Below are 219,009 nucleotides of genomic sequence, written 5' to 3' on the forward strand. Positions count from 1 at the left end.
ACTCTAAATCAATGGCCTCTTTTTTGGTCCCTAATGAGGCCCTAAGAATTCCATCTTGAATTACCAGACTCCCTGTTCCCCAGGCTTAATCCCAAGGAAGCACATTATAGCAAGCAGAGAGGACTTCCTGGAATAAATGACTACTGAGATGGTAGTTTTGGCGAATGCATCAGCCATCATCCAGAAGAACCATGGTCATTCAAGATGCTGACCAGTAAGTGCCCAAAAACATCCAAGGCTCAATCTAAACTAAACAGCACTGTTGCAGAGTAGCCAAAGTAATCTATCAGGTCATCATCTAATCACTGCTTTCCAAGGCAACAGTTTGAAGTATCTCCAAACACATAACCACATAATGAAGACATTTTACAGGAGTGGAGTGCTAGGAGTCAGAGAGCTAAGGTCATTCTCAAATGTGAACTCCCATCAGGAGCACCTGAAGGTTTTGTTAAAATACAGTGTTTTGGAGCCCATCCCCAGAATTTCTGGGGTGATGTCCAATAATTCACATTTTAACAAGTCCCCAGGTGATGTTGGAACTATATTTTGAGAACTGTCAGCCTATGGAATTGACACAGATTTATGGAAGCCATTTCCTTCATGGCCAGGTTGAGAAAGAGTTTAGGGATGCTAAGCTGGTTCAGATGGAGGAGACCAGGAACTAGGACAGTGTGATGTCATAGAAACCAAGAGAATTTAAAGGAGGAATAAAGTGCGAAGTCATGTAAGAGAAGGAAGGATAATGGGCTGAAGAATTAGGAATCCAGGAAGTCCTTGGTGATCTCAGGGAAAAGAGTTTCACTGAACTGGTTGGGACAGAAGCATGGCTGTAGTGCATTTTAAGTAAAGCTACTGAAAACAGTACATAGACAACTCTTTCAAATATCCTGGCTATTAAATAATGAAGACTTATAGGATAGTAATGATAGGGGATTTGACCTGAGAAATTGCTGAAGGAAAAGCACCATGAATGAAAAACAATTGAAGATCAGAGAAGAGCAAGCAGTGAACAAGTTCCTGGGAAGGCGAGAGATTCCAAGACCACAAGATGAAGAAAAACCCCTTTCAGTGAAGCAAGAGGAAAGGAGAAAGGTTGAGCCAAGAGAGAGTATTTAGTTTGCAAGTGACTGAGAAAGAAGTTGAGAGAATTTGTACCTGAAGCATCCATTTTCTCAGTGGAACAGGCAAGTTGTTAGCTGAGTGAGAGATGGGGGAGGGGGCATCTGAGGAAAGAGTCAAGAAGTTATGTTAATTTCTGAAGACATGGGAAACAGCCCAATTACTGATGTATAGAACCCATGAGTAGGTATGGAGGCCAAGGTGAATTTGGAGTTTAGGCTTGGAAATCACTTATGTGAAGTTCTTCAGGAGCAGTAAGCCGAGCGATGGGATGCTTTCATTAACTGAGGATTGGGGTTCTGTAGGTCAAGTTCATTGGAACAAGGGGCAAGAGGATTTAGCAAAATGGAAAGAATAAAGAGGATGTGAGCTCCAACTCAACAGGAAGTAAATGATGGCATAAAAATACTGATTTTATTGAGAGAAATGGAGTGGACAAGGCACTGATCCAGATGTGGCCTTGATGGGACTCTAGTGGAGATGCGTCACAGGGTGATTAGGATTCTAAAGCCAGCAGCACTTGTGAGTGTAACTTTTTTTAAAATTTTTTTGACAGGCAGAGTGGACAGTGAGAGAGAGACAGAGAGAAAGGTCTTCCTTTGCCGTTGGTTCACCCTCCAGTGGCCGCAGCGGCCGGCGCGCTGTGGCCGGCGCACCATGCTGATCCGATGGCAGGAGCCAGGTACTTATCCTGGTCTCCCATGGGGTGCAGGGCCCAAGGACTTGGGCCATCCTCCACTGCACTCCCTGGCCACAGCAGAGAGCTGGCCTGGAAGAGGGGCAAACAGGACAGAATCCGGCGCCCTGACCGGGACTAGAACATGGTGTGCCGGCACCACAAGGTGGAGGATTAGCCTAGTGAGCCGCTGCGCTGGCCGGGAGTGTAACTTTAATGAGGTCAGATTTACCTTTTGAAATGCCTTAAATCATCCTTAAAATGTCATTTGCCAGGGCAGACATCACAACATACGGTTTTTCAGTAAGAACTACACAGCCAGCATTAGCTTGGAGCTCTGTCTTTGGCTGAGCAGCACATGAAGTAGCTGGCATGTGCTTAGAAGCCATATTGATGAAAAGAGGGAGTGCTCTTTACCCAGGAGGATCAGAGTGAGGGCCAGGAGATGCTCCTGCATAAAAGGTAGAAAGGAACTGAGGTCAACCTAGGAAGTGGCAGGTTCATGGCTCCCACCTCATCCTTACCCCTCAGCACATACTCTTGAAAAGCAGTGAGGCAACTGTGCTATTTAAACTGTTCTTTCTTTCCAGATTTCATTTCTTTCCCAGACTGTAGAACCAAATTTAAATTAGTTAAAAACATGAATGATGTGATTCTACTATTTTAGGAATAAGAGAATGAGCGAGCTTCAATAATTGGAGGCTGTGGTCTGGGTGAATCATGAGAGCTTAAGATTTCAAAGGTTCAGGTGGATGTAAGTCCAAAGGCCAAGTATCCAAATAGCTGTTATTGTCAATCCAGGTGCTGCCTCCAAAAAGTTCAATGTCAAGCATCTATCGCTCTGACCACAAATTTTCTAATTCTAGTTCCCCACAACTAGGCAATTTTTTGGACCTATTAAGATGTCTAATCTAGTGACACTGCCACTCTCACTTTCCCTTCCCTCTTACCTAGACTCCTTACAATTGGCCTTTTCTACAGACTTGTTTAAGGACAACTTTAATTCTTTAATTCCTCACCCTCTCTTCTTCCACTACACTTGCCTGGTCATGTTCAGTTATCCACTTATTTGTGTACCTAACAAGTTGAAAATCATTGCTTAGCCTGTTTCTCCCCAGTGTTTCCTTTCTTACTGTTTGGAATAGTTTCACTTTAATTTAATGCATGCAGATCTATGGCAGGATTGCCAATCCCTACTCTCCAACCATATTCTCTCTCTCTCTCTCTCTCTCTCTCTCTCTCTCTCTCCCTCTCCCTCTCTCCCCCACCCTGCTTCCACCCGCCTCCCCATTGAGAAGTCTATTTTAAACTTCTCCCATCTCCTGAATCCTCCACCCAATCTTGTTGGCTGAAGACCTCATGTCATGTTATAATCAATCTGACGGTCACACATGAACATTCTCATATTTGCACCAGCAGATCTGCCATGTCATATCCGTATCCACACATTGACTTCCTTCCTCTCACTAAATTCAACTCTTCCTTTGAGGTTTGAATCCCTTTTGCCTCAATATCTTATTCCTAAGGGTAGGCATTTGGATCATTGTTTAAGACACTACTTGGGACCTTTGTATGTCATATCATAGTGCCTAAGTTTGAGTCCAGCTTCTTGGTAATGCATTACCTGGGAGGAAGTGAGTGATGGCTCAATTATTTGGGTCTCTCCCAACCACCTGGGTGACCAGAATTCAGTTCTGGGCTCCTAACTTTGGCTTGGCCCAGCATCAGCTATTGTAGGCATTTGGGTAGTGAACAGATAGAACACTTCCTCCCCCTCCTGTCTCAAATACAATGACAATAAATATCTAAAATTATTTTAGAAAATAAAATTATCATTTAAGTAAAATTAAGCACAAAAACAATAAAATATCTTATTCCCACAACTATTTCCTTGTTTTCTTCCATCATTATGTTCTCCCTCTCTACTTAACAATTTTTATCTGCTTATAAGCATGTCCTAGGATCTACCATTTTCAAAAAACTCTTTCTAGTCCCTACATCTGCCTCCAAATGTTATCCCATCTCTCTTTGCAGCAAAACTCAAATTGCCTACACTCATTCTTCCCAGCCCTTCATCTTCCACCCCCTCCTCATGTCTTCCACACCTGGTACTTACTTCATTCCTCCAATGCACTAAAACTGATTTTATCAAGGTCAACAGTGACCTCCAGGTGACCACATCCAGGGGCCACTTCTCTATCCTCATCTTACTCAACCTCTTAGCAGCATTCAACACAGATAACCATTCCTCCCTTCTTGTCCATCAGGGTGCTAGAGTTTCCTGGTTTCCTTTTTTTTTTTTTTTTTTTTTATTTGACAGGTAGAGTTATAGACAGTAAGAGAGAATGTGGTTACATTGGTTCACCCCCAAAATGGCTGCTACGGCCAGCGCACTGCACCGATCTGAAGCCAGGAGCTTCTTCTGGGTCTCCCACGTGGGTGCAGGGGCCCACGCACTTGGGCCATCCTCCACTGCCCTCCTGGGCCACAGCAGAGAGCTGGACTGGTAGAGGAGCAGCCAGGACTAGAACCTGGCGCCCATAAGGGATGCCAGCGCCGCAGGCGGAGGATTAACCAACTGAGCCAAGGCGCCAGCCCCCCTGTTTTCTTTTCGAGCTCTCCAGCTACTTTTTCTCTGCTTTGATTATTTCTCCTCTGATTGCTTCTCCTCAGCTGCTAAATGTTGGTGGAGCCTCAGGCTCAATCTGAGTCCTTTCCCCGTCTCTTTTCACTTTGTGGAAAGCTCACCCAGTTTCATTGCCACTTGAAATGCTATCTTCTGATTACTCCCAAAATTATATCTCAGTTCTGTCTCTCCCTTGAATTTCAGGGTTACATATCTAATTGCCTGCTTGATGTCTTACTCAGATACCTAATAGGAGGCTAAAGTTTAATATGGCTAAAACAATATTTTATTTCATACCATGTCTCCAATCTGTTTCTCCTGTGTTTTCTATTGTAATGTAACAAATATGAATTCAGTGGCTTAAAACAACACCCATTCCTAACCAGTTTCTGTAGTTCACAAGTCTGGGCGTGGCTTAGCTGGGTGCTCAGCTGCAGGCTCTCCCCAGGCTCCAATCCAGGTGTCGGGGGTGGGGAGGAGGCTGCAGTCCCATTAGAGGTTTGGATGGGGAAGGATGAATGAAGAGGCTCCCTTAGGTTGTTGAAAAGAACTCATTGCCTGGGGCTAGTGCTGGCATCCCATATAGGCATCAGGCATCAATTTGAGTATGAATCCGGCTTCCTGCTGATGCACCTGGGAAAGCAGCAGCAGATGGTCCAAATACCTGGGCCCCTGCACCCATGTGGGAGACCTGGAAGAAGCTCCTGGCTCCTGGCTCCTGTCTGGTCCAGCTCCTGCAATTGCAGCCATATGAGAAGTGAACCAGTGGATGGAAGATCTCTCTTCCTTCTCTTACTGTGCCTTTCAAATAAATGAAAATTTTTTTTTATTTTAAAGAATTCATTTCCTTGAAGCTGCAGGATGGAGGACTTCAGTTTCTTGCTGGAGGTTTCCCTCAGCTCCAAGAGGCTGCCAAGAGCTCCCTGCTACACAGGCCTCTCCCACACAGCTGCCTATTTCCTGGCAACTTCTCCAAAGCCAGTGGGGTGTTGGAGGGTCGGGGGTGGTATTCTCTCCTGTGTGAACTGGCTAACAAGATGGAAATCAGTATAAAAGAATGTAACCACAAGTATGCTACCCCATGACCTTTGCCATATTTTATTGGTTAGAACCAAGTCACAGGCCCCACTATACTGAAGGGAGGAACATGGCCATGCAGAAATTATAGGAGCCACCCTAGTATCTGCTCAGTACATGGGGTGTAACTTCCTCTTTTATAACTTGTAACTTTATTTTTTGTCTTTTGATGTCCAAGAAGTAACTGCTGATATCTCTCTCTCTCTCTCTCTCTCTCTCTCTCACACACACACACACACACATACAATCACACACTCATATTTCTAAAGGACAAGTACTAATTTCTTGGAGACAGCAGAGTCTAAATTTTTATTGCCTGCAAAGAAAAAAAACTTTTCCTTTAGCACCACTAGATGCAAGGTGATATAATGTAAGTGATGTAATGATAGCCACTAACCTAAAAGGAAAGAGCTCCTGACAGTGTGAGTTCCTCTTACTCATCTCAACTCCCTCAATCTCTCTCCTCTCCCTTACAAACCACTAGTGTTCTGGGTCCAAGATCAGGGCCCATTACTGAACCACCTACCTCTTAATAATCACTCCTTAGCTACACAGAGAACGTTGTTTGAAACTGCCCTTTCTCTAGATTCCCCAATGAATTGAATTATTAACAGGGGCCTATCTTCCCTCCACTCCTTGACAGTGACAGAGAGAGTGAAAAAGGGTGTTTCCCCTCATGATTACATAACCAGCTCCCTCTAGATTGACATTTTAAATACTTCTGATTTCCTTTTCTAAATCTGTGCTCTGTTCCGTCATGAATGTTTTGCTATTTCAATCCACATCAAGCTGGTTTTGAAAGTAGATGAACTGGAAGGACTCCACTAAAAATAAATAAACATCTCCATCCCTATCTTCCTTGAGTCTTAGATGCTAAGGCTGGGTAACAACTGAAGTGAGATCACGAAGCAGTTGGTCAACAGTGAAAATCTATGGATTGAGGATGGTTAAAGAATTGCTATACTCAGTTACTAGAACAAGTGTACTAGAATAGGAGTGTCAGTCAAAGAGAGAGGGATGCTTGAAATCAAGATATTGGATGCAGGCAGAAATCAGTGGTGACAGAGGTGTAGACACTTGTTCTTTGACCTGCCATTGGTTACTAACCCATCATTATTCCAGAGAGGGTATTTTCCTGAAGCCTGCCCATTCACTTTTGGTTTCATCTTCATCTTGATCGTATCCTGAAACTATGATAAGAAAGACAAATTTCCCTGGGATGAGTACTTCAAAGAAGGATGTTTGCAAAGAATGTGTTTGAAGAGGTTCTGCAGGCTTTCCTAGCTAGTCTCTCTGAGAGGGAGGAATCTGGATGCACACAAGCCCCAGGGTCATGAGTCGCTTTTCTCCTATTGCACCAGGCAACTTTCCACCTCCCACACATGAGCTCTGTAGTGTGCTGGCACTGAAAAGGTTTAGAACCATTATCATGGTGTAATAGGCACCTCTCATTGGGCCACTTGGACAATTCAGGAGAAAGTGCCTGGAGGAAAATTAGAGCTCTAATTATGGATTGGCATGCTGAGATAATGTTTGCAGGCATGCTTTTCCACGATTAAATCAGAGGCATACCACGGAAAGGAGATATTTCTGTTCTTGCCTCTCTGAGAGTGGTATGGCTGTCAGTAAATCATCTGTCCCAACAGATCCTCTTTGATCAATAATACCACATCATGAGGAGTTTTTTTAATTTGAAAAATTATTCAGCTTAGGAGAACATAAAAACTAAGTTATGTTACTAATTGTAAGCATGCTAATGAAGTTTGCATTTCTTAGCAAGCTTAGACACATTAGACAACAGCCACTGGAAACACAAGATTTTTCTTTCCAAAATCTATACCTCTTGTCACAAAACAGCCATTCCCCTTCTTTTAAGACCTATACACTCTGACTGATACACTCAATACTCACTTGCTCCATTATTTATTTGAAAGGAATGACTTCATTATGAAAAAATGGATTCATGTTTCTGTATTTTAAAACCCAAGTGATATATAAAAGTGATAAATCACCCCAAATTGCATACATCTGGTATCACTCTAGATACAATTGTAGGCATATGCAGACTTTTCTAACAGCAGGTTTATTGGGATATAATTTACAGGCGATACAATTCATCTTTTCAAAGCATACAATTCAGTCATCTTTAGCACAGTGCATCCATCACATAACCTTAGAACATTTTCATTATCCTTAAAAGAAACTCCGTACCATCAGCAGTTACTCTCCATTGCCCTCTGTCCCCAGGCCCTGCTAACCACAAATCTACTTTCTGTTTCCTTGGATTTGCCTGTTTTAGACATTTCACATAAATGGAACCCATACAATATGTGATCTTTTGTAACTTCTTTCTTTTACTTAACATAATGTTTTCAAGGTTCATCTATATTGTAGAATTTATCAATATTAATTTCTTTTTTATAATTATGTTATTTTAAGAAGCAGAGAGAGAGCTGCCATCTACTGGTTCATTCCCTCAAATGCCTGCAACAGCTGGGGCTGGGATTAGCCAAAGCCGAGAGCTGGGAACTTGATCCAGGTCTCCTGCACTGGGGACAGGAACCCAGTTACTTGAGCAATTACCACTGCTTCCCAGGGTCTGCATTAGCAGGAAGCTGGAATGAGAAATCAGATTCGGAGATTAAACCCAGGTACTCTGATGTGAGACATGGGGGCTTAACTGACATCTTATGCCTACCCCTTAATTCCTTTTTCTTGCCAAGCAATATTCCACTATACCAACATACCACATTTGGCTTATCTATTCATCACTTAGTGAACATTTTCACTGTTTTCACTTTATGTTATCATGAATAGTGCTCCTATGAAGACTCTTTATGTGGAAGTATCTTTTCATTTTCCTTCGGCAGATACCTGTAAGTGGAATTGCTGAGTTCTGTGGTAATTCTGTTTTGCTTGTTAAAATTTGTAGTAAAATATACCTACCACACCATTAACCATTTTAACCAGTTTTTAAGTATTCAGTTCAGTGCCATTAAGGACGTTTACACTGTTGTGTAAGCATCATCACCATCTTTCTCAACTCTGTACTGATTAAACAGTAACTTTCCATTCCACTTACCCCCCATTCTACTTCCTATCTCTATGAATTTTGCTATCTTTAACTTCTTAAAAAAGTTTTATTTTGCGGTCAGAGCTGTAGTGTAGTAGATAAGGTCACCACCTGCAGTGCCAGCATCCCATATGGGCACCAGTTTGAATTCTGACTGCTTCACTTCCAATCCAGCTCTCTGCTATGGCCTGGGAAAGCAGTGGAAGATGCCCCAAATCCTTGGGCCCCTGCACCCACGTGGGAAACCTGGAAGAAGCTCCTGGCTCCTGGCTTCAGATGGGCCCATCTCCGGCCATTGAGGCCATTTGAGGAGTGAACCAGAAGATAGAGGACCTCTCTTTCTGTCTGCCTCTTTGCCTCTCTATAGCTCTATTCAATAAATAAATACATCTTTTTGAAAGTTTTATTTTATTTATTTAAAAGACAGAATTACAAAGAGGAAGGCATAGAAAAAGATCTTCCATCTGGTGGTTCACTCCCCAAATGGCTGCAACAACTGAGTCTAGACCAGGCTGAAGCCAGGAGCCTGGAACTCCTTCTGGGTCTCCCACATGGACAGCAGCACAGGTTCAAGCACTTGGGCTATCTTCTGCTGCTTTCCCAGGCAGATTAGCAAGGAACTGGATGGGAAACAGAGCAGCTGGGGACAGGAACCAGTACTCATATGTAATGTCATTAACATTTTAAGAAACTTCTAGTGGGTGGCACTGTGGTGCAGCAGGTTAAGCCAAAACACTGGCATCCCAACTAAGATAAACTAAAATCTAAGTTTTTGTCTCAGTTCTTATGTTAGTTTTTATCTTGGGTCTCCTAATGGGTATAAAAGTAGTGTCTACTTGTGTTTTTCATTTGCATTTCTCTGATAGCTAATATCATTGAACATTTTTTCCTGTGCTGGTTAGCCATTTGTACATTTCCTTTAGTGAAATGTCTGTTCAGCTCCTTTGCCTATTTTTAAATTGTTTTTCTTTTTGTTATTAAATTGTAACAGTTGTTTTATTTTTATTTTATGGACAGGGCAGGGTTTTGGCATAATAGGTTAAGCCAATGCCTGACACGTTCCCATACAGGCAATAGTTGGAGTCCTGACTGCTCCACTTCTGATCCAGCTTCCTGCTAATGTGCCTGGGAAAGCAGCAGAGGATGGCCCAAGTGCTTGGGCCCCTGCACCTACATTGGAGACACGGATGAAACTCCAGGCTCCTGGCTTTGGCCTGGTCCAGCCCTGGCCTTTATGGCCTTTATGACCATTTGGGGAGTAAACCAGTGTATGGACAATCTCTCTCTCTCTCTCTCCCCGCCCCCGCCTCTACTGTTCCTTCCCTGTAACTCTCTTAAATAAATAAATAATTCTTTTAAAAAATTCATGGAAAATGAAATTAAAAGATAAGTTTATTTTGGAAAATTGGAATACATACATACTTTTTCTCATGATATGCATTTCCATGAACTTTTTTATATTCTTTTGCATATGATACCAAAAACACAAGCAGCCAAAAAAGAAAAAAAGATATGGTATGTGTATTTGGTATAGCAGGTGAAGCCGCTGCTTGGGAGCTCACATTCTATGTCACAGTAACTGGGAAATCAAGTCTTGCTCCACTTGTTTATTAATTAATTAGTTAATTAAAATTTACTTATTTTGAAAGTCAGATATATAGAAAGAGAGATATCTTCCATCCGTTGGTTCACTCCCCAAATGACTACAATGTCTGGGCTATGCCAGGCTGAAGCCAGGAGCCCACTGTTTCTTCTGGCTCTCTCACGTTGGTGCAGGGGCCCAAGGAGTTGGGCCATCGTCCACTGCTTTCCCAGGCACATTAGCAAGGAGCTAGATCCAAAGTGGAGCAGCTGAATCTCGAACCAGCGCCCGTGTGGGATGCCAGCATTGCTTGCAGTGGCTCAACTGGCTAGGCCACAGCACCAGCCAGCCTTTGCCCCTGCTTCGGATCCAGCTTCACACCAATGCACCTGGGAGGCTGCAGATGATAGCCCAAGTGCTTGGGTTCCTGACATCAGCATGAGGGACCCAGACAGATCTTCCCTAATGTGTGGTAACTGAGGTACAGTGCACAAAAAAGTATATGAGTGAAATTGACATTTTGAGATTTATTGTATATAGTCCTTCACTTTGCTCTTGAGGAACAGTGGTTTTTCTCCTTATTGTCTTCAGATAGAGTTCCTGGCTCCCGGAATCAGCCTACCCCAGCCTTGGCTCTGGTGGGTATTTGGGGAGTAAACCAGTGTATGGACAGTCTCTCTCTTCCTCCCTCTCTCTCTCTCTGCCTTTCAAATAAGTAAATTAATGCATATTTTAAAACTTAAAAAAAATTGAACTTCATGCAAGTTTGTGTTTCAAAGGGTATCATCCGGAAAGTGAAAAAAATAACCTGCGGTGCCAGCGACCAGCTCCAGCCAATCCAGGGTCCCCAAGGTGTGAGAGGTGTCGGCGCTCCAAGAAATGAGAAACACACTCACAGCAAGGCTGATGGCATGGCTCTGGCTCCCGAGCACCACACTTTATTTTTATATCCTAAGTCACATAATGATTCTTTTTTCTCACAATAGCAAGTCTGTTGTCCATTTTTTTCTAATTACAATTTCTTTGATTTTCAAGGGCATATTCAGAGCATGGCTTACAATCAGAACAGGTGTGAGATAACGGGCTGCCCACACAAGCCAAGGCCTGGAGTGCTGTCGAGCTATGCAGAGATTGGCTACACAAGCTAGAATAGTACCTTCCTAATCTAATCTTTACTAGAAGCCCCAAGTTCGAAGCAGACCCTCTTTGCAGTTCTTTATATAACTCTAATTTCTTTATTGTACTTATTTAAAGGTTCACTGAGATTTATTCTACAGTTTTGATAACCTAACCATTGTTGTGTTTGTAGCATATATTGAATCAAAGCTTTAATAGCATTTGTCTTTATTCTAGTGGGAGGTATATCCCAGGGAGCCTGTTGCCTTTTAATTCTTTTCCACAAACAGCTCAACCCTGCATAAAGCATTAACCCTTTCTCCTACACTAACATTCTGCTTGATTAAAATTCTACAAAGCAATGGACATTTTGAGGATAATGAGACTAAGCGTTCTTCCCTAAAATTAGGAATACAGCAATCATTAGCAGGACCACCAGGAAGCTCCGGCTTTCTTATGCAGAGTGCAGTTCCCAACAAACCTAAAACCACCAAGAGGACGGTAGCTGCCCTTCTCACGCCTTGCTGAGACAGACCTTCTACTGTAACCTTGTCAGCCAGCCAAAGTTGCCTTGGCCTCGCCATCTCCCCCTTTTTTATTTTTTGATTTTAAAGCCGATAGTTCCAGGTGAGCCTCTTTGATGCCTCTGCCTAATAGTCTGAAGACAACTGGCAAAATGAAAAGGAGAGATAAAATTATTAGTAACCTTATTCCAGCATTTACTAGCAAAGGGAATAGTGTCTGTGAATGTACATATGAAGAAATGCTAGGCCAGCACCGCGGCTCACTAGGCTAATCCTCCACCTGGCGGCACCAGCACACCGGGTTCTAGTCCCGGTTGGGGCGCCGGATTCTTTCCCGGTTGCCCCTCTTCCAGGCCAGCTCTCTGCTGTGGCCCAGGAAGGCAGTGGAGGATGGCCCAAGTGCTTGGGCCTGCACCCCATGGGAGACAAGGAGAAGCACCTGGCTCCTGGCTTCGGATCAGTGCGGTGCGCCGGCCACAGCGCACCAGCCATGGCGGCCATTGGAGGGTGAACCAACAAAAAGGAAGACCTTTCTCTCTGTCTCTCTCTCTCTCACTATCCACTCTGCCTGTCCAAAAAAAAAAAAAAAAAAAAAAAAATGCTAGAGGTGAACTGCCTCACAATATCAGTTACAGTCCCCTGAGAGACCTTCATTAATCTTTTTGTTTTAAGATCTTGAATGTCAAGACCAATATCAGTATTATTCCATATTCCTAACAAATGTTTTTGAACCTTCTCCCGTGGATGAGTATCATTATTATACTTATCAGGTGTTCCACAAATCTACTTATAAGTAGCATGGCAACTGGCTATAAGTCTGGTTTTAAGATTCTGGATTTGATTACCTCTAAAAAGAACTCCTTCTAAAACATTAATGTGGTCTTTTAATTTCTCATCTATTTGTTCTTTTAAAATCAAAGCAATTGATAAATTTTGTGAAAGGCCATTTACATGTTGGGCGGTATTAACCTGTTGAACTAAAGCTACAGCAGAAGTAGTTACAGAAGTTAGAATTTCTATTAAAGCCACTATGTTTAGGATAAAGGCAGTAATAAAACACTTAGGTCTCCAGAGAGAGGTAAAAATGGCTTGAAGGGCATTTAGACCTGGATCATCACACCAAGTTTCATTTAAATGAACAGGAAGCATGGCATAGGTAGGCTAATGAACAGTAAGAATGGTGGCAATCCCAAGAGTAGAATCTGTACAATTAGTTATTGTACAATTCTTGCAAGAACTAAGGAAACTATTTCCTTTGTCATTAGTAATATCTAACCCATATCCCGATCATGGATTAGTAAAGCATGAGGAGGGTCAACACATATGGACAAAGATGCAATTTTGGGCCCCCCGCCGGGGGGCACACCAGTGTAACTGTACTCATGGCTGCTATAAGCCTGAACATATCAGACATGGGTTTGTATATTCTGTGATCTGTTTTAGTATAAAGAATAGGAGCAGTCCATCCTGTGGAGTACCAGCAAGACACAGGTTCTGGGGGAAGCACATAATGATCAGACCAATTAAATTTAGAGCTGTGTTTTAGATACATCTGATAATCATATACAGGACTAGAAATAGAAAAGTCAAAAATAGGCACAGTAGAGTTTTTTGGATAGTAAACATAACCTTGGTGATAAAAAACACATTGTTGCCAAGGAGGGTAGCCTATCAGTCTATCAATCAAATCTCAACATGATATTCTCCTGATAAGAGCTTTAGACATTTACTAGTTAAATTGGAATGTAACACATGGGAACTTAATGTCTACATAATCAGATCTTCCAACAGCAGAAAAGGAAAGAGACCAAAAATCACGTTTTTGGGGGTTAAAATGTGGCGAATCAGCTAACAGAGTGTGGTGGCTAATTGCAAGGCAGCCTGAAGCAGTATCATCTTCAGTACTAAAACACAATGGAGTGCCGTCAGCATGGCCAGTATAAAAATATGAGGGCTTTGTCTTTTTAAAGGAAACCATTATCTTCTTCCCCTAGCAACTGTGTATTATTAGTGAAGATTTTAACATCAGTGGAGCCCCACACTGTAGGATGAAACAACGGAGGATCAGGTACATAAGTCCAATATATTCCCTCCCCATTAACAGATGTTACCTGCAGAGAGATGATAACAAGCATTGCAACAAAGAGGTGCTCAGGGGTAAATAGTAATCCTTGTTCCCCCACGAGAGCATGAGCAGAATGAGATAAAGTCTTTACTTGTCCTCAAGTAGGGGGACCTGATTCTCTAGTAGATCATGCCTGTCGTCCTGGTAGTGGAGCAAGCTGTAGTCTATGAAGCGGATGAACGAGCTGATCGATAGAAGGTTCAGGCGTGCATGCAGGAGGTGGTGTCAGAGGCTGAATAGTCATCCTCAACTCTCCGCTGCTGCTGCGTCAGGAGTTGCAGAGGAAGGGGCTTGTGTCTGTGTACTGTGTCCATGGCAAAGTAAATCTAGCTGTGGAATTATAATTTAAGTACTTATTTTGGCTATGGTATTACAGAAAAATGTTAGCCATCCCTTTTACAAGGTCTAAAGATCAAATTGTACATTTTAGAGAGTTATTTAGAATAGAATTAGTTTCCTATCTTGAAGAGAATAGAGAAATGAGAGAATAAGTCAGGCTTCCCAGAGCACATACTGACAATAACGATATCAAATGAAAACTTAGCAATTTTAACTGTTAAATAAGAACTTATGAAAACATTTACCAAAATGTCCAATGCTTTCTATAAATTTTAAGAATACACCATAGGCTTGGTGACTCATGACAAGAGCCTAGGGTGATTACTGATGCCATAAAAAAGAGTGTCAATTTGTTAAGTCAACAACAGGAGTCACTGTGCACTTACTCCTCATGTAGGATCTCTGTGCTTAATGTGCTGTACATTGTGATTTAATGCTATAACTAGTACTCAAACAGTATTTTTCACTTTGTGTTTCTATGTGGGTGCAAACTGTTGAAATCTTTACTTAATATATGCTAAACTGATCTTCTGTATATAAAGAGAATTGAAAATGAATCTTGATGTGAATGGAAGTGGGGAGGGAGAGGGAAAGGGGAGGGTTGCGGGTGGGAGGGAAGTTATGAGGGGAAGCCATTGTAATCCATAAGCTGTACTTTTGAAATTTATATTCATTAAATAAAAGTTAAAAAAAAAAAAGAAAGAAAAAAAAGAATACATGTATTTGGGCTGGCGCCGCGGCTCAATAGGCTAATCCTCCGCCTGCGGCGCCGGCACACCAGGTTCTAGCCCCGGTCAGGGCGCCGGATTCTGTCCTTGTTGCCCCTCTTCCAGGCCAGCTTTCTGCTGTGGCCAGGGAGTGCAGTGGAGGATGGCCCAAGTGCTTGGGCCCTGCACCCGCATGGGAGACCAGGAGAAGCACCTGGCTCCTAGCTTCAGATCAGCGCGATGCGCTGGCCGCAGAGCACCGGCCGCAGCGCACCGGCCGCAGTGGCCATTGGAGGGTGAACCAACTGCAAAAAGGAAGACCTTTCTCTCTGTCTCTCTCTCTCTCACTGTCCACTCTGCCTGTCAAAAAATAAAAAAATAAAAAATAAAAAAAAATTTATAAAAAAAAAACTGGGGATGACAAGAGACTTTAAATAAACACGTTTAAAATTATAAACTCATTAACAAGAGGCACTTGCTTATTCCACATGGTATTTTTGAGAGCACCTGTAGTATTTTACAAAACATTTAATACTTTAGGCCTCTGGACTTTCCTAATAACATACCCATCTAGTAACATAAGATTAGTAGATTTTTACTTTTAGACATTTTTATCAGTAGCATTTTATATTATTAAAACTTAAATTTTAGCACCACTTTACATCTTGACAGTACTTTTAATATAATCCAAACAGCCTGATTATTTGGTGTCTCTATAAGATAAGAGACATATCCTTTGACATTTCCAGGGGCCCAACTGGAAATATCAAAGTCCGAATTTTTTGGAACTTTGAGTTTTGTTTTGTTTTGTTTTAAAGGGATGCCAAGAAGGCTTAAAATATCTGGTTGAAATAAGATCCCTTAACATGATGACATAATATAGACCAGATTTAATTATTATTACCAGGTGACAGGTTACTTAAATGTTTTAGAATATTATATATTTAAACAAATCATAATTCCTTTAAAACTCAGTTGTTTTAAAACAATTACTTTAAGCAGTGTTGAACTATTTTCCATATAGACAGTTTATGAAAACATATTTGTTAACAAACCCAAATAGTTTTTCTATAGAATATAAGGTGCTGAGAATACCAAAATTTATATTTAGGCGCATTTATCTCATTTGCCTTTATCCAATTTACATTGAATGCTGATATCATATTATATATCTATCTGAATTAATTAAAATTAAATTTGTATTCCTCTATAACGAGTATTGATTACCCATTTCTGTTTCATTGAGTACTGATTACCTGTTGCTATAGCATTGGAAACTTGTTAAAACAAATTGCAAAATCAGTTTGGCAAGTTACAAGGCAATATTTTTAAAGGTAGTGATGTTCTTAGATTCGAAGAGAGAAATTTCTTTAAACTCAGTGTTTACTTATAGTTGCTTTTTTACCCTAAGAACACCCTAGGCCAATGATGCCCTAGTCAACAATCAGGCACCTGGGGCTGCCTCTGAAACAAGAGTTCAGGCAGTTGCCAGACAGTTTCCAAGAAGCCTCCTCTCCATTGCCATTCCAAGATTGTTTAAAAACCACAGGATAACATGCAAAGGAGAGTTCGCCCTCATTCTGGGTTTCTCTCATATCTCCTTCAAATCTAGAGGTTAAAGACATTGGCTTATTTCTAAATCCTAAATTTAAGACTGACTTTCTTTTTAGTTTTGTCTTTTCTTTTGTCTTTGTGGTCATAATTATCAGCCAATCATCATTTTCTGGATGATATCTAGAAGTTGTCTTCTTTAAATCCTCCTCTTCTTTTCTACAAGTTATATATCTGATAAGGGACTCGTATCTAGATTATATGAAGAACTAGGAATCTACCTATCTGTCTCTCTCTCTGCCTCTCAAATAGGTATGTTTTTAAACGTATAAAATAATTTAAATAAAAATCATTTATCTATAATTTTTAAGATTTATTTTATTATTTGAAGGGCAGTGTTACAGGGAGAAAGAGAGAGCTTTTCCCGCTACACCACAGTGCCAGCCCCTCCATGAATTTTTAAAAATACTCAGTCTAATAAATCATTTCCTTAAAAGAGAGTATATATTATGAACAAGAGAGATCTATACCAAGAAAGCAAGTTTAATTTAACACCCAAAAGTCAATGTAATAATATATATATACTATATCATTAAAGAATAAAACTACATAATCATCTCCATGGATGCACAAACAGCATTTGACAAAATTTGATATACTATCATGAGAAAAACACTCAACAAACTATGAATGTAAATAAACCTTTCTAACATTATAAATAGCATCTGTAAAAAATCCACAGCTAGTGGGTTTCTCCCAAAGATTGGGAATAAGACAAAGATGTTGACTTTCATTACTTTTGTTCAACATTGTACTGAAGATTCTGCCAGGGTCATTATACCAATGACATAAAAGACATACATCCAAATTGAAAAGGAAGAAGCAAAACTATTTATTCACATATGACATAATTTTATATGTAGAAAATCCTAAGAAATCTACTAAAAAAACACTAAAACTAATAAACAAGTACAGCAAGGTTGCATAATATAAAATCAATATACAAAAATCTGTTGCATTTATGTACATTTGCAATGAATAGTTAAAATGAAATTTAGAAAATGATTCTGTTTATAATCACATTAAAAGAATAAAATACCTAGGAATAACATTTGTACTCTTAAAACATTGTTTAAAGAAATTAAACATCTAAATATATAGAAAGATATACATGTTCATGGGTAGAAAAATTTAATATAGCTAAGTTGGAAATACTCCCCCAATACATCTGTAAATTCAACTTAATTTCTATAAAAATCTCAACTACTTCTTTATAACGATTGAGAAAGTATTAAAATTTTATGGAAATTTAATGTAGTTCCTCCATTTAGGTGTAGGATACATTTTGTCTGTGATGTGAGGCAGGAATCCAACTTCATTCTTGTGGATTTCGAGTTGTCTCAACACTATTTGTTGAAAAAAAATTCTTTCCTCCATTAAATTATCTTGGTGATTTTCTTGAAAAGCAATTGATCACACACGTAAGAGTTTATTTATGGACTATTAATTCTACCTCATCTATAAATGTTACTTGTTTAGCATTTAAGGTAATTATTAATATGTTTAAATTTAGGTCTACAATTTTATGATTTATTCTATGCTGGACCTTTTGGTTTTTTGTTCCTGTTTCCCTCCCTCTGCTTCTTTTGGATTATTTTAATATTTTATAATATATCATTTTTAAACATTTATTTAATAAATATAAATTTCCAAAGTACAGCTTTTGGATTACAGTGGCTTCCCCCCCCCCATAACTTCCCGCCCACCCGCAACCCTCCCATCTCCCGCTCCCTCTCCCATTCCATTCATATCAAGATTCATTTTCAATTATCTTTATATACAGAAGATCAATTTAGTATATATTAAGTAAAGATTTCAACAGTTTGCACCCACACAGAAACACAAAGTATAAAGTACTGTTTGAGTACTAGTTATAGCATTAATTCACATTGTACAACACATTAAGGACAGAGATCCTACATGGGGAGTAAGTGCACAGTGACTCCTGTTGTTGACTTAACAATTGACACTCTTGTTTATGGCGTCAGTAATCACCCTAGGCTCTTGTCATGAGTTGCCAAGGCTATGGAAGCCTTTTGAGTTCGCCAACTCCGATCTTATTTAGACAAGGCCATAGTCAAAGTGGAAGTTCTCTCCTCCCTTCAGAGAAAGGTACCTCCTTCTTTGATGGCCCATTCTTTCCACTGGGAACTCACTCGCAGAAATCTTTCATTTAGGTTTTTTTTTTTTTTTTGCCAGAGTGTCTTGGCTTTCCATGCCTAAAATACTCTCATGAGCTCTTCAGCCAGATCCAAATGCCTTAAGGGCTGATTCTGAGGCCAGAGTGCTGTTTAGGACATCTGCCATTCTATGAGTCTGCTGTGTATCCCGCTTCCCATGTTGAATCGTTCTCTCCTTTTTAATTGAACTCATTAATTAACACACAATTATTCTTAGGTGTTTAAATTTAACTGAAAAGTGATCCCTGTTAAATATAAGAGTGGGAATAAGAGAGGGAGATGTACAGTTTGGGACATGCTCGATCGGACTTGCCCCAAACAGGAGAGTTAGAAATGTGCCAGGGGAAAAAGATCTCTGTGAGTGAGATCCCAGTGGAAAGAACAGGTCTTCAAAGAGGGAGGTGCCTTTCTCTGAAGGGAGGAGAGAACCTCCACTTTGACTATGACCTTGTCTAAACAAGATAAGAGTCGGAGAACTCAAGGGGCTTCCATAGCCTTGGAAACTCATGACTGGTGCATAGGGAGATTACTGATGCCATAAACAGGAGTGTCAATTTGTAAAGTCAACAACAGGAGTCACTGTGCACTTACTCCTCATGTAGGATCTCTGTCCTTAATGTGCTGTACACTGAGGCTTAATGCTATAACGAGTACTCAAACAGTATATTTCACTTTGTGTTTCTATGGGGGTGCAAACGATTGAAATCTTTACTTAATGTACACTAAACTGATCTTCTGTAAAAAAAAAAAAAAAGAAATTATCAATTCCCAACTTGACTCTCACTGGGATTAAACATGACAATAGGTCTGATCTGATTTCATCATCATTTAAAAAAAATCATCTATTATTTTTCACTTTATGTTTCTGTGTGGGAACAAACTGTTGAAATCCTTACTTAAGGTATACTAAGCTGATCTTCTGTATATTAAGATAATCGAAAATGAATCTTGATGTGAATGGAAGGGGAGAGGGAGTGGGAAAGGGGAGGGTTGTGGGTGGGAGGGACGGTATGGGGGGGAAAGCCATTGTAACCCATGAGTCGTACTTTGGAAATTTATATTCATTAAATAAAAGATAAAAAAAAAAAAAAGAAATGTGCCAGGGGATTCCAATTCAATCCCATCAAAGTGGTATGTACCAATGCCATCTCACTAGTCAAAGTGATCAGTTTCAGTTCACAACTGATCATAATGATAGGATTAAATGTCAAAGGGATCACACAAACAAGATTAGTGTCTGCTAATACTAACTGATGTGTTGTTGTAATTTTGTTTTTGTTTCAGTGGTTACCCTATAGATTGTAATACATCCACCCTTTCCAATATACTTAGAATTAACTTGTACTATTTCACATGAGGTATAGAAAGTTTCCAGCTATACTGGTCTATCAAATACCTCTGCCACTAATATTTAGGATATGCTAATCCTATTACAATGTCTGTATCCATTGAAAACCACATCAGACCATATTATATTTTTTTACTTGAACATGCATATGTGTTTTATGAAATTTAAGAGAGAAGACAATATTCCGTTATTTTTACAAAGCTCCCTGTTTCTGAAGAGCCAAATTTAACTCTGGTAATTCATTTCAACCTACAGATCTTCCTTTAATATTTACTGTAGAGCAGCAAAGAATCCTCTTTGTTTCCTTTCACCTGAAAAATATATTTATTTCATTTTCATCCCCAAAGAACTTTTTTACTAATTATAAGGTCCATGCCTACATAATTTTTGATGAAACATTAGTGAACATTCCGATCATCATTCCCCTCTGTATTAAGTGTTATTTTCTCTAGGTAGTTTCAGTTTCCTTAATGTTGAGTTTTTTTTTTTTTTTTTTTTGAGTGCTTTCATTATGAAGCCTCTAAATGCAGCTTTCTCTGAGTTTATCTTGTTTAGGGTTTGCTAAGCTTCTTAAATTTATGAATTTGTGTCTTTCATCAAATTTGGGACAATTTTGACCATTATTTCTTCAATATCTTTTACTGTACCAATATCTTTTTCTTCTTTTTGAGACTCCAATTAAACATACATTAGACCTTTTGATTTTTTTCTCATCTCCTTAAGGCTCTATCCATTTGTTTTTCAATCTATTTCTCAGAGTTCTTCTGATGGAATAATTTCTATTAATATATCTTCAATTTCACTTATTCTTCTGTCTTTTCTAATCTACTATGGAGCTTAGCCACTTAGTTTTTATTTTTGAGATTGTGTTTTTGAGCTCTGAAAATTTTTAAAAGATTTATTTATTTGAAATGCAGAGAGAGAGAGAGAGAGAGATCTTCCATCCACTGGTTCACTCTCCAAATGGCCGCAAAGACCAGGGCTGGGCCAGGCCAAAGCCAGGAGCCTGGAGCCCACAGGGGCTCAAGGGCCCAAGGACTTGGGCTATTTTCTGCTGCTTTCACCAGCACATTAGCAGGGAGCTGGATCAGAAGTGAAGCAGCCAGGACATGAACCAGCACCCATATGGGGCGGCAGCAACTTAACCCATTGCAATGCAAGCTGAGCTCTGAGCTCTGAAATTTTATTTGGTTCTTTTTTATAGTTTCTCTTTCTTTGCTGAGGATATCTCTCTTTTAATTCTTTTCAAGTGTGCTTTTATTTTTCTCATGAGGCATAGTTATAAAATCTGTTTTATAATTTCTGTCTGTGGGTGTGCACATAGCCTAGTGATGAAGATGCCTGCATCCCGTATCAGAGCACCTGGGGTTGATATCTGGCCAAGCTCCTGAATCCAGCCTCTCCTTTCCTAATGTGAACCCGGAGAAGCAGCAGTGATAACTCAAGGACTTGGGTTCCTGACACTTATTTGGGAGACCTGGACTGAGTTCTCAGCTTTTGGCTTCTGCCCAGCCCAATTCCAGTTGCTGTGGGTGTTTAGGAAGTGAGCCAGAAAATGGAATCTCTCCCTCTCCTTCATAAACAAATATTTTGTAAAACAAAATTCCTGTCTGACAGTTCTGCTATCTGGGTTATCTTGGGTTTGACATGTGTTGATTGTGTTTTCCCTCAATAATTTCTATCTTTTTTTTTTTTTTTTTTTTTTTTTTTTTGGACAGGCAGAGTGGACAGTGAGAGAGAGAGAGACAGAGAGAAAGGTCTTCCTTTGCCGTTGGTTGGTTCACCCTCAAATGGCCGCTGCAGCCGGCGCACCGTGCTGATCGATGGCAGGAGCCAGGTACTTATCCTGGTCTCCCATGGGGTGCAGGGCCCAAGTACTTGGGCCATCCTCTACTGTACTCCCTGGCCACAGCAGAGAGCTGGCCTGGAAGAGGGGCAACCGGGACAGAATCCGGTGCCCCGACCAGGACTAGAACCCGGTGCGCCAGCGCCACAAGGTGGAGGATTAGCCTAGTGAGCCACAGCACCGGCTCTAGTTCCTTCTTACATTGAATAATTGTATTGTATCTTGGACACTGTGAATACTGTGCTGAATACACATGTTGGATCCCACCTCGTATAATCCTCTGGAGAATGTTCATGTTTTTGTGTTACAGAGTAATCAACCTTATTTGGCTCAGAACATAATTTCTGTTGTCTTCTGTGGTGCATCAAATCACAGTTCAGTTCCCTAAGCCTTTGTTGTGCTACTTTGGGTCTATCTCGTTCATGCACACTTAGCGGTTGTTCTGAAAGTTGACAGCAAGTGGTTCAAATCCTGTTCAGTTCTTTAAGTCTTCACCTCATTTACTTGTGTGTATCCTGCACATGTGCTCTTCAGTCATTAGATACGTGGTTCAAATATTTGCACTGGATGTGTATTCATAGAGCAGAGTTTATGCTGAGACTGTATGGGTTCATTTCCTGAATTAGTGGCTCCTCTGCTCTGGCTTTTTGTTCAAAACAATTATACTATCTACACTCAGGCCTGCAGGTCCCCTCTTCCTAGTTCCTTTAGCCATAGATGCTTTTACACCACTCCCCAACCAAAGCCATAAGAGAAAATAGGAGGAAAGCAAGGACTCTCACCTCCATGTTGGTTCCTGGTTCAGTGTGTAACGCCTCTCCACGATCTCCCATGTGGTTTCTTGTTGTCTGGTACTTAGCAGAATCCTCAGGTAGGACTCTGAATTGTCCAAAGTTGCTTTAGTCACAATCATCAGGAGAGAAGGCTCACACTGCTGTTCTGAAACTCAAACTCTGTCAGAAGGCTTAAACACGGAATACTGATCCAACAGTTGTGCTTTTGCAGTTTGTGTTCCAACACCACCAGTTAACAGCTATGAACAAATTCCTTGATTCCTGGGCAAACTCCTTGATTCATCTGAACCTTAGTTTCTCCCTCTATGCAAATAGTATTATACTGCCTGCTGCAGACACTTGCTCTGAGAATTAATTGGAATAACACACGTGGAGTAGTTGGCTTATGGAAGTTGTTCTGTACGTGTAAGACCTGCTCCCCTACTCTACAGTAGTGAGAGGTTTCACCTCTCAAGTCAAACTTGGCTGCAGAAGAATTTTCAGGAACAATTTTACTTGTTATGGATGAATAATGTTTGTTTCAAGGTCTTTAATAAGAGCTTCTTTTAGTCAATGAGTACAAGAAAAGCAAATAAGTATAATAAATTCAAAGGTACAACTTAAAATTGAAATAAGCCCTTTTTAAAAAGATTTATGTATTTGAAAGACTGAGTTACAGAGAAAGAGGAGAGACAGAGAGAGAGAGAGAAATCTTCCATCTGCTGGTTCACTCCCCAAATGGTGACAACAGCTGGAGCTGGGTCAATCCGAAGCCAGGAGCCCAAGCACTGGCACCATCTTTTGCTTTCCCAGATGCATTAGCAGCGGAACAGATGAGACTCAAGCCGGCACTAACATGGGATACCAGTGTTGCAGGTGGCAGTTTAACCCACTGTGTCACAATGCCGGCCGTTTTTTATTTCAGAAGTAGCATAGCATTCTCTTATCCCCAACAACTTGCTTCCCCTATTATTATCATCTCATATATTTGTCCTAATTAATGAACCATACACAAAGTCAATTTTTTTTATCTAAACTCCTTCTATCCCTCTGGATGATAAGCCTTTATCAATTTATAAAATTTGAACTATTTGTTTCTTATTGTTCACAGGGTTGTATGTATTTGGTAGATTTAATTGATGGAAATATAACATGAGAAGCCAAACCAATCAGATCGATTGATTACATGGTTCTAACCACACAGAAATCATAGACAGGAACCTATAACAAAATTATCAAAACATGAATTATAATGTCATAATACTTCTTATACTGTAATTATCAGACTGTAATTGCTAAATGGAAAGACAATGAATTATCAGTGCACACAGAGAGAAATGAGATACAAGCAGTGAAATTACTCTACAGCTGTCACTCCCTGGACCTCAGACACTGAGTTAATTATTCCCATCAGTCCATGACCATCACTGTGCTGACTCTAGGCAAGGCACTCCAGGACTTTATCATTTTTATGTCCCCATTGTCCAAAGCCTGTGTCTCCACCAACCCTGCCCAGCTGCCCACACACATGCAAAGCTAAAGTATAGCCTTTCAGGGTGGGTGTTTGACACAGAAATTAAGATGCTGCTTGGGACACCCACATCCCATATTAGAGTGCCTGGGTTCAAGTCCCAACTCTGCTCTCTAGTTTCTTGCATTCTGGAAGGCAGCACGTAATGACTCAAATACTTGGGTCCCTACCACTCAAGCAGGAGACCTGGGCTGGGTTCCTGGCTCCTGGTGTTGGCCAATCTCAGCTCTGTTGCAGGTATTTGGGAAATGAACCAGTGGATGGAAAATCTCATTCACTCTCCCTTTCAAATCAATACAATTTTTAAGAGAAATAAACCATAGAATATAGCCTTTAATTTATACATGCTACATAAAGTGTGTATTTTTGTGTATGTTTTTAAAATTATTGTCATTGTGCATTCTATTTCATTTCATTCTATTTCTCATGTTTTGGACTCAGTACTTCAATATTAATATATATTCTTGTTTCCTGGGTACATGTATTCTGTTGCATTGTCTTCCCTGAGGTTTATCCAGATCCAGAGCATACTGCTTATCCAATACCTGAGTGATCAACACTTAGATTGCCCCCCAAATACCTGTAAAAAGCATTAACATTTCCAAATATGCCTCTTTAAGGAGCTGCTTGAGATTATCTTTGTTATATATATATATATATATATATATATATAGAGAGAGAGAGAGAGAGAGAGAGAGAGCATATACATATGTCTGTGTGTATGTATGCAGAGTGAAATTACTAATCTACAAATTATACTGTGTGCATTCTGCTTAAGTTCTACCAAATTGCTATCTGGAATGTCTACATTAGTCTACATCACGGTTTCAGAAGATTACAGTCCATGATTCAAGTCTGTCCAGCCACCTGTTTTTTGAAAATAAAATACTGGAACACAATTACACCTGTTCATCTATGTGTTGTCTATGGCTGCTTTTATGCTACAACTGCAGGATTTAGTGGCTAAAACCGACACCAGCTGGCCCATACTACCAAAGATATTAAATCTCTGATCCTTTACAGAAAGTAGTCTATAGAGTATTGAGTTTGTGGAATTAAGGCTTCCTTTGTTGTCTAGTAAAATAAAAGGTAAATTTTTAAAAAATATTACTTGTGGGGCCGGCGCTATAGCACAGCAGGTTAAAGCCCTGGCCTGAAGCACAGGCTTCCCATATGGGCACCGGTTCAAGACCCAGCTGCTCCACTTCTGATCCAGCTCTCTGCTATGGTCTGGGAAAGCAGTAGAAGATGGCCCAAGTCTTCGGGCCCCTGTACCCACGGTGGGAGACCCAGAGGAAGCTCCTGGCTTCGGATTGGCACAGTTCCGGCCATTGTGGCCAGTTGGGGAGTGAACCAGCAGATGGAAGACCTCTCTCTGCCTCTCCTCTCTCTGTGTAACTCTGACTTTCAAATAAATAATTTAAAAAAATTACTTGTGAACTAAAAAAAAAAATGTATTCTCTGTTTAGTATTCAATAGATATTTAGTAGCTATATAAGTGATATTATCCAGATTTTCTATGTCTCCATTTTTTTTTTAATGCTGACTGATTTATCTTTATTTCTTTAAAAGGCAGTGAAAGAGATAGGGAGAGAGATCTTCCATCTGCTGGTTCACTCCTCAGTTGCCTACTATAGCCAGGGCTGAGCCAGACCAAAGCCAGAAGCCAGGAACTCCGTCCAGGTTCCACATGGGTAGCAGGAACTTGGGCACTTGGGCCATCATCTGCTGCCTACCAGGCACATTAGTAGGAAACCAGATCAGCAACAAAAGCAGGATTTGATCCCAAACAATCCATGTGGGTGTCCCAAGCAATGGCTTAACCCACTGTGCCTCAATGCCTATCCCATCTCTGCTTATTTTTTGCTTGCTGATCTGTCAACTTGTAGTTGAAATCTCTGACCATGTCAGAGTTCTGACAATTGATATTTTATATATTTTGAGGCTACATTTTGCCCCGAGTATGTTCGTGATGACTTTATAGGTCCTTGTTCTGTGGTCCCATTTCCTAGCCTGTAACAATCCTCTTTGTCTCTTACTATTTTTGTCTAGGAATCTAGTTCATCAGATAGAAATATTTCTCCCTTTCTTTTTTTCTTCATATCTTTTTCTATCCTTTAATTTTCAAACTATCATTTTACCATGTGTTCATCTTATCTCATGTAGATAGCATATCGTTGGGTCTTGTGTGGTTTCCCCACCTCCTCTGTCCTATTTGAGTTTCTATATTGCAATTGATGACATTTACTCATTAATATTTACTGATATTTCTGGGGCTATGTAGTACTATATTTTTGTTTCTTCTCTTTTTTTTTTTTACTTTCTTGTTTTCCACTGGATAAATGGCATTTACAAATTTTTTAAAATATTTGAGAGGCAGAGAGACAGACACACAGATGTATATGCTGGTTCACTACCTAAATGCCCACAATAGCTTGAGCTGGGACAGACCTAAGCCAGGAGTCAGGAATTCAATCCAAGGCTGCTAGGTCAAATGCTCCCCACACTGGGTAAAATTTAATGCTTTTTCTTTTTCTTATATGATTTCCCTAAGTCCATATACTTACTACTATTAATTTAGTTAATTTATCAATATATTACGCTCTGAATAAAGTTTAATGTCCATCATGATCATTTTGATATTGTCTAAAAAGTTCCATTCCAGATTGTCATAGATATATTTTTCTCTTTTTTGCCTTTGTTCATTAAGGTTTTTTTTTTTTTCCTTTTTAAGATTGATTTATTTATTTGAAAGGCAGAGTGACAGGGAAAGACAGAGAAAGATTTCCATCCACTGGTCATCTTCCAAACTGGGCCAGGCCGAAGCTAGGAGCCTGGAACTCCTTCCAGTTCTCCCATGTGGGTTGCAGAAACCCAAACACTTGGGCCCTTCTGCTGCTTTCCCAGGTTCTTTAGCAGGGAGCTGGATCAGCGGCAGAGCAGCTGAGACGCAAATCAGCACTCTGATATGGAATGCTGGTGTCACAAGCAGCGAATAAACCCACTGATTAAGTTTTTTAATGTTTGTTTATTTCAAAGGCTGATAAAGAGTGAGCTTCCATCTGCTGGTTCATTTCCCGTGTCCACTACAGCCAAGACAGGCAGACTGAAGCCAGGGGCATGCAGCTCCAGTCAGGTCTCCCATGTGAGTAGAAGGGACCCAAGCACTTGGGTCATCACATGCTGCCTTCCAGGATTCACTTAGCAGGAAGTTGGATCAGAAATGATGGGGAGACTTAAATCCAGGCACTTCAGTTTGGGATATGGCATCCAAAAGAGTGGTATAAACTTCTGTGCCCATCCAATATTACTAATTTTTTAAATAACTATAACATTTTCTAAATTATTTAACTGTCCTTACATTTTACATTTAGCATTCTCTTAGTTTCTTCTTTTTTCTAGATTTATTGTATTTATTTAAAAGGCAGAGCTTTACAAAGAGAGAGGGGGAGAGAGAGAGAGAGAGATCTTATATCTATTGGTTTACCCCCAAAATTACTGCAATGGTCCAGCTGGGCCAGGCCAAAGCCAGGAGCCAGGAGCTTCATCTGGGTCTCCCATGTGGGTGCAGGGACCCAAGCACTTGGGCCCTCTTCCACTGCTTTCCCAGGCACATTGGCAAGGAGCTGCATCAGCAATGGAGCAGCCAAGACTTGAACCAGAGCCCATATGGGATGCCAGCATTGCAGGCAGTGGCTTTATTCATTACGCCACAGCACTGGCCCCAGTTCCTCCTCTTACTTGAACACTTCCTCCACAGCATTTCCAAAATGATTTTCATGTGATAAATTTCTAAGCCCTTTGGTGCCTAAGAATATCTTTATTATAGTCCCACATTAAGATTGTAATTTAGATATGGAAAATCTTGAACTTGAAGTGATCTTTCTTTAAAACTCGAAAATTATCAGTTCACTAACTTCCTAGGTCCAATGTCTTGTTCCTCTGTAGATGATCCACTCTGGATACTATTTGTTTCTGATGTTTTGGGGAAGATTTAGAATTTTCTCTTTATTGTTCCTAAATTTCACTATAGGCTGGCGCCGCAGCTCACTAGACTAATCCTTCACGTGCAGCACCGGTACCCTGGGGTTCTAGTCCTGGTTGGGGCACCAGATTCTGTCTGGTTGCCCCTCTTCCAGTCCAGCTCTCTGCTGTGGCCCAGGAAGGCAGTGGGGGATGGCCCAAGTGCTTGGGCCCTGCACCCACATGGGAGACCAGGAGAAGGCACCTGGCTCCTGGCTTAAGATCGGTGCAGCGCACTGGCTGTAGCAGCCATTTGGGGGGTGAACCAACAGAAGGAAGACCTTTCTGTCTCTCTCTCTCTCTAACTCTGCCTGTCAAAAAAAATTTTTTTTTCACTATAAATTTTTTTTTTTTTTTTTTTTTTTTTTTTTTTTTTTTTTTTTTTGTCCATAATTGAGATTTTATTGGTGTTGAGAATCAGCACACACATTTTAATTTGTACACAATTCTTAACATACGTACCAAAAATCTAAAAAGCCATGAATTGTCATTCTTTTTTTTAAAAGTTATTCCAGTGACTTTCCAGCTTCAAATTTGGAGGCAACTCTTCCTTAAGAGGCTATCAAGTACAAGTATCTTCAGATGCTGTTACATAAATCCCACCCATTCACAATATAATAGCATATACACGACACTCAAATTTTCAATCTTTCACGGCACATTAACAAAATCATTAGGAAAACTGGACTACCACAACCGAAGATGTTACAGAGTGCACATGGTTCTGACAGAACAAGGAGTGGTTTTCTGTAGAAAACAATTCTACAAAACACGGGAGAAGTAACTGAAAATATTCAAGACAGATTAAATGCACAATTGAGACTCCAAATTGCCATTTAGTATGCGCTGTACTGTAGGATATAAAAACCACCCCCACCTATGGAATGTTAAGCTGACACCCAAGACAGTCAAAGCCTCCCAGAATTCAATATGCCACTATTTTCTGGTTGTACCAAAAAATAAACAACCAGCAAATGATTTCACCTCTTAAAAAAAATCATTTACACTTAAAAAATGGGATGAGGTGGGCTTCCCTCCTTCTTAAAAATGTTTCTAGAGCTACTAAAAAACTTGCATTTACAAAATAGTTGATAAAAATATTCCTCTGGATTGTACAAGAAGGGAGACAGGGAGCACTGCTAACACATGGTGTATGGTATTAATCGGACTTGGCTTCTTTCTCTTCTGCTTCATCAGAGGCTGGACTCTCCTCGTTTTTCGTTTCTCCGTTTTCTGCAGGCAGGTCTTCTTTAGCTTCTTGGTTAGCCACCTCGGCCTGTTTTCCCTTTGCTCCTCTCTTGCCCTTTGCTTGCACTTTCTTGTCTGATGACTTATCCTTCCCGGCGGCCTTCTTGGGCTTCGCTTCCACCTTCGCGGGGGCCGGCTTCGCCGACAAGCGCGCCGACCGCCTCTTGGGCTCCTCCTTGGCCGCCCCCTCGGCAGAGCTGACCTTCCTCTTGGGCATCCTGGCGGCGCGGAGGGCGCGTGCCGGGTGCCTGCGGGCCGCGGCGCGCCGAGAGCCTTCGCGGAGCTGGGCTGCCTGGCCGCTGCCGCCGCTCCCGCCGCCCGAGCTGCTGGGACCCGCGGCGGGGGCCTTTTTTCACTATAAATTATCTAAACATGATTTTCCCTTACTTACCAGCCTGACATGTAATGAGACTTTTCAGTTCTGGTAACATTATCATCTTTTTTTCCTAAAATATTACTTTCCTGTAATTTTATTCTTCCCTTAATCTGAGACTCTTGCTATCTGATGTTACCATCTTAACGTCTCTCTTCACATCTCTTAGCTTTTATTTTATGGTACATTTTATATTATCATTTGGAAGAATTTGTTTAAGATTAATTTCTTTATTTGAAAGACAGAGTTAGAAAGAAAGATCTTCTATCCACTGTTCATCCCCAAAATGGCCGTAATGGTTGGAGCTGGGCCAGGCCGAAGCCGGGGACCCAAAACTTCATCTGGGTCTCCCACGTGGGTGGATGCTAGGGCCCACATACTTAGGCCATTATCCACTGCTTTCCCAGGTGCATCAGTAGGGAGCTGGATTGGAAATGGAGCAGTCAGGAATTAAACCAGAGCCCATATGGGATGCCGGTGCTGCAGACAGTGGTTTTTACCCACTACACCACAATGCCAGCTCTGGAAGAAGTTCTTAATTTGAGTTTCAAATTCCCTAATCTGTTCTTTGGGTAAATCATGTTGTCCATCTCATCTACAGTTTTAGCAATTATATTTTCATAACAAATATGTCTTTTATTCTATTTAGGTCTCCTTTTTCTTTATTCATATTATCAAATGACTTCACTTATTTTCTCAGTCTTTCTTTTGTCATCTCTTCTCCCTCTTTCCTCAGGAATAGTAACTTTATTGTTATTAAAAATAATCACTGATGGGCCAGCATTGTGGCATAGCAGGTAAAGCTGCCTGCAATGCCAGATCCCATATAGGTACAGGTTCGTGTCCTGGCTGCTCCACTTCCCATTCAACTCCCTGCTAATAGCTTGGGAAAAGCAACAGAAGATGGCCAGGTCCTTGGGCCCCTGGCACCCACGTGGGAGACGTGGATGAAGCTGTGGCTTCGGCCTGGCCCAGCCCTGGCCGTTGTGGCCATCTGGGGAGTGAACCAGCGGGTGGAAACTCTTTCTCTGCCTCTGTAACTTTCACTTTCAAAATAAATAAATACAATATATTTTTTAAAAAATATTTAACAAATTGCTTTTTAAAAAAAGTCACTGAGGGGCCAGAGTTGTGGCATAAGAGGTGGCCGGAAAAACCCTCTACAAAAGAACTAGCAGGGAGCACTGGATTTATACTAGTGGAGAACAAGATAAGACACTTTCAGTGACTAGAAGAACAGATGATAGGTTATCTAAACATGTTACAACCAACAAAAATTCAGATGATGGGGAGAGCAAAGGTAGGATAAAGTGTAAGCGTGTTGTGCTATACATGTGTTTCTTCATCTTTAATTGCCTGGGCTTCAAAGCTACCAGATCAAAGGAAGTATATTTAACAATTCAAAGTGTGAGCCTGGGAGGGGGGGTGCATTTGGTACAGGATCAAGACAATCCTTGAGACACATGCATCCCATATCAGAGTGCCCAGGTTCAAGCCCTGGTTCTGCTTCCTACTGATGCGCACCCTGGGAGGCAGCACGTGATGCTCGAGGGGCTGGGTCCCTGCCGCACAGGTGGGAAACCTGGACTGAGTTTAAGGTTGCCAGGCGTCTGGAGAGTGAGCCAGTGGATGGGGTAACTGTGTCTTTCTCTGTCTCTCTGCCTCTCCAATAAAGTAAATAACTAAAAATTAAAAGAAAACACATTTAATCCTAAGAAAATATGACTATCAGTTAAAATTGGATGGTAGAACAAGGAAAGTAGAGGAAAGGGGCAGTAAATATAAATACTCTAACTTCACCGTTGCTCATAGTGGTAAATTAACAGAGTCCATCAAAAGAAATGGAGCATTAACATAGTTACTTAAAATTAAAAAGCTAAAAACTAGAATGGTCTCAGATTGAAGTGCCTGAATTCTATATTCACCTCCAAGTCCTGATTTGTCACCCACTGTCCTAACTCCTGCCCAGCTAAGACATTGTGGGCATTTGGGGGAGTGGACCAGCAGATGTCTCTCTCCTCTTTCTCACATAAGTAAATAATAAATATTTTTTAAAACTAGAATAAAAATGGAAATATTTTAAGTTATTAGGAGGCACACACTCAGAACAAAGGACACAACTGAGGAAATCTGAATCAGTTTGGTGGTTGCATTAATGACAACATCCTGGCTGTGACAGTGCAAAACATTATCATTCAAAGAACCTGGGAAAACAGTACCTGGGAGCTCTGCATTATTTCTTACAAGTGCACACCAATTTACAATGACCGCAGTAGAGATTTCAATGAGAAACAAAGGAAAGAAAACACACAGCAAAAGATTTTTAAAGCCAAAAAAAGACAGTATAGAACAATAAATTACAGTAACACTTCCAAACATCACTTTGAGTTCTTATTTTCATGCTCTTCTTGATTCTATTTCTATCACTAGCATTCTTCCAAGAAAGGCTTACATAACAACAGCAAGAACAGCAATAATGAAAACAGTGCAAAACATTTTAACACCGATTCAGGTCTTGTCCTGTGCACAGACTTTAAATTATCTCATTTAGCCCTCAAAACAATCCTATGTCTTGAAACTATTATTATCCCTATTTTACAGTTCTTTATTCCTTAAACACAGTAATTTTGCTTTTTTCTGGCTTCTGCATCTAAAATTGCATATTCCCCTCCCACCACAGCATCAAATTGTAAACTCAAGAATCTACAAGTCTTTATTTAAACATAGCAAACAAAAGACCCCATCTTCTTTAGAGGGCAGTGGGGGAGTTAAAATAATAGTAACATTTTATTTTATCACAATTGGGAGTCCTCAGAATGATCCTGGATTGAGCCGCTCCATTTCCTGAAGAGTGAAGGGAGAGGTTAAGGAGGATGCTTAGGGCTGGCAGAAAGATGTTTTCTTCAATGGATAGGATTTAAGTTGGCCAAAAAGAATCATACCAAGACTGAAGTACTCAGGGCTGTGTGAGAAGTGAACAAGAAAGATTACATGATCTGAAATTCTAATCCTGAAAGAAAATGCTGAAAATACATTGTTTTAAAAATTATTGGTAGTTGAAATCATCCACAAATCCTGGAGATTACATACTTCCCCAAATGTGATAATGAAGGGAAAAGGACAAAATCCATGTGTGGATTATCATATTCATAATCATGTGCATATTTCTGTACTGTTTCTAGAGTGTTCAAAGATCGAATAATTACCTTCCCCTTTTCTATCCTTTAAAATACTGGTTAAGGTAAATTTCTTCCTCTTACCCGTTCCCACCTCTCACTACTCTAAGTGGGTATGTAGGTGGCAGTTAAATTTATCATGCATTCCATAGGTTGGAGAATACTGGAACTGTGGTAGACTAGATGAGGAATGGGTATCACTGGAAACTGCAGTCTTCAAGATTAACTGAAGGCTCTGAAAGTGCAACCAGTACAGCATGGTAGTTAGGAACAAGGGATTCAGGAGACATGGCTGGGGTCCCAATCCTGGCTCTGCTACATTACCTGTGTGCCCAAATAAGGATTAAATGAGGTAATACATATAAAGTACTTTTATAAATTCCTGGCACACAATATGTACTCAAGAAAAAAATTTAATGGCACCATGTTTTCATCTTAATGTGCTGAACATAACTTTCCACTGGCTCCTGGGGAGCTGTTCGTGTTATCTAATGAATAGAGCAAGTGTTTGGATTAAATGTGCTATTGTCCTGGTGCCAATATCCAAGGGTGTCCTTGAAACAGTCTTCTTGAGGATGAAGCACTTGCCTTTCATTTTGGATGCAACAGCCAACACACCTGCTATGGTTTGGATGTGACTTGAGTGTCTCCCCAAGGGTTTCTGCATTACAACCTTGGTCCCCAGTGTGGCAGTGTGAGAGGTAGCGGGATCTCCTGGATGTGGAACCTGTTGGGAAGGTGATGAGGTCACAAAGGATGCTGTCTTCAGAAGGGATTACTGTAGCTCCATGGCACCCCAGTTAGTTCTTGTGAGAGGATGTCATAAGAAAGCAAGCCTAGTCCCAGAAACACTCTGACTTCCTGTCTTACTGTGTGATCTCTCCCTTTTGCATGTGCTTCTGCCATGATGCCATCTGCTATGGGGCCCTCACCAGAGGCTGAACAGATGGGGCTGCTACAGCTTGGACTTTCAGCCTCCAAAATTCTGAGCCAAAAAAACCTCTTTTCTTTTTAAGGATTTATTTATTTATTTGAAAGGCAGAGTTACAGAGAGGCAGAGGCAGAGAGAGAGGTCTTCCATCCGCTGGTTTACTCCCCAATTGGCCGCAACAGCCAGAGCTGTGCTGATTCAAAGCCAAGAGTATCTTCCGGGTCTCCCACGTGAGTGCAGGGACCCAAGGACTTGGGCCATCTTCTACTGCTTTCCCAGGCCATAGCAAAGAGCTGGATTGGAAGTGAAGCAGCTGGGACACAAACCAGTGCCTATATGGGATGCTAGCACTGCAGGCAGCAGCTTTACCCGCTATGCCACAGCACCGGCCCCAAAACCAGGTATTTTTGTTATAGCTACAGGAAAAAGACAAATACAATACTGCAGATCTCTGCCTCGTCCTCTATCCAAGAACTTCTCTCGAGTGGAACTCCCGAATTTTCACAGGACTCATGCCTTTGCTTTGCTCTCCTTTTGGATTTTAACAAAACATGGTGTACTTCTGGCTTCTCTTTCTTGCAAAGTGTCCCAGCCTTTGGGATCGAGATGGCATCAGGGATGCTGCAGGGCTCACAAGTCCCCTTTGGTTATGGGACTTCCCCTGGCTCTGCTCCTGACTCGTAAGTCTCTGCTTTGGTATTTCTGCTTGTGAAATTCAGCAAGGTTAGTGTATAAAGGGGAACAAGAAAAAGGAAAGGGAAAGGCCCCTGGTATGCAGGGAGAGCCATAACCAAGTGGGGTTGATCCAGTGGCAGCAGGAATGACAAAATGCTTTGGATGACCGCCACAGCACACACGGGGTCCCACACTGTCCTTAGAAACTGGCGTCTTCAGCAGATTGCGTCTGTTTTCACTCCACTGTAAAAAGTGGCAGTGGGGGTGGGGGTAGTAAGGAAAAAACCAAACAGACTAAAAAGGAAACCATTTTATTACTTCTCATATGCAGCTTCTGGAACCCACTCAAGAGACAAGAAATCCGATTTCAAGGAAGAGAAATGCATTTCATTACTCGGCAGTAAGTTGGATTGGCTATTTATTAGCATCTATTTCAACATCCCAGCCATCTCTTGTAATGACAGGAGAGGCTGATCCACATTTGTGGCAAAACATTTAAGAACTTCCAGAAATGTATGCTTCCTGTTCAGGGCACCGACAATCCGGAGATGTAATGACGGTCGTGAAATCTGGGTTTCGGAATTCCTTTGAAACCGGTCCAGGCTTGTCAGTGGCTTTGAAGAGCATATGGCGAAAGGCAGCAATAATAAAAAACCCAAGGAGGCACAGCTCAATCACTCCTTTGCTTTTTCTCCCCCTTGCCGCCTTTGCTATCTGTCCATTATATGCCCTCTGGGCCATTGGCAGGAAGTCTATAAATACCAATGTGAGGAGTTTCTGCTGCATTATTATAGCAGGCAAACATTGTTGTGTGCTTTTTTTCCCTCCTTTAAAAAAATTTGGCCAGATACCTGAGTCTTGGGAATGGGCCGCCAAATCTCAGCAGGATTCCAGATGGCTGAGATTCCGGCTCCTGATGCCCTCATGTCTCCCCTCCCTCCTCTCCAAGATATTTTCATTTGTGTTCTCCTCCTCGGAGATAAATATTTTCTGTTAAGCATCCTTGCTAGCGGTCATTACTGATTGCTTCTGGGTTAACCTTGAGGTGAAGATGCTCACTCACATGTACCGGTGAGCTTCGGCCTTCACATCCACCCTTTGTGCACTCCCCTTGCCCCTGTCAGCATCCTACTCTCCTCCCTCTCCTGCTGAGATGTCCTGTGCAGACCTGACCTACTAATGCTCCCACTTTCTTCCCCCATTTCACTGGATGCTGCTCCCTAATAGGCACTCGAGCGCTCCCAGGGTTCTGTGTGATCTCCGCGAGCTGGATGCCTGCCCCGCTCGGGGCTCCTGTAGCACCCGCCCCACGTTGTCCTCTGCCCGAGGGACACAATGTCATGAATACACACAGAGGCTGTAGTGAGGACTCGGTGCGACTCCCAGCTCTGCCTCCTGCTACCTGTGTGACCCTGGACAAGCTACTTAACCTGACGAAGCCTCAGTTCCCTTATCTGAAAACTGGGAATGTCCTACAGTAGCCATAGTAGGACTGATCTGAGGACGAAAGGAGGTAGTGTGTGTGATGTGGTCAGCATAAGGTCTGTCTGTGGTAAGTGTTCCATGAATGTCTGCTGCCATCACTGTTACTACGCCAGCACTTTATCTCGAATGTTTGGTGAGCGTCTCCCATTTGGATGGCAGGCTGTCATGGCAGAGACTGTGTCTTTGTTGCCCCTGATTCCCAGTTTGTAACACAACAGGTAGCAACAGAGTCTTTCTCAGAGACTATCTGTGCATCTAAATAGGGCTGTTCAGAGGACTGTGCCCTGAATAAAAGGGGGTCACTCTAATAGTAGAAAGCTCGGTTAAGCGTAAAGTACATTTCTACTCCCATGCTCCTATGTCCCCCTTTGCCTCCACCCTATCACCAGTCCTCTCTGAGGAAGCAGGGGCGGCTCAAAGCCAAGGACGCTCCTGAGCCATGTTTCACTGGTAGGCACAGGCATCATATTTCCTAACAGGTGAGAGTTTGGTCTCCCCTGTTTTTTACCCCTTGCCTGCAGGCAGTGAGCAGAGCAGGCTTGGCCATCCTTCTGATCAGCCTCCCCTGTTCTAGCTTCTCTGCCTGGACCTGTGCGAGGAAAAAAATCAGGTAAGCTTTGCAGACTCTATTAGTCTCAACTCAGAATAGAGGACATAGGAAGCACCTCCTGTGCTTTCAGAACTAAGCCTCATGCTCCAACTCAGAGAAGCCTGGCTTCTGACAGCTGAGCTCTCCTTATGCACTGCTAGCAAAGTGATGCTGTGCTGTGTTTCCCCTATCCAGATAGCTGAAAGAACCCTGAGGTAGAGAAAGAACAAATACTGTGATCCAGACACTAATATCCCACCCTGCATCGAAATACAGGATGTGTGGGACAGATCTCCCCATCCTCACAAGCACTTCCAGAGTGCCTGACTCCTGCCAGGAACCACAGGTTGACAACACTTATGCAGAAAATCTTGAGACACTTTGAGAAGACGCTTGAGATGGGCCCAAGCAGAGGAGTTTTTCCTGTTACTCTCTCCCTCTATTCTAATTGAATCATTTATGATGAGCACAAATGGCTTATACAGTGGGGAGGAGTTGATTGGGAGAAAACAGAAGCATTGAACCTGGCTTGGCAGGAGTGCAGAGGAGCCAGGGCAGAGCAACCACCTCTTCCTTCTTTCTCCTTGAGTCTTTTTTTTTAAAGATTTATTTATTTATTTATTTATTTTAAAGTCAGAGTTACATAGAGAAAGAGAAAGAGAGGTCTTCCATCCACTGGTTCACTTCCCAAATGGCTGCAACAGCCGGAGCTGCACCAATCCAAAGCCAGGAGCTTCCTCCGGGTCTCCCACTCAGGTGCAGGGGCCCAAGGACTTGGGCCATCTTCTACTGCTTTCCCAGGCCATAGCAGAGAGCTGGATCAGAAGTGGAGCAGCTGGGACTCGAACCAGCACCCATATGGGATGCCAGCACTACAGGCAGCAGCTCTACCAGCTATGCCACAGCGCCAGCCCCTCTTTGAGTCGTGAGCAAGTCTCCTTTGTTCCACATTCTGTTTCCCTCCACCGAGCCACGCTATCTTCTCCCCAGCATCACTCCCACCTGTGTTATAAGTAGATTACCTTTGGCTGGAATTCAGGTGACCTGGATTCTTTCTCAGCTCTTCCCCTAACTCAGCAGCCTTGGAAACTTGGGTCCTTAATTTCTCCAAGAGTCAATTTCCCATCTGGAGAATGGATATAAATATGTGGCTCTTAAGAGACTATCAGATTCTTGCCAGGTAATGTATGTAAATACTAGAAATCAAGGTACACAGTGCTATAAACAATGTCCCCACAAGTGTGACAAGTCTTGAAACACTCAGGAACACATACCTCACCCTTAAAGAGTCCAGAGGAGAACAGAGTTAAAAAGTCAACGAGAACAAGCACATTCAAGTCTCATGCAATAAGACTCAAACCCCAGACCAAGGACTAGAAAAGTATATTTAGCAACCAAATGCTTTATACTAAGACTCTAAGTAAGTCTTTTTTTTTTTTTTTTTTTTTTTTTTTTGACAGGCAGAGTGGACAGTGAGAGAGAGACAGACAGAGAGAAAGATCTTCCTTTTCTATTGGTTCACCCCCTCAATGGCCACCGCGGCCGGTGTACCGCGCTGATCCGAAGCCAGGAGCCAAGTGCTTCTCCTGGTCTCCCATGCGGGTGCAGGGCCCAAGCACTTGGGCCGTCCTCCACTGCCTTCCCGGGCCACAGGAGAGAGCTGGCCTGGAAGAGGAGCAACTGGGACAGAATCCGGCACCCCGACTGGGACTAGAACCTGGAGTGCCGGCACCGCAGGCGGAGGATTAGCCAAGTGAGCCGCGGCACAGGCTCTAAGTAAGTCTTAAAACTTCTAAGTCTATGATTTGGAATGAGAAGAAGACACGAAGTTTATTTATTCCTGCCCCTTTGAAACAAGGAAATCTATGGAATTGCCCTCTGGCATCTATAGGACAAAGAGACAGAAGTTAAGGCTCAGAAGTTCCACAAAGGCTCCTGGTTCTCAGTCCAGAGCTTTTCATGCTCCACACACATCTGTGTAAAATGATCCTTCAATTCTCAGCTTCTGTGCTTTGACAGTTGCAGTAAGTAAATTTCTCAGATCCAAAGATGCTGGTGGTTGAAGACTCAGAGGAGAACCCTGAACTCCTGAAACCTGGTCCAGAGGTGGTGCTCCTAGTTTTCAAAGGGACTCAAATAGGAACATCCAAAACCCAGTCCCCACATCCCAAGCCAAACCCCTGCCTGCAAGGTATTAAGGCTTGAAAAGGACTCTTTTGCCAAAACAATGAACTCTGAGTCAGAGACTAGGCTCAGGAAAGTGCCAAGGCCATAGGATCCACTTGGAGGCATTAACAGCAAGTCTAGGGCTATGTGAATAGAGTGTGGTGGCCTTCTGTATATCTATGCCTAGACTCTGAAATTCCACCATCTGGATGAACTAGAAGACAACAGGTAGAAGAGAGCTGCAAAGAGCATGGTACAGGCTTAGAAGTCATGGGTGATTTTCTAGTCTTTGGGATATGGCAGATCCAACTCAACAGCTTCTGCTGAGGACAGATAATATATAAAAAGCACAGGAAAAAAGAAATCTTTAGAACAGCTCATACAGAGTGGTTGGAGAAGTGAGGCTCGGACGATGAAAAGATCAACTAACAATTCAAGACATTGTCAGGCCATAGGTCAAAGTGGTAAATAAAGCCAGACCACGTGTTCCTTGCAAGTTAGGAGAGGAAGAGGAAGCACAAAGGTGGGAGCAGTCCAGGAAAGCTACAGAGCACGGACAAGAGGCAGGAGGTTATGTCTCCAAAGTAGACAATCAACAAAACAACACAGCTTCTTGGGCCATCTCACTTTTTGGGACAGATGCTCCCAGACAGATCACCACTACCCCTCAAACAGAACTAAGTTGTAGGACCTGGCAGGTGGGGGTGGTCATGCCCATTTTACGGTAAGGCATGTAGGGAAGTGGATCACAACCACTAAAAAGGCAGATCCAAAGCTGAAATTCATGTAATGAGACTCCCATTTCACAACTCTTTTCCTCTCTCTGCCTAAGGAGTGACTCTCTACCAAGGAACATCAGAGCCAGGACACCCACCATAGAGCTGGGATGCCTCGGGCCAGGGTGTGGCTTGAAGAGTAGTTGGCTCTGGCACAGTGACAACATTGAGTCTGTCTGCACGGGCCAATCAAGTAGGTAAAATTAAATCCAAAACCACATACATATGAAACAGAACGCATAGACACTAATTCACTGACCGCTCTGGGAAACACTATGATAATGTTCATTCAAAGCAGCGTGAATCATATGAATCATATCCAGCTCATTCAGTAGAGCCAGTTGGCGGGATAGCCCAGCAACCAATCTCAGTCTTTCTGCTTTGCTTTCATCCCAGTAGAGGTGGGAAGCCTACTGCTTGCCTGACAAAGAGATTATCTATGAAAGATGGCTATCCTGGTACCAAGCTGTTCACCCTCTTCCTCTCTTGACTGAGGATGGAATGTCTGGAAATACGGAAGCCATTTTTCTATACAAGCATGGGAGGGGCAGAGGCAACAGAATAATCTGGGGATTCTCGGGGGCACCAGTAAACAGCATTTTATTCCTTGTACAGATTCTGAACCAACTGAGAAACAACACCACAGTCAACAGAATCGAAATATTGCCCTCTTTACTGGCAAAACTAGTGTAGAGTGTGGTGCTTAACACAGAATCCTGCTGACTGTTCCCTGAAAGGATAGGCAGCCACCTGTTCATGCGCCACTCCCCCCAACACAACTCACAGCTCTTTTGAGAATCCCACAGCACCGTGATGGAGGCAATGCAGATCCTGCCACCAGAAATCCCTGAGATGAATGAATATGTTAACTAAGTGCACTCCCAGCCCCCTGCCTCCACGGCTCAGAGTTCATGCTCTTTTCCAAGTCCCATCCCAAACAACCCCAAGCTGTGTGGAACATGGGCTATCCGAGTTTCTGCAAATGAGACAGCATAAGAGGACTGGATTCTTCAGTGACTGATAGTTGCCTCTAAAATAAAACATAAACTGGTTTACCATCAAATTACCAAGAAAATCACATTCCTCCCTTGTAGGTTAAAGTTCAAAGAAATTTAAGGCCGGCGCCGTGGCTCACTAGGCTAATCCTCCGCCTTGCGGCGCCGGCACACCGGGTTCTAGTCCCGGTCGGGGCGCCGGATTCTGTCCCGGTTGCCCCTCTTCCAGGCCAGCTCTCTGCTATGGCCAGGGAGTGCAGTGGAGGATGGCCCAGGTGCTTGGGCCCTGCACCCCATGGGAGACCAGGAAAAGCACCTGGCTCCTGGCTCCTGCCATCGGATCAGCGCGGTGCGCCGGCTGCAGCGGCGGCCATTGGAGGGTGAACCAACGGCAAAAGGAAGACCTTTCTCTCTCTGTCTCTCTCTCACTGTCCACTCTGCCTGTCAAAAGTAAAAAAAAAAAAAAAAAAAAAAAATACAAAAAAAAAAAAAAAAAAAGTTCAAAGAAATTTAAAGTATAAAATGAAATTCTCTGGGCCAGCACTGTGGCGTGGTAGGCACCGGCATCCCATATAGGTGCCTGTTCGAGTCCCAGCTGCTCTACTTCCCATCCAGCTCCCTGCTAATGCACCTGAGAAAGCAGAGGAAGATGGCCCAAGTACTTGGGCCCAGCACCTATACTGGAGACCCTGAAGAAGCTCCTCACTCCTGCTTTTGATCTGGCCCAGCTCTGAATTGCAGCCATATGGAGAGTGAACCAGCAGATGAAAGATCTCTGTCTCCCCAACCCCTCTCTGTGTTTCAAATAAATAAGTGAATAAACCTTTAAAAAAATTCTCTGCTCCTTGTGTGTTAAAATTCAAAGACATTGGCCGGTGCTGCGGCTCACTAGACTAATCCTCCACCTGCATCAATGGCACCCCGGGGTTCCAGTCCTGGTTGGGGCACCAGATTCTGTCCCGGTTACTCCTCTTCCAGTTCAGCTCTCTGCTGTGGCCTGGGAAGGCAGTGGAGGATGGCCCAGGTCCTTGGGCCCTGCACCCGCATGGGAGACCAGGAGAAGCACCTGGCTCCTGGCTTTGGATCAGCTCAGCACACCGGCCACAACACACTGGCCGAAGCAGCCACTTGGGGAGTGAATCAATGGAAAAAGGAAGACCTTTCTCTCTGTCTCTCTCTCTCTCTCTCTCTCTCTCTCACTGTCTAACTCTGCCTGAAAAAAAAAAAATTCAAAGACATTGAAATCCACACTGCATAGCACCAGCTTCTCATCCAGCCCAGCTCAGCCCAGCCCCACAGCCCGAGGTTTGGTCAGTGGTCTGCAGTGGGTGCAGTTTGGGCTGACTCCGCTGGAGTGGTACCCCTCCCCCAGGACCTCAGCAGGTAAATTAGTTTGACATTAAGTCTCTAGTGAATCAAACATTTTAAAATATTATTCTGTTTATTTTTAATTGGTAAAAAAAATTGTATATATTTAATGTGTACAAAATGATGTTTTGAAATGCATAACATTATGTAATGGCTAATCAACACGTGTTATCTCACATGTCATTTTTTGTAGCAAAAACACTTGAAGACTACTCTAATAGCAGTTTTAAATACAGGATGTTGTTATTAACTGTTTCTACCATGTTGTATAATAGATCTCTTGGACTTACTCTTGAGTTCCTTATTCTTGCATCAGTAGCTCCCCAACCCTATCCTACCCACAGTCCCTGGTAACCTCTGTACTTTTCTTTGCTTCTGTGATTGGACTTTTTGAAGATATTCATAGAGGAGCCGGCGCTGTGGCGAAGCAGGTAAAGCTGCTGCCTGCAGAGCCAGCATCCCATATGGGCACCGGTTTGAATGGCCTGGGAAAGTAGCAGAAGATGGCCTAAGTCCTTGGGCCCTTGCACCCACGTAGGAGACCTGGAAGAAGCTCCTGGCTCCTGGCTTCAGATTGGCCCAGCTCTGGCCATTGTGGTCATCTGGGGAGTGAACCAGTGGATGGAAGACCGCTCTCTCTGCCTCTCCTTCTCTCTCTGTATAACTCTGACTTTCAAATAAATAAATAATTTTTTAAAAAAAGATATTACATAGCATGAAGTAATATATATCTTTCTGTGCCCAGCTTATTTCACTTAACACAGGGTCCTCCATGTTCATCCATGTTGTTAGAAATGAGAGGAATTCCTTCTATTTTTAAATTTATTTTGTTTATTTAAAAGACAGAGTTACAGAGAGAGAAGTACAGGAGAGATCTTCCATCCGCTGGTTCACTCCCCAGATGGCTACAACAGAGCTGAGCCAATCGGAAGCCAGGAGCCAGGAGCTTCTTCTGGGTCTCCCACGCAGGTGCAGGGGCCCAAGCACTCAGGCCATCCTCTACTGCCATCCCAGGCCATAGCAGAGAGCTGGATCGGAAGAGGAACAGCCGGGACTAGGACCGGCATCCATATGGGATGCCGGTGCTTCAGGCCAGGGCTTTAACCCACTGCACCACAATGCTGGCCTCAGGAATTCCTTCTTTTTAAAGGGTAAATACTATTCCATCGTGTGTGTGTGTGTGTGTCTGTGTGTGTATTTTTTCTTTACCCATTCATCTGTTGATGTTCACTTAAGTTGGCTCCATGTCTTGGCTATTGTGAATAATGCTACAATAAACTTGGGAGTACGGATGTCTCTTTGAGATCCTGATTTCATTTCCTTTGGATATATGCCCAGTAGTGGGATTGCTAGATCATATGGTAGATCTATTTTTAATTTTTTGAGGATCCTCCATATTGCTTTCCATACTGGCTGTACTAATTTACATTCCCACCAACAGTGCACCATACTTTTTTTTAAAGAGTTCAAAGATTTAAAAGTACATACAAGATTAGCACAGCACTGGCCCCATGACTACCAAATTTTAAGAAAACAGATCTACCTCCATTTCTCTAGAGAACAATTGTCTAAACCCGGTACTGACGGTTCCCAAGACCCCAACAAGTAGGTGTTTGGTGCCACTGCTTAGGATGCCCATATCACATATGTGAGTGACTGGGTTCAGTACTGGCTACATTCTTAATTACAGCTTCTCGCCAATGCACACCCTGGGAAGCAGGGGTGATAGCTCGGGTAGCTGTTTCCCTGTCACCCACGTGGGAGACCCGGAAATACTAAGTTCCTGGCTCCTGGTTTCAGCCTGGTCCAGCACTGGTTGTTGTGGCCATTGGGAGAGTGAAACAGCAGATGGGAGATCTCTGTCTCTGCCTCTTTCTGTGTCTACCTTTCAAAACAATAAAACACACTTAAGGACAACATCTAAGACTCCAATAATCAGAAGTAACTGAAAGAGAGAGAGGGATAAAATGTACTTGGTTTTAGCCTTACCAGGATGCCAGATTATGCCAGTTTGTCCATAAACCACTGAAGTCCACAATCCTTTGGATTTAGGTTCAACCAGGAGAAATTCCTAGCAAAAGGTGAATTTGGGTACCAAGAACCCACTGTTTCTGTGGGAAAAACCTGACTGCTCCATAATTCCATAATTTCCATTTGCCTTTTCAGCCCTATCTGCATGCAGGCTCCCCAGCAGAAAGAACAGGAGGCAAAATTTATATGCCCTTGCTTTGAGGGAGACAAAGTCCAAAGAAGAGTGAGGGGGAAAAGAAAAGTGACCAGCGAAGGAGAAGAAACAAATCCAAGCTGGCCACAGCATCACCAGCAATCATTGCTGGTGGTACAGGGTACCTTCCAGGCAGACACGCGTAACCACTTGCCCCAGGATATTCCCTTGAGGGAAAAAGAAGAAAGAGGTGAGGACCTGGAAATCTGTATTTTAAAGGCAGAACAGAGTGAGACAGACACAGAGTGCTTCCACCTAATGGTTCACTCCCAAAATGACTGCAAGAGCCAGGTCTGGGCCAAGCTGCAGCCAGGAGCCTGGAATTCCAACCAGGTCTCCCACGAGGATGGCAGGGGCCCAAGCATTTAAGTCATTGTCTGCTGCCTTCCCAGAACACTAGCAGGGAGCTGGATCAGAAGCAGAGCAGCCAGGACTTGAAGTGGTGCTCTGAAATGAGATGCTGGCATAGCAAGTGGTGGTTTAACCACTGTGCCACACAACAGCCCCAAAATTTGTGTTTTAAAAAGCCCTGCCCTGGGGCTGGCAACATGACATAGTGGGTAAAGCTGCTGCCTGCAGCTCTGGCATTCCGTATGTGTGCTAAAGTCCTGGCTACTTCACTTCTGATCCAGCTCAGTACTAATAGCCTAGGAAAGCAGCAAAGGATGGCCCAAGCTTGGGCCCCTACACCCATGTGGGAAACCCGGAAGAAGCTCATGACTCCTGGCTTTGGATCAGCCTAGCTCCAGCCATTGTGGCCATTTGGAGAGTGAACCAGCAGATGAAGATCTCTCTCTTTCTCTCTCTCTCTCTCTCTCTCTCTCTCATTATTTCTCTCTGTAACTCTGCCTTTCAAATAAATACATAAATCTTAAAAAAAAAAAAAAATCCCTGGGGCTAGTACTGTGGTACAGCGGGTAAAGCCGCCACCTGAAGCGCCAGCATCCCATATGGGCACCAGTTTGAGTCCCAGCTGCTCTACTTCCAATCCAGCTTTCTTCTATGGCCTGGAAAAGCAGTAGAAGATGGACCAAGTCCTTGGACCCCTGCACCCACGTGGGAGACCTGGAAGAAGCTCCTGGCTTCAGATGGGTGCAGCTCTGGCCATTGCAGCCAATTGCAGAGTGAACCAGCAGATGAAAGGCCTCTCCTTCTCTCTCTGTTGTAACTCTGACTTTCATATAAATAAATAAATAAATCTTTAAAAAAATCCCTGCCATATAGGAACTGTCATTCACCTATGGACAAAACCTCCATAAGCAGCATCCCAAGGGTGGGTGTGGAGCAAAGCAGGTTAAACTGCTATCTGTGATGTTGGCATCCCATATGAGCCAGGGTTCCAGTCCTGGCTGTTCTCCTGATCCAGCTGCCTGCTTACGCAACTGGGAAAGCAGCAGCAGATGGTTCAAGTACCTGGTCTCCCGCTACCCACATTAAGAATCACAGATGGAGTTCTTGGCTCCTGGCTTCAGCCTGGCCCAGCCCCAGCCATTGAGGCCATTTGGGGAGTGAACCAATGGATAGAAGATCTGTCTCTCTGTCTCTCCCTCTCTCTCTCTCTCTCTCTCTCTCTCTCTCTCTCTAATTCTGCTTTCCAAAGAAATGAAATAAATACTTTGAAAAATAAATAAGTAACAGTGCTGGCACTGTGGTGCAGTGGGTTAGCGCCTTGGCTGAAGTACCGGCATCTCTTATGAGCGCCGGTTCTAGTCCCGGCTGCTCCTCTTCTGATCCAGCTCTCTACTATGGCCTGGGAAAGCAGTGGAAGAGGGCCCAAGTCCTTGGGCCCCTGCACCTGCGTGGGAGACCCGGAAGAAGCTCCTGGCTCCTGATCAGTAGAGCTCCGGCCGTTGCAGCCATCTGGGGAGTGAACCAGTGGATGGAAAACCTCTCTCTGTAACTCTTTCAAATAAATAAAATAAATCTTAAAATAAATCAACAAACAAACTTATGTCAGGGCAAAAGCATTAAGCAGCACCTGATCTTTCTGTTGGTAGCTGACTCCCACACAGGAAAACAGCTAGAGCTAGGACAAGCACATCCAGCCTATCCTACCTAATCTTACTGACTGCAGAAGTGACTTCATTTTCCTTGGAGAAAGGATAGAAATGACACTATTGGGTGTCCCTGTTCATGGAAGGGCAAATCAAGAATGAAGAAGCCTCTTAAAAAACAAAAAAGACAAAAACCTAAGACTGGCAGAGAGGAAGACGAGAGGGAGGCCACGACTCAGACGGCATCACACAACTGCCGCACCAGCCGTGAGGCTGTCAGCTGCCTGCCTCCGTGTCCACGTTCCTATCTGGAAGCGGTTGGTACAGCTTGAATTGCATCCCCAGAGAAAGGTGCGTGTAATTCCTAAGCCCCTCCTCTCGACTCAGAATGTGGCTCTGGGTCTTCACAGAGGCAATCAAATCAAATAAGGTCATTAGGGTAGACCCTAATCCAACATGACATTGATCCTTATAAAAAGGGACAGGTTGGACACAGGGACAGACACATGCCCCCAGAGGGAGGGTGATTTAAAGAGATGCAGAAAGCAGGGAACCTTCCACAAGGCCAGGAACGCCTGTGGCTGCCAGAGCTGGGAGTGGCCTGAGCAGGTCCTCACCTCCAAACTTCAGAGGGAGCAGGGCCCTGCCAACACTGTGACTGCAACCCTGCGGCCTTCAGAACTGCGTGGCAATACATTTCTGCTGTCCTCAGCCACGAGTTGGTGGCACTCTGTTATGGTAACCGTAGGAAACAGAATTAAATGCTCTCTAAATTTAAGCCATGCCCAGGCATTCTGTCACTTGCTGCCAAACACATTCCTGATTATTATACCCTGGATTTATATATATTTTTATGTTATGTATTGCTTTATAGAAAATTACCCCATAACAATGTCTTTTTGTGTGTGTGTCTTTTTTTTCATTTTACCTTTTCATTCGAAAGTCACACACACACACACACACACACACTGATCTTCTATCTACTAGTTCATTCCACAATAGCTTGCAGTAGCCAGGCTGAAGCCAGGAGCCAGGAACTCCATCCGAGTCTCCCACATGGGTGGCAGGGACCCAAGTACTTGAGCCATCACCCGATGCTTCCCAGAGTGTGCATTAGCAGGAAGCTGGAACAGAAGCAGAGCTAGCTGTGGAAAGATTTTACCATTGCAAAGCTTCTTTGTTGTTGTTACTAAAATTGCACTCTCCTAATTTAGTATTTGTCCAAAATGCATAGGTTTAGAGTTACAGCTGAAAATCTCACAGTATTTGAACTTTCAAGTTCACTCTAAGCCAAATGAGTTTTCTCATTGTGTGCTTTCTTTCTTCATTTAAAAAAAAAAAGTTGGTAAGGATATTGCATGCTTCTCAAAAAGGAACCGTCTGAATTATTTAAAAATAAATAAGGCCAAGTCATCACAACTTTATGTATATATAAAATGTTCTTTAGCTGTGGCATGGAACTTATTTAGGAATATCACACGTGAGCAGCACAAAGTTATGTTTTTGGTTTGCAAGATTTTAAGCATTTCCAGTTAACCCAAATTTCCTGTTAAAACTCTATTCTTTCTCTGGTTTTACTTCTTTTTAGGAGAAAAAAATAAACTAGAACGCCCACATTCCATATTGGAGCCCCTGGGTTCAATCCCCAGCTCTGCTCCTGATTCCAGTTTCCTGGTAATGCAAACTTCTGGGAGGCAGTGGTGATGGCTCGAGTGGTTGAGTTCCTGCCGCCCACCCTGGAGACCTACATGGAATTCCCATCTCCCATCTAGGGAAGGCCTACTTCCAGCTGTTGAGGGCATCTGGAGAGTGAACAAGCAGATAGGAGCTCTCTCGCTTGCTCTGCCTCTCAAAAAAGAAATTTTTTTTTTTTTTTTAATGAGCTACATAACCAACTTTTCTCCACCTCCACTGAGGGGAGACCAAAAGGAAATGGACTGAAATTGTGGAAGGGATTCTGATAACAGCAGCAATCTTATATAAAAATAAACAAACCTGTCCCTACTTTTTCATCAGACAGCCTCCCAGTGAGGACTCACTCAGCCCAAGGGGAATCCCTTCTTCCTTCGGCTCGCTCCCTCTTCTCTCTCTTTTTTTTTTCAATTTATTTATTTGAAAGGCAGAGTTACAGAGAAGCAGAGAGAGAGAAAGAGGTCTTCCACCCACTGGTTTACTCCCCAGATGGCTGCAATGGCCAGAGCTGCACCGATCCAAAGCCAGGATCCAGGAGCTTCTTCCAGGTCTCCCACATGGGTGAAGGGGCCCAAGGACTCGGGCCATCTTCCACTGCTTTCCCAGGTCATAGCAGAGAGCTGGATCGGAAGTGGAACAAGGCAGGACTCGAACTGGCACCCATATGGGACACTGGCACTGCAGGCAGTGGCTTTACCTGCTATGCCACAGCACCGACCCCTCCCTCTTTTCTTTTATACCCTTTATTCCTGGCCACCTACCCCTAGGCTCCAGATTCTGGGTTCTATTCTGACAGAGCCCCTAGAGGTCAATGTCCTGGAGTCTGGGTTCTCTCAGTGGCAGAGGAACCTCAGCTCTTGGAGATTTTTCAGAGTAAAAGTCAAACTGGCCTTAGTGCTGCTAATTCAAGCCACCTCCCAGAATTCCATTTGATTCTTACAAATTCTCTCCCCAACAAGGGTGAAATTGAGCTAATGGGGTTCCCTAACACATACCGGTCTTTTTAGGCCCTCTTTGAATCTGGTTGTGTGTCTTACCTCCTGATCACCATCTATAACTCCCAGGAACACAGACACAAACTCAGTGTTGGGAGGAGCAACTAAAGGCAGCACGTGTCACTCCACGAAGCAGCTTCTAAATTGTGAACTAGAAGGAAAAATGTCAGTCGGGAGCCAATGTGCCCCAGGGCAAACGCTGAGGGAGAATACTCATCAGGCTTGGAGAGGAGGTGGGCAGGGAGTGGGGTGGGAACTTCTTAGTCAGCTGCTCTGCTCCTATCCTGGAAGAATTTCTGGAATCGATAAAAGGAAGTTACATCCAAATCGGTAGATGATGGCTTCAAGATGAATAATGCCTCAGCTATATTTGAGTTCCTCTTAAACATAGAAAATTATGCTACAAAAAGCAGCAGCATTTAATCTGAGCTTTATTTTCTGCCAAGTGAGGCCATTTAAGGATTCTTTAAACGTTAAGCCTGCCAAAGCAAATTTGCCCTATTGGTGACAAGTGGGACAAATAAGAGAGATGTAACAGGACGGGCTTCAACTCCAAACCTGATTTGAATAAAGCACAGGAAGTCACTCTGGGTAAGGGAAGGCATGGGACAGGAGTGAAGACTACATTGTTAGACACTGGTTACTGCCAAGAGACTAGTTTTGGTCTGAATGGTGAATTTGTGGGTAGCTATTACATTACATTAGTGACATTAACTAAAACTGTTACAAATGTGGATGAGAGACGGACAAGAGAATCAGTAAGCCCTTAGCAGCTCCATGCTTTTTTAAAAAGAATGCATTATGTATGTATATACATCTATATTTGAGAGACAGACAACAAAATTCCCCCATCCATTGATTCATTCCCCAGTGCCCACAAAGGGTAGGGCTGGGCCGAGTGAAGCTGGGAGCCAGGAACTCAATCCAGGTCTTCTACATGGGTGAAACCCAAACTACTTGAGCTGTCACCTGCTGCTTCCCCAAGTGCATATTAACAGGAAGCTGAAACTGGGAACAGAACTGAGACTCAAACTCTGGCCCTTTGATAGGGGATGCGGGCATCCCAGCCAGTGTCCTAAACACTAGGCCAGATGCCGGCCCCCATGTTCCTATCATTTAAGAGATTTTTAAAAAATATTTAGAAAATACTACAGGGGCCAATGCTGTGGCATAGTAGGCTAAGCCTCTGCTTGAGGCACTGGCATCCCATATGGGCAGCAGTTGTATCCTGGCTGCTCCTCCCAATCCAGCTCTCTAATTATGGCCTGGGAAAGCAGCAGAAGATGGCCCAGGTGCTTGGGCTCCTGAATCCATGTGGGAGACCTGGAATACGTGCCTGGCTTCTGGCTTCAGATTGGCCCAGCTCTGGCCACTGCAGCCATTTGAGGAGTGAACCAACAGATGGAAGACCTTTCTCTGTCTCTCCCTCTCTGTCTGTAACTCTGTCTCTCAAATAAAATCTTTTTTGAAAAAAATACATTCACAAGAAAAGTCACACCTCTATAATACTAACATGTTTTAGATATGGCAAGTCTAAGTCTCACTACCCCACCAGATCCCAGAAGTGACCTCCGTGAGTTTAGGGTGGGTACTTCCTAAGATGGCAGTGTAATGAGGAGATCTTCAGCTTTCTCAGTTCCCCACCTTGATCTGTTTGGCAAATTACTCCTCTAAATATCCTCAAGTGTGTTGACACGCAAATGATTGCCACAGTGTGAAGCTAAGTGGTAATCAAGGTGAGGTGAAAGGAACCAGATCCTGGAGCTCCCATGAGCGTACAATTTAGGAATGATGTGGAAAGACTAGGAGCATGATCCTAAAATACACACACAAATGTACAGAAGGTCATTTTTACACCAAATAACCAAAGCAATTCTGAGCAAGAACAACAAAGCTGGAGGCGTCATGACAAAATCTATTACAAAGCACCAGTAATCAACAACAGTGTGCTACTGAAAAATAGAGACCAATGAAAGAGAACAGAGAGCCCAGAAATAAACACATGCATCTATGATCAACTGATAGTCAAGAAAGCTTCCAAAAAAAACACAAAAGGGAAAGGGTAGACTCTTCAGAAAACGGTGTTGGGAAAACTGGATATCCACACAGTGAAGAATGAAACTGGATCCTTAGTACACACCATATAAAAAATCCACTCTAAACAAAGACGTGTTAGACCTGAAATTATGAAACTACCAGAAGAAAACAGGGAAAGCTTCTTGACATTAGTCTTGTCAGTGGTAATTTTTGATACAACACAAAAAGCATAGGCAACAAAAAGCAAAAATAGGCAAATAGGATTGCATCAAATGAAAAGGCTTCTGCACAGGAGCCGGCGCTGTGGCGTAGCAGGTAAAGCCACTGCCTGCATGCCGGCATCCCATATGGGCACCGGTTCAAGTCCCGGCTGCTCCACTTCTGATCCAGCTCTCTGCTATGGCCTGGGGAAGCAGGAGACACCCCAAGTCCTTTGGCCCCTGCACCTACATGGGAGACCCGGAGGAAACTCCATGCTCCTGGCTTTGGATCGGCCCAGCTCCGGCTGTTGCAGCCATTTGGGGAGTGAACCAGCAGATGGAAAACCTCTCTCTGTCTCTGCCTCTGTAACTCCACCTTTCAAATAAATACATCTTAAAAGAGAGAGAGAGAGAGAGCGAGCAACCGGGACACCCATATGGGATGCCAACACCCATGCTATGTAGCACCATGCTATGCCACAATGCCAGCCTGAAACCTTAAAAAAAAAAAAAAAGTGGACCACTATGGCCAGAGGGTAGGGCTCAGTCTCTGATCCATGAATGCTTCTTGTTCTACATCACAGGTAGGGCGTGCCTCCCACAGGGCCCCAGCCAAAGGCTTAGCCGATGAACAGGCACCCTTAGTCATGGTAGAGAGCCTGTAAGAAGGCAGGGGTGGGCCAGGGACTCCAGCATCCCACTGAACAGTCCATTTGGACCCCACCATTACCAACATTCTTTGATTTTCTATAATTAGAAGAGAGTCCAGGCCCACCCAGAGATGACAATCAATCAAATAAAAAAGTAACCATAAAATAAAATTAGAAGAGAGAATATACATTTTCAATCTCTCTTCTTCTCACCCCACATCCCATCTTCTGTAGCCCCGGCCACAGAGCTAGCACTCCAAGTCAGAGTCCTGCCAAGCCTGCTACTCTGGAGAGTAGGCGTCTGACGAGCAAGGGACAGGAGCAGGCTCTTGAAGGTAGCAGAGCTGCCAGGCAGCCTGGAGCTCGGAGGCAAAGGTGCTGGCAGCAGGCGGCCCACAGCCTATATATGGAGCTGCCAGGAGAATGACTGTTTCCAGGGTGAGCCAGCCCAGCCGTTCAGGAAACGAGCAGCTCAGAACTTAGCAACGTAATTGAAGCCTGCCACGCTCCCCTCGCACCCCTCCACCCCCAGCCTGGCTCTGGCTCTGCTGGGCTGCTCTGGAAGATCTGCTGCCGGCCCCAGCAGCTGGGTGAATTCCACTCACCTGTGGCTTCCAAACAGCCCCGGAGATCTGGGGCTTCTGTGGTGTGGGGGCTTTGACCTCAGCAAGGCTCCTGTGATGGAAAGAGAGCAGCCGGCGCCGCGGCTCACTAGGCTAATCCTCTGTCTGCAGCGCTGGCACCCCAGGTTCTAGTCCTGGTCGGGGTGCCAGATTCTGTCCATGTTGCTCCTATTCCTGTCCAGCTCTCTGCTGTGGCCCGGGAGGGCAGTGGAGGATGGCCCGGGTGCTTGGGCCCTGCACCCGCATGGGAGACCAGGAGAAGCACCTGGCTCCTGGCTTTGGATTGGCACAGTGCACCGGCCGCAGCCGCCATTAGGGGGTGAACCAACAGAAAAGGAAGACCTTTCTCTCTGTCTCTCTCTCTCACTGTCCACTCTGCCTGTCAAAAAAGAAAGCACCCAGAGAAGATGGGAGACAAAGGGTCCAGGGAGACAGCACACAAGCACCGTCCAGGAAAGTTAATCAGCCCGCAGTCGCCCGTTTGGAAACAGCATGTACTCGGGATGATGACTGAGCCTCCTCTTAATCACTGTCATGAAAACAAAACAGTGGCAGATGAGACGAGAGAAATTAAGGATCCATGAACTGATGGGATGCGTTTGTGAGAGTCCACCCTGGATCTGGCGTCGCGGCACAGTGGGTACAGCCGCTGCCTGCAACACGGCATTCCATCCATTTGTTGCGGGTTGGAATCCCTGGCTGCTCCTCTTTCAATCCAGCTCCCTGAGAGTGTGTCTGGGAAAAGCAGCAGAAGATGGTGCAAGTGCTTGGGCCCTTGCCACTCACCTGGGAGATCCAGATGAAGTTCCTGGCTCCTGGCTTCAACTTGGCCAAGCCCTGGCCATTGCAGCCACCTAGGGGGTGAACCATGGATGAAAGCCCTCTTTCACTATCTTTGATTTGGTTTGGTTTGGTTTTTGACAGAGTGGACAGTGAGAGAGAGAGAGAAAAAGGTCTTCCTTTTCAGTTGGTTCACCCCCCAATGGCCACTGCAGCCGGCGAGCTGCAGCTGGCGCACCGCGCTGATCCAAAGCCAGGAGCCAGATGCTTCTCCTTGGTCTCCCATGAGGGTGCAGGGCCCAAGGACTTGGGCCACAGCAGAGAGCTGGACTGGAAGAGGAGCAACCGGGACAGAATCTGGCACCCCCACCAGGACTAGAACCCAGGGTGCCAGCACTGCAGGCAGAAGATTAGCCTAGTGAGCTGCGGCGCTGGCCTCTTTCACTATCTTTGTCTCTCCCTCCCTCTCTCTCTAACTCTTTAGAGTAAATAAATAATTTTTTTTAAAGTGGCCTCTCTCAGAAGCAGTTTACCAGGGCTTTCAAAGCAAGGGTTTAGGAAGTATCCAGGATGTAGAAATGGGAGGAGAGCAGAGGGCCCTTCCTGGCTGCAATATACATGCAGGATGTAGAGAGGAGAGATATGCCTGCTTATCTTCTTGTATGTTTGAAACTTGCATTCAGATTGGCCTCTTGCTGAGGCTTGGGGTGTCTGCCCCCTCTAGGTACAATGTTGCAAGATATGGCTTCCAGGAACATCCTCTGAAAAACACTCAAGGGAGTTAAGTATTTCAGATTCTTGCCCTTTTTTCTTATGACCTCTCTTGCCTGATCCTCTACCAGTGTTTGCAACTTGCTTAGAAAGCAGGAGGCTGAAACCAGAATGGAAGTGAAATAGTCAAAGGGGTGGGAAAAGGGTGGGAGAAGATCAGTCACCTTCATATTATTACAGTTAGTCTTATAATTGCTTATGATTCAGTATTATTGTTAATCTTTTACTGTATCTGATTTGTAAATTAAACTTTATCATAGGTATGTATGTACAGGAAAAAGTATTTATAGGGTTCTGAAATATTTGTGGATAAGGGGAGGACTACTGTATAAAACTTTTTTTTAAAGATTTATTTATTTATTTGAAAGGCAGAGGTACAGAGAGGCAGAAGCAGAGAGAGAAAGGTCTTCCATCCACTGGTTCACTCCCCAAATGGCCGCAATGGCCCATGCTGGGCTAATCTGAAGCCAGGAGCAGGAGCTTTTTCTAGGTCTTCCATGTGGGTGCAGGGGCCCAAGGACCTGGACCATCTTCTACTGCTTTCCCAGGCCATAGCAGAGAGCTGGATCAGAAGTACAGCAGCTAGAACTCTAACTGGTACCCATATGGGATGACAGCACTGCAGGCAGCGACTTTACCCGCTATGCCAGTGCCGGCCCCAAAACTGTATTCTCTTTAAGACTACTTGCTTTTATATTTTAGTCTTTTTATTTAAAAAAAAAAAAGCAAGCCTTGGGACTGGCACTCTGGCACAGAGAGTTAAAGCCCCGGCCTGCAGCTCCTAGGAATTTACATGTGATTATCATATAAAACATATATTTTACTTTTCTCCTTACAGAGCCACTCAGTTCAAATGTTTACCATTACTATGGAAAGCTACTTTTACCATATTCCAAGTTCCAAATGTATGGTGGGTGGTTTCCTGTCTCTTCGAGTGGTCCCTTTGATTCTCTACCATTACACTATTTTAATATGTTTTGATATTTCATACAGCATGAGTCATCATTTTCTAAATTCTCTTGGTTACTCTTTCATACTCTTCCAAACATACTTTAATTTGTCAAACTGCACCCCAATTCCTAAAATAACCCACATGCTATTGGCATTTTTATTGAAACCGCGTGAAACTTAACAGGTTGATTTAGGGAGAACCAACTGGTGGAGGCGTGGCCGCCCCAGTCTCCCTCCAGGAAAGAACTCGCTGTTTAGCCGCAAGCAATGTAGCTGTAGCCGAGCCTCCAGCTGTTAGCACAGTTCAGGTTCCCCTTAGCTTTCAAGCCATGGCCATGCTGCTTCCAGGGAGGCCCTGGCCACGACAGAGAAGGAACCAGGGATAGGCCACTTCCTCCCAATGCAGGATCCTTCTACAGCAGTTTTTGGCTCGAGAACTCACCTCTGGGTAGACTGAGACTTTCTTCCCTTTCAGCGTTCACAATGGCTACCCTAAAATAAAGCTCGCTGCACCCCTCATTCCCTCTCAATATCTGCTCCACAGACCTCACCAACCCCCACCTGCTGGTGCACCTACAGCACCAAGTCTTTCCATCAAAGAAAACCCGTCTCTCCATGGATTCTACTTGTCAATGCCCTGTGGGAAAATTTTATAGCTTTCTTCATTTTCTCTTGCACATTCTTATTACTGCATTTTTAAAATGTTTTTCTTTTTTGCTAAAGTAAATGAGATGGGTCAAGGATTTATAATTATTATATCTTATCCTTATCCATTTCTAAATCAGTGTCCCTTTGACCCCTAAAAACAAACAGGGGCTGGCATTGTTGTGGCTCAGTGGTGAAGCTGCCGCCTGTTACCCCGGCACCTCATATTATGCTGGTTCAAGTCCCAGAAGCTTGGTTTTCGATACAGCTCCCTGCTAATGTGCCTGGAAAAGCAGCAAAAGATGGTCCTGACCATTGAGACCCTCTGAGGAGTGAACCAGCAGATGAACAAGCTCCCACTCACTCTCTCTCCCCTTCCTGCCCGTCACTCTGCCTTTCAAATAAATAAAATCAATCTTTAAAACAAACATAAAAACAAGCAACAACAATCCTTATTTCCATCAGTAAGAGAACAAACTGTAATATATTCATACAATGGGATCTTAGTGATTTTTAAAAATAAACTAATGATACATGCAAAACATGAAGTGGATAAACCTCACAGGCATTATGCTGAGCAAAAGCAGCCAGGCACGAAACAGTGCATACTGGGAGCAGGTGCAGCAAGTGGAGCTGCCACTTGCTACACCTGCATCCCATATCTGAGCACCAGTTTGAGTCTGGGCTGCTCTGCTTCTAATCCAGCTCACTGCTAATGTGCCTGGGGAAGCAACAGAAGATGGCCCAAGTGCTTTGAGCCCCTGCCACTCACATGGGAGACCCAGATGGAGGTCCTGGCTTCTGACTTTTGGCCGGCCCAGCCCTTGCTACTGCAGCCACTTGGGGAGTGAACTAGAGTGAACTAGAGAATGTGTCTCTGTCTCTTTCTCTCTCTGGTTTTCAAATAAATAAATACATATTTTTTAAAAAGGAAAAATAAATTTTTAAAAAGACAGTATGTTCTGAATTTTACCATTTATAGGAGGTTCAGAATAGGCAAAATAATCTACAATGACAGAACTGAGACAAGCAGCTACCCCTAGGAAGGGGCAAGTGCTGGCTGGAGAGGGGAATGGGACAAGAGAAGTTTCTGGAAAGTGCCGATTTTCTGGATCTTGATTTGGGCAAAAAGTCACCCAACTGTACACTTACCACTTTGCTCCTTTTACTGTGCACAAATTATAACTCCATAAACAAATCACAGTCCGTATGCATGGGGGGATTCTGCCCCTGCAGCTGCTGCTTCCTCTAAATAAAGACCTGTCCCACAGACAGAACCAGAGCCCAAACATCAACCCTGATTCCCTCCTGGCCCTTCAGCCCCACGTGGGGCTCATCACCCCATCACCCCTCCCAGCCCCTACACGGCTGAAAGGGTGGTGTCTCATGCTGCCATTAGGTCAGGCCTCAGGGCCCACTCTCACCAGAACTGCTGGGGAAGCTTCTCATGGATTGTTGATAGACCAGTCTTTCTAAGCTAAAATCACATCTCCTTGGGCCACTACTGTGGCACAGCAGATTAAACCGCTGCTTGCAATGCCAGCATCTTAGGTTGAAGCACTGGTTCCAGTCCTGGCTATTTCATTTCTGATCCAGCTCCCTGCAAATGTGCCAGGGAAGGCAGCAGAAGGTGGCCCAAGGACTTGGGTCCCCAGTACTTGTAATTCCTGGCTCCTGGCTTCACCCTGGCCCAACCCTGGTTGTTGTGGCCATCTGGGGAGTAAACTAGCAGATGGAAAATCTCTCTCTCTCTCTCTCAAATAAATAAACAAATCTTTAAAAAATATAAAACTATGCATGGATTTTCAAACTTCTTTTTTGACAAAACAAGTATCTTTTAATTGCATTTTTTTCCATGAACTTTTTCAGGAAGTCTTTTTTAGTAAGTCATCAATAACTAGTTAGATGAATTAATAAATGAGTGAATGAGAGCAAGGAATAGAAGTAAACATTTGGAGCCAGCGCTGTGGTTACAGCGGGTTAAAACCCCAGCCTGTACCACTGGCATCCCATATGGGTGACAGTTCAAGTCCCAGCTGCTCCACTTCCAATCCAGCTCTCTGCTAATGTGTCTGGGAAATCAGCAGAGGATAGTCCAAGTGTTTGGGCCCCTGCACCCAAGTGGGAGACCCAAAGAAGCTCCTGGCTTCTGCCTGGCCCAGCCCTAGTCGTTGTGACCATTTGAGGAGTGAACCAGTGGATGGAAGACCTCTCTCTCTCTGTAACTCTGACTTTCAAATAAATAAGATAAATTTTAAAAAAGTAAACAGTCATGAAATTCAGGAATGATGAGCAGTCTCACTCCCATATGAGGAGGTACTGAGAAAACAGTGGAGTGGGAGGGGTCAGCCACTGTGTCTTAACTGGACATAGTCTTTCTCACGTCACCTGCTCTTACTGTAGCCAAGGACTTGTGCTCGAACTGCTAAATTTATTAATTCTAACTCTTAATCTTAAAACTGTAGGTAGAGCAGAAAACACATCCTGACTCCACAAGTGAAAAATGCAAGCACACAAAGGACTGGCAATTTGTTCAAGGTCACAGAACAAAGTAGAAGGTTAGAGTCAGTCCCCCTGACTCCCAGGTTTGAGGTCTTTATCATCAGATTCTCTATGTCCCATGATGCAGGCCATATGTCCTCATCACATTAGGGGTCGCTCGTTTGGCCTTTGTGGCAACGGGCATTCAAAAGCCCTGTGGAAATTCCTTCTATTCTCCACCTACCTTGTACCAGAAACCTGCTGCCTAGTATTGAGACAGCCAGTTCCATTCTGGGCCTCTGCTTGCTGCTGCCTAGGGAGTGACCTCCCAGGCCTCCCCACCCCCTGCCCCATGCCCTGACCAAATAAAGGTCCCTGCTGGAGTCTTCTCATGACACACAGCATGAACGTGTGGGACCCACTGGTTGCCAAGCCCAATGTGACTGCAGATTATTCTTGGAAACAAATAGGTTGTTTTGCTCTGGATTGCAGGAATTGCTAATTAGGAATTCTTATTTTGGGCAGTGTTCCTTGGAGCTGGCAGACAGATGGAGTAGGCGACTTGCTCCAGGGGCATCGTTCAGCAGAGAGAGAGCCATCGATCGTTTGTGCCACTGTTTATGAGAACAAGGGAGAGCCCACTGCTGCCTGGGCCCTGCCCTCAGAGGCAGCGACTCAGACCTCTTGGGAGGCTTCCTGGCTGGCAGCAATCTCCTCTTTCCTTCCCGGGAACAGTCAAGCCCCTAGTGGTGTCAGCTGTGTGGTACCCGGCCTGCCAGCCAGATCTCCTCTAGGGAGAAGAGCAGAGGTCTTGGCCGGGGTGCCTTACCTGCAAGTGAGATTGAGAATCCATTTCTCACAGCAACTGACGCATAGAACACAGAATCTGCTAAGGACCAGGTTTCCAGTCCTCAGTGAGAGGAGAGGGGAAGAGCTGAGAGCATTCTGAAAACTTAGCTCTGCTGTTTCCAGGCCCGGACTCCCTTGCGGCTCTATTGATTGACACTGCCTTGGATTCTGTGGGCTGGTAGTCTTTTGTTGTTGTTGTTGCTTGTTCGTTTGTTTGTGGTTTAAGCTCATTCAAGTTGCATTTCTGTCACCTGGCAACCAGAAGTCCAGCCTGATGGTGGTGGACAGGATTCAGGGCCACACACAACCCAGGCTTATTTGGTATTCTGGAGTCCAATCTCAGTACAATGGTCGTGTTACTTAAAGAGATTAAAGAAAACTAGCCTAAAGCGAGGGAGGGAGAGGGTAAAAACACAGAGATGAGCTCTGGTTAGAGGAAACAGGAGGAGCCGGGCAGAGAGGAGCACACCAGGTAGGCGCTGCAGGCTGGTTCTGATTCCAGCTCTGCTCTCGAGCATCAGGCCCCTCAGCCTGTGCTCTCAGCCTCTTGTTCACCTTCTCAATACACAAATTGGAAAAGCAACACTCTGAACACGGTATCTAACCAATTAAGAACATTTATCTAGATTCTAGGCCACACGGCAGTTAAGCCCCCACTTGAAACACCTGGACCCCATATCTGAGTGCCTGGGTTTGAGACCCTTCTCTGCTTCTGATCCAGCTTCCTGCCAATGCACACTACGGGATGTAGCAGGTGATGGCTCAAGTACTTGGGTCCCTGTCATCCATGTGAGAGACCCAAACTGAACTCCTGGATTTGGCCTGGTTCAGTCCTGGCTGTTGTGGGAAATTGGCGAGTGACCTAGCAGATGGTTCAGGTATCTCTGTCTCTCTTTAAAATAAATACAGATAGAAATGCAACTTTAAAATAATAAACAGCAAAAGAACAAACAGGTGGTAGGAGGCTGATTCCAAATCAAAGGGCTGCGTGGAGAACTCTCTGAGCCCACCCCAGCCCCTGCACCTGCCCTGCCCTCCCAGGACCCATCCCAGCCCCACTTCCGCTCTGGTCATTTACCTCTGAGTTTTGTCCAGGGTGAACTTTGTCCAAGGAAAGATTAGAATGGAAGACAAGAGAAAGAATAAGCGCCCTCTTTCCTGTGGGAGAATCGCTTAGGAGACACCTTGGAGAATCTAAGAAGCTTTTCCTAAACGGCTTGGAGCCACCTTGTTCTCCTCCTCTCCACCACCCGCATGATCCAAAATAGAAAGAACAAAAAGTAAGAAGGGCGCAGAAGCCCTCACACCTCATGTGCCTCTGCCTAGTCTTCCTCCCAGTGCACCCCAGAGCAGCCTCATCATCTGTGCCCACTGCAGGACATTGTAAGGAGAATGAAGGATGCCTTTGGCTAAGGCATTAGGCCCCTAGGTCATGGAAAAGGAAATATCAAGATCCTGCGAAAAGATTCTCTTTACTGATAATTCCTACAATGCAAATTAAAATATCACTGGGATACCTCTTTCTGCTTAACAGTTGGCTCTCATATGTTGTTAGTTGGCCCAGAAATGGAAACAATCTTTTTAGAGGGAGGTTTGAATATATATAGAATTTTTATTTTTATTTTTTAATTTTTTTATTTATTTGAAAGGCAGAGAGACAAAGACAGATAGAGATGTTCCATCTGTTGGTTCACTCTAAATGCCCACAACAGCTGGGGCTGGGCCAGGTTGAAGCCAGGAGTCCAGTATTCAATCTGCATCTCTCACAGGGGTGGCAGGGATCCAAGTACCTGAACCATCACCTGCTGCCTCCCAGGATCTGCATTAGAGAAAGCTGGAACAGCAGCAGAGCCAGAATTTGAACCCAGGGACTCTGAGGTGGGATGCCGGCATTGCAAGTGGCATCTTAGCCACTGTGCCAAATGCCCAACCGCCCCCCATATAATCTTAAATGTTTGTACTTCTGACCTACAAACTCCACTTTTTGGAACGTAGCTAATGGCTAGACTGTAGGTTCAGGTTCTGGTACCATCACTTACTTGGAGAAATTTCTTAACCACCCAATCCACAAAACAGGGGTAATGGTAGCACTCATTACGGTCTGAACATGGTTTCCCCCTACCAAGGCTCATGTAGAGGCTTAGATCCCCAGTGCACCAGTACAGAGGTGGTGGGAACTTCCAATGGGATAAATAGGTCACCTTCAGATGGGATTAATGGCTGTCTCAGAGGAATGATGTGGCTCTCAGGCCTGGGCTAGGGTGCGTGAGGCTGGATTAGTTCTTTGGAGAGCACACTGGTATCACGTGGGGTCGCCCCACATGGTTGGCCCCTTCTGCTTCTCCATCATGTTGTGGTGTGGCTAGAAGGCCTTCACTAGAGGCCAATCTGATCTGGGACTTGGAGCCACCTCTTCTTGGGCTTTCAGCCTCTAAAATGGTGGATTAAATATTTTTTTCTCTATAAACTGCCCAGCCTCAGATATTTTATTATAGCAACACCAAATGGACAGTACTCATCAGGTTGTTATGAGGATCGAATGATTAATATGCATAAAGCTCTCATTACTTGGCTAATAGTGTCCATAACAGGTGGCATACATGTGTTAGCAAGGATACTATAATATTATTACCCATTTCAGGCACTAAGTACATATAAAAGGCTGTCTATCTATACAGCCAGATTCTTTATAATAGTGAAAAATAAGAAACTACTGAGTTACAAATTATGTAACTCATAGGGTCAGCATTGTGGCACAGTGGGTAAAGCCATCATGTGTAGCACCAGCATCCCACATAGGCACCAGTTCAGTCCCAGCTGCTCTACTTCTGCTCCAGCTTCCTGCTAATACACCTGGGAAAACGGCAAAAGATGGCCCAAGCGCTTAGATCCCTGTCATCATGTGGAAGACCTGGATGAAGCTCCTGTCTCCTGATTTCTGTCTGGCCCAGCCCCAGCTACTGTGGCCATTTGTGAAGTGAACCAACGGATGGAAGACCTCACTCTGTCTCTTCCGCTCTCTGAAACTTTGCTTTCAAGGAAATAAAATCTTAAGCAAAGAAAGAAATCTCCATGCTGTTTTTTGTTTTGGTTTGGTTTGTTTGTTTGTTTGTTGTAAAATCAATGACTGGCCATGGGGAGTGAATTGGGAGGGGACACAGAAGGACCCTGAACCTTGGGAACCTTGCCTTAGGGGCAGAGATTGGACTCTTTCCGCTCTCATGGTCACTGAAGCTTGGGGGCCATGCAGGGGTCCTGGGAAGAGAGTTGGGCACTGCAGTGGCTGCAATGGGAGGCTAATTTCATCTCTGCTGCAGCTCATTGGCCCGCTCCTTGTCAGTCACGGCCCCACCCTGCCTCTACCCTTGCTTTTAAATTAATCTGCTAGGAAGAGAAAAAGAGAGGGAGTGAACCAGAAATACGGGACAGGCAGGAGAAAAGAAGAAAGGAGAGGGAGAGGGAAGGTAAGAGGCAAGAGGAATGAGAGACGCCGGGTCCCTGCGTCTCCATGGCCCCAGGAAGTGGGAAGTGGAATTGCTCTTCAGTTTGCTGTCAGGAGTCGCCATGGAGACAGAGCGCTGGTCTCTTCATGATTAATACTCCCAGGCAGCTGTCTTCTTAAGAGTCTTTTTAAAATATATACACCATTATTTGAACACAATGATATTTAGAGCAGAGAGATCAAGGTGGGAAGTGAGGTGGGGAGCAGGAGCCCTACCAGAACTATGGCAGGGGCTGGGCCCTTCCCAGAAGGCAGAGGAAGCTGTCTCCCTCCCTCCACCTCCCCTCCCCACCTCGCTCCCCACACCCGGGGCTCCATGCACTGCAGCATCAGCATCGAACGGGCTGGCGCAGCACCTGGCACAGGGCTGTGCTCAATGAACATTTGATGAATGAATTCGTTCATTCATTAATTCTTTCAGCAAGGGTTTGTTCACTGCTTGTCTAGAAAGTAAACTCGCCTTTTCCCCTGGAAATAGGAAATTCCCTCTTGCTCCTCCCAAGGCCATACACACACACACACACACACACACACACCAACAACTTCCACAATAGCTCCTAAGGGCCTCGCGTGCACTCCTCCTCAGCACACGTCTTGTGTGACCTTCCCAAGGCACTCACTCCAGGGATATCTTGCAGGGCTGGACAGCAGCCAGGATTTGCACTCAGCATCCTGTTTGGAGAGCTGGAGGAAAAGGCATCTTGGAATGAATCCTTTGGTAAATGAATGATCTTTTCCTAAACTATCTCATGGAGTAGGCTAGCTTGAGCTCCACCCTCGGCCCCACCTCAGAACAGACATGTGGCCTTGGGCAAGTCCTTTAGCTTTTCTGATATCCTTAATTCCTTACTCCCTAGAACTTCTGGGAAGATTCAATCACGTGATGTTTCGAAAGTGTATGAGATTTCCCTTTTATCCCTTCTGCACGTTTGTGGTTTTACATTTGAAGTCTGATTGGAATGAGACACATACATCTAAGCTTCTCTCTCTTCCATCCCCCTCCAGAGATCTTTATTCTATCTGGGTCCATAATCTCTCTTTAAACTGTTGAATTTTGAGGGGATCAGAAGAGCTGATCCAGGAAGTCTACAAAATGATAGCTCAGTTACCATTCATATATTCTTCCCCCTTCCTCAAGGAACCAAATGGAAATGCAAATTTCCCTCCAGATGTCATGATCCTGCGTGTGTGCGTCCACCGGAGGGGAACAGCACAGAGATGGAGGTACGGATCAGCATCTGCCCATAGCACAAGCCTCCTCTCCTAATTCCTCTCAGTATCACTCCTCACTCCCACCCTAGCCTTACCCCAGGCACGCCTCTAACAACAGGAAGCTAGGGTGAATTGGGCCCTTGTCCTAACACAGACCTAGCCCAAATGGACCTTGGCAGAGAGTAGCTATGGGCTGGCAACACACCAAAGGACTAGGGGAATTATCTGTGACTAAGAAGGAGGAGGAATGCTGTGGCAGAGGGAAGAACAGCAGAAGGGATGGGCAACCTGGGGCTGGCCAATCTGGCCCGACGGAGTGACCTGGGGAGTCCTGGACGCCGGCCCAGCCAAACTCCTCTCCCTCCCTTCCAGGCAGCAAGATGTCAGCGTGGACCTGAAGCATGTGTGCCTTGTGTGTCTAGTGTGGGTTCACCTGGCCTTGATGCATTTGGATTAGAATCAAACCCTGAATCGCTCCTCGGCCTTTTGGCTAAGATCAAGTGTAGAATCAAACCCTGAGTCTGAAATACAAGGGAAACAGTGCTCTGTGTGTCCACTCCTTACAGACAAGAGCTGGACTTCTACAGTGCCTCCAAGCACACATACATGCTACAAACAAAGAACCACATCCGCAGTCAATCGTTAGGACGCACTGCAAGTGTACTGGCTTTGTGAAAACCTTGGTCTCATCCGAGGACTCAAGGAGAGGATGCCTACAGGTGTGTCAGCAGACGTTTTGCAGGCGACGTGTGACAGGACATATTCTGTGAACTCACTTGAGGGTCACTGTGGAGTGGGGGCAGTCAGGAATGGGAATGGGCCTCAGGGTCCAGAAGAAGAAAACCCATCTACCTTCATCTACCTTGCATCCCACAACAGGAACTTAAGGAATGAATAGTGCATAATGAATGAACATACAAACTGAATGAATGGATGTTTGGACAATGGATACGGGGAGGGTGGGGGGAGGACTCCAACCGCGATGGGCTAGGAGCATTCTTGGGAACTCTACTTTGGAAAGGAAAGGATGAGGGGAAGGGAGGCTTGGAGATAAACTGCCAGTCACACTGTAACCCCACCCCTAGGAGTTTTGTTTCTATTTGAAATAAAGAAGGGGAGGGCAGCGGTGTGGTATAGTAGGCTAAGCCTCTGCCTGTGGCGTTGGCATCCTATATGGGTACCAGTTTGAGTCCTGGCTGCTCTACTTCCAATCTAGCTCTCTGCTAATGGTCTGGGAAAGCAGTGGAAGATGGCTCAAGTGCTCAGGCCCCTGTACCTGCATGAGAGACCCGGAAGACACTACTGGCTCCTGATCAGCCCAGCTCCAGCCATTGTAGCTATTTGGAGAGTGAACCAGTTGGTGGAAGACCTTTCTGTCTGTCTCTGTCTCTCTCACTCTCTCTGTAACTCTATCCCAAATAAATAAATAAAATATTTAAAAAATAAATAAATAAAGCAGGGGGAAAGGAGAGCTGCCCTCCTCACCTTCCAGCATCCAGAGTCCTGGGAATGGATACTTAAAAAGAAAAACATACTACGGCCAGCGCCGCGGCTCAATAGGCTAATCCTCCACCTAGCGGCGCCGGCACACTGGGTTCCAGTCCCGGTCGGGGCACCGGATTCTGTCCCGGTTGCCCCTCTTCCAGGACAGCTCTCTGCTGTGGCCCTGGAGTGCAGTGGAGGATGGCGCAAGTCCTTGGGCCCTGCACCCTATGGGAGACCAGGAGAAGCACCTGGCTCCTGCCATCGGATCAGCGCAGTGCGCTGGCTGCAGAGCACTGGCCGTGGCGGCCATTGGAGGGTGAACCAATGGCAAAGGAAGACCTTTCTCTCTGTCTCTCTCTCTCACTATCCACTCTGCCTGTCAAAAAAAATTAATTAATTAAAAAAAAGTTTTCTCTATCCTGGGCTGGCATTGTGGCACAGCAGGTTAAGCTGCCCCTGCAACACCGCCATCCCATGGGGCGCTGTGTCAAGTTTCAGCTGCTCCACTTACAGTACAATCCCTGTTAATGCACGTGGTAAAACAGGGGAGAATGGTCAAGTGCTTGGGCCCCTACTGCCTACGCGGGAGACCCAGATGGAGTCCTAATAAATTCCAGGCTCCTGGCTTCAGCCTGCCCCAGTCATTTGGGGAGTGAACCAGCAGATGGAAGTTTCCTCTCCTTCCTCTTCTAACTCTTTCAAATAAATAAAGAAATACAATTTTTTAAAAAGTCCATATCCCATGCCTCAAAATTAACTCTGGAAGCTATTCTGCAAATATATGCACATTTACACAGTCAAAAACGTTGGGTCTGACAATGTTAGTAAAAGCAAACGGTTCAAAATTACCTATATTCTCATGCACAGGGACAAATTAGCTAACTTGCGGTCCTCCCTTAAAATGGAGTATTACACACTGTTAAAAAAGAACGACCAGCTTTCTTTGTTCAGATGCCGCTGTTCTAAAAAAAAAATACACATTGAAGAACATGCTTGCACACACACACACAAATTTTCTGAAAGAATACACAGAAAATTGTAGTTACCTCTGAAGGTAGGAGTGAGGAGGGGAGGGGAGAGTAGTTTTTACTTTTTTCATTTAGAGTATACCTTTTGGTCCTACTGACTCCTCGCCCCCACTATTAACAAGTACTGTGTTGCCACCATTCATTTAAATAACTTATTTTTCATGGCACAAACTCAGAGAAAACCTATTCAGAAAATGGAAAAACACATAAGTCAATCGAGAAGAGTGAAGACGATAACCTCTGTGGTTTACTCAATGTGCCTGGAACTTCATGTGCCTCAATTCAGTCTTTTGCCACAACAAATTCACAGGTGAGCAAGGTCAGCGGGGATTAAATGATAAACTATTACGTGGCAAAGGATGGCTTCGCACCCAAACTGCATAATTCTAAAGGCCGCGAGATCCAACCTCGCCACCCTTCTAGGCGGGAAGCTCACGGACAGGACGCCAGGCCCCAAACGCACCAAGCCCCAGCTGGGCGCACCCCCGGGTAGGCGCGCACGGGCCGCCACGCTTGGGGAGCGCGCGCGCACGCAACGGCGCGGGCCCGCCGGCGGCGGCGACGGCGACGTCACAGCCCGAGCTTTCCTTTTCGGGAGTCCCCGGCACACATCCTGTGTCCATGTTTGGGCATTTACGTCACGGCGGCAGGGCCGGGGCCTCCCGAAATGGCAGTGGCCCGGGGAGTCGGAAGCCCGGAGCCAGCGCCGCCGCAGCTATATAAGTGGGGGGGCTGTGAGTTGGGGGAGCCCGGCTGCGCTTTGGAGAGGCGAGGAGCCACCGCCCGAGGCAGGTGCCGGCGAGCGAGGGCGCCGCCGCTCCCTGACCCCTTTCCCGGAGGTGAGCGCCCAGAGCCAGAAGCCCGGGCGCCTGGGTGTGCGCGCCGCGGGGCGCCCCGACCGCCGGCCTCCTCGCCACCCGCGCGCCCCCAAGCCCAGCGGGCGAGGCCTCGGGCGCCCCGCAGCCGCCGCCGCGCCATGCTCCACCTTACCGAGTTTTCCGGCCCCGACGCGCTCCTCAAGTCCACCGAAGGCTGTTGTGCCGAACCCAGCGCTGAACTCTCCCGGCTGCCAGCCAGGGACGCTCCCGCGGCCCCGGGCTACCCTGGAGGTAAGGAGCGCGGTGAGAGGTGCTCAGACGGCGGCGCGGCGCGGGGGCGCACGATGCCTGGGAACGGCCGGGACTGGGACGCTGGAGCTGTGGGGATTCGAGCAAGGGGAGGCGCGGGGTCCTGGGGGTTGCGCACTCCCAATCCCACCCCCACCGGAACCCGTGCGTGCAGCAGGGCTTCCTTTTGCCTGTGCACGTGTGTTTTGCGTGTGCATGTTTGTGTGTGCGTCTTGGGAAGTATGCCGGCCCCTGCTGGATTAGAATGTTCAAAAGGCACTTTGCATGTGTCCGTGCACACTAAGGGCTTCGTGGGTAGGGGTTGCGGATCCGGGGGCTCGCTGTTTGGGACAGCCAGAGCTGATTCCTGCTCCCTCCCCAGCAGGAGACTTCCTGAGCTGGGCCTTGAGCAGCTGCGGCGCCGGGGGGGACTTAGCCGACTCCTGCTTCCTGGAGGGCCCTGCGCCCACGCCCCCTCCTGGCCTCAGCCTCAGTGGTAGCTTCTTCATTCAGGCGGTACCCGAACACCCGCACGATCCAGAGGCACTCTTCAACCTCATGTCGGGCATCTTAGGCCTGGCACCTTTCCCAAGCCCCGAGGCTGCAGCATCCCGGGCCCCCGTGGATGCCCCCTTCCCCGCGGGGCCGGACGCCTTGCTGTCGGGTCCTCCGGACCTTTACTCCCCGGATCTGGGCGCGGCCGCCTTCTCAGAGGCGTTCTGGGAGACTTCGCCTTCCGCGGGCGCCCCCTCGCAGTGCCTGTATGAGCCTCAGCTCTCCCCGCCCGACGTCAAGCCGGGCCTCAGGGCGCCTCCAGCCTCTCCAGCGCTGGACGCAGTCTCGGCCTTCAAGGGTCCCTACGCTCCCTGGGAGCTGCTTTCTGGTGGGGCCCCGGGGAACTGTGGGTCACAGGGAGGCTACCAGGCCGTCCCCGAAGCTCGTTTCCCCTCAATAGGGACCAAAATTGAGGACCTGCTGTCCATCAGCTGTCCCGCGGAGCTGCCAGCCGGCCCAGCCAATAGACTCTACCCCACCGGGGCCTACGACACTTTCCCCTTGGCCCCGGGTGACATAGGGGAGGGAGCCGAGGGCCTCCCGGGGCTCCTCACCCCTCCTAGTGGGGAGGGAGGGAGTAGCGGCGACGGTGGAGAGTTCTTGACCGGTACGCCGCCTCAGCTTTCCCCGCTGGGCCTTCGCAGCGCCGCCACGGCAGACTTCCCAAAACCTCTGGTGGCCGACATCCCTTCGAGCAATGGTGTGGCCGCGCCACCCGTGCCGCCGCCACCCGCCCCTTTCCCCCCGACCAAGGCGCGGCGCAAAGGGCGCCGGGGCGGCAAGTGCAGCGCGCGTTGCTTCTGCCCGCGGCCGCATGCCAAGGCCTTCGCTTGCCCGGTGGAGAGCTGTGTGCGCAGCTTTGCGCGCTCCGACGAGCTCAACCGCCACCTGCGCATCCACACCGGCCACAAGCCCTTCCAGTGCCGCATCTGCCTCCGCAACTTCAGCCGCAGCGACCACCTCACCACGCACGTGCGCACCCACACGGGCGAGAAGCCCTTTGCCTGCGACGTGTGCGGCCGCCGCTTCGCGCGCAGCGACGAAAAGAAGCGGCACAGCAAGGTGCACCTCAAGCAGAAGGCGCGCGCTGAGGAGCGGCTCAAGGGCCTGGGCTTTTACCCGCTGGGCCTCTCCTTCGCCGGCCTGTGAGCAGGCGATCGGTTTGTAGGGCGAGGCGCCGCCGCCGCTTGGCGCGCACTACGAGATCCGGTCAGGCTCCCCTCTCCGCTCTTCATCCACGTCGTCTTCGCAAGCCCCAGGGCCGGCCTCCAATCCCGCTTCCAGTTCCCACGAAGCGTCCGCAGCACACGCCCAGTTCAGCACCAGCTCTGTGGATAGCTCCCGATGTCCGGGCGCTGTGTCCCTAGTCAGCCGCGCTCTGGGGAAAGTCCCTTGAGGCCACCCACTGAATAGGCACTTCCTTGGGACTCGAGGCAGTCTTTTGTAACTGGCGCACGCCCTACGCCCTCCTCTACACCCCCCTCTCCCCAGGGTCAGGCTGGGGCAGCGCCGAGCTGGTCTCGCGCGGGACTTTGTACAGCAATGTCATTTCCAGCAGCCTTTGGTTGTAACGTTTTGCTTTGGGGTTGTCTTCCTTTCTGTTGTTAATTTTTTGTAAAGCAGACGCTACTCAAGCAGTTGACAAAACTGTTTATTTTTGCAATTAAAATTATTGTGCTAAAAGCTTACTGCATCTGTGATATAAGCTCCTGGCACTTCCCCCAGGACAGTGTATGCCAGAAGATAAAAGAAGCCGTGCTCGCAGGGTACGGGCCCTGAACATATTAGATACCCACTGCGAGGCACACCTACCAAACACTGCGGCACACAGGATGCATTCTATAAGTATGGATTGAATTAATGAATAAATATAATCACAGCCAACCTAAGGGCTAGCGGTGTTTCTGGAACTTAAAAGTGGAAATCGTGTAGGTGTTAGGCATTGTGCATCTATTATCCTCAACCCTCACAGAAGCAGACAAAAACCCCACTTCAGAAATGAAATAGTGAAGGTAACTTGCTAGGTAACCCAGCCGGGAACAGATAAGGTCAAACAGACCTGTCTGGACTCCAAAGCCTGTGTTTATTTCCCACTCACAGAATGGAGGCACTCGAGTTTAGTCCTGCTCTGCTGTTTGGAAAGGCTTCGGCAACTAGGGGGAGCCCCAGGCAGTAGCAACAGCAGCAAAAGGCTGCAGTGTTTCCAGTGCTAAAATTTGTGAATACCCATAGTGTGTAGTGTGTCATAGAGGCTCCAGCCTGTGCCTGTGCATCTGTTCCAAGAGTCTTGCTGTCAATGCCAAAAGGGTCTCAGTCTTCAGCCAAACCCTGCCTGGGTCTAGTGAGGAGCAGGCCTTGCCAGAGGCTCACCGTCCCCTTAGCTGCTCTTCCCACCAAAGTTCTCCAGGAGGTGGCAGCCCCCTTACCATCCAGTCATGCACCTGCCACAGCCCCCTTTCCCACATTTTCCTTCAGGCAAACACTTCATAGTTTGGGGGAGGAGGAACTCTGGGGTGCTAAGAAAAGCATGGCCCTGTGTTGGGGAAGGTGGGTTCCCCTTTTGCCCTCTGAACTTCCTGCCCAAAGCTTCTACACTTTGGACAGACCTTGAAGCAAAAAAAAATTGTATTGTGTATGGCTGCCCTCCTCCTCCATGACTCCTCTATGCTAAGGAAGGGAGAAGGCCGGTGTCTGGGAGCTTTATCCTCCTCACTTCTAAGCCAAGCTGTTCTTGAATTAAGAGGAACCTAGGAATCACCCCAACTTGTGAGCCTCTTGGCTTCTTCATTCCTTCCCTCTAGGATATGTTCACCCCATGCACCCCGACCCCAAGTCCAACTATTGGAGGCAGAATTATCAAGTCAGAGAATTCCATTGTTTTCTCTCTGCAGGAGGTTAAGTGCTTTCTGGTGGCTGTGTATCAATTTGTGGTAAAGGATTTGTTGTTATGTCTTCAGGGGAATTAACATTTTAGAAGAGAAGCCTGCAGAGGACAGTGTTTAACTCTGCAGAGAAGCTCAAATGGTTGAGTACCAGTGAGACAACGGGGACCCTCATGATATACCTTGCACTTCTGGGCATGGACCACCTGACTTCACTTTCCATGCAGATTAGGGTAAGGAAGGACATCAAGCCACTGCTCCCAAACCACACCACCTGAACGAGGGAGAGTGCAGCCAGGCTGGGCTCTGACCACCCCACTGCAGCCCCTCCAGCAGCATTCCATCAAGTGCTGGCAGCTCAGCTGCGCCTCCTACTTGTCCTCAGACACGTCTAGGCCCGGTATCACTGCTGAGGAAAGGGGGTCCAGGAAGTGACTTCATCGTTATCCTGCCACCAGGAGCCCAGCCAGGTTCTAGAACTCCTGACTTGAGACGTGCCTCCTGCTTCCCAAGGAACACTGCTCCAATTTTACGGATTTTAAAGGAAGAGAATACCAGGCCAGGGAGGGAGTTAAAGTTAATCAGAAAATCAACCCAAATCTGGATGGAAACAGAATTGGGGATTGTCAGAGCTTCATTTTCCCTACTTGGTATTTTGTTGTTGTTGAAGATGTATTTTATTTATTTGAAAAGCAGAATTAGAAAGGGAGAGAGAGAGAGCTTCCATCCATTGGTTTACTCTCCAAATGGCCACAATGGCTGGGGCTGGGACAGGCTGGATCCAGAAGCCAGGAGCTTCATCCAGGTGCTTCACGCACTTGGGCCATTTTTGGATGTTTTCCCAGGCACATTATCAGGGGGCTGGATTGGAAGTAGAGCAGCCAGGACTCAAACTGGCACCATTTTAACCGGTTATGCCACAACACTAACACCACACCAGATCATTTTTATCTGGAACTCAAAATATGGATGCTTTCCCAGACTCTGATCTTAGCCCTCTTTCCTACTTCAACACTCCCCCCAGAGAGTGCATTCACTGTTAGTTCCTTCAGCCATCACCCCTACATAGAGGGGAAAATGCTCTGGGACCCATATTGATCAGTTTTCTTTTTTAAGATTTATTTCTTTATTTGAAAGAGTTACAGAGAGAGACAGAGATGTAGAGAAAGGTCTTCCATCAGCTGGTTCACTCCCCAAATGGCTGCAACAGCTGGAGCTGAGCTGATCTGAAGCCAGGAGCTTCTTTTGGGTCTCCCCATGAGTGCAGGGGCCCATATACTTGGGCCATCTCCCTAGCAGGAAGCTGAATCAGAAGTGGAGCAGCCAGGACCTGAACCGGTGGCTATATGGGATGCTGGCATGGCGGGCCAGGGCTGTAACCCACTGTACCATAGTTCTGGACCCACATCCTGATCAGTTTTGTTTGCTTCAGGCAAGCCTGGGAAGAGTATCAGCTGATGGATACAAGTCTTAATTTCTTGACTTAGGGTTCCTGTTCCATGCAGGTGTTGATCTCAGATTCCTACTCAGGTAGTTACAATTCCTTGAAGGCAGTTCTCCTTCCTCAAACTGAAGTGAGGGAGATGAGGTTTAATTATTCCAGGTCTTTGCCTTCTACTTAGAGTAGCATTCTAAGCATAGGCACATATAAGGTGCATGAAGTGTTAGAGTGTATTTAAAAGGTGAGAGAGCAGACACACACATGCCTGGGCATAGTTGAGGAATGGAGTGGGCCAGAAGGAGAAAAGGGATGGGGGAGGGGAAGTAGAGAGAGAGAGCATCTCAGTGCCTTCTCCACTGGTGGTGAAGGGCCCCTCCTGGTGGCTGGTCTCTTTTATAAAGTTGGAACTGGGAGCGGCTAATTCACATAGTGCCGCCTCCTCTTCTCAGGTCCCAGGTAAAGCAGACATTACCTGGAAGGGGGCCATTCTGATTAACAAGTAGGTTGGTACTATTACACATGGGGTCCGCATTACAATTTGTGATCCTTATCTAGCTACCTGTTTATCCCATATCACAACCAGGGCCAAGGTCAGGAGTGACAAGCACTGTGCCTCCCTCCTCAGCCCTTCTGGGGTTAATCACAGCACATCTCATGCTTGCTGCATTTTTTAGTCTCGGTTCCTTTGTTTTGACCCATGTAGATTTTCTTTCCTTTCTTGCAAGCTCAACTAAGCGTTGCAAGGGTTGCCTTTTACCTTTTGTGGAGCCTTCCACGTATTCTGTAGCAGGAGTATTTGAGTTATCTGGTCAGCAACACAAGAGAACTTCAAAAATTTGTGGAAAAATGGAATGCAAATTGTGAGTTTCTTTTGGTGCAAAAATATTCTTTGAAATCCATGCATAGTTTTCTCTTAATACACATCTTCTATGTATCACAAAATAATTTTTGTATCAAAGATACTCTGCCCTAAAATGAATTCATTTTTTTATCCTATTAGAGTGAGAGAGACCAACTTTCCAGCCAGGGCTGATCCAGGCTGAAGCCAGGAGCCCAGAACTCCGTCCAGGTGTCCCACATGGTAACAGGGGCTCAAGTACTTGGGTCATCTTCTACTGCTTTCCCAGGCACATTGGCAAGGAACTGGAGCATTCAGAACTTGAACCAGTATTCTGACAAGGGATGCTGGTGTCATGGGCAGCAGCTTAGCCAGCTGAGCGACAATGCTGGCCCTGCACACACTTTTTGAAGAACCGTCATTTTATTGGAAACTGCATCCAGAAGATGTTGGTTCTTCTATTAAACTCTTTTCCATATTTATCCTCTTTCTGCCTATTGCCATCACCTCTGTCCATGTGAACTCTTTCACATGCACACACCTTGTCTACTACAATCACACGGAATCACATAAATTGCAGTTGGAAGGAGCTTATAAGAACATCCTGTCCAAACTCACTATATAGAAGAGAAAACTGAGGCCCAAGAGGTTTGGAGATTTTCTTTTAAGTGCACCCAAGTGGTGATGGACTGAAGGGGTCCCTGAACCTGTGCCTTCCAGTTCTAAGACCAGTGCATATCCACATATCCCTTCGTGGCACAAATCACTGGGCCAGTGATTGCCAACCTTTTCATTTGCCGTGCACCTGAGGAATTTGACATACTTGCCAGTAACAGGCTCACTAGAGTCCTGATTCTCACCTTACTAAGAATCTGGAGGAGGTGAGACATGGGGAAGTGTTTGCAAAGCAACCCAACATGCCTGCTGTTTCCTCTTCCTTCCCTCCAGCCTCTGAGCCCTGCTTGACTCAGGCCTGCACTATACCATACTGCCTTTTGCAGTCCCTCTGCCCCGTGCTCCCTCCTGTCATTCTGCATTACATATAATCATACTAATGGTGAAAAGTCCCTGAAACACGATTCATGGCATTTTTATGCTTTGTCTCAAACTGGCCAAGGCATCTACCCACCTACCAAAAATACACACACATCTGCAGTTAAAGCCTTCCGTATGCGCACCAAATGCATTGTCCAACCTCCCCCATTAGCTCAGTGTCCACTGGTACCCAAATGATCCCACTCGAGCTCCTTTGTGGGCAGATACCTTGTTTTATCCACATTTGTGACGCCTGTATCACCGAGCTTACTGTGCAGCACACTTCGGTGCTTAATTACTCTGTTGTTTAGTTGACAAAAAAGAAGGGGATGAAGGAAGGAAGGAAAGTGGCTGGAGAACCACGAAGCTGGGAAAGAGGAGGAGGAGGGAGGAAGAGGAGACAGCGTGAAAAGCAGCAGACAGAGGCCCTGATCTGACCACGGGATCCCACGAGTGATCCCACACACCTGGCCAGTCTGGGCCTGTCCAATTCTCTGTCCATGATCCTCTGCCTCAGCTCTGGGATGAAGATGTGTCTGTCACCGAGCCCTTCCTTGTGGTTTATCTGGCCCACATGGAGTGGGATTCAGTTTAACATTTTTAGAACACGGTTCCCATAACAACCAGGCAGGAACTGTTGTCTGTGAAATGTAGCATGGGCACGCATGCGCACATACACATACTTACATACACATACATGTGTGTATGTACATGCACACATGCGAATATGCTTGAATGCACTCACACATACACCCACACACCCACATGCATAAATAGGTGCACACTTGCATGTACTCACAAATACACAATGCACCTTTGTACATATATATACACACAGGTTTACACCTGCATACACAGGCACATGCATGCATGCACACATGTGCAGAAGCACACGCATGCATAAACATGCTCCAAGTTGTTTTCATAAATTCACAGGAAACGCAGAATAAGGACAAATATCACAACAAAGGAGGAATCAAGACAATTTAAGGATATTTTTGGCTACCCGCGAAAGTAGTTAGATTTAGGAAGTCCGCATTTTAACAGGAGAAGGCTAAGTGGATTTAACTGTAGAAGAGGGAAGGCAGGAAGGCATTGTGGTTGACTAGACTTTGGGGTTCAGCAACTTGAGTTCAGACCCTGGCTTTGCCATTTGCTGGACTCTGACATTCAGCTCCTCTGTCAGCAGAATGGCAACAATGTCTGCTTGATGGGCTCACTAGGAAGATGAAATGATATGTATAAAATTATTAGCATGATGTTTGGCTCATGGTAGTAGGAGTGGTTGGGGCCAGTATTGTGGTGCAGTGGGTTAGGCTGCCACTTGCAATGCCAGCATCCAATCAGAGCACTGGTTAGAATCCCAGCTACTCTGCTTCTAATCCAGCTCACTGCTAATGCACTTGGGAAAGCAGCAGCTCCCTGCCACCCAAGTGAGACCCAGATGGAACTCCTGGCTTGTGGCTGTAGCCTAGTCCAGCCCCAGCTGTTGTGGGAGGGAATCAAGTGGTCAGAAGATCTCTCTCCCTCCCTCTTTCTCTGTCACTCTGCCTTTCAAATAGATAAATAAATATCTTTTTAAAAAATAAGAACTGTTATTTAGGTGTTAGGAGAAGTGATTTCTCATTCACCCCATCTGAGAAGACTTGATAGAGGAGGAAAGAAATTCAGAGGCCACAGGAAGGAAGAGAAGGGAGGGGGAGAAGGGAATTTAACTTGACTTTGGCACCTGTACAACCTCAAGCCTTATTAAATTTCCCTTTCCCCAAAGCCATCTGACAAGTCTACAAATGACCTTCCTGATACTGAGTGCCCAGTGCCTCTGCCTTCATCAGAGTGGGATGAGGGTTAAAGCCCTGACCTGTAGTGCTGGCATCCCATATGGGCATCGGTTCAAGTCCTGGCTGCTCCACTTCCGATCCAGCTCTCTGCTATGGCCTGGGAAAGCAGTAGAAGATGGCCCAAGTCCTTGGCTCCCACACTCATGTGGGAGACCCTGAAGAAGCTCCTGGCTCCAGATTTCGGATTGGCTAGGCTCTGGCCGTTGTGGCCATTTGGAGAGTAAACCAGTGGTTGGAAGATCTCTGTCTCTTTCTCTGTCTCTACCTTTCTCTGTAAAAGAGTGGTATGAGGTTAAGGATAGTCCCCAGCAGCCTCACGTTTACAGAGCCCTGGGTTAGATTTAGGCTCGCTGCAGCTGGGCTGCCCCTCAAGGCCTCCTGCACAACCCTGCCCCCACACCATACTCACTGGAAATGCTGTCCTCTCTTCCTCCTCCATCGCTCAGCTCAGCCCTGGTCTTTTTTCTTTCTTTCTTTCTTTTTTCTTCTTTAAGATCTATTTATTTATTTGAAAGGCAGAGTTAGAGAGAGAGCTCTTCCATCCACTGGTTCACTCCCCGATGGCCACAGTGGCAGGGACTGGGCCAGGTAGAAGCCAGGAGTCAGGATCTTCTTGGGATCTCCCATGTGGGTGCAGGGGCCCAAGCACTTGGGCCATCTTCCAGTGCTTTTCCCAGGCATTAGCAGGGAACAGTCAGCAGTGGAGCAGCCGTGGGCATGAATCAGTGCCCATATAGAATGCCAGCATTACAGGAGATAGCTCAACACCATATGCTACAAGGCGGGCCCCAGCATGGTCTTAATTTCCCCAAACGCTGTGATTTCTCAGGCCCCACTGCAGCCCTGAGGACTTCTCCAAGCCTGGGGCAGTCAGATCGTTCCTGCCTCAGCAGCTGGGCAGGCTTTAGATCAAGTGTGTTTATTGGTGTCTGAGTGGGGTGGGGTGGGGTCAGGGCTAGGTGCTCCAGTTCCATGAAGTTCCAAGGCTGCTGCCCTAGCCAAGTGGTGGGGTTGGGTAGGAGGGAACGTGGCCAGGGAGGCCACTGCCCTTTCTTCCTTCTCTAGGTCTGGGATGAGATTTGTGACGGGGACCTGTACTCCTAGGCGTAATCCTGAGGGTGGGATTAGGTCTCAGGACACTACAGGGCCTGGCCACAGCCACCAATTCCGCTGGTTCCCTAGGAACACCCAGAGATCGTCCCAGGAGGCCTCCGCGGAGACCACGCCTCTGACCCAAGGTCGCCAAGCGCACGACCCAGGAGCGCGTCCCACGAGGCCGCTTACAGACCGTGGCGCACACCCCAGAACCATGCCCGCGCCCACCGCGGGATTTGCCCCCCCTTCACCCCCCCCCCCCCGATTGGGAGCAGGCCCAAGCCAGAGTGGTAGGAATTAGGTGAGGAGAGCTGACTAAAGGTGGGCGGCCGAGGCCACAGCTGGAGGCGATCGGGGCGGGGAGTGCACTGGGTGGTGCCCAGAGCTGGAAAGACTGGGATAGGCAGGAGCGCGGCGCGATCCGTCCCTGCGCCCCCGGGGCGGCGCCGCGAACCCCTCCCCCATCTGAGCCACCTCCCGCGGAAAACGTGGGGTCCCGGCGCAGCCGCTTCTGCCTGCATCTGCCGCTCCCCGTCTCTCGTAGAGCCCGCCCCGGAGGAGGGGCCGGCTCCGCCCCACCTCCTCGCTGCCTCCCTCCCCCTTCCCTTGCTTTCCTCCGACCGCGCGCCCCCTCCTCCCTCCCCACCTCCCTCCCTCCCTCCTCCATCCTTCCCCCACCCGGTTTGTGCGCCCCTCCCGCTGCGACTGGCTGGGACGCTCGGCCGCCCCCGCCCCAAGAGGGAGGCGGGGGCGCTAGCCGCGGCGGCCACCCGAGGCTGCGGAGGGGAACGAGATCTGAGGCCCCGAGGCGGCCCTGCGTCTGGGCCGGGCACGCGGGGGCTGCCTGTGCACCCCCAGCCCCGGGCCGCGGGCCTGGCCTCGCCGCGGGCTGGAGGAGGTAAGGGCGAGTCGCGGGCGCGCTGCGGGACTGCTACTGGAGAGGGAACGCAGGGAGGACCCCAGCCCTGCCTCCTGCTTCCCCTTGCTTCTCCCCCGCAACCCCCCGGAGGCCCGCGAGGCCGCCCGACCAGGATGGATTCTGGGCAGGCCAGGCCAGAGACAAGCAAGGGGTTAATTTAAGGAATTAAAATCAGAACGGTTTGAAACCAGCCTTCCCCTCCCCCCTCCCCGCTTTGCCTATCGCTCACTCAGAGCCAGGTCGGAGGTGGGGGGGTGGGCGGGTCGGGGCCCCAGCACCCTATTGGGATTCCGGACCTTGGAGAGCGGAGGCTAGAGGGAGGGAGGGGGGAGCCCCCAAACCCCATCCTTCCGCCACCTGCCTCTTACGGGTGGGGGAGGGGCTTGGTGCCAGGCCTGGTTGGGCACCTGTGCGGGTGTCTGCGTGCCGGTGTGCACGTGTGACATTCTGGAGGTGTGCATGTGTGTGCACCCATGTTTCTATCTGCTCACATTCCGGTGCCTGCGCGGTCACTGTGCCCGCAGTGGCTCTATATGTGTCTGCATTGCTTTGCGTGTGAGTGTGTGACACCCACGGTGCCTGTGTGGGCTGCCCACAGTTGCCTGTGAGTACAGAATGGGACCCCCCTTCCTCCGTGGGCTGAGGCTGCAGCAAGGGGCTCAGGTGGTTTTCTAGGTGTGGGATCCAGGTGCTGGAGCCCGTGTGTGTGTGACCTTGGAGCTGTGTGCTTGTTTGCAAGAGCAACAGTGAGCGGGATCTTAGAACAGAAAAAGCAGGGTTGCCAGGAAGCAGAGGACTGCCCTCACTGACCCCTGTGGATCTTCACTTCCCTGGGAGGTCCGCGTTTCGCAGCCACAGTGCAGGTGTGGAGAGCCAGAGACCTGGCCTTGGCCTTCTGGAGGACTTCAGGGGGACTGAGAGAGGCAGGGGCAGTCCTTTCTTCCCCACCTGCAGGGGTGTAAATGGGAGGGACGTAGACTTAGACCCATGCTTAGAATCCCTCCACCTGCTGGCAGATGCCTCCTGGAAGCATGGCACTTAGAGGTTCTTATGTGGCTTGTAACTCCATCTATCCACATCCAAACCTTCTTCTGTCATTTCTCCCTCTCTGCTCCTTTCTTTCCTGCATGTGGATTTGATATGGAAAGAGGAAGAAAGAACTGTTGGGCCCTGAAGGCCGAGTGGGAGGGAGAGGAGATGGCTTGGGCAGGCAGGTGGGAAAACCTTCAAAAACAAACTCTGCTAACTTCTCAGTTTTCCCTGATGTGAATTTATCACACACACACACAAACACACACACAGAGTATTTGGTGATGTCCACACCATTGTTCCTAGATTTCAGGAGGCCTCACTTGTTTCTTTTGGGGTATATTTGTAGCAGGAAGGAGGTGATGGTTGTTGAAAGGTAGTTGCCAGTCTTGCCTTCCTACCTCTCTGGTGGCCCGTCAGGTTATTCATTCAACAAACAGTTACTGACTGCTACTGTGGAGTTATCTGTGAGCCTTCAGGTGTGGGAGTGCTATTTCCCTCACCACCAGAAGGGACAGAGTGTTGAGACAGAGACCAAAAATTCTGAAATCAGTGGTGCCGAGTTCAAATCTTGGTTTATCACAGCTTCGGTTAGGCATTGGTGTGTAACAAACTACCCTACAATTTAGGGACTTAGAACAGCAGTGAGTGAGTATTTCTCTTGGTGTGCAGGTTGGCTGTGACTGTAGCTGTGGGCTCTGGGGTCTCGCTTGGACACTCACACAGCTGCCTTCAGCTGAGGGGCTGGCACGAGAGGATCATCAAGGTGGCCTCTTATTCTTGTGGTCTGTCTCCCTCTGGCATCATTTGGTTGTCAAGCCCCAGTTTCGTACCTGGCAGCTGGGCCCCAAGAAGGAGTATTCCAGGAGGAAGTCCTAAGGTGCACCTGCTTATCAAGCCTCTGCCTACCTCAGGCTGGCTAATGTCCCATGGGCCAAAGCAAGTCACATGGCCAAGTGTGTGTGGAAGGGTATCACATGGTGGGGACCATGGCTCACTGGGGGCTACCAAAGCTACAGACTGTCAAAGTCCTTACTGGCTTTGGGCAAGTGACTTGGCCACGTTGAGCCTGCATTTCTTCATCATAATACAGAGATGATAACAAGCGTATTCAGAAAGTTTGTGGGAAAGTGGAATTAAAATATTTATTCTGTTGCAAAATATTTTTTAAATCCGTGCATAGCTTTTGCAGAATATGCATTTTCTATTAACTTTTTGAAGAGCTTTTATACCACTTTCTCATCAGTGTTGTTCCATGGACTAAAGGACTAGCGTGGTGTCTCATTGGAATAATTAGACGATAAATATTCACTGCTTGGATTGTTGAACCATAAGCTTCCTAGCAGCATGACTGTCAGCGTTCATGTGCCTGGCATGGGCCTTCAGCTTGACTTCTTTCGCTGGGTAGATAGAAGCCTTGATGCTCAGCGAGAGTGAGTGACAGCGTAGGGGAGATACAGCAAGTTCTTACCTCCCAGTAGGTGACTGATACAGCCAGGAAAGCACCTGTAATTCAAGGTGATTCTTGGAGGGTGGACTTTGCCTCTCAGAAGATGGCCAGCCTTCAGAGACTGGATAAAAGTGACATGACTGGATTAATATTTGCAAAGAAGCCATAAGAATCAAAGCTTGAGGAGTTACCCCGTATTAGACAGTCTTGTGTCCAGAAGAAGCAGATACAGGTCTGAACCTGGCTGTGGGGGAAGTAAGAAGCCCAGTCAGTGACTGGTGAGATCTGAGGGCACTGGGCTGGGGGTTGCTATCCAGGGTGCTGAGTAGACCATAAAGCTATTGGCCAAGAGAGGAAACCTGAAAAAGAAGCAGGTGTGAAGCTGGGGTTTGTGGTATTGTGAGTTCAGTATTAGCCGTAGTAAAAATTGTGCCACCAACACTGAAATGGTGCATTTTTCTTTTTTTTTTCTTTTTTTCTTTTTATTTTTTTGACAGGCAGAGTGGACAGTGAGAGAGAGAGACAGAGAGAAAGGTCTTCCTTTGCCGTTGGTTCACCCTCCAATGGCCGCCGCGGCCGGCGCGCTGCGGCCGGCGCACCACGCTGATCCGATGGCAGGAGCCAGGAGCCAGGTGCTTTTCCTGGTCTCCCATGGGGTGCAGGGCCCAAGCACCTGGGCCATCCTCCACTGCACTCCCTGGCCACAGCAGAGGGCTGGCCTGGAAGAGGGGCAACCGGGACAGAATCCGGCGCCCCGACCGGGTGTGCCGGCGCCACTAGGCGGAGGATTAGCCTAGTGAGCCGCGGCGCCGGCGTGAAATGGTGCCTTTTTCATTCTCTACCTCTCTGCTGGCTAGTTCTAAGAGGCACTTTTTAAAAAAGATTTATTTATTTGAAAAGCAGAGCTACAGAGAGGCAGAGGCGGGGAGGGGGGCAGTCTTCCATCTGCTGGTTCACTCCGCAGATAGCTGCAATGGCCAGAGCTGCACCAATCCAAAGCCAGGAGCCTGGACCTTCTGGGTCTCCTACGTGGGTGCAACAGCCCAATAATTTGGGCCATCTTCTGCTGCTTTCCGAGGCCATAGCGGAGAGATGGATCGGATGTAGAGCAGCCGGGCCATGAACTGGTGCCCACATGGGATGCCGGCACTGCAGGCAGCGGCTTTACCCACTATGCTACAATGCCAATCCTGAGGCACTTTTAAAAAACAAATTGCCTTCCATTCTAGGTCTAAGGCATCGAATTGTCCATGCCTCAGGCCAGCAGAAGTGATGGTATAGAGTAGAATTACTTTACCTCTAAGAATCCTTTAAATATGTTCAGGTCTCGCTCATCCTAGAAACTGCTCTGGATCCACCCTTGCTGTCTCCTGCCCTTCAAAGCAGAGCTCCTGTGTCCACTCATGGCCTCCCCTCCGTACACATGAGCCAGGCTCATCACAGCAGCAAGCAGCCCTCTTGAAGTCACTTCTGCTCATGCCCATGCTGTCGACTCTGCTTCTACTGTGGCCCACTCCTTCTCTCCTTGACATCCTTGGCCCATTTCTGCTGCTGGTCCTTAGGAACATCTTGGTTCCTCTGCCCCTCTGCCTCTCTGAGCATCCCACATTTCCCCCTGCTCTCTTCTCTCTGCACTCTCTCCAGGGGCCTGCTTGTCCAGTTTCATTGTTATGCTTGAGCTGTCAAAACTATTTTTGGTTGCATATTGCAAACTATTTACTCCATATCTCTACTTCCAAAGCCCACTGGAATCTCAGGTTCATGGAATCCACAACCAAACTCATGGTCTGGCTCCTAAAACCTGCCCCGCTCCATCCTTCCTCCTTACTAAGCTACATCTTCATCCACTCAATTGCTAAAAACCTGAACATGAGCCTTACCCTGACTCCTCCCTTTATTACCTGCCACAGTTGTTCTTTCTCCAGGATTGCCTGACTCCTTCCTTAAAATGATTTCCATTGCCCAGATCCCAACAGCCTTGGCTCCCTGTATCCCATTCTCTGTAAATCTAATCAAGTCCTTGCCATTTGTTCATTCATTCCACAGCCAATTACTGAGCACCTACTGCAGGCCAGGCACTGTTATATGGTGAATGTTGGGCACCAGCACTGATTGAGACCTACCATGTCTTTCATTTCCTTGCCTTTGTACGTGTTCTTTCGTCTGCTTAGAATGCCTTTCTTCTGCTCCTCATACCTGAGTCCTCGCCTGCTGGCAATTCTACTTTTGGTCTTGAGTAAATTGAGATACTGCCACCTCCAGGGGTTCTCCATTGCCTCAATGCCTCAAGTTAGGTGAAGTACAGAACCCTGTACCAGTCTCTCACCTAACTTAAGTTTTTAAGTTATTTTTACATTTTTATTTATTTGAAAGGCAGAAAGAGATCTTCCATCCGTTGATTCATGACTCAAATGCCTACACAGTTGGGGCTGGGCCAGCCCAAAGCCAGGTGCCTGGAACTCAGTTTAAGTCTCTCATGTGGATAGCAGGACTCGAGTACTTGGGTCATCGCTTGCTGCCACCCATAGCGCACATTAGCTGGAAGCTGGATTCAGAAACATCGCCAAGACTCGAACCCAGGTACTTTTGATACGGGATATAGATGTCCCAAGTGGTGTCATAAGCACTGAACCAAGTACACGCTCCTTCCCTAACAGCTGTCTCGTGACCACATCATCTGACACCTCAGTCTGTCCCAGTAAATCACAAGCTCCTTGAAGGCTAGAACTGGATCCTGTTTGTGTGTCTTTTATATGGATCTAGCACTTACCTAGCATCCCTAGTATAGTTCATGGCACAGAGTAGGTTCTCAGCAAAAGTACGTAAATGAATTCATGTTTGAGGACAGTTTGGGAGAGAAGTCTAGGCTAGAATATAGATGTGAAAGGGTGTTGATTGCAAGGGAGAGAAATCCAACCCGAATTACGTTCAGCAAAAGATCTTTGCCAGTTTCTGCAACTGGAAAGAAGGGAGATGAGTGAGTCTCAGGGATAACTGCACCCAGGTTCTCGACAGCATGCTGAGCACTCTCTCTCTAGCCCTTGGCTCAGCTTCCTGTTGATGCTGCTGTGTTTTCTTCCTCACCATGGGTAGGCTTTCTCTGTGTGATGGACAGAGGCTGCACAAAGCCGTAGACCACATGATCATCCTAGCCTGTGATCCGAGAAGGACAAAAGGACTCCTGGATCTTTCAACATCAACTCCCAGTGAAGAACGTTATTGACTCAGCATGAGGAATGGGCTCAACTCTGAGTCAGTCACCATGGCCGAGGAGATGGGGATACTGGGTGGGCCAGGCCTGGGTTATGTGTCCACCCTGCTAGTATCAGCAGTGCTGCTAGAACCACATGGAGTTGAGGAAGGCTCACCCAAGGATGTGGTGCTGCTGTTACAAGAAGGAGATGACTTGCTGAGCAGATGAAAATGGTGATGTCCACTGCAGGAATTATCAGTAACCACAAGGTCGGGGAAGCTGCAGAAACGCAAGAAGAGCCATGTTTCTGGCAGAGTGAACGTGTGAGAACATGACCGTAGTCAGGAGCTAGAGCAGACACGTTTCTGAGGATGGTTGCCCTAGTCTGAATAGGTAACACTCATAAGCCTGAAAAAAAAAAAGGCTCTGCCTAGTTCAGCTGGTAGAGTCCTATGTAAATTAAATCTTGAGCTGAACTTAAAAGAAAGCAGAAGACTTGGGGCTGGTGCTGTGGCGCAGTGGGTTAAAGCTGCTGCCTGCAGTGCCAGCATCCCATATGGACACCAGTTCAAGTCCCAGCTGCTCCTCTTCCCATTCAGCTCTCTGCTATAGCCTGGGAAAGCAGTAAAGGATGGCCCAAGTCCTTGGGCCCCTGCACCCTCATGGGAGACCCAGAAAAAGCTCCTGGCCTCGGGATCAGCTTAGCTCTGGCTGTTTTGGTCATTTTGGGGGGTGAACCAGTAGAATGGAAGACATCTCTCTCTCTCTCTCTGGCTCTATCTCTCTCTGTAACTCATTTTTCAAATAAATGAAATAAATTTTAAAAGGGAGGGAGGGAGGGAGACTTGAGGTAAATGTTCCAGGTGGGAGAAGTCTAAGTGCCTGAGGATGGCAAGGAGGAGGGCCAGACTGGAAAGGCAGGTCTCAGAGCTGCACAGGTTGCTGGTTCTGGGACTCCAGAAGACTAAGGAAAATCTCCGAGTGTCCTCTCTTGGTGCTCATAGCACAGGACTGGGATGAAATTCAAACAGACAACACTTTTTTCCTTTTCCTTCTCTCCCTCCATCCCCAACTCCATGCCTCCATCACCTTCTTGCTCACATTCAGGCAAGCTTTGTGCTTATGCAAAGGAGGTATGTTGATCATTCCTCAGCTCCACCTCCAGGTGGAGAAAAACTGGGGCTGGCCGGCCTGGAGTGAAGAGCCTCCCGGTTCTCTCTCCCTTGCCCCGCCTTGTACATCCATCCACAGTCCTGTACTTCCAGACTTGCCCTTTCTCCTGTGCTCTGTGTGCAGGAAAAAAGGGTGCTTCAAAAATGCATAGTGGGGGCTGGCGCTGTGGCACAGTGGGTTAAAGCCCCAGCCTGCAGCACCAGCATCCCATATGGGAGCCAGTTCGAGTCCTGGCTGCTCCTCTTCCAATCCAGCTCTCTGCTATGGCCTGGAAAAGCAGTGGAGGATGGCCCAAGTCTTTGGGCCCCCACACCTGTGTGGGAGACCCAGAAGAAGCTGCTGGCTCCTGGCTTCAGATCGGCTCAACTCTGGCCATTGTGGTCATTTGAGGAGTGAACCAGTGGATGATAGACACCTCTCTCTCTCTCTGTAACTGTCTTTCAAATAAAAATAAATCTTTTTTTTTAAAATATGAGTGCATGGTAGTAGGGGCTGGCATTGTGGCATAATAGGTTAAGTCACTACCTGTGATGCTGGCATCCCATATGGGCACCAGTAGAAGATGGCCCAAGTGCTTGGGCCCCTGCACCCATGTGGGAGACCCAGATGAAACTCCTGGCTCCTGGTTTCAGCCTGGCCCAGGCCCAGCTATTGTGGCCATTTGGGGAGTGAACCAGTGGATAGAAGATCCTCTCTCTCTCTCTGACTGTCAAGTAAATAAATAGATCTTTTTTAAAAAGATTTATTTTATTTTATCTATTTGAAATGGTCTGGCACATGGGTGCAAGGGCCCAAGCACCTGGGCCATCCTCTACTGCTCTCCCAGGTCCATTACCAGGGAGCTGGATTGGAAGTGGAGCAGCTGGGACTCGAAGAGGCAGAGGCTTAACCTTCTATGCCACATAGCTGGTCCCAATATAAGTCTAAAAAAAAAAAAAAGTACATGATGGGAGGGGCAGGAAAGAGGAGGCTGGCTCTTCCCAAGCCCGGAAGTGTCCTCCACCAGAAGGACCAGCCCACACGGAGGCCCAGCCACAGAGCCGACCATGCACTACAGAACAGCCCCATTCTCCAGCAGCCATGGGTGGGTGTGACTGCGTTCTCTAACATCCCTGGTCACTTTGCCAACTTCTTCAGCTATGTCTATTGTTATTAGTTCAGGTTTTCTATTTCTTTTTGAGTCAATTTTGGTCATTTATATTTTTCCTAGAAGACCATTCAGTTCATCCTGATTTTCAAAAATTTGAGTCAAGAGTTGTACCTGATAGCATTTTCATAAATTTTTTAAAAATCTCTGTGTGTGATTTGTAGTGTTGGGTATTTGTGTTCTTTCCTTTTCTCTCTCTTGCTCTTTGAATAGATTTGCTGGAAGGCTGTTTGTTTTAAAATATTTTTAAAAATTTATTATTTATTTGAGAAGCAGAGTTACAAATAGACAGAAGGAGAGACAGAAAGAAAGGTCTTCTATCCGCTGGTTCATCCCCCAAATGACCACAAGAGCTGGAGCTGGGCTGATCTGAAGTCCGGAGCCAGGAGTTTCTTCCGTGTCTCCCACATGGGTGCAGGGGCCCAGGACTTGGGCCATCTTCCACTGCTTTCCCAGGCCATAAGCAGAGAGCTGGATTGGAAGTGGAGCAGCCAGGACACGAACTGGTACCCATATGGGATGCTGGCACTGCAGGTGGTGACTTTACCCGCTACACCACAGCGTTGGCCCTGGCTTTTTGTTTTATTGGTTTTTTTAGACAACCGTCTTTTGGATTTACCAGTCAAGGCTACTTTTTGGATTTTAATGTACCTAAATATGGTGATGTTGGAACAATGACTAAATATGTACTTTTCTAAAAAAGAAAGCAAAGTCCTGTTAGAAGCCTACTATGGTATTCGTGGATGAAACAATGCTACATCTAGGATTTGCTCAAAGTCATGCAGGTGTGAAGCAGGGAGCTGTGTATATGAAACAGACTCAGCCATGAGTTGGTCATTGCCGAAGCTTGGATAAGGGGTGCACAGGAGTCCATCTTAATATTTTTCTCTGCAACGAAAATGTGTTTTTAAAAATTCCCTGTCTCACCATACCCGCCAAAACTTTCTAGATGGATTAAAAATCCATGTGTGCAAAAGGGGATCATGAATCATTTGCATGCTGTCAAGTCATTGTCAACTTATGGTATCATGATTATTTGTTTACAGCCCTTAATTTAAAATAATATTCTGGGGCCGGTGCCGCAGCTCACTAGGCTAATCCTCCGCCTTGCAGCTCCGGCACACCGGGTTCTAGTCCCGGTCGGGGCGCTGGATTCTGTCCCGGTTGCCCCTCTTCCAGGCCAGCTCTCTGCTGTGGCCAGGGAGTGCAGTGGAGGATGGCCCAAGTCCTTGGGCCCTGCACCCCATGGGAGACCAGGAGAAGTACCTGGCTCCTGCCATCGGATCAGCGCGGTGCGCTGGCCGCGGTGGCCATTGGAGGGTGAACCAACGGCAAAGGAAGACCTTTCTCTCTGTCTCTCTCTCTCTCTAACTGTCCACTCTGCCTGTCAAAAAAAATATATATATATATTCTGGAATTTTAAAAATGAAGTCATATCACTCACTGGGAAAACGATGTGTTTCTGTAATCTGTAGGTAGGGATGGACCCCCTAAGCATGACAAGATCAGAAATCGTACAGCTGGGGCTGGCATTTGGCACAGGCGTTAGCTGGCTGCTTGGAAGGTGGCATCCTAGACCAGAGCGCCTGGGTTCCAGGCCTGCCTCCAGTCTCCATGCCAGCTCCCTGCCAGCACACTCCCCGAGAGGCAGCAGGTGATGGCTCCGGCACTTCGGCCTCTGCCACCTACGTGGGAGACCCTGACTGAAAGATCTGGCTCTCGTCTCTGGTCTGGGTCAGCCCTGGCTGTTTCAGGCATTTAAGGAGTAAGCATGTAGATGGGAGATCTCTCTCCCTTTCTATCTGCCTTTCAAATAAATAAAAATTATTTTAGGTGCTAGGGTGGTGGTGTAGCGGGTAAAGCTGCTACCTGCAGCAACGGCATCCAATATGGATGCCGGTACTGACCCAGCTCTCTGCTGTGGCCTGGGAAAGCAGTAGAAGACCGCCTAAGTCCTTCGACTCCTGCACCCCCGTGGGATACCTGGAGAAAGCTCCAGCCTCATGGCTTAGGATCGGCCCAGCTTCAGCAGTTATTACTTGGGGAGTGAACCAGCGGATGGAGGACCTCTCTCTCTCTACCTATGTCTCTTTGTAACTCTGCCTTTCAAATAAATAAAAAATCTTTAAAAATTATTTTAAAAATCATATTTTACTGATGCATACTTAATATATCAATAAAGACCATAAACAAAAGTAAAAGCCAATCAACATACTTGAGAAAGATATTTGCAGGATATAACTGACAAAAGATCAATATTAGAAAATGCTTTTGCAAATCAATAAGGGACTGGGAATGTTCAGGAGAAAAATGAACAAAATAGTCCATAGGCAAGTCACCAAAGAGGCCCAAGGACTGGTAAACGTGTGGGAAAATGGCCAAGCGCCGTAATCAAAGAAATGCAAGTGGAACAGCCGGCCCATTTTCCCCTTCCAAGTTGGCAAGAGCACAGCGAGGCCAGACCGTGGAGCTGAGGGTTTGGCTGGAGTTGACAGACGATGGGGAGCCTTTGATGGAGTCTGAGCAGGAGTCATCTGCAGAAAGAGGAATCTGGTGCTTTGGATGCCTCAGAACTGGGGGACAGGAGTGGGCCGGCAGACAGGCCGGAGGGGGCTGTGGCCAGAAGAGAGAAGGATGCCTGTGTTGAAAGCATCCCGAGGGAGGCCCCGCAGGTCTTGATGCTTGGCAAAGAGAAACATCACGATGGCCAGTGGCCTTGCTGGGTGGCAGTGGCGCTGTTGAGGCAGACAGGGACGCTGGGGACCGGGTGAGGGGACGTCCGGGATTTTGACACTGGGACACGTTGTGCGTCTGCAGTCTCCTTGCTAGAAACTGGCGGCCAACTCAGATGATTCGAGCCCCCAGAACGGTCATTGCCTCTGCACAGAGGACAAGTCCTGGGCGGAAGCTTCAGGCATCAGGGGTGTGGCATCAGCAGAGTTTCCTTCTTCTTATCCCCCAAAGAGAGGACAGAAATGGCCAGAAGCAGCTCCGGGCTCACGTCCTGCCAGCCGAGCCCAGGTCCTGGGGTGCCTGCATGGGCCTGGTTAAGAACCAGGGCCGTCACCGACTCAATCCCTGGGACGCTGATGGAGCAGACCGAGGTCACGTGTGCTCCCCTGGAGCCCGGGCGTGGGGTCAGCTCTACCTAAACCCATTCAGAGTAGGGGGAATGGTCCTCTAAGGCAACACTGTGGGGTCGATCCCCAAAGAAGGACTGGTGCGGAGGTGCAAGAGCAATAAATGTACACATTGTTCCACTTCTCGGCTGTCCAAGATCTACACAGAGCCCTCTCCCCATATAATGTCTAACGCAATGTGCTCTGTTTCTCACCGTGCAGCTGTCACCTCCCTGGAAGCTATTCCCAGCTCTCAGCCTGTTACCACATTCAGCCAAGATCTGTCTTTCTGATGAGGTCCTGAGCTGGCCCTTCGTGGCCTTTCCATCTGTGGCCAGACTGCAGTGGTGGAGGAAAACATGGGGAGCTGCAAGAACCAAAACCCCCCTCCTTGAAGAAACAACTGGGGGAAAACACCTGCAGCCCCACGCAGCTGACAAGTCCTGGGTCGACTGACTGGTCCACCCGCCAATCAGAGGTTCTGACTCTCCTGGTTCTGCCTGCCTGCTCTGTGGCCACAGATGAGAGGCACTGGGGGTACAGGTTTGGGCGGGTAAGGAGTGACCTTAGGAGCTAAGTAAAACTTGCCTTTGTCTTTACAGGTTTGTGGGTTTCTTCTGGTAATACAATTCCCTTCCTCATTAGGAGGCTTTTAAGTCAATTTACATGTGGTCAGCCCCAGAGCCCCAGAGCCTGAGCCCTTAACCAAAGCTAGAGACCTCATTGAAAGTTACAGTTCTTGAATGGAGTCCTGGTGGTGATGTTGAGGGAGGGGTGGGGTTGTCTCTTAGCAACAGACTCTGGAAGACTCTGTCCTTCCTGGGAGCCAGTTCTGTGGCTGAGCCTCTGCCCCAGCAAAGCTCTAGTTGGGGGGTGTGTGGGGGGAGTAGGCAGAGCTCATTTGCCCCCTGCCACTGAAGCTTTATCCTAACAGAAGGCTGTGGGAGTGGAAAACTCTGGAGCAGGGAGGGGCACAGCAGGGGTGCAGCAGGGCCTGAGGAGTCCGGAGCCTTTCAGGCCCCAGGCAGGGCTCCCTCTGAGTTTCCAGCCTCCCTGCCTTAGCTGGAGCTGACTTTAGCTTGCTGCAGAGAATGCCTCTTAATTATCTCTCAACCATACTGCATTTCTGGCCTCAGGCAGAAAAGAGCAGGCCTGAGTACCTCCTCTGTTTCCAGCAGGGAGTGTCTCCATGCTGGCCCTGATGGGGGCCAAGGGAAAGAACAACCCCAGTGCTCTACATCTTTCCACAGATCCGCTAAGGCTCCAGTCTTGGCAGGTCCTTGGCCTCGGCTCCAGGGCGACAGGAGGCATTTTGATGAGCCTCTTTGGTGCTGGGTGGGCAGCCGGAGAATTGGCACCATCTTATGCCTCCTCCTCACCCCCAGCTTGGCTAATGCCACCTTTTTTTTTTTTTAAGATTTATTTATTTGAAAGAGTTAAACAGAGAGAGAAGGAGAGACAGAGAGGAGAGATCTTCATCCACTGGTTCACTCCCCAACTGGCCACAACAGCTGGAACTGTGCCAATTGGAAGCCAGGAGCTTCTTCCGGGTCTCCCACATGGGTGCAGGGGCCCAAGGACTCGGGCCATCTTCTGCTGCTTTCCCAGGCCATAGCAGAGAGCTGGATCAGAAGTGGAGCAGCCAGGACTTGAAATGGTGCCATATGGGGAGGCCGGCGCCGCAGGCCAGGGCTTTAACTCGCTGCGCCACAGCGCTGGCCCCGGCTAATACCTTCTTAAGGTCCATTATACTTGAAAAAAATGTTTCTATCTCTGATTCTGCTTTCTTAGTTGAAACTTTCTCCAGTGAAGGTAACACATACCCAATGAACTATTTTAAGCAAAAAGGGGATTGACTGGCTCACATAACCGAACAGGCCAGGATCTCACAGCATGTGTGTGGAAAATCTTCATCTCAGTTCTGCTTTCCTGGGTTGGCTCCAGTTCCAGAAGATTCCTCCCTAGCAGCTGTGGCCCTCTGCGTCACCTTAGGCACCTGAGACCACACAGGATGCCTCCTGCAGTAGTCCCAGGGCTTTTTTGGCTCGGTGTGGGTGCCCTGTGCCCATTCTAGGATTCCCATTGGCCAGGTCTATGTCACACCCCAGGACTACAGGCCTAAAAAAGTGGGGAAGGGAGGGTGGACCCCTAGAATCAGAGCAGGGTGCTGTTACCAGGAGGAAAACTGGGTGCTGGGCTGGCGAAGGCAACAGAGGTCCACCCATCTGTCAGTGTGGACATGACAGAGGCAGACAGATCTCAGGAGCTGGCCAGGATGAAGAGGTGGCGCTGAGAGCAGTGGTGGGTGTGGAGGCATCTGTGGGATTGAGCCAGACTGCCTGGGGGGAGGATGGAGGCAGAGGGGGCCAGAAGGTAGACCCCAGAGACCACCCCATCAAGAGCCAGCAATCTTGGAAAGATGGCAAGAACAGGAGATGGCAGAACCCAGAGGAAAAGTCAAATGAGAGCCTCACAGCGTTCTATGGATTTGCAGGGATTGAGTCAGCTGAGGGACCCAGCCTGAGGACAACTGGGCTGTCTGATTAGCAGGTGGCCCATGACCTTGAAAAGCACAGCGACAGCGTCAGTCTGCCTGGAGCCTGATGGAAGGCTGTGGAGACGCCACAGGCAGGGCAGGGGCACAGGAATCCAGAAGTGGGGACAGCTGGCAGCAGGAGTTGAGAGTGTGGAGGGGTGAGATGTCAAAATGGGTGTGGGGAGCACAGATGATACAGCCCTGGGGTGGTGGGCCAGGCAGGGACGCTCACCAGAGCCATGCCTCATGCTTTTTAGGCCTGAGGGATCCAAGGCCTGGAGTAGGAGAAGTAGGAGGGTGTTGGGCCAGGAACAAAGAGCCCCCACCCCAAGTAGCATCAAGTGGAGGGACATCTTGGTCACTGCAGCACTGTACGAATAGTCCAGCTTGTGTTACAGCAGTGGCTTGTATGGCGTGCAAATGAGCATCTTGGGGATTTAAGAGGTAACCTACATACAGGGGAGTGCATGCAGTGCACAGCCTGACACGTGTGTGCACCTGACACGTGTGTGCACCTGAACCACCACCACTCGGATCGAGACGCAGACCCATTTCAGCATCACCTAAACCCGCTCCTGCTCTTTCCCAGTGTTCACAGCCTCCAGGGGCAACCTCTGTTCTAACTTGTGTCATTATCATCTGTCCTGGAACTCTGTTTCTGTGGAATCCTACAGCCTACACTCGGGTCTGGCTTTCCTTCCCACAACATAACAGAACAGATTCATCCGTGTTGCGTGTACCAGCAGTCACTTGAGAGGACTCCATTGTAACCGTATCACAGTGTATTCCTTCTGCTGTTGATGGGCACTTGGGTTGTGTCCAGATTGGAACGACTGTAAATAAAACAGATTCTTTTTTTTTTCTTTTAAATAAATCACAGTCTCTCTCACTCTTGCACAGGTGCCACAGCAAGCCAGCCCCCTCTGGGAGGTCAGGTTCTTGCTTTCCCTTCGCCCCATCACTGGGGGACAGACAGGTGCAGGGGGAGCAGGCAGGAGCGGGAGGGAGCGGGGATCCCCTCCTTCTAAGACACCGTCCCTCTCTTCCAGCCTCCTCGCCCCGGGCCGCCGGCGCCCTGAGCCTTCCCGACCCCGCAGGGGAGCTCGCCCACGGCCCCCCATGAGCGCGCCCGGCTGAGGGGCGCGGCGGCCGCGGTGGAGCCGGCTCTGAGCAGCGCGGGCGGCGGGGCCATGGCCTCGCTGGACCTGCCCTACCGCTGCCCGCGCTGCGGGGAGCACAAGCGCTTCCGGAGCCTGTCGTCGCTGCGCGCGCACCTGGAGTACAGCCACACCTACGAGACGCTCTACATCCTCTCCAAGACCAACAGTATTTGCGACGGCGCCGCCGCAGCGGCCGCCGCCGCTGCCGCCGCCGCCGCAGCAGCCTCGGGCTTCCCGCTGGCGCCCGAGCCCGCCGCCCTGCTGGCGGTGCCCGGCGCGCGGCGCGAGGTCTTCGAGAGCACGTCCTTCCAGGGCAAGGAGCAGGCGGCCGGGCCGGCGCCCGCAACGCCACACCTGCTGCACCACCACCACCACCACCACGCGCCCCTTGCCCACTTCCCGGGCGACCTGGTGCCCGCCAGCCTGCCCTGCGACGAGCTAGCTGAGCCGGGCCTCGTGCCCGCCGCGCGCTACGCGCTGCGCGAGATCGAGATCCCGCTGGGAGAGCTGATCGCGCGCAAGTCAGTGGCGTCCTCTGCGTGCTCGACGCCGCCGCCCGGGCCCGGCCCCGGCCCCTGCCCCGGGCCGGCCTCAGCCTCTCCCGCGTCGCCCTCGCCGGCCGACGTGGCGTACGAGGAGGGCCTGGCGCGCCTCAAGATCCGCGCGCTGGAGAAGCTGGAGGTGGACCGGCGGCTGGAACGGCTGAGCGAGGAGGTGGAGCAGAAGATCGCGGGCCAGGTGGGCCGGCTGCAGGCTGAGCTGGAGCGCAAGGCGGCGGAGCTGGAGACGGCGCGCCAGGAGAGCGCGCGGCTGGGGCGCGAGAAGGAGGAACTGGAGGAGCGTGCCTCCGAGCTCTCGCGCCAGGTGGACGTGAGCGTGGAGCTGCTGGCCTCGCTCAAGCAGGACCTGGTGCACAAGGAGCAGGAGCTGAACCGAAAGCAGCAGTGAGTAGGCCTGCAGGGCGCCGAGGGTGGGTGTGTCCGCGTGGGGTTGTCGTCATCGCCACCGCCACCGGAAAGTGCCTGGGTGTATGCGGTGAAGGCCGTGGCTTTTTGGTTCAGGAGCGGGGCCGTGAGCGTGGGTAGTGGAGCGGGTGTTGTGACTGTGTGGGCCTGTGAGTGCATGGCATCTGACCTCCACGACTGGATGTTTCTCCTCCATGTATCCCAGCCAGCGCCACGCCCTGCATTTTGGCACCGCATCCTCTTCTCATTTGCCTACTCCAGGCCGTGGCTCAATTCTCCCCTCGCCCTTGTCTGTCTTCAGAGCTTCCCTACCTGGGTATCATTCCTAAAAGCACGTGGGGCGAGCTGGATGGTGCTTCTCCCATCTGCCCCTTTTCTCTCCTTACAGAAAAGCCGCGTCTGTTACACTGCTTGTGGCCTGTGTTTCCTCGCGTTCCCTCTTGAACCCACTCTGAGCCACCTTCCACCCCCGCCACTGTCCTGGTGTCACCAGGGACTTCGTGTTGCTGAGGCCCGGCAGCAGCGGCTGCCACAGCCGGTCTTCGGTCTTCGAGGCCCTTTCACTTGGCTCCCAGGATGCACTCTAGGGAGCCCCTTTGATCTTTTTGTCTGTTCCTTCTCAGCCTTCTATCCTCCTGGCTTCTCCTCTTTTCTGTGGCCTTTAAAAAAAAAGTTTACTTTCACTTTATTGGAAAGGCAGAGAGAGCATGAGAAATTTCCCATCTGCTGGTTCACTCCCCAGGTGCCTGCAATAGGCCAGGCAGAAGCCAGGAGCCTGGATCTCCCTCTGGGTCTCTCATGTGGGTGGCAGGGACCCAAGTACTCGAGCCTTCACCTGGTGCCTCCCAGGGTGCTCAGAATCAGGCATGGAGGCGAGACTTGCACCCAGACATCCTAATATGGGATGTGGTGTCCCAAGCAGCATATCAACTGCTATCCCAAAAGCCTGCACTTTCTCTGGCCTTTCAGTGTAGAATTTTATTGATGTTATTTATCTGTCTTCATCGTGATAGAAGGAAGCTCCAGGGCAGTGGATGAGAGAGCCAATGGATGAAAGATCTCCTGTTTCTCTCTACCTTTCAAATAAAATAAAAATACATAACATGTTTTAAAAATGATACGTGCTCCATGAAGACAGGATTTTTCTGTTTTGTCCATTGCTGTATCCCCAATACTGAGCACCCTGGCTGACGCTGGAAGATGCTTGGTGAATGTTAAATGGGTACAGGGACACCCTTGGTGCGTTTGGGAGTGGTTGCTCAGGTAATTGCTGTGTTCATGTGACTCCGGGAGGCTGGTGCAGGCTGGGTCGCCATACCCGCTTCTCGCCGTGCTGCCATGTTTATGCGTGCTTCCCAAAGTGCGGGTGTATCGGAGCTACCTGTGGGCCTCCGTGGGTCTTCCTTCGTATGTGTTGGGCTGTGCCTTTGCTGAGAGTGCACGTGCTGGGTGGGGCTGCGTGTTGGGATACGTGCTGTGGCTCTGTGGCGCTGAATGTGTCCCCAGGAGTGTTTCCGTGTTGGGAGACTGGATCCTGAGGCCATGAGGACCTGAGTGTGTCTGTGTGTGGTGTGAGGTGCAGGTGTGCCCTTATGGTAGGTGCAGACATGGGGTTCCGGGTGCGTGCCCGGTGCAGGAGTGCCTAGGGCTGGGGTGCAGTTCTGTGTGCGGTTTTTATGGACGCTGTAAGCAGACGTGCCGCGTTGGGCCCCCTACGCCACTAGCGGGGCTCTCCTGCAGAGGGTGGGGGCAGCCCCGCAAGGCCCTGGGTGAGAGACTGCTCCGGGCCCAGGGAGGTGGTGCAGATCGACCAGTTCCTGAAGGAGACGGCGGCACGGGAGGCCAGCGCCAAGCTGCGGCTGCAGCAGTTCATCGAGGAGCTGCTGGAGCGGGCGGACCGCGCCGAGCGGCAGCTGCAGGTCATCAGCAGCAGCTGCGGCAGCACGCCCAGCGCCAGCCTTGGCCGCGGAGCTATGGGCGCCGGGCCCCGGGGCCCGGGCCGAATGGTGAGTGCCCCGTGTCCCCTCAGACCCTCTGCACAGGTGGCCTGATGACCCCTAGGATGCCCCAGGCTCCACCTCCTCCAGCTTGAGGAGGGGTGCAAGGCAGGGTAGCCCCCATTGCCCAGGTGGTTGCGGCCCTGGCCCTCAGGGACCCATCTCTGTCCACCCTTGCCAATGAGAGCCCAGGGTGCGGGCTGGGTGGAGGGAGGGGCTGAGGAGCAGGCCTGTCTGGGCTGTCCGTCTGTCCATTCGTCCATCTTTCCCAACTTTTTCCCCTCTTCTCTCTTTTCCTCCTCCCTCCCTTCCATCTCGGGCCCTGTTTCTCCTGCTCCTTCTTGTTCCCTCGCCTCCTCTGCCCGCCCCTTTTCCCTCCCTCTCTGGGGGCCCACAGCGAGAGCACCACGCAGGCCCAGCCGTGGCAAGCACGTACGCGGTGTCACGGCACGGCTCTTCTCCCAGCACAGGGTAAGCCTCGGGCCTGGCCCACCCCTCGTGTTCACCCTCCCCCGGGACACGGCCTCCTCCTGGGCCCGCCCTCCCTGGCTTCCCTGTGTCTGCCTCTCCACACTCCAGAGCTTTTGGAGGGCAGGGGTGGGGGTGGAGGTGCGGTCTGCTGTTGCCTGGCGGTTGGGGAGGGGCGGGGAGTTGGGGCGGACCTGGTGACTCCTGTCCCTTGGTCCCCTCCACCCCACCCCAGAGCCTCCAGTCGCATGCCAGCTGCATCCCAGAGCTCAGGTTGTTATGACAGTGACAGTCTGGAGCTGCCCCGGCCAGAGGAGGGGCCCCCTGAGGACAGCGGCCCTGGGGGCCTGGGCACAAGGGCCCAGGCTACCAATGGGGGCTCCGAGCGCTCCCAGCCCCCTCGAAGCTCCGGCCTGCGGCGCCAGGCCATTCAGAACTGGCAACGCAGGCCCCGCCGACATAGCACAGAGGGCGAGGAGGGGGACGTCTCGGATGTGGGCTCACGAACCACCGAGTCAGAGGCCGAGGGCCCCTCAGATGCCCCCCGCCCTGGGCCTGCTGTGGCTGGGCCGCTGAGCAGCTGCCGGCTCTCAGGTAAGTCTTGGGAGGGCGGGCAGAGAGGCCCTAGGAGGTGCACATGGCTCTTGTCCCTCCCTTCCCCTTGGCCCAGTCTCGCCCACCTCTCCTGTACAGCACCCTTTAAGCCTGGGGCAGGGCCACAGCAGGGCTCAGTGCTCAGGTTGTGTCACATGAGGATGCCACCTCTAAGGGGCCAGCCCCACGGTGGGCTTGTTGACATGCACAGGAGAGTAGCAGCCGTCGACGCCCCCCACCACAACCAGGTGTAGCCCTGGTGTGGCGGGGAGAGTCCCTTCACTTGCACACAGGCCGGGCTCGGATGTGTGTGGGTAGGGGGTTAGGGTCAGGAGCCACCCTTGGAAAGAACGTTTAGAGGCAAGTCGTGGCATAGCGGGTTAAGCTGCTGCCTGGAATGCCCTTATCCTATACTGGAGTGCCTGGTTCAAGGTCTGGCCGCTCTCTGCCAAGCCAGCTTCTTGCTAATATATACCCTGGGAGGCAGCAAAGGATGGCTCAAGTCCTGAGTCCCTGCCACCCTATGTGGGAGACCTGAATGGCCCGGCCCAGCCCCAGCCCCAGCTCTTGTGGACATTTGGGGAGGGAAACGGTGGATAGAAGATTCTCTCTCTCTCTCTCTGCTTTTAAAATCAAAATATACATTAACAAAAGAACAGACTACATGCAGAAAGGGCACCCTTTTCTAATTTGTAAGGTCAGGGATGGGGCTACCCGATAGGAGTGGGCAAGCAGAGGCCACTTACCCATCCTCCCGATGCCTGCAGTCCTGCTCTCCCCTTGCATCCCACCCACCGCCCCCAGCTGGCCTTTGACCCCCCCCCTTGGTGTTCTGCAGCCCACCCCGAGGGAGGCAGTGGGCGAGGTCGGCGAGCCGAGAGGGGCAGCCCCTCGCGCTCCAACGAGGTCATCAGCCCGGAGATCCTCAAGATGCGCGCGGCGCTGTTCTGCATCTTCACCTACCTGGACACGCGCACGCTGCTGCACGCCGCCGAGGTCTGCCGGGACTGGCGCTTCGTGGCCCGCCACCCCGCCGTGTGGACCCGGGTGCTGCTGGAGAATGCTCGAGTCTGTTCCAAGGTGCCTGCCCCTGACCTGCCCGCCGCCCCGCCCTGCTGCTGCACACCCACCTCGCCCCTGGCAGAGCCGGCCCCGCAAGCTCTGGTCCTTGCAACCCGTAAAGCGCCCCAGCTCGCTGGGGCCGGCCCACCTCCAGCCAGCAGAGTGCAGACCCCGTCCTCTGCAGACGACCCCTCTACCCGCAGTTCCTGGCGATGCTGGCCCAGTGGTGCACCCAGGCCCACTCGCTGACACTGCAGAACCTGAAGCCCCGGCAGCGAGGGAAGAAGGAGAGCAAGGAGGAGTACGCCCGGAGCACCCGGTGAGACCCGCGGTGGCGGTGGGGGTGGGGTGGGGACAGGCGGTGCTGCCGGGCCGCCGCCGACCCGGAACTAAGCAGGGATGCTTCCAGAGGAGGAGGTGGCCACAAGCTCCTCTCGGTCGTCCCCAGGGGCTGCCTTGAAGCAGGGCTGGAGTCCCTGCTGAAGGCGGCCGGCGGGAACCTGCTGATCCTGCGCATCTCCCACTGTCCCAACATCCTCACCGACCGTTCGCTCTGGCTGGCTAGCTGCTACTGCCGCGCCCTGCAGGCTGTCACCTACAGGTGGGTCCTCCACACCAGAGGCAGGGTCCAGGCCTGGGCTCCCTGGGCACTGCACAGCCAACCCCCAAGGTTCCCAAGCAGCTGCATCCAAGAACTCTGTGGCTCACGGGCAGGAGGGAAGGGCAGTAGCAGGGGCCACCAGGTGGGCAGCCGCAGCTTTCTTTTCCACAGGAGCGCCACAGACCCTGTGGGCCATGAGGTCATTTGGGCACTGGGCGCAGGCTGCAGAGAGATCGTCTCCCTCCAGGTGGCGCCACTTCACCCCTGGTGAGACCTGGCAGGGGTGCATGGTAGGGAGGGAGCTGGGTTGGGCCTGCCCTGAGGCCAAGGCCATTCCTTAGGCTTTGTGGGAGAGACACAAGGGGTTCAGGGGCACATTGAGGTGGCAGGAGGAGGGCTTTAGAGATCAGATGCGGGGTCACATCCTGCTCCTCAACAGCATCCCTCTGAGGAATCCAGTCATGTCTCAGGTTCTCACTGCAAAGTGAAGGTGAGACTGGGGATCTGTCAGCTGTCTTAAGGCTGTACTGTTGCTGGCTCCTGTGAGATCACAGATCCAAAGCCTGCAGAGCCCACAGTCCGTGTCTGGTGAACAGTTGTTAAAAATAGCCAGGTGTGTTTGGCACGTGATTGGCGGTTCTGGGAGGGCAGTGTGCAGTCTACACTGTTGGAGAACCCAGGGTGTGCAGGCAGGCAGCCTACAGACTGCCCTGCACCTTGAAGCCGTCTGTGCTGGCTGTGGACAGCCCCTTCCAGGCCCTGCAGCGTGCCTTCACTAGCATCCACAGTGATGGGTGAACACCCGTGTTTCCATTTCCCTGGCATCAAGCCAGAGACTTGTCCGTGGCCTGAATCAATGCTGAGGGCCAAGTGTTGAGGCCAATGGCAGGTCTGGTGTGAGTGGAGGAACAGGACTGGGCAATGGGTGTGGAAAGGAGTGTTGGGCCGAGGTCAGGAAGGACCTGCTGAGAGGTTTGGGTATTTGCATTCTATCTAAAAGGTATAGGAAGCTATTGGAGGATTTTACGGAAGGGTTACGACCAGACTGGTCATTTTCTGTGCCCCTGCCTCCAAGAGCAGGTCCGTATCTGTGTTGTCCCCACTGCACCCTCAGCAGAGTTGGCTCAGTTCTGGTGGCCCAGAGGTGTCGCTGGTGGGCTGGACCGAGGGCCCAGCAGTCTCTGGGGATGCAGAATCTGCAGGGTGGTGGCAGGTCCGCGGGGTGGAGTCAGGGATGCTCCCGGGTTTCTGACCAGCTGGGGGGGCACTTGGAGGAGGCAGAGAGGGGTCCCAAAGGAGGCACACACGGTGTGGGGCACCCGGAAGCTTCCCTGATGCCTGATCCTCCTCGTTCTCCAGCCAGCAGCCCACGCGCTTCAGTAACCGCTGCCTGCAGATGATCGGCCGCTGTTGGCCCCACCTCCGGGCCCTGGGGGTTGGGGGTGCCGGCTGTGGGGTACAGGGCCTGGCATCACTCGGTGAGTCTTTTGCCTTGGGACTGTGCTGGGCAGTGGTGAGAAGTGGGCGCGGGTACAATAGTGCCCTGTGAAATCCCATACAGGCCTGGGGCTGCAGCTGGATGGTGGTGGGGAGCCCTCGGCACTGGGCAGGGGTGACCAGGGAAGTTGGTCAGCAGGGCCTCCCTTCTTCCTTTCCTAGCAAGAAACTGCATGCGGCTGCAGGTCCTGGAGCTGGACCACGTGTCAGAGATCACCCAGGAGGTGGCGGCCGAGGTCTGCCGGGAAGGCCTGAAGGGGCTGGAGATGCTGGTGCTCACGGCCACCCCAGTAACCCCCAAGGCCCTGCTGCATTTCAACAGTGAGCACTGGGGGGATGCAGGCCGGCGCCCAGCACCATGAGCAGGGAGCACAGCCAAGCACCGGCGCTGCGGTCGCACTGACTCGGGTTCTGCTTTGCCACCACCGCCCTCTGAGGCTGGTGTGGCACTCGGGCCCTCCAGCGTCTGATCCAAATAGTTCAGCTCAGCAGAAAGTTGTCCTGTGCTCTCCCCTTGTTGGAGAAATGACCTGTCCAACACCATCAGCCCACACAAGAGCTCCAGCCAGCAGCAGAGGCAGGACAGGTTAAGAGCACCGGTTCCGGAGCTGGACTGCCCAGGTCGCCACTCTGGCTCCACTGCCCATTAGCTGCATGACTTTGGGCGAGCTACTACCCCTCTGTGAGAGCTATATTCCTGTCTTCTAAGCTTTCTAGACTAGGTGGGAAGACTCACAAGGTGTGTATGCTCCAGGACAGTTCTTGGGGTAACGACCTGTCTCTCCCTGGACTCCCTGGACTCTAGATCGTGCTTGCTCCAACCCCACCTCCCTCGAGCCCCCATTGCACTCCCACTCACTGCTCTGCCTCCATTAAGGGCCCAGATGGTCCAAAACCATTGTCTGGGACATTTGGCTCTGGGAGGTCCCTAGGCCCTGGCCACTTGAAACCTCACCATCTTCAGAGCCCTCTTGGCCACGCCTCACCCCCAGAACCAACTCCTCAGCCTCCGCAGTCAGGAGTTCCAGACCCTGCCCTGCTCCACCTTCATAGCAACATCCAGTCCCTCAAGCCTTCTGCTCCCACTGCACCCCCGCCCCCTTGTGCCCCAGTCCAGCCCCCTCAGCCTCCCTCCGTGTCTTTGTTCCTTGTAATTCATTTTCCAGTGCCCGGGGCTGCAATACAAGTGTCCCCTCTGCTGGGACATTGCTAGAGCCCACTGCAGCCTCTCCTCTGCCTCAGCCACACGGTCTGCCTTGTCCCCTCCTCCACTGTGAGCCCCTGTAAGCCTCAAAGCTGGCACATGGGACCTCTCAGTGGTGTCTGACTTCATTCATCAGTGACGAGAGAGGAGGCACTCATTGTCCAGGCCAGTCAGCCTCACTTTACCCATCTTTCCCCAGGCATCTGCCGAAACCTCAAGTCCATCGTGGTCCAGATTGGGATTGCTGATTATTTCAAAGAGCCCAGCAGCCCTGAGGCCCAGAAGCTGTTCGAGGACATGGTGACAAAACTCCAGGTGAGGGGTCAGCTCTGAGGCTACCCAAGACCACACCCCTGCCTCCACATCCCCAGGCTGGGCTGGGGACCTGGGTGAGTGTGGCAGGAGGACCCCGCCTGGCCACCCCGAGGGATGACTGACCCAGGGTTTGGTCCATAGGCTCTGCGGCGGAGACCCGGCTTCTCTAAGATCCTGCACATCAAGGTGGAAGGCGGCTGCTAACCCGCGTAGGGGGCGGCAGGGCCCCTGCCAGCCCCACCCCAGGGCACTCTCTTTGAACCTCTGGAGGGACCTTGGTTTTGAGTAGACCTTCAGAGGCCTGGTGTTATCCCTGTCCTCCTGCTGGACCAGCAGAGCAACATATCCAGGATACTGCCTCCCCAGGGCAGGGGCTTGGACAGAAGCTGCCCTCCGCTCCCACCCCGCCCCCAACTGGAGCAGCCTTCTAGGCACAGCCTGCGAGGAGCTGTCACCACCAGCACCTGGTGTCATCGCCCGGAGGATCTGCAATAACCACGCGGCGGCTCCTCCTTCCCAAGGCCCGGCCTCCTTGTCGGGGGGCTCCACAAGGCAGCTCCGACGCGGCACAGAGGGCTCTCCTTCCCCCAGCCCGTCCCAGCCCTCTGCGGGCACCCTCTACAGACAGCCTGCCGGGGCTCTGGGTCCCCGTCTCTGGGAGTAACACAGGCAAGCCTGGGAGCCCAGGCACCTGGTCAGCTGACAGCTGGGGGGTGGGGGTGCTAGGGGGTAGTCTGAAAGGACTTGGCCCCAGGATGAGAACGTCCCTCCCCAGGAGGCTGGATGGCCAGGGGAGAAGACTTACATATGGCTCTAAGAAAGGCAAGACCATTCCCCTTCCATCCGCCACATACCCTGCCACACCAGAGCTAAAAGGTGCATGTTTTATACCTACCATTCATTCCTGAAGGACCCTCTGCAGGGCCAAGGTCCCGGCCCTGGGAAGCTTGGTCAGCAGCGAGAAGTAGTTTCTGTCTTCAAGGGGTTTCCCTTTAACCCAGGAGCGTGGTCAGGAATCTGATGGCCTTCGGGTCCCCAAGGCTGTTGGAGGCACCAGGCTGTGCTGGGTGGGGCTGGAGGAGGCTCAGGGGATGGCAGCTGCCTTGCTTCCATGTTTATGGTCAGCTGATCTGGTCTGGGGGACCGGAAACTCTGGAGCCAGGGGAAAGGAGCAGCACCTCAATCGACTGCTCCCCTTGTCCCAATCCCTACCAGCCTCATGGGGCTAAGGCCTGCTGTTGGGGGCCAGTGGGAGATTTTATGGGCCCTTGCACAGTCCCCAAAGGGCCAGAGCTTGGCCCCAAGGCGCCAAAGACTGAGGTCCCCCCTGTTTCTCCCCTCAGAACTCGCGCAGTGGCTCAGAGGCTGGAGGTCCTGCCGACCTTCATTTGGAAAGTTCAAACATTTAACCTAAAGCTACCCTTGGGTTTCCTTCTGTACAGAACCAGCTCCCAGCCCTAGCCAACAGACTCAGCCTGGCTGGGGCTGGGGTCTCCTCTTTCCCAGCCCTCTCCAGGGACCCAGCTGTCTGCCACAATCTGGCTTCAACATCAAGGCCTGGGTTACCCTGCAGAGTCCTCCAGAGCTGGGCTCAGCAATGCACCCTACTCTGCAGGCTCCACTCCCTAGCTCTGGCTCAGCTCTTTTCATCATTGCTGGCTTGTGTGGCTTCTGTCCCTGCTCTCTGAAGACCTGAAATACCAAGGGTGTATTGTTGGCAACTCCTTGTCCAATGCATGATGCCTTTGCTGTTAGCTACCCTGGTCCTGTCCCCAGGAGTCATAGGAAGAAGCACAACTCTCCTCTCCTCTGGGGGCCTGGAAGGGGGGGTGGAGGTCCACTCGGGGCCTGGATGCCCTGTGTATGTCCATCCTGCCTTGCCAACCATAGGCCTGGAGCCCCTGCTCCCTGTGACTCCAAGACTAGAGGTGCTGCCCTCCATGTCTCCTGGACAAAGCACAAAGGGACGCTCTGCTTGGCGTGAGCTCACCTGAAGGAAAGACTCGTTGCCCTAGGAAGCCTCCATCCCTGAATACAAGGCTCTAGGCAATTTCTCCCTGGGTGGTGCCCACTGAGGTGCCTGGCGTCAGCCCCGGGAAAGGCAATCAGGGTGCCGTGGGCAGTGAGGTACGGTGGTGCTAAGAGGACTGACAGTAGTCAGGTTCGTTCATTTGTGCACCAGCAGTGGTAGGAGCTGAAGGGTTAACAAGTCCCACCTCTGGGTTTTCCCAGAAGCCCACTGGGATCCTTCACCCCATTTTCCTGCTCTGTGTGAAGGATGTGTGAGTACACATTGTACAGTCCCAGCCCTTGGCAATGCAAAGACAACTCACAGCACTTCCCACCACACAGCCACTACTGGGGGGACAGCCTTTGTGTACCCTGGCACTCCTGCATGCCCTGAGAACGGGCAGCTTTGCAGCCCCCAACCCGGCTCCCCCCTCCCAGCTCTCCTGGTGGGCCCCGCTGCTGAGTGGGGAGCTCTTGATTGCTCAGCTGGAGCTGCTGGAGCTGAGGCTGGGCAGTGGGAATAGGGCCTGGCTTTCCTGGAAGCACCCCATGCTGCCCTCGCCCCAAGGGGAGCCCATGCTGTATCTCCTCCCTACTGAAGACACAAGAGGTGACACCTAGGATAGCAAACCAAGGCAGGTGCTGCTCCAGAGACCCCTGCGTTGTGTAGAGGCAGTGGTGGCCACTGTGTCCTTTTCAGCCCTCCTGCCAAGCAGCCTGCCCCCCCCCCAACCCCGCCTCGGGGAAGGTTGACCGGTCTGGCTGCAGACCACTTTTTATTCAGGCTGCTTCCCCTCAGCAGCAGTGGGGCATGAAGATACTTCATGCAGGGAAAAAGAATGGGCTGTCTAGAACCATGATACCCACTGGCCAGGAACAGCCACTATAGGGTCAAGGCTGCTCTGAGTTTGAGCCAGTCCCTCAGGAATTGCTGCAAAAGGGCTGCTGCGCAAGGTCTGGCTGTCCTTTGCCTTTGGGCTCTGCCTGCTCCCCAGTCCTGCTCCCTAATCTGATAGGTCCTAGGTGGGGAGCCGCCTACACCCCCTGGTCCCTCTGGCACTAAGTGGAAGGAGACCTTCCCAGAGTGACTGCTGGTGCCAAAGACCCCCATTCCTGGCAAACTTGGGAGTGAAAACAGGAGATGAGCGGGTGTGCGGCCCAAATGCCCAGAGGAGTTACTGAAGCCAATGGGATCTGTCCAAAGCTGTCATCGTCGAGTCTGTCAGCCCTGGCGCTTCCCTACCCTGGTGGCCATGCTTTCTCACCTGACCCTGCTGCAGGCCTGCATTTCTGTATATATTGCTGTGTATTGTGTGTATTTATTCCTGGACAAGTGTGTTCATCTGCAGCCCTTGCCCAAGAAGGTTTAGGATTGGGTGAAGATCAGGATACCAGGGCCAACAAAGGCAAATTCCCTCCCTAACCCCTTGGGACCTCAGCCAGTCCCAAGACTGCCCTGACAATCAGGCAGGCTCCCCACAAGGCCAAGCCTCCTGTCTCAGCCAGGATGGGCCCAGGGAGGCTGAGCCTTGGGCTCCCCCAGCCTCAGCTGTGCCCTGGCAGGAGTGACCCAGGCTTGCCTTGTGACTGGCGCCAGGAGGTTCTGTTCTGGTGGGCACTGCTGGTGGAGACCTCCACAACTGGCCCCTGGGCCCTGCCTTGCCAGCAGTCAGGCTGCAGCAAGCCTGATCTGTGAGGTAGCTCCCCCCAACCCCAAGCACACCAGGCAGAGGGGTGGGGAGCAATTTTTGGTTTTACTTTTGTTTCTGAAGTGGTGCCTGTACCTCGAGCCCCCAGGGGGCCTTCCCTGGCCCCACTTCTCTGCTCAACCCAGGCATCGCCATCCCAGCACTTTGCTCCATGTCACCCCACGATGCCCCTTGCTGAATGTACCCGAGTGTATGTATTTAAAAGGACTCACATGGGCATCAGAGAATTTATGACTCTGTATCCAATAAAAGATGGTGAAAACTGGTCTATCTGTCCCAGGGAAGTAAACATTTAGCCCTACTTGTCAGTGTGTCACCTCAGCCTCTCTGCAGCTGGAGTGTGCAGGGGCAGGCAGGGAGTAGATAACCCTCCAGCGTCAGTGGGCTGAACGAAGAACTAAGACTTGCCTCAGGATGGCAGACACTGGAGGAGGAAAGCCATCCAGACGACTGCTCCTGCCACAGCTTAGCCCTGCTTTCAGTGCCTGCACACAAAGGCCTTAGGATATGTTGTTGCTGGCTCATCAGCTGGAAGAGATCATCTTCAAGGGCAAACCCAGTCTCAGTGGAGCAGCTGAGCTCTGGACAGCCAATCAGGCTTTGCCCAAGTTTCTATCATGGCCTGGTCTTGACTTTGCTATAAAATGGGCTTGCCCTGCCGATTTGATTACTATGGTCTTGAAATATTTGAAAACAAAAAGAACACGTGTGCAGACTCCCAACGTACTCTTAACAAACACAAGGCAAACAGAATAAGCGTTCCGCAAGTGAAACAGTTAAGCCTCTGATAGTCTACTTTTAAAACCACATTAGGAAGGATGCGAGACTTCAAGGCCTGGACCTACCCACTGCCCCATTCTGCTTCCCAGTCCAACTAACCACGCATAACCAGGCTCATGAGAACGAAAAAACTTCCTAGTTTCAGGCAGCACAAGCTTCAGTGGTTCAAGGTGGTAATCGTTCCTCTCTAGTTGCAACAACTACAGCTAATGCAGGTCAGCTATCGAGACTGGGTCAAGGGAAGGGACTACCAGAGCTCTCTGGAATCCGTTTCTCAGTGCTGCTCAAAACTTCTGCAGGTCAAGAGAAAGGAGGGAAACCCTCAATCTCTGGTGGCTGGACAGGAAAGACTAGCTGGATGCCCTTTTCTCCCCCTTCTCAGTAGATGCAACAGGTCGCCAGAGTACAGAGGATGTGACATTCCCCCAATATCCCGCCTAGAGTCCTCAAGCTCTTGACTAAGCACGCACAATACAGAGGTAGCAGGCACAGACAAGGTGCTGGAACACTGCTACTCAAGCCAGAGGAGCCCTGCCCTGGCCAGGCCAGGGATATATGGGACAATTAGAGAAGATCAGCAACTCCAAATGTTGCTATTTCCAGGGCAACTGTGATGAAATTGTGAAATTCCAGACAGGAGCCCCTGAAGCAGATGGAAGATAATTGTCTTTTTTTTTTTTTTTTAAACTTTTGAGCAAGCAAGTCATTGCAAAGCAAAATAACTTACACAAATAACTTACACAAAATAACTTGCACAAATAACTTACAAAGTTAACTCTAAGTGTTAACTTTTATTTAAATACCATCCAGGGAGAAGTTGGGCCAATTACTATCCCTTCCTTGTAACAGCAACTAACCAAGGCGGGGACAGCAAATGGACCCTGTAAGCAGCCATATGATGGACAGGATGCCCCTCAATGGGGACGGCCACGGCCTCGGCCACGGCCTGCTGCTGGCGGTGCATCCACAGTCGAGCGGGGGTTCTTGATGGTTTCATCTACGGACACGATAAGGCATGCCGCCTCCGAGGCTGCCGTCAAGGCGTTGATGCGCACCATCGCCGGCTCCCACACAAAGGCCTCAAAGTTGTCGGCAATGTCCTCGTTGTTGATGTCCACCCCGTACCACATGCCGCCCTGAAACAGCAGCACAAACGGAAGTGATGCAGAGCTGCTCCAACTTCTGGTGCGCCTTCCTAAAGACTCAGAGCATCAAGAATCCAATCCCTGCAACCTGAACTGGACGAGCTTCCCCGGACAGGGCATCGTCCCACGGCTTCACCACAGGAACCTGGAAGTGGCACCTCTTCCCGCCCTTGCTCCTGCCAGTCACTGCCTTCTAACCCTGGCCATGCTGATCGTGCAAGAGCTCTGGGCCCTCCTCCAGGCAAGCTGCTGTTTCCAGTCCTGGCACAGAGGCCTCCTCTGCCTCCAGAGGCAGTCACCCGGTTGGTGCTGGGCTTCGTTCCAGCCCATCACTTGGCTCGGCGCGCACAACACACACTCACAATCCGGCCCCATCCAACCCAACCCGTGGACCTCAAGAAGGACCCACCTGGGCATGCCGAGCCCGCAGCTTGTTGAGGATGTTTGTGGCATCGAAACCAGCGTTGTCACACAGCTGACGTGGGATGATCTCCAAGGCCTTGGCATACGCCCCAATCAACAGCTGCTGTTTTCCTGGAATAGTCCTTGAGTAATCTCGCAGGTACTTGGAAAGCTCCATCTCAATGGCCCCGCCACCAGCCACTACTGAATCGTTCTGCAGAGACCAGACCACCTCTCAGATCAAGCAGGTCCCCAGTCCATGCTCCAGCATAGGGTGCTTCCTCACTCCCTCCCCTAACCCAAAGCCCCTAGTCATGGCCTCAAGTTCAACAGAGTGAACTTTATGGTTTCTGACCGTCAAGGTCATGTGTGCCTTGTAGACACCAGCACAATCTCCACAATGGCTGACAACAGCTCCACAGTGTGCTGACAAGTCTTAGCCTTTAAGGCAGCAGGCCATACTTGAGACTGTCATTTGTGGGACACACCAGGACCCAACATTCCAGGGAGGGCAGATTATACAAAGAAGCAATTACCACACAAATCCAGGGTCAGATTAGTGAGGGAGGGTGAGTAGGTGGCACAGGCAGGAGGCCACCATCCCAGTACCTTAATGGCCCTCCTGACAATCATGATGGCATCATGCAGGGACCGCTCCGTCTCCTCCATAAACTGCTCAGCACCACCTCGGAGGATGAAGGTGCAAGTCTTGGCCTTGGGGCAGCCAGTGAAGAAATTATATCTGTACCCAGGATCAAATTATACACATGAATTCCTTTCTGCAGCCATCCTGCCATACCTGTTCTCACCGCCAAGCCCCCTCAATACTTGGTAGCAATTCTTGTGTTCACCATGCAGGCTGTCCAACCCCAACCCTAACGACATTTTCTTGTGAAGCTCTGGGGCTGTATCACTGGGGCATGAACAATTGCAGAGTCAGACTTCTGACTCAACAAGATCTTCCCTCCCTGAACACTGTATGAGTCTGAGCTCTCCACGCTCCAAAAGGTGAGGCCTCAAAAAACAACATACAAGCAGTACACCACACCCCAAAGCTGGCAGAAGGCCAGACACACTCACCTCTCGCCTCCAATCTGGGTCTCTTCAAACACCTGGCAGCGGCCCAACACGTCTGGTGACAGAGCATTCACACTGGTCTGGATGGAGCCACCACAGGCCTGGGGAACAAGGCAGGCATGACCACCAGCAGGAAAGGCTCACAACGAAGCCACAGTCAGCTTCAACCTCCTCGTCTCAGAAGCAGTTCCCGTGCTGGACTGCTGTGGTGCCAAGCCCACTGCACCGGATAGCCCACCCTGTCCCCTGACCTCCAGCTGGCCCTTACCCATCTCTGAAAAAGTAGAAAACATAGGCTAAACGCTTAAAGGACAAACAAGCCCAGTTAAAAGAAGTTACTGGTTTCACTGCAGCCTACATTCCCTGCCCTAAACAAGGGTGCTCTGGGGCCCAGCAAGGGAACTCAGGGCAGCAGCTTAGACTTTAAAAAAAAGGGAAGAATCTGGCTGGACGCATCACTGCTTGAGCTTGTAGAGCTGATGACAGCATGACAGCCAGCTTCCCTGCCCGACTTGCCGGGGCCAGACCACCTTTAAGCGGTCTGTGTTACCGAGCACACACAAACACATCAGCAATGGAGTGCTTCCTGGCAGAAAGACAGGGCTGAGGAGAGGGGGCTGGATTCACACACCAATATGACAGCACACTCCACTCCCCAGGGCCACGCAGGCCAACAAGCAGCCTGAGAAAATCTGGTTACCATCATCGTCCTCTTCAGATCCTCCTCAGGCACTCGGCCGGCACAGAACATGTCCCTGTCAGCAAAGTACTGGGTGGCCACGTCCCCAATGGGCAGTTTGGACAAGATGACTTTGGCTCCCGAATGGTAGATCTTCTCTAACTTGTCATAGAGAATGTTCCACTCAGCATCAACAATCGCTTGATAATCCTGAAGAGACCCAGAGAAGAGTAAGGACACACTGGGATAGAAGGTGACACCTAAGGTGGCCTAAAACACATACCTCAAAGACAGACATGCTGATGTATCTGGAAATTAGCAGGACAAACACAACCGCCACTCCTCAATCCAAGTAAACAGAGACCCAAATAAGGTGACTTAGGAACTGCTTCAACCTTACAAACACCAAAGCAGAAAATAATCTTGGGGCCAGAAGCTACACCAGAGCTGACACTGGCAACCTGTGAGAAACAGTTCCGCCTCTTCTGAAATGCAGCACCAATGGAGTTCCCAATAACAAAACCACTTCACCCCCTAAAAGCCATCCTGTCCTGTGTGATACTGCTACCTCCAGAGGCAACTTTGTTAGTATCAGTGACAGGGGCCAGCTTAGCCTGGGGTGCCAGCATCCCATATGGGCACCAGTTTTGTGTCCTGGCTGTTCCTCTTCTGATCCAGCTCTCTGCTAATGAATGGCCTGGGAAAGCAGAAGATGGCCCAACTGCTTGGGCCCCTGTACTATGTGGGAGACCAGGAAGAAGCTCCTGGCTCCTGGCTTCAGATTGGCCCAGCTCTGGCCATTTAGGGAGTGAACCTCTCTCTCTGTAACTCTATCTTTTAACTAAATAAACGAAATCTTCAAAAAAAAAAAAAAAAAAAAAAAAAGATCAGTAACAGGGGCCAAGATGCAGCATGAGATCCGGTCTAGAATGGGAAGGAGTCTGTACCTGCTTAAATGAGGAGAACCAAAATACTCAGCAGGCTGTGTAGCTGCAGGACCCCTGCCAACCCCAGGGACACAGCAGAGCATTTCAGACCTTCCCTAACAATTCCCTCAGGGAGAGTACAGAGCAGGGAAAGATGTGGGCCTGGTATCTGAACATCAATATTTAGGGAGGCAAGAGAAAGGGACCCATAGGAGCCTTAGAAGCAGAGCTGGGCCCAAGACAGCTACAAAGACCCAAGGCTCTGGCCCAGAAAACTGCCCATTTCCATGCCTCCGCCAGCAAGTGGGGCTTACCTCAACCGTGTGGACTCTGATTTCAGCATTATCTTTCTCAGCCTTCAGCTCAAGCTCAACATTTAAAAGGGCAATCATAGGATTATTGTACTTTTTGGGTTGCATTTCAAACCCAGCGTAAGAGAAAGTCTTCTTGAACGCAACACCAGCTACCAGCTGAGACTCCTGTTTAAAAAACAAACAAACAAAAAAACAAATACTTCAATGGCATAAAAGAACACCAAGTTATACTTTGCTGGGCTAGTGCTCGACCACTCCCACGAACATGAAAGAATAAACCAGGTCTTTATTTCACTGCTCAGTCTTTCCATTACTACAAAATTTGGGGCAAATCACTTTTTTAAAAAAAATAAACACAAAACATATTTTAGTTGTTCCTTTAATCAGAGCAAATCATGTGGTTCAGACACAGATTGGGTCAAGGCCTGTCTGAGCTCTAAGACTGGCCTCTAAAGCACTTGCCAATGGACAACACTGTAGCCAGGGGTTTATGAGTAAGGCAGAGCTGTCCAAGGCTTCCCCCCGCCCCCAATCCCAACTCTCAAATTTCCTTCTCGCACACACATCCTCATGTACCCCGACCTGTGCCCCCGACACACACCCCACACCATGTGTGCTATAGCCTGGCCACTGCCTCGTTCTAGAAGATACAGCCAAGAAGTTTAGGTAAGAACCAGAAACGCCCAGCGCCATTATCATCATGGCTCATCTCTCAATCCCTCAAGGCAGAGCCTTCTTCCAGTTCCACAACAGAAGCAGGATTTAACAGCAGGGCACAAAGGAAAGCATGCTGCACTCACTAAGGCTTAGGTTCAAATCTCAGCTCTTTATAAGTAATCACCCCTCAACTCCACAAAAAAGGTTAACCTGTTCAATAACTTTGGGCCTTCTGTCAGTGCTAATCTGTAATACTGTAGTCTACTGACAAAAATAATACTGTAGCCTAGTCACAGAAAAACAGAAGTAAAAGATTAAGTTTATTTTGGAGCAAAAAAAATTTTGAAATCCATAGTTTTTCATAATACCCATTTCCATGAACTTGTGGATCTCAAAATATTTGGCACCAAAATATATTTATATTTTTATTCTACTTTCGACTTTTTTTTTAACAGGCAGAGTGGACAGTGAGAGAGAGAGAGAGAAAGGTCTTCCTTTTTCCGTTGGTTCACCCCGCAATGGCCACTGCAGCCAGCGCACCACGCTGATCTGAAACCAGGAGCCAGGTGCTTCTCCTGGTCTCCCAAGCGGGTGCAGGGCCCAAGCACTTGGGCCATCCTCCACTGCACTCCCGGGCCACAGCAGAGAGCTGGACTGGAAGAGGGGCAACTGGGACAGAATCCGGCGCCTTGACCGGAACTAGAACCGGAGGCAGAGGATTAGCCTGTTGAGCCATGGCACTGGCCATATTCTACTTTCCATGAACTTTCTGAAGTACCCTCTGTCCCCAATTCCTGCATCACTCAAATCCACAGCCCAAGGGGGTAATGCCTAAGCTGAATCCTGATGGATGCAGAAATCAGTCAAACAGAAAAAGTAAGAAAGGAGTGTTCCAAGAGGTAGAGGGCAGTGTTATGGAGTCAGAGAATGAAAAGCTATTCGAAGCAGCTAGAATATGAAGTAGAGGGCAGGGACCAACCAGTGAGGAGTCTGGAGAGAGAAAGAGGGGAAGGCCAGTTTAGAAGGATTTGATAGGCACAGTTAAGGTCGGGCTCCTGTCCTGTAGGCAATGTGACCCCAGAAAGCTTTATGCAGGAGTCAAGTGGGGAACTTCACCCTGCAACTGAAGTAGAATGGGTTTAGGGGAAGCATGCAGATTAAGTAAATTAGTAACTAGGTACAGCACAACAGGTGATTAACAAGTTGTGGAGAAGGGCTGGCACTGTGGCACGGTGGGCTGAGCCTCTGCCTGCAGCATCAGCATCCCATATGGGCTCCAGTTCATGTCCCAGCTACTCTTCCCATTCAGCTCTCTGCTGATGGCTAGGGAAAGCAGTAAAGTAAAAAGAGCCCAGGTGCTTGGGCCTCTGCACCCACATGGGAGACCCAGAGGAAGCTCCCGGCTTCAGACTGGACTAGCTCTGGCCACTGCGGGGTGAATCAACAGATGGAGGACCTGTCTGTGACTTTACCTCTCAAATAAATAAACAAATAAAAATCTTAAAAAACAAAACCAATCAAAATAAAGCAAGTTGTAGGGAGTCAGTTTTCAAGGAAGACCCTAGATTACTGGTTTGAGTGACTGCATAAACAGAGGTGATACTAACTGTGAGAAGGAATACAGAACACAGCATACATGTAGAGGACAACAGAGAGAGTTCAATAGCAATTAGATACAGGAACAAGAGGCTCAGGGAAGACTAAAGATACAGACCAGGAAGTTCTCTGTTAATCCTGAGAATAAGTAAATAATCATCATTACTGTTTATTGGCTTCTGGGTCAGGTTTTATGTTAAGAATTTTATATTCACTTAGTGAACTGGGACAGACTGGGGAAAACACAAGCATGTATTAGAATCTCTGGCTTTCTCTCCAGATAAGATTATTAGTTTTGATTCTGGGTTGGATGCCAATCCAATCTCAAGGGTTTATGGAAGTAGGAAAGCCCAGATGTGAAGGGCCAGTCTATAACATTTCATGCATGGATTTGCCTTATAAATCCCTTCAGGTTGAGGTCAGTGAGACAGAGCAAAGAAAGTAGAGCAAAGCAGAGATGGGAAAGGTCAAAAGTAGTGCAGAAACACTAGTATCAAAGAACATCTCTAGGCCGGCGCCGCAGCTCAATAGGCTAATCTTCCACCTGCGGCGCCGGCACACCGGGTTCTAGTCCCGGTTGCCCCTCTTCCAGTCCAGCTCTCTGTTGTGGCCCGGGAGTGCAGTGGAGGATGGCCCAAGTGCTTGGGCCATGCGGATGAGAGACCAGGAGAAGCACCTGGCTCCTGGCTTCGGATCAGCACGGTGCGCCAGCCGCAGTGCACTGGCTGCAGCAGCCATTGGAGAGTGAACCAATGGTAAAGGAAGATCTTTCTCTCTGTCTCTCTCTCTCACTGTCCACTCTGCCTGTCAAAAAACAAACAAACAAACAAACAAAGAACATCTCTAGACAGACAATCCTGTGTCAAAAGAATGTGTTACAGCCATGGTGTCCTTATACAGCAGCCACAAACCACAAGCTGCTATGCAAATTACAATTTAAAAATTTCAGTTCCAGTGTCAGCACTGTGGCGTAGCGGGTAAAGCTGCCACCTGCAGTGCCGGCATCCCATACAGGCACCAGTTCAAGTCCTGGCTGTTCCACTTCTGATCCAGCTCCCTGCTAATGCACCTGGGCAAGTAGTAGAACATGGCCCAAGTCCCTGGGCCCCTGCACCCATGTGGGAGACCCAGAAGAAGCCCTTGGATCTTGATCAGCTCAGCTCTGGCTGTTGCAGCCCTTTGGGGAGTAAACCAGGAGATGGAAGATATCTCTCACTTTTTCTCTCTCTGTACCTCTGCCTTTCAAATAAATAAGTGAATCTTAAAAGAGAGCTATACATGTTAAATATGACAAATTTTTGAAACATGTTTTTAAATGGACAAAAGCAAAACATTATGTATTATTAGTGATCATTTGTTTAAATAATATTTACATGCATGCTTATATATGCACGAATTCTGGAGGAATACCTAGAAACTGATAATAGTGGCTACAGGGGAGGGCACCATGGCACACCAGCATCTCACATGGGAATGCCAGTTACCCATATAAGAGCACTGGGATTCGAGTCCTTGTTATTCCACTTCCCATGCAGCTTCCTGCTAATAAACCTGGGAAGGCAGAGGAAGATAGCCCAAGTAGATGGGGCCCCACCATCCATGTGGGAAACCTGAATGGAGTTTCTGGCTCCTGGCTTTGGTCTGGCCCAGCCATGGCTGTTGCTGACATTTGGAGATTGAATTAGTAGATGAAAGATACCTCTCTCTCCAACTCCTCTTTCAAATAAATTATTTAATTTTAAAAATAATGCCTGCATACGGGGCTGGGGTGGTAGATGGGCCTCCTTATTTTAGGCCTGTTTAGTTTAAACTATGTATCATCTACTCAAGATACATGAATAAAAGAAAGGACAACATGACCATCTATTGCTCAGGATTGAGGACAGACTGAAAAGTACCCCTAGGATCTAGTAGAGTTTAGAGAATTTTGAGCTAGCCCTACCCTCCAACACACACACATTAATACAGAGAATCTCAGAATTTAAGAATCAACCAGGGGCCAGCACTGTGACCTATTGGGTAAAGCTGCCGCCTGCAGTGCCAGCATCCCATATGGGCACTGGTTCGATTCCCTGCTGCTCCACTTCTGAACCAGCTCTCTGTTATGGCCAAGGAAAGCATCAGAAGATGGCCCAAGTCATTGGGCCCCTGCACCCGAGTGGGAGACATGGAAGAAGCTCCTGGATCCTGGCTTTAGATCGGTACAGCTCTGGCCGTTGCAGCCATCTCGGGAGTGAACCAGTGGATGGAAGACCTCTTTCTCTCTCTCTGCCTCTCTGTAACTCTGCCTTTCAAATAATAAATAAATTTTTAAAAAATTCAACCCATCCAACTTTCTATTCTGCCAACAGGCAAATAAGATCCACAGCAGTTACCAAAGGTATCTATAGTAACAGCCTGTAGTGGGCAGTAAGGGAAGTTCAGCCCAAGACTGGCTTCCTGTCCAGTATGCGTTCTCTCTCTACATACACTGTGTGCCCTCCTCCCATATGGTGACACTATCGAAGGGCCTGGTATGAAAGCAAGGAGCTGTCTTAGGAGGCTGCGGCAGGCTTACCTCTAGGGCTCCACCTTGGACCTTCTTGATTCCAATCATTTTAAGCTGCAACAAGTCATCAAGCATCATCACTGCATCAACCACCATCTTAGCAAAGAAGGCTTTCTGCTGGGAGATGAGCTTGGAGCTCAGCGCTGTCATGGCACACTTCTCCAGCAGCTTCCTCTGCTCCCTGCAACACAGCAGTGAAAACTGCATCAGGCCTCAAAAAGCAACTTCCTCTTACCTGATTCTATTGCAACAGGGAGGTGGGTCCCTTCCAGCCTCTGAATTCAGCCCTCTCCAACTTGATCTTTTGTATCTTCAGGGCATATTACTAGTGACAGATGGAGACTGCAGTCAAAGACCTCACATATGACAGACAGCTTTTAAACTACGGTTCACTGCCTCTTTTGTGCTGTGTGACATGGGGCAAAGCCAAAGGTGTGACGAGAGCCAAATAGCCTCAGGCCCACATAAGGACAGCTACAGGCTGCTGCATCCAGGCTGATCACAAGAAATCAAGTTTCTGACAAAGCCCACTGGGAACTTACACTTTATCTTGCTTCTTCACAGTCACAGCAATCTCTTTGATCTTGTTAACTGCCTGCCAAGAACAGAAGTTGAGTGAGGCTCTCATGCTAATAAAAACAGGTGAAAAATCTCATTTTCCCTAATCTGTTAGTCCCAAATCTTACACACGTCCATTCTACAGCTCAAACAAAATGGGTCTTGTAGCAGCTGCCTAGAAAAATTTAGAACTATAATAGTTTAGCAAAGTCCCACAATTAGAAATGTAGAGCAGGTATACAGTTCTGAAGAGTCATCAGGGTGCTTCCAGGATTAGCTCTGCGCCTGATGGTAGCACATTACAACAAATGAGTGGGAAACAAGATGTGACACAAGATCAGGTCAAATTTCCTAGCTTTCTACAAACACTGGAGATAACTTCCAGCACTTAATGTATTAGTTATATATAATACACATAGTAATATAAACTTTTTTTCCACAGAACACTTCAACTATGATCTCATTTTAATGTTACTACTTGAAATAGCAAAAAAGAGAAAAAGCTTAGAGCAATTAAGTGACTTGCTCCAAGTTAAAAAATGAAGGTAGGGGCCGGCGCTGTGGCATAGCAGGTAAAGCCGCCGCCTGCAGTGCAGGCATCCCATATGGGCACTGGTTCCAGATCCAGCTGCTCCACTTCCAATCTAGCTTTCTGCCAAGGCTAGGGGAAGCAGTGGAAGATGGCCCAAGTCTTTGGGCCCCTGCACCCGCAGGGGAGACCCGGAAGAAGCTCCTGGCTCCTGGCTTCGGACTGGCTCAGCCATGGCTATTGCAATAATCTGGGTAGTGAACCAGCAGATGAAAGACCTCTCTTCTCTGTAACTCTTTCAAATAAATAAAATAAACCTTAAAAAAAAAAATAGGTAGGCCTTTAGATGTGTAGTGAGGGTCTTAATAAAATAGAAAAAAAAAAAAAAAAGCTCTTATGAGGCAAGCATTTGGCCCAGGCGTTAAGCTGCCAGTTAGGAGGCCGTTACCCCACCCTGGAATGCCTGGGCTCAATACCTACCTCTTGCTTCTGACTCTAAATTCCTACTAATGCAGACTCTGAGATGTAACATTAATGGCTCAAGTAGTCGGGTTCTTGCCATCCATGTGGGAGACCTGGGATGTGTTCCTGGCTCCTAGCTTCATACCCCATGTCCTCCTGCACATTGTGGGCATTGGTGAGGGAACTAGCAGGTGGGAGCTCCTGCTCTCTGCCTCTCAAGTAAATTTCTTTTTAATCGAAAAATGGAAAAAAAACAGTGCTCTCTACTAAGAGCTTATATGTACATCACAGTCTACTAAGCTGACCCTTTAACTTGAGGACTAAAGAAATTAATATATTTTATCAAACAGCTACTGAATGGTAAATGGAGATTCCTAGAAGTCGGGAAATGCCCAAGGAGCCTGTGTCCCAGTCCCTCCACACCCCAGTAAAGGTATCATCTTCAATACAAGTGATGAGGAGGTGCCAGGCACAAGGCAAAATTAAAGAATACTCTCATACCAACTGGGTGGCTGTGCGGAAAGCACGGATGATGATCTGGGGGTGCAGCCCTTCCTCCACATACGGTTTCACCTGCTTCAGGAACTCTGCAGCCAGCAGGGTCACTGAGGTGGTTCCATCACCAACCTGGAAGACAGGAACTAAGTGTTTTCTGGAAGCATAGGTTTTGTCACAGAAAAAAAGGGGCAGGCGCTGTGGCACAGCAGGTAAAGCCACGACCTGCAGTGCTGGAATCCCATGTGGGCGCTAGTTCGAGTCTCAGGTGCTCCACTTCCAATCCAGCTCCCTGCTAACGGTCTGGGAAAAGAGTAGAGTATGGCCCAAGTCCTTGGGCCCCTGAACCCACATGGGAGTTCTAGAAGAAGCTCCTGGCTGCTGGCTTCGGATCAGCACAGCTCCGGCCGTTGCAGCCAACTGGGGAGTGAACCAGTGGATGGAACACCCCCCCCCCGCCACGTAACTCTGATGTTCAAATAAATAAATAAATCGAAGGAAGGAAGGAAGGAAGGAAGGGAGGGAGGGAGGGAGGGAGGGAGGGAGGGAGGGAGGGAGGGAGGGAGGGAGGAAGGAAGGAAGGAAGGAAGGAAGGAAGGAAGGAAGGAAGGAAGGAAGTGATGGTAGTTAAAGATATTCCTCTTGTCAAATGATCCTGGGGCACAGAAGAATTCCCCAGACAGCCCCATTTTCCAGAGAGAGCTGATTTTGACAACCAAATTTCTCAGGATACGACATCGAATACACAGGTTAACTGAAAACTTAATTTATTAAGTACAAGAGTACAAGACATTGAGATGAATAAGACAGTCCTAATTAGGCTTACAGTACAATGCTTACAAGCCACAAATAACCAAAGTGTAAGAAAATAAATACTGTTTATGTAGCACAAAAAAAGTCTGCACTTCAACAGAGGGAATTCTCAGCCTAAGCCTCTCAGTGCGGGCCAAAGTGCTTTATTATTTCAAAACTACTTGGAATAAGTAGATTACTAGTCTGCTAATCTTTTTCAGATGGTACTTTTCTATGAAGGGATTTTTTTTTTTTTTAATGAAGGAGAAAAAGAACAAAAGCTTTTACGAAAACTGGCTAACTTCACATTTGGAAGGAACATAGTTTTAACCGTGTTTTTTAACTTCTCATAGAGTAAAAATTCTCAAAGGGAAAAAAAGAGAGGGGTTTAAACTGCCAGATATCTACTCAGAAGGGTACGATCCCCTCACTAAAGACAGTACCAAATCGGGGCCAGTGCTGTGGCACCGGCATCCCATATGGGCACCGCTTCTAGTCCCGGCTGCTTCTCTTCCAATATAGCTCTCTGCTGTGGCGTGGGAAAGCAGTGGAAGATGGCTAAGTGCTTGGGACCCTGCACCCGCGTGGGAGACCAGGAATAGGCACCTGGCTCCTGGCTTCGGATCAGCATAGCTCCGACTGTAGCGGCCATTTGCGGAGTGAACCAACGGAAGGAAGACCTTTCTCTCCGTCTCTCCTTCTCACTGTCTGTAACTCTACCTCTCAAATTAAAAAAAAAAAAAAAAAAAAAAAAGGAAAAAACCTATCAATTCCAAATTTTTTTTAATTTTTTTATTTTATTATTATTATTATTTTTTTTTTGACAGGAAGAGTGGACAGTGAGAGAGCGAGACAGAGAGAAAGGTCTTCCTTTGCCGTTGGTTCACCCTCCAGTGGCCGCCGCAGCCGGCGCGCTGCGGCCGGCGCACCGCGCTGATCCGATGGCAGGAGCCAGGAGCCAGGTGCTTTTCCTGGTCTCCCATGGGGTGCGGGGCCCAAGCACCTGGGCCATCCTCCACTGCACTCCCTGGCCACAGCAGAGAGCTGGCCTGGAAGAGGGGCAACCGGGACAGAATCCGGGGCCCCGACCGGGACTAGAACCCGGTGTGCCGGCGCCGCTAGGCGGAGGATTAGCCTAGTGAGCCGCGGCACCGGCCCAATTCCAAATATTTTTTTATAAGTATATATTACCTGCACAATTATAGTTTCAGATAAAATTTTTTTTGAGAGAGAGATGTGTGTCTCAATCTCCATTTTTTTTCTTTTTTTTTTTTATTCTTTTGTTGTTGTTGTTGTTTTCTTTTTTTTTTTTTTTCTTTTTTTCTTTCTCAACCTCCATTTCAAGACTTCCCCAGCCAATTTTCCTACCTCAGCATCCTGGGATTTTGCGATGTCCACTAAAGTCTTTGCTGCAGGATGGACGACATCAAGGAGTTTCAGGATTGTGGCCCCATCGTTGGAAATTGTAGCTTTGCCTTAAAAGAAAGAACACAAACATTTAAAGTCTCTTTCTAAAGTTCTTTTATTTCGACTTAAGAGTTCACATATACTTTACTGTGATGAACAAAGGGATTGTGGTGGGCATGATGCAGGAGACCAATCTGATCTCTGACAGTTAGCCCTGTGCACAAAGTGCTCCCAGGCTTCTGAAGACAACAGACTCCTGATTTTCTTTGAACAGAAACTAGCATGGGGCTGGCGCTGTGGCATAGTGGATACAGCCACCACCTGCAGTGCTGGCATTCCCATGTGGGCACCAGTTCAAGTCCTTTGGGTACCAGTTAGAGTCCTGGCCGCTCCACTTTTGATCCAGCTCTCTGTTGTGGCCTAGAAGGGCAGTGGAAGGTGGCCCAAGTGTTTGGGCCCCAGTACCCACATGGGAGACCCAGAAGTTTCTGGCCCTTGGCTTCAGATCGGCCCAGCTCCAGATGTTATAGCCATTTGGGGAGTGAACTAGTGGATGGAAGACCTCTCTCTAGCCTCTCTGTAACTCTGCCTTACAAAGAAATAAAAAAAAAAAAAGAAAGAAAGAAATGGAACTACCTCAGAGTGAGCAATCCTTCAGAGATCCTGAAAGCAATGGGATTTCTGAAAGCAACTAGTCCAAACGCTTCCCAGCAGCCTTCTCTCCTGCAAACACGCCTGAAGTCCCAGTAGACTTACCTCGGCCATCTACGATAAGTTTGTCCATGCCACGAGGGCCCAGCGTGGTTCGTACAGCCTCAGCAATCACCTGGCAGGCACTAATGTTACTCACAAGCTGGGGAATGCCTTGAGAGCTGTCAGTCCCCTCTTTCAACAGGATAACTGGTGTTGGCTAAAGAAAGGACAATTAACTGCTTTTAATCATCTATTACAACGAAACTCGAAAAGACAGAGGGAAGATGCTGCCAGCTCCCCCATAACAAAATGATCTGGAGGCCTTTTTGAAACCACATTGCTGGAACAGGTGTTTGGCACAGTGAAGACCCCACCCCCACCCACCTTGGGATACCCACGTTCCTTATCACAGTGCCTGGGTTTGAGTCCCGCTCCTCTGCTTCTGATCCAACTCCCTGTTAACATCCACCCTGAGAGGCAGCAGGTGATGGCTCAAGTACCTGGGTCTCTGCCAGCCATGTGGGAGACTCAGACTGGGTTCTGGGCTCCTGGCTGCAGCTTGGCCCAGCCCCAACTGTTGTAGGCATTTAGGGAGTAAACCACTGATGGAAGATTGCCCTGTGTCTGTGTCTCTCTGCCTTTCAAAATTAAGAAAAAAAAAAAAAAAAAAAAGACCACAATCCCAACATTGTCCACCACATCTATTTCCCAAGCAGCCACTACCTCCAGGGAGACTGCCAAGACTATAGCATATTCTGCAAGAGTGCCAGGTGGGACCATGGTGTCGAAATCACTGATCTAGTCTAAAAGAACAAATCGTATGTTCTCCAATGCCCAGATGAACAAGCATGGCCTTTCCAACTTCTGACCTTATTCCCTGTGCTGAGGAATTAGGTCACAACACAGGAGGAAGTATTGCTGCTCCATATTCACTCCCCGGGAGAAAATCCACTTGTCTGTGTTACAGCTCAATCTCACAGGAGCAGAGCAGGCACTCGTGCAAAACACACAATGCCAACAACTTGCGGTATTGTCTGGAGATGCCCAGGTGGGCAGCTTTGTCAGTGCCGTTCAGCTGGAGTGCAGGAAAATGCGCAGAGAAACAAACAGCACCTTTGTCCTGCCTCACAAAATGACAACACATCTGATTAGCCTGGCAACATTTCCCACCTCTCAGCTGGCTCCCTAAAGCTTCTGTGACTAACTTCTTATCAGATACCAGACAGAAAGCTGTGTCCACTTCACACCGTTCCTCAGAACCCCAGAACAGTCAGCGTCTCCGTAAGGGCTTCACCTGCAGACCCGCTTTAGAGACTCCAGGAAGGCAGGGCCACTGCTCACGTTACACAGCCTGCTTAGGCAGCTTAACAATGCACCCAAACCCGAGCCTTCAGGGACCAGCTCCTAAGCCACATCTAGTCTCCTCAGAGTTTCCACATTTGTGTGTCATAGAGAGAATGCAGCAGGGCATGTTTCAAAGCCGCTGCCCTAATTCAGCCCTGGGGTTCCCTCAGGTGTCTGGAGCAGGGAAGGCACGGGAAAGTACAAGGGTGGCACAGCCTAGAAAGGAGAATCCCTACCAGAAACAGTCCGGTGACCCATGGGGCTGACTCCACATTCCCTGGGCAAGGTCTTAAAAAGCTCAACTCCTCTAACAGGATAGCTGGAGGGTAGTGAGCAAGAGGAGACCTGAACTGAAGCTGAAGGGCAACCAGCTAGCAGTCAGACCACAAACACACTTGCAGACAAACAATGCCAAGGACTGCTACAGAGAAGGGGAAGCTCGGGAAGAGCTTTTAGCAAAGAAATAGCACACTGTGGTTTACACTAAAACAAAAGCCACTGCTGAGATGGGTAAGGGGCAAAATACAATATGTAAGTATATAACAAGGAGCTGGAAAGATGCCAACAAGCTAATAAGAAAGTGGGGATAATTTAATACATGCCTCACTACCTTTTTTAAAAAATAATGCTCGACTGGGGCTGGCGCTGAGGCACAGCAGGTTAATGCTCTGGCCTGAAGCACCGGCATCCCATATGAGCACCAGTTCAAGACCCGGCTGCTCCACCTCCAATCCAGCTCTCTGCTATGGCCTGGGAAAGCAGAAGAAGATGGCCCACGTCCTTGGGCCCCTGCACCCACGAGGGAGACCTGGAAGAAGCTCCTGGCATCGGATTGGTGCAGCTCTGGCCGTTGCAGCCAATTGGGGAGTGAACCATCGGATGGAAGATCTCTCTCTCTCTCTCTCTGCCTCTCCTCTCTGTGTAACTGACTTTCAAATAAATGAATAAATCTTTTTTAAAAAAAAGGTTGCTCATCTAATAATCACACAAAACTTGTTCATTTTAGGTTGTTTTCTTTCTCCTGCCCTTTTTTTTTTTTTTAAAGATTTATTTATTTATTTGAAAGGCAGAGACAGAGAGGCAGAAAAGAAATGTCTTCCATCTGCTAGTTCACTCCACAGTTGGCCTCAATGGCCAGAGCTGTGCCAATCTGAAGCTAGGAGCCAGGGGCTTCTTCCGGATCTCCCACCAGGTGCAGGGGCCCAAGTACTTGGGCCATCTTCTACTGCTTTCCTAGGCCATAACAGAGAATTGGATTGGAAGTGGAGCAGCAGGGACTTGAACCAGCACTGCAGGCAGCAGTTTTCCCTGCTACACCACAGTGCCAGTCCCTCTCCTGCTTTTTTTAAAAAAACAATTCCGGGGTGGGCACTGCGGCTCACTAGGCTAATCCTCCACCTGCAGTGCCGACACACCGGGTTCTAGTCCCGGTCGGGGCGCTGGATTCTGTCCCGGTTGCTCCTCTTCCAGTCCAGCTCTCTGCTGTGGCCAGGGAGTGCAGTGGAGGATGGCCCAAGTCCTTGGGTCCTGCACCCACATGGGAGACCAGCACCTGGCTCCTGGCTTCGGATCAGCGCGGCGCGCCAGCCGCAGTGGCCACTGGGGGGTAAACCAACGGCAAAAGGAAGACCTTTCTCTCTGTCTCTCTCTCTCACTGTCCACTCTGCCCGTCAAAAAAAAAAAAATTTTTTTTTTTTAAATTCCTGGGCAGCATTGTGGTACAGTGAGTTCAGCTAGCATCGGCAGCGCTGGAATCCCATATGGACACTGGTTTGAGTCCTGGCTGCTCTACTTCCAATCCAGCTCCCTGCTAATGCACCTGGGAAAGCAGCAAAGGACGGCCAAGTCCTTAGATCCCTGCACCCACGTGGGAGACCCAGAGGAAGCTCCTGGGTTTGGCTTGGCACAGCTCTGGCCATTGTAGCCATTTGGGCAGTGAAACAGTGGATGGAAGATCTGTCTCTACCTCTCTCTCTGTAATTCTGAATTTCAAATCAGTAAATAAATCACATATATCATAAATAAATCATATATATAAAAGGATTCCTTTCAGGGGTGGGTATTTAGCCTAGCAATTAAGATACCCACATGCCAAGGTAGAGCGCATGGGATCAATTCACAGCTCTGGTTTCTGACTCCGGCTTCCTGCCAATGCAGACTCTGGAAAGCGGCAACAATGGCCCAAATAATTGGGTTCTGCCACCATGTGGGAGCCCTGGATTGTACTCCTGGCTTCAACCCTGGCCCAGGTGTTGTGGGTATTTGGGCAGCAAAGCAGATAGGACCTCCCTGTCCCTATGCTTCTCAAATAAACAACAACAAAAAGAATGCTTATCAGATAACCTCCTATATCAGGGGTCAGGCATGGGCTGGAGGGAAAATCCCACTTTTTCTTGAAGTATCCCAGGTCTGACATCAAGAAATAGCTTCTCTTTACTCTCAGAGTTCTTTCAGGCTACTCAGTTGGCCCAGTCTCTGGTACCTTCAATAAGAGAAAAATGTAGGGGCCAGCGCTGTGGCACAGCAGGTAAAGCCTCTGCCTGCGGTGCTGGCATCCCATAGTCCCAGCTGCTCCACTTCCAACCCAGCTCCCTGCTATGGCCTGGTAAAACATAAGATGGTCCAAGTCCTTGGGCCCCTGCACCCATGTAGGAGACCCAGAAGAAGCTCCTGGCTTCAGATCGGCCCAGCTCTGGCTGTTGCGGCCATTTGGGGAGTGAACCAGTGGACGGAGGACCTCTCTCTCTCTCTAATAAATAAATAAATCTAAAAAGAATAAAACATTGGGAATAAAATTAAAAATTAAGCAGCAAGCACTGCTATGGAAATCCCAGCTTCTGTCCCTAAGCTACTTTCAACTTTACTCACTTTTATTCCTCCAGGAAATAAATGGTAGAGTCTGGAAATCTGACCAAAGATACCAGGGAAGGCTTCGGAACTTCAGTTTAATGATCATCTTCTTTATCTTCCTCAGAAACCTTTATAAAGCCTTTTAAGGCCGATGTCATAAAACACCACCAGGGTCTGTACGTGCAAGGCGCACGGGGCTAACCACCGCCGAGGGAAGGGTGTACGCTCTAAACCCAAATCACAGGAATGAGCTTTCAGGGCCCTTTCACCTCTCTTTGCAACACAGACAGCTCCAGAATAGCAAAGGCCAATCTGGTGCAGTAAGGAAGACTCTTGGCAATAGAAGGTTCACATTCCAAAACGTGAGAAATACAGTAGGGAAAGAGTTGAACAGTGCAAGGATACATCCAGGGAAAACCCAAGTGCAGTGGTCCAGAGCCCCTTGGTGCAGGGTTTTATCACAGCAAAGAAGAACCTTTGTTCTGACCCCAAGTTCTTTTAATGCCAACTAAAGCTCTTATGGGAGCCCTGGCTGGAGGGTATATTACAGGGAGAAAAGCAAGCAAGCACTGCCTAGCAGAATAAAAGCTAACGTTTGCTGAGCACTTACTACATGCTAGACACTTTACATGTATTCACTGAATCCCATAACAAAAACACCACTATCCCCTGTGACCGAGGATCAGAAATTAACAGTCACACAGCTATGTGACAAGAGTTGAGTGATGAGCCCAGGCATTCAGTGTGCCTCCACAGCCTACACTCTCAACTGCTATTCTATGGCACCTGTGCACAGAAGACTAGCTTCTTCATGAATAGCCAAAGTTGCGAGTGCCTGGGTTAGATACCCACCTCTTAGCTACAACTTCCTGCTGATGTAGACCCTAAAATGTAGTGGTGATGACTCAACTAACTGGGTCCCTGTCACCCTGATGGGAGAGCTGGATTGAGTTCCAGGCTTCTGGGAATTTGGGGAGTGAATCAATGGATGGGAGCTCTCGTTCAAAAACATTTTTTTTTAAACAGGAAAGGCAGTAAAGACACTGCTTGGGATGCTCACATCCGATACAGGCTGGAGTGCCTGAGGTCAAGGTCCAGTTTGGTTTCTGACTCCAGCTTCCTGTGAATGCACGCTCTGGGATGCATGCAGCAGGTGACAGCTGAAGTATCTGGGTCCCTGCCACCCACATGGGAGACCTGGACGGAGTTCCCAGTTTCCAGCTTCTACCTGGCTCTTTCCTGGCTACTGCAAGCATTCAGGGAGTGAGCCAGCAGATGAAGATCTCTGCCTTTCAATAAAAATTTAAAAAGTTTTAAAAAAGAATAGCTGAAGTTGAAGATGGACTGGAAAAAGAGCAGTAGTGCTAGATGCATGAAGAGGAAAGAATGCAAGTTCTTTCTACCTTAGATAGGAGGTGGACTCACAGGGCACTTGGTAACTAAAGAACACTTTGCAGGTGCCAGTCTGACACCTGCCAAGACAGCGAGAAGCAGCAGGAGCAGGACTGATGGGCCAGAACGAATACGTGAATTGCCAAGTGCACATCTTAGGATAAATATCCCTTTAGAAGCTAGCCCTCAGGCCGGCACTGTGGCATAGCAGGTAAAGCCACAGCCTGCAGTGCCGACATCCTATATGGGCGCTGGTTCAAGTCCCGGCTGCTCCACTTCTGATCCAGCTCCCTAATATGGCCTGGGATAGCAGTAGAAGATGGCCCAAGTCCTTGGGACCCTGCACCCACGTGGGAGACCTGGAAGAAGCTCCTGGCTCCTGGCTTTGGATCAGCATAGCTCCTGCCATTGCGGCCATCTGGGGAGTGAGCCATCAGATGGAAGACCTTTTTCTACCTCTGCCTTTCAAATAAATAAATGAATCTTAAAAAAAAAAAAAAAAGGCAGCAGAAGCAGCAGCAGCAGCAGCAGCTAGCCTTACTGAGCAGCAACCCAGGAAACATGCGCTCTTGGGATCCACGGAAGGTGTCAGCAACTGAGGAGAAAAGGGGCGGGGTGGAGGTGGGGTTGCAAGCTAAAGTGAGCCCTTGAGGAACCTCTGAGACTCCCAACAGATCTCTCTCTCTCTCACACAAACACACACACACACACACACACACTTCTAGGAAACAGGACCTAGCGCTAATGAACCAACCATAAAAGCCTGTCTAATGTCGCCAGTCAGAGGCCGGGTCCTCCCACCTCTAAGCGCTGTACCCACCTACCCTGTGGATGCCCAACCACATTCAGCAAGCACGAAACATGCGTTTGTTTAATAACTGAGTGCACGAATTAAAGTACGAGTGGAGAAGTCTGTTTCCAAGCATGCGGGCAGACTGAAACCGTGGGTTCGGCCATGCCGGTTGTAGGAAACACGCGTCTTTACGTCCCGCGCTTCCCAAGCCGGACGCCGACCGCCTAAGCACACTCGGCCTGCACTCGATTCGCCCACAGGACCCGACTGTGGGGGACCGGGGAGCCGAAAAAGGGGTCCCCTACGTGGGTTCGTGGCCCCACAGCACCCTGGGACTTGTAGTCCCCAGACGGCCCGATCACAGCCTGCAGCCCCACACAGCCTTGGCTAACGGCTCCTGTTCCGTGCCCAGGAGAAGGCAGGCCGCGATGGGCTGGGGTCGCCCAAGCCTACAGATCGGGGCGAGGACAGCGGCCGGAGGCGGGAAAGGGTCCTACGGAGCGGATCCCTGGCCGGACGCCCCAGATACCAGCCAGATGGCAGCAGATGCCGACGGATGCGCGAGACGCCACTCACCATCATCTTGGAAGCTTATTCAGTAGCCCGCTACTCCTCCTCTCTTCTCTGTGTGCGGGCCGCCCAGCAACCCCACAATGCCTCGCGCTAGAGAACTTCCCAGAAGCTTCGCCAGGTCGTTGGGCCGGGAGAGGAAGCGAGCAGGCCACTTCCGCCACTCTATGGTTCGCTACCACCGAGTCGCTGTGCCTAGAAAGGCAGACACTGGAGCTAAGGGGGCGCTCTAGCGAGGGGCGTGGCTGATCACGGGGGTCGAGGGTTTCAGTCTCGCGTCTCTCGTTGAGCGGGGCGGGGCGGGGCAGGAGGGAAGGGGAGGCGGTCCTTTCTCGGCCCAGAGCACCTACTAACCTTCATTCAGTCCCCGAAAGCCAGACCACGGCATTAATGAATCTCCGGGAGTGAGCTCCTTTACGCCTCACAACTCTCAATGCGTGTGTACCATGATTGTGCCTACTTTACACGCGAGGGACGTGGAGCTGGCGGCTAACAAAGGTGTTAGTCACAAGCGGACAGGGGAGCGCAGCGGGCCTGGGAACCTGGCCCCCATGGCCGATATCTGGCTGCGCACTAGCCAGAGGCTCCTCGTGGTTGGGGTGCAGAGTCGTGGCCCCAGTGCCTTTCGACAGTGGGCAGAGGACCACCGGGGCGCCCGACGAGAAGGCGGGAAGGAGAAAAGCACAGCCTGATAGCAGGCAAATCGTCTTTGAGCGAGGCGGCCTCGGGGAGGATCCGGCCCGACACCGGGAGAGCTGACGGCGGCTCAAGCGAGTCATGCGGGGTTCCCACCTCCGCTTCCGAGTGCTTCCACGTCCGCCCGCCCTCGCTCCCGCCCACCGCTGGATACAAATATAAACTGGGAAACGCTGGGGCGGGCCTAGGGTGGAAGCCGGCAGTAGCTATTAAGAGTTTACACCAATGAGCCCTCAGCCCCACTTCTCTCAGCCAATAGGAAGTGGGCTAAGGAGCAGAGACGGAAAGTGTGGCTAGATGAGCAGCTGTCAGAGCCAATCACCCATAGGCCTCGTTTCCGTTCGCCAACCGGCAGCGAGAGCGGGTCTGTGGGCGGGAGGCCACAGCAGCTGTCAGGCTAAAGTCCGACGAGCTACGCGCGGCTGGCCGCCAGGAGGAAACGCGGCGCCCGGCCGGGCCCTGGAGATGGTCCCCGGCGCCGCGGGCTGGTGTTGTCTCGTGCTCTGGCTCCCCGCGTGCCTCGCGGCCCACGGTGAGCGGCAACGGGCGGGGCTGTGCAGCGGGGTGGGGCTGGCCGTCCAGCTTGCGTGCTTCTCGGGCCGGGGGCCACGGGTCACCTTGGGGACCCCGCAAGTTCGGAAAGGGGAAGGTCCGGGGTCGGGCAACCAGAGTGAGGGGGCCCTTGTCCCCGGGGACAGGAGCTGGGCGCTAGGCTCGGAGCCTTCCGCTCCCCACACCAAAGCAGATCCCCTCAACACGCCCCCGCCCTCACCCTCTCCCCTAGGCTGGCGCCGACCCAGGCGACTTAGGGCGCGACCAGGAGGCACGGAAGACAGCTAGCGATGCTGCAAGCTGGAAATATGTGAGCATTCACATACAGAGACAGGGCCACACATTGCTGCACGTGGACTCACGCCCACACACTGTCCATCCGTAGCGACACAACATGTACGCCTGTACACAAACGTGAGCACACACCGATATCCCACGGTTTACTCCGACAAGCGCATTCAAAGGCCGAGCAGGGGTGTGCGTGCGGAGGGGGTGTTTAACACTAGCCTAGAAAGGTTTCCTGAGGGTGTATCCACTCCCAGGACAAAAGGCTCCAGGGCCCAGGAGTAGGTCAGTGCCTGGGTGGTGGACTGGGACAGCTGAAATCACAGCCGCAACCCTGGCGCATAGTTTGTTGACTGGCTAATAGATCTGTGGCAGCCACTTCCATCCTCAACATTGCTTAGTCCCTCTGGGCTAAGACAACCAGGGACTCAAGTCCAAGTAAAACATTAAACTGATGCTGAAGAGGAATTCCCATATCCCAGGAAAACCTGGTTATTCCAGCAATTCTCCTGCTCAGTGCAGTGCAGCTGGACGTAGCTGTTTATTCAACAAGCTTGAGCACCTACTATATCCTAGATACTAAACAAGGCACTAGGGATTCACCACTGACTGAAGCTACAAATTTGCCATCCTTGCCCTGGTGGAGGAGGCAAACATTAAAATACTGTGGATCCTGTAAAAACGGTATTACAAATGACAGTGAACGCATCAGCTGAAAAAACGCACATTTTGGATGAGCAGAGGGAAGGGCAATCATGAGGCCGATTTCTCTGAGAAAATATCACCGGGGCCAGTGTTGTGGCATAGCAGGTTAAGCCACTGCTTGCAATGCCGACATCCCATACCTGTGTGCCAGTCTGAGGCCTGTCTCTGCTCTGCTTCTCATCCAGCTCCCTGTTAATGTGCCTGGGAAGGCAGCAGAACATGGCCCAAGTGCTTGAACACTGCCACCCATGTGGGCAACCAGGATGGAGTTCCTGGGTCCTGGTTTCAGCCTGGCCCAGACCTGGCTGCTGTAGCCATTTGGGGAGTAAGTTAGTGGATGGAAGACTCTCCCCCAACTCCTGCCTTGCTCTTTCAAAGAAATAATCTTTAAATATATATATTTATCTATTGATATATAAATACTTCTGTAATATTTATTGTGTATTATATTTATGGTACATATTTAAAGAGGAAAATGACATGTAAGGTCTGTCTGAAGGGCAGTAGGAGTGAGCCAGGTGAGGAATGTGGGAGTGTGAATTCAGTGTGAATAGGGAGCCTTCCACACAGAGGGAAGGGCTTGCAGGAAGATCTGGAGAACTAGTATGGACCAGCATGGCTTGAACATACATGACGCTGGGGCAGTGGCCAGGGGCAGGTGGGCCACACTGAAAAGTTTAGATTGTAAATGCAGGGACGTCACTAACTGCTAAGCTGTTCTAAGATCCCTGGTGGTTGTCAGGGGACTAGACCTGAGGGAGTAAGCATGCAGCCAGGTAGGCCAGTTAAGCATCTGGAATAGTCAGGACGAGATGACAGTGACTCAGCTGGGGTACAGCAGTGGGACCAGAGGGTTTTATGTGAGAAGCAGAGAGACAGTCTCAGCTGGAGCGAGGCTAGGCTGAAGCCGGGAGCCGTGAACTCAGTCTGCGTCTCCCATGCGGGTGGCTGGGACTTGAGTACTTGAGCCATCACTGCCTCCCCGCATCTGGCATCTGCATGTGTGGGAAGCTGGACTCCTGAGCCAGAGGCAGGACTTGAATCCAGTACTCTGACATGGGATGTGGGAGTCCTACCCACTAAGCCAAATGCCTGCCCCTAGTGACAGTATCTCCACCCTGAAACTCCCAGGCCCATGCCAGAACCAAGACGGATTAACCCCATGGCTGTCTTCCTGGCTCACCTGAGTAAGCAGCAGCAGCAGCAGCAGATACAAAGCTGTGGGGTTACTAAAGCTGTTAACTCTGTCCTCCCGAGGCAAACATCTAGTCCACTTCCCTGGTGGGGAAGGGAGGGGGGCAACCGGTTCTAACCAGCCCAGAGGAAGAGACAGGGCCCAAGCTGGGAAGCTGCACAAGCTTGTTCCTGGGAGGCTGTTCATCTGTGCTCTCTACCCCTCAGGCTTCCGCGTCCATGACTATTTGTACTTCCAAGTGCTGAGTCCTGGGGACATCCGATACATCTTCACAGCCACGCCTGCCAAGGACTTTGGTGGTATCTTTGTACGTTCAGTGAAGCCGGGTCTGTGATCCTCAGCCTCCCCCTTGCCTTGCTCTCATCCCACCTGAGTGCTGGGACAGGGGAGGGAGCAGAACGCAGCTCTGACCCCAGGAGCTGCAGTGCAGAAAGGAAGCACTTCAACTACTCCCCTAACACAGACCCAGGCGCCTTGCGGAGCAAACTGGCACTGGGGGCTGTGAAATAGTGAAAAGGGCACTAGCTTTCACTGCCTGCTCTACCTCTGCGCTAAGCCTCGAGGCAACTGACTTCCCCTCCTCGGGTCTGGGCCTGCAGCCAATTCCCCTACTTACCTCACAGAGAGGCTGGGTGAGGCAGCACAACCAGACAGGCCTGGGTGAGAATTAAGTATAAATGCACAAGTGCCTGGCAACACAAACTCCTGCCCATTTCCTCCGCCCCTTATGAGGTGCCTATAAAGACGGCATGGTCCGCCCAGCCCTCGAGCAGCCATGCTTCCTACGCTCACCTGTCCAAACGTCTTACTTTTCAGCACACAAGGTATGAGCAGATTCACCTTGTCCCTGCTGAACCTCCAGAGGCCTGTGGCGAGCTCAACAACGGTTTCTTCATCCAGGATCAGATCGCTTTGGTGGAGAGGGGGTAAGGAGCGGGCAGGTGTGGGGCAGATTCTGGCATGCTCGTCACTGGTGGTGCTTTGAAATAGCTGCTTTTGAATCCATCATTTTAACGGCTTTTAAGAACTATCTTAAGGTTACCCATGCTTTCAGCCATTTACTTATGAGCTTTGGTAACGAATGCTTCACAGTCCTCCTTCCACCCCCCCGGGGAGTTGGCCTGGGGCAGGGGCAGCCCCCTTCCTCTGGGTTTCATCGTCACCTCTTCCAGGGGCTGCTCCTTCCTCTCCAAGACCCGGGTGGTGCAGGAGCACGGTGGACGGGCCGTGATCATCTCTGACAACGCAGTGGACAATGACAGCTTCTACGTGGAGATGATCCAGGACAGTACCCAGCGCACGGCTGACATCCCGGCCCTTTTCCTGCTTGGCCGAGATGGGTGAGGGCTCCTTGTTTGTGGCTTTATCAGCACCAACTGAGGTGCTGTGACTCAGGGAGGTCAAGGGTCATTACCAGACCCTTCCCACAGGCTTCATCTTGGGGTGCCTCAGTTGGAAGGCAAAACGTTCCTGGGCTCTCAAATTCCCAGTGACGGGGACAGTGGGGCATGTTGGGTTGCCAAGAAAGTGACCATCACCACCTCTCTTCACGCCCTCCCAGCTACATGATCCGCCGCTCCCTGGAACAGCACGGGCTGCCATGGGCCATCATTTCCATCCCAGTCAATGTCACCAGCATCCCCACCTTTGAGCTGCTGCAACCGCCCTGGACCTTCTGGTAGAAGAGTTGGGTCCCACATTCCAGCTCCAAGAGACTCTGGGCTGGGAAGGGGAAACTCTGGGATTCTGCTATTTCCAATTTGGGAAGACCATCTGGGGACAGTGGAGCCAATTAGAAGAAAATGGGCTTGGCCTTGGTGAGGCTGAGGGAGGGAAGCCAAACCACTGGCATTCCCTTCCACGGGGCCAAGGATGTCTCATGCTACAGGAAGTGGCAAGAGCCAGGCCCCAAGGCTTCTGGCTAGAATCTGGACCAAAAGGAGCTGAAGGCAGGAGGCCTGAGAGCCGTCTATGTGACCTGTCACATGCCACCTGGCTCCAACCCCTGCTTCCCCAACCCAGGGTCTCCCCACAATGACCTTCCCAGCAGTCGCTGGAGTGATTTAAGGAACTGGTATTTGGGGGCTCAATAAACCCTCACTGACTTTTTAGCAATAAAGCTGCCTCATTGGGGTTGCAAGTGTGTCCTAGAATAAGAGCATGTGAGTGGGAGGGCCTTCACACTTACTCGGCTGGAGCCATACCAGCATTTTGAGGAAAGAGAACAGGCCAAGAGGAAAAGGACTTGTCCAAGTCACTTCAGGACCAGTGCTCAAACTGCTGGTCTCAGACCCCAACACTGCCTCCTGTGCAAGAGCTGAGGAAGCTGTATTCAGCTCCCCGGGGAGCACTCAGCCTGTAGCCTGGGACTGGGGACCCAAAAGGGAGCTCTGTAGTCCCTTGGCTGTGGGCACAGGGATACTTGCATGGCAGAATGTAGGTGAGACAAGAGATGAGCTCCCATCTCCCACCACTGCCTGGTATAACCTGTGCCTCTGCATCCCCTCCCTTCCCCCATGACTGCTGCATGCCCTGGACAGCCTGTCCAGCCATTCTGCACAAAGCGTTCCTGCAGAGGCCTGTCACCACTCACACTTTATTGAGAACAGTGGGCAGGCGGGGCGGAGGGGGCTGGCTGCTGTGAAGGAATAAGGACCCGAAAGGTAAGGTGCCAGCCAGGCAGGCTCCCCTTGGCTCCATGACCCAGGGAACGGCCTGTGGGGTGGGCACCTACCCTCCTTGGGATCCCTCAAGCAAGGGGATGTGGCAAGCTTCTCTGGGCAGGTAGGCAGGAAGGAATTAGGAGTGAGGGTTGCAGTTTTCACAGCAGCCAACCAAGGGGAGTGCTCCCGTGAGGCAAGGAAGGACACAGTTGGGGACAGTCACCAAGGATCCAGCCCAGCTCCTCTGGGTTTCTGGAAGACTTCAGTGTTCCTCTATAGAGGCCCTAAAGATGGAGACCTGGGCCAGGCAAACCCTCCCGTGACCCACCTTCACTGCTCTAGGAGAGGAGGGATCTGAGGTAAAGGAGCACAAGCCTGTCACTCCCCCAGGCTCAGCCGTGCTGCTTGAATCCCTGGTGGGAAGGGGATGTAAGAAAGGATGGCACTCCCACATACACCCCTCCTGAAGAAGGCAGAGGCCTCTCCATACCCCATGGCGCCAGCCATTGTGCCAGGGCCTGAAAGGCAAAGCACGAGGTACAGGGATCCTGGAGTCTAGGGAAGGGGTTAATCGCTTCCTGACGCGTCCACGAAGCCAGGGATTGGGAGGATGGAGGGAAGCCTCCAGGTCCACCTTCCCCAGCAGAGAGCCTAAGGGTGGGTGCTCTGGAGGCCCAGTGCTTCTTGCCTCTCCCCACTGGGCTAGTGGTCAGGCAGTTGCCTCATCGGCTAAAGCCATGGCCAGTGGAGGTAAGGAAGAAGGTAAGGGCACCTCACCGCCTCCCCTGTCTGCTTCAGTGAAATCAGTCTCTCTCAGATTTGCCACTGTTAGCCCCTCAAAAGCGATCAACAGCAAGAGAGGAGAGCAGAGCAGAGCAGCTTCAGGTGGATGGCAAGCGTGGGCCAAGGGCCATAGGGAAGAAACGGTTAGGCCCCGATCCTAGTTCCAGCCCCACACCCTAGGGTAGAATAACCCAGGGGCAGGCCTAAAAGGCTCAGTGACAGCACAGGGCCTGAGCCAACTCAGCAGCAGTGTCCAGGGCGTGTGTTCTGATGAGGGTGGGAGGCCTGGGGTCCAGCCTCAGTGCTACCCTCTGGCAGACAGAGCTGAAGGGGAAAGCAGGCAACAGGAGCGGGGAGTTCCTTCCACTGAGGAAAGGGTCCCCTTTCTTTGCAGGGTCTGGACAGGACCACATCACACATCAGTCATCTCATCCCCGAGCTCTGCATCTTCTGGCTCTCCTTCTTCCTCTTCTTCCTCTTCCTCTTCTTCCTCTTCCTCCTCTGAGGTTACATTGGGTTCATCAGCCTCTGCCAGGCATTTGGGGCAGGAACAGACAAACAGATAGTTCTCCCTAAAGGAGTAGGGGGATGGCGAGAGTGAAAAGTCAGGCAGACACTGGGATGGAGGGCCCCAGAGCCCGGCAGCCCAACCACACCCTTAGCTGGCACCTGAGGATCTTGTGGCGGCTGTGGCGGCTGCGCTCTCGCTGACAGCAGTCTAAGTAGCTGATACAGATTTCCTGCAGGCAGAGGAGAGATGGGGTCTGATGCTCTGTGCTCTATGAGATGGAAGAAGGAGCTCCCCAGCAGCTGCCCTGTCTTCAACCACTGCCCCATCCCCAGGAGCTAGGCCTGAGCAGCCCTGAGATGCAGAGGAGACTGGTCAGCCTGAGGCCATGGTGAAAGCTCATCAATGGTCAAGGTCTATGGCTGACATCAGAGGTTATCCTATGTGATGCTACGTGCTCCGGAAGAAGATTCAACCAGGCTCTGTGCACTGCATTCTCTGCCCAGACGCCAACTCTGTATCAGAACTCTATGGCCCAAGCCACGGGTATCTTCCGCTTTCTTAAAAGTTACAGATCCGTTGTTTCAAAGGTGGCTGGGGACAAGAATCTGGCCACACAGCTGTCCCTCAAACACTGCTCAGATTTTCTGGAATTTTTTTTTTAAGAAGTGGGGTGAGGTTTACCCATGGGCAAAGAGACTAGGGTCCAGAGAAGGTAGGGATTCATCCCAACAGCCTGAACTCCCAAGGGCTCCAGCCACTGCCACTCCAGGTTCTGGGGAGACCTTGCAAGGCCCACTGCCCACCCAACCCTCCAGCAGCCCCTGGCCCCCTCACCTCTCCTGGCTTAATATCCTCCAGGGCAGTGACATGTAAAAGGAAGTTGTTCTCTGGGAAGGAGGTCTCTGCATTGGGGACACAGCTATGGTTGCCTAGAGCACAAGGGACAGGTGATGAAGATTATTGGCTTAAAAAAAAAAAAAAAAGCCTCAATTCTGCAGAGCATTAGTCCCCTGATTTCTTACTCTGATCCCTGCTGGGGCTGAACAGGGCCTAGACTCCACTTCCCAATTCCCCAGCCAGTGTTCTTTCCCGAAAGCCACAGAGCACAGGTACCCATGCACTCCCACATCACACCTCACTGCAGCCCCCCATGACCAGCCAGCTCCAGGCTCAGCCACACTCCCACTGCTTTGCAGAGGTGGGGACAGGGCTCTGAAGGGATGTCCACCCCGGCTGGCTCCAGGTGCTCTGAGAACCCAGTCTGAGAGTGGCCTGGAAACCTGGGAGGAGGGGCTTGCAGGGAGGACACCAGAGGGTGGGAGCTAAGATCTAGAAAAGGCAGTTGTTGGAGCTGGCCTTGCCCCTCTCCACCAGGTGCTGATGAGGCCCCTTCTGGCCTGTGCTCCCTCTTCCCAGGACCCTAGGGCCTTCCCAAGTCCCTCTCCAACCCCCAGTCAAATCTTACAGGGCAATGATGGTGCAAGTCAGAGCCTGTGCCTGTCTCAGCACAGAGCCTGGCCCGCTGTAAGGTTTTATATATAAGCATATAATGAGGTGCAAACAGCAAGGAGGGAGGGAGGAAGAAAGGGAAAGGAAAGAAGAGAAAAAAAAAAACAACAAAAAACAAAACTTAACCCAGCTCCTACGGTCAACCCTACCAGCCTAGAAAGAGCCAGCTGAGAGGTGAACTGAGGCTGTGGGGCCAACCAGGAAAGGCAGACCCCTGGGCCCCGCCTGCTTCAGCACCAGGACTCACAGCAGCTCTGAAGAACAAAAAGGCCGGATCCTTCGCAGTTCAGAAACTCGCCAGTTGCTGCAAGACAGTGATGTGCACGTGTCAGTCTAGCCATTTTACAGGTGGGGAAAGGAACCTCGGCTCACAAGGACAGGTCCTGGCTCCACTTCCTGTCACCCCCCACACCGAGGTACCCAGCCCCCACTGTTTCACCTCAGCTTGCTCCTGAGGCATAAGCCCTGCTTTTCTGCTATAACATCACCCTGTTTGTCCAGCATGGAGCCCCTGAATGGAGCACAGGGCCACTTCTCACCTGTGTGTCCTATGGGCAAACCTGAAGCTCTCCATAGGCATACAGGGATTCCTTCCCCCCACCACTAACTCAGAGCATCCTGGGAGACTGTGTCGGCCACCTCACTGGGGGCTCTCCAAGGCCCCAGCTCACCAACCTGCCTCGATGTCCTTGTACAGCTGATCAATGAAGGCGTCCAGCTGCTCGCGGTCCTGAGGCTTCAGCTCCAGGGCATCACAGGCATGGACCCACTGGCTCAGGGAGCTGGGGACCAGGCAGGTCGTGGTTGGAGAGCAAGGAGCAGAGGTCACAGAGCTCCCCTCCTCCACCTCATTTCTCCAGCATACCAAGGCTCCCCAAAGCAGACCCCACTGCCTCCCTCTCTCTGTCTGCCCACCACTGTGTCCAGTTCAGTGCTCTGGCCAACCTACCCCACCCCATTCTTGAAGGGAGCCTGTGGCTACCTTCCTGAATCACTCTCCACCCTGAGGAATCCATTCCATCTCTCTGGAACATTTCTCTCCTAACCTGGTCCCGATTCCTTGGCCGTTGGTCCCAACCAGAGCAAAGAGAGACCGGAATCCATCTGGAGTGAACCACTGTGGAGGGGAGAGGATGGGAGGGCTCAGCAAATAGCCACTTACTCTTCATGCAGACACAACACTCTGTGAAGCAGTTCTGGCCCAACTCCAGAAGAACACGTTGGCTGTGGCTGGGCTTCTCAGAGGTGATGCAAACTCAGGTGCTCCTAGTGAGTGGAAATGCCAGGCAGCCACCGGTGCCACCCTCCCACACTCACCTGGCTAAGTGCTTCCTCATAAAGGGCCTCTGTGAAGAGTCTCCGCAGAAGTTCCAGCTGGCCCTGGGTTAGGGGAGGCAGAGACTTGTATTCCAGGGGTTTCCGGTGAGCCCCCAGATAGGGCCCAGAAGACAAGACAAAGGAAGGAGACAGGAGGGCCAACTCTGTAGACCAAGCTTCCCCTGGGATCTCTGGTAGGCTGCTGACCTGCTCTAAGCCAAGGGTGAATCCAAATGTCTCCCCACTTCCTAGGGGCTGGGCAGCCAGGCTCAGAGCATTTGTCCTCAGTCCCTTCCCTCCACCCACTCTGGTCTTCAGCTGGGCTGGGCTCTCTCCCTTCCCTGAGGACTTGCTGCCCACATGCCTCCCTGCCACATATCGGACCTCCTCAGGCAGCTCCCATGTGGAAGTCGGCTGTCTCTAGGGATAATGTATGCACTTTGCTTGGGAACAGGCACTTCGGCAATTTCACATGCACACCCCAACCCTCCATTTTTCACTAGACCCAGTTTACCCACTGCTGTCCCCTGACTGGGGCCCTGCCTTCCCACGCCAGGTAAGCACACTTGCAGGGCAAGGCACCCAAGCCCTCCTTCCTCTGCACTGCCCTACTTCCATACTTCCCAACTTTAGGTCCACATCAAGTCCAGAATTTAGACAGTGGCAAGAATATAAGCACTCAGGACTGGCACTATGGCATAGTGGGTTAAACCGCCACCTGCAGTACTGGCATCCCATATGGGCACTGGTTCAAGTCCTGGCTGCTCCAGCTCCCTGCTAATGGCCTGGGAAAGCAGTAGAAGATGGCCCAAGTCTTTGGGCCCCTGCACCCATGTGGAAGACCTGGAAGAAGCTCCTGGCTCCTAGCTTTGGATTGGCCCAGCTCTGGCCACTGCAGCCATTTGAGGAGTGAACCAACAGATGGAAAATCTCTCTCTGTAATTCTGCCATCCATATAAATAAATCTTAAAAAACCAAAAAGAATGTAAGTTCTCTGAACTGATTTTTGGGCCCAGGTTCTAATCTAAAAGACCAAATGTGGAGCTCCCAACCCATAGCCACAGACATCCCAGGCTTTAGGGAGAGGGAAGAAACAGGTCATGGGAGAAGACTAACCTTGAATTTGTCCCCCAGGAGTTTGTGGACAATCTCTTCTTCTTCATTGGCCGTCTTGTTACAGAACTGGGAGAAGAGCCTGAGCCAACGGTCCTTGTCCTTAGCCTGCAGTAAACACACGGACTTCAGCGTCATGGACACCCATCTCCTTACCGCCCTTCTGCCCACGTGAGATGGCTAGTCCACGTCTCCAAAGCCTTGGCCGTCAGGGAAATATCACCATCTGTGAGCTCAAGAGGCTTCCTCCCCAGCTAGAACAGAGCTAGCCAACTCAACCACATGTGGGAAAGTAAGAGAAAGAGACTGAAGGATGACAGTAATACTAGTAGGGGGTCAGAGTGGCTGCTCTCACTTTATGTTAGACACACAACCCTGAAAAAGTGATCTTATACTGAATGCATGGATTGCTGCTACAGAAGACATCTTCCCGAAGATGAAAAAAGCTACAGGCAACATGAGCCCCCCCCCCCCCCAACTCCCCACGCCTGATTTATGTTTAGCACACTCCTACGATTCTACACAGCAAGCAGTTCCACTTTGGGAAGCCAGGAAGAAACCTGTGTCCAAGCCAGGGCCTTGATGTGAGGAGGAGACTGAGAACAAGAGCTGAATGGGGCCAGAGTCGGCTCCCTGGGAGGATCAGGGGGCTCACCTGCTTCACTGTGGCCACCATCCGGGCCATCAACATTATGCTTGCAGTCTCAGGGGGGTAGTGAACACTCCTGGGGAGAAAGGAAAGCTTGGCTCAGAAATGTTCTTTCTCCCTAGTGATACAGAGAAAGGGAAACACTTTTTTTTTTTAAATAATCTTTATTTATTTAATTATTTTATTTATTTTAAATATTTATTTATTTATTTTAAAGTCAGAGTTAGAGAGAGAGAGAGAGAGAGAGAAATCTTCCATCCACTGGTTCATTCCCCAAACGGCCACAACAGCCAAGGCTGGGCCAGGGCAAAGCTACGAGCCAGGAACTTCCTCCAGGTGCCCCACATGGGTGCAGGGATCCAAGCACTTGGGCCATCTTCCACTGCTTTCCCAGGTGCATCAGCAGGGAACTGGATTGAAGCGGAGCAGCGAGGATATCAACTGGCCGGCACTGCTAAAGGTGGCTTAACCCACTGCACCACAGCACTGGCTCCAGGGTTAGACTTTTTATGTGCTGTTGGTGGGAATAAAGATTAGCACAGCCACTACAGAAACCAGTATGAATGTTCCTCAAGAAATTAAACAATCAAGGTATCCATGCATGGATGAATGGATAGAGAAAATATGATATAAACAGAATGGAGTATTATTCAACCACAAAAAATAATGAAATCGTGTTTCATTTATGGCAACATGTAATGGAGCTGGAGAATGTTATGTTAGGTTAAATAAGCCAGGCACAGAAAGACAAATATCACATGTTCTCTCACATGCAGAAGCTAAAATATTGAGAATTCCTGCAAAGCTGGACAGGTAGGGTAAAAAGGGGAGCAGGGTAGGGGAAGGGGTCAGATAACAGATACTAAGAAAGGAGGAGTAAGCTCCAGTGTTCTACAGCACAGTAAAATGACTTTAATTCACAATAATTACATACTTTGGAGCTGGCACTGTGGCGTAGTGGGTAAAGCCACCTCCTGCAGTGTCAGCATCCCATATGGGCGCCAGTTTGAGTTCTGGCTGCTCCATTTCCAATCCAGCTCTCTGCTATGGTCTGGGAAAGCAGTGGAAGATGGCCGAAATTCTTGGACCCCTGCACCCATGTGGGAGTCCTGGAAGAAGCTCCTAGTTCCTGGCTTCAGATGGCCCAGTTCCGGCCATTCAGCCACCTGGGGAGTAAACCAGCAGATGGAAGACTTTTCTCTCTGGTTCTGCCTCTCTATAACTCTGCCTTTCAAATAAATAAATAAATCTTTTAAAAAGTAGTTATATACTTTTTTTTTTTTTTTCAGGCAGAATGGACAGGGGGAGAGAGAGAGACAGAGAGAAAGGTCTTCCTTTTGCCGTTGGTTCACCCTCCAATGGCCGCCACAGCTGGCACGCTGCAGCTGGCGCACCGCGCTGATCCGAAGGCAGGAGCCAGGTGCTTCTCTTGGTCTCCCATGGGGTGCAGGGCCCAAGCACTTGGGCCATCCTCCACTGCACTCCCTGGCCACAGCAGAGAGCTGGCCTGGAAGAGGGGCAACCGGGACAGAATCCGGTGCCCCAACCGGGACTAGAACCCAGTGTGCCGGCGCCGCAAGGTGGAGGATTAGCCTATTGAGCCACGGCGCCGGCCAGTAGTTATATACTTTATAACCAACTAGAAGAGAGGAATTCGAAGGTTCCCAACACAAAGAAATAAATGCTGAAAGTGTAGAAACATTATGCAATGTACACATGTATCCAATTATCACCCTGTACCCCAGAAATATGCATAATTATTATGTGTCAATTAAAAGCTAAGAAAGGAAAATGAAATTCTCTCCATAGTAGCTGAGCTCAGGGAAGTCCAGCCTGATGGCTACTGAGAACCCTTCCTGCCAATTCCATCTATGGCCAGGTAGAGGAAGTCACAGGCAGGGACTTAAGGCAGGACTCTGCAGTCCTATAGGCTCAGTGGGGCTCTTCCTAAGATCTTTTGCTAAGGATAGCTGGACAGGCAGCCCAGATTAAAGGTGTTGGGACCTCTGTTTAAGAAGGGAGGAAGGATCTGGGGGCTGGAAACCTAATGAGCCCGGGCAGTCAGGGAGGGCAGGATAAGGGAAAGGAGGGGGATGGGACCTACCTCCATGCCTCCTGCAGCTTATTGAGAGGATGCAGAGGGTCATCCTGGGAGGGGCCTGGGCACAGGACCTGGTGGTATTGCTCAGCAGCTGCCAGCCGACATTCTGCACTGCAGTACATCACCTGTTGGGGAGGTTAGCATCCCAGGATCCAGTGATGGGGAAGGGGGGTGAGGCACAGGCTTCCCACGTGGTCCTCACCTCCCGCATTCCTGCCACACAGTCCCTGAGCTGCAGCTCACTGATACTATGAGATGAGAAAACATAGGGTACTCTGGAACCCATGAGAGAAGCCCCTAACCCAGGCTTGGAAAGCCACAGGAAGGGAAGAGAGCTTTTCAGGCAGAGGAAGAAGGCAAGCACCCAGCAGGCCCACAGCTGGCACAGGGAAGATGAAACTGGAACAGTAACCAAGCCCTTTCAATGTCTTACCTGACGTTGTGGCTCTCAAGGGCCAGGGCCAGATGGGTCTCTCCAGAGAATTCAGCTAAGGCCTCCCTCATCTGCCCCCTTCCAGGAATACCCCACAGATGCTCACCTGGCAGTGGGGGCAGTTCTGGTGGAGGTCCTTGCGCACAGTGCACAGCTCTGGGTGAGGCAGAACCTGGCCTGGCTTCCCGGTCAGCCTCTGCGCATTCTCTTCGGCCTTCTCCAGTGCCCGAAGGCAGTGGTCACAGGCTGAGGGTGCGAACCAGACATGACAATGTGTCTCGAGAGCCACATCTTTCCTTTACACAGCAGCAACCCTGGGCTAGAACGATGCCTGGCACGTTGCAGGTGTTCCACAAAAAATGTGGGGAGGGACTGACACTGTGGTATAGTACTTAAGCCGCCGTCTGCGGTGTCGTCATCCCATATGAACATCAGTTTGAGTCCCAGCTGCTCAACTTTCAATCCAGCTCTCTGCTATGGCCTGGGAAAGCAGTGGAAGATGGCCCAAGTGTTTGGGACCCTGCACCCACGTGGGAGACCTGGAAGAAGCTCCTGGTTCCCGCCTTTAAATTGGCCCAGTTCCAGCCGTTGCAGCCATTTGGGGAGTGAACCAGCGGATGGAAGATCAATATCTCTCTCTGCTTCTCCTTCTCTCTCTTTCTAACTCTGCCTTTCAAAAAATAAAATAAATCTTTTTTAAAAAAACCAAACACCTGGAGTCCCAGAGCCATCGGTCAGTAGGCATGCATGCAGCTCTCTTCCATGCACAAAAGGGACCAGTTCTGGAGCCACAAGGAGTGGCTAAGAAGCACTCACCTCGGTAGCGATAAAGTGCATTCCAGAGAAACTGTGCAGCCACCAAGGGCCGTTCAACAAAGATGGTCTCCCCCTTCCGGATCAGCTGCGTGGCAAACAGCCCCTTTCCCTAAGAGGACAGAGAGGGAACAGCAGAGCCCTAAGCAAGGGCACAGGACCGTGGCGTGACCAACACCAGTCCCCAGAGGCTGACCAGCATTGGCCCAAGTGCCGTTCTCTGAGCAGAGATCTCTGCCTCCGAGGGCTCACGGAGAACAGTCAGCACCCTTCATAACTGCTCCTCTGGGGAGGAAGCTCAGACCCACTTTCACTTACGTGCATTCAGAGAGGAATGCCTGGGACCAAGAGGAGCCACCTCAGACCCCTCAGAGGAGCGGATTGTGCAGAATGGCCAGAGGAGAGCCAAGGCTCTTGGCCCCTTGAGGCCTCCCGTTCCAGGACCTGCTAACAGCAGAGCACCCTTCTCTGAGTCACCCACATGCCCCTCCAGGATCCTGGCAGTGGCGCTGCTGAGCAGGGTGGTAGAGAAATCTCATCCCATGGATGTCTACTCCAAGGAAGAATGTGCCTTCCTCCAGGACCAGCTGAGGAACCGTGGCACCTGGCACAGTGCCTGGCACTGGGCAAGTGCTCAGGGGTCACACTGAAAGGAACGAGCTCTTCTAGCATTAGTCCCAATGTTCCCTTGCTGTGTGCCTTTGAGCCAATTGCTTTGATTTTTTACATCTGTTTCTCATGTGAAAAGTTCATATTACAGTAAGTCCTACCAGGTAGTTAACCGGATGCAATGACACAGAACAAGCTAATTACTTTAAGAGTTCCTCACAATTCAGTGTGAAGTAAATGGACTGGCAACATGGGTGTCACTGTGGATGCTGTTAGAAACACAGAACCTCAGGGCCGGCGCTGTGGTATAGTGGGTAAAATTGTCACTTGCAGTGCCAGCATCCCATATGGGTGTTGGTTTGAGTCCCGGTTGCTCCACTACCAATCCAGCTCTCTGCTATGGTCTGGGAAAGCAGCAGAAGATGGCCCAAGTCCTTCGCCCTGCATCTACGTGGGAGACCTGGAAGAAGCTCCTGGCTTTGGATGGGTCCAGCTCTGGGCATTGCAGCCATATGGGGAGTGAACCAGCAGATGGAAGACCTCTCTCTCTCTTCTGCCTCTGCCTCTTGGTAACTCTGCTTTTCAAATAAATAAATAAAATCTAAAAAAAAAAAAAAAAAAAAAAAAAAAAAAGAAAGAAATGCAAAACCTCAGGCCTCATGTCAGGCCTGCTGAATCAAACCTGCATTTCAACAAGATGCCTGGGTAATTCATAAGCATATTAAAATTTGAGAAGCACTGGTCCAGAATACTAGACACCTCATGGAAGGGAAGTAGGACAACCTGCCCTCTAAAATATGCAAGAGGACTTGGGCAATGGCTTCAAAACCCAGGCACTTACCAGTCATGCTGGGTACTTAGTCCCACCGCTCACTCAGATAAGACAGGCAATGTCCCTGCCAACACTGAGCAGCCACAACAAAGGGAGAGAGAAAAAAAGCTTGGCCCGGCAGCAAAATGCCCTGTCACTATAGCATCCCAAGTAGCCTCCTGCTTCCTTTTAGCACTGGTGCTGTCAGACAGTGTGCCTCGCAAGCTCACAACAGACCAGGACAGGCCCTGAGCAATCCCTAAGCCGCAAATCTCAACCCTAACAGCGCAACAGAAGAGGTGGAATGAAACCAAGGGGCAAGGCAGTGGGCATACCCTAGGCTGTCTTCCTCTTCCTGGAAGCCCTGCCCCCAAGCCTTGTAGTCCTAGACACCAAAAAAAATGGAGTGAAATAAAAAGTTGGCCCTCCTCTATGGGTCCAATCCCACACAAACAAGGACCCCCATTGTCTCTAATATCAAATCTCAAAATTGGACAGATATAGATCTCCTCCTTGTTCTGGAGGACCAATGCAGAAAAGAGTTAGCAATCAAAACAAAAGGAAAAGAATCAGAGTTGTTCTTTCATAAACCCATTCCTCCCCGCAAACAGATGAAGGCATTTGTTTTTCAAAACTCAGCTCTAATTCCTAATATCAAGAAACATGGAGAGCACCGAACCTGTAGGGAAAGGGTACAGACCTGAAAACACATTTCCAATGTGAAGAGGCCATTTTAAGAAAAGACTATAAAAGTTGATTCAACGGTGATTTTCTAGAAAAATACAAATGAACAAAACTGAATTCAAAAGGCAGAATGCCCAGTCTGATAAACAGTGCTGCCATCTGCCCAGCATGAACTAGCATGACATTCCAGCAGGTGTCACCACACCTGGTCAGGTGCTGGTGTGCCTTACATGGGTGATGTCCCCGGAATAACAGTTGGCAAGTTTTTGAAAACCACTCCTGCCAACATCCATAAAAGCAATAAAAACTTGCCCAAAACTACCCCCATGATGCCCTCTGTCAACAGAGTTTCACGAACCAGCTGTCTCAAACTTTCAAAAAATAAGTCACTTCATGCTATTTAAACTACTGAGTTACAGAGAAAAAAATAGAAAGCTTCTCTATTCTATAAAAAAAAAAAAAAAAAGTTGAACCTGCATGCGATAACCTGAGAGAGAGAGCACAAACAAAAAACTCACACACCAATCTGACCTAACGACTACAGATGCAAAATCCCAGTATAATCTATCTTGTTACCAAGCCCAGGTGGGAGTGTGGGTTTCTCCAGCAGATAAGGTGAGGGCGGGGAGAAGGTGTCACAGGACAACTGAACAAAGAGAGTGCAGAAAGGAGGAGGCTGACAGAACAGGCCTGATGAAGGCAAAGGTGGAACTGAGACACTATCACACCGTGGGCCACCCAGTACCACCACAAGCTCTGCATACTGAGCAGCTAAAGAGACCAAGGATGCAAGGGAGGATAGGAGTGCTCAAGAGAACAAGGAGGGATTGGTGCTGTGGCATAGCGAGTGGGCCCCTGCACCCACATGGGAGACCCAGAAGAAGCTCCTGGCTCCTGGCTTTGGATGAACCCAGTCGGAGAGTGAACCAGCAGATAGAAGACTTCTCTCTCTCTCTCTCTCTCTCTCTCTCTCCCTCTCTTTGCCTCTGCCTCTCTGTAATTCTGCCTTTCAAATAAATAAGTCTTAAAAAAAAACATAACAAGAGAGGTGAGGTTGTGAGACTAGGTCAACAAGCAGATGCTGAGAGCAGGAGACAGAGGACTAACATCTTGGGCAAGGACCAGAGTCACACAGCCACCACACCCGATGTTATTCAATCTCACTAGGAACCAAACAAATGAAAATGAGAACAGAACAATACCATTTTGCACACATCAAATGAAAAAGATAACCAGGAAAGAAAACAGTGATGATATGCACAGAAATTGAAATCCAAGGCATCTGGCCCCAGCAGTGACAAATCAGATACAACAGAAAGGGTCCATGAATAGGGATAAGTTGAGTAAACTGTTCTTATATAGAAACAGGCTCACTGATACTAATGCACCAAAAGGCAGCTTCTAGGATGTCATTTTAACAGACACATCTTTGCAGGAGTAAGAGGGCTGTGAATGATTACCTTTTCTTCCTTTATATGCATTTTTTCCTACAACGAACTTTTAAAAAACACAATAAATACGACACAATGACGTCACCTTCTTGCTTAAAGCTCTTCAAATGCCTCCACCCACCCACCCCCGGGCCTTCGGGCTCTGGTCCAAATTCCTCAGCACTCCAAGGGTCCAGCCTCTCTCCTCCTCCACTCAGAAAGTTCCCTGAAGAACCACGCTTTTTATACCTCGGTTCCCCGCCCATCGCTCCACGGCCCCACCAGCAACGTCCCCAGACCGGCCCGGGAGGCCCGGCGCCCACCAGCCCTGCCCCGAGCAGCCGCCGCACGGCCGCAGGTGGATGGGCCGCGATCCGCCGCGCACCGAGGCTCTCGAGGCCCGGGTCCGCCGCGTGACCGAGCCAGGAAGCTGCGCGCGGTGACAGATTGGAGCCCCCAGGGTAGGGCCGCAGCATTCGAACCGCACAGGCGCCTCTGGGCTCTAGGTGTGGGGTCCCGAGGAGCTGTTCTCAAAGCCGGGCGCGGCGGGGGCTCCCAGCGGGGTCCGCCCAGGCCTCACCTTGGCACTGCTCACGAAACGGACTTCCACGGAGACCCGAGCCGGCCCTGCCACGCCCACGCAGAAAGAGAACACGTCGCACATGGAGGCCGCCATCTTGGGCGAGCCTCCTCCTTCTGACCCTTGACCCCGCCTCGACCCTGGAGGCCCCGCCCCTCCCAGGCCCCGCCTCCCGCGCGAGTGTATTCAGGTTTGCCAGGGTTTGCGCTCTAGCGAGTCCCTTAGTTCGTTGAATGGGTGGAACTGGGCCTGCCTTTGTGCGTGTACACCTCTGCGGTTTTGTGTCTGTGCCTCCGTGGTCGGCGTGTGCGTCCACCAACGTATGAGTGCATAGATGCATCTGAGTCTGTGTACTAACTCCTGTTGGCTCTGCCCACACCGTGGCCCGTCCTAATTGAGTAGACGATTTTTTGTACCCAGCCGAGGCTTAGGCCAGCAGAGGGCAGACTTCTCTCCTCTGTGACCCCCCAACCTGAAGGCTGGGACTAGTTTGTACCCTGGGTCTGACCCACACCACCCCTGAGAGCAGTCAGGTGGGGAGCGGGGTTGGGGGGGTTGGGGCAGGAGGCTCAGAGGCCTTTGCAGCGTGGGAGTGGTGAAACAGCCCATATTGGGGCCGGCGCTGTGCCACGTGAATTAAGCCCTTGCCTGCAGTGCTGGCATCCCACATGGGTACCAACTGAAGTCTCCGGCTGCTCCACTTCTGATCCAGCTCTCTGCTATGGCCTGGAAAAGCAGCAGAAGATGGCCCAAATCCTTGGACCCCTGCACTGGAGTGGAAGACCTGGAAGAGGCTCCTGACTCCAGCCTGGCCCAGCAGTTGTGGCTACTTGAAGAGTGAACCAGCAAATGGAAGGTCTCTCTCTGTAACTCTGCCTTTCAAATAAATAAATCTTAAAAAAAAAAAAAAAAAAAAAAAAAAGTCCATAGTGGACTTCAGGTCTGAGATCCCTGACCTTGCATGCAGACATGAGTGTGCAAAAGCATTGCCCTGACAATGGAAGACAGGCGAGTTCTTTCTTCTGAACCCCAGAAAGCTATGAACCACAGGCCTCCAGCATGCCTTGTGCTATTTCCTTGTCCCCCAGTTGACTCTGTGTTCCTTGAAAAGAGACCTGTGTCTGCACCTGTGGTCATCTTGTGATGTTGGGAGATGGGGCGGAGCTCAGTAATTGCTACACAGGCAACTTGATGTGTGTGTGTGTGTGTGTGTGTGTGCTGTTGTGTCCATCCCCACACCCCCACCCCCACCCCCAGCCTTACTGAGCCATTTCCTGGAAGAGACCTTGGAATGGAAAGGTTCTGGAATTTGGACCCCGGTTCTCCTCCAGCCTTCCCCCTCGGTGCCTGGGAGAGGATGGTCCACGGCCTTCGCAGCCAGCTGTTTTCCTAGGCCACTTTTGCTCCTTTCCAATGTGGCAGAAAACGGCTCTTAGAGCCCCTAGAGGGCCGCCCCCTCTCACCACCAGGAGGCTTTTCTACCCCCTCACCTTAGCCTGCAGGGGCCCTTTTAGGACCTGAATGTCTATGCTATATTTGTGCAGGCGTCACAGGAGGAGGCTACAGCAGGAGGCTTAGAAGCTGAGCAGATGACTGGGCAGGAAAGGGAACCCTGAGAGAGGGTTAGGAAGGGGGGAAATAACTGTCTTCTGGAAATATGGAAAAACCGATGACAAAATGGCAGCCTTGGCAAAGACAGAAGCTTGGAACCAAACTTCTCTATTCTATACAAAGATGGGGAGGGGGTTCAGGTGGGTATCCGGGCGGAAAACACAGGTGATGGGGTGGCGTGTTGCTCCAAGGAGGCAGCTGGGTGGAGTCCTTCTGCAGTGACAACAGACAAAACAGGGAACTTTGGGGAGCTATACCTCTGCCTCCTCTTTGCCCTCAGCTCCACCATCTGCAGAGGAGAAGGGCCTTCTATGCCCAGACAGTGGGCCCCGCCTCCACCAGGGCTGGTAGAGCTGCCACTCCCACACAGGGGCAGGGGGCTATCAGCCTTAACATCAGTCACACACTCGGCACTAGGCCTGGCCCACAGCAGGTGCTTCACAGATACCATGTCACTAGTGGGAGGTCTAGCTTATCCATACGCCTATGTTAAGGTGAAGCAAAGAGGCCCAGAAGTTCAGTCACCTGGCCAAGGGACCTAGCTGAAGGCCCAGCTCTGTTCTCCTGATCATTACGTTATCCCTGCTCCCAGTGGTCAGAGGAAGTCCCACAGGACAGTTCTGATTCCTCGGGTGCTCTTTGGCCCTGGCAAGGCTCTTCACTGAGATCTGGGGCAGGGAAGTCCAGTAGAGGCCCCCAGCAGAGACGGCCTCAGCCATCCTCAGCTGTCCGCTCCTGACCGGGTGTCTTCACTCTGGATGCTGCTGTCGGAGCTGCTGGAGGGCTCGTCCAGGGAGGCAGACGTGGCTTTCAGCTTCTGCTGTTTCTGATACTTGACCCTGCGGTTTTGGAACCAGACCCTCACCTGTAATGGAGGGCAATGGGTAGACATGAGAATGTGTCCCCCCACTTCCCAGAGGGCCTGTCCTTTACTGCCTGGCCGAACTCTGCTCTTCCTTCTGAGGGAGGCACCTCCTCCAAAGCACCCTTTGCTATAACTCCAGTCCCTTCATCCACCAAACGAGGATTCGCTGAGCTCCTATTATGTGCTAAAAGCCATCCTAGGGGGATGGTGACACAGTGGTGACTGACAAAGGCATGGTCCCTGCCCCTGGGTGCTCCCCACCTGCTGGAGAGAGACTGGTAAAAATGGTGAGCAAACAACGTAGTAAGGAAGATAAGTGGGCAGAAGCAGGATTGGGTAGAGGAACCTCCCTGAGGAACCAGCACTAAAGACAAGGCTCAAAGCATGAGAGGCCAGTGTGGTGGGGACAGAGGAGAGCAGGCTGAGTGGGGCAGGGGACAACCCACAGCATGGCACTGTGGGAGCCCAGGCTGGAGTGTCTGAGGCAAGAGAGGAGAGCATGGCTCACAGAGGAGAAAGCACTAGGAGGCAAAGTGGGAGAGGGCAGCGGGAGCCACATACCCAGGTCCTTGAGGGCCACAGGTAAGGAGTGTCACCTTGAGGCTTTTAAATAAGACTTGACGGGGACCCCAGTGTTGTGGTGCAGTGGGTTAAGCCACCGCTTACCACACCAGCATCCCATACAAGAGCACCAGTTCAAGTTCTAGCTACTCTGCTTCCAATCCAGCTCCCTGCTAATGCACCTAAGAAAGCAATGGAAGATGGCCCAAGTACTTCAGCCCTTGCCACCCATATGGGAGACCTGGATGGAGTTCCTTGCTCCTGGCTTCAGCCTGGACTAGCACCAGCCATTGCAGCCATTTGGGGAGTGAACCAGAGGACAGAATCAAATAAACAAGTCTTTAAAAGATGAGTGAATAAACAGGCTATGACATAGTCCTATTTACATCTTTTTCTTTTTTTATTTTTTATTTTTTATTTATTTGACAGGCAGAGTGGACAGTGAGAGAGAGAGAGAGACAGAGAGAAAGGTCTTCCTTTTGCCGATGGTTCACCCTCCAATGGCCGCCGCGGCCGGCGCGCTGCGGCAGGCGCACCGCGCTGATCCGATGGCAGGAGCCAGGAACCTCTCCTGGTCTCCCATGGGGTGCAGGGCCCAAGGACCTGGGCCATCCTCCACTGCACTCCCTGGCCACAGCAGAGAGCTGACCTGGAAGAGGGGCAACCGGGACAGAATCCAGCGCCCCGACCGGGACTAGAACCCGGTGCGCCGGCGCTGCAAGGCGGAGGATTAGGCTAGTGAGCCGCGGCACCGGCCCCTATTTACATCTTAACTGAATGGCATATCTGGCTGCTGTGTGAAGAATGGCTGAAGGCAGGAGCCAGGAGGCCGCTGTGGTGATCCTTCAAGCACCGGGGGCTATAAGCTGGGGCAACAGTAGGGAAGTGTTTTGGAGACAGAGGTGGCAAGGCTTGCTGATGGTTGCAAGTGGAGGAGCAGCAGGGATGAAGAGGGATTTTTTTTTTAAGCAAGTTAGTGGACAGGGGGCTATGTATAAGGAAAGGAACAGATCTAGGGAGGACAAAAGTCAGGAACTGAGGTCTAGACTTATTAAGTTTAAAATGCTCACCCATGAGACATGAAGTGGAGACCTCAGGAACAGAGTTATATGTACAAGCCAGGAGAGCGGGCTGACGCGACGTGGGAATTAGCTGCTTACAGGTGGTATTTAGGCCACAGGAATAGATGAGACCAGCGGGGAAGATCCTGAGGTCTCCCAGGGAAGAGTAGCTGGAGAAGAAGACAGAAGTGGCCAGAGAACTGGGAGAACCAAGAAAGTGTGGTCTGTTGAAGCCAAGAGAAGAGGGGTGTTGAGTGCTGCCATGCGTGGAGGATGGGGAAGCACCTGCTGGCTTGGACAACAGGGAGGTCAGAAGAGACCCTGCTAAGGAGTTAGGGAAAGGTGGGATGAAGAGAGGCAATGAGTTAGGGAACGAATGGGAGGTGAGGATCAGGTGAGAATGAACAAAACAAGATCTTGAGAGGTTTACCTGTGAAAGGAGCAAAGAAATGTGAGACTAGCTGGACGGGACCATGGGGGTCAAGGGAATATTTATGATTTATGAAATACTTCATCTCTTGAGTATCTACTTGCTTTCACTGACAGCTCCTTATTCAGCATGGAAATGCTTTATTATTCTAGATGAATAATTAGATTAGCTCACATTGTCCCTGTAATGTGACTTCAAATGAATATGCAAAAAAGGCAGGGTGTGTCTCCCCAACAGCCTGGCACAGAGGAAGAAGGCCCATGTCTTCCACTCCCCTCCACCCCTCCCCAGACATGGCGACTTCCACTGTCCCCATGTGCAGCCCAGGGTCCCAGGAGTCCCTGCTCCCACCTGGTTCTCTGTAAGGTTGAGCCGGGCTGCCAGCTGGGCTCTCTTCTTCCCCACCAGATTGTGTTGTTTCGCGAACACTCTCTCCAACTCCTCCAGCTGTTCCAAGTTAAACATAGTCCGGACCCTCTTTTGGTGTCTCTCAGCATCATGAAGATCCCCAGTTGGGGGCCAGTATGGGGGGCCCCAGAGGCCTGCGCAGTGAGCCACCTCCAGGCCTAAAGAGCAACCAGCAGGGGATATTAGTCAGCGGCCGCCTGCCCACCCACCCTGGAGGAGAGAGCACACACACACACCACTCCACTGCCCAGCCTTCCCCTTGGCCAAGTAAGGGCCAAGTGGGAAGAGTGCGGAAATGACAGAAAACAAACAAGGAGACAAGGTCAGGAGACTCCTGCTTCCACTACTCTCCAGCCCAGTGGCTTGCCCTCTGGGCCCTAACTGGAGTTGCCAAACCTCCCTCTCTCCTTCATTGCTCTCTTTTCCTTGACTACTTTGGGAAATCCTATAAGATGGGTAGAGGAGGGACTCCGGGGATTCACCCTTTGCATTCATTCAACAAATATTTTTCTTTTTATATTTTAAAGATTTATTTATTTATTTTATTATTTTATTATTTATTTATTTATTTTTGACAGGCAGAGTGGACAGTGAGAGAGAGACAGAGAGAAAGGCCTTCCTTTGCCGTTGGTTCACCCTGCAATGGCCGCCGCGGCCGGCGCGCTGCGGCCGGCGCACCGCGCTGATCCGATGGCAGGAGCCAGGTGCTTCTCCTGGTCTCCCATGCGGGTGCAGGACCCAAGGACTTGGGCCATCCTGCACTGCACTCCCTGGCCACAGCAGAGAGCTGGCCTGGAAGAGGGGAAACTGGGACAGAATCCGGCGCCCCCACCGGGACTATAACCCGGTGTGCCGGGGCCGCAAGGTGGAGGATTAGCCTATTGAGCCACAGCACTGGCTAAAGATTTATTTATTTATTTGAAAGAGTTACACAGAGAGAGGAGTGGCAGAGAGAGAGAGAGAGAGAGAGAGAGAGAGAGGTCTTCCATTTACTGGTTCACTCCCCAATTGGCTGCAACGGCTGCAGCTGGGACAATCCGAAGCCAGGAGCCAGCAGCTTCTTCTGGGTCTCCCACGCAGGTGCAGGGGCCCAAGGACTTGGGCCATCTTCCACTGCTTTCCCAGGCCACAACAGAGAGCTGGATTGGAAGTGGAGCAGCCAGGATTAGAACCGGTGCCCATATGGGGTGCCGGCACTGCAGGCATTGGCCTTACCCACTACACCACAGCGCTGGCCCCACAAGTATTTTTTCAGTGAGTCAGGCATGGTGGCAGGACACACAGAAAACCCCTGTGCTGTTGTAGCTTACATGTTAGAAGTGGGGGAAACAGTCAACAAGGTAAATAACGAGAACACTTGGTGTGTCAATCGCAGTAGGTGGTGGGGGGAGAAAAAAGGAGGAAAGGGCACAAGATGAGTGTTTGGGGGAGTGGTTTGCATCTTTAGAAATGGTGGCCATCTCATGGCAGTGACACTTGAACAGGCCCACCCTCTAAGCCACTCTATACCGCAGGAGCACTGCAGTCAGACCCTCGGCCCAGGGAGAGTGGCTCTGAAATTCTGCGCAGGATACTCCCTCGGCCCCTGACAAGGCGCTGTGTCTGCCTGGAGGAAGGCACACCCTTTCCTAAGGGACATAGAAGTGCTATTCGGCTCAGCAAGCTGTGGGCCAGTGGAGATGCTTCAACCAAGGGGCAGTACCTGAGTCAGGTCTTGAAGGGGAATCTGGACTGGGAGGAGAGTGGTCTGGGCAGAGGAACTGGCAAGGGTAGTTCTGAAAACACTCAGCCCCCCCGGCCTTGGGAAGGCCTCAAGGATGCAGAGACAGTCCATGAAGGGAGCAGAGCTGGGGTCCTGGCTGCCCATGATACAACCACTGGGCCCATGAGGCTTACCATGTGCTTGCCTGAGGTCAGATCAAAAAACCCAGGAGGTGTATAGGTCTCCTGCCCTGTTTGTGTTGGTTTTTTTTTTTTTTTTTTTTTTTTTTTTTTTGACAGGCAGAGTGGACAGTGAGAGAGAGAGACAGAGAGAAAGGTCTTCCTTTTGCCGTTGGTTCACCCTCCAATGGCCGCCGCGGCCAGCGTGCTGCGGCCGGCGCACCGCGCTGATCCGATGGCAGGAGCCAGGTGCTTCTCCTGGTCTCCCATGGGGTGCAGGGCCCAAGCACTTGGGCCATCCTCCACTGCACTCCTGGGCCATAGCAGAGAGCTGGCCTGGAAGAGGGGCAACCGGGACAGAATCCGGCGCCCCAACCGGGACTAGAACCCGGTGTGCTGGCGCTGCAAGGTGGAGGATTAGCCTAGTGAGCCGCGGCGCAGGCCTCCTGCCCTGTTTTGAAATTTGAAGTAGCCACGGCCCTTCAGGAGAGATTAGACTGCTGTTTAAGTTCCTTAAGAGCTCTGCCGCCTGTTAACCAGCCACATACTTAGGGAAGCCATACACCTCGGTGAGCCTTGATTTTCTCATATGTAAACTGGTGATAATTCCTGCTCTAGAGGCATCACAGGATTTAAAAACATGGTGCTTTGAAGGTGCTCAGCACTGTGCCAGGCAAAGAGCAAGAAGAAAATCAACAGTCACTGTAAAAAAAAGAGACAGTGCAATGCGGGAAGAGATGGATGGTTTTCAGATGGATGACTTCACAATCTGGGGGAAAAAATATGCTGAATCCAGATAAGTTCTGGCTGCTCCACTCCTGATCCAGATCCCTGCTAATGCACCTAGGAAAGCAGTGGAAGAGCCCAAGTGCTTGGGCCCCTGCACCCACGTAGGAGACCTGGAAGAAGCTCCTGGCTACTGGCTTTGGCCTGGCCTAGCCCTGGCTGTTGCAGCGATTTGGAGAGTGAACCAGTGGATGGAAGGTCTCTGTCTCTCCTTCTCTCTCTGTAACTGCCTTTCAAACATATAAATCTTTTTTAAAAATTCCAAATGGATGAAATATTTAAATATTAAAAAAAAAAAAACCTGGGGCTGGTGCTGTGGCACAGTGGGTTATAGCCCTGGCCTGAAATGTTGGCATCCCATATGGGCACTGGTTCTAGTCCCGGCTGCTCTACTTCTGATCCAACTCTCTGCTATGGCCTGGGAAAGCAGTAGAAGATGGCCCAAGTCCTTGGGCCCCTGCACCTACATGAGAGACCTGGAAGAGGCTCCTGGCTCCTGACTTCAGATTGGCTCAGCTCCAACCACTACAGCCAGTTGGGGAGTGAATCAGTAAATGGAAGACCTCTCTCTCTCTCTCTCAGCCTCTCGAATAAATAAATAAGTCTTTTTAAAATTTTATTTATTTATTTGAGAGGTAAAGTTACAGACAGTGAGAGGGAGAGACAGAGAGAAAGGTCTTCCTTCTGTTGGTTCACTCCCCAAATGGCCGCAATGGCCGGAGCTATGCCCATCCGAAGCTAGGAGCCAGAGGCTTCTTCCCAATCTCCCACGTGGTTGCAGGGGCCCAAGGACTTGGGCCATCCTCTACTGCTTTCCCAGGCCTTGGCCCAAAGCTGGATTGGAAATGGAGCAGCCGGGACTAGAACCGGCATACCTATGGGAAGCCGGCGCCGCAGGCGGAAGATTAACCTACTGCGCCACGACGCTGGCCCTAATAAATCTAATAAATAAATCTTAAAAAAAAAAAAAAGTGAGCTGGAGTAATGTCTGTCTCCCAGAGAGAGTGGTATGAGTTTGGAGAGTTAGGGGTCCAGAGGTGGAGGCAAGGCAGCGAGGGGGGGGGGGGGCAGGTAAAGTTGTGTTACAATAATCTTGGTAAGGAGAGAACTTTGCTCCTGTTCTCACGGGGATATGAAGAAGCATGAATCAAGCAGTCTAAAGTGGGCAAGAGCTGGTGCAAGCAGATGGTACTGCTAGAGGAGGAAGGAAGTTACTCAGTAAAAATCGCGAAGGGATAGCGCTGGCTACCGCTCTGAGAGCCGCCGGACAAGGCCGTTAGTGTGCCCAAGTTCGTAGACTCAGCCGCGGAGGCGGCAGCAGGGGCCGGGCAACCGCCAGGCGCTAACAGCTCTGGGCTGACCGCACCACCCCAACACCTTTTCCCTGCAAACAGGACCACGGGTTCTGGACGAGAGCGGCCTGGGGAAAATGTGCACGGACTGTTACCCCAAAGCGGTAAGGTTCAGGGGCCGAGACCCGGGAGAGGGCTAGGTCCCCCGGAAGCCCCAAGAATCCGCCGGGAGAGTTTCTGGCCCACTCGCGCTCACACTCACCCCTCACCGGGGCAGCTGGTGAGGGAAACCTCGCGCCGGCTTTTTCAGCGAGCCCCGCGTCTCAGATTCAACCGCAAGTTCAACGGCAGCAGAACCCCTTCCCTCCCCTACCGCGTTTGGTTCTCAAACCACTCTGCCTTCGACGGTCGCGGCCACCACCCTCCACCCCTCGCCCTTACGCGGCGCGCGGACGCCAGGCACGCCCTACCTGCGACACCGAAGCCCTGGAGGCCGCAGAAGGGAGCCATGTGCAGCCCGGGCACTGGAGGCCAAGGGCACAGCGGCAGGAGACCCACGCTCAGGTAGGCTGGCAGCCCAGTGGCCGGACACGCCCAGGGCAGAACCCGGGCTGGACACCGGGAGGGTTCGGTCCAGTGGCCCCAGGTGGCACAGGCGGAGGCTGGCGGCAGGGAGGCGGCCGGCGTGCGGGGCTCGGGCCTCGCCAGGATGGCTTCGACGGAGAAGGAGGACTCAAGGTGTCCGGGAGTGCGGGACGTGCCTGGGCCCTCAGGGCCGAGAGGGGACTTGGGGGACTGGGGCGCCGGAGAGCGGCCGGAAGGAGCGGGAGACCTGCGGCGTCGCGACCCAGGGCTGGGCATGGTGCGGCCAGGGCCGGAGTGAGTGTAGGAAGGGGAGCGGGGGCGCCTCTGAGGCTGTAGGGAGAGAGCACCAGGCCAGAGAGACGTCTCTGCTAGAACGTGTAGCCCAGGAACCTGCCCAGGCTCTCTGCGAAGACGCTTAAATTGGTGTGGGCGGACAGGGGCGGGGACCTGTCTTTTCTCCCTGTGGCCCAGGCGGGGCCTCCACAGGAGGTGCGCGTGAGGTCGTCCCGGGGTCGCCCCAGACCCCGCCCCACCCTGGGAGCGGCAAGGTGGGATCCGCGCTAGGGAGTGTGCGCCCTCCCTTCCAGTGCGTGTAAAGGTGCCCACCCTCAGGCGGCCGCGGAAAGGACTCTAGAGCTCCCCGGCGATCCTGGGCTAGCTACCCAGCCCCGGGGCTCCGTGCCTGCCCTTGCTTAGGGCAACTGCGAGCCTCCGCTACCCCGCCCTGCAGAGGCGCAGGGGACGCGGAGAAGGGTAGTACCTGCCTGTCCCGGCTCCGCCGACCCCCGCGGTGTGGACCCAAGCCCAGGGAGGATTCGCCTCTGGCGGCGCCGACTCGTTTTGTTGTGTGTAAGCACAGGGAAAAGCAATGTTACCGCCGTCCCTAGACGCTTAGTTTGCCTGACCTGGAGATACCGCTGTGATCGTGTTTCTTTTGGATCTTTCCAGGAACTTTCCGTGCCCACATCACCTAAGGGTGATCGGCCCTGAATTAAAACAAACAAACAAACAAACGGAGAGGGGACATCGGTGTGGGGGGGGGGGGGCGGCTTCTGCTGGAGGGCGGTAAGAGAAGTCACGGCAGCGGGCGGCCAGCAGAGCTGGAGTTACTGGCCACACCGCGAGGAAGCAGCGGGCACGCAGGTCAGCTAGGGGCTGGCTTCCGCAGCGACGCGGGCTGCAACTGGAGGGGCTCTGACCGTAGCAGCAGTCCCTTCTCAGGGTGACTGTTGCTGCGTGCGAGCAGGAGAGTGGAGCTATACACCGAACATCCACGAAGCATGCTTGTAACTGCAATTATGTTCTCAGGGTGGGTTCCCTGCGGTCCAAGAGCTTTTCCCTGGGCGGAGCTGGAGGGCTTCTGCTGTCTTAGGAAGACTCCACCGAATGCCCTGGGGCCACCCTCCGTGATCTTCAGGGTGTGTGCAGGGTGTTGTGGTTCCAGACGAAGAATCGCTAATCCCTCGCCTGTGCTTGGGAGCTGAACTTGGGAACTAAACTCGCAGGGCAGGTGCTGGTTCTCCGTCCTGCAGATAATCAGTTTGCTTAGTAGCTATTGGCGGTGAGCAAGTTGGGAGCGTGCTTTCGCTCCCAACTTTCGGGGCAAGGAGCGCGCCGTTCGTCAGAGGAGCAGCTGCCAGGCTCCCGCCACGTCCTGCCCTTTCCCATCAGTGCTAACCCGAAAATTCCCGATCGGGTCCATGGCGGTCCCTTGACATTTTCTGTAGGCATCAGCTGTCTAGGACACGCACACGCCCTATATGCCCCGGCAGGTGGGGGCAGGAGGAACCTTGCTGGGGTCGGCTCGGTCCTCTTCCCTTAAGCAAAGCCTCGCCCCACCTTTTGAGCCCCCCCCCCCCACCGCCTCCCTGGTAGCTGAGATTGCAGGTTGCCTGGCGGCGAAGGAGTCGTAAGGCGCTGCCCGACTGGTCCCCAGGAGTGCTGGGTCCGAGGCGTGGGAACACGGAACAGAGCCCTGGGAAGGGGAGCTGCTCCTCGAGGCTAAATCCCCCGGGAGTTTGGGGGATCGAGGGAAAGCCTTAAATCCCACACACACAACTCCACCCCCTCGACGTGTTCCTGTTTGAGGGAGGGGCAGTGCCCCCGCCAGGACCCCCGCAAAAGGGGCAGACAGCATCCCTTGGGAAGAGGGACATGGGGACTTGCCGGCTGGGGCTCGCCACGATGGTCGTTCTTGCTGTTGGGGGGCCAGGAGCACGGCGACTGTAAATAAGGGTGTGTTTGTTTGTTTTTTTTTTTTTTTTAAGATTTATTTATTTGAGAGGCGGAGTTAGAGTGGTCAAAGCGGAGAGAGAGGTCTTCCATCTGTGGGTTCACTCCCTGAATGGCTGCAACAGCCAGAGTTGGGCTTATTTGAAGCCAGGAGCCAAGAGCTTCTTCTTGGTGCATGGGCCCAAGCACTTGGACCGTCTTCCACTGCTTTCCCAGGCCATCAGCAGAGAGCTGGATCAGAAGTTGAGGAGCTGGGACACCAACCCCCTGCTGCAGGCAGAGGCTTAACCTACTACACAGCGCAGACCGGAAAATGAGGGTTTTGAAGTTGAACACACTTAGCGTCACATCCCAGCTTTGTCCCTGAACACTTCTGTGACCTCCAATAAGTGACTTAGTTTCGGCAAGCCTCAGTTTCCTGTAAAATGAGAATGATGTCTTAGGTGACAATGCTTACCTGAGGGAATTGTTTCAAGATAAAGTGAGGTTGTTTTTAGCTAAGCGGAAACTGTTATGGGGAGAGAGGTTAATGACAATGGCAGACTCTCAGGGCTAAGCTTTTAAAAGAGGTACAGTGAGATATAGTATGGGACCAAATGTATAGGACCAAGATGTGCCTGGTCTGTGTCCTGTAAGCACTGAGACTAATGGGCTGATCTCTGGCAGCATGCACCCTGGAATCACGGGAGGTGACAGAGAGCCAGACAACATGTCTTTTTTTAATTTTTTTATATTTTTTTTCTTTTTTGCCAGACAACACGTCTAACACAGAGGCTTAAGAGTATCTTGCTAAGTGTATTTGTGATGACTTGAGGGTAAACATACTGCCTTTGTGTCTCAGTACATAACTCACTATATTTCAATATGTCTTTCTTCTGTTGTTTCATTTATTCACACTCAGACTGTAAATTCCTAAAGATAGCCATTAAATGCTCAATCTACATATGAGTAAATAGAGCAAGAGATTATCATTGTTCAAACCCTCCAAAGTTTGTGGTTTTAATTTGCATTTGTTTCCCTGAAGATCATTCATGTCATTTTTTTAAAAAAGGATTTATTTATTTTGATTGAAAGGCAGAGTTACAGAGAGAGAGAGAGAGAGAAGCAGAGACAGAGAGAAATCTTCCATCTGCTGGTTGCAGATGGCTGCAGAGGGAGCTGGGCCAGGTGGAAGCCAGGAGTTTCTTCCAGGTCTCCCATGTGGATGCAGAGGCCCAAGGACGTGGGCCATCCTCCGCTGCTTTCCCAGGCACGGTAGCAGGGAGCTGAATTGGAAGTGGAGCAGCTGGGTCATGAACCGGCACCTATATGGGATGCTTCAGGTGACAGCTTTTTACCTGCTCCCTGCAACACTGGCCCCGTCATGTCAGCTTTCATATGCTTGTCAGCCACTCAGAGATTTCCTTTGCTATGAAGTGCTTGTTTTGGTTTGATTCATTTTTTTTCCTTTTAGAAGATTTATTATTTGAAAGGAGGAGAGAGAGAGAGAATTTTTCATCCGCTGGTTCACTCTCCAAAAGCTGCAACAGCCAGGACTGGGCCATGCCAAAACCAGGAGCCAGGAACTCCATCCTGATCTTCCACGTGGAGGCAGGGACCCAAGTACTTGATTCATCCTCTGCTGTCTTTCCAGGAGCAGTAGCAGGGAGCTGGATTGAATGCAAAGCAGCCAGAACTCAAACTGCTCCTGCCAGTCTCAAACAGTGGCTTAATCCACTGTACTATAACGCAGGCCCCCAACCATGGAGTAGTAACCCACTGCACCACAACACCAGCCCCTGGCATGCTCATTTTTTGTGCCGAGTCACTCTTTTTCTTGTTAACTTGTGAAAGTTTTATGTATAGATACATATAGATAATTTGGGATCAAGTCCATTAATGCAATATATATAGAAGTAAATACCTTCCCCATAGGGCCGGTGCTGTGGTGCAGTGGGTTAAGTCACTGTCTGCAGCACTATTATCCTATATAGGCACCAGTTCCACTTCAGATCCAGCTCTCTGCTAATGTAACTGGGAAAGCAGTAGGAGATTTGGGAGACCCCGGTTCCTGTCTTCTCCACTTGAGGAATAAACCAATGGATAGAAGATCTCGGTCTCCTTTTCTCTCTGTAAATATTTCAAATAAATAAGTGAATCTTTAAAAATAAAATAACTTCTCCATCTGTGGCCTGCCTTTTCATTCTGTTAATATCTTTTTCTGATAAACCAAAAATTCCATAATTCTAATAAAAATTTTAAACTTTTTTTTATTAAAAAATCTATTTCATTTATTTGAGAGAGAGAGAGACAGAGAGCTCCCATCTAGCAATTGATTCCCCAAATGCCTGAGAGCCAGGAACTCAGTCCAGGTCATCCATGTGTGTGGCAGGGACCCAACTACCTGAGCAATCTTCTGCCTTCCAGGGTCTGCCTTAGCAGGACGTTGGAAAGGGAGTGGAACGAAGCAAGGACTCCAGCTGGGGTTTTCTGATATGGGATACAGGAATCTTAACTATTGCACCGAAGGCCTGGCCTTAGTGATCTGTTTTTGTGTCTGTTTAAGGAAAAGTTTGCACATACTAAATAATGAAAATGCTAAGTTTTTAAAAATTATTCTGTTACTCTACCTTTTACATGTAGGTCTTGAACTGGTTTTTGTATAGGTGTTAGAGAAAGGGCTTTTAAAGGTTTAGTCAGAGAAAGAGCACATTTTGGATCAAGAGCTTGCTCTTTCCCCCACGCTGCTGGCTTCTTGAAATAAATCCTTTACTCCTACAAAAAGGAAAAAAAAGGAAATCAAAATCTGCAACTATGAAAGAAAGTTTTGACTCCAAGGAAAAGTTTTAAAAATTCAATAAGTAAACCTAAAATAAAACTAATTATAAGCTTTAAGAAGAAAAGGATTTTTATCTTTTTTTTTTTTTTTTTTTTTGACAGGCAGAGTGGACAGTGAGAGAGACAGAGAGAAAGGGCTTCCTTTGCCGTTGGTTCAGCCTCCAATGGCCGCCGCGGCCGGCGCGCTGCGGCCAGCGCACCGCGCTGATCCGATGGCAGGAGCCAGGAGCCAGGTGCTTCTCCTGGTCTCCCATGGGGTGCAGGGCCCAAGCACTTGGGCCATCCTCCACTGCACTCCCTGGCCACAGCAGAGAGCTGGCCTGGAAGAGGGGCAACCGGGACAGAATCTGGCGCCCCCACCGGGACTAGAACCCGGTGTGCCGGCGCCGCAAGGTGGAGGATTAGCCTAGTGAGCCGCGGCGCCGGCCAGAAAAGGATTTTTATCTTAAGGGACTCCATCTGATGCCCTGGGACCACCCTCCGCACTAGATAATTTATAAAAGAATAGAGCCAGTAGCCGAAAAGCACAGGAAAACTGTTCAACTCTATGAATCCTCAGGGAAATGCAATTTTAAGTTGCAACCCCTTAACAAGATGGAAAATCCTGAGTACAGGTAAGAATGTGAAGCATCTAGAACTTTTGTTTGCCGAATGAAGGAATATAAATTGGTACAGTTTATTTTATTTATTTATTTTTACACATATTTATGGGGTATAGTGTGACATTTCTTTTTTTTTTTTTAGATTTATTTATTTATTTGAAAAGTAGAGTTACAGAGAGGCAAAGGCACAGAGAGAGAGAGAGAGAGAGAGAGAAGTCTTCCATCCACTAGTTCACTCCCCAGATGGCTGCAACAGCTGGAGCTGCACTGGTCCAAAGCCAGAAACCAGGAGCCAGGAGCTTCTTCCTGGTCTCTCTCATGGGTGCAGGGGCCCAAACACTTGGGCCATCTTCCACTGTTTTCCCAGGCCACAGCAGAGAGCTGGTTAGGAAGTGGAGCAGCCGGGACTTGAACTGGCGCGCACATGGGATGTCGGCACTGCAGGTGGAGGTTTTACACACTACAGTGCAGGCCCCATGGTACAGTTTAGAAAATGGCTTGGCAGTATTTATTGAAGCTGGAAATAGGTGTGACTGAGCAATTCTACTCCTAGATTATATACCCAACAGAAATATGCATCTGTGTTTAACAAGAGGCTTGTTCAAGAATGTTCGTAGATGCACTGTTTGTAATAGCCAAAAATTGGAAACCAACCAAATGTCTACCAGCAGTAGAATAAATGTGATATAGTCATAACGGATTATCATATAACAATGAGAATAACAGGGCTACAATTATAAGCAACAACATGGATGAATCTCACATAGTACAGAAAGAAAATAAACCAGACACGAAAGAATACATACTATATGATTTCATGTATATGAAATTTATAAACAGGCAAAACTAATTTTTACTATTAGAAGTCAGGATAACGGAAAGGGGATGCTAGTGAGTAGGAAGGAGCATGAAGTGAACTTTCTGGACGCTGCTGATGTTGGATTTCTTAATCTGGGTGCTGATTACACAGATCTTGTCACTTTACAAAAGTTCAGTGAGCATTTTTCTGTATGCATACCACACTTTAATAAAAAGTTTATTTAAAAAAACAGATTTATGTATTTGAAAGGTAGAGTGACAGAGGAGAGACAGAGAGATATCTTCCATCTGCTGGTTCACTCCCCAAACGGCTGCAATGGCCAGGGCTGGCCAGGGCTAGCTCAGGCATCTGGGTTTCCCACTCCATCCAGGTCTCCCAAATGGGTGGCAGGTGCCCAAGTACTTGAACCATCTTCTGCTGCTTTCCCAGGCATATTAGCATGGAGGGAGCAGCCAGGACTGGAACTGGTGCCCTTATGAGATGCCAGTGTTGCAAGCCACAGCTTAACACATTGTGCCACAATGCTGACCCCTAGAAAGTTTTCTTTAAAAGATAGCCCAAGGCTGGCACTGTGGCATAGTAGGTTAAGCATCTGCCTGCAGCACTGGCATCCTATATGGGCTCTGGTTCCAGTTCTGGCTGCTCTGCTTCCAATCCAGCTCCCTGCTGATGGCCTGGGAAAGCAGTGGAGGATGGCCCTGCACCCGCATGGAAGACCTGGAGGAAGCTCTGACTCCTGGCCTCAGATCACCTCAGCTGTGTTATGGACATTTGGAGATTGAACCAGCGAATAGAAGACCTTTCTCTGTCTCTTCCTCTCTCTCTCTGTACTGTAACTGTACCTCTAAAGTAAATAAATCTTACAAAAAAAAAAAAAAATAGCCGAAAGGGGCTAGCACTGTGGCACCTGGGAAAAGCTGCCACCTTTGACACCAGCATCCCATAGGGCGCCTGTTGGATTCTCAGCTGTCCCACTTCCAATCCACCTCCCTGCTATGGCCTGGGAAAGCAGTGGAAGATAGCCCAAGTACTTGGGCCCCTGTACCCATGTGGGAGACCTAGAAGAAGCTCCTGGCTCCTGGTTTCAGTCTGGCCCAGCTCTGGCCACTGCAGCCATTTGGGAAGGGAGCCAGCAGATGGAAGACCTTTGTCTGTCTCCCTCTCTTCTCTCTGTAACTCTGCCTTTCAAATAAAATTAATAAATCTTAAAAAAAAAAAAAAAAGAAAAAGGCCCAGAGTGAAATCCTTTGGTACACTTCCTTACCCCCTTTAAATTACAGAGCAGTAATAGATAAAATACTACAAGAGAAATTCAAAAAGGCGAGGTCAGGCTCAAAGCAAACCAACATTTCTGTGGCTGAAAAGTGATACAGAAATCAGAGGCAGTGAGAGCGTCTGAAGCTTGGGGCCTGCTGGGTGCCGGTCTGGATCAGGTGGAATCAGCTGGGAGTTTGGCTGATCCTGGGAGTTGCTGGACTAAAAAGATCCCTTAGAAGCTTGGTGCTAGTCATGTGAAGCCGGTACATGCTTTAGCTTTGTTCCTGGTGGAGCTCTTAGCAGTCCTTCCTGAATGAGCTGAGCTGTAGCAGTTTTGCCATTGACTTTAATCACAGGACATGGGAATACCACACACGATGTTCCCATTCCCCCCTTGGTGGATAGGATCAATTGTCCTAGGTAGTATAGCAGTCCTCTTTTCTGGCTGCTGATTCACGGGCAGGAGAAGTTCAAAGTAGCCAGGGACAATCTTTGCTTTTTTTTAATTTTTTTTTATTTTTTATTTTTTTAGAGTTAGAGTTATAGACAGTGAGAGGGAGAGATAGAAAGAAAGGTCTTCCTTCCGTTGGTTCACTACCCAAATGGCCGCAACGGCCAGAGCTGTGCCAATCTGAAGCCAGGAGCCAGGCGCTTCTTCTGGGTCTCCCACGTGGGTGCAGGGGCCCAAGGACTTGGACCATCTTCTACTGCTTTCCCAGGCCATAGCAGAGAGCTGGACTGGAAGAGGAGCAGCCGGGACTAGAACCAGTGCCCATATGGTATGCCAGCGCCGCAGGTAGAGGATTAACCTACTGTGCCACAGTGCTACCCCCCCCCCTTTTTTTTTAAAGATTTATTTTATTTCTTTCAAAGACAGAAAAACAGAGAGAGAGAGAGAGAGAGAGAGAGAGATACCTTCCATCTGCTGATTCATTCCCCAAATGGGTGCAATGGCTGGGGCTGAGCCAGCCGAAGCCAAGAGCTGGGAGCTTCTTCCAGGTCTCTTACATGGGTACAGGGGCCCAAGCACTCGAGCCATCTTCTACTGCTTTCCTAGGTGCACCAGCAAGGAGCTGGGTTGGAAGTGGAGCACTGAGGACTCGAATCGGTGCCCATGTGGGATGCCAGCACAAGGCGGAGGCTTAACCTTCTATGTCACAGCGCTGGCCCATTCCCAGGGACAGTCTTGACTTCCAGTTCAATAATGGGACTATGGTTGTGCTCTCCCTAGAAATAGTTCTCTCGGGGGCCGGTGCTATGGTGTTAAGGGTAAAGCCGCCAGCTGCAGTGCCAGCACCCCATATGGGCGCCAGTTCGAGTCCCGGCTGCTCCACTTCTGATTCAGCTCTGTGCTATGGCCTGGGAAAGCAGTAGAAGATGGCCCAAGTGTTTGGGCCCCCTGCACCTGCTTGGGAGACTGGAAGAAGCTCCTAGCTCCTGGCTTCGGATCAGCCCAGCTCTGGCCATTGCAGCCATTTTGAGGGGTGAACCAGAGGATGGAAGATATCTCTCTCTCTCTCTCTCTCTGCTTCTGCCTCTGTGTAACTCTACCTTTCAAATAAATAAATAAGTCTTTAAAAAAATAGTTCTTTCTGGAAGGGTGTTTGGGACAGTGGTTAAGCTGTCGCTTAGGATGCCCACATTCTGTACTGGAGTGTCTGGGTCAAGTCCTGGCTACTCTGCTTCTGATCCATCCTCCTGCTATTCCAAGCCCTGGGAGGCAACAAGTAATGGCTCAAGTCCTTGGGTCCCTGCCACCCACATTGTAGACCCAGATAGAATTCTGGGCTCCTGGTTTCAGCCTGGTTTAGCCTCAGCTGTTGTGGGTATTTGGGAAGTGAACCAGCAGATGGGAGGTCTCTGTGTCTCTCTGTTCCTACCTCCCTCTCTCTCTTATATAAATTATATATATATACACACATATATATGTGAAATTGTTTCTTATGTATATATATAAGAAATTATTTCTAAATTGTTTCTTATGTATATATAATAAATTGCTTCTAATATATATGTATACATATACATATAAGAAATTTTCTCCCTTTGGAACTAGATCAGTAGAGCCCAATTACAGAGGTAGAAAGCAGAAATTTTACTAGAGCAACACTATGTGTTATATTGAAGGGATCTTTTTTCATTTCTACCCTTTGTCCCAGCACCATATGTTGGCTGCTGGCTTAGAGCACATCCTGTATTCTAAAGGAAACTACCCAAGCCCTACAAGGTGGTGCCATAGCCAAGTCTCCAAAAGGCCACTGTGTTGTTTCAATCCGGCTGCTTCAGGGTGATGAGAAACACAGTAAGATCAGTGAATTCCATGAGCCTGAGCTCATTGCTGAACTTCGTTTCCTGTGAAACAAATTCTTTGGTCAGAAGCAGTGTTGTATGGAATGCCGTGAGAGTATGCAAGACATTCTGTAAGTTCACAGATGATAATTTTGTTAGAAGCCTTGTAGGCATGGAAGGCAAATCTATGTCACAGCAAATGGATTTTCCAGTGAGAACAAAGCACTGCCCCTTCCTATGTAACCGGCCAGACACCAGGTGGCTGACTGATTTGCGTTCTGGGAGCCCAGTGTTGGTCACTGCTATGGGCAATTGGGCAATCAGCAGTGGCGGTAGTCAGACTGGCCTTGATTCTGGGTATTCGTATTCCTGAGCCCATGGCTAACCTCCATCTTCCGCCATCACCACATTTTTGGTGACTGAATACCATCATGAGGCTCCACTGAATTTTGAGAGCTGAGCTCACTGGCATAAATTCCCACTGTCATTTCTGGCTTGCAGAGAACAGCCACCAGGAAGTTCTTCTAGGACATCAGGGCTGTCCTCATGACTCATAGGTTTGGTGAAGGCAGTGTCCTCTGGACCTTCCTGGGCACATATTAAGGAAGCAGGTACACGGGTCTCACACGGCAAACCCCCCCCCCCCCATTCCCATCTTCCTTAGCTGTTGGATTGGATGCCTTCTTCTGGAGTTCTGACATTTCAACTTCCAGATTTCAATCAACCAACTGGATCAACTCTTAGAGTCATGTAAGGTAACACAGTGATTCAGGAACCTGCTTAGCGACACTTATAGGTAAATTCATTCTAATAGAACTTTATGTTGCTTCTACCCTGATCTCACACCTTTGGGATTCATGTCCATCCTGCAGATTTTTGTGGATATAAATTAGCAGCATCATGTGGTTGAGTGTGTATCACACCTCCTTGTGGGTCATGCTTTGTACTTCTCTCTCTGGAGCCTGTTTGGAGTCAAATCTACAAGCAATAAGAGGGGGAGGGGGTAGATCCTGAAGGCCACTTCAGGGAAAGTCACTGCAAGTCCTTCAGGCAAGGGTAGACTAACATCTCCAGACAGGGGTGAGAAGCTGCTTCTAATAGGAAAGGAGACCCAGCAGAATTTAGGGGCTCAGGATCTCCCTATATTCAGTGAAACCTGGCTATGTATATCCTCATCACAATTTTCAGGGTCGTCTTTCGAACAACTTAATTTTTTAAGTTTATTTTTATTTAATCAAAAGGTAGAGTGACATGGAGAGAGAGAGAGAACTCTCATGTATGATTTATTACCCAACTGTTCACAATAGTCAAGGGTTGAGCCAGGTTAAAGCCAGAAGCCCAGAACTCCATCTAAGTCTTCCACAAGGGTGCTAGGGCCCCAAGGACATCACTTGCTGCCTCCCAGGGTGTGCATTGTTAGGAAGCTTGATTGAAGTGGATCAGAAACTTGAACCCTGGCACTTCAATATGGGGTGCAAGTGTCCCAAGCAGCATTTTAACCACTGTGCCAAATGCCTGCCCCCAGTGACCTAATGTTTAACAGAAGAGGCTGGTGAGCTTGGGAACATAACTGGTCCTGTAGCACAGCCATGGAACTTTCAGATCCTTTCCATGGACCTTGAGTCAGGAATTTAAAGCCCTAACTCATCTCACGTTTCCCCCAGTTTCTTCAGGGCCCTCAGAAACAACCCACCAATCTCATTATAATTGTTACATCCAAGAGAATAAATACTTGGTCAATCAAAGATTTGACTTTTATAGGCACCTGTTTACAGTTGTCAATAGAGGACCATTTAAATAACTTTTGCCTCATTGCATGCCATGGAGTACCAGTTATCTCTTTACACCTGGTAACCCTCAGTAAACATCATTTATGCCTTCCAGTCCATTAGGTCACATAATCAATTCTAGATACTCCAGGTGGGATTCAGAAGAGAGTCCATCGCTCACGATGGTTCTGCTCCTCTTAGAACCACTCTGGGAGCAGATCCACTGTCTGTCATCACCAGTCAGAGAAGTAGAGCTGGTGGGAGGGATGCAGGTTAGGGACTGACTGTGAGAATCCGACCTCCTGCAACTGTGGGACCCGGTGAGATCACCTTAGGGACATTGCTTCTTTAGGCTGGGGACAGGAGCCCCCCGCCGAGTGCGGGGTTGGAAAGCCTGGTGTGAAGTGGGGGAGCTAGGACAGACAGGGACCCCTCAGAGGAACAAGAATGAGCTGGAGTGGCCTGCGTCACACCCAACTGCCAGGCATCTCACTTTGTTGTTGCAGGTTGAGAAAATCAGATGTTCTTTGCCTGACACTAAGCACACTCCCTGCTGGGAGCTGGGGAAACTTAAGAGGGTTTGCTGGGAACCACGGCCCAGCGGCGTGCCCAGCACTCGCAGGGTGAGCAGCAGCTCCGCCATACCTATTGCCACCCCCCGCCAGCCTGAACCTGCTGTGCTGTTTCCTCTGCCTCCCCAGCCTCACACAGGCTTCTGTGGCCAGCCCTAGCTCCCAACCATGTGGGGAAGGGAATTCTGGGAAATGTAGTTCCAGCTTAGTTCAGTTGACACAAGCGTAAGTCATTACGCTATTTATAAGATTTAAGATATGCATAACATAAAACTCCCATATGTGGTAAAATTCTAAAGGCATTCCTGGGCATGATAGACAAGGCAATCCAGAGGGAGAAGTGCTCTGGGGCCGGGGAGGGGAGTAGAATTAAGGAGGGCACTTGGGCTGTCAACTTGCGTATTACTTCAATTCTTAACACATTTCAACTGAAGTAAAAATGGGGGGGCGGTGAGCGGGAGATGGATATTCCTTTTACTATTCTCTATGCTTGCCTGTAGCTTGAAATGTTTCCTTTAAAAAAAAAGAAAGAAAATACAACTTGAGAAAATATTACACGGGCGCCATTTCTGGTCCTGGCTGCTCCTCTTCCAATCCAGCTCTCTGTTGTGGCCTGGGAAAGCAGTGGAGGATGGCCCATGTCCTTGGGCCCCTGTACCCACATGGGAGACCAGGAGGAGGCACCTGGCTCCTGGCTTCGGATTGGTGCGGCTCTGGCCGTTGCAGCCATTTGAGGAGTGAACCAACAGATGGAAGACCTTTCTTTCTGTCTCTCCCTCTCACTGTCTGTAAATCTCTCAAATAAATAAATAAAATCTTTTTAAAAATTTAAAAAAGAAAATATTACAAAACAAAAGCTGGTCAATAGACAAATTTCTCTAATATAAACAAGTTATTACAAATCAGTAAGGAAATGAGCAATGCTTAAGTATAAAAGTTACTTAATGACAATAAATAAAGATGATGAATTATACATATATATTTAAAGATTTATTTGAAATACATAGCTTACAGAGAGAGAGAGAGAGGGATCCTCCATCCTCTGGTTTACGGGAGTGCCGCAGTCGTCAGAGCTGGGCTGGTCCGAAGCCAGGGGCCAGGAGCTTCTTTCAGGTCTCCCACTTGGGTGCAGGGCCCCAAGGACTTGAGCCATCTTCTACTGCTTTCCCAGTCGCATTAGCATTGAGCTGGATTGGAAGTGGAGAAGCTGGGACTCCAACCAGTGCCCTTATGGGATGCCAGCATCACAGGCAGTGGCCCCACATGCTACACCACAATACTGGCCTGTATATTTTTGACTGTTTCATTTTGAAGGTAAACAAGATCGATAAATCCAGTGTTGGTGGGGCCAATGTGGCGAGGCAGGTTAAGCCACTGCTTGTGATGCTGGCAAGGTCAAGTTCCAGCTAATCTGGATCAAGTTCACTGCTAATGCACTTGGGAAGGCAGCAGAAGCATTCAGGCCCCTGGCCACGTAAAAGACTCGGATGTGAGAGACTTGGATGGAGTTCCTGGCTCCTGGTTCCTGGCCCAGCCCCAGATGTTGCAACCATTTGGGAAGTGACCCAGTGGATGAAAGATCTTTCTCTGTGTGTTTCTCTCCATTTCTCTGTGTGACTATGCCTTTTAAATAAATAATCATTTTAAAAAATCCAGTGTTGGTGAAAATAGGGAAATAGACACTCATATTAAGATAAGCAGGTAAATTAGTTCCATTTGGGGGGAAAATAATTTGCAGTAACATTAAGATGTTAAAATGGGGCCAAAGGGCCTGCTCCGTGGCGCAGTAGGTTAATCCTCCAGCTGCAGCGCCAGTATCCCATATGAGCGCCAGTTCTGGTTCCTGCTGCTGCTCTTCCAATCCAGCTCTCTACTATGGCCTGGGAAAGCAATAGAAGATGGCCCAAGTCCTTGGGCCCCTGCACCCGCATGAGAGACCAGAAAGAAGCACCTGGCTCTTGGCTTCAGATTGGCGCAGCTCTGGCTGTTGTAGCCATCTGGGGAGTGAACCAACGGAACGAAGACCTTTCTCTCTGTCTCTCCCTTTCATTGTCTATAACTCTACCTCTCAAATAAATAAATAAGATAATTTTTTAAAAAATGGGGCTAGCGTTGTGGTATAATGGGTTAGACCTCCATCTGCGGCACCAGCATCCTCTGTGGGCACTGGTTTGAGTCCCAGCTGCTCCAGTTCCCACCCAGCTCCTTGTTAATGGCCTGGGAAAAGTAGTGGAAGGTGCTTGGGCCTCTGCACCCGTGTGGAAAACCTGGAGGAAGCTCCTGGGTCCTGGTCAGAGCAGCCCAGCTTCGGCCATTGCAGCCATTTGAGGAGTGAAACAGAGGTTGCCTCTGCCTTGCCCTCTTTCTTTCTGTAACTCTGTTTTTCAAATAAATAAATACAACTTAAAAAATTCTGGAGATAGTTTAATCATTTCCTAGGTCCCTAATATATAAGAGCAACCCAGAATTTTCTAATGAAATCAGTTTTTAGAGTCATCACTTGCCTTTTTCTCACTCAGTTATGAAGTCTTCCCAGCCCCCTTGGCTTTAGAGTGAACTCATGCTTTTCTTTTTTCTTTTTTTTTTTTTATTTGACAGGTAGAGTTATAGACAGAGAGAGAGAGAGAGAGCGAGAGAGAGAGAGAGAGAGGGAGAAAGGTCTTTCATCCATTGGTTCACCTCCCAAATGGCCACTACGGCTGGAACTGCATCAATCTGAAGCCAGGAGCCAGGTGTTTCTCCTGGTCTCCCATGCAGGTGCAGGGGCCTAAGGACTTGGGCCATCCTCCACTGCCCTCCCGGGCCACAGCAGAGAGCTGGCCTGGAAGAGGGGCAACCGGGACTAGAACTGGTGCCTCAGGCGGAGGATTGACCAAGTGAGCCACGGTGCCGGCCCCTTCTTTCTTTTTTGATATTTATTTTTTTATTTGTTTATTTGAGGGGCAGAGTTACAGACAGAGAGAGGGAGACACAAGCACACACACACACAGATCTTCCATCCACTGGTTCACTCCCCAAATGGCTGCAATGGCCGGAGCTGGGCCGATCCAAAGCCAGGAGCCAGGAGCTTCTTCCAGGTCTCTCATGTGGATGCAGGGGCCCAAGCACTTGGGCTATCTTTTACTGCTTTTCCACGCCATAGCAGAGAGCTGGATCAGAAGAGGAGCAGCTGGGACACAAACCAGCGCCCATCTGGGGTTCCGGTGCCTCAGGCAGAGGCTTAGCCCACTACGCCATGGTGCTGGCCTGAGCTCTTGCTTTTTAATGGCTGCATAACGCTCCACAGGTGGACCACACTTCATTCAGACTTTTCCCCTTTTGGAGGATGTTCAGGTTGTTTCCAGCTTCTGCCCCTATAAATGGAGCTCACAATAAACATTCTTTTATTTTTAATTATTTCAAATATTTATTTTATCTATTTTAAAGGCAGAGTTACAGAGAGAGAGGGAAAGATCTGAGCTGGTTTACTCCCCAAATGGCTGCAATGGCTGGGGCTGGGCCAGGGCAAATCCAGGAACCTGGAACTCTATCTGGGTCTCCCATGTGGTTGGCAGGGGCCAAGTGTTTGGGCCACCTTCCACTGCATTCCCAGGAGCTTGGACAGGGAGCTGGATCTGAATTGGTGTAGCCGGGACTCAAACAAGCATTTTGATCTGGGATGATGGCATCACAGGTAGCAGGTTAACTTGCTGCATCAGAATGCCAGTCCCAACTTTCTTTCAAATATGTATCATGCACTGATGCTTTTATTTGTGCATGAATAGTATTAATGAATAATCATTAGTTAATAGTATTAATTCCTCCCTCCCTCTCTCCTTCCTTCTCTTCCTTCCAATCTTTCCAAAAGAAGCCTTTTCCATGCAAAAGGCAGGTGAACACGTAGTTCTTGGGACCTAGGTGGGGGGCCCATGTTGTCAGGCATCAGGTGAACCCAGGCCTGCAGGGTGCAAGGGCTCAGCCCGACACCTCCTCCCCCTGCCCAGCTGTCTCCACTGCAGCCCACACCTGTTCCTCCCCGGCTCCACCCCTCCTGCATCCCCTGCACCTGACAGGCTAAGAGCAAACAACAGTGTTTGTTCCTCCCTCCGGGAGTGCACAGCGACACAGAGGGCACACCATCCATGCTAACACCATCGCACTTAACACGGACCTGGGGCTTCCTTTTTATGATGTGTGCTGCTTCTGACACCTGCTCTGAAATCCCAGCTCTCGGGTGAAACCCAAGTCCACACATGTGTGTTTGTTGGAGGTTTCATGAGGGCACAAAGAGCAGTAAGGAGTACAATTTATGTGCAATGGGAGCTCAGTCTCCTGGAAGGGGCTCAGGGATCAGGGGAAGAGAGACAGCTCAGTGGCAACTGACCAGTGCAGCTGCTCAACCAAAGGGATGCACGCTGTGGGAGGGTGGCACGTCGAGATGCTGGTGGCGACTTCCTGGGTCCAGGGAGCTCCTTGGAGGACACTTTGCTCTGCAGATGCCTCCAGGGAGAGGGAGCAACTGAGACCATGCTGAGAGAAAAGCTGCGGGAGGAGACAGAGGGCTAGGATGGGCCCCTCGGGGACTCTCACCTTTGAGGATGGGCAAAGAGAGGCAAAGAAGGGCTGAGCAGAGAGGCAGGATGGGGACGGGGCACGTAGTCCCTGTGCAGTGACACTTGTATGTCCTCTCCACTGGGAGTAGCAGTTGAAACCTTGGCAGCAAACTAGTCAAGGTCATTTCTTGTATTAAAAAGAGAGGAGGCTGGCACCGCGGCTCACTAGCCTAATCCTCCGCCTTATGGCGCCGGCACACCAGGTTCTAGTCCTGGTCGGGGCACCGGATTCTATCCCGGTTGCCCCTCTTCCAGGCCAGCTCTCTGCTGTGGCCCGGGAGTGCAGTGGAGGATGGCCCAAGTGCTTGGGCCCTGCACCCCATGGGAGACCAGGAGAAGTACCTGGCTCCTGCCATCGGATCAGCACGGTGCCCCAGCGGCAGCGCGCTGGCCGCAGCGGCCATTGGAGGGTGAACCAACGGCAAAGGAAGACCTTTCTCTCTGTCTCTCTCTCTCACTGTCCACTCTGCCTGTCAAAAAAAAAAAAAAAAGAGAGAGAGAGGATACTGAGGTCCCCACTAGGGAGGAGTGATGGGCCCCAAAGGCAATGTCCTGCGTCGGTCCAGGACCCTAAACTCCCAGCTCACTTGCCCGCACCCCTGTGACAACCCTCTTTTTATCACTAACTGTGCCCACCACAATGCATGGCACACAGTAGGCACACAGCATTTGCTGAGTTGAATCCTTTCTCACCAATTCCTCCAGTTTCTCAAGAAAAGGCCAAGAAAGAGGAATGGTCCCCTGCTGAGCCTCCTCCATACTCCGGCACCTTGCAAGGTGCACACTTGGACATTGTTGGTCCCCACATCGTGCTGCTATTCCCGTTTTACAGGTGAGAAAAGTGATTCCAGGGCAGTTAAGTGATTTGGTTAAAAGAATTAAAACCCAGATCTGTGTGACTCTAAATCCCACAAGGAAAGTATCCGCTTAAATGGTGGAAATTGAGTTGAACTGAATCCATTTCTCTGCCCACAGCTCTCAGAGGGGATGAGCAGGAGATGGAGTTGTAGTAGCAGGGTATGTGCGAAAAAGAATAAAACCTGTTAAGTTGGGGCTGGCACTGTGGCGTAGTAGGTTAAGCCTCTGCCTGCTGGCGCTGGCATCCCATATGGGCACCGGTTCAAGTCCCAGCTAGGAAGCAGTAGAAGATGGCTCAAGTGCTTGGGACCCTGCACCCACGTGGGAGACCTGGAAGAAGCTCCTGGCTCCTGGCTTCACATTGGCCCAGTTCAGGCTGTTGCAGCCATTTGGGGAGTGAACCAGAGGATGGAAGACCTCTCTCCATATCTCTCCCTCTCTCTCTGTCTTTAACTCTGCCTGTCAAATAAATAAATAAATCTTTAAAAAAAAAACCTATTAAGCGATAACTGATTTTAATTACTCATCACTGACTGAACTTCCAACACAGTAGATGACAACAAAAGTATGAGGTTTTTTTTTTTTTTTTTTTTAATTTGAAAGGCAGAAAGACAAATAGATCTTCCATATGCTGGTTCACTTCCCAAATGTTCCCAAAAACTGGGGCTGGAGCAGATTGAAGCCATGAGCTCAGAATTCAGTCCAGGTCTCCCACGGAAGAGACAGGGACCCAAGCCCTTGAGCCACCATCTGCTGCTTCCCAAGGTGGGCATTAGCAAAAAGATAGACAGGAAGCAGAGCCACGACTTGGACCCCGGCCCTTGGATAAGGGATGCCGCTGTCCTCAGCTGCATTTTTTTTTTTAAAAGATGTATTTATTTGAAAGGCAGAGAGAGAGAGAAAGGTCTTCCATCTGCTGGTTCACTCCCAGTGGCTGCGACGGCCGGAACTGCGCTGATCGGAGCCAGGCGGCGGCTTTACCTGCTGCGCCACAGCACCAGCTGCTCCCAGCTGCATCTTAACCACTACACCAAACGCCTGCCCTGCTATGAGTTCTTTCTAAAAACTACCACCTGTCTTGGGCATCAGCTCTTCTCTCAGCTTCTCACCCTCTGAGCTGAGTCTGAGGGTCAGCGGCATTATTGAAATGGACAGAGAGTTAGGATGTACCTGACCTCTCCAAGTGTCTTGTAAGCACATTGTCACCAAGCCTTGGCCATCCTGGAGGAGGGTGGGCTGGGGAGACTCAGTGGGGGAGGGGTGGGGGGGTCCCTGGGAAACCTCCAACAGGCCAGGTGCAGAGGCTGGGCCTGCTGCCCGCCGGGGGTCTAAGAGTGGGAAGGGGGCCCCTGGCTCCTGTTTGTTCGGCCCTGAGCTGTGGTTCCTGTTAGGAAGTTTGCGTGCGGATTGATTTGTTTGCTGTTCACACTTGCATGGAGAGCTGCCCCTTGCAGCCCTAGCTTCAAACATAGGGGTGGGCGTGAGAAGGGGGATATGGGCTGAACGCAGTGTCCCCACAGTCCAGGGAGTCATCTGGGAAAGTCAACATCTACAAGTTTCTAAGAGCTGAGCAGCGTGTCGGACCCCGCGCGGTGTGGGGCTCAGCTTCACTCCCTCCTTCACTGAAAGGAGCCGCACAGGGGGACTTGAGTCAAGAAAGGAAGGTTTGGGGTTTGTCTTCCTCCCTCATCGAGGAGTCCCTAGTGGGGAGCCAGTTATCCTAATGCTGGTGTCCCGACTCGGTTGGTTTGGGACAAGGCTGGGATGTTGGGAGCAGAGATGCTTCCTAGTGATTCCACTGTGCAGCAATTCTGAGAACCACAGCTGGCCGCTCCTCAGGCCTCAGTGTGCACATGAGTTGTAGGGGTCTGGGCTAGGGGCCCTGGACTCTGCCTTCTTCTTCTTCTTTTTTTCAAAGTTACTTATTTAGGGGCCAGCACTGTATGTTAATCCTCTGTCTGCAGTGCCAGCATCCCATATGGGTGCTGGCTCTAGTTCTGGCTGTTCCTCTTCTGACCCAGCATCTCTGCTGTGGCCTGGGAAAGCAGTAGAAGATGGCCCAAGGCCTTGGGCCCCTACACCTGTGTGGGAGACCCAGAAGAAGCTCCTGGTTCCTGACTTCGGATCAGCACAGCTCCAGCCGTTGTGGCCATTTGGGGAGTGAACCAGTGGATGGAAGACCTTTTTCTCTGTCTCTCCCTATAACTGTCTATAATTCTACCTCTCAAATTAAAAAAAGTTATTTATTGGCCGGCACCATGGCTCAATAGGCTAATCCTCCGCCTGCGGCGCTGGCACATCAGGCTCTAGTCCCGGTTGGGGCACTGGATTCTGTCCCGGTTGTCCCTCTTCCAGTCCAGCTCTCTGCTGTGGCCTAGAAAGGCAGTGGAGGATGGCCCAAGTGCTTGGGCCCTGCACCCACATGGGAGACCAGGAAGAAGCACCTGGCTCCTGGCTTCAGATCGGCGCAGCGTGCTGGCCGTGGCAGCCATTTGGGGGGTGAACCAACGGAAAAAGGAAGACATTTCTCTCTGTCTCTCTTTCTCTCTCTCTCACTGTCTAACTCTGCCTGTCCAAAAAAAAAAAAAAAGTATTTATTTATTTGAAAGGCAGACTTACAGAGAGAGGGAGAGAGAGGTCTTCCATCCACTGGGTCACTCTCCAGATGGCTACAATGGACCGGGCTAAGCTAGACAGAAGTCAGGAGCCAGAATCTGCATCCAGGTCTCCCACGTGGATGGTAGGGGGCTAAGCACTTGAGTCATTTTCTGCTGCTTTCCCAGGAACACTAGCAGTGTGCTGGATCAAAAGCAGGGCAGCTCAAACTGGAATTCATACTGATACAGGATGCCAGCTTAACCCACCGCACCGAAGCTCCGGCCCCTGGACTCTGCATTCCAACACACTGCCAGGGGAGGCTAGTGCTGCCAGACCAGAGGACACGTGCAGGAGTAGCAAGGCTGTATCCTGGCTTTGAACTCCTCGTTCCAGGTGTCCTCACTGCTCAGAGGTAAGGGGCACAGCCGGGAGCAAGAACAGCAAGCAAGCGTTCTCTTGTCCTCTTGGGAACACAGGCAGATCAGATAGAAACATTGTGTGGCAGGGTGTGTTTCCATCCTACACACTCCATTGCTGTTCCCCAGACCCTCTTCTCAGCTCTGAGCTCGCCCTGTGACTTGTTTAGTCACCAGAAGGTGTAGACAGTGGTGCCGTGCATCCTCTGAGGCTGGCCCTTCACTATGTGGGGTGCTTGCTCTTGGGATCCAGCTACCCTGTGAGCAAATCCAAGAGGCAGTCACATGGAGAAGAGAGCCCAGCCTCCCAGCCACACCTGCCAAGACCTGAGCTTTATGAGTAGAGCTCTCCTAGATATTCCAGCCCCAACCACCCTCTCAGATTACAGCCCAGACCAGCTACAGAATATGTAGGGCCAATGCAAAATGAAGATGCAGGGTCCGTGATTCTAAAATTATCTAGGATTTCAGGAGCTGGGCTCATGCACATATACGTGTGGGTAACCGAAGATGCAGGCGAGGCAGGAAGCAGCTCATGGGTGTTCAGTCTGCCCTTTTGGCCAAGGAGCCAGGTAGACTGCCAGCAGCCTGCGTTTCTGCCCTGGGACAGCAAGAACTCAGCCTTCATCTCAGGAATTCTGGGTAGGGATTGATTTGGGCCAAATGCATCACCACATGACCTGAGAGTTACAGGTTTTCTAAGCAAAAATATACCTGGGGACATACACTTGCCTTAGCAGTTAAGATGGCAATGAGGATGCCACCTCCCAGTTCCTGTTCTGCTCCCATTGTAGCTTCCTGCTAATGTGAGCTGCTGAAGCAGCAGGTGATGGTTCAGGTGGCTGGATCCCTGCCACCCACATTGAAACCTGGATGGAGTCCCAGGCTTCTAATTTTGGTCTGGCCCAGCCCCAGCTGTTGCAGGCATCTGGGGACTAAATCAGCAGGTGGAAGATCTTTCTCTCTCTCTGCCTTTCAAATAATAAATGAATAAAAAAAATTTTTTTAAGCGGAACTAGTTTTTTTTTTAAGCGGAACTAGTTTTTTTTTTTAAATGAATAAAAATTAATACCAGAACTTGAGTTCCTGCAGACTCTTCCCAATCTCCAACTCTTTTGGCTCATAATGTACTGCAGTGACTTTCACCCTTTTTTAAAGGCTTAGGAACAATTTTCTCTTTAAGTGATTTTCCCTTTTGGGGTCTGAGGAGCAGAGGGCTGCGGCAGTCTGTCCCGCCCACTCGTGGCCATTGCCTTCAGAGCTCCAGACCACACCCACTCTTGTCTCTCTCCCTTTTCATCCCCATCCCCTTGCAACTTCCTCCTCTTCCCCTACTAAGCACCTCTCTCATGTATTTATTGGTTGTCTATGGATGCATGGTAAACATGTAGGGCTGATACATATATGTATATAGTTTTTCTAAATTTCAGTTAATTTGAAAGAGAGAGAGGGAGAGACCACAACAGCCATAAGAGGGCCAAAGCCAGAAGTCTGGAACTCTATCCAGTTCTCCCTTGTGGGTAGTAGGGACCCAAGTACTTGAGCTATTTTCTGCTTACTCCCAGGGCTTGCATCAACAGGAAGTTGGATCAGAAGCAGAGTAGCTGGGGCTTGAACCAGGCACTCCCATATAGGGTGCAGGCATCCTGAGCAGCGTCTTAACAGCTGACTCCCATGACTTCCCATAGATATAGTTTAATTTACATGATATTAGGCCAGCGCTGCGGCTCACTAGGCTAAACCTCCGCCTTGTGGCACCGGCACACCGGGTTCTAGTCCCGGTTGGGGCGCCAGATTCTGTCCCGGTTGCCCCTCTTCCAGGCCAGCTCTCTGCTGTGGCCAGGGAGTGCAGTGGAGGATGGCCCAAGTGCTTGGGCCCTGCACCCCATGGGAGACCAGAATAAGTACCTGGCTCCTGCCATCGGATCATTGCGGTGCGCTGGCCACAGCGTGCCGGCCGCGGTGGCCATTGGAGGGTGAACCAACGGTAAAAGGAAGACCTTTTTTCTCTGTCTCTCTCTCTCACTGTCCACTCTGCCTGTCAAAAAAAATAAAAATAAAAATAAAAAATAAAAAAATTAAAAATAAAAATAAAAAAATAAAAAATAGAAAACTTTAAAAAAATTCACATGATATTGTATACTTAAACTTCTTTCCTCCTTCCTTCTTCTCTCTTTCCTTCCTTCCCTCCTTTTTTTTCCCTCCCTTCCTCCCTTCCTCCCTCCCTTCCTTTTCTTTTTTCACTTGAAAGGGTTTAAAGGTCCCTCCTTGGTGCTGTGTATGCGGTGATTTCATTCTTCCAACAGCTATTTTGCAGCATTTCATGTTTGGATGAAAAGTCTTGGCCGGCGCCGCGGCTCAACAGGCTAATCCTCTGCCTGCGGTGCCGGCACCCCGGGTTCTAGTCCCGGTCGGGGCACCAGATTCTGTCCCGGTTGCTCCTCTTCCAGGCCAGCTCTCTGCTGTGGCCAGGGAGTGCAGTGGAGGATGGCCCAAGTGCTTGGGCCCTGCACCCCATGGGAGACCAGGTGGAATCACCTGGCTCCTGGCTTCGGATCAGCGCGGTGCACAGGCCATAGCGACCATTGAGGGGTGAACCAATGGAAAAAGGAAGACCTTTCTCTCTCTCTCTCTCTCTCTCTCTGTCTCTCTGTCTCTCTCTCTCACTGTCTAACTGCCTGTCAAAAAAATAATAAAATAATTTAAAAAAAGAAAAGTCTGAGATCTGGCTGATTTTTGTTGTTGTTGTAGAAAACCTTCTCTGTTATGAAAAAGTTCAGAAGTTTTTTCTTTATCACAAACATCACAGCCTTTTAGCAAGATGCTTGGGGATGTCTGCTCTCGGCAGTCTTCCCCGCTGCGGGCAGCAGGTAGTTGCAGGGGGGTGGTTATCGATTGAGGACAAGGTGTCCGAGAAGCATCCCAGTGCAGGGTTGACAAGAGGTGGGTGAGAGAAGGTGCCTGGCCTGCACACATGTCCTGGAGTCGTCTGTATGCGGGCTCTCGTTTGGAAACCATGAACTGATGAGATCCAAGGTGAAGAATTAGTGGAGCAGGGAGGGAGTGGGCAGAGCTGCCCAAAGCATGGGGTCTGAGAGTCCTGGCTCCTGACTCTGGCTTCCTACTAATGCAGATGCTGGAAGGGGAAGGCAGCAGCGATGGCTCAAGGAACTGAGCTCCTGCCGCCCATGCAGGGGACCTGAAGTGGTTCCCTGGCTGTCGTGGGCACTTGGGAAGTGATCCAGTGGATGGAAACTCTGTCTCTCATGGTCTCTCCGCCTCTTAAATAAAAATAATAATAAAAAAAAACAACTATGGAAAACTGAATTAAAACATGTTTTTTTAAAAAAACAGCAGAGCATCACCAGAGGGTCTATTATTAGGTGAGCAATTGTTTTCTTCCCTTTTCTTCTTTTTTAAAAACTATATTGGGGGCTGACGCCGCGGCTCAACAGGCTAATCCTCCACCTTGCGGCGCCGGCACACCAGGTTCTAGTCCCGGTTGGGGCACCGGATTCTGTCCTGGTTGCCCCTCTTCCAGGCCAGCTCTCTGCTGTGGCCAGGGAGTGCAGTGGAGGATGGCCCAAGTCCTTGGGCCCTGCACCCCATGGGAGACCAGGAGAAGTACCTGGTTCCTGGCTTCGGATCAGCGCAGTGCGCCGGCCACAGTGCACCAGCCATGGCGGCCATTGGAGGGTGAACCAACGGCAAAAGGAAGACCTTTCTCTCTGTCTCTCTCTCACTATCCACTCTGCCTGTTAAAAATAAATAAATAAATAAATAAAATAAAAAAATAAAAAAAATAAAAACTATATTGGGGCAGGCGCTGTGGCATAGTGGGCTAAGCCTCCGCCTGTAGCACTGGTTCGAGTTCCGGCTGCTCCTCTTCCGATCCAGCTCTCTGTAATAGCCTGGGAAAGCAGTAGAAGATAGCCCAAGTCCTTGGGCCCCTGCACCTGCATGGGAGACCTGGAGGAAGCTCCTGGCTCCTGGCTTTGGATCTGTTCAGCTCCAGCCATTGTGGCCATCTGGGGAGTGAACCAGTGGATGGAAGACCTCTCTCTGCGTCTCTACCTCTCTCTCTCTCTTTCTCTGCCTCTGCCTCTCTGTAGCTCTGCCTCTCAAATAAATAAATAAAATCTTAAAAAAATAAAAATTATGCTAAAATATTGCACACATTAAGAAAGTTCTGGTAGGGCCAGCGCTGTGGCGCAGCAAGTAAAGCTGTCGCCTGCAGTGCCAACATCCCATATGGGTGCCGGTTCTAATCCTATCTGCTCCACTGATGACCTACCTCCCTGCTAATGCACCTGGGAAAGCAGCAGAAGATGGCCCAAGTGTTTGGGCCTCTGCACCCAAGTGGGAGACCCAGAAGAAGCTCCTGGCTCCTCGATTCAGACTGGCCCAGCTCCGGCCATTGTGGCTATTTGAGGAGTGAACGAGCAGATGGAAGATCTCTGTCTCTTCCTTTCTCTCACTCTGTAACTAAATAAAAATAATTAAAAAATAAATTTATGGATAAAAATATGATAAATCCTTGGGGCCACAGCAGGTTAAGCCTCAGCTTGTAACACTGACATCCCGTATCAGAGTGCTTGTTTGAGTCCTGGCTGCTCTGCTTCTGATCCAGCTCCCTGCTAATGCACCTGGGAAAGCAACACAAGATGCCCCAAGTGCCACCTATGTGGGGGACCTGATCAGTCCACAGTGCTTCTTGCTCAGGACCTGAGGTTTCTGGAAAGACCCTCTAGAGCTAACTGCAGGGGAGATAAACAACCTCACGATTCTTGCGATCGGGGGACAGGCAGCACCACTCCCTTAATTTAGGGAGTTAATTTGAGTAAGAGGTTGATGTGCTAAGGAGGCAGCCTGAGCAATTCTGGGACCAGGGCCAACACCTGCATCCGAGCACTGTGGAGGGGCTTGGAATTCTGGTGACTGGATGGAGAACCTTTTTTTTTTTTTTTCCTGCCAAGGGCTATTTGGATACTTATAACACCATTGGTGGGCCATACACAATGACCAACTTAAAAGTTAGCCTGCTTGGCCAGCGCCGCGGCTCACTAGGCTAATCTTCCACCTTGCGGCACCGGCACACTGGGTTCTAGTCCCGGTCGGGGCGCCGGATTCTGTCCCGGTTGCCCCTCTTCCAGGCCAGCTCTCTGCTGTGGCCAGGGAGTGCAGTGGAGGATGGCCCAAGTACTAGGGCCCTGCACCCCATGGGAGACCAGAATAAGTACCTGGCTCCTGCCATCGGATCAGCGCGGTGCGCCAGCCGCAGCGCACCGGCGGCGGCGGCCATTGGAGGGTGAACCAACAGCAAAAGGAAGACCTTTCTCTCTGTCTCTCTCTCTCTCACTGTGCACTCTGCCTGTCAAAAAAAAAAAAAAAAAAAAGTTAGCCTGCTATGTAGATGTACTTAATTTTGAGTCCCGCTTTCGGTTGCCTTGGCAGGGCCAGGTTTCCCTGGCCTCACATGGCCCACCGCCGGACGTTTCCCATGCCTGCGAGCTCTAGAAGGTGTGGGGACCACCATCCCGGAGCGTCTGCTCTATGCTGGACATGGCGAAGGCACCGCAGTGAGTCCTCACCCGACCCTAGGGAAAACCGTCCAACCTGCTGCAGAGACACTGCACTGCAACCAACCCACTGTGCAGATCGCAGCCAGCAGGTGGCACGAGAGAGGGGACTCGCCCACCCTGGCTCCTGTGGCCCTGACTTGATGTGGCTGCCCCCCCCCCCCCATGGCAGTGGGAATGCATGCTTTGGGGGCTTCCACAGCTCCTGGCGGCGCCGTCACTCCCGCCCTCAGAGCGCACTGTGGCGTCCGCACTGCAGGCGACGGGATGCGTGGACTCAGCACTGCCCAGCACCGAGTCAGGTCTGGGCCTCCTCTATCCCTACAGAGCTTCTCCCACAGGGGCCCTGGAAAATTTAGGCCCTGCCATTGGTGTGTAGAAGGAAGCCTGGCGCTCATTCTGCCTGTGATGTAGGGACAGCGGGAGGACAGTGGTGAGGGCGCTGTGGACATGCCAGCCCCAAATGCGCCGCTAGTGTCTGTTGCTGACTTCCACGGAGGTCCTCCGGGGACAGAAAATGCCACCAGGCCTTTTCTGAACTCCCCCGGACTGAAGAACACCCTCAGAAAGGGACTCAGTGGTCATGGACCCCTGGCCCGGAGTCTCATCCGCCAGGGCTGAAGGAGACTTCAGGCCCCAGGCCCCGGCAGGCTGCAGCACCGGCCCTCACCAGGTCCTTGTCCCTAAGCCACCTGTCTCCTCCACCTCAGCAGGGGGCATCTGAACTTCTAGACCTCGCTGGTCTTGGGGGTATTCGTTTTCCTCTCCTGTGATGTTTGTACCTGTCCTCCTGTTAATCTGCCCACTATTATCACAGTCTCAATTACTGAACCCTCAGAGGTAGTTTTCCTTCCCCTACTATAGTGTCGGGTGGTGCCGAACCCATGATTGGAGACATCATCATCTTTTCTTTTCTTTTTTTTCTTTTGACAGGCAGAGTGGACAGTGAGAGAGAGAGACAGAGAGAAAGGTCTTCCTTTGCCGTTGGTTCACCCTCCAATGGCCGCCGCGGCCAGCGCGCGGCGGCTGGCGCACCACGCCGATCCGGTGGCAGGAGCCAGGAGCCAGGTGCTTTTCCTGGTCTCCCATGGGGTGCAGGGCCCAAGCACCTGGGCCATCCTCCACTGCACTCCCTGGCCACAGCAGAGAGCTGGCCTGGAAGAGGGGCAACCGGGACAGAATCCAGTGCCCCGACCGGGACTAGAACCCGGTGTGCCGGCGCCGCTAGGCGGAGGATTAGCCTAGTGAGCCGCGGCGCCGGCCGACATCATCATCTTTTCAAAGTAGCTGCCCCACTCATGGCAAGAGCCTCTGGTGATCACTGACGTCATACAAAAGAGTGTTACTTGTTAAATTACAGCAGGAGTCAGTGTGGGCTAACTTCCCATGCAGAACCTCTGTCATACTATGAGATTTAACTGTAAAACTTGTTCTTTTTTTTTTCTTAAAGATTTATTTATTTATTTGAAAGGCAGAGTTACAGAGAGGTGGAGGCAGAGAGAGAGAGGTCTTCCATCTGCTGGGGCAACCCCCCCACCCCCACCCCCAGATGGCTGCAACAGCAGAGCTGTGCCGATCTGAAGCCAGGATCCAGGAGCCTCTTCTGGGTCTTCCACACAGGCACAGGGGTCAAGGATCTGGGCCATCCTCTACTGCCTTCCCTGGCCATAACAGAGAGCTGGATCAGAAGTGGAGCAGCCGGAACTCGAACTGGTGCCCACATGGGATATCAGTGCTGCAGACTGGGGCTTTAACCCACTGCGCCACAGTGCCAGCCCCTAAAACTTGTTCTCAGTTTTTATATTTAGTGTGTGCATGTGTGCAAATAGTTGAAATCTTTACTTAGTATAGAGTTGGTCTTCTGTGTATAAAGTTAATTTAAAAAATGAATCTTGGCCGGAGCCGCGGCTCACTAGGCTAATCCTCCGCCTTGCAGCGCCGGCACACCGGGTTCTAGTCCCAGTCGAGGCGCCGGATTCTGTCCCGGTTGCCCCTCTTCCAGGCCAGCTCTCTGCTGTGGCCAGGGAGTGCAGTGGAGGATGGCCCAAGTGCTTGGGCCCTGCACCCGCATGGGAGACCAGGAGAAGCACCTGGCTCCTGGCTTCGGATCAGCGCGGTGCTCCAGCCGCAGCGCGCAGGCCGTGGCGGCCATTGGAGGGTGAACCAATGGCAAAGGAAGACCTTTCTGTCTCTCTGTCTCTCACTGTCCATTCTGTCAAAAAAAAAAATCACTGTATTCCTAAAGATGTACTCATGCAATCCATACTCATTAAATAAAAAGTTTTAAACAAATAAATAAGGTACCTGCTCTTCCTGGACGTGAGAGGTGAGGCGGGGTCGCTGGAAACCGGGATCCAAGAGCCAGGCCTTAGGAGAGTGTCGTTTCCCAAAGTGGGCAGCAGGGGGCGCGCGCAGACCGCGCGATGCAGGTGCTGGACCTCGCACGCCGCGGAAGGGGACAGAGCTACCTGATATCTGCAGCCCCAATGAGTGCGCCGGGGAAGCCTGGACCAGGAGGGAGAGGCCCCTAACTCTAGAGACTGGGGATTAGGGGAGTCTTGTTGGCCCTCGGTTTCTCCGAGGCTGCGGCAAACGAAGCCGTGGTGGGGGAAGAGAGGCGGGGCGCAAAGGTTGGGTGGGGAGGGCAAAGGCGGGACCCTGCGTTCAACCCCTACAGCTCTGCTGTGGGGTTGGCGCGTAAGAGCCAGGGCTTAACATTGGTGCCTGCTCCTCCCAAGGGGAAGACCGAGTCGCTTCCGAGAGTCATAGCAGTTAGGCAAGGAATTCAGAAGAGAGGGCAAGGAGGAGGAAGGGGCTAGATTGGTGGGGGAGAGAGAGGACGACACAACGGCTCTAAGAAGAGGGCTGCTTACTAAGTGGCTTTGTTATTCAAGTCCCTATCACTCCTGAGAGCGGCACACCTGGGCACAGGTGTCTCCTGCCCCCAGCTACTGGCCTTTGATGCCCCAGCATCTGTCTGGGGGCGAGGAGGTCCTATCCTCGGCCACACCTCCCAACCCAAACAGAATGTATTAGAGAGAAGACTAAGGATCTCCACTGAGGGACCCTCAGATGCTAAATTCGATCACAGACCCCGCCTGGGGCTGGAGACCACCTGCAGGGCTGGGGGGGGGGGACTGGGAGCTGGCTGTGCCTTGACAGATGGGCGGGATTGGGGGTCTCGGAGAAGCAGGAGTGGTCGGCCAGCTGGGGCAGAAACACAGGCTGCGGGTGGGGCGGCGGAGGCCAGGCGCAGGGACAGGGGCGGGGACTGGAGGAGGTCTGGCTGGGGACGCGCAGAGGCCAGTGCGGGAGGGGTCCCGCAGCACCCGGCAGAGGAGTTTGTCCAGAGGTCCTGGCCTGTCCTTCCTTCCGGGCGCTCGGACACGTGCCCAGGGGCTGCTGGCCGCCTCTCAAAGACTCACTTCTGCCACAGTCCCCGACTTGGGTCTGGCGCGGGGACCAGCGTGGTCCCCTGGAAGCCAGTGCGCACCTGGGAGGGCTGGGTCCTCAAACCTCACCTTTACATCCTTTCTCGTCCGTCCCCAGCCGGGAGCCACAGGCAGATTGGGGAGGGGCGGAAGGAACCTGGGCGCGGGAGGAGTCGGGGGAAGACAGTGGGTGCGTCCCCCCTGCTCGTGGCCATCTCTCCCACCGCGGGCTTTTGCACCAAACCAGGGTCCGCCACGTGCGTGCTCTTTACAGAAAAGGTGCGGCAATTCACGACACTGGAGAGAAGAAAACAAAAAATCTCCGGCTAGGTCCTGGCGGGCGCGCGCGGCCGCGGGCGGAATCCAGGCCGGGGGATTGAGGCTGCCGCGGCGTGTTTGTCCAGCGCCCGCCCCCGCCGCCGCTCGCTCTAATCTCCGATACACTTGCGAGTTGGCTTCCTGCCCCAGGGCCCCAGCCCTCGGAGCAAACACGCCGAGCGCGGCGCTGCATCCGAAATGCGGCATTTGGGCCGCGCGGCCGAGGACGGCCGGGCTCCGTAATCGCCCTTCTCGGCCCCTAATCCCCCGGCCCGGCCTCTCCCGCCGGCTGCGGCCCATTGATTAGCGCGGGAGCCGCAGCGCAGCCCGGCTCCCCGGGGCCTCCCCAACCCCCACCCTGAGCCCGGGAGGCCGTCAGCCCCCTGCCGCTCTAGCTGCCAAGGTCCCTCCGGACTCAGGGGCGGAAAATACCCCTGGAAAGGGCATCGAGATCGCTGGGGAAAGTTGGGGGCGGTGGGGGGGCGTACATTTGCACAGGGAGCCAGGCCAGGGACACCCTAGGCCCAAAACAACTGGACAGACCCCTCTATCTCTAGCGTGTGATAATGCGAGCGGGTAAACGGGGTCCAAGGGTGCGGCTGCCTTGCCCCTGGGAGCTCACTGTGGGTGCTGGAGTTTCTCGGGGGGGGGGGGGGCAAACCCAGCTTCACGACCCCCTGCGGTGCCCAGGGCCTGCCTCCTCTCTGCCTGGTGTGTGTATTGAAGAGCCAGGTGCTTCGAATGGGAAATCCAGGTAGACTGTCCACAGTTAATGAAGCTACACTCCTTCCCCTGCCTGGAATAGTGCCCCCAGGCTGGGAAACCTGACCTTGCCTCCTGAGCCCACCTCTCTGGTCTAGATCCACAGTTCCAGCAAACTTGACTTGCTTCGTTGGCTCTCCTCTGACACACTGAGACCCAGGGGAGAAAAGCTCGGGCTGGGGGCAGAGGCTGGGCCAGGGCCAGGGGTTGCCGCTTTAAAGTTTGCACACGCCGGGGCCACTGTTGAGGCGCAGAGGGTTGCTGCCCACCACGCCGCCATCTCGTATCAGAGAGCTGGTTGGAGTCCCAGCTGCTCTTCCCAGCCAGCTCCCTACTCATGCACCTGGGAAAGGCGTGGAAGATGGCCCACGTGCTTGGGCCCTTGCCAAGCAGGTGGGTGACCAGGATGGAGTTCCAGGTTCCTGGTGCTTCCATCTGGGGAGTGAACCAGAAGATGGACGATTTCTCTCTCCCTCTGTCCCTGTGTCGCTGTGCCTTGCAAATAAACAAAATAGGGCGGGCGCCGCAGCTCACTAGGCTAATCCTCCACCTAGCGGCGCCGGCACACCGGGTTCTAGTCCTGGTCGGGGCACCGGATTCTGTCCCGGTTGCCCCTCTTCCAGGCCAGCTCTCTGCTGTGGCCAGGGAGTGCAGTGGAGGATGGCCCAGGTGCTTGGGCCCTGCACCCCATGGGAGACCAGGAAAAGCACCTGGCTCCTGGCTTCTGCCATCGGATCAGCGCGGTGCGCCGGCTGCAGCGCGCCGGCCGCGGCGGCCATTGGAGGGTGAACCAACGGCAAAGGAAGACCTTTCTCTCTGTCTCTCTCTCTCTCACTGTCCACTCTGCCTGTCAAAAAATAAAATATAAATTAAAAAAAATAAATAAAATAAAACTAAATTTTGCACCCTGGCTGCCTCCTTGCCTCACCTTAGTTCCAGGCCTGCCCTCACTGACCTAAGAGAGCCCTTCCTTGGGCTAAAGTAGCCCCAGGCACTGCTCATTCCCTGTTGATCTGCCTCACAGCCCCCACTCTGCTTAGATGGCTTCCTCTGTTTGGGGACGGTCTCCCAGGTGGGACAGCACACAGCAGGGGCCTCATCCTTGCGGTCACTGCCAAGAGCCACATACTGGACAATGAGCAGCTGAAGAGTGAACAGCTGCCCTGTGTCTCCCTTGCTCTGCTCCCCCAAGACTGCCTGAATTCTCCCCTGTAGATGTGGCCAGCTACAGTGGCCACCCCTGGATTGCTTGCCTTGCACAAAGGGGTGCATTTGCATTCTCACATCCTCTGACACTAATCCCTGCTTCTCTCTCCAGCCAGACACCAAACTCCCCATGGGTAGGGACCAAACCTGGCCTGGAATTTCTTAACCTGCCCTTCAGCCAGCCCAGAGTAGGTCTTAGTGGATGCTGTGTACTGGCCACCCAGAGCCCTGACCCCCGTCTGAAGACTTGGTTGGACAAATCCTCCTAATTCCTTATCTCTGATGGAGGAGAGGGTGACCCAAGTCCCGTGTCTCTGCAGTGGCAGAGCCGGGCTGAGCCTCTGTGTGTGTGAGCCGTGGTCTCTTCTGCTTGCACACGAGGCAGATGGTGGTGACCCCATATTCTGTGCCTCCTGTAGGGGAGTATGGACTGGCGGGGGTTTCCAGGCTTTTCTCGTGGCCAGAGACTGTGACAGGGCATGTGTGAGCAGGTGGGAGTGTGTATGATGTCATACACGGGCTCTGTGTGTGGTGTCAGCTGAAGGGTGCATGGATTCTGTTGGATGCGGGCGCAGGTTTGGGGGGCGTTGGCTGAGTATGTGAGTCTGTGTGTGAGTGTGTAGGTAGTGTCTCCTGGGCTGTGTCTGTGTTTGTGTGGTGTTTGGGAAGTGGTGTCTGGGAGTGTGTGTCTGCAGAGTGTGTGCAGTGCTGGCTGGGACGCACGGGTGTGATGTCTGCTCTGTGTGCACATAGGTGGCTGGGCTCCTGAAGGCTGCGTCATGATGCTGTAATATGCCTGGTGTTCTGTCCCCACCAGTAGCTCTGTGCCTGGCCGGATGCCGCTGCCACACCGGGAGCACCCAGGGAGAGAAGTCCAGTGTCTCAGGAGGTCAGGCAGCTGCGGGACAGCAGTGACGACTGCGACCAGGGATGCAGAGCCGCGGGCAGACACAGGTGCTTGTGCTTGGAGGCCTCGAGTCCTCTTGAACAGAGATGGCCAGGCCCCACACCATGCACACCGGGGAGGAAGATGGGCGAGTCTCGTCTAGGTCCTGATGGGGAGGACATGTCCTGAGCCTGAAGGACCGTTCAGCCCTGGGAGAAGGCACAGCTCAGGTGCTTGGAGCAGGCCGGGGAGAGAAGTGAGCCAACTCTGAAGGGCCAGGCTAAGCCAATGGCACCCTTCTGTAGAGGCAGCCCAATGCCAGGGCATGGGACTCAGTGAAGAGAGCAGGAGCTGAATTATAGCCCCACTGCCCCCAGCCAGGTGTCCTTCCCACCCATACAGGCAACCCTGGACGTCGGCCTGGAAACCTGTGATCTTCTGCTTCCTCCGCAGTGGCAGAGGACCAGAGGACTGAGCAGAAGACACCTGCCTCACACGTGGGAGCCTGCCAGGGAGGGATCAGCCTGGAGGCACTGAGGGTTCAGCCCTGCTTGGCACATTTGTATCACATATCAGGGTGTCTGTCTTGAGTCCTGCCTCTCTGCACTTCTGATCCATCTTCTTTTTTTTTTTTTTTAATTTATTTGACAGGTAGACTTAGAGAGAGAGAGAGAGAGAGAGAGAGAGAGAGAGAAAAGTCTTCCTTCCATTGGTTTACCCCCTAAATGGCCGCTACGGCCGGTGCGCTGCGCCAATCTGAAGACAGGAGCCAGGCACTTCCTCCTGGTCTCCCATGGGGTGCAGGCCCAAGCACTTGGGCCATCTTCCACTGCCCTCCCGGGCCACAGCAGAGAGCTGATCTGGAAGAGGAGCAAGCGGGACAGAATCTGGCACCCATATGGGATGCTGGCACCACAGGCGGAGGATTAGCCAAGTGAGCCATGGTGCCGGCCCCCTGATCCATCTTGTGCTTGGGAGGCAGCAGATGATGGCCCAAGAACTTGGGCCTCTGCCAACCCACATGGGAGACCTGGATGGAGTTCCTGGCTCTTGGTTTCAGCCTGGCCCAGACCTGGCTATTGTGGCTATTTGGGGAGTGATCCACAGGATGGAAGATCTCTCTTTGTGCCTGTCCATCTCTCTGTCATTCTGCCTTTCAAATAAACAGATCTATAGGAAGGAAGAAAAGAAAGGGAGGGAGGAAGGGAGGAAGGAAGAAGCTTGAAAGAGGAATCACCAAATGACACATTAATCAGATTCATCATCTTGAGCCATGGCCTCGGTTTTGCCATCTGATTAAAAGGGTTGGATCCTTTCTTAAGGATCCTTTCTCCAGAACTCCAGCCACAGACAGAATTAGCTTAGCTCGGCCAAGGTCAGCTTTTTCACTGGCTCCTGTCCTCATTCCCAAGGGGAACCTGGCTGGGGAGGACTGGAGAGTGTGGCCGGCTCAGTGCCGCCCAGCACCCCCAGACTGAAAACCCAGCTCGGGCCCAGCTCTTGCTGTCTGGAACACCATGCTCCTGTGTGAACAGAGATGTGGGGCTGCTGCATCCGGCTGTCACTTCTAGCTCCGAGGAGGGTTGTGTCAGTCTTAATTCAGGCATCAGATTTGGATCCTACATCTCCAGACTTCCAGGCCCAAGAGTCTGAGAAACACCACTCAAACTCCAGAGCTGCAGCCAGGACCCTGGGCCCCTGGGCCCCTGGCTGTGGAGGACAGAGGAGGGCAGGAGGCAGCTGATTCCTGCCTTTGGAGGTCACAGATGGTGGAGGAGGCGGGGTGGGGTGGAGGTGGGGGGCAGGCCGCCTCACACAGGAGGGAGGGGCAGCGATGAGCAAGATTTTCTAGCCCTTCAGTAAAATAAAACAAAAAAAAATTATTTCTCCCATTTCCTTCTCTGAGATTAATGATAAACTGTCTATCCCCTAGAAGAAGATGATAAAGACTCTAATTTTACTTGGAGGCTTAGAAATGCCATTTCTAGGCAAAACAGGGAGGCGGTAATCAGGCCGCGGCGGGCGCCGCTTTGATGGAAGATGCTCTGCTCTCCCCATGCTTTCTTCCCCTCCTCTCCCTTGCAAACCAAGATGCCCGACAGCTAAGAACAATGCTCAACAAAGTGAAATAATATTTTAGTCAAAATAGCCCGCGACTGCTCCCAGCCAACTGTAAATTAGCATTTTGAGGGCAAATATGCAGACAATTTGAGATAATGAAGGCTGATTATTCAATCCAATGAATGTTAACTAGGGAGCAGAGGCTCCCTGCCTTATCTCACTCCCTTCCATTTATTTTTTTAATCGTTTCACATTTGAACTCTGTATTTGTTTCTGTTTTATGCTCCCCCTTCCACATGCACACACACACACACATGCACACACTCTGTCTCCTGCCTCTCTTCCCTCCACACCTGCCCAGGCTGCAGAACACAACTGGCAGGGGTGCGGCAGCCTGTCCCTCTGGTCAGGGGCAGCAGCCCCCATGGAGCCCCCAGGTGTGCATGGTCCTTTGTGGAGCTGGGTGGGGTGGGGGTCGATGAGCACCAAAGGATGAAATAGGCTCCGAGTGGGGCTGGGGTGCAGGGCCTGGGAAAGTGGTGCATGTTTGGACAGGAGCATTCAGGCTCTTTGTGAGGCTCAGGAGTGGGGGCCACACAGGGAATCGCCAACACCAGGAGAAAGGCCTCTCCCTGACAGACCTAGGAGGAGCACCTGCCCCCAGAAGTCAGGGAGAACTTTTAGCTCTTCTTCCTTCCCAGCAGGACTGACTGGCTTAATGTGGGGCCCAATGTCAAATACACACACAAGGCAAGTTTTTGAAAACTTATTGGCTAGGAGAACATGATGACACCAAGCAGGGATCCATTGGCCCGGGGCAGACGGCTGCAGCTGGCAATGGCAATGGCCTGGCCGGGTAGGTCATCCAGCGAGGCTTTCAGAGTGAGGATGAAGCCATTAAGTTTTTAAGTGATTAATTCAAACCATAGGTTAGTTTAGACTAAGTACATTTAGAGTTAAGACTTCCGTAGGTTAGTTTAGATTAAGTACATCTAGAGTTCAGATGTAATAGTGTGTGATAGGTGATGTAGTATGTTAAGATTAAGTTTTAGTGATGTAAAGTATGGGGCAATATGTCGTATGTGCCGGTGAGAGCCCCAGCTAGCTGGAAATAAATCCTCTTGCTGTTGGATCCAGCCTGCCTTTTGTGAGCTGTTTTGGGGAGGGTCTCCGATCCGGACTCGACAGTAGCACTGTTTCTGTGATCCTGGGGAGGGTTTCAGCTGACCGTGGCTTGGGGGTGACAGGCAGGATGCCCAGCTCCTAAGCAGCTGTCTGTCTGCATGGCCGTGTTTCCCCTCGAAAGTGCCCACCCTCAAGCCCAGACCTGACACTTCCTGGAGTGGGAAGAACGGCTCCTGGGCTCTGGGCTCCCCTGGGGCCTTAGCTTCCTCCTTGGCTCTGGCTCTCTCCCGCAGTCCTCACCCCGCCCCCCCACTGGCTCTGGACTGGGGAGGCCCTTACATCTCCTCCTTCCCGGAATGCTCCTTGCTGCTCTTCCTGGGTGCGGCCGGAAGTCTCCCCTGCCCTGCCCCGCCCTACCTGGCCTCGCCCCTCTCTACCCTTCTTCTGGGTGTGCCCACTGCCTCCGAAGTCCTGCTCCTTCAGTGCCCTGTCCCCACCCTCATCCACGGGGGCCTCCGTCTATGCCGGGCCCTCATTTGGAGGGTCTGCCTTCAGCCCCCTAGCTGCCCATCTGCATCTTTGCACCCTGTCGCCGACATGAGTGGGAAGACAGAATGAGCAGGCAGGCTGGCTGTCCCCACTGGGACGCCTCCTGGGGTTACAGCCTGTAGGGCCAGCTGCCCTCTCAGGGGTCCCTGTCACAGCATACCCCTCAGCCTGACGCCTTTCCTCCACCAGATGGGAGTTTCCCAAGAGTGGTGAGGTGGACACCGAGGATGGGCCCCTCCTCTTTTGTCTGGAGCGGTTGAACAGTTAAGAAGTGTGTTCTCCAGACCCCCTTGCAGCTAAGGTTCTAGAAGTAGATCAGTGGGTTCCATTGATCAGTTACCCTCATGGCACTGGGAAGGGGGGTGGGGCTGAGGCCGGCTTCCGGCGTGAGCGTCTAGTGGCCACAAGACTGCAGAGCAGGACTGGCTTTTCTGTAGCAGGCTCCCACCATCCATTCGCTGGCTTCAAGGGTCAACAGGCAAAATGGCCATAGTGTCAGTAGTGGGTTAGTTCTGCTGTCTTGACCTCTGCTTCGCATCTGCAGCGGTTTTAAACCCATAGTTTGAGAGGTGGCCTCAGAGGTTATCTTGCTACTGGGGCTCAGTTCCAGATTCTTCTGGAAGTCATTCCTGGGTGACCAGGTTGGTACCCACTAATCTGGCCCTTCCAACAATTTCAAAAGTATCTAACTAAATCTGTCCTTGGTTCAAATGCCCAAAGGGGTTTTTTGCGTGGAGCCCTGACAGGCACAGGGGAAAACCAGCCCATTGCCTTCTCCTGAACACCCACAGTGCAGGATCTAACATGGGGCTCCGTCCCCTGAAGAAGCCTCGTCTGTCATGCTGGCCAGCCCAGCACTGTGCTTGACCTCTGAGCTACACACTATGTGCTGGTCACTTGCCCGCGTGTGCTTCCCTTCACTTCCTGTCCTTCCCCCGCCCTGTCCCCTATGCAGGGGGGTGATCCCTGCCAATGACCTTTCCCAGGCTACCTTGTCCACTGGTTTCCTGCTGGGCCAAACCACTGCAAGGCAATTGGTGGAAGATTGGAGGGTGGGAAGAGGGGGTGGTGAGTGTTTCTCATGACTACAATGCAATACCTGAGGGAGGCTAACTTCATACAGAAAAGAGGTTTATTTCGACTCACAATTCTGGCCCAAGGGGCAGGGGATGCATCTAGTTATGGCCTTGCTGGTAGAGTCCCAAGACACAGGGTTTTCATGGTGAGAGAGAGGGAGCACCTGTGGCTATGTGTGTCTCTCTCTGCTTATAAAGCCACCAAATCCTAAGCATTTCCCAAAGGCCTCACCTCTGAACACCATAGTGGGTTAGGTTTCTGCCCTCAAATCCCTCACAATGGGGCTTAAATTTCAACACATGAAGCCTTGGGGGGCACTCGAACCATACCCAAGCTTCAGAAGGCGGAGGCCAGAGTTTCTCTCCCTCCCTCTCTCCTTCCAGCATGGTCTTTTCTGCAGAGTCAGTTTCCGCAGGGCAAGCCCAGTGATTCTGTTCCTAGCTGTGGCTCTGACCCGGCAGCCCGGGCCCTGCCTCTGGCTGTAAGGACCGCAGCTGCTTCCTGCCATTGTGAGTTGCCTTGCCTCCTCCTGTTTCTAGCTTCTCCAACACTCATGGAGCCTGACACATGAACTAAATCCCCCTTCCAGGGGCTGCCTTAGGGCTTGGGCTCTTCTAACCCTGCCATTCTCCTGCACCCCTGCAGTGGGCTGAGGGCCTTGAGCCATAGTGTCCCTCCTCAGGGCACAGAATGCCTCCTCCGGGGCCTGCCTAGCCAGTCTGTCCTGGCCCAGCCTGCAGAAGCATCTGGGCAGCATCTTGGGGGGCCCTTTTCCCAGCCGGGGCGTGGGGGCCAGGGGAGGAGCCGAGTGGGAGGCCGCTCTCCCTGACACCTCGCTCCTCTCTCCCCACGTGTTTACTCACAGGCTGTCTAGGAAGTGAGAATCCTCCCTAATGGCTGTTTCACCCAATTAAATAATAAACCACGGGTGTTGCTAAGCGTCCTATCTTCCAGTCCTGGAGGCTGCCTCCTGCCAGGCTGTGAATGCTGCCAGCCAGGGCCCTGCCATGCCACAGAGGCTGAGACAGGAGAGGCTGCGGGCATGGCCAGGAGGGCCGGGAGGGTGGTGGGTGCTGCATGCTCCTGGGGCAGGGTAAGCACGTGAGTGCACTGAAGGCAAGGAGCTGGCACAGAGGCACAGGAGCAGGCGGCAGAACTTTCTGGAACTTTTCTATTTAGTCCTTCACGTTTTCCCTCACCCCTCATTCGTCCCACATCCCACTTCAAGGTAGGGAAAGGAAAGAGATGGCGACTTCTTGCAGATGTGTGGTCTCTGGTCAGTGTCACAAGAAGGGAGCCGAGCTGAGCTGCTATCCTAACCAATCAGGTCTGCCCGCAGGGGGGAGGTGGGGTGTTGCTGAGTATGTGGTGGGTCATTCATACCCTGGACTGTCACTCAGAAAGAGGTCTTTTTGCATGCATGGGCCAGCAAAGATCTCTAAGCTATTGTAAAGTGGGAAAACAATGCAGGCTCCAGTACATAAAGTTTCATTGAAAATATCGTCCATGCACACGGATGCAGAGTGTTTGCAGGGGTGACTGCTTGGGTAGAGGAAGCAAGGGCCCTGTTTTGCTGGCCGTGCCCTGAAATGCCTGACTCTTACAAGATATATCACTGCTGTCATGAAGATAAAATATAGTGAGGAACGCAATAAAAAATAAAGAAAATACACAGTTATGTTTTTAAAATGGCACAAAAGAGAATGGGAGACTTAGAATAAACTGAAGAGATTCTTAATCCCAAGGAATTTAGTTTTTTTTTTAATATTTACTTTATTTATTTGAAAGGCAGGGTGACAGGGAGATAGGGAGGTAGAGAAAGAGAGATACCTTCCGTCTGCTGGTTTACTCCCCAGCTGGCCAGAACAGCTGGGGCTGTTGGAACCAAGAACTCCACCTGGGTCTCCCACATGGGTGCAGAGGCCCAGAGACTTGGGCCATCTTCTGCTGCCTTCCCAGGTGCATTAGTAGGGAGCTGAATTGGAAGCAGAGCACTTAGCACTTGAACCAATGTCCTGAAATGGGATGTCAGTGTCACAGGTGGCAGCTTAACCCACTATGCCACAACACTGGTCCTAGATTTTTGGATTTTTTTAAAGATTTATTTACTGGGGCCAGTGCTTTGGTGGAGTAGAGGGTTGGGCCACTGCCTACAGTGTTGGAATCCCACATAGGCATGTGGGCACCAGTTCTTGTCCTGACTGCTCCACTTCTGATCCAGCTCCCTGATAATGTGTCTGAGAAAACAGCAGAAGATGGCCCAAGTGCTTGAGCCCCTGCTACCCACGTGGGAGACCCAGAGGAAGCTCTGGGCTCCTGGCTTCAGCCTGGCCCAGCCCCAGACATTGCAGCCATTTGGAGAGTAGACCTGTGGATGAAAGATCTCTGTTTCCTTCTCCTGTATCTCTGCCTTTCAAATAAATAAATCAATCTTTAGAAAAAAAGATCCTGAACCCAGGAGCCAGAAACTCCTTCCACGTCTCCCAAGTCTTTGGGCCATCTTCCTCTGCTCTCCCAGGAGCATTAACAGAGATCTGGATTGGAAATGAAGCAGCCTGAACTGGAAGATACTGTATGTATACATCCTTTATGAGATGCCAGCATCATAGGCAATGGCTTAACCTGTTGTGCCACAATGCTGGCCCCCAGTTCCTAGATTCTTGAATCAGTATTTTTTCTATTATTTTGCCCTCAACTCACAGTAAGAAATAGGTTTTAAGCAGATCCCAGTAAACCCATGTATCCTGCATTCTTGTATTTGAGACAGTTCTTCCAAAAAAGCATGTTTGCATGTGGTACATACCTCATTTGTTTAGATTTATTTACTTGAAAGGCAGAGAGTTACAGAAAGGCAGCGAGAGAGAGAGAGAGGGAGAGAGAGAGAGAGAGAGATCTTCTGTCCACTGGTTTTACTCTCCAAATGGCTGCAACAGCCAGAGCTGGGCCTCTTCAGGGTCTCCCACACGAATGCAGGGGCCCAAGGACTTGGGCCATCCTCCATTGCTTTCCCAGGCCGCAGCAGTGAGCTGAATTGGAAGTGGAGCAGCTGGGACTTGAACCAGTGCCCATATGGGATGCTGGCACTGCACGCGGTGGCCTTACCCACTATGTCACAGCATTAGCCTCTGGTACATATCTTGTACCAAGATATTTTCTATTCTTCAAATTTTCCCTTTAAAAGGTACTCATTGTGACCTTCTAAATGGATTTCAGGAGCATTAATGAATTCCAAACAGCAGTTTGGAAAATGCTGCCTAAGCTGATGGGCCCTTTTGGAAAAGGCTTGGCCATTGGGCTGTTAGGGACTCAGGGGGACAGAACAGGATCCCTGCAGTCCTGTTTCAGATCCTTGCAGGAGCAGGGAGAGCTGTCCTTCAGGACATGACCAGTGGGTGGCAGTGCTGGCTGCCTTTGCCACCAATGTGGACTCCGGCAGAAAGGTTTATCTTTAAAGGCTTGAGGAACCAGGGTGAACTTCTGTCTGCTTCCCCCTCCCGGGAGGCTCCTGAATGGATGGACATTACAGGTGACCCCACATAAGAAGAAAAGAACCCATAGCACACTATGGGAGCGTCCAAAGACAGAGAGAGAGAGGGTGAGCCTCCCACCTGCGGGTTCCCTCTCCGGTTACCCACATTGGCCAGGGCTGGGGCTGGGCTGGGCTGGGCAAGGCTGAAGTCAGGAGCCAAGAACTCCATCCAGGTCTTCCACGTGGGTGGCAGGGATCCAGGTATTTGAACCATCAGCACTGCTTCCCAATATATGCATTAGGAGGAAACTGGAATAGAGAATGGAGCCAGAACTTAAACCCAGGCCATCCATTAAGGAGTGCAGGTGTCCCAAAACACATCTTCAGAATGTCCACCAATTAGCCCAGTCCTAAGAATGGAAGCTCTGTCTCTCATTCTCTCTCTCTTCTTCTCTCTGTGTAACTCTGACTTTCAAATAAATCTTCAAAAAAGGGGGGGGGGTGGCGCTGCGGCATAGCAGATAAAGCTGCCTCCTGTGAAGCCGACATCCCATATTAGCGCAGATTTGAGTCCTGGCTGCTCCACTTCTGATCCAGCTCTCTGCTATGGCCTGGGAAAACAGTGGAAAATGGCCCAGGTGCTTGGGCCCCTGCATCATCTTGGGAGACCTGGAAGAAGCTCCTGGCTCTTGGCTTCAGATCGGCTCAGCTCCGGCCATTGCAGCCATCTGAGGGGTGAACCACTGGATGGAAGACCTATCTCTGTACCTACCTCTCTCTGTAACTCTGTCTTTCAAATAAATAAAAAATAAATCTTAAAAAAAAAAATCCAAGTTCCCACTATTATCTGTGTGGTCCAGGGGCAGGTTCCTTAACCTCACTCTGTATGTTTCCTCATCTATAAAATGGGTATAGATAATACCCCTTCCCTCGGGGAGTTGTCCAGGTAAAATAGGAGCTAATACCCACAGAGCCCCAGGAGCAGGTGGGCAGGCAGGCAGTGGTAAGAAGTCCTGATTTACTGCACTGCTTTCCTGCTGATTCTGCCCACTCAGAGGGTGAGGCAGGCGATTAACCCCAGAAATGAATGAAACTGGGAGAGCCATTTCCTCCTCTCCCTGAGGCGGGGCAGTGGGCCGGAGTGGTGGGTGAGGGGGTGGAGTGTGGCCGGGCAGATGGGGCTGATAAGCCACGACTCCACTCCCTGGTGACTGGCTCTTGCCTGCCCCCCACCCTCACAGACCCTCCCAGAGGCTGGCCTATCTCTGCCATCACTGGCCCCCGAGCCAGGCCCACCCTTCCCCTGACCCATGGGGCGGCTCAGGAGACATACACACCCTGTGGGCCCTGGGAATGGCCTGTGCTACCCTCTCTGCACCAACCTAACTTCCCTTGGAAGGTGGGGCAGCTCCCACCACCTCCCCTCCTCTACACCTTGGGCATATGTGTGGCTCCCGTCCAGGGCCACTGCCTCTGCAGGGCTCGGCGTCTCAGGTCAGCCCCTCTCCTGGGAGCCTCCAGCCTCCTCCTCCTCCTCCTCTCTGGTTGGGCTGAAAAGCATCCTTGATGCACTGATGCACTTTCTATATATATATATATATATACACATATATATGTATATATATATTTGAAATCATATATATATGATCTAGAACAGTTCATTGTCCCCCCAACATCCCCCTGGGTGGTGTTCTGGGCTACCTCCCCTCCTTGCCATGCACAGACACTCATCTGTTCTCTGTCCCTGTAGTTTCCACCTTGTCCAAAAATGTCTTCTGAAGAGAGCGACACAGTACCTCGCTTTTTGAGTCTGACTTCTCTTGTCCTGCAAAATGCATCAGATGAGGTTCACTCATGTTGGTGATGTGTCAGTCATTTGCTTCTCATTATATAACGAGACTCCCAGCTATCATAGGCATTTAGGGAGTTAACTAGTTGAATGGAAAATATCTGTCTGTCTCTCTGCCTCTCAAATAAATAACTATTTTTGAAAAAGGAAGTGGCCAGCGCTGTGGCATAGTAGGTTAATCCTCCGCCTGTGGTGCCAGCATCCCATGTGGGTGCCAGTTCTAGTCCCAGCTGCTGCTCTTCCAATCCAGCTCTCTACTGTGCCCTGGGGAAGCAGTAGAAGATGGCCCAAGTGCTCCATGGAGGCTGATGGAGTTCCTGGCTCCTGGCTTCAGCCTGGTCCAGCCTGGGTTGTTGTAGCCATTTGCAGAGTGAACCAGTGAATGGAAAATCTGTCTCTGTCTCCCTCTCTCTGTCACTCTGCCTTCAAAATAAAGACATAATTTTTTGAGAAAGTAATTTATATTATTACAAATTCTGAAGATAAAAGAGATACACAGTAAGATGCTTCCTCCCTCCTGTCTTCCAGCCGCCCAGTTCTCATAGGAAACAAGTATTGTTACTGTGGTATCTTGTATATTTTCTCAGAGATATCTTGCTGCAGTAGCTTTACTTATTATTATTATTTTTTTTAAGATCTGTTTATTTGAAAGTCAGAGCTACAAGGAGGGGAGGAAGAGAGGGAGAGAGACAGAGGTCTTCTATCCACTGGTTCACTCCTCAAATGGCCACAATGGCCAGGGCTGGGGCAGGCCAAAGCCAGGAGTCAGGAGCTTCTTCCAGGTGTCCCATGTGGGCACTTGTATCATCTTCGGTGCTGCAATAGTTTTAAAATGTCCAAAAATTCTGGCCGGCGCTGCGGCTCACTTGGCTGATCCTCTACCTGCGGTGCCGGCACCCCGGGTTCTAGTCCCTGTTGGGGCGCCGGTTCTGTCCCAGTTGCCCCTCTTCCAGTCCAGCTCTCTGCTGTGGCCCGAGAGTGCAGTGGTGGATGGCCCAAGTGCTTGGGCCCTGCACCCACATGGGAGACCAGGGGGCACCTGGCTCCTTGCTTCAGATCGGTGCAGCGTGCAGGCCGCAGTGCACCGACTGTGGTGGCCATTTGCGGGGTGAGCCAATGGAAAAGGAAGACCTTTCTGTCCATCTCTCTCTCTCGCTAACTCTGCCTGTCAAAAAAAAAAATGTCCAAAAATTCTGACATGGCTGCATTTGGGAGGCAGCACTTCATCCCATTCCCTTGAGTGGCGGCTGGAACTGGTGGCTCATTTGTAATACGCAGACCATAGCAGAGGTGGGGCGCAGACTTCCAGAGGACAGTGTGGACGGGTTTGCAGCTTCCTCCTTGCCCAGCTCCCACCTGAATCCCTGGTTCTGGGGGAGATAGCGACCACTCCCGAGGACGTTCAAGCAGCCCTCTTGAGAGGCTGGCACAGCCAGGGGCTGCGGCCTCCTGCCAACAGCCAGTGAGTGAGCCTCAGTCAAACCTCGGGGTGACTGCAGCCACTGGCTGCCATCGGGTCTGCAACCTCATGAGCGACCTTGAGTCAGAACCAACCAGCTGAGCTGCTCCGGATTCCTGACCCACAGACGTGGTGAGATAAGACAGCCGAGTCTCATTCCTTGCAGTGGTTATCATCTGTGAAGTTGGCAGCAGTGCTGTGTCAGCAAGTCCTGAACTATGCCTCGCTGCAGCTCCCGACATGCAGCTTGTTCGATGTGTATTTCTATTGAGAGACACCGTATTGAACACATGTTGCTGGATCCACAGTGCATGCCTGAACGAAGCTTCTCCAGCATGTGCAAACTCCTCTGTAAGCCACACGGCAGCCCTGGGCTCAGGGGTACCAGGCAGCATCAGACTTGGAGCAGCATCCACACGTGGAGGCTGCTGTGAACCGCAGACCCATCAACAGAAGCACGTGAATGTGAAGTGCCATCCTATAGACTTTGAAAGGGACACCGGTTTACAGAATGAGAGCTGAGACAAGGAGAGCCTCCCCTTGTTCCACTCAGCTGAGTATGTGTGTGCTGGTCACTCACTTTCAGATTTGTCACTGCTCTGGGCATGTTCATGAATGACCTTAAGTGCCGTTGAGTATTGAGTTGGGGTTGATAAATTAAAGTCAGAGAACGTATGAATTCATAGAGTCTGAATAATGAAAATCAACTAAATAGTTGCTGTTTTAAAAATTATTTTAAAATATGTATTTATTTATTTGAAAGGCAGAATTACAGAGAGGCAAAGGCAGGGGCGGGGGTAGGGGTCTTCCATCCACTGGTTCACTCTTCAGTTGGCCACAACATTCAGAGCTGCACTGATCTGAAGCCAGGAGCCAGGAACTTCTTCCAGATCTCCCATGCAGGTGCAGGTGCTGGTGCACAATTACTTGGGCCATCTTCTACTGCTTTCCCAGGCCATAGCAGAGAGCTGGATGGGAAATGGAGCAGCTGGGTCTTGAACTGGCACCTATATGAGATGCTGGCCCTGCAGGTGGTGGGTTTTACCTTCTATGCCACAGTGCTGGCCCCAGGATCTTTTTTTTCTAAAGATTTATTTATTTACTTGAAAGGCAGAGATGCAGAAAAAAGGAAAGAGAGAGATCTTTCATCCACTGGTCTGCTCTCCAAATGACGCGGTCTCCTTGTAGCCAAGGTCAAGGGCAGCTTCTGGGATCCCTGGGTACCCCAGGAGCTCCGCTGCTGCCCCTCCCTCCCTCCTGAAGCCCTGTCTCCGAGCGTCCCCGGCTACACACCCGCTTCTCTGTGTCCCGCCTCAGGTCCAGCAACCTCGGGGCTTCCCTCGCCACCCCACACCCCTCTTTGGGGAACTTGTGCCACAGGGTCCAGTGCCATCCGTGTGTTGAGGTCTCGTCTGCGCCGTGTACCCCCTTCGCCAGCTTGTGCAGCAGCCTTTTTTTTTTTTTTTTTTTTTTTGGACAGGCAGAGTGGACAGTGAGAGAGAGAGACAGAGAGAAAGGTCTTCCTTTGCCGTTGGTTCACCCTCCAATGGCCGCCGCAGCAGCGCACCGCGCTGATCCGATGGCAGGAGCCAGGTGCTTCTCCTGATCTCCCATGGGGTGCAGGGCCCAAGTTCTTGGGCCATCCTCCACTGCACTCCCTGGCCACAGCAGAGAGCTGGCCTGGAAGAGGGGCAACCGGGACAGAATCCGGCGCCCTGACCGGGACTAGAACCCGGTGTGCCGGCGCCGCAAGGCGGAGGATTAGCATGTTGAGCTGCGGCGCTGGCGCAGCAGCCTTCTTAATGGCCTGACAGCACCGCCCCTGGGCTAGTCCCGCGCAGGCCCTGCCATCTCCCTCCCTGGCCTAGTGATCCCTTCCTTCTGCTCCCCATGCTGGAAGCCTGGGAGGAACTCGGGCGCCCTGTCCTGCTCCACGCGGTCAGGAGCACTATGACCAGTGAGCAGCAGCGATTCTGCCTTCCTAGACCTCTTGCCTTCGGCCTCCATCCTCCTGACTGAGATTTGCTTCTGTTTCTTGACGATGGGCACCTGCTCCTGGCGGTGGAGCCCGACTTTGCACCAGGACATCTGTAAGGCTTTGTCAGAGAAGGCACTCTGGTCTGGTGAGGAGGCGTCGAGCTGTGGGACCTGGCACTAGGCTGCCCTGTAGGCCTTCCCACCCACCCTGCAGCAAGAGGGGCGTTTTGAGTTGCCTGCCACAGGGCGCCCATGCATAACCTGGTCCTGCAGGTGGCACACAGCCGCGCCCCGCCCCTCTGAGCCCAAAGGAAGCTGTGCGGCGGGGAGCAGAGCGGATGTGAGGATGGTTATGGGCTGCGGAAGGAAGGATGGCCTATTTTCTCACTGTTGGCGGCTTTGTTGGTCTGGACAAAGCTATTCCCTGGAGAGACCCAAGTCCAAACCCTTAGGGGCCACCAACTCTGGAAGGTAGCCGCACAAAAGAATGGTAGTTCCGTAAGTAAGCAGCAGGGGGCGCCCTCAGTTCATTGTTGCCCAGGGCAAGTGGTTGTATAAGGGCGAGGGGTGCGCTCATGCTTTTGTGTAATACACCCTGGTCCTCAAAAAGTTCATGGAAAACGTATTATTTTAAAAGACTGCATGGGTAACTTCAAACAGTTTAACAATTCAGTACATTATCATTATCTGCAGTCACCTTACTCTGCTATCGAATACCGGAACTCTTCTCTGATCTAACATAATGCAGTACTTATTAACCCACATGCCCTGTAGGCGGTATGACTTTTCCTTTTGATTGCTCTTTTCTTCTTCTTTTTTAAAGATTTATTTATTTGAAAGGCAGAGTTACAGAGACACACACAGAGACACATACACAGAGAGAGAGGTCTTCCATCTGCTGGTTCACTCCCCAATTGGCCACAATGGCAGGGCTGGGCCAGACCGAAGTCAGGAACCAGGAATTTTATCTGGGTATCCCATGTGGGTGCAGGAGCCCAACCAATTCGGCCATCTTTCACTGCTTACCCAGATGCATTAGCAGGGAGCTGGACTGGAAATGAGACAGCTGGGACACGAAACGGTGCCCACATGGGATGCTAACATCACAGACTCAACTTGCTATGCCACAGCACCGGCCCTTTGGTCTTTTTAAAAAACTTTTCATTGCAGGAAATTTCAAATATACACCAAAGTAGAGGGAGCATTTAATGAACATCTGTATTTCCCAAACCCAGTTTTGAAAGTTAGCAATGTTTTTGCCATTGGTTGTTTACTCTGCCTCTCTTCCACAGACATTTTTTTTTTCTGGAGCCTTTAAGGCAAATTCCAGATCTATAGATGGATCAGATTATATTTCTTATAGATAAGGAGCTTTTGCTTTATTTTTGTGTTAATTTCTGAATAATGTCTAACTTGCTATGCATGTTCAAATCCTTCTGATTGGGGTCAGCACTGTGGCATATTAGCTTAGGACTCTGCCTGTGGCGCCGGCATCCCTTATGGGCATCAGTTCGAGTCCCAGCTGCTCCACTTCCAATCCAGCTCCCTGCTAAGGCACCTGGGAAAGCAGTGGAACATGGCCCAAGTGCTTGGACCCCTGTACCCATGTGGGAGACCCGGAAGACGCTTCTGGCTTCTGGCTTTGGACCAGCCCAGCTCCAGCCATTGCTGCCATCTGGGGAATGAACCAGTGGATGGAAGACCTCGCTCTCTCTCTGTCTCTCCCTCTTTCTGTCTATAACTATGCCTCTCAAGTAAATAAATAAATCTTAAAAAAAGACAAATTCTTCTGATTTATCCAAAAGAGGTCTTTTTACAGCTGGTTTGTCTCTCAACATCCAAAGTCCACATAATGCATTTGGACTTTGTCTCTTGTCAGCTGTCACATTCGCATTCTTTTTTTTTTTTAATATTTATTCATTATTTACTTGAAAGAATGAGAGAGAGAGAGAGAGGGAGAAAGAGAGAGAGACAGGGAGCAAGCATGCTGGGCCTGTAGGAAGGCAGGAGCCATGGATTTTATCTGGGTCTCCTGTGTAGGTACAGGGGCTCAAGGACTTGGGCCATCTCCGCTGCTTTCCTGGATGCATTAGCAGGGAGCAGGACTGGAAATGGAACAGCCAGGACATGTAAGAGTGCCCACATGGGACGCTGGTGTCAGGCTGCAGCTTAATCCACTACGCCACAACGCTGTCCCCAAAAGATAACATATTTTAAATTTATCTTATAGACAAAGCCTTATGGCTCCATCTGATTATCATTTTTGATTCTGCAGCTGTTCCACCTTTAGCCATTGCCCCATGTTCCTTAAAGGTGATCTTAGTAGCTGTTGGTGGTTTCCTGAGTTTATGGCCTGGGGAGCTCTCCCAGGCTCACCGTGTACACTCTCCACCAAAGAACTGGTTCTCTAGGGAGCCCTGGTTCCCATTAGTGATACATGCTGTTTCTAGAAAACAAAATTGGTTACCAGGGGTACTTCTTGCTACCTTTGCCATTTTTCCAAGGAACAGAGCTGGAAAACACATATTATTTAGAAAGAAAAATAAGGCATGAGTATACTGATGTTTTTAGTTCAATTTTAAAATTGGGTAATAACAAGGCCTTTTTTTAATATTTATTTATATGAAAGGAAGGATGAGAGAGAAATACACACACACAGACACACACACACAGACACACACACACACAGACAGAGAGATCTTCTATCTGCTGGTTCACTCCCCAAATGTTGACAATAGCCAGGGCTGGGGCAGACTGAAGCCAGGAGCTAGGAGTTCCATCTGAGTCTCCCATGTGGGTGGTGGGAACTCAAGTATTTGGGCCCTCATCTGCGATGTAACAGGGCCTAGATTGAAAGTGGGGGAGCCAGAACTTGAACCAGCACTCCCATATGGGATGTGGGTGTCCCAAGCATCAACTCCACTGTGTGTGGATTCATATATTTCATCAGTTCTGAAACACCTTTTCTTAATTTCTTCATATATGAGGGTACTTCAAGACTTTCATGAAAAAGTAGAATTAAAAAGTAATTTTAATGGGGCCAGTGTTGCGGTATAATGGGTTGACCTGCGACTTTCAACTCTGAAATCCCCTATGGGCACTGGTACAAGTTCTAGCTGATCCACTTCCAATCCAGCTCTCTGCTATGGTCTCGGAAAGCAGCAGAAGATGCCCCAAGTCCTTAGGCCCTTGTACCTGTGTGGGAGATCAGGATGAAGCTCCTAGCTCCTGGCTTTGGTCTGGCCCAGCCCTGGCTGATGTAGCCATTTGGGGAGCGAACAGCAGATGGAGGATCTCTCTCTCTCTCTCTCTCTCTCTCTCTCTCTCTCTCTCCCTTTCTCCCTGTAACTCTTTCAAATAAATAAAAATAAAATCTTTTCAAAATTTACTTTAATGCAAGAAATTTAAAATCTATGTGTAATTCTTATATAATATGCATTTCCATGAACATTTTTGAAAACCCCTTGTATATGTAGATTGCAAATTTTTTTTGCATAAAACATTTATCTTTTAATTTCATTTCCATGAAATTTCTGAAGTACCCTCATATTTCTTTTCTTACATTCTTTCCATAACACCTTTCTGGGATTTCAGTTAGACACGTGACAGGCCTTTTCATACTGCATGCCATAGCTCTCAAACCCTTTCACATTCCCTACCCTTTTGTCTCTCTGCGTTGCATTTCAATATCTACCTATTTATTTGAAAGGCAGAATGACAGAGAGAGAGAGAGAGAGAGAGAGAGAGAGAGATCTCCCATCCACTGGTTCACTCCTTAAGTGCCCATAGCTCCTGGGGCTGGCCCAGGACCAAGCCAGGGACCAGGATGTCCAGCCAGGTCACCCATGTGGTCGCAGGAATGGGTTACCTGAGTCACCATCTGCTGCCTCACAGGGTTGCATATAAGCAACCTGTAATTCTGCCTTTCAAATAAATAAATAAATTTTATAAAAAATGATTTAAAAAATAGGAGTGAGTGTTTGGCTTAACCATTAGGATGTCTATATCCCATGTCCGAGGGCCTGGGTTTGGTTCCAGCTCCACTTCTGACTCCAGCTTTGTGCAGAAGCAGACCCTGGGAGGCTCCAGTGATGGCCCAAGTGACTGGACTGGAAGATGAGCAACCGGGACAGAATCTGGCACCCCAACCAGGACTAGAACCTGGGGTACTGGCGCCTCAAGTGGAGGATTAGCCAAGTGAGCCGTGGCACCGGCCTCTCTGCCTGTTAACATAAATGAATAAAACGTTTTTAGCAGTTCCTGGAGTGGGTGTTTGGCATAGCAGTGAACACGTTACTTGGGACCCCTGCATCCCACACAGGCAGAGTACCTAGGTCTGATCCCGGCTCCAGTCCTGAGTTGAGCTTCCTGCTAACGCAAACTCTGAAGGCAGCAGAGTATACGGGTCCCTGTATACGGGTCCCTGCCACTCACACAGGAGGTCTGGACTGACTTCCTGACTCTTGGGTTCGGACTGGCCCAGCCCTGGCTGTTGTGGGCACTTGGGAAGCGAACCAGAGGGTGGAAGAGCTTTCTCTGTCTCTTTTTTCCTCTGTCTTGTTGCCTTTCAAACAAAATAAACAAAGAAGTATCTTAAAAAGTTATATTTTATTATGAAAAATTTCAAAGATACCTAAAATCCGAGCCAACGGTTTATTAAATTGCCATCCATATACCTGTTACCCAGAATCAAAAATTATCAAGATTTCATGGAGCTTGCTTCATGTTTTCCTCTTCTGTGTGTATGTGTGTTGTTTTTGTTGCTGCTGAAGCATTTTGAAAGAAATTCTGGAATTAATACTTCTCTTACATTTTCTTTTAGAGACAAAAGACCATTATCACACTTAATGAACAATAATTCCTTGATATTCTCTAAATCTAGGACATATTCAGATTTCCCAAATTGTCTCAAAAATGTCTTTTTATAGTCGGTCTGTGGGCATTAGGACTCACATATTGCATTTGGTAATTATGTCTCTTAATTTAGCAGTCCCTCTTCTTGGTTCCTTGTGACAGCAACATGTTGAAGACACTGGATCAGTTGTCCCAATTTCTGGTTCTATCTTCCACCTTCCTCCGGCTGTCATTTGACCTGTTTGTCTTTCCCCTGTGTCGCTGTGAACCAGAACCCAGCTCGGAAGGCTGGAAGATGTGTGTTCTTGTCCAGCCAGGCTGCTTGTCTATGCTATAGCCCATCAAGACACCTGTCGTGTCCAACCATTCCCTGCCCACCAACTTTCCACCTTAACAGTTCCATTGTCCTGTCCTGGAAGTTCTGTTTTTTCTCTAACTCAAAGAGTCTCTTCTTGCTTGCTGACTTTTGCGAGTCCATCCACTTCCTTACATACTTCAGACGTAGGGGTCTCTATCTTATGAACAATCACTGTGCTCTTGGGGGCCTCCGTGTTGTCTAGCGTTTCTGCCGACTGTCATCCACGGTGCTTCGCTTCTCTTTGCCTGAGAACTCGCGTTTAGGTGAGCAGGGATTCGTTGCTAGGAGGGTCTGCTCTGCTCCGGGGAGAAACGGTGGGCACCAAGGGACTGCAATCCTTTTGTTGCCTTGTGGAGTCCGCACCTTGATGCCAGAGTCTCAGGTTCAGGTCGGGGTCTCATGGGCGGCTGGAAGGGCACTGGCAGGGTACCCTGACTAGCAGGTTCCTGGTGTTGCCGTTATGGGTTCAGCTTGAGAGGCTGCTGCTTTGTCTTTGCTCTTTCTTTCCTCCTTTAAGGGTCTTCCTGCTGCATAAACACCATGCTTTGTGCAAGCCCTGGCTATTCTCAGTAGGAGGGTCCTTCCTGTGTACCCAGTGGGCCATGTTCCCGGAGACGGGAGCCCATGGCAGCTTTCAGCACTTGAAATATGGAAACAACCTGAACGCCTGTGTGCAGGGTGCGAGCTTAATGAATTAGGCGCACAAGGGCAGGGAACCCAGTGGAGTCATTTAAATCAAGAAGGGCTGGATCTGTGTGTGGTGACACACAAAATCTCCAAAGAAAGAAAAAAGCCAAGTTATGAAAGAAAAAGGCAAGTTTGGAATCTTTGTCATGTGACCCTTTTAGAAAACACACAGATGAATGTATACGAGGTAAATAAATAGAAAAAGGCTTTGGGCTGTGGCACAGCAGGTAATGCTGCGGTCTGCAGTACCAGCATCCCATATGGGCGCCGGTTCAAGCCCCTGCTGCTCCACTTCCAATCCAACTCCCAGCTATTTGCCTGGGAAAGAGTAGAACATGGCCCAAGTAATTGGGCCCCTGCACCCTGCACTGTGGGACACTCGGAAGAAGCTCCTGGCTCCTGGCTTAAGATCAGTCCAACTCTGGCCATTGAGGCCATCTGGGGAGTGAACCAGAGGTTAGAAGACCTCACTCTCTCTGTAACTCTGCCTTTCAAATAAATAAATAAATCTTAAAAAAAAAAAAAGAAAAAGAAAAAGGCTTTGATGGGTCCACAGCAATCTGTTCACGATCGCTACCTCTGAAGCTGGAGGGCGAGCTAAGGCTGGGCTGGGCAGTGTTTGACTGCTTCTCTCGTTGCTCTCTCGAGTGCTTACATATTACTTGTGCAAATTTCCTCTTCGAAAGGAAGTTGTCTACAGCGCCATTGCCTCAGAGGGGCCAAGAAAGGACTGCAAGGATCCACCGAATTTGGCAACTTCAGGATATTGGTGACTCCAGAAGAGCTGCTGGTGAGGTGGACACCAAACCTCCAGGTAAGGAAAGAGCTGGAGGGGACATGAGGCAGGAGGGTCACCTGTGAAAGGAGGGAGAAAGGCAGGGCAGACGCCTAGGGACCTGGAGCAGGGTGAAGAGAGGTTCGGAGAGGGTGGTGTCTGCGAGCCAAGGTGGTAGCCAGCGCCAGGTGTGGCTCAGAACAGAAAGACAAGAAACCAACAGCCAGAAGTCTGATGACTGGGAGTGGGCTGGGAAGCATAGACAGGTCAGGGTGATTTATTCAGGAAAAGGGCTATGATGCTATTCAAGAACATCAGTGGCTCTTTTTCTGAGTGTGTATGCTTGCATGTGATGTCTGGACCAGGGGTGTTGGTGCCGGGTTAAACGGGCATTGCTGGAGTGGGCATTTGGCACAGTGTTTAAGCCACTGCTCGGGACACCTGCATCCCATATCAGAGAGCCTGGGTTTGAGTTCCAGCTCTGCTTCCAGTTCCAGCTTTCTGCTAATGCATGCAGAGGGAGGCAGCAGGGGATGGCTCAGGTAGGTGGGTCCCTGCCACCCATGTGGGAAACCTGGATTGAGTTTGGAGCGCCTGGCTTTAGCATGGCCCAGCCCTAGCTGTTGCAAGTATTTGAGGAGTGAACCAATAGATGAAAGACCTCCCTTGGTGCCAACATTGTGGCATAGTGGCCTAAACTGCAGCCTGCAATGCCAGCATCCCATATGGATGCCGGTTTTTGTCCTGACTGCTACATTTACAATCCAGCTCCCTGCTAATGTGCATGGGAAGGCAAGGGAACATGGCCCAAGTACTTGGGCCCCTACACCCTTATGGGAGAACTGGAAGTTCCTGGCTCCTGGCTTCCGCCTAGCCCAGCCCCAGGCTGTTGTGGCCATTTGGGGAGTGAACCAGGAAGTTCTCTTTCTCTATCTACTCTCTAGTCACATAACTCTGACTTTCAAATAAATAATTTTTTTTAAAAAATGAAGATCTCTTTCTCTTTCTTTGTAACTCTTTGCCTTTCAAATAAATGTAAATAAATAAAATTTAAAATTACAAAAGGAGCCTTGCAGAACAGTGTGATTGACCTTGGATAGTGGCCCCTTGTTGGGGCAAGTACAGGGGAAGCTTCAGGGGCCAGGCTGGGAGTGCTGTGACAGAGAGTTGAAGGGATGCCCCTAGGAGGCCATTAAACAAGGAATGCAGTGAGGAAAGAACATAGTAAGTGCTGTACCTCGCAGGGAGTTGATTTTAATAAATTCTCATTGACTATTTTCAAGGTATTTATTGACTGCCCAGTTACTAGTTGGCCTCTCCTGTGGGCTGACTCACAGGCATCTCTCGGCTGTTCCAGGTCCTGCCAGGATGGGAATTTTCCTGGGCTGTTGGAGCCCTCCCCAAGTCAAGCACACGAGAAACTATAGAAGGAGACATGAAATCCAGGAAATAATGACATTTCTTTGACAAATGTGGCAGACACGGATGAAGTTCCCAGCTCCAGCCATTGCGTGCATTTGGGAAGTGAACCAGCAGATGGGAGCTTTCTCTTCTTCTGCCTCTCAAATAAATAAATTAAATTAAAAAAATCTGTGTCCCCATCCTCTCCTTGAAAGTAATGAGCTGGTTGGGGCCTGCACTGTGGCACAGTGGGTTAACACCCTGGCCTGAAGTGTCAGCATCTCATACAGGCGCCAGTTCGAGACCCAGCTGTTCTATTTCCAATCCAACATGGGAAAGTAATGGAAGATGGCCCAAGTCCTTGGACCCCTGCATCCATGTGGGAGACTCAGAAGAAGCTCCTGGCTCCTGGATTTGGATCGGCACAGCTCTGGCTGTTGTGGCCATCTGTGTTGTGAATCAGTGGATGGAAGACCTCTCTCTCTCTCTCTGCCTCTCCTTCTCTGTGTAACTCTGACTTTTGAATAAATAAATAAAATATTTTTTTTAAAAGAGAAAGTAATGAGCTGGCAGACACTAGGGAGTTGCCTTCTGTTCTTCCCCAAAGGGCATAGTAGCCAACCCCTCACCCCCAGGAAATACGGGCCCACAAGTCAAAATTGTGAGACACCCACAGAGTAAAACTAAGGGCTGGCATTGTGGCTCAACAGGTTAAACCACTGCTTGCGACGCCCATATTAGAGCACTGGTTTGAGTCTTGGTTGCTCTGCTTCTTCTTCTTTTACAAAGATTTATTTATGTATTTGAAAGGCAGAATAACAGAGAGTTGGAGAGACAGAGTGTTCACCTTCTGGTTTACACCCCAAGTGGCTGCAACAGCCAGGGCTGAGCCAGGCCAAAGCCATAAATCTGGAACTCCTTCCAGGTCTCTCATGTGGGTAGCAGGGTCCCAAGTACTTGAGCCATTTTCTGCTGCTTTCCCAGGAGCATTAGCTGGACCAGAAGTGGAGCAGCGGGGACTTGAACTGGCACTTGTGGGATTCTGATGTCAGAGGTGGCGGTTTAACCTGCTGCACTACAATGCAGGTGAAACCCCAAAAGCTTCCTTTAACTCTGTGAGGCAGTATAGCAAATGATTGGTCCTGAGAAGGTTTGGGAACCTCTGATTTATAGCCAAGTCACATAGACGTGTGGGAAACCTGGGGATCTTCTACTGAGGCTGGTGTTTGAAGTGGGAACAGCCTTGTGGGACTGAGCCTTTAACCTGTGGGGCCTGACTCTGACTCCAGCAGATGGTGTCCAAGCCGAAAGGATTCACTGGACAGCTATTGGTGTTGGCAGAGGACAGGAGAGTTAACGTGATATGGAAAAAGCACCCCTCCCATCCATATATGTTTTGAGTATAAATAGTTGGTTTTTCCCTTAAATACCTATAAAAGGGGCCAGCACTGTGGCACAGCAGATTAAAGCCCCAGCCTGCAGTGCCGACATCCCATATGGGCACCAACTAGAGTCCTGGCTGCTCTACTTCCAATCCAGCTCCCTGTTCATGTGCCTGGGAAAGCAGTGGAGGATGGCCCAAGTCCTTGGGCTCCTGCACCCATGTGGGAGACCCAGAAGAAGCTCCCAGATCTTAGATTCAGACTGGCCCAGCCCCAGTCATTGCAGCCATTTGGGGAGTAAACCAGCAGATGGAAGACCTCTCTCTCCTTTTCTGTCTCCACCTCTCTCTGTAACTCTGTCTTGCAAATAAATAAAATAAAATTTTTAAAAGATTTTATTTATTTATTTGAGAGGTAGAGTTACAGACAGTGAGAGGGAGAGACAGAGAGAAAGGTCTTCCATCCGCTGGTTCACTCCCCAAATGGCCGTAACGGCCAGAGCTGCGCAGATCCGAAGCCAGGAGCCAGGAGCTTCTTCCTGGTCTCCCATGTGGGTGCAGGGGCCCAAGGACTTGGGCTGATTTCTACTGCTTTCCCATGCCATAGCAGAGAGCTGGATTGGAAGAGGAGCAGCCGGGACTAGAACTGGCGTCCATATGGAATGCCAGTGCCGCAGGCAGAGGATTAACCTACTGCGCCACAGCGCCGGCCCCAATAAAATAAATCTTTTAAAAATCCCTACAAAAAGCACTTTTTGGAGAAATTGACAAGCTGCTGATGCTGCCTTTTTTTTTTTTTTTAAGATTTATTTATTTATTTGAAAGGCAGAGGCAGGGGGTGGGGGGAGAGGTCTTCCATCCACTGGTTCACTCTCCAAATGGTTGCAACGACTGGGGCTGGGCCAGGCCAAATCCAGGAGCCAGAAGCTTCTTCCAGATCTCCAAACACTTGGGCCATCTTCCACTGCTTTCCCAGGCCATAGCAGAGAGCTGGATGGGAAGTGGAGCAGCTGGGACTCGAATTGGTGCACGTATGGGATGCCGGCACTGGAGTCAGTGGCTTTACCCGCTATGCCACAGTGCCGGCCCCCAACAAGCTTATTCTAACATTAATATGGAAATGCAGAAGATCCAAAATATCCAAAACAATCTCAGAAAAGAGCAAAACTGGAGGACTCAAGCCTTCTGATTTCAAAACTCACTATAAAACTATAGTATTCGTGACAATGTGGTACTTGTGTAAGAACAGACAAATAGACCAAGATGGACGAACAGACCAAGATAGTCATATAGACCAGTGGGTAGAACTGAGAGTTCAGGAATGAGCCCTCACACTTAAGGTCAATTTACTTTTGGAAAAGGTGCCAAGGCACTGCAGTGGGAAAAAGATACTTAATACAGAGTTGGCAAGGATATGAAGAAACTGTATCCTTTATACGATCCTGATGAGAATGTAAAATGTACAGCCCCTTTGGAAAACATTTTGGCAGTTTCTTTAAAAGTTAAAAATAAACGTAACCATTCAACTCAGCAATTGCATTCCTAGGTGGCTACCCAAGAGAAATGAAAACATATGTCCGCACAAAGACTTGTACATGAATATTCATAGCAGCACTACTCGTGCTAGTCCCAAACAGGAAGCCACACAGATGTCCATCAACAGGTTAATGCATAAACAAATTGTAGAATATACTTCCACTGGAGCAGACTCAGCAACAAGAAGGAATGACTGCTAACACTGTTGTGACACAGATGCACTCAGATGCATGCTAAGTGGAAACCACAGACATGACAGGCTGTCTATTGTACAACCCCACCATAGGGAAAACAGGCCCCTGAGCAGGGTTAGAAAAAAGAGTGGACCCTGGGTGAATTCCGGCAAATTCCACCACCAGGGAATCCAACATAGGGGTGGGGGTGGGAAAGCCAATCCCAATAGGACCCTGCTGCATGCACTGGGTGAAGGAAGGGTCAGTACGTTGCAGGGAAGGAGGGTGGGAGAAGGAACTAACACACAAGAGACCAGCCCTGCTTGGTGGACTCCAGCTCTGGGCCCCCTCCTCGGTGTGGGGAGCTTTTGCTGCTTAAGGCAAATCAACTTGCTTTCACTTCTGCACTCTGTCACTGTACTGAGTAACAAGTCCGCAGACCAGGGGAGACCGCTCCCCAGCCAGGAAGCGATGCCACTTATGTCAACCATGCAGACAAGGCAGATTTATAAGGAGAGGAACAAATCAGTGGGGGCCTGGGCGGGATCTGGGCTGGAGATGCACTGCAAACAGCATAAGGAAATTTTTTGGGATGAAGGAAATCAAACGTCCTAAATACGGTTTGTGATAACTGCACTGCCCTATACATTTACCAAAAACAATGGAATTGTGTATTTTGCAAATGGAAGAATCTTATAGTATGTGCACTAAACCTTAATAAAGCTGTCAAGAAAGAAAGGATCATAGGCTCAGAGCCTATGGGGATATTTTATTATTCCACTTAGGGGAAAAAATTGTCATTTGCTCCCATCCCTAACAGGATCCTAATAATTCTTTCTTTGACATTTTCCAACTCTGCACTCCTTAAGAGGAGGGTTCATGCAGACCCCTGCCATCATTAACTTTGGTGCTGGATTCAGATCTGGCAGCTCGTCCCCAATTCCATGTCTGTGGTCAGCTGAATCATACCCCTCCCCAAGATATTCGGGTCCCAATTCTGGAATGTAATGGGAATGTAATTGTACGTGGCAAAGGGACTTGGCAGGTATGGATAAATGAAGGAGTTTTGAGAGAGGATTATTCTGGATTCTCTAGGTGAGTAGGACTTGAAGCAGATCACAAGTGCCCTTGAAAGAGGGAGGTTTAAGTACAAAAGCAAGAGATGGGAAGGTGGAAGCAAGAGGCTGGAGAAAGAGATCTTGAGCCAAATAATGCAGTGACCTCCATAAACTGGGAGGGCAAGGAAATGGATCCTCCCCAGAGCTTCTGGAAGCAGAGCAGCCCGCTGGGCACCTTGCCTTTAGTCCAGCGACATTGATTTTTTAAGAGTTATTTATTTATTTCAAAGTCAGAGTTCACATACACACACAGAGTGGGGGGGGGGGAGAGAGAGAGAGAGAGAGAGAGAGATTCTTTCATCTGCTGATTCACTACCCAGATAGCAGCAACAGCCAGCACTGGGCCAGGCTGAAGTCAGGAGCCAGGAGCCAGGAGCTTCTTCCAGGTCTCCACATGGGTGCGGGGGCCCAAGGACTTGGGCCATCTTCTACTGCTTTCCCAGGCCATTAGCAGGGAGCTGGATCAAAAGTGGAGCAGCCAGGAATGCAACGGGAGACCATATGGGATGCCGGCGTTGCAGGAGGTGGCTTCACCAGCCATGCCACAGCCCCGGCCCTGCACTGAAATTGGTTTTGAAAGTCTGCCCTCCAGAGCAGTAAGAGAATGTGTGCTATTTTACAACCAGATTAGTTTGTGACTTGTTGCAGGGGTGACACAACAGGAAGCTGCTCTAATGTCCAGCCTCACGCATGCTTGCTTTACCTTTCACAATTCTTGAATTCACTGCCAACTTACACATTTTAAGATTTCACTTCCAGGTCTGGATGTGTGGTTTTGTTGTTGCTAGATCTTCCCACACATAGGACAGCCCTCAGTGTCTAGGGCTGAGCACAAGGCCCCACCTGCCAGCTGGCTTTCTGGGGCCTGCTTGCCCCTCCGTCATGTCTGCCTTGCCCCCATGTGGCGGACTTGTCTATGATGCCTATTTTAGACTGGGTACCCGGCTTGCATCTGTGTCTGAGGTCGGGCCCAGTCACAGAGTGGCCATGACGCCTTCCCGACTCCGACTGCATGGATGATGACCGTCTTCTTTTCGAGAGACCCTAAGGAAAACAGATGCCTGATTAGCTCGGGCTGTGTGCCTTCACATCTTCTCAACAGCCCTGCCCATGGTACCCTTTTGTCAAGCTTCCTGCCCTTCTAGAGTATATGAGGGGTGGCATGGGCATCTCTCATGTACACACCCAGCTTGTTTTTCCCACTTTCCTGGGTACCGATGCATCACCTCTTGGCAATTAAGGGCCACCACCCTCTCTGGAAAGATGTCAGTGGCATGACGGTGGCCTCAGTGGTACAGGCAAGGGGACACTGGGAAAGCCGTTCTCTGTGTCTGGGGCTTGAACATCGACTTGTTAATCACTCACTTTAGCTCAGAGGTCTGGAAGCAGACACACTTCTTTGAAGTCTTGGGGTGAATCGCAACTTACAGAAAAAAACACACACAAAAAAACAACTCCTAGAAGTGTATATTAGAACAGCCCAGTACTCAGTGGCCAAGTGCCTCCACTCAGGTCCCCTCCTGAGGGGCCGGGGTTGTGTGGCACAGCAGGTTAAGCTGCCACCTTCAATGACAGCATCCCATAGTACAATGATGGTTCAGGTCCTATCTGTTCTGCTTCTGATCCAGCTTCCTGCTAATGTGCCTGGGAAAGCAGCAGAAGATGGTCCAAGTGCTTGTGTCCCTGCCACCCACAAGGGAGACACAGGTGTGGCTCCAGGTTCCTGGCTTTGGCTTGGCCCAGCCCTGGCCATTGCAGTCGTTTGGGGGAGTGAGTGAACCAGCAGATGGAAGATCTCTCTGTGTCTCTTCCTTTCTCTGTTACTCTGCCTTTCAAATAAATACAAGATAAATAAGTCTTTAAGTCCTCTGCTGGGTACTCCCTCTCTCTCAGCCCTCAAGAAATGATTCCTCACGCTGGTCAGCTTTCTGGACACTTTACATAAGCATCCCCATTGGCTGCACCCCACCCCCACCTCAAAGTACACAGTCCTCCTCACTGTGCCCGGGCGTTAGCACCCACCTCTGGACCCGCAGCAGGTGACTCGGCACAGCCAGCAGAGGCCCCTGGGGGCTCCCTGTCCCCAAGAGGAGCTCTGCCTTGAGTCCTGCAGGCTGCCTTCCTGGCCCTCCTCCCCATTTCCCCTCCACCAGGAGGATGTGCTCACACAGGCACAGCTGCGAAGACTGCCTCTCTGACTCATTTCTAGAAAAGGAAACATTTTCCTAATCCTTACATGGTTTTGCATTGCCTTCACTAGAAAATCCTGAACTTGACTGTGGCCACGAGGCCTCGGAGGGTGCCCCTGCTTTTCCTCTGGCCACCCACGTCTCTCCTGAGGCCACCCCAGCCTTTAGTGTCCCAGAATCAAGTCCTGTCAACTCCTCACTTTTCTTCTGACTTGCCCAATGTGCTCTCTTCAGGGAAGCCCTGGTGGACCTGCACCCACCCCCAGGGAGTCCCCTGGAACTTGGGCTCCCAGAATCCCATGTGTGCCCTTCCTGGTGCTTGCCGGGGTTTGTGGTTTCCTATTTCTTGTAGCAATGTATTTCATGTCTCTACTCACAGAGAAGAAGCCATGTCCGTTCCGCATTTGATGGATCTGCAGATGAATGAGAGGTAACGTTATTTTGTTTTGTTTTGTTTTAAACTTTTATTTAGTAAATATAAATTTCTTTTTTTTCTGTAGAAACTGATGTTTATTTTCTGTCAACCTCATTTCCATGTTTGCGTGAGAGCCCATGATAAGCAGCCTAGGACCACTCAGTGGTTGTTCCCACCCACTCGGTGGCCTGAGCAGTGGGCGCTGCAGACCAGTCTTCAGTGGTGGGCTGAGCACTCCAGTCTTCAGTGGGGAACTGCTGAATAGGCACAGAGGGCACCTGCACGCCTTCGGACCAGTCAGCAACCTCTGGCTGAGTAGCAGTGAACTCGGGCGCTGGGGCCGTCCATTCACCCTGAAACTCCTCCTTGGTCACAGCTTTTTCAGCGGCGGCCTACTCTTCTTTTTCAATCTCTTCAGGATCTCTGTAGAAGTAGAGATCAGGCATGACCTCCCAGGGGTGTTCACGGGAGATGGTACCACGCATGCGCAGAACCTCCTGGGCCAGCATCCACCACATCAGACCCACTGAGTGGGCTCCCTTGTTGTTGCATGGGATGGCAATGTCCACGTAGCGCAGAGGAGAGTCTGTGTTACACAGAGCAATGGTAGGCAGGTTCACGTAAGATGCCTCCGTGAGAGGCTGGTGGTCAGCCCGAGGGTCGGTAACCACCAGAAGCCGTGGTTCCCGGAAGGCTGCCGGGATCTGGATAGTGAAGGTTCCAGGTGTGAAGTGGCCAGCAATGGGAGTAGCTCCAGTGGCAGCAGCAAACTTCAGCACAGCTCTCTGGCCAGTGTTCCTGGAGGATATCACACTGACATCAGCAGGGTTTTCAATGGCCACAATAGCACGAGCCGCCAACAGCAGCTTCTCCCAGGTCCTCTTCAGATTGATGATGTAGATGCCATCACTCTTCCTTTTGTAGATGTACTGTTCCATCTGGAAGTCAAGGTTGGTGCCACCTAGGTGGGTTCCTGCTGCAAGGAACTTGAGGACGTCCTCCTCCTTCATTTGCAGGATGTCAAGGGCTCCGGACATTGTGACAGCTTCCCCTTAAGTTACGCCGGGAATCAAAAACAACGCCGTATGGACCCCTTGCCGGGTAGCGCGGAAAGTAAATATAAATTTCGAAAGCACAACTTTTGGATTATAGCGGCTTTTTCCCCCATAACCTCCCTCCCACCTGCAACCATCCCATCTCCCATTCCCTCTCCCATCCCATTCTTCATACTGTTTGAGTAGTAGTTTTACTATTAATTTGCATAGTACAACACATTAAGGACAGAGATCCTGGCCGGCGCTGTGCCTCACTAGGCTAATCCTCTGCCTTGTGGCGCCAGCACACTGGGTTCTAGTCCCGGTCGGGGCACCAGATACTGTCCCGGTTGCCCCTCTTCCAGGCCAGCTCTCTGCTATGGCCTGGGAGTGCAGTGGAGGATGGCCCAAGTCCTTGGGCTCTGCACCCACATGGGAGACCAGGAGAAGCACCTGGCTCCTGGCTTCGGAT

General features: G+C 50.0%; 7 protein-coding genes, 1 long non-coding RNA gene and 1 pseudogene across 12 annotated transcripts; 4 read left to right on the plus strand and 5 right to left on the minus strand.

The window, feature by feature from the left end:
* Positions 1-28,766: 28,766 nt before the first annotated feature.
* LOC100353836 (non-histone chromosomal protein HMG-14) lies at positions 28,767-29,866 on the minus strand. The gene has a single exon (XM_017340668.4). The coding sequence runs from the start codon at positions 29,739-29,741 to the stop codon at positions 29,436-29,438; it is 306 nt and encodes a 101-aa protein (XP_017196157.1). The 5' UTR covers positions 29,742-29,866; the 3' UTR covers positions 28,767-29,435.
* A 36,954-nt stretch (positions 29,867-66,820) lies between these two features.
* Positions 66,821-69,715, plus strand: EGR4 (early growth response 4). Of its 2 annotated transcripts, none has more exons than XM_017340669.4 (2): positions 66,821-67,286; positions 67,666-69,715. In XM_017340669.4, the coding sequence occupies exons 1-2, from the start codon at positions 66,845-66,847 to the stop codon at positions 68,985-68,987; spliced, it is 1,764 nt and encodes a 587-aa protein (XP_017196158.3). In that variant the 5' UTR covers positions 66,821-66,844; the 3' UTR covers positions 68,988-69,715. The 2 variants fall into 2 exon arrangements, with proteins under 2 accessions (XP_017196158.3, XP_069925043.2); XM_070068942.2 differs by having other exon boundaries at positions 66,823-67,286; positions 67,669-69,715.
* Positions 69,716-77,564: 7,849 nt separating this feature from the next.
* FBXO41 (F-box protein 41) lies at positions 77,565-107,019 on the plus strand. Of its 2 annotated transcripts, XM_089327541.1 has the most exons (13): positions 77,568-77,868; positions 92,586-93,640; positions 95,454-95,667; positions 96,056-96,129; positions 96,362-96,720; positions 97,559-97,800; positions 97,986-98,101; positions 98,231-98,383; positions 98,555-98,650; positions 99,743-99,861; positions 100,043-100,201; positions 101,284-101,399; positions 101,541-107,019. In XM_089327541.1, the coding sequence occupies exons 2-13, from the start codon at positions 92,727-92,729 to the stop codon at positions 101,601-101,603; spliced, it is 2,625 nt and encodes an 874-aa protein (XP_089183667.1). In that variant the 5' UTR covers positions 77,568-77,868; positions 92,586-92,726; the 3' UTR covers positions 101,604-107,019. The 2 variants fall into 2 exon arrangements, with proteins under 2 accessions (XP_089183668.1, XP_089183667.1); XM_089327542.1 differs by lacking the exon at positions 100,043-100,201 and having other exon boundaries at positions 77,565-77,868.
* On the minus strand, positions 106,658-127,217 carry CCT7 (chaperonin containing TCP1 subunit 7). Its single transcript, NM_001142260.1, is given in 12 exon segments — positions 106,658-107,034; positions 107,453-107,659; positions 108,055-108,187; positions 108,526-108,623; positions 109,223-109,411; positions 110,442-110,606; positions 115,252-115,423; positions 115,785-115,837; positions 117,293-117,418; positions 119,447-119,553; positions 120,242-120,395; positions 127,134-127,217. Coding segments are annotated over 12 exon segments (1,632 nt in total). The 5' UTR covers positions 127,140-127,217; the 3' UTR covers positions 106,658-106,812.
* Positions 127,218-128,232: 1,015 nt separating this feature from the next.
* On the plus strand, positions 128,233-132,700 carry PRADC1 (protease associated domain containing 1). The gene is made up of 5 exons (XM_002709745.6): positions 128,233-128,355; positions 130,767-130,867; positions 131,377-131,486; positions 131,733-131,900; positions 132,122-132,700. Exons 1-5 carry the CDS (start codon positions 128,289-128,291, stop codon positions 132,240-132,242), a joined length of 567 nt encoding a protein of 188 aa, XP_002709791.3. The 5' UTR covers positions 128,233-128,288; the 3' UTR covers positions 132,243-132,700.
* A 437-nt stretch (positions 132,701-133,137) lies between these two features.
* SMYD5 (SMYD family member 5) lies at positions 133,138-146,770 on the minus strand. 2 transcript variants are annotated; one of them, XM_002709747.6, is made up of 13 exons: positions 146,567-146,770; positions 142,456-142,564; positions 141,746-141,885; positions 141,210-141,331; positions 139,112-139,181; positions 138,460-138,564; positions 137,344-137,406; positions 137,073-137,143; positions 136,702-136,808; positions 136,274-136,330; positions 135,352-135,446; positions 134,676-134,746; positions 133,138-134,578 (listed from the first exon to the last, which is right to left on the minus strand). In XM_002709747.6, the coding sequence occupies exons 1-13, from the start codon at positions 146,660-146,662 to the stop codon at positions 134,419-134,421; spliced, it is 1,266 nt and encodes a 421-aa protein (XP_002709793.1). In that variant the 5' UTR covers positions 146,663-146,770; the 3' UTR covers positions 133,138-134,418. The 2 variants fall into 2 exon arrangements, with proteins under 2 accessions (XP_002709793.1, XP_089183669.1); XM_089327543.1 differs by lacking the exons at positions 141,210-141,331; positions 141,746-141,885 and having other exon boundaries at positions 146,567-146,679.
* A 1,403-nt stretch (positions 146,771-148,173) lies between these two features.
* Positions 148,174-156,511, minus strand: NOTO (notochord homeobox). The gene is made up of 3 exons (XM_008254249.5): positions 155,932-156,511; positions 151,446-151,660; positions 148,174-149,042 (listed from the first exon to the last, which is right to left on the minus strand). The coding sequence occupies exons 1-3, from the start codon at positions 156,320-156,322 to the stop codon at positions 148,899-148,901; spliced, it is 750 nt and encodes a 249-aa protein (XP_008252471.3). The 5' UTR covers positions 156,323-156,511; the 3' UTR covers positions 148,174-148,898.
* LOC103347655 (uncharacterized) lies at positions 155,891-217,550 on the plus strand. 2 transcript variants are annotated; one of them, XR_016230272.1, is made up of 3 exons: positions 155,891-156,025; positions 209,202-209,329; positions 217,468-217,550. It is a non-coding gene; the product is annotated as an uncharacterized LOC103347655 (long non-coding RNA). The 2 variants fall into 2 exon arrangements; XR_011386532.2 differs by lacking the exon at positions 217,468-217,550 and adding an exon at positions 210,648-210,827.
* A 102-nt stretch (positions 217,551-217,652) lies between these two features.
* Positions 217,653-218,567, minus strand: LOC100356099 (small ribosomal subunit protein uS2 pseudogene; annotated as a pseudogene).
* Between the last annotated feature and the right edge of the window lie 442 nt (positions 218,568-219,009).

Source organism: Oryctolagus cuniculus, chromosome 2 (assembly GCF_051225735.1).
Source record: "Oryctolagus cuniculus isolate XC-2025 breed Fujian yellow rabbit chromosome 2, ASM5122573v1, whole genome shotgun sequence".
Classification (NCBI taxonomy): Eukaryota; Metazoa; Chordata; class Mammalia; order Lagomorpha; family Leporidae; genus Oryctolagus; species Oryctolagus cuniculus.

What these genes read in the sequence shown, in the direction of transcription:
- LOC100353836 (XM_017340668.4), bottom strand. Translation starts at nt 29,741, where the DNA reads ATGCCCAAGAGGAAGGTCAGCTCTGCCGAGGGGGCGGCCAAGGAGGAG.
- EGR4 (XM_017340669.4), top strand. Translation starts at nt 66,845, where the DNA reads ATGGCAGTGGCCCGGGGAGTCGGAAGCCCGGAGCCAGCGCCGCCGCAG. An exon ending in GGCCCCGGGCTACCCTGGAG is followed by an intron (nt 67,287 to 67,665) that starts GTAAGGAGCGCG and finishes CTCCCTCCCCAG; the next exon opens with CAGGAGACTTCCTGAGCTGG.
- FBXO41 (XM_089327541.1), top strand. Translation starts at nt 92,727, where the DNA reads ATGGCCTCGCTGGACCTGCCCTACCGCTGCCCGCGCTGCGGGGAGCAC. An exon ending in GTGGCGCCACTTCACCCCTG is followed by an intron (nt 98,651 to 99,742) that starts GTGAGACCTGGC and finishes CTCGTTCTCCAG; the next exon opens with CCAGCAGCCCACGCGCTTCA. An exon ending in ACAGGGCCTGGCATCACTCG is followed by an intron (nt 99,862 to 100,042) that starts GTGAGTCTTTTG and finishes TTCCTTTCCTAG; the next exon opens with CAAGAAACTGCATGCGGCTG.
- PRADC1 (XM_002709745.6), top strand. Translation starts at nt 128,289, where the DNA reads ATGGTCCCCGGCGCCGCGGGCTGGTGTTGTCTCGTGCTCTGGCTCCCC. An exon ending in CGCGTGCCTCGCGGCCCACG is followed by an intron (nt 128,356 to 130,766) that starts GTGAGCGGCAAC and finishes TCTACCCCTCAG; the next exon opens with GCTTCCGCGTCCATGACTAT. An exon ending in ATCGCTTTGGTGGAGAGGGG is followed by an intron (nt 131,487 to 131,732) that starts GTAAGGAGCGGG and finishes CACCTCTTCCAG; the next exon opens with GGGCTGCTCCTTCCTCTCCA.
- SMYD5 (XM_002709747.6), bottom strand. Translation starts at nt 146,662, where the DNA reads ATGGCGGCCTCCATGTGCGACGTGTTCTCTTTCTGCGTGGGCGTGGCA. An exon ending in AAGCTGCAGGAGGCATGGAG is followed by an intron (nt 139,182 to 141,209) that starts GTAGGTCCCATC and finishes CTTTCTCCCCAG; the next exon opens with GAGTGTTCACTACCCCCCTG. An exon ending in TTTTGTTCTTCAGAGCTGCT is followed by an intron (nt 135,447 to 136,273) that starts GTGAGTCCTGGT and finishes CTTGTGCTCTAG; the next exon opens with GCAACCATAGCTGTGTCCCC.
- NOTO (XM_008254249.5), bottom strand. Translation starts at nt 156,322, where the DNA reads ATGCCCAGCCCTGGGTCGCGACGCCGCAGGTCTCCCGCTCCTTCCGGC. An exon ending in CCAGGGCTTCGGTGTCGCAG is followed by an intron (nt 151,661 to 155,931) that starts GTAGGGCGTGCC and finishes GTTGCTCTTTAG; the next exon opens with GCCTGGAGGTGGCTCACTGC. An exon ending in TCAACCTTACAGAGAACCAG is followed by an intron (nt 149,043 to 151,445) that starts GTGGGAGCAGGG and finishes CCTCCATTACAG; the next exon opens with GTGAGGGTCTGGTTCCAAAA.